Source organism: Scardinius erythrophthalmus, assembly GCF_964197995.2.
Source record: "Scardinius erythrophthalmus genome assembly, chromosome: 22".
Classification (NCBI taxonomy): domain Eukaryota; kingdom Metazoa; phylum Chordata; class Actinopteri; order Cypriniformes; family Leuciscidae; genus Scardinius; species Scardinius erythrophthalmus.
In genome coordinates this window covers 23,298,964-23,587,321 of record NC_138242.1, presented here as the reverse complement: position 1 = coordinate 23,587,321, position 288,358 = coordinate 23,298,964, and the positions used below count along the sequence as shown (strand labels likewise).

The 288,358-nt window shown below is 37.7% G+C and overlaps 12 protein-coding genes across 21 annotated transcripts in view; 7 read left to right on the top strand and 5 right to left on the bottom strand.

Annotated features, from left to right (window-relative positions):
• The window catches only part of phex (phosphate regulating endopeptidase homolog, X-linked), a 16,232-nt gene extending 1,188 nt beyond the window's left edge, over positions 1-15,044 (top strand). Inside the window, exons 3-25 of the mRNA XM_081352657.1 lie at positions 208-271; positions 3,194-3,530; positions 5,210-5,266; positions 5,490-5,651; positions 5,734-5,817; positions 6,845-7,071; positions 7,164-7,232; positions 7,346-7,462; positions 7,581-7,664; positions 9,297-9,439; positions 9,660-9,753; positions 9,828-9,956; positions 10,320-10,421; positions 10,503-10,580; positions 10,692-10,795; positions 10,886-10,944; positions 11,608-11,662; positions 11,768-11,835; positions 11,920-12,050; positions 12,155-12,220; positions 12,889-12,990; positions 14,192-14,268; positions 14,362-15,044. Of these exons, the coding sequence (XP_081208783.1) occupies positions 3,407-3,530; positions 5,210-5,266; positions 5,490-5,651; positions 5,734-5,817; positions 6,845-7,071; positions 7,164-7,232; positions 7,346-7,462; positions 7,581-7,664; positions 9,297-9,439; positions 9,660-9,753; positions 9,828-9,956; positions 10,320-10,421; positions 10,503-10,580; positions 10,692-10,795; positions 10,886-10,944; positions 11,608-11,662; positions 11,768-11,835; positions 11,920-12,050; positions 12,155-12,220; positions 12,889-12,990; positions 14,192-14,268; positions 14,362-14,464 (2,235 nt within the window). The 5' untranslated portion in view covers positions 208-271; positions 3,194-3,406 and the 3' untranslated portion in view covers positions 14,465-15,044. The remainder of the gene's footprint in view (positions 1-207; positions 272-3,193; positions 3,531-5,209; positions 5,267-5,489; positions 5,652-5,733; positions 5,818-6,844; positions 7,072-7,163; positions 7,233-7,345; positions 7,463-7,580; positions 7,665-9,296; positions 9,440-9,659; positions 9,754-9,827; positions 9,957-10,319; positions 10,422-10,502; positions 10,581-10,691; positions 10,796-10,885; positions 10,945-11,607; positions 11,663-11,767; positions 11,836-11,919; positions 12,051-12,154; positions 12,221-12,888; positions 12,991-14,191; positions 14,269-14,361) is intronic.
• A 14,245-nt stretch (positions 15,045-29,289) lies between these two features.
• ptchd1 (patched domain containing 1) lies at positions 29,290-47,891 on the top strand. 2 transcript variants are annotated; one of them, XM_081352002.1, is made up of 5 exons: positions 29,290-29,326; positions 32,664-32,770; positions 37,236-37,710; positions 39,768-40,431; positions 43,426-47,891. In XM_081352002.1, exons 3-5 carry the CDS (start codon positions 37,363-37,365, stop codon positions 45,075-45,077), a joined length of 2,664 nt encoding a protein of 887 aa, XP_081208128.1. In that variant the 5' UTR covers positions 29,290-29,326; positions 32,664-32,770; positions 37,236-37,362; the 3' UTR covers positions 45,078-47,891. The 2 variants fall into 2 exon arrangements, with proteins under 2 accessions (XP_081208128.1, XP_081208129.1); XM_081352003.1 differs by lacking the exons at positions 29,290-29,326; positions 32,664-32,770 and adding an exon at positions 36,113-36,574.
• Positions 47,892-86,394: 38,503 nt separating this feature from the next.
• LOC308682764 (gamma-aminobutyric acid receptor subunit rho-3) lies at positions 86,395-100,638 on the bottom strand. The gene is made up of 9 exons (XM_081352663.1): positions 98,210-100,638; positions 96,028-96,140; positions 94,235-94,302; positions 92,330-92,553; positions 92,169-92,251; positions 89,894-90,031; positions 89,613-89,765; positions 88,598-88,791; positions 86,395-87,138 (listed from the first exon to the last, which is right to left on the bottom strand). Exons 1-9 carry the CDS (start codon positions 98,347-98,349, stop codon positions 86,836-86,838), a joined length of 1,416 nt encoding a protein of 471 aa, XP_081208789.1. The 5' UTR covers positions 98,350-100,638; the 3' UTR covers positions 86,395-86,835.
• Positions 100,639-102,621: 1,983 nt separating this feature from the next.
• Positions 102,622-106,528, top strand: hhla2b.1 (HERV-H LTR-associating 2b, tandem duplicate 1; the record flags this gene model as incomplete). The annotated part of the gene is made up of 5 exons (XM_081352773.1): positions 102,622-102,694; positions 103,367-103,666; positions 105,133-105,411; positions 105,602-105,919; positions 106,518-106,528. The coding sequence occupies 5 exons, from the start codon at positions 102,622-102,624 to the stop codon at positions 106,526-106,528; spliced, it is 981 nt and encodes a 326-aa protein (XP_081208899.1).
• Positions 106,516-150,804, bottom strand: cip2a (cellular inhibitor of PP2A). 4 transcript variants are annotated; one of them, XM_081352654.1, is made up of 23 exons: positions 150,719-150,804; positions 150,361-150,491; positions 149,386-149,533; positions 149,176-149,288; positions 146,858-146,952; positions 146,022-146,118; positions 145,798-145,920; positions 145,496-145,641; positions 145,336-145,411; positions 144,680-144,907; positions 143,857-144,016; positions 143,331-143,472; positions 142,739-142,838; positions 142,540-142,658; positions 139,893-140,082; positions 139,599-139,673; positions 139,416-139,526; positions 138,981-139,177; positions 138,750-138,863; positions 137,959-138,041; positions 137,711-137,829; positions 137,418-137,563; positions 106,516-106,841 (listed from the first exon to the last, which is right to left on the bottom strand). In XM_081352654.1, the coding sequence occupies exons 2-23, from the start codon at positions 150,460-150,462 to the stop codon at positions 106,835-106,837; spliced, it is 2,691 nt and encodes an 896-aa protein (XP_081208780.1). In that variant the 5' UTR covers positions 150,463-150,491; positions 150,719-150,804; the 3' UTR covers positions 106,516-106,834. The 4 variants fall into 4 exon arrangements, with proteins under 4 accessions (XP_081208780.1, XP_081208781.1, XP_081208779.1 ...); XM_081352655.1 differs by lacking the exon at positions 106,516-106,841 and having other exon boundaries at positions 136,206-137,563; positions 150,742-150,790; XM_081352653.1 differs by lacking the exon at positions 106,516-106,841 and having other exon boundaries at positions 136,206-137,563; positions 149,176-149,291; positions 150,569-150,762.
• hhla2b.2 (HERV-H LTR-associating 2b, tandem duplicate 2) lies at positions 132,204-136,684 on the top strand. The gene is made up of 6 exons (XM_081352664.1): positions 132,204-132,388; positions 133,017-133,322; positions 133,447-133,704; positions 134,029-134,313; positions 134,466-134,560; positions 134,771-136,684. Exons 1-6 carry the CDS (start codon positions 132,343-132,345, stop codon positions 135,026-135,028), a joined length of 1,248 nt encoding a protein of 415 aa, XP_081208790.1. The 5' UTR covers positions 132,204-132,342; the 3' UTR covers positions 135,029-136,684.
• Positions 150,805-152,407: 1,603 nt separating the features above from the next.
• Positions 152,408-161,692, bottom strand: LOC308682758 (SH2 domain-containing protein 1B). Its single transcript, XM_081352652.1, has 4 exons — positions 161,321-161,692; positions 155,540-155,603; positions 155,202-155,382; positions 152,408-154,840 (listed from the first exon to the last, which is right to left on the bottom strand). The coding sequence occupies exons 1-4, from the start codon at positions 161,452-161,454 to the stop codon at positions 154,755-154,757; spliced, it is 465 nt and encodes a 154-aa protein (XP_081208778.1). The 5' UTR covers positions 161,455-161,692; the 3' UTR covers positions 152,408-154,754.
• A 1,684-nt stretch (positions 161,693-163,376) lies between these two features.
• plcxd2 (phosphatidylinositol-specific phospholipase C, X domain containing 2) lies at positions 163,377-173,132 on the top strand (the record flags this gene model as incomplete). The annotated part of the gene is made up of 4 exons (XM_081352651.1): positions 163,377-163,476; positions 166,598-167,064; positions 170,661-170,902; positions 172,979-173,132. 4 exons carry the CDS (start codon positions 163,377-163,379, stop codon positions 173,130-173,132), a joined length of 963 nt encoding a protein of 320 aa, XP_081208777.1.
• Positions 173,133-179,037: 5,905 nt separating this feature from the next.
• On the top strand, positions 179,038-235,638 carry phldb2b (pleckstrin homology-like domain, family B, member 2b). Of its 4 annotated transcripts, XM_081352647.1 has the most exons (21): positions 179,043-179,345; positions 187,927-187,995; positions 188,064-188,187; positions 190,174-190,356; positions 195,455-195,574; positions 197,616-198,772; positions 201,799-202,140; positions 212,404-212,541; positions 213,793-213,930; positions 216,551-216,679; positions 217,894-218,049; positions 219,057-219,167; positions 219,295-219,384; positions 221,344-221,487; positions 222,058-222,163; positions 224,905-225,103; positions 229,681-229,771; positions 230,113-230,259; positions 232,780-232,999; positions 233,076-233,161; positions 233,352-235,638. In XM_081352647.1, exons 1-21 carry the CDS (start codon positions 179,322-179,324, stop codon positions 233,490-233,492), a joined length of 3,915 nt encoding a protein of 1,304 aa, XP_081208773.1. In that variant the 5' UTR covers positions 179,043-179,321; the 3' UTR covers positions 233,493-235,638. The 4 variants fall into 4 exon arrangements, with proteins under 4 accessions (XP_081208774.1, XP_081208773.1, XP_081208775.1 ...); XM_081352648.1 differs by lacking the exon at positions 216,551-216,679 and having other exon boundaries at positions 179,038-179,345; XM_081352649.1 differs by lacking the exons at positions 179,043-179,345; positions 187,927-187,995; positions 188,064-188,187; positions 190,174-190,356 and adding an exon at positions 192,481-192,876.
• Positions 235,639-247,937: 12,299 nt separating this feature from the next.
• On the bottom strand, positions 247,938-251,386 carry amer2 (APC membrane recruitment protein 2). The gene has a single exon (XM_081352974.1). The coding sequence runs from the start codon at positions 251,277-251,279 to the stop codon at positions 249,315-249,317; it is 1,965 nt and encodes a 654-aa protein (XP_081209100.1). The 5' UTR covers positions 251,280-251,386; the 3' UTR covers positions 247,938-249,314.
• A 5,337-nt stretch (positions 251,387-256,723) lies between these two features.
• mtmr6 (myotubularin related protein 6) lies at positions 256,724-268,324 on the bottom strand. Its single transcript, XM_081353456.1, has 14 exons — positions 268,085-268,324; positions 265,806-265,925; positions 261,912-262,074; positions 261,508-261,665; positions 260,675-260,803; positions 260,191-260,325; positions 259,971-260,103; positions 259,780-259,889; positions 258,554-258,679; positions 258,424-258,473; positions 258,143-258,343; positions 257,936-258,070; positions 257,719-257,845; positions 256,724-257,422 (listed from the first exon to the last, which is right to left on the bottom strand). The coding sequence occupies exons 1-14, from the start codon at positions 268,106-268,108 to the stop codon at positions 257,102-257,104; spliced, it is 1,932 nt and encodes a 643-aa protein (XP_081209582.1). The 5' UTR covers positions 268,109-268,324; the 3' UTR covers positions 256,724-257,101.
• Positions 268,325-269,567: 1,243 nt separating this feature from the next.
• nup58 (nucleoporin 58) lies at positions 269,568-281,454 on the top strand. 3 transcript variants are annotated; one of them, XM_081352925.1, is made up of 14 exons: positions 269,614-269,977; positions 270,786-270,943; positions 271,068-271,100; positions 272,095-272,364; positions 272,450-272,612; positions 272,694-272,759; positions 273,498-273,672; positions 273,756-273,835; positions 273,934-274,052; positions 274,165-274,247; positions 275,367-275,568; positions 279,104-279,187; positions 280,322-280,414; positions 280,675-281,397. In XM_081352925.1, the coding sequence occupies exons 1-14, from the start codon at positions 269,901-269,903 to the stop codon at positions 280,842-280,844; spliced, it is 1,773 nt and encodes a 590-aa protein (XP_081209051.1). In that variant the 5' UTR covers positions 269,614-269,900; the 3' UTR covers positions 280,845-281,397. The 3 variants fall into 3 exon arrangements, with proteins under 3 accessions (XP_081209052.1, XP_081209051.1, XP_081209053.1); XM_081352926.1 differs by lacking the exon at positions 280,322-280,414 and having other exon boundaries at positions 269,568-269,977; positions 280,675-281,454; XM_081352927.1 differs by lacking the exons at positions 279,104-279,187; positions 280,322-280,414.
• Positions 281,455-288,358: the final 6,904 nt, after the last annotated feature.

The following is a 288,358-nucleotide window of genomic DNA, read 5'->3' as shown; positions in this document are numbered from 1 at the left end:
TTATTTTGTCTATTTGGGGGGGGGGGCTTCTAGACTTCAGATTTCATGCTGTATATTACTGTACCACAGATGAGTCCCTGCTGGATTGTTGACCTTCACCTACTATATGGTGATGCGACAAAGTGATTTGATATATAAAATGAATTCAATTGTTGATGAGATCAAGTTTTACTTCCCCTTCACAATCAAATTATTTATTCGTTTTAGTGAATGCATCCTCTGTTGAACAAATAAAGTGCGAAGCCCCTCAGACACGCTGGAAAATGACAAGGTCAGTATTCCCATTTGCACATTACAGCTGGTTATTCACTCCATCTGCTACAGCTGTGCATCTTCTGCACTTCCACATGTCTCGGACTCAAAGCTGTTCACGGGGAAAGCTGCCCTTTTAACTAGACTAGCTTGTAGTGCTGTCATCTGACGGCTCAGAAAGTGTTTGTATTTCTTATCAGAAGATAAGATGAAGACCTGGCACGTCTATGAATCTCTGCAATCTGTTCGTTCAAAGTGATTATTTACTGGGAAGCCAGACGTCAAACACTATTTAGTTGCTTTGATTACAAATGAAAACTGATAATAAGTCTATTAAAAAAGTGTACTGTTTACCCTTACAAAAAAAAAGTCCTATGATGTTAATACCACTAGTGAAATTAATGTACTATAGCATTACATGGTACTCAAAGATATACCATGTACACCATATTTTATAATATTATTTAAGATTCATTGAGATACTATTATAATTTTTGTTAATATTTTGAATTAGGGGAGACCGGGGATGGTTGTAACACGGGTCAGTTGTAACAATTCCAATCTGTCCAATCAGGAACTAGTTACAAATCACCTGATTCACTTCACACATGCTCAGTTTAGTTCTTATTCCACATGTGATAAAGTAGAGCCCTGTGGCAGACACAGCACATGTTAGAGTGGAAAAAACAATTTTGAGATAAGAAAGTTACTTTTTTTACTTTTTTTGTTTTTGTTATGGGAATTTCTGCTTTGTAGTTAAACTCATCAAACTTTTATTATGTTTATTGTGTGTCTGTGTAGATATTCTCCATGCAAGTTGTTAGTGCTAATGTTTTGCCTGTTAGCTGTAAGTTGAGCTAGTTCATGGCTACATGACTCTGGGTTAGTTGTAACAACAAGACTCTGGGTTAGTTGTAACAACAATGAAACATTAAATTTTATTATGGCCAATACTATAGACTGACAGTAACAACCATGCTTACACAAATAGAATGTTCAAGCGTTCAAGTTCAATTTATTATGGTCAATTACTATGACAGAGTCACACACACACATGCGCACGCACACACACACACACACACACACACACACACACACACACACACACAATGTTCAAGTGTTCAATTTTATTAATTATTATTATTTAAAATTTACAATTTTATTATTCAATTTATTATTATTATTTTATTTATTATTTATTATAATTTTATAAATTTATAATGGTCAATTACTATGACTGAGAGTGACACACACATCAGTTATATTGAAAAGTCAGTGTTGAATAAAAACTTCAAAATATTTTTTTTGTCAAAATCCTTATTTCATTATGTTACATATCACCCCGGTGGATATCATAATGTTACATCTCACCCCAGGGTATGTTACAACTAACCCAGACTATGGGGTGAATTGTAACATTTCACTCCTCGTGTTTGAAACTAAACCATGCATTTTCTGTTTGTGTTGCAAAGATAATAGCTATGTCATTTAATAGCAGACACTTGTAACTAGTTTGGATCACATTTTGAACACACTGACCTCAAAGTACTACAAGATATAGACAGAAAGGTCAAAACTGTTACAACCATCCCCGGTCTCCCCTAGATTTTTTTTTTTTGCATATTCTGTATCATTTAATTTTTTTATTAATTTTGTTGTTTTTGTCATTTTTATAACATATTTAAAAAAAAGTTTATATAGTTAAGTTTTAGTTGTTAGTTTTTTTAGTAAATGAGAATGCTGAAATGTTAAAAAAAATAATTATATATATATATATATATATATATATATATATATATATATATATATATATATATATATATATAAAATAAAAAGTATAAAAAGTATAAAAAGTAAGGTGCTATATATATATATATATATAAATGTTTTTTTTTTTTTTTTAAGTAATAACATATATATTTCATGGTTTTATTTTATTAACAATAATAACCGTTACCGATTGTACTAATGCAGTTGTGGGGAAAGCATACATCAACAAAATCATATTTTTAAAACATCTATTAATTGTGCATTTAAATTGACTTGGTAAATAACATAAATTATATTTTCTAATATTAATTTAACTTACTATATGAATCTATATTGAAATTAATTCATTAAATGCTAATATAAATCAAGTATTTAAATTCTATGTAAATATTTAATAACATACTTAAATATTAACATAATTGTTTAAATGAATATTAAATTAATCAAATATTTACAATATTTATTATATTTCATATTAATATTCAAAATAAATAGTGAAATTTTATTTAATATTAGATTTACATAATTATTTTATTTTAAAGATTAAATTAGATTTAACTAGATACATAGAAAACCATATTTAATGATGTTTCAAACTGTTCCAAATGTGTTTGCGTCTTTGGAAATCCTCACAATCTTTTATCAAATAATGTTACAGATTTTTCTCATAAGGAGCACCTCAAGTTTGCAATTAGACTGATAAATCATCCTGACATTGATATATTCGACAATGAGCAGAGCAGATCAGATCAGAAACAAACCCTCATGATAAAACATTGTCTAGGAAACTTTGTGTCTGCAGTAGATAGTGTCCTGGCACAGACAAATCATCACACTGTGTTCCTCATTCTATTGTATGCTGTGGGACATACTGAGAATAAATACAGAAGTGGCTACATTTAACCAGAGGGTTTATCATCTTAGGGACTCAGAAACACACACCTGGAGCCCAAACACAGACTATATGAGTGTAGATCCACACACACACACAAATACAGTCATCCCACCCTTCCTGCAGGACGCCGTATAATTACTCCTGTAAGTAAGGTGCTCCAGTTGGCTCTAAGGAGGAGAGTTCCTCCTACCCCTGGATCTCCTAACTCTCTCTCATTCACTCCTTCACACTGTCTTTCCCCTCCTTCCTCTCTTATCCTCTCTCTTTGGCAAGTAGAGCATGACTCTCCATGCTGTGCATCTGTCACTGATCTGAGACCTGTGAGGCGAGACCACCTCCACACGGCCCCACAGTGATCCAAAAGGGACCACGGCACCCTGGGACCAGGACTTAAAAGTGCACATCTCCAGGCCAGGCGGAGTGAAAACCGGGTGAGAAGGATAGAGGGAGGAATAGAAAAAGAGGTAACACGCTCAACTCAGTGGCAGTATGGAAATGGAGAGGCTGGGGAGAGGAGGAACCAAACCGAGCGCGGGCCCCAACACTCTCCTGAAAGCTGCGCTGGCAGTGTGTGTGTGTGTCTGCATTGCACTACTGATAGCCGTCATCACGGGTGAGTCATTTGCATGCACAATTACCTACTTACTACTAATGTGATGTATGATAGAGATAGATAGATAGATTTGCGCTCTTCGGTCAGTTGTGTGTTTGTGTATGAGATTATTTTCGGAGTGTATTCTGTTACACACACAGCGTGTCTTTGAAGGCTGTAATTAGCACAGTAAGTAGAAGCTCTGGTTAGGCAACACATATATGTGTCTTTAAAGTTTTGAGGCTAGAGGGCCGTGAGTCGTTTAGGGAATGTGGGTGTTTAAGAAAGAGTGTTTTTAAAGGGATAGTTGACCTAAAAATGAAAATTCTGTCATTTACTCGCCCTCTCCATTTCGTTCCAAACTATGACTTACTTTCTTGTTGAACATAAAATGAGATATTATGAGTGTTCAAGTTAATGAAAATGACCAGGTTTGTTATGCTCCAAAAAGCACCATAAAAGTGCTCTGAGATTTGTTGAATGACATGAGGGTGAGTAAATGAGGACAGGATTTTCATTTTTGAGTGAACTGTCCCTTTAAGAGTGCTGAATGTGAATGGGACCTGAGACATTGTGAATGTACATCTCATGACATGTGTGTGGATGTACAGTATTTGGGTATACACAAGTGTCTGTTGAGACAGCAAATAAATGATGTTCTCATTGTTCTCAGTTTTTGAGGGCTGCCTGCATATTTGTGGTGAGACTAGAGTGTAATTATGCTCATTTCTGTCTGTGCATAATCTAGTCTCACACACGCGGCTCTGTGTGTTGGTTCTGAGGATAATGAGGCTCAGTCCCACGGGGCCGGGTGCTGGATCCTGCTGTGGTCATCTGCTGTCCAGTTGTGGACTGAACCATAAACACAGGCCTTTAAAAGCAATCTGATTTCACAACATACATACAGTTTTGCGCTCACTCAAACTCACTGACACAAATTCACACCGCTTCACTGACCTCTGCATGGAGAGTTTACACTGATCGTGTTTCAGTATGTTAAAATTGATATTGCAAAAAATGTATTCATTATTTTGCTTCATTAACTCAATTTCCTACCTCAGTTAAGTTAAAATAAATTACATTAAACACTGTAAAAAAGCAAAATGTATTAAATAGAAGAAAACAAATACACAAAATAATTAATATTTTTTCAATTTAATTTAAAATTCCATGTAAATGACAATATAAAGGAACTAGATCCCATCCTTAACGAAGATGTATACATTGCAAGCAGTGCACAGGGATATATTTTATTTAAATAAAATAAAATTAATATATTAATATAATATTATTTAATTTTAATTTACTTTGATTTCATTTAAAAACCAAGCACAGTCGAATAAACAGGTCAAACAAACAAGCAAGAAAGAGAAAATGTAACTCAAAAGTAACAACCATTTTATTTTCCATAAACATTAACAATGTAACCTAATTAGCTGATTAATTTTTTAGGAAGTAACTTAATGTAACATGTTACTTTCCCCCTGCCCTGTTTATAGATGTGCAGCTTCTTTGGAATGTGTGTAGTAGAGCATGCACTATGTTTTTGTCCTGTGACATCCAGAGCATGGACAGCTGAAGCCTGAGCACAGTGGGGGGTGTGTGTGTGTGTGTGTGTAGCGCAAAGTTTGGCAGTCATTTCAGGGCATAGTTGTCTTGATTGGTCTGCTTGACAGATTTTTTTCTCTCTCCCCCTGTAGTGTCACACAAAGCAAGCAATGAAGACATTTGCCTTACCCCCCATTGTATTGAAGCAGGTAAACCACGTTTATCATAAAGCCATATGGGGCAAGAATGTCATGTGGACTTTTTTTCTTAAACTTGGCGCCAGTAGGCAACTACCTAGCAATTCCCTAAACTATACACTCGCTTTTACTTTAAACATAACCAGCAGACATTATGATTCAGTTCAAACACTGTTTTTACTTGTTCGAGATTACTGTAATGATGAATCTGTGTTTGCTGATGTGTCATCTCTAGCCGGTTCTATCCTGAGCAAGATGGATCCGACTGTAGAACCATGTGATGACTTCTACCAGTACGCGTGCGGAGGCTGGCTCCGGGATAACCCCATTCCGGAAGATTTATCCAGCTATGGGATTTACCCATGGCTCAGACAGAATGTAGACCTCAAGCTGAAAGGTGCACTTATCCACATGATTCTCAACTGAATAAAACCTGCAGCCCAAATAAGGTGATTCAATATTGAATCTTTGTGCCACAGAGTTGTTAGAGCAGCCCATCCGAGGTGAAGACATCGAGGCAGTGAAGAAAGCCAAAATCCTCTACACATCCTGCATGAATGAATGTAAGAACCGAAGAGCTCTTTGTACTTCCATACAGCACTATTCAGACAAGATTATTTATTTGTTATTTTTAACATACAATACCAGTCATTGATTCAATTTTTTTTTTAATATTGTGAAATATTATTACAATTTAAAACAGCTGTTTTCTATGTAAATATACAGTAAAGTGTAATTTATTCCTGTGATCTAAGCTGAATTTTCAGCATCATTGCTCCAGTCTTCAGTGTCACATGATCCTTCAGAAATCATTCTAATATGATGATTTGATGCTCAAGAAACATTTCTCATTATTTTCAATGTTGAAAAACAGTTATTTACATTTTTTTCAGGATTCTTTAATGAATAGAAAGTCCAAAAGAACAGCATTTATCTGAAATAGAAAGCTTTTGTAACATTAAACACTACCGTTCAAAAGTTTGGGGTCAGTAATAATTTGTATTTAATTTTTGGGGGGAAATAAATAGAATAAATCAATACTTTTATTCATTAAGGATGAATTAAATTGATCAAAAGTTACAGTAAAGACATTTATAATGTTACAAAAGATTCTATTTCAAATAAATGCTGTTCTTTTGAACTTTCTATTCATCAAAGAAAAATTTGAAAAAATTTTTTTACACAACTGTTTTCAACATTGAGCATCAAATCCGCATATTAGAATGATTTCTGAAAGATCATGTGACACTGAGGACTGGAGTAATGATTCTGAAAATTCAGCTTTGATCACGGGAATAAATTACATTTTAAAATATTAAACGGTTATTTTAAATTGTCATAATATTTAACAATATTACTGTTTTTTGTGTATTTTTAATCAAATAAATGCAGCCTTGGTGAGCAGAAGAGACTTCTTTTAAAAACATTAAAAATCTTACCGATCCAAAACTTTTGAACGGCAGTGTAGTGCAAATAACTGTAATTTCATAAACCGTTTGGGACTGGAATTGAGACTTTACGTGATCTTATACATCAGGGGTGTCAGGTGAATAAATGTAAATTCTTCTTCTCCATCTCTCCACCTGTCAGCTGTCCTGGAGATTGAGGATGCCAAACCTCTGCTGAAGAATCTAAAGCAGAAAGAGTTCCGCTGGCCGGTTCTAGGCGACGCGTTGGGCTCTTCCTCGCGGTGGGTGGAGTCTCAGTTTAGCCTGCTGGAGACACTGGCACAGATACGCAGTCAGCACAGCAAGTCTGTCCTTATCCGGCTTCATGTCTCTCCTGATGACAAGAACTCCAACCAGTACATCATCAAGGTGAGACCGACCTACATGTCGTCAAATGTCAACCAATTGCGTGAGTTGGGGCGGAAAAATACTTGGCAATTCTTTTTATTTTTTTTTTCTAGCTGGATCAGGCATCTTTGACACTGTCATCCAGAGAAGATTACATCACCAACACAACTGAGGCACAAATGGTACATCGGTACATCTGTCAACCTGCTTAGCCTATATATCATTGCATGCAATCACAGTCAGGCCTGGTTTTATCTCTGCTTTCTCAACCCATTCTTTTCATGCCTCTCTGCAGTATCGAGAAGCTCTTTTAAGGTTGATGGTTGACGTTTCTGTCATGCTTGGAGCCGATGAGCAGGCTGCTGAGGCTCAGATGAAACTGGTACTTGATTTTGAGATGGAACTTGCAAAGGTGAGAAGCAAAACACTGGAAAATCTGAGGCCAAATTCCTTCAAATCACTGGCATTGAGAAAGACAACAGTGCTGTCAGGGTACTTGATGCTTCAATGGAGTGTGTGCTCTTCTGTAGATCGTGATCCCCTATGAAAACCGCACCAGTGAGAACATGTACAACAAGTACAGTTTGTCTAAACTGCAGCGCACTGTTCCAGATGTAAGTACATTATAATTCAATAAAATGTATATTTTATCCCATGTCACTCATACTCGTATACACATACTTAATTAGTGGAAGACAAATAAACAGTTGCACAGTGTTGGTTGATAACCGTTGAACAAAACAAGGATGCTGTGTTTTTCCTAGCCCTAAAAAAAAGCTATTTACTGGGGTCACGTTCCAGTCATGTCGGAAAGATCATATTTGTGACCCTGGATGACAAAAGCAGTCAGAATTAGCACGGGTATGTTTGTGGCATTAGCCAACAATACATTGTATGGGTCAAAATTATCGATTTTTCTTTTATGCCAAATGTCATTAGGATATTAAGTAAAGATCATGTTCCATGAAGATATTTAGTAAATTTCCTACCTTAAATATATAAAATATTTATTTTTGTGAGTGAATGCAGCACAATCGCAAACATAAATGTAGAACTTTAAAGGCGATCACACCCTGTCCTATCCTAACAAACCATACATCAATGGAAAGCTTATTTATTCATGTTTCAGATTATGTATAAATCTCAATTTAAAAAAATTTACCCATGCGAGTGGTTAAGTACAGTCATCTTGGATGTTTAAGTCATTTCAACTTAAATTCCATTAAACAAATAATAATTATTTTTTAATGTTGTTTTAACTTATAAAAAAGCTTAAAATTGCTTAACTTATTTTGATAAAGCAATGTAAGTCCCAGTCCCAGGTAGTCCCAGACTAAAATGCATGTTTGAGCTGTTTTAACTGAAAGCATATAACATATCTTAAAATATGTAGAATTTAAAGGGATAGTTCACTTTGAAATAAAATTTTGGTATGTTTTAGCTTACCTCAAGGGCATCCAAGATGTAGGTGTCTTTTTTTCCACAGTAGTTTCAATTTTGATATTTTTAGGTCAAACCGTTCTTGTCTGTCAGTCGTATAATGCAGGTCTATGGTCACTGTCTCAAAGAGCATGCACAGAGAAGTCCAAATTAAAACAATTCCCCATCGTAAGTACACATTGATGGCCTAAGACACAAAACGAGCGGTTTGTGTGAGAAAACGAACAGTATTTATATCGTTTTTACCTCTTGTACACTTTCCGGCGCTTGCGCAGACTAAGCCAGAACGCGGGCACATGTCACACACCAGGAAGCGCGTGCGCCCTCAGATCACTTGGACGTGGTTGTGTAGAGGTAAAAACTATATAAATACTGTTCGTTTTCTCACACAAACCGCTCGTTTCGTGTCTTAGGCCATCAATGTCAAGAACGGTTTGACTTAAAAAATATTAAAATTGAAACCACTGCGGAAACAAAAACACCTACATCTTGGATGCCCTTGAGGTAAGCTAAAACATGCCTTTAACAATAACCTTAAATTAATAAATGCTCTAAAAAATAATTGATCATTGTTAGTTCACGATACCTAATGCATTAACTAATTAAAACTTTTTTGTAAAAATGTTACTGTAATTCAGTGCTAATCTTTGGTCAAATATTTGAATCAATATATTTTTAGACCTGAAAAAATTAGCTTTGACATAAAATTCAATTTACCTGGTGCAAATATAAATATATTTCTAAATACATAGTCACACTACACCACAGTTTACCCAGGTCATAATATTATTGTGTTCTTTTTGCAGTTTAACTGGCTGGGTTTTGTCAGAGCAGTGATTGACACTGAGCTGTACCCAGACCTGAAAATCTCCTCTTCAGAGCAGGTGATCGTACGTGCCCCACAACACTTTAAAGACCTCTTCAAACTCATCAACGCCACAGAAAACAGGTATCCAGACAGCTCTGTAAGGAGCAAAACCCTATTAAAACATCAGAGCCCTGAGGCTTTGCCTGTGTTGATCTGGACAGTGTCAGTTGTGTGATCACTGTGTTTTTGTGTGTGCTGTTTATGCATCCTACCTGTTTATTACCAGCTCTGCTCAATAACAGAGTCAAGATTACTTTGTAATTAAGCTGCTTCAAATGTTGTACTTCCAACCTCGCCCCAGGACAGTTGCCAATTACGTCATATGGAGATCAGTATTTTCCCGAATCACCACCTTGAGCCGACGCTTTCTCTACAGATACCTGGACTTTGCTCGGGTTAGTGAACCACCTCCGCCAATCTTTGAATAAAAATAGATTTGCTGAGGTTAAAAATATCCGTCTCTTCTCAGGTTACCACGGGGACCACCTCTCTGACCCCTCGCTGGGACAAGTGCGTAAATTATGTAGAAAACACACTCATCTATGCCACCGGTAGGCTCTTTGTCGATAAGCATTTCCAGGAGGACAAGAAACACATGGTAAGACTTTTAAGTTTTTAGATATGGAACAATTTTTTAATTAAAATTCAGCTTTGCCATTACAGGAATAAGTTACATCTTAAAATATATAAAAATAGAAAAAAAGTTATTTTAAATTGTAATAATATTTCTGTTTTTACTGTTCATACATAAGTTTTGCAACTATTCATATATTAAAACTATTCTCTCTACACACACGTACACACGCACATACACACACACACACACACACATACACATACACACATAATTACCATTTTTGTCTTTGTCCCCATCTAGTGGACACTGGAACTCAGTTTACTGTAAAACTGCTAAACATTACTTTGAATGCTCATATGACTAATGTTTTTGTCCTTTATGAAGATGGAGGAATTGATAAATGGTATCCGGTGGGCGTTTATCGACATGCTAGAGAAGGAGAATGAATGGATGGATGAAGAAACAAAGAGAAAAGCAACAGAAAAGGTGCGTACCAGTGTATTTGTGATGGCTATGAATACACAGCATGTTCTTTTCCATATCATTACTGTCTATATATCACTTTAGGCTCACGCAGTCTTGGCAAAAGTGGGTTACCCAGACTTCATCCTAAATGACACCTATATTAATGAGGACATCAAACGAGTATGTTTGCAAGCTTCTCAGATTTTGTCAGATGATGATATTCCACTTTTAATTGTGTTTGGCAGATGTCAGTACAACTCAAATTCATTGAGGTTTTATGTTTATACACAGCTGTCATTCACTGCGACAGACTACTTTGGGAATGTCATGCAGACCCTGAAGTTCATAGCTCAGTCTGACATCGGCTGGCTGAGGAAAAAAGTCCCACGCAAGGAGTAAGTTGTCAGCATTTTCAAAGCCTCTTCAAATTAGATGAATCTGTCTTTGTTTGAACAAGATGAAACATCACTTTTTACTTCGCTTAGGTGGTTCACCAACCCAACTACAGTAAATGCATTCTACAGCTCCTCTACCAACCAGATCAGTGAGTTATTTATTTCGAATACACAGCTTGGTCGATCACAGCATTCTGTGATCACAGTATATTTTCGCAGAACAGAAGTTTCGCCAGTCAGTCAATCAATTAAAATGACTGTTAATGATTAATCTCAATTTTTCTGGAAGCAAAGAAAACTACATAAAAGAAATGAAAATGAAAGAAATGAATGGCCTACTTTTATTCAGTAAGGACGCATTAAATTAATCAAAAGTGGCAGTAAAGACATTTATAATGTTCCAAAAGATTTCTATTTCAAATACTGTGCTTTTGAACTTTCTATTTTTCAAAGAATCCTGAAAACATGTATCACAGTTTAACAAGTATTAAGCAGCACAAATATTTTCAACATTGGTAATAAGAAATGTTTCTTGAGCAGCAAATCAGTATATTAGAATGATTTCTGAAGGATCATGTGACACTGAAGACTGGAGTAATGATGCTGAACATTCAGATTTGCCATCACAGGAATGAATTACATTTTAAAATATATGTATATGAATAGAATTTTGTATTATCCAGTATAATGTGTGTTACAAAGAACACTTTGCTTTTGTACCTGACAGATACCAAACAGAAGAGTTTTTGATGTTTTTAGATGTTTGATGTTTGTTTAGATATACTGGATCATATTCTTCCACTTTTACCCAGGATTCCCTGCAGGAGAACTTCAAAAGCCATTTTTCTGGGGACTAGACTATCCTAGGTGAGACATAGACACTTCTTGTTTAGATTTCCCCAGCACATATTATATTTTAAGATCATGAAGATTTCTAGGAAAGCTAATTTGTGAAATGTGTTCTTATGTCAGATCACTGAGCTATGGAGCGATCGGTGTAATTGTGGGGCATGAACTGACCCATGGATTTGATAACAATGGTGAGGCCATTTGATTTATAATGAGTCTCAACACATGCGTTGCCTGATTCTCAAGGACATCTGTGTGTATTTGTGTTCATCTAGGTAGAAAATATGACAAAGATGGGAACTTGGACCAATGGTGGAGCAACTCCTCCATCAACCTCTTCACCGAAAAGGCAAAATGCATGATTGACCAGTACGACAGATACTACTGGAAGGAGGCAGGACTAAATGTACAGTAGGAACCAGCATTTTCAATGCATTTATTTTTGAACACTTCATCAAAATGTAGCAGAGTTACCAACATAATACTTAATACCCACAATCCCCTCTCAAGGTCAAGGGGAAGAGGACACTGGGAGAGAACATTGCTGACAACGGAGGGATGAGAGAATCTTTCAGGGTATTACAGCATTTTCCATTAGAATTATCAACTTGTCTCATTCCATACCTGTAAGACTTTCTTTGATGGATCACAAGAGGAAAAATTTGGAGAATTTCTTACAATTTGTGAACACATCGAGACTACTTTTCTGACCCGGATCAACTGATTCATAGAAAAATGTGACACAAAATAATGATTCATTCACAATTCAGACATTGCTACTTCTCTCATGAGACAGTCACACTATATTTTTCTCTCCATTGACATCCATTTATACTTATGTGAATGTGAGAGAATTGTGAATATGGTGAATTATGTTTTTTTAAAGACGCCGCAGAGTGTCGCAGTGTCCGTGAAAATTTCGCATACTCAAAGTCTGCTGTGACTGCTTCTCCTGGAGAGTTAAGATATTCAGTGAATAAATTATTAAATATATCATACAGCTAAATGGCTAACGATTCATTTGAAACACTTTTATCATACTTTAATGGGTCTTTTTTTATCCTTTCTGAAGCTTGAAAGCTCCAGTGACAATTCATTTTAATTGCATAGAAAAAAAATCCAGTCTGTGTTCCATGGAAGATAGAACTATACCTTAGATTTTTAAACTATACCTTAAATATTCCAGGTTGTTGTGTGTACAATTATAATTCTGTGTATCCATGTACATGTGAACATGTCTGCAGGCCTACAGGAGATGGATCGAGAAAGAGAGAGGATTCGAGGAACCTCTCCTACCTGGTGTGGGTCTGACCAATAACCAGCTGTTCTTCCTCAGTTATGCCCATGTCAGTATTCAGTATTTCACATACATATTTGGGCCTAAATGTCAGATGTCACAGACATTATTTTTTAATCTTAATAATTTAGACTTAGTTGGTTACACCCTCAAAAGTATGCACTTTCCCATTACTATTAAATTAAATACTTTTAAGTACACAATATATGCATATTGAGTTTAAAGGTGCAGTAAGCGATTTCTCAGAAACACTGTTGAAAGTCGATCGGATCGAGCGCCACAACATACTTGTAGCCAATCAGCAGTAGGGGGTGTGTCCACTCATGATGTGGGAGGAGGGAGTGAGCAAAGGCTGTAGAAAGAGAGGTGGCTGAGAGACATTACAAAAAAGAAAAGGTCAGAGGAATATCACTGGGAAAAGAAGGGTTATGATCAGGCAAAGCTGATAGAAAACCTGGGAAGGCATGAAAACGGATGTTGTTTCTGCTTCATACAAGAGTAATATTGTTTTGCTATGATTCACAGAACCAAGATATGCTTTTTTTATAATGTTAGCAATAGTAACAGCACAGTTTTGAATTTCATTGTTTGAGTGTTTGAGTGTTAACAACCAACTCGCCTGAATATAGTCTTGTGTAATGTATATTAATTTTTTGTTCTGCCTTGCCGTTTTGTCATCTTTGCTTTATTCTTCGCAAAGCATTATTTTGCTTTGCTTCAGAAGATAAAAGATTTTGGGGGTGGAGCAATGAAGGTAGGGGTGTGTTTGTTTGTTTGTTTGTTTGGGTTGATTTTTAAATATCAACAGTGTTTCTCCGAAATCACTTACTGCACCTTTAAGGAAAGATACTACAAGTGAATAGGGTAAAACATTTAACTAACAGATATCACCATATTACCTCAGTTGATTGATTACATTAAAAATAGCAAACATTTTTTTTATTACAAGTTTTCTGAAATGTTATGTTTCAGATATGCAAAAAAGGGCATCATTTAATTAAATAATGCCCCCCCCCACACACACACACACACAAATCTACAGATGCAAATAGATGAAGTGCAATAAAATAAACACTTTTAATTTTACTCACAGTGTATTTTGGATGTTTTCTTTCCACTAGCCAAAAAGCCAAACAGCCCAAAATCTCAAAATTGACCAATGCATAAAAAAAACAATGTTTTTGCCTGTAGTGTCTTTCCTTAAATGGGACTCTTATTGATTTGTTTGTGTATATATTGTTATGTGCTAGGTTCGCTGTAATGCCTACAGACCAGAAGCAGCACGTGATCAGATCCAAAGTGGAGCTCACAGCCCTTCTAAATATAGGTAAGGTGCAGTAACATATACAGCTCATTTACATCTATATTACATCCCCTATTCTTCAATGTCACTCACTTTACTCTCGTTGCTATGATGAAGGGTTATCGGGGCTATGAGCAACTATGAAGAGTTCCGTAAAGCTTTTAACTGCCCCGAGACGTCAGTCATGAACAGAGGGGCGGAGTCCTGTCGAGTGTGGTAATGAAAGTAAGGACCCTGTGAAGAATTCAATCACAGCACAACCCAAACCTCCATATTGTGTCCCGTTCACTGGTTTCTATAGAGAAACAGCGGTTACTAACACTGACCACTGCAGCGCCTGGCCCTCCTTCAGCCACTGGAATACTTTAGACTCCTGAGAGCTTTCGGCCAGATCTGCGTTTTACTGTCTGACCTCAATTATAATGTGCAAATGGCAAACGGACCACACAAATTCCCTTGAGGCCTTCCTTTGGTTCGTCACTGTTTTTTACTCAAACAAATTAGGTCGCACTGTTGCTTTAAGAGTGCTATAAATTATTATTGTCATTTTTGTCGTTGTTGATAACAGTTAGCACTGTCTGTCGTTTTATTTTATTGAACACGTAAGTAAATGATTATTGTTTTCCTGAGGTTTTCGAACTGTGTGATGATTTTTTTTTTTTTTTTGCAGAAAAACAAATCTGTTTTGGTGTATTTTACATGTTCATGATGAAACGGAAGTAGCGAGAGAACTTTATTCCGTAATGTGACTTTCATATGAGTGTAATTATCGAAGAATAAAAAAAAAATGTTAGATGGGATATTTTGAGATGTGGGTGTTGCACTCAAAATTTAATGCAAGCTTGATTGTATGAAAAGGGCAGCGTTTAAGTGAATTAATAATTGGAGGAGTCCGGAATACGTCACCAAAGACCAAAAGATCAAATTATGACATTTTTATGAAATGTTACAAGGTCCAAGAAATAAAAAATGAAGTGTATACAGTTGTTCACAAAAAGATCAGTAACATGCATTTACAAAAAGATGAATTTAGTTTATTTTTATTAGTTTATTTTTGAATTTATTTGGAATAAGCAGGATAAAATATAGTCAGCCTGTTATTGTAGAAAAATAAATGGGACAGACAGGGTGATCAGGTCCAATTTTAACATCAGCAAATGTACATGTCTTTGCAAAATAATCCAGACATTCATGAAACACTGAGACTGATTTTTTATTAATTTGTGTATGATTGCATGTGTCTACACTTTTAAAAATAAAGGTTACAAACGGGCATTTCACAACGATGCCATCGAAGAACTATTTGGGGTTCCTTATTTTTATTTTAAATCAGAAGAAGAATAAAGAAAAACACTTTTCCACTATAAAGAACATTTGTGCATTGAAAAGGTTCCATGGATGTTAAAGGTTCCTCATGGAACTATAAATGCTATCAGTGCAGGGAGAGGACATCAATGCAAATGTTCTTTTTTTCACATGACCAATCAGGTAAAATGTCTGAATAACAGTCTAACCAAGCACGGGCAAATTGGATGAATGACAAATGGAGGCAGCTCATTTAACATAAACTCAAAGCACAGACATTGCAGCAGTCCAATAATGCAGATAGGATGTGAACCGAAATCAATAGCTTTGACCTCCATTTATGCAGGAATAGTGGAAGTCTTGTGGGGACCAAACGGTGAAAAACAGAATTTCATTGATTGGAGTGCTAAAAAGGAAAGGTCTAAAAATAACCCAGAGTTCCTGAGGAGATGCATCCGTCAGTCTGTGTGTTGTAGTGTTTGCTGTCATTCTGAGGAGCGAGAGAAAGAGAGTGACAAAGTATAATGGGTTCAAATGTCCAGGGGGCCAAATCTTCATTCTGCCCAGAGGAAACTGGATATGAAAGAGGGAGAGAAAGCTGGAGGTGGCGAGAGTGAGTTTTGCAGAACAATGCCAGAGGCGGTCAATTCATCCACTGAAGCATGAGGCTTGTGAATGTGAGAAAACAACTGTGCCCTGCAGTGTCACATGCTATACTTCATATAAAATCATTTTAAAAATGTTTGTTTTGTTTTATAAATGCACTGTAATGTAATTTAAGTTGAAATGACTTAAACATTCAGGTTGATTGTACTTAAAAATTTAAGGCAGAAACTTTTTCATACAGTGTAGAATGCATGGAGTTTTTACAAAACGCATTGACAAACACAGTACCTATAATACTCTAACACATTCATATTATAGTCCAATTGATTTCTGTTGCTCATTACCCCAAACGGCAAGCTTCTCTTTTTTGCCATCTAAGCCTGGCAGCACATAAAAGTCCATTCATTAACAATGCATAGAATACTTCAAATTCATCTAAAGTTTGATACGTAAGAAATCAAGGCTCATAGCTCATGCATATGTTATAATGAAAGAGAAAGACAGTGCCTCAATTAACTGTTTCCTCCGTTTCTCTTGGCCTCTTTATCTCTCGCTTTCCCTCTCTCTGGCTGTCTTTGAGACAGAGACAATAACGCAATTATGAGCATTTATGTATACTGTTCCTATGGTAACAGAGGCCTATGAGTGCATTGGAACCTGCAGTTTGTAGAGGGGCCACACTGTCTGTAAGAGACCAAAAATGTAATTATAATATTATCAGTGCAAGCATCATCTTTACTCAAACCGATCACATACTCTCCACATAATGCACTACAACTGGTGACTTGAGCTAATGAGGAAGCGGGACAATCTCAGAGCTAAAAGAGCAATAATCAATTCAGTGGTTAATAGGCCTATCAATCTTTAAACGATCACTCCCATAGCAATTAAAAGCTGATTGCATTAACTTAGCCTTTGTCTCTGTGTATTAGAATCTCTGCTGTAGATATTGTAGGCAATTACAGTACTAGATTTTGTGTTTGTGAGAGAGATACATAAAGTTAAAACCAGGTTGAGTGTTTTTCCATAGGTTAGCCACTAGAGGGAGATTTAACCTTGATTGTTTTTATAGGCCTATATTTCTTTGGATTTTACCCTAAAAGGTGATTTGTATGTTTGCATATTTAAACAGACGCATCACACTGGATGCTGCATCGGTTAAAGAGTAGTTTATATAGCCTAAATAAAAATAGCTACCCGTGCTTTGCTTTTTTAGAATTACCTGTTGAGGTAAGATAGGTTCACTTTGAGTTCGGGAGTTTAAAGGGGTGGTTTACTGCCTTTTTTCTTTGCTTGATTGTGTTTATGGGCTGCAATATAACATGTCTTCGTGTTTCGTTTGTTAAAAAACGCCTTATTTTTCATAAATTTCACCTTTATTGTAAGCCGCTTCCTCCTCTGTCATTTGAACGACCGGTTGACTTCCTGAGTCTATGAAACCACTCCCTCAGAAAGAGGCAATGAGCTCAGATTGGTTAGTTCGGCCGGTGTGTTGTAATTGGCTAAACTGCGTCCGGAATCTTCACGCCCATTACCTTTACGGGCGACAGTTGCATGTGCTCCGGTCAAATGTAATGGTGTCAATATTGCCTCATCAGTTTGAGCCAGAATCAGACCCAGAGAGCGGTGATGAAGAGAGTCAAGCAGAACCTCCGCAAACACGGCTCTTACTAAACGTTTCTGAATGGTAATTTATTTTATTTTATTATTATTCTCTCAAAGAATTTCCATACGCTGTTACTTGAAAATGCTACTGCTGTTTGTTAGCTTTTGAGATACGCTTTCCCCCTGATTAAACATTTAATATAACTGAATACATGACTGAGTAATACCGTTTTTTAAAGATATTGTTTTATTGATAGAATGAACAACCGTTTAACTATTCACAAAGCTTAGTTTACTCAGTTTGTCGTTTTCTTTAGGTGTACATGTGATAACAGCTGAAGTTTGCTGTTGCGATAATTTTTTGAAGTTTGTACACGTTTGTCTTATACACACAAAATAGCATCGAACTAACTAGCTACTATAAACAAACAGCTTTGGCATTGGTTTGCGTTCTTGATCAAATCAAAAAATTACGTCATTAAGTATACATGGAAAATACGTTTACAAAATTTGTACATATTACAAATTCGGGTCCAAAATGTTTGTACGCGTTTGTCATATACTAAAGCCAGCGCTGGCATTTTTTTACATCCTTGATAAAACTAAAACATTACGTCTTAAATTATACAGGCAAATACATTTAAAATGATTAAACCTTACTTGCAGGTTGTGGCCTCTGGTTTTAAAGCTGTAACTGCTTCATGTTGTAGTAATAGTTTCTTGTTGAATCCGGCATTGAACTCGTGTAGATTCTGGAAGCTGTCTTCCGTAAAATGTGCAGCACAGAGAGCTAAACTACGATTGTAATTGTCAGGAACATAACCAAACTTAAATTTTAACCATTGTTGACGAACTACAGCGTCTGTAGGAAGCCTGAACACAGAAGACCTGACAGCTACAGCTCTCCACTATAACTCCTCCTCTTCGACAGCAGAACATGTTCCGGAGGGAGGGTGGATGTAAATGTATGGGTTAGTTACGTATAAAACCCGGGAAGTATCTCGTTGTAGTCCCATTCGAGACGTTTTTGTAGGCATTAAACTTCCTGATTTTTAAAAGACAATATCTCCGCTTATGTTGAACTTTAAGCGCAGCAACTTTGCAGATACTGTTCATGCACCAACAGCAACATTACACAGTATTTAAAATGAAAAAAGTGAAATAGCAATCAACCACCCCTTTAATTACGTTCGGCTTGAGTGCCATTCTGATAGGCAGCGTACAGAGATAGAAACAGGGGTACTAAGAGCTTTTCGAAGCCTTAAACACAGCTGGATGAGCCTGAAGAGCACACAACTTTTTAAACACCCAGACCACGTGTCTGTTTACTGAATCACTTTGTGAATTAATTTAATCCGATGAAGAGAATGAAAAATAACATAATTAAAGGTAAGTAAATATCTATCTATCTATCTATCTATCTATCTATCTATCTATCTATCTATCTATCTATCTATCTATCTATCTATCTATCTATCTATCTATCTATCTATCTAGTGTTTACTGAACATTTTTTTATTAGGATGGGGGGGAAGCTAAAAGATGCATGAAAATGAAAGCTAAGTGAAAATCATCTATCTATCTACATGTGTAATGAAAATCTATCCATCCGGAGAGAGAGGTATTGCTTGAATAACAAACTGCAGCCATTTTTTAAATGAACAGTGCTTCCGGATGACATTTAAGTGGCAGAGAATTGACATTATCCTTCCCAGGTGGTCCAGGTTATGAACCACAGAACTGCAGGAATTCAAGCCATAAAATATGACAAGAGGAACATTTGGGTCAGACAGTTTATCTGCCCACAGGTTTTTGTAAACATTATGTTTTCCATCAGTGCCCAGTAGAGTGCAGAAGACAGATTCACCGTTAATATTCTGTCTAAGAGCTAAGATGGGACGGCACCGTTGAGAGGTCAGGTTGCCAGATTCTCCTCAAGGGCTTATCCAAAATAAATACACTAGGAGACACGCTGAAAAAGCGGAACGGCCAAGAAATGGAAGAATTATTTATAGACGTGTATGGTTAAAATGCAGCAGGAGATGAGCCTAGGGAATTCAGGAGCCAATCGTTTTCCTTGAAATGGAAAGAAAGCCTGGTTGCCACTTTCTCACAACAAAACTCCTCATCAATAATGCACCTGTCAATATGGTTTAATAATTTACTTTGAGAAAGTTCACAAGGAAAGAAAACATCTGTTTCTCAGTCGTCTGTCATTTAAGACCACCTTCTAAGGAGCTGTTCTGGAGATCAGATTCTTATCTGTGAAAGGTTGCTGAAAATCGCCTGTCTTCTAGTCTGATCTAGAAGAAATGTTCCACGTGTCTGTTGGTGGTGGTAATGATGGAGAATGGACTCAGAGGCGGGAATGATTATGGGGGTAATCAGAGTAAAAGGCACATGAGCTGTCAGGTGGGAACGAATGTGAGAGATCTCAAGTATGATTTATGAACAGCAATCCAGGAGAACTAAATGATTGCCTCCGCCTCTCATGAAAAAAAATACCATCTGGAGTGGAACATGCTGACACACTTAAATCACATTCGATCGGTCTAGGTGATAGTAAAATGTATGGACATATGCTCCTCTATATGAATATCATGATTTATGGTGCTGTTTTGCAGGCGGAGGGATCTATTCATTTATTCACCAATTTAATAAAAATGCAGTCCATCCATTTAATGACCTGACTATCTCTTCCACGATCAGCATATTTTTTAATGAAGTCCAAATTTAAATAATTTTGAAATTTTATAGAATGCTCATCTGATGTAACTATGATCTCAATTAGAGTCAATTAGACTCAAAAAGAGTCTCTGCTACATAAGAGTCAATGCAAGGAAAAATCTTTTAAAAGTCTAGTTTAAAATATGTGCCAAGGTCTTAGTAAGGTAATTTGGGTTTGCAAATTAAAAAAAATATATATATATAAAAAAAAAAAAAAAAAATGACATGTCCTTAAATAAATGCCTGCCCCCAAAAATGCCCTTGAAAATAAATATTTTAAGATTATTTTAAGTACTCTTACATAAGGAAAATATTTTATTACTTTTACAAGGTCACATTTAAACATACTTTTGATTGTACACACCTTTATTTAATTATTTATTTTAAAATACTTTTTCAAGGTGAAAAGTATTTTTAGGCAGATTGCACCACATGATGCAATATTTATTTTCAAAAAGCTTTTCAAAACGATTTTAAACCCAGATGAATTTCAAAGAACTTTGTGCATGTGTTTTAAACGATACTTTTAAAAGATTTTTGTGACCTTGGTCACTCTTATATGTCACTGACCCTTATGCAGCCGAGACTCTGAATGAGACTGTCTAGTATTACATCATTGTTACACAGATGAGTGATGTAACACCGACTGACAATACCATCTGTCAAATGACGACTACAAATGTCCTTGATGCAAATCTATTCTGTAGAATTCACTTCTTTCTTACACTTCACATTTGCGCAATGTTCCATTGTCAGTGGGATAACTTGGATCAGTCATTGACAAGAACATTGCCTCAGGGTCTGGTGGACTGAACCATTACATATCCGTCAGGCGTTCTGACATCACTTCATCTCGCTGCCTTGACAAGCTGAAAGACACAGATGATTCATGATTCTATAAAAGTCTGCTCTAATCACCTGCTCTCACAGAATATAAATCCAAAACACAACGCCCTCAGCAAGACTTCCCTGCCGAGCAGCATTCACTGGCTCCGCTGCCATTTGTAGCTCTGAAAACAGAAAGTACATTTCTAAAAGGGTTGTAGTCGCTTTGGCCTTGAAGCAAAATAAGTAGATTTGGGAAGAAAAGCCTAAGACTCACTGTCTAACTAGATCAGACCTTTTTTTTTAAAGGTTCTTATCCATCATGGTTTTGCAGCTAAAAGCATGCCACCATTACTCTGCTGTTCCCACTGAAAAGACACAGAGAGGCTGAGAGAGGTAGATAAATGAGGTGAAAATAAGAAAAAAAGGAGAATGGAAAACAGAGAAAGCGATTAGAAGGGAAAGGTAAATGGTTTTTTGTGTCCTAGGGGTTTATTTATTCTTAAAACTTCAGATGTTTTTTTTTTGTTTTGTTTTTTTGCTATAGAACTGTCTTGGAATTTGGAAATGTCTTTTATATATAGGTTTAGTTCTTTGCTCTTGTATTCTTTTCGCTCTCTGACTTTCAATCTTAAAGGAGAACTCCGGTCAATTTTAACATTGAGCTCATTTTATTGTACATTTGGAGTGCTGTCAATACAGAGAACAACTACAAAAATCGGTGTTGCCTACACCGAGTTATTCTATTTTTAAAATTTGCACCCTGTTGACTTCAATGGGGCAAGTATTAAACCTGCTTTTAGCCTCTTAACATCCTTGATATTTCATTACAAGTGCACAGAAAATGTGAGTGATTCCTTCTGAGTGAACACGAGTGGATCTGACTGCAGTAGATGTAAAAGATATGTATAAAAATTATGTTATTTAAGCCAGCGCAAATACCTGTTTACATCCTGTTTTTCGGTTGAAGTCCAAAGTAGTCGATTGCCGAGTTCACGCGCGTGATCATAGGTAACTAAACCTATGCGCGTGAACTCTGCAATCGACTACTGTGTTGACAGCACTCCAAATGTACAAAAAAATGAGCTCAATGTTAAAATTGACCGGAGTTCTCCTTTAAACTAGAATGTATTTCCTGAAGAAAATGTGAATGGTGCTTGCAGTGGCAAAACACAAAACATAGGTCTTGCTGAATGGTTGCGTACTCTGTTTGGTTTCTAGGGAGTTGCCAATGATGATACTCCAAAGGCTTGCCAGTTTTAAGTATATAAACCAACCACAATGCCTCTATGACATTTAAACTTAAAGATATCTCACTTTGGGTTTGAGTTGCTAGGGTGCTCTAAATAGTTGTTAGGGCGTGGCCAGACAGTTAGCAGGGTTCAACCAATATACTGGATGTCTGCCCAAATCAAAAGAGCCAAACTCACACATCTCTATGATGCTCTGATTCATTTACATCCCTCTTGTTTATTTTTCATTGGAAATCTAGCTGGTTACTAGGGTGTGGCTAAGGCCCAGGGTCTAAGGCCCTGAGTGTGCGTGTGTGTGAAAATGTCAGTTGGGATTCAAAAACACGAAGATTCTGCCATTGTAATTCTATGGGATTTTTTTCGTCCGCTTTTTCGTCCGCTGTGCGAACATTGTAGGTCCGATCCAAGCTTGCCGCGCAAGTGCTGAAAAGCGAAGCCAAAGGCCCTGTTTACACTGCCAGTGAAATGTGACCCAATTCCGATTTTTTGCTCACATGTGACACAGATCGGATGTGTTCTTTGACAGTGTAAACAGGAAAAAAACGCATGCATTCGGATATTTCCAGATCTGTTTCAGGCCTCATTCATATGTGGAAATAAATCGGATATGTGCCAATGCGACTGTCATGTAAACAGGCAGATCGGATTTTCTGAGGCATTAGGCAACGTCTCCGCGGTTTAATGACGAGAGAAACCCCGACGTGCATCTGCAAAGGGACGGATGGCCCGACGAAACGTTGTCATCATAGGAGAGGAATGTGGAGAGGGGCACGGGAAGTGTTTTCACATGATTGTAAATTTAACGAAAATGTTTGTTCATTTACATTTATTCATTTCAAGCAATTAGTAATTTATTTGTAATAAACGCTTTAAGTGGGCTATTTAAATTTAAAAAGTGCTAGGACTATTTACATGTTCAATTATATTTTTAAAACATACGCGCAGATTGTGATGTAATATTGTGTGTGCATAGAAAGTATTTGTCCGCAGCCGCTCAAAAAAAAAAAAAAAAAATTTGTTCACAGCTGCTCTACTCCTGAGCGCAACTCCACAGTGTTGTGTAAGTACAGGCTCTAGGCAGTTTTTTTGTGTTAATTTCTATTTTTTGTCGCTGTGCAGGCTCTTTATTGCATAACAGTGAACAGCCCTTAATTTATGTGCCGTAGATCGGTCCGTTGCATTACGAATGAAAGCAGTATCAATAATGTCAAATATGTGATGTGCAGTCAAGTCCGGGTGTGTATGTTGTTTTACGAGTGTTCTCACCGACACGCTGTTGATTCGTGGAGTTTTAACGAGTTTTATAGACATAGTTTCTTATTCAAAAGTGGTGTTTGGCAACTTTGCATATCGTAGAGCATGAAACATATTTTGTGTTCGTCTATTTGTGCAAGAGAATTTAACCCTTTAAGCATGCGCGATATGTTTCAGATAGTAGCCTATGGCAAGTGTAAACACTTTAATCGGATATGGGTCACAATTTAAAGAACGTGTAAACAGACAGTCAAAAAAATCGGATATAGGCAACAAATCAGAATTGGGCATCAAGACCTGCAGTGTAAACGAGGCAAAAGAGTCTCAATCGCCCCCAAGCGGGTGGTCCCAGTATAGGTTATAAACCCCGCCCTCCCCATGAAGTCTAATGGGACACGATGGAAACTAAACAATCAAATTACACTTTAAATGTTTCAAATTTCACAGAGATGTGCAACACAGACGCGCTACGCAAAAACACTACGTGAAAAGACTCGAGGCCCAGAGAGAAGGAAATGAAAGTGGAATAAAGTCGTTATTTTTGTTTGTTTTTGCGCACAAAAAAAGTATTCTCGTCGCTTTATAAACTTAAGATTGAGCCACTGGAGTCACTTGGACTATATTAACAATGTCTTTAATACATTTTCTGGGCCAGCAAGTTATAGTGTCCATAAGCCTGTGGAAGAGTGATCCAGCTATCAGATTTCATCAAAAATATATTAATTTGTGTTCCGAAGATGAACGAAAGTCTTATGCGGTTGGAACAACATTAGGGTGAGTAATTACTGACAGAATTTTCATTTTTGGGTGAACTAACCCTTTAAAATAGCATAATAGGGGCACTTTAAAGTATATCGCTGCTGAGCTAATTTCAACTTCTATTTAACTCTAAGCGAAGAAAAACCAAAAAAGAACTTTGCCGTGAGTATACCTTGATTTTGAATCATGATTAGTGTCTTGCACTGTATGTTACGTGTGCACGAGCAGTAAGTTCCTGACTGCAGTTCACTTAACGGCCACAAGGGGTTTTGAATTCTACATATAGCCCTTTTTATGGATACACAAAATCCTATCCAAGAAATTACCCTCAGCCAGACATAGGAGTCAGACATTTTATTCATTTTTTTTATTTCAATTCCATCACCATCATTTCTACCACAGAATGCTATTAAACACAATACATTATTTGAGATGAGATATAAATGACATTGTGTAAAAAAAGTGCATGCTTTTAGAGAAAAAAATACAGAATTCTCCTGTGATGTATTTATGTACACTGCTAGACAGATTAAATTAACAAGAGAGTGTGAAAAGTGTGAGTGAGAGAGAGTGAAAAGTGCCTATTTGAAGAAAGACTCAAAAAGGAGCCATGTCAAATGCTAAGCACTATCTTCAGGTAAAATATATCAGATCAAGATCCTGTACATGGAGAAATTCTGACCAATTTTTATCACCTTGGCAGAAATAGACAGACTGAACCTGATATAGGTCTATTCACCTTCAAGATGAAACGGTGTGGGTTAGGCTATATAAGTCATATTGCATTACTACTGGCAGCTCTTTTATACTGTCATTGTTAACTTCAGAAGAAGTCTGACCAAAAGTGCTTTAACTGTATGCACTTGGAGCAATATTTAGTGCTTGTATAGGTAGAGACAGGTGGTTACGCATAACAGAGAGATGATTGATGGGAGAATGCATCAGCTGATTCAGGCAGCATAGCCACAGTAACAAGCTGGAAAATATGATTTTCTTTTGAGTGATTTGTTCCAATCTGATTTGACAGGGAGCGTGACAAGAATCTCTAAGACCAAGTCTCATCTCCTAACCTGTCCGCATTTCCTTCATCTTTCACTGCCCTTTTCATTGCCGTCCCCAAAATCAAACGTTATCGCTCAGAGGTTTCACTATTATAGCTCATGATCCTCAGTTATACCGAGTTCTCAGGAAATAAAGATCCTTCTTTTAAAAGTCCCTGAGAGAAATAAAAAGTCAAAAATGAGACAAGTATGATTTGGTTTTGGAAATATTTGGTGAGAGATTTCAGACTTTTAATTGCAAATCTGACCACAGAAGAAACAAAAAAAGATGTTCTACGTAAAGTAAGAGTATTAACATCAGGATCATAATGGTCTCAGTGGTTTACTGCAGCTAGTCGAAATATATGAGGGTTGTGTTGGTGGTTGCTGTGGTGATGGTTGCTGTGGTGACCGTGTCCGGTCCCCCACGAAGGGCTCGTGTTAGGAGGCCTTCCCATTAGCTGCGATAATGATGTTTTTCTCCTCTCAGTGGCCGTATACCCACCCTCCATTACACAATTGCTACACACACTACAAACACGGTGCTCACGGACACACTAGTTGAGACGTGAAACTGTTGATCATGTTGACAAGACCGGTCACTGTGTTCCCAAAAAGTACAAAACACAAACACACAACAGCGAGAATTAAACTGGAACACCTCATTCAATAATTTGTTGTAGTTTCGAACTCTTGATGACTTAAAGGCATAGTGGCTTCTCTGCCGAATGTATGTGTGGATCGGTTTCAGGTTCAGGCTCACAGAAGAACATTGTATGGCTCAAAGATTGAAACGTAAATTGAAATATTTGGAGTTTAAATATTAGCTTAGTCTCGGATGTTTCTTTTTGTGTTTTGTGTTTTTTTTATGGAAGCTTGCTTCTGCTACAGAATAAAAATGTAAAAAAGATTGTGAATTTTTATCTCACAATTCAGCTTTTTTTTTCTCAGAATTGTGAAATATAAACTTGCAGTTGCGAGAAAAAAAGTCATAATTGCGAGATATAAACGTGCAATTGCGAGACAAAAATTTCATAATTGCGAGATATTTTTCTCAGGATTGTGGGAGAAAAAAGGTAATTGCGACTTTTCTCACAATTCAAACTTTTTGTTTTTTTCTCAGAATTGAATGGTATAAACTTATAATTGTAAGAAAACAAGTAATAAAAACTCAGTGAGTGTTTTAGCGCAATTTTCTCACGTCATGGGATCACAACACTAAGAGATAGTAAATCTTTTCCTGGATTTTTTTTGTGCGTTCCCGAGATTAGACCTTCCTTAACATAATGCCGAAAACCCGAAGTCTCTAGGTGGTCTGGTTGAGAAGTAGATAGAAGTGCAAGATTGGTGCGCACAGACAGAACAGAAATCATGAGTTAACAATCGCAATTTTGTCCGGTGGAAAATTGCGCTAAAAATCAGGAATTGTGAGATAAAAAGTTACCTTTTTATTTTTAATTCAGTGGCGGAAACAGGCTTCAATAATTTTCTAATTGCTTTGGAGAAATAAAAGTGACATTGTTGACTTTGATATCTTGGCTAATCTAAAACATCTTCATTTGTTCTCAATTTCTCTCATTGCTCAATCAAATCTCTATCCTCTGATTGTTGTCTAAAGAAACAAGTACGATATTAAAGAGACCTATACAGACAGACAGATCTTCTGTTGCTGTTACAGTCCTCTTCCATTAGAAGAAGAAAAGGTGTTAAAGGTTAAATTTCAAGCCTCAGCAATTCACTTTCTCCCAGTTCGCCTCTTATCTGCTGATCACGACCTTCCCAACTATCTTTAAGATCCATTAAAATTCATCAAACTCAACACCCATAACCGAGTTCCATTTGTTTTTGTTGTTGTTCTGTGTCTTTGTCTGTGCTTTTGAGCATTGTCACAGGCAGAAAGCCTTGAGATCTTGATTATCATGTGCTTTGAAGGCAGAGCTGAGCTATGAGGCAAGTAGAAGCTTCTATGAAAGCGTATGAGTCACACCGTTCCATAGAATCAAACACCTACACACAGACCCACAAAGACATCCACTAGTGTGACGACGCACAGGAATTTCAAAATGAAAAGCCTGGTGACCTCAGCCTTGGCAGTGTGTGCGAATGGTGTGAAATAATGTGGCAGGCGGTGGGCGATGGGGCCGAGCGTGTGCCCACCCACTTGAAAGAAGAGGCACAACAGAAGAACATCTCTCTCTCTTTTTCTTTCTTTCATATGAAGCAGTTCTGCAGTGTGCCAGACTCCCCAAACCACAGTTATTTTCATGCTGAGAAATACTAATGACTTACATTATCTGGATTATGTCAGTTTTAGAGATTTATACACTCAGCTGAGCCAGAAAAGCCAGTACTTCATCTTAAAAAATACTAATGCAACAGTGAATGAGATCAGTTTAGATAACCAATTTAACAAAATGAACACACCCACACACACACCAACAACAACAACAAATTTGACTCCACTAGTGATATTATTAGCAAAGCAATTTGTATGGAAGCACGTTTCCGCCTCAGATTAAAAAAAAAAAAAGGTAATTGTGACTTTATATTTCTCAATTAATTTTATTGTAATTAATATTAGACAAAAATTTTATCTCACAATGCACCTATATATTGCTATTTCTTTCTTGTATTTCTTTGCATTTACAATTTTTCTTAATCGCAACATTTTTTTCACACAATTATGACTTTATAATAATGTGATCTCACAATTTTTACTTTATATCTCATAGTGTGACTTTATTTGCCGTACTTTTTTGTAATTGCAACTTTATTTCTTGTGATTATGACTTTATATCTAACAATTGCATTTTTATACAGTAGTAACTGTGACTATACATCTCACGATGTGACTATTTCTTATTTTTAACTTTTTCTTTGTGGTAGTAAACGGCACCAACTGGTACAGAGATAATAATCCACCGATTATAGGCACCTTAAGATTCTTTTAGAGCAATTCTCACCCAAACCTTTCCAAGAGACAGACACAAACATACAAAGACAGACAGAGAAATTGTAAGGTACAAGTGCAGTATATTGTGTCAGTGTGTATGTGTGTACGACTGGATGTGCTGAGTCATTGTGTAAGAATAGCTCTCTCTCTCTCTCTCTCTCTCTCTCTCTCTCTCTCTCTCTCTCTCTCTCTCTCTGCTTCAGTTGTAGTTTTTCTCCATTAAAAAATGACAGTTTGAAGTAATGGTGACTAATGCAGAAGCGACAGGCACATTATGTATAAAAGTATGATTCAAATAGTTTATAATTAGTTTTGTGCATTTGTGTATAGGTGGGTGTGATGAAACAACATAGCTGAATCATTTACTTATTAAACTTTCAGCCAATAAGAACAGTAAATATTTGACTTATACACCCATTAGCACATTCTCCAGTGTTTGTGCCAGTATGCATAAGATAAAAGGCCATTGGTTGAGAATTAAAGGGTTTGTTAATTCTGTCATAATTTTGTGACCAGGAAGAACAAGATTATCAGTAAAAAATGACTTACATTTCTGTATTTTTATTACATAATGTTATCATATGGCTTCAGAAGGCTTGAAACACAGTGCATGACAACTTTTTATAATACTTCTATGGTGCTTTAATGTGTTTCTGTCCTTTTTGTTGACTATAAACTGCCACGAATCTAATAAAATGTCTACTCTTGTGTTCCACAGAAAAAACAACAGCATATGGGTTCGAGGCAACATAAGAGTGAGTAAATTATGAATTTTTTTTGTGTGAATTACCCCTTCGTGTGTGCTTCTGGCTGGATTGGGATCAAGTAACAGCAATGTCTCCTCTCAGAAAAGCCCTAGAGCTTTTCCACGCAACCATCCATCTTTTCATCCATCTATCCTCTCACTTTCCCTCTTTAATGCTCATGTTCATCGACTCACTCAGACAGTCCCTTTGGGTATGCTGTCTTCTAAACAAACTGAATTAATCATAGGACAATAAGACAGTGAATTATTATCCTGACTTAAAGGGTCTGCATAGAAACTGAATTACAGTGATGAATGGCTTATTTCGATCTGTCTTATTGTAGCTCAACCTGAATGGCTGCACACACCGTCTTCATCCCTACGCAATAAACTAAATGGTACATAATCTGCAGTATCCCATACAATCATGCACTGCCTGTTATCTTGCTTATTAACTAATTAATCATTAATTTCCTTCTCTTAATGGACCCTGATTTCCGGCCCCTCCTGGGACTGTGGATTACCTTTTCATGCTCCCTGCTCGTTCTTTTACAAATGTGACACGTTAAACAAGAACATCAACTTTCTCAATGAGCTGGAGAGCGACTCGTTTGAATTAGATAACGTTATAAATCCTCCCACCAAATTAGCTTAGGGGCAATTTGCACGTTAGATGCTGAGTGGTAAGACATCTTGCTACAGGAAGGTAAATTGCTTAGAACGGGAGTCTTAAAATATTTATAGAAAAATTACACAAATGATGTGTATATTACATAAAACTGTGTTGGACGAATTCAGCTGTTTTCACACATAGATATGTGTGGTTTTAAAATGAACTCAACCTGCGGATTTGTTGTTCATAGCATCTAACACAACCTGTTTAGCCAAGAGCAGCCATAATGTGTCAATATTACACATTTATGCATCTTTTTGTTAACCTTCCTGACACATTCAGGCCTGGTTTCACAGACAAGGCTTAGATTAAGCCATGATTAGGCCTTAGTTAAATTAGGACATTTTAGTAGCTTTCATAAGACGTTCCTTAAAAAAAACATTACTGGTGTGCATCTTGAGACAAAACCATATTTTAAGATAAGTATGTCTGTGAAACCAGGGGTCACTGTGGTAAAACCATTAACACAGTAACAAGCATTCTCCCATTGATATGCAAGAATCAAACACAGTTTCAGTCAGTCTGAAAACATAATTTCTAGAGGCCTGTTCACACCAAGAACGATAACTACAAAGATATCCATAGCAATAACTATATTAGCATCTTCACCTATGCATAATATTGTTCTGTTTATTATAAGCACGCACTGCAGTTTTATCGTCTGCCGCTTTAATTCTGCTCTTTAAAGCAAGATGGATTCTGATTGGCTGTCACTGTTTTTATTGTTCATCAGCTGGAAAAATCTTGTTCTGACAGTGATTCCAACTGTATAGTTTGTCATTGCCGTTATAGTTGTGGTGTGGACTCTGCTATTCTTTTATATTTAGAATGATATTAAGAACTATATCTTAATTGTTATAGTTATATTGTCCTTGGTTTAAACATGTCTTAAAGCAGGATGGATTCTCATTGACTGTCAATGTTTTATCATTTCATTCCTTGCACAAAAGAGCCAAGGAATGAGGACACCGCTTCTAATTAACAAATTGGAACTCCAAAGCAAAGAGAGGACAAAATCCCTATTAATGGCCATGGTTTGAACATTAAATGTGAAGTATATAGCACATATGGATGTGGTGTTCAGGTGTTCACATATTTTGGCCAAGTCTTTTTTTTTTAATATCTAAGCTATCTTCTTATAAACAGTAATTAAGAAAATAGAGAGAAGCCCAGGGAAGTTAAAGACATTCCTTGGCTCATTGGTTCAGTGTTCCCAGTGCTGCTTGGACAGATGTCTCAATCTCAATCTCTCTCTCTCCTCTCTCTCTCTCTCTCTCTCTCTCTCTCTCTCTCTCTCTCTTCTCTCTCTCTCTCTCTCTCCTCTCTCTCTCTCTCTCTCTCTCTCTCTCTCTCTCTCTCTCTCTCTCTCTCTCTCTCCTCTCTCTCTCTCTCTCTCTCTCTCTCTCTCTCTCTCTCTCTCTCTCTCTCTCTCTCTCTCTCTCTCTCTCTCTCTCTCTCTCTCTCTCTCTCTCTCTCTCTCTCTCTCTCTCTCTCTCTCTCTCTCTCTCTCTCTCTCTCTCTCTCTCTCTCTCTCTCTCTCTCTCTCTCTCTCTCTCTCTCTCTCTCTCTCTCTCTCTCTCTCTCTCTCTCTCTCTCTCTCTCTCTCTCTCTCTCTCTCTCTCTCTCTCTCTCTCTCTCTCTCTCTCTCTCTCTCTCTCTCTCTCTCTCTCTCTCTCTCTCTCTCTCTCTCTCTCTCTCTCTCTCTCTCTCTCTCTCTCTCTCTCTCTCTCTCTCTCTCTCTCTCTCTCTCTCTCTCTCTCTCTCTCTCTCTCTCTCTCTCTCTCTCTCTCTCTCTCTCTCTCTCTCTCTCTCTCTCTCTCTCTCTCTCTCTCTCTCTCTCTCTCTCTCTCTCTCTCCTCTCTCTCTCTCTCTCTCTCTCTCTCTTCTCTCTCTCTCTCTCTCTCTCTCTCTCTCTCTCTCTCTCTCTCTCTCTCTCTCTCTCTCTCTCTCTCTCTCTCTCTCTCTCTTGCCTCCACTGAGCTCATCTAACTGCCAGCTAACTGCCAGGCCAATGAAAGTGGGCTCTTGTTATAAACACCTTTTCAAACTGTTCCTCTGTTGTTGTTTGCTTTAAACTGCAAAGCCAGGAAAACAACTATTGGGAATATAAATCTTCTGCCTATTTTGTAAGGATTATTGTTAAGGGAGATGAAAAGCGATGGACAGAAATGAAAAATTCAGTGTAAAGAAAGAGAAGATGTGCTGAATGTACTATTACTTTGAGTGGGTACATAGTGTATATCATTGTTCATTTCAACATGGTAACCTGAAGACAGAAGCATAAAAATTCATAAATATTGTTGTGAAAATGCTAGTTCTTGGAATGTTGCATACAAGTGATCAATAGCATGTCAATGCACAATGTATAATATATTTGTATTACACTTAACTCCAATCTTAACTCTAAACTCACCTGTAATGATACAAAAATGCAATGGCTGTAGAATAATATAAATGGATATGAATTGTTCGATATATACATTGGGCTACAAAAGGTTGATATCAATAGTGAGAATTGTTTTATTTAATTGCAATTTAATTTAATACAACATTTTCACTGTATTATCCCAAATTCTAAAACGGGACATGACTGGTTGACTGGTTTATAGGAACATGTCAGTGTGTGTTTGTGTGTTTATTTCTGAATTGACTCATTTGTTGTAAATATGTTTAGCGTTTCCTGTGAGCATGTGGTGGGGATTACCATGCAATTCTTGTGCCCAGTTTGAGTCAGCAGGATGCGATGAACCAATAAGCTTCAGGATTCAAATTGTCAGAAAGGTAATTTCTCTCTCATTGTGTGCATCCTTTCCTGTTCTGTGTCTATGCAGATTTTTCCTTCTATTGTTGGTTATCATTTATCTTGACTTATTCACCTTCAGAGAAAAACAGAGAGACAAATAGGGGATTTTATAGGCTACTGCCATCAGACATGAAGTGCCCACACTGTAAATCCACATAACCCTCAATCTCTCATTTGTGTTGGTCGTCTTGGGATGAAATCGTCATAAGGCCAGACAGATGGAGAGATGTATTAGTGGAGAGATTGTTTATTAATTACATTCAGCCCCCTACTTAAACAGGAGCTGCTGTGGCTGAATGAAATATGTGTCAGTAGATGTACAGTATATCAGAACCATACAGATTTAGTGACTATATAAGGGGTAAATCACAGTGAAAAAACACAAATTGCTTACTGCAACTGCTGTTTTCACTGGGGTCTAGCAACACTTATGGTTTCTGGGAACAGAGATCCTGGCAGATAGAGCAAGACAATGACATCTGTTCGGAGAAAGAAAAATGCTCAAAATAAACTACAAAGTCACGATGTAAGGTCTTTAAAGGGATAGTTCACCCAAAAATGAAAATTCTGACATCATTTACTCACCCTCATTTTGTTCAGAACCTGTATGAGTTTCTTTCTTCTGTTGAACACAAAAGAAGATGTTTTAAAGAATGTTGGTAACCAGACAGTTGACGGCAACCATTGACTTCCCCTACTATGGAAGTCAATGGCTACTGTCAACTGTTTAGTCACCAATATTCTTTAAAATATCTTCTTTTGTGTTCTGCAGATGAGAGAAAGTCATACAGGTTTGAAATGATGTGAAGGTTAGTAAATTATGTCAGAGTTCTCATTTTTGGGTGATCTATCCCTTTAAGACTTGTTTTCAGGGATTAAATCTTAATATTTGTTTATGTGTTTGTTTGTATTTACAACATTTGGTTAAGTGTATGCCTAAAAAGGGGAAAACAATTTAAACCAAGCTTAAACATAGAATCAAAGACATTATCTGAGAAAAACTGTTATTATCTTTTACAGTTTTGATCAAGTGTGAATGTATCTAAGAATCTAAGAAAACATGTCTGATTAAGAAAATGATTCAAAAAAGTTTGAGGTAAAATGAGGATAAAGATTACGGGAAGGAAAATTACATCATTGACATTCAGCTCACATTTTCTCTCCTCCCTTCCTTTCTCTGCACCTCTCTCCTCTCCCTCCCCCTTCCATCACTCTTACTCTCTTTCCCACTAACTCTCTAACTGTCTCTATTTCTCCTCTTCTCTCAATCCAGGTCTCCTCCTTCCTCTCACATCAACTTTTCCCCAGACTCCACTGCACAGCAAGCAAACAGAGCTTTACTCAGTTCAGGTTTTCTCTGAACATCGTACAGCTCAAGTGAGATTTGAGCTCTGATCTTTGACTCTTTCCAGAACCCATTGTAGACCAAACTCCCACCTCTCTCTGAAAACTGAATCTTCGATACCTTTTTATGGTTATAAACTTCAGTTCTTCTCTTGCCTCCTAAAATAAACTCAGCTTTTTTTGTGTTAGTTAATTTACAGGAACATTTATAGATTTACATTTATTCACATTTTACCAGTATCTGTTTTCCCTAGGAATCAAACCCATTACTTTGGTGTTGCTAGTCCATATAATGCCAGGCCAGCACAATATACTGTAGAAGCAATAATACAATGTGAGTCCAAATATTTACTCAGACAGGTATTACAGACATTAAACACAACCAGCACTTTCAGCTGTGAAGTCACAATGGTGCCCTAAAGCTGTAACCATGGAAACCACTCTTTGTCAGTTTGCTGGAACGTTATGGCAAAGCATGGGCTACAGGAGGCATCGTTGCCATGGCAATAACCATATAAAACAGTGATGATCATTACAAGCCCTGCTTTTATGTCTACAGCATGGTCAAAGGTTAGATGCAGGAAGATAAAAACATATTTCTATTTGAACAACCTCACTGTGGATTAAAATAAACCACATACAAAATCTAGTTGTGCTACAAAGGTTCTGTATTGTCATCGATGGTTCCAACACCTTTAGATTTTTCTAATGTTCTTCACTCTAAGGAAAAATGGTTCTTTTGAGAACCGTTTCACTGAAAGGTTCTTTGGGGAACCCAAAATGGTTGGCATTGTTCCAAAAACCCTTTTGGACGTGTAAAATGGATATGTTCAATATCAAATAACTCTCAGAGGAGAGCAAAAGGCACTGGAGCAGTCCAGGTAGGGGAGCCATGCTGAATCACGGGCTCAGTACTTGATTAGACATGCATGGGTAAATCCAGAGCCGTGCCCCTGCACTTCAGCAGTCTGTTCCACTGTTATTAAATGATCTGTTGGCCGGAGACTGTCTGTCTGTCTGAGGAATTCAGAGAGAGCTGGGACAGTTTAACCCTGGCCGTGATTGAACTTCCTCTGGATAAATAAAAATACAATCTGTAAAAATGGTCAAAATTTTAGTGAGAACATTGTTGGAATAATATCAATAGCACGTCAGAAGAAAAAGATTAGGGTAAACTTTCAAGTGCATTAATGGGCCTCAATTTCATCTTCAAGATCCAAAAAGACCAAACTATTACTGGTACTGTAGTCGTCTCTGTCCATGGTGCTGAATCAAGCCTAGGACTGGTTTTCATTTATGAGCACTATTTTTCTCCTCTGTAGGCAAATATTGGTACAAAGTCTGTTGCATCTGTAGGGTGTTGACAAAAAGTATAGAGGGCAAATGCTAAATGTTTTTACTTCATTATGGTTTATAAAGATGTGTTATGCCTTTCACACACTCTTAAAAATATATGGAACCTTTGTATTGAACAAATGATTATTTTAGCTTTTCTAAATTGTTCTTTGTACTTTGCACTTTTAAGAACTTTTCAATGAAAGATTCTTTGGGGAAGCCAAAATGGTTCTTCTGCTGCATCGCTGTGAAAAGCTTCTTTTAGAAACCTTTATTTTTAGAGTGTAAAGCGCTCATCAGATGATCAGTTGAAGTATGTGCGTACTGAGACAATAATTGTACGTGTAAAACAGTAGCTTATAGTAGTAGGGTAATTGCAAACCGTTTCTATAACAGGGTGTCACACAAAATACAATTCCGTCACATAATCGTTATCTCTATGCGTGTTGTATGGTCTAACGTTTACAGACCAATCAGAAAAGCGTTCCTTTCGACAAACAGCTTCCCGTGATTAAGTGTAATGGGGGTGGGGGCACCGGCGGCATTTACCGGTCGGCTCTTCGGGAAACTGGAACTTCTGAATCAGCTCCGTAACTGAGCATTTAAGTGCCGCATCTCGTTCGTTCGTGAATATTTTTTTGTGCGGACCTGTCTTGTGTTCAGCGCAGTAACGAATGTCTTAAGTCGGTAAGGAAATGCACACAAGTGGCCGAGCTGGATCTGCGCGGAGCTCGCACGCATTCTGCGCCGCGGGTCGGTGGTGGAGATTCGTGTTTTTAGACTGGTAACAGCGGATAGCGGTTGTGCTGGGCGCGGTACGGGATTAATATGGATCAATGACACGCACCTCATAGATAATGGAATATACAAAACTGTATTTGCGCATTTGAAACTGTTTGTAAGTAGGCTGCATGACCAGTTCACTGTTATAGGTACCGTACAGGATTCATCCTTTCCAAGACGCTGTGGACATATTCAAAGAGAAAAGTGATTCGTTTCTAATAGTCTACGAGAATTGAGCATATCACCTCTGGCACTCGGATCAACGACGCAGTTATGGAAATTGGGTCTCTCAGATGGCATGAAACTGCAAGACGTGACTGGTAATAATTCAGAACCACATTTATTTCCCTGTCGTAAAAAAAATTAAACCAGCTAGGTTTTGGCCACTTTTCAGCTCGTCAGGCTGGTTTAAGGTTTTTTTCTCTTTTTTTCACTTGTCTAGGAATATAACCTGTCACTCCCTTAGAAAGTGACCACTACTGCCCATGAGTGCGAATTATGGGGTGGGGACTGGATGCTGACCCCCAAGGCTTGAACCCCAAAGGACGTCAAAACAAATTAATTGAGGGGTCTAAACTTACGTTATGTATATATGTCTAACTACTCGATCGCTGTGGGATGCTAAATCATAATAGTTCCATTATGTATCGTTTCGTTGTAGTTTTACACATCCCAAACCGTTTTAGCGTTTTGTTTAAAATGTCTTTGAGGTAGGCTATAATTGAGCTACTGTACTGGCGGCGCAAAAGACCATTTGGGTTGCGTGAGACGAACCTCAGCCGACTGCGCCCCAAAATGAACTGACAGAATACTGAAAGAAAAGTCGTCAGCTTTGAAAGTCACTGATTAGGCTAAATCGCACACTGATGTTGCCACATGCCTCTAGGCTACGTTGTAGAGTTTCGAATGCATTTTGATTCTGAATTCTCTTTTTGAAGTAAATAACAAAGCAGTACTAACAAGATGTCTCTGACCCAGCAGGACCTGATGATATTCAACGCAACGCTTCATCATTTCAGTGATCCAGCTGCGTGGGTTGAACACTGATGCTCCGGATCTCTGATGCTGATGCTGGTTCATCGCCCTTGCGCTGTTGCTGCATTCTAGGATGTTGCGACAAGTGTTGCACGAAGGGCTTAGGACATCATTCCACAAACTGGGCCACTTTGTCGCCAATCACCCGGTGTTTTTCGCCTCCGCGCCCGTGCTGATCTCTATCCTGCTGGGCGCGAGCTTCAGCAGATACCGCATAGAGGAAAACGTGGAGTACCTGTTAGCCCCCAAACACAGCCTGGCGAAGATCGAGGGGAACTTGGTGGATAGTTTGTTCCCCGTGAACCGGTCCAAACACACGCTGTACTCGGACTTGCAAACACCCGGGAGATATGGCCGGGTCATCGTGACTTCGCGCCGGGGGAGCGTGTTGGACCCTCACCACGTCAACACAGTCCTAAAGGTGAGCAACAAATTTGCTTTGTTTCACACGTTTGAACGGCTACAGTTTTGTCAAAACTCCATTAATTAACATTTTGTTGATTTGGCTACTTTTTGACACCTCCAACAACATTTTTCTTTGAAGCTTGTTAGTCTTTCTCATATTTCAGAGGTAAAACATGTAAAGGAAATCAAGTAGATACACTTAAAAAAAAAGAATTATAATTCTGCAGTACATTTTTAAGTAGGCTACAATCAACTTGAATGTTTAAGTAATTTTAACTTAAATTATATTAAAATTACTTAGAAAACAAAATCTTGTATAACTTATAAAAAAGCTGAAAATTGCTTGACTTATTTTGATGAGTCCCTTTTTTCAGGAATCAGTGAGAGAATAACTGACAAAAGTCTGCCTTTCAAAACTGAACAAATCTGTAATTTTAACTCTTCTGTGGAACGGGTGCTATCATATTAACTGGATTTCAAATAAAAGTTGTCTTCCCACAGCTCTCCAGCAGATATATATATTTTTAGTATTAGAAATATTTAATGCAATGTGCCAGTCAGAGTTTTATTTTGTGGCCTACTTTTTCTTCCTGTAACAGCTTCCCAATTCAGATCCCAAATTCACTCCCCAACATGAAATATGATGCTAGCAACTTCTGCTTATACTGTACTGGCAAATGAGCAGTTGACCTCTTTTTGTGAGATTTTGAAATTGTGGCTTCACATAAAGTGACATTTTGCTAGCATAGACTCTTTTATTGCAAAATACTCACTTCTCGTGCATCGTGCTCATCCTTTCTAACTCAAAACATTAATTTCAATTTAAGCTAATTGAACTAAGCCGTGAGCAGCAACCGCATCTAAAGAACTTTTTAAAATTCACACAGCATTGCATTTTCCAGAAATAAAACCTTCTTTATATTCTCCCTGCACACACACAACACAACAGGTCTCAGTATTACCTTGTTCACTGTATCATAGACCACCTTTGGTGAGCTCTCCTCTGCTGATCCACGATTTAAAAGAGTGTGACAATTGTGTATGTCAAGATCTGATTCTGAAAGAGGGAAAAATCATGGTTCAAAGGATTTGAGGTGATTATATTCTGTGCAATATATAATTTTTTTTTCTTTTTTTTTCTTCTGTTGATATGCATAAAGACTGTGGGCATGCAATGTCATGCTTTAGTCTCCAACTGAGGGTTAATTATCAAGCTTGAGCAATTAGAGGCCTGATCGGTGTGTGTCTGACATTTCTTTGCTGCTCGAGGAGGCCGGAGGATTGGAGGAGGTAGCCTCCCCCGGTGATCTGAGTCTGACACAGTCTAATCAGTCTGACATTCACAAAGCAGAGACACTGACCTCAGAGGACAATAAATCCGCTTCTCACATGGATTCCTGTTGAAGAAAGTCTAAAAAGTTTTTCTTTTATGTTCTGTTTGTCTTGTTGGCACACTCTTCCTGCAGCAACATGCTTTCTTGTTGCCTGGCAACAAGATAGTAGCAACTGAATGCGATGAAATGTGACATAATCAAATACTTAAAGTTTACTCTTGAGTATTAAAGGTTTTATTATTTAATTTATTCCTAATGTGTGCATGAACATACACTACCATTCAAAACTTGTTGTTAAAAGAAATTAAGAAAATAATACTTTTATTCAGCAAGGACACATTCATTTGATCAATGACAGTAAAGACTTTAACCTTGTTACAAAACAAATAATTTCAAATAAATGTTGTTCTTTTGAACTTTCTGTTCATCAAAAATTCACCAGGGTTTCCATAAAAATATTAGGCAGCACAACTGTTTTCAACGCTGATAATAATAAATGTTTCTTGAGCACCAAATCAGCATATTTTAAAGATTTTGAGGGACTATGTGACTCTGAAGACTGGTGTAATGCTGAAAATTCAGCTTTGTCATCACAGTGATGAATTACATTTAACATTTGATCAAATAAATTCTGCCTTGTTGAGCATAGTAGACTTCTTACAAAAACATAAAAAAAACTTTTATCTATTACCTGTCTGTATTAGTAAAACATTTTATCCTTCTCTTTTTCCACCTCAAGCTACACAACACAATCACTCAGATCCAGGTTCCTATGCTGGGATTCAACTACACTTTTGCCCACCTCTGCCTGCTGGATGATAGCAAGAGCTGCATCGTGGACGACATCCTGCGGGTTCTGGAAGAGATGAGATCGGCACGTGCATCCAACCATTCAGTAGCCCCTCTGCGTTATCCCATCACCAAACTCAAAGATGGGCGGGAGGCCTACATTGGGCACCAACTGGGTGGAGTCCTGGCAGGTGGAGGGAGAGACGGGGTGCGTTCTGCTCGAGCCCTTCAACTCACGTACTACCTGCAAGCGGTCAGCCCACTGAACGAAGTGGTGGCGGCCAGCTGGGAGCTGCTGTTCTGCAGGGAGCTGGAGAACTTTGGAGAGGCTCATCCGGAGCTTAGTCTAAACCCCTTTACCTCTTCTTCTCTTCAGAGGGACTTCCAAAGGACCAGTCGTGTATCAGAGCGGCCGTTGCTCTTTAGCCTGGCCGCGTGTCTCACACTGGCCATGCTGTGCTGCTCAATGCGAGACTGTGTACGTACAAAGCCCTGGCTGGGCCTTCTGGCTCTGGTGACCGTCAGCCTTGCTACACTCACCTCTGCGGGCATCTTCAACCTCACAGGAGGGAAATACAATTCAACATACCTGGGCATCCCTTTTGTCATGTTAGGTGAGATTATATTATTTCTCCCTGTTATGCAAATTTTTTGACGCTCACCAAGGCTGCATTTATTTGATCAGGAATACATTAAAACAGCAATACTGTGAAATTGGATTACAATTTAAAATAACTGTTTTCTATTTTAATATATTTAAAATGTAATTTATTCCTATGATTGCAAAGCTGAATTTTCTGTAGCCATTACTCCAGTATTCAGTGTCACATTATCCATCAGAAAACATCCTAATTTGCTGATTTGGTGTTTTAAGAAAAGTTTCTTCTTAATACTAATATTGAACACAGGTATGCTGTTTAATATTTCTGAGGAAACTTGTTTTTTTTTTTTACTGGATTCCTTGATAATTAGAATGTTCAAAAGAGCAGCGTGTATTTGAAATAGATTTTGTAACAGTGTAAAAAACTTTAATGTTCATCAATTTAAAGCATCCTCCAATATTTTTGAATGGCATATTTATCATTCCAGTGATGTGTGCTTTTTTCTCTTTAGTTGCTAGTCGTCTTTGCGGTTTGCATGTTCGCTCCGTTCTTTTGATCTTCCATTTACTTACTGTGACTGTCAGGTTAAACGAGTACACCTTCTGACTGACCGCAAAGCTCTGCACTGCACTTTTGTCGAGGTGTATCATTAAAAATGAAACGCTCCACATCAAAGGAATTCCTAATAGAGCCCAACAGACAACCTTTAGAGGAATTCCAACCCCTTATTTTGTCTTCTGTCCATGAGCCATTCTGGGTGAATCAACTGTGTGCTTGTGGAACAGATTCACACAAGCAGATATCTTGCGATAATTACCAACACGCATACATGCATCCTGACAGATCACATCCATCTCGCTTGCTCTTGTTGGCCATCTCTTACACAGCAATTAGTGCCACATGTGGGAGGAGGCTTCTGTTGAGAAAATAACAGGCTGGGGCAAAAGACAGAGAAATGAAAAGAAAAAATGGAAAAGAAAAACGAAGGCTTGGAAAAATAGACGAAGGCTGAGACGAGACTATGCGTTTGGATTGACCCTGTGCCACCCACTCCAAAAAATTAATAATGCATTTCTATCTCAAGACGACTGACATCTGTGTCCTTCTTATAACACACCAACAGTTCAATCCTAACCTTGGCAATTGTGCCAATCCACGTCAGCGATCTCAGAATTCGCCCTGCTGGTTTCCAATTGCAGCCTGGGAGTGACAGCGTCTCCTTGCAGAGTTCTCCTGCAGAGCACTTTCTTAGTGTAAAAACAGAACTTGCTAGAGCCGCCCAGTGTCGCTGCATATAAATGTCATTCCAGGCTGCTCTTACTGGATTGAATAAGGTTCAAAGAAAAGCAGGGCTATATGTAATAATTACATCATAACGGATGTCTGACAAAACAATAGCCCTTATCTCTGTAAGCCACCGGCCTTTTATTTAAAACAAATTCCATTACAAGGATATTAGCTGTCAACTGGAATCATCTGACAGTCCTCTGATGATAATGGAAAGATGGAAGGAGGAGATATCATAGGCCATAATTGCTAAGATTGTCATGTTTATTAAGAGGAAAAGGGGGAGATGAGCAAAGATGTTCAGGAGATAAAGGACTTGCATATTGAGAATCAGTCTGTGTGTCACATTGGTATTTTTTATTTTCTTTTGAGATGAGTGGAAATGAAATTGTTGGTTCTTTTAGTATGGAGGGAAACGACTAAAAGAGAGAGAGAGGGAGATCAAAGGCAAAAGTGTTAGAGAACAGGAAAAACCAGCATGAGAATAGTAATTAATTCTCTCTTTCACTTTGTTTACTCTTACTGACAGATCTTGATTGTGTAGTTTAGCAACCATCTACACGTACGTATTCATTTAAGTTGAGATCTTTAGCTCTCCCGGAAATCAGTACACTAGAGTCCAATCGTGAAGGCCACGACCTCAAGTCAGCACTGTCTGGTGACTGCTAGATTTTGTGCCAGGCACACATCCCAGGTCTTTGTGAGAGAGGCAGTACTGGTAATATCTGACTGAGGGAACCTCCGTCATGAATGATGAGTCACTGATGCCGTGGCAAAACTGTAGGTGAGAGCCATCTGCTCACTCTGCCTGCACGAGCGAGTGATGTGGAAAGCTAAAAACATGGAAGCAAAAAAAAAAAAAATAATGTGATTGCTTGAGTTAAACGTGGAAATAAATGTTGTAGTGTAAGATTGTTAGCTTCATCATGATACAGACTTTATGTTCAATCGTAGGACCCTGTGTTCCTTTATGTCAATTTCTAAAAGTAGGCTGACCCAGTTTGTCTAATGTCTTGGGCTTCTGTGCTTCTATGAAGTCCCAAGGCTACAGGGGCTGTCAGCCTTCCTCACATCCGTAAGGCTCTCTCCTTACATCAGATCAATTTTGCATGGCATGTGGCTATCATGTGGGAGTGTGACTGAGATTTATTTAGCTACAAATTCATCAGCTGTGAAGATGGAGAAGGACAGAGTGGGCTATAGTTAGATCATTCTCTGTAAATAAAGGTGGTGATGGCCAAGAGGCTTCCTTCTCTCTGCTTTCAAGACTGGATCCTTTCTTTATTTTGATGGATTTTCCTTTAAATTTCACTGGTGGTGGTGATGATGATGAGCAATAAATTAGAAATGGTGTTTTTCCATTGGCTGAAAAGCCTATATATTAGATTGAATTGAATTTGATAAGAATTTGATTTCATTGATGAATGTGCAAATGCTACACATGTAAACACTTTTTGACAGCAGTGCCAGAACAGAAGAAAGAGAGCATCTGTTTTTTCTTAGATATCCATTGTTGCGATGCAGCTGCAGAGTGACTGTCTTGTCACCGTTTTGTTCAATTATTTACGTCTCCTCTTTTCCCAGCAGCCATTTATGTCACTTGAAAGAGCTGCCTGCTAAAATCATTCCAAGCGTCGCTTAGACCATTCCACTTCACGTTTTATATATAAAGGTTTATAAATCGCTGAAAGACATATTTTCTCTTTTCATCTCTTCCAGGTCATGGCTTGTTTGGCACATTTGAGATGCTGTCGTCTTGGCGACGGACACGCGAGGACCAGCATGTGAAGGAGCGGGTTGCTGCTGTATTCTCAGACTGTATGCTGCCCTTCACAGCTAGCACGGCCTTGCACGTGGTAACCTTCGGCATTGGGGCAAGTCCGTTCACAAACATTGAGGCCGTGCGTCTCTTCTGTCAGAACGCCTGTATCTCAGTTATCTTCAACTACCTCTACATCCTCACCTTCTATGGCTCCAACCTGGTGTTTGCCGGCTACCTGGAAAACAACTACCGTCACAGTCTATTCTGCAGGCGCGTACCAAAGCCTGAGTTGCTGCAGCAGAAGCCGGCATGGTACCGCTTCCTCATGTACACACATTACAATGAGGAGGCCACAGATGCAGGACCCCTGCGTGCTTACGAGAGTCACCTGCTGCTAGCCTTTATGAAACGGTACTACTGTGACTGGATCACCAACACCTATGTCAAACCATTTGTGGTTCTTTTCTACTTGGTCTATGTTTCCTTCGCCCTCATGGGCTACCTTCAGGTCAGTGAAGGGTCCGATCTTAGTAATGTGGTTGCCACAGAAACAAGCACTATAGCATACACCCGTGCCCAACAGCGTTATTTCAGCAGTTATAGCCCCGTGATTGGCTTCTACATCTATGAGTCCATTGAGTACTGGAACACCAGCGTGCAAGAGGATCTACTAGAGTACACCAAAGGTTTTGAACGCATCTCCTGGTTCGAGAGTTACCTAAACTACCTTCACGGGCTGAACATTACCACTAGCCTGTCACGCAGCAACTTCACAGAGCACCTGCGGTCTGGCTTTCTAAGCCAACCCTGCTATGTGCATTTCTCGGACGATATTATCTTTGCCAAACGTGCGGATGGGGAATTTGATGTGGTGGCCTCGCGTATGTTTCTCGTGGCCAAGACGACAGAAAACAAACGAGAAGAGATGTCAATCCTACTGGACACACTGAGGAAGTTGTCGCTGACCTCCAGGGTGAAGTTCATCATCTTCAATCCATCCTTTGTGTATTTGGACCGCTATGCCTCATCGGTTGGAGCACCGCTGAAGAACTCTTGCATCGCTGCTCTCTTTCTGCTTTTCTTTTCCACCTTCTTGGCAGCTGACCCACTGGTGAATGCCTGGTTGACTGTGACGGTAGCCTCTGTTGAGTTTGGGCTGGTGGGTTTCATGACTCTGTGGCGGGTAGAGTTGGATTGCGTCTCAGTGCTGTGTCTGATCTACGGGGTGAACTATGCTGTGGACTCCAGCGCTCCGCTAGTATCTGCATTTGCTCTAGGCCGGGAATCCACTCGTACACGCTGGGTGAAACTGGCTCTGGAGCGACATGGAGTTCCTGCCCTTCAGAGTTACTTGTGTTATGGGGCAGCTCTGCTCCCTCTTGCGGCCGTGCCCTCAAACCTTACCCGCACACTCTTCAGGTGCCTCTTTCTCACCGCCATCATCACCGCCTTTCACTGTTTGGCCATTGTCCCCGTCCTGCTCACCTTCCTTCCTCCTTCCAAGAAAAATCGACTTGAGAGAAAGGATGCTGCGGAAAACAGTGAAGAAATTGAGTGCGTGGAGATGGGGGACAGCACACGTGTGGTTGATCAGATTACCACTGTCTGACCACATGCCCGAAAAAGAGAGGCAGGCTGGAGGATGTACAAGAGAGAAAAAAACAAAACACCCCAAGGGGGTGACAGAGGGAGACCTGAGATATGAGAGTTAGCCTTTGTGCAGCTGGGCTTCCAGTTCCCATACTTAATTAAGCCAGAGGTGGCTTTTAAGTACTTTATGGGTGTACTTTAGCATAAACAAGTATGGCTTTTGTTTGATGGTTAAAACAGTAGATGAGTTTGAGGTTAAGCCGGTAGTGCTACAGTAGGTGTATCGTTTTCATGGTAAAAGCCCTAAGCAGGTTTGCTGCAGCTCAATGAGAGCGAGGAAGGCCAGATGAACCACACTGCTGCACAGTTGCAGATAATCACAGAGGGGGGCTCCTCTGGTCTGCAACATTACAGCAGCAGTAGAGCGGAAACAGTAACAAGCTATTGCTTTGACAAAGCATAGATAGAGACTTAGAATATTTCTGATGCCCCAAGAACCATAACAAGACTTTCAAGGGCACTGAGCTAAAGACCAATCAGCCATATTCATATCTGCTGATAGCCATGACTTTAATGTGCCCCTTTTAGAGGTTTTGGTGAGACCATATTTTTGGGATATAGTGTTATTCAATCTGCAAAGCGTTTGAAAATATCAGAAGGTTCGTAATATTTTCACCATCTGACCATGGTGAAAGTAACCTCCCCCACCATAACCAATGTCTCAGAGGCATTTAAGGCTGATCTTGTATAAAGGAATCTATAAGAGAGAATGAAAATGGGTGGGGGAAAAGAGAAGGACTGAAGGGGGTATGTGCTGGAGAGATACACAGAAGCAAGACTCTGCTGACAGGTTGGTATGCAGTGCATTGCTTCCATGGTAACTCTGGGCACAGTTTAGTTGCATAGTGTCTGTATAATTTCCTACCCCCTAAGTTCAATAAGGGCAATGGTTACCAATTAAGTTGCACTGCAGTGGGAGTATAATCTATGAAGGATTTATCCCTGCTGCTCCTTGCTTATTTTGTTTGCCTCTAAAAATGCTGAAAATCACCTTGTCACAGACAACGCTCTTCATCAATATGCATGAGTCCCTTCATTTTCACCCTACTTTGCCCTCTGTGTATGAGAGGCTTCAAAAAAAGAGATATAGAGAGACCTGGGGCATAAAGAGAGCATAGGAAAGGAGCATCTGGCCAATCAAATCCACTTACTTTTCAAATTCCCCTTGGTCCCAAAAGCAACCGCTGTCAAATCAATCATGAGGTAAAACAGCATCCCCTTTAGCTTTAGTGCAGCTGGGGGGCATATCGTTTTTTATTTTTTCAAGTCTCTCTTTCTCAAGCACCCACGTTGGCTATGACAATGACATTTATTATGTCTGTGGCAGAATAGAAAGGTTATGTTGCAGCTTGTGAAATGTTGCTGAATGCATAGCATGCACCAGATAATCATATAAAGGACAAGAAAAAGGGAAAAAACAGTTAAGACATGTACATGATTGGACACATTTGCACTCAAACTTAATGTGGCGGCTGTAAAATAGTTTTTTTGGCCATTCCCTACCTACTTGACCACCGGTCCTCACCTACTCCATTCTTTTCCTAAGTAGTACTTCTGAATCGCTGCACAGCCCACAAGCATTTGGATGAGACATACACATATGGCTAATTTAATCTGCCCCTATATATTTTCAGTGCTAGAGCCTCTCACAGCGGATTTTACTGATCTCAGTGCAGTAGCCAGTATTCAATCCTCTCTCAGACTAATCCAAGTATAGTGCTCTGAATGATTCTCTCAACAATTTAATTAAAGTGTTCTAAGATCTCTGAGTGATCTCAAACCAGCAACCCAACTGCAGCTTTCACTGATCTCAGCATGCTGTTGATCTCAGTGGAGCACTCAACTCTGACTGATCTCAGAACTGCACTGTAAATAAAACTTACTGGTCTCTGAAAAGCTCTGAAATGCATCAAATACATTCTGTTTGTTCAGCACTTTTGTTGACAGGCCCTATACTGAATAATTTTTTTTTAATCAGTACTTTTGTTTATCAAAACTGCATAAAATAATAAGGCTCGTTTTCAGAGAATGAACCTTGCATTCTTATTTCTTTGACAAATAGTAGTTTTATCTTAATTATGTAGTGCAATTTTGGTTAATTAAATTAAGACCCAATAACAAAATTAAGAAAAAAATGTGTGCAGTGTAATCATTTTCCAAATATCTATCTATCTATCTATCTATCTATCTATCTATCTATCTATCTATCTATCTATCTATCTATCTATCTATCTATCTATCTATCTATCTATCTATCTATCTATCTATCTATCTATCTATCTATCTATCTATCTATCAGCCTTCATTTGTAGGATCAGCAGTGTGGTTTTATGTGAGTACAATGGTCCAGTTATGTATATGTACTTGAATGTACTTGAAAGCGTGTACCCTTTAAGAGAAATACCATGGACTTAAAATGATCTTCATTTTATAAATGAAGTTTAAAAGTTCATGATCATTACGATCTCTCATTTGCCTCCTCTGTCAGAATTGCTGGATATGAATATTCAATGCACAGTCCTTCACATACCTCTGCTTTACAGATCCACTCAGGCTTACATCCTTTCATTTTGTTTGTACAACACCTCCATTATTTTACTCAGCCCAAATATGATTGCTCTGAAGCAGTATTGGCACAAGGCCCTTTGAAGATGTCAAAGCCAGTGGGAAGAATGAGGGGGAAAAGTATTTACTGTACGCCCACACTGGCTTGCACACACATAAATACACACACAAATTTAGCCTAGAGTACATGCATTATACCTGACTGATATGCCTCTGGAGATGATTGTTGTTTTTTTATGTTTCTATGAATTTCAGAAGAATAAAAATAAAAAGAGGTTGAAATGAAAAGTGATCGATGACGCATCATTTGTTTGTCTTATTCCTTATTAAACAGTAAATCGAATCAATTGTTCTGCTCTATTTTCAGTTTTGCAGCATGCTGCCATCTAGTGGCCACTTGTAGATATTGTTAACTGCTTGGAAAAAAAGGTGCATGAAAGACAATGCCATGTGAAACTTTTATATGAGGGTTAATAGTGTTACAGTATAACCAAAGGAATCCACAGAGATAATTGGGAATGACTCACAGTGTGACATTACCTCTACAAATTGAAAGTGCTCAGATTCTCAGAGGACTTCTTTAGCATAGAGAGCTGTGAAAATTGCTGCTCTGTCATTCCCATAAGTAAAGGGTTCATTACTACAGCAACAAGAGCCATATGAGCAGCAGTATGACTGTGTGTGTGTACTGTATGTGCAAAAAAGGCACAAAGATAAGGGAGTTTTCCCTTTGAGACAAATATTACACAAAGAGTGTTGCATTTCACATGACACCAATTCCTTCTTCCTAACCCCACTGGCAGTCACGCAGATGCTGTGGCATTCCCAAACTTAAATCCTAGTTGGCTGTGGGTGGGATCCAATCGGTCCCAGACATAGATCATGAGCAGAGATTACAGAAGAGGACACCATTCTGGAAGGGCAGTAACCTAATACTGTTTTGTGCAGGTCATTTTGCCTCCATCACAATACCATTCTCATGCAATGCAACCACAGCTTACAAAATGCATCAGATAAGAGAAACATCCACAGTATATTTTCATAGCGTGGTATATAAAAAAAAAGTGGTTATATGCTAAATTAACTCAACCATTTATTTTTCAAAAGAAAGCTAAAAAAAGAAGAACAGACAGGTAGGTATGAGAAAAGAGAGGTGCATCACTACTCTTTATGTTTCTGCATTTTCTCAGGCGTGATCTGTACCGTAACCATGGAAACGTGGTCTGCTGAAAAGCTTAACTCCATCAGGAGGAAGTCATAAAAAGGAAGACATTTTTCAATACGCACACTTCTGTTGACGATACATCTCACTTCCTACATACTTGTTATTTATTTATTATATTTTAACCAAGAATTTTTGAAAAGAAGTATAATATTAAATATTCAAGATTCATTGTTTCCAGGCAATTATGTTATTGTTAACTAAAGCTATTGTTTTTATTAACTGTTATTAAGCTAAATTCAACATAAAAATAATAATGAAAAACTGTACAATTACTCAAATTAAAACTGAAATAAAAATAATTGAAAGCTAACTAGAACAATTACATAAAACCAAAATGCAAACAAATAAAAAACCCAGAAAGAAATTAACAATATAAAAGAGAATCAATCAATAAAAATAAACTTAATAGTGTAAACTTATTACACAACTAACAATATGCTAAGCTTATTGCACAACTTGACAAAGGAAAGAGGTAAAAAGAGATAAAGGGGCCCGAGGGATCCACACCCTGTGAAATTGAAAAGGTGATTGCTGTAAGTGTGAGGGCTATTTTCACACGTTTCTTTGTTTGTCTGTGTGTGAGCATGTGTGTGTGTGTGTGTGCGCTACTACACAGAGTTGAGGGGGAGAGAGAAATAGATGTTAAACCGTTCTGTGCTCCTCTGTACTTCATTTATCTCTGTCACTTACACCCACAAAGACATAAACACCATTGTTTCCTACATTTTCAAGGTCCGTTTTTCAACTAACCCACATCACATTCTATTCACATGAAAATGTCATACTTATCTAAAGAGTAGTTCATCCAAAATGATAGTTCTATATTTATTTACTCGACCTCATTTTCATGCATTAAGTTGTGTGATGCCATACAACATCAGGAAGATCAGGCCCTTCCTAACTGAGCGTGCAATACAACTTTTCATCCAGGCCCTTGTAATTTAGGCTGGACTACAGCAATGCTCTTCTGGCTGGACTTCCAACATGTGCAATCAAATCATGATCCGCAATGCAGTGACTCAAATGGTTTTCAAGGAACCCAAGAGAGCCCACGTCACACGGCTGTTTATCTCTCTGCACTGGCTTCCGGTTGTGTCTCGCATCAATTTCGAGACATTGGTGTTTGCCTACAGGACAACAACGGGCTCTGCACCCTCCTACCTCCACTCTCTCTTAGAAATGTGCCCTCAAGGAGCCTCTGGTATGTAAGCACCTTGTGGTACCATCACAGAGAGGCACAAAGTCTCAAGGATGTTTTCATTCGCTGTTCCTTGCTGGTGAAATGACCTTCCCAACCCTATCCAGACAGCCAAATCCATGACAATTTTCACATCTCTTCCGTGAACACACAGAAAAAAAAAGTGCTCTCACAACTCTTAATCCCTACCTATTTTAGTTTATACTGTTCTGAGTGTTGCCTGAAACTTTGTATTATTAGCACTTTAGCATTAGCATCTTTAGATGAATCACTTGTATTCCTCAAATGTAAGTCGCTTTGGATAAAAGCGTCTGCTAAATGAATAAATGTAAAGGTAAATAAAATAACTATATACAAATACAATAAGGAATATATCAATATCCTCGGTCTCATTAGCTACATTGCAACCAAATAATCTAGTAATCAGATTGATGCCTCAATCGGACTGAAAAGCCTTCACGTAACCACTCAGTCGATACAATGGAGCAAACGAATTTGTGAATCTAATTGCAAAGTTTAGGGTTCATAAACATAACTTTCAGAATCTAAAATAGTATTGGATTCATTCAGATTGATGAAAATGAAACATCCCTGTATTGTGTCATTAACCTATTTTCATAGCAACAAATTTAGTTATTTTCTTCCTCTTCTTCTTCAAAAAAAAAAAGATGTCATGTGGCTTATCTGGACTTATGCAGATATAAATGTCATACAGAACTACTGAGTTTTTGCCTTATTTGGAGCTATACAGCCCCTGGTCCATATTCACTTTCATTGTACATTCTGCATACCATCTTCTTTTGATATCGATAATTAAATTATACAGCATGGAGAAAGTACATAATATTTTTTGTGTGAACTACCAATTTAAAATAAAATTTCTCCTGCTTAAAAACATCATTACTTTCTGTCTTTACATCTAACGCATTTCACATAGTCAGGTGAAAGGCACACTGCAAAGACAAAAGCTAAGTCATGGAATATTTGAGCTGTCTGTGTGACGTTATCATCGCTCGCAACAAGGAATCCTGAAACCAGCAAGGGTGTCTGACCCTTGAGAAAGAGTGAGAAGAACCCTGATGGGCCGACACAAGGCATGCACAGATGGTCATGTTTTACCTCCACTGACAGGCTGCCGAGGGTCCAGGAAATGTCTGAGTCCACATCCTGGTCCCCGCTGTGCCTAAAAGAAGAACCAGTTGCCACCAGATCACTTTTCGGGAGTAACCATGGTAAAAGACAATAAGAGTGCTTTTTGAAAAAAAAAAAAAAAAAAACGACAACAGACAAATCATCTCACATTATTTAACTCATACAAGTAATTTCATTCATAGCCATAATTCATTTTATCAGGGAATTGAGAAAACAACCTAGAATTGTTGATTTAAAACCTTAACAATGAGATAATTTAGGCTACTTAAGCAACAATGTCAGAAAATAATAACAGAAAAGCCAGATAATATCATCATAACTATTGAAAAGCGTCAGTATTGTAGTTGGTGACTGAAAAGTCACTCAGTGTAGAATAGAGGAAGGCGTGTCATCCTCTTTTTGGAAACATGAAGTTCTCACAGTAATGGGAGTGTCACAACATTTTTGTTCAACCAAAGACGCTGTCTTTTTAAATTTCTCTTCACTTGAAACTGCGTTGCTTTGTTATTTTTTTGTTACCTGTTCGTGATAATTCTCGACAACAGAAGCCCACGTCGACCAACATTGGGATTTGATTCACTCGGATCGGGTTGGATGGAGTTAAGAGCGGGAAAAGTGCCGCGAATTTAGGATGTCTCGAGGCGCATCACGCGTGACAATATCAGGTGAGCGCGAGACTTCATGAGCAAATCCTGGCAGCTGCCTTACACAAGTCAGACAATAAAAAAATAATGTATTTAATAGATTTGCAGTTGCAATAGAGATGCTATTTCATAAATTAAGCTCAAAAAGAAGTAAAACAAAGTCAGAAGAAGAAAGCCATGCGCTTTGTGATTGATTGACGGGTTCAGTGATGTTCTAGTCAGTTGGCTACTCAGTCTGAAATTATCTTAAACAATGTTTAGCTTTTTTTTTACATTTATATTTACTATAAACTCGTATTAATTGGGAGACTAAATGAATGAATAGTTCAATTGTTAAATTTTACTATTGGAAATTAAATGAAATTGAAAAATGGTCGTCAGATTACTTAAGATATACTGTACAGTGTCCCTTATAGGCTACATAAATATAAATATAAATTTAAATATCAAATAGTCAATGGATATGCTAGCTGATGGTGCAGAGATGGAGGGTCATTTTGGTTCAGGTAATGAGACAATGGACAACAATTATACTTTTAGACATTACTGAGTTTCTATAAATCTACAGTTATAGCCTACATACAGTTCAACCGCACTATACTGTTTTGTTTTGGACAGAAAAATAGTTTTCTTAGACGGATAAATAGATAGATGGTGTGATGTGTGGGGTTTTCTGAGGTTATGGGACAGGTGTGAAGCATTCCAGACTATTCTTTCAGCTATGAATGGAATTTGATGTCATATTTATATTGGCTCTGTATTGGCAGGAAATTATCAAAAGTCTGGGCCAGATTTTCTTTCCACTGCCTTTGAGGAAACAAATACATATCTGAAGATTATCACCACGTTTAAATCCTGTCCAACCTGCTTGCATTCCAAAAAATGACAATAACACACTGTATTAATTTGACTTCTTTGGCCAACAGACTCCTTAATCTGATTTGTTTTACTTCTAGATTTTAAAATATAAAAGAATGTCTAAACCTGTTGGTTATAATGTCCTTCTCTGATCCACAATAAACATGACACATTATGCATGAAGTGTACAGTGGTTTTCAAAATTACTCGTTTGCATTGCTTTTCATAGCTCTTGCAATATCCAAAATGTTTCGCGAGCAAAACAGCATATAGATCATGTTATTTCCCTTCCTATTACTCGTCTAAACAAAGAGATATGTTTCTTAATGGTGAATAACAAATTTATGCAAATAAATAACACATCCATGTAAGTTCCAAGGAAGTTCATGTCAATCACATGCTTCAGATATTATCTTATCCAGACAAATTTAGGTTTACTAGATATTTCCAGGTTTTTGGCCATCACAAATCAGCAAACATTAACACTTTAACAACTCTAAATCCTGATACTCATGAACAGCAATGCATAGAATAAATGTTGCAACATTCCACACCACATATTTGTGTAAAAAAAAAAAAAAAAAACCTGAGTCAAAAACTGGTTAGTGTGTATATATAAAGAATGTATATAACTTGAACTTTGATCAACTCTCTTCTTTGTTGTTCAGTTTCATTGTTCCACTGCAAATTACCTCATCTGTGCATTCTGTGCATGGCCCTTTTATACATCCTGAGATTCTAATTGGAGTGGGAACACTTGATCTGTTTATTGTTTTCATGTTGAGAAATGTTTTTTAATTGAGCTCAGGTTGTGATGTTATCACAATTACTGAATGCAAGTGCTTACTAAATGAGCACACGGTACAACCTCTTAACCTCTGCCTTTTTGAGCTAATTTCTACATAGAATTGTATCACAAAATGTTCAACAATTCACAGTTTGTGTCAAAACAAGTTTAAACATAGCCAAAATCATCGGTTTTGCTGGTTAGTCACTGCTGGTATGCCATAACTATGCCATTATGTTGGCAAAAAAGATGTTTAACCATTGACGGCTATTCAAAAATAGCCATGTCTAAGTGCATAATAATTCCATGTGTGCATTCAGCAACAGAGCAATTGCATTAAGATACTGTAAATGGCTAATGCATAACCAGGTATATTAGACCTGGAAATTGGAAATTACGCCTACTATAATGCTAATGTTTAGAGAGAGAAAAAATTAAAATAGAGGACATGAGAAAGAGAGTGGCTGAATGAATAAGCAGCCAGACAGATTTGATGAAAGGGACTACTGAAAGTTGACTGCCACTTTACATTAGACAGAATTACTGCCTCTCGCACACAGATAGTGATGCCTGTCTGCTTTTGTCCAGACAGTAAACCAGGAGTATTTCATCAGTCTTATTCAAACATCCCCACAGCCATTCAATCACTCACAGTATCTCAGTCTGTCTTATTACTGTAAACCAGCCGCAGACATTTACCATTTCCTGTCTTTTCTATCTTTAAATCAAGTTGGGCTTTTATCCCCTTTTATAGAGATGTGAATCACCACAGACTTTTGCGAACTTCTACCCGAAGTACCATTTTAGACAGGGCATGAGTGTAATTATCAACCTGAATATCTTTTTGTGACTGACCTTTAAAGAAATATACATACAGTGTGATGCATAAGTGAATACACCCATGCTAAAGTTGACTAAAAAGAGGAATAAAAAAATCATATTTTGGAAATTGAACGTAATGCCTTAATTTAAAAAATTAGGAAAAATCCAACCTTTAAGGACACCAATTTTCTTTGTGAATGAATAATGTATCGTAAATAAATAAATGTTCTTCCTTAAAATACATGGTGCATAAGTTAGTACACCCCTATGTTAAATTCCCATAGAGGCAGGCAGATTTTTATTTTTAAGTATTTTTTTATTTATTTTTTTAGGATACTATGCATCCTGACAAAGTTCCCTTGGCCTTTGGAATTAAAATAGCCCCACATCATCACATAGCCTTCACCATACTGGCATGGGGTACTTTCCATAAGATCATCTCTCAATGCAAATCAAACTAGCTTTTAGGCTAACTGAAATAAAACCATGCCAATCTCTAGGTATGGTGAAGGCTATGTGATGATGTGGGGCTATTTTAATTCCAAAGGCCAAGGGAACTTTATCAGGATGCAATCCTAAAAAAAAAAAAAAAAAAAAAAATACTTAAAAATAAAAATCTGCCTGCCTCTATGGGAATTTAACATAGGGGTGTCCTAACTTATGCACCATGTATTTTAAGGAAGAACATTTATTTATTTACGATACATTATTCATTCACAAAGAAAATTGGTGTCCTTAAAGGTTGGATTTTTCCTAATTTTTTTAATTAAGGCATTACGTTCAATTTCCAAAATATGATTTTTTATTCCTCTTTTTAGTCAACTTTAGCATGGGTGTATTCACTTATGCATTGCACTGTATATGCAATATTTTTTTACAATGCAGAAGATACAGCCAGCATTGCTTTTTTCATGAAGAATAAACCTAAAATACCGATGTTACTAAAAAAATTTAAAATCAATATAGAATACACAGAACATATACAAACACAAAAACTTTCGGATTTTATAGAATATACATTACTAGAAACTTGTTAAAGTAAAAAAAAAGTCAACATGTCAAAACATGTCACAACAAAAGTCAAATCATTGAACATCTGTGAAAATCATTGAACATGTGAAACCGGATAGTTAACTAAATAAAACGCCAAACCCTAATATATAAATTGTTATTATTTTGATAAAAGATTCCGAGGACAAGTTTAATGATGTAAATGTGTGTTCAGAACATAAACAGGGTCATTTTTATTTCAATGCCCACTGACACACTGGACGAGCTTTATAGCAGTAATAAGCTTCACTCAGTTACACCCTGTTATTGTGTTAGATGAACACACTTTTTCCTTTCTTTCTTTGAACAAAAGCATTTCTTTGTTTTTTTTTTTCTTTGAAGGATGCTTTACAAGCACAACAAGCACCTGAGTGGACGATACAAGAAGTCTGCACATCGCTTTATCTGGCTTCTCTGTCTTTGGGTTCAACTCCTGCCTCAAGGTTAGTACAATATAGCTACTGCAATTTTACCAATCTTTATTTGTTAGAAAACACACAGAAAAACAGGACTTATGAGGCTACGAAAGTCAAAAAATGCGATTTAGGGGAGAGACAAACGGAAAAAGGTGATATGAAGATTATTATATTTCATCTTGACAGGTGATGTAAACACTAAGCTGTTTGTATTGTTTCCGTATTTATACATGAGCAAAGTACAGAGACAGAGAGAGTCTAAAATTTGGCTGAGCATCAGGTCCAAATATCCTCCTAAGACAGCATTTGCTTAATTGCTTGCCAGCACTCCCGTACAGGTCTATAAAACTGCTTCAAGCAGTAAAGATTAATAAGAATGGAAGGAGGCTGTAAACTGTGAACGGGAAGTACTGAGTCAGCTGTGTAGAGTTAATCAATGCAGAAGACAAACTCGCAACATTTTTAGGGGGCAGCGTATTTTAATCACATTATGAAATCTGATCACTAATATTACCAGGAGAATTCACACACCCAGAGGGCGTCTAGCTGAAGGAGAGCAAGAGAAAGACTGGTTGAAATAATTTGGAGGAGTCCAGTTGCCCAAAGCATGATGATCCTAACCTTAATGCATTAATTATTAGCGTTCACAGTGAAGACAAGGGGATTTAGAGCATTTCACGCCTTATTCCTCTAGACTAGAGAAACCACCAACACAACACAGACCAGAGGGTGAAAAGTGCCTAATCACTAATGCCTTTCAAATGATGATCAAAAGCGACAGTAAAGACACTAAAAATGTTACAAAATATTTATTTTTCAAAATAAATGCTGTTCTTTCGAAGGTATTTTTTATTACATACACACATTTACTGTTTCCAGGAAATTAAAGGAGAACTCTGGTCAATTTTAACATTGAGCTCATTTTTTTGTACATTTGGAGTGCTGTCAATACAGAGAACAACGACAAAAATCGGTGTTGCCTACACCGAGTTATTCTATTTTTAAAATTCGCACCCTGTTGACTTCAATGGGGCAAGTACTAAACCTGCTTTTAGCCTTTTAACATCCTTGATGTGTCATTACAAGTGCACAGAAAATGTGAGTGATTCCTTCAGAGTGAACACGAGTGAATCTGACTGCAGTAGATGTGAAAGAAATTTATAAAAATGATGTTATTTAAGCCAGCGCAAATACCTGTGTTTACATCCTGTTTTCGGTGGAAGTCCAAAGTAGTCGTTTGCCGAGTTCACGCACGTGATCATAGGTAACTAAACCTATGCGCGTGAACTCGGCAATCGATTACTCTGGACTTCAACCGAAAACAGGATGTAAACACAGGTATTTGCGCTGGCTTAAGTAACATAATTTTTATACATATCTTTCACATCTTCTGCAGTCAGATTCACTCGTGTTCACTCTGAAGGAATCACTCACATTTTCTGTGCACTTGTAATGACACATCAAGGATGTTAAGAGGCTAAAAGCAGGTTTAGTACTTGCCCCATTGAAGTCAACAGGGTGCAAATTTTAAAAATAGAATAACTCGGTGTAAGCAACACCGATTTTTGTCGTTGTTCTCTGAATTGACAGCACTCCAAATGTACAAAAAAATGAGCTCAATGTTAAAATTGACCGGAGTTCTCCTTTAAGTTTCAAATGCATGTTATGAATGGAATTTGATGTCATATTTATCTTGGCTCTCTGTACCACCCACAATGGCATGGCAACGTCACAATGGTATGTTGTCACTCCACTTTCTGCAATATAATAAAGTGCAAAATCCGGTTCAAAACGTACATCATGCTGGTAGCCGCAGTGCAGTCACTGCATGAATACACTGCTAATACTAGATACAGAATAGTGCAGAAGTGTGCTAAATGGGGATGGACCTCCACGGTTACACTGTAAACCTTAGACGATAAGCAGACATCTGAGAAAAAACAGAGAATGGCTGAAAAAACAAAAAGGCTGCAAAATGTTTAGTCAGAAATGAATGACAGAGTTGGAGAAGCAACTTTAAAACTAGATTGTCAAGCTAAAAACTGCTTATCAAGCTAACTTTTTGAATTTAACTAGTGAAGCTACTTATAATTCATAATGGTTATTCAGCCTGTAGATTTGAAAATTACGCTTTTCCCCGTTATTGTTGAATCACGGAAGCAACACCAGTTATTTCGCCAAGAGATCTTTTATTTATTATTTAATGTGTCAGACGTATGGGACAAACAGGGATAGAAGAGGAAGGTTACAGGAGAGGTGGTCTTCATTCCAGATTTCTCTGTCCTTTCTCCCCTCTCCTTCCTCTTACCCCCTCATGACAGCTGTATGTGTTTGCGTAAGGTAGGCCTACTCGTGTGTAGGAACTCGCAAAATAGAAATATCTAAAAAATAAAACATCTAAAAAAAAAAATTGTTATTCATATGTTGCACAAAAGCAACAAGAATAACCAAAACTAAATAAAAACGATTTACAGGCCAGAATGAGTTTCGATTTATAACCTGTTTGCAGCGTTGACCAATGTAGCCAATCACAGACATATGCGTTGATTTCTTGAACGCAATGGCCAATGAGATGCATTTAAGATATAATCCACTCACCGTTCAAAACTGAGTTTTTGTTCAGTGCTGAATTCTGCATGCTGGAAAATCCTGATTATAAAAAACGAAGTGTTGACATTATGAAAGATGTATTTTGCAGTCAGCTTCATTGATAATAACGGAGCTTTGTGAGATCGCGATGAACTGAGATGTCAGCTTTTTATGTAGCCCCGCCCCTTTTCAGCGCTGCGCTCGTTCGTTGTCTTTTGACTTCCGGTCTGTATTTTCACAGCGATCTTACGTATTTATGAATGAACGGCTCGTTTTAAAATCTTACCGGTCTACTGACATTTGTTAAGACATCTGCTTTAAACTTTACAATCCTCATGATAACTTTCGTTAACTTTACATTAAGTAAATCCACTTCAAAATCTAATTACTCCTGGACAGCAATGCCATAGAAATATACAGAGCGACCGCAAAAACGGAAGTTCAAAGACAGTATTCGAAAAATGGCGGTGCCCTCGTTTCTCTTCTCTGGCGCATAAGGTCTAGGGATCGCACTTTGTGCTATTTCTGTCATGCCAAACAATGCACGTAGTAGCCTATGCTTGCTTTTTAAATTAACAGTGGTTTGTGAATGTTTAATAACAAATAATTTATCACCATAATTTCAGGTGTTTTATCTACCTTCCTTGTGAGCATCACCAAGCCACAGCAGGCATGACCCTAGTTACCTGTGGTTGGCTTGGCCGTGCGTCACTCAGAAAACAACAGGCCAATCAGAAGATAGGCTCATGAATATTAAGTAGACAGTCGAAAATCGACCTGTTCCTGGCAGAGCTCTTGAGAAAGGAGCTGTAAAAATATATTGAGATGGTTTTTGGTACTTATACCGCAAATATATATTCTTAAGGACATCAAAACCTAAAATAAAACTTTAGAAAGGTGTACAATATGGGACCTTTAACAACTTTTATGAATTCTATTGAGAAACCATGAGAAAGAGGTGAATAAATTCAATGTTCAGATATTATTCATTTTTTGATCTATGCTGTTCTTTCGGGGTAAATAAAGAAAAAAGTATACACAAAGTATTAATGACACAAAACTACATAAATGTACTAGACGTGTGAAATTAATGTGGGAAGAAATAAATACTCTGAGCCCTAAGTGAATTTACACAAACTGAGAAAGTAAAAAAATGTTAGGTTGTACCCTGCTCTCCCCTATATAAGAGAGAGAAGGCTTTTTCCACCCCTTCAGATCACTAAGAGGTTAGCTATCATTAAAAACAGTAATGGTGGTCACACTACACTGCTTGTTTGGAAAAAGTATGTTGACTGCAAAGGCCATACTACACTAATGGTATACTTGAATTGTCCTTTTGAACATTCTGTTGACTATAAGTAAGTTTGCAACTGCATTGCAACTAACTTTTATTAGAGCATTAGTAGACTGTCTGCTTAATATCTGCTAACTCTTTATTGTGATGGTCCTCCAACAGACAATATACTGACTATAAGTAACTTTGCAACTACTGTACATGTTAACTCATTCTAACCCTAACCCTACCAGTCTACTAATACTCTACTAACATTCTAATGAGAGTTAGTAGACATGTAGGTGCAACATTACTTATAGTCAACAGAATGTGTTAAAGGGACCATAAAAAAAGAGAAACCCTAACTATTCTATATACAATGAAAAAATGTTGTTTAGTTAGTTTCGTCAGTACTTTTAGCTAGCTATTCCTCAGGACTGTAAGATAAAACACTGCCAGAATAACAGAAGCTTGCAGCATTAGTATTTTAAAGACTGAACAGGTTAGACACCATATTTGACACGCATCAAAAACAAAAATGAGAGGGTTTTAAATATAATTCGTTTAGTTTTTTTGTTGATGAAATAACACTCAAAATAAGGATTTACAAAAAGTTAGATGTGACCTAAGACAAATATAGAACAGAATGTAGATCTATCTATTATAAATATCCAGTAAATTCTCATTTAGAGTTCAGCTACAGCTAGTATTATTTTGATGCACCTCACACCTTTAAGAGTATTCATGGAATGCGCACACACACATTATCAACATATGACTGTCAGTGTTATTGAAAAGACACAGTGTTTCTTTCAGGCCAAATCTGGGCCTGCCTGTTTTAACTGGTTGTTTCCTTGTCAAAGCACCAAAAACAAGCATTGTGAAACTGACAGGCCTCATGGGAAGTGATGAGTAAACTGGACAGGCCTGAGGGATTTAGAGTTAAAAGTTAATGTGAAGGTGTGCAAGTTTTGTGAAGATTTAACAGAGCAGAATATTTTCAGTGTCTTGAAAAGACCAAAGGTTACATTGTCTTTATAAATTTGCAGAGTCTTAATAGGTTATATAAATGTTAGTGGCCATACAGCCTTTTCTCTTAAAAAATAACCAAGTTAAACTCAATTGACCCCATTTTCTGTCTTAGTACATGTTCCAGGTCTTAATGTGAACAATTTGTAGTGCATGGTAATGTGCAGTCGCATTAGCAAATTTCCAGCAAAAAAGGTCCATTGTCAATTGCCTATTTATATGACTGGATTTTGCCTACGAACATCAGTACAATGGTAAATATGACTCCACCTTTTTTCCGAAGAAGTCTTTGTAATGTTTAATCAAAAAAAAATTTTCAAGCGATATCTTCAAGAACTCTTATTATCCTCAGCTGCATTTATTTTAAATAAAACGGGTTGTAAATCTAAATTTGATCTTATTGTTATGGACATTATTTGTTCATGTTAGTTCACAGTGCATTAACTAATGTAAACAACTAATTCCATTGAAAATTTGCTGGCAAAAAAAGGTCCATTGTCTATTGCCTATTTATATGACTGGATTTTGCCTATGAACATCAGTACAATGGTAAATATTCCAAAGAAGTCTTTGTGATGTTTAATCATAATCAGTCTTTTTTTTTCAAGCGATATCATCAAGAACTCTTATTATCCCCAGCTGCATTTATTTTAATTAAAACGGGTTGTAAATCTAAATTTTATATTATGGACATTGTTATTTTCTTGGGATCCACGAAACGAACATTTTGGCAAACACAATAACCAATTATTATTTATTGAATACAATAACTGATAATATCGGCCAGTATCAGTCAATATTTTGTGAATCTGATTAGAAGATAAAATGACACCAAACATCATGTATACTGGAAACTGCATGTGTGCAATGGATTAAAAAAAAAATCGGTAACACTTTACAATAAGGTTCATTAGTTAACATAATGTATTAACATCAACTAACCACGAGCAGTGCATTTGTTACTGTATTTGTTAATCTTTGTTAATGTTAGTTAATAAAAATACAGCTGTTCATTGTTTGTTCATGTTAGTTCACAGTGCATTAACTGATGTAAACAGGATTTTAATAAAGTATTAGTAAATGTTGAAATTAACATTAACAAATATTTATAAATGCTGTATAAGTGCAGTTCATTATTAGTTCATGCTAACTAATGCAGTTAACTAATGAACCTTATTAAGTGTTACCAAAAAATCTTAGTGGCTCAAAGAGACATTTTATTTTATTTATATTTAACATTAGCTAGGCTAGAATTTATAATTTATTGAATACATCAGCCTGTTTACTTATTGGCCTGATACCAATAACATTAAAATTACCAAGAAAAAAATGACTCATATTTACAAAAAAAATCCTCTTTCTCTCTCTCTCCCAAGTAAATGGCTTCTTTATGTCGGATGCCAAGGCTGTCCTGCAAGCATGTGATGACCACTGGACTTTCCAAGGGCAGGGTCGTATACCTGTGCTCTTTCAAACGACTGTATGCGTGGACGTAAAGGTCCTTTCCCCAGGTGGGTGGACTGCATTTAGCTATGTCTCGGCCCCCGCACCCCGCTATGAACTGGCCCTGCAAGGTGATGAAAACAACCTGTACGCCTGGCTGTTGGGCGTCCGCCACCAGTTCACTGTCCAGCTGACCGCTCGTCGCTGGTACCACATATGTATTCGGTGGGACGCCCCTCAGAAAAGCTTCAGCCTGACAATAGGTGGGAGCTCGGAAGTTTATCAGCGGACCGCCATTGCCCGAGCAATTCCCCCTAATGGACGCCTTCTGCTGGGTTGCCAACCAAATAAGGCCTCACCTAAGGTAAAAATGGCTACGGTGGAGCTCTACCTTTTCCGCATATGGGACGATGTAGGAGAGCACAGGATATGTGAGGACGGGACTGTGATTGGCTGGGACTCGCGGAATTGGGGCTTCACACGAGCCCAAGCCAGAGTCCAAGATAACACGCTTCAATGTGGTGAGTACAGGGGATTGACAAGAGGGGAGCCTGTTTAACCGGTAAAGGATTCGAGAGGCGGGTTGAAAATAGCAGTGATAATTTGTTTAATGACTGTGTAAAAGCCAGTGTCAGATATAGGCAAACTGTAAACAGCCTGAAGCACATTCTCTCTCTGAACTGAAAGTATGCACAGTATGGTTTTTTTTTGTCTTATCTTTAAAACTGTTTAATGTTCAGCCTTAATGTTGAACTATCCAAACAAATGTCTTGCTTGTAACGAACAGCATGTGGATTAGTTGGGACATGTTTGGTTGTGTAGTGTCATCATATACATGCATGATGAAAATGATGCATGATGCTTTGATGTTGCATGATGATTTGACTATACTTTAACTCCTCAAGAAAACTCACTTTCATGCATGTACAGTATTAGTTATAGATAAAATAACGATCTTGTTGGAAAATCCAGCGTTAGCTGGTAGTTGTATTTTAGAACATGGTAGCTGGTTTCTAGCTGGTCTAAAGTGGTCAGTAGCTGATTGACTAGCAATGTTCCAAAAACCAGCTTGAAAAGCTGGTAACCAGTTTGTTGCTAGTCCATGATGATCTACGTACCAGCATGTACTAGTAGCTAATGACTAACTTGAAGAATAACTAGTTATGACCACCAAGTAATGACTAGCTAGGACTACTTAATTACCACTTTGGACGCCCTAACATCTAGGGATGTGCGCCACAACTAATTTCTATAATGTTTAAACTGAAATTTTTTAACTGGCTTGTCAACTAGTCCTAGAAACCACAAGAAAATGGTCAAAAAACATATAATATATGTCTAAGTGATTCATTTCAAATAGGCTACTTTATCTATGAATCAAACAGTCAAATTCCATACTGAATTCCGCTGAAAAATAGGTCATATACTGTCAACAATTATATTGACTGTATTTTTGACAATACGACATTGTCTGTTGTTTAATTAGTCAATATAGACATATCTATTCAAATCAACTGAATTAATAGGCAATACATGACCAATAAGTACAAACTCAATATTATAAACAGATTTCCTCAATAAATGTGTAAAAAATACTAAGCAAAACATAACTGTGCAAAAAAAAATGTAAATCACTAGTATTTCCAATGGCGACTATAGCAGCAGTATTGTTTAGTCGAATAGTCTTGAACATCCTCAAGAACTATAGGATCAGCTAAAGAGAACCAATGGATGAGCAAGCCCAGCTTATTACCATCTTGGACCAGTTAATGACCAATTTAGACCACCTAATGACTAGCTTAATGACCGTTTTGAACCAGCTAGAAACCAGTTATCATGCTTTGAAACACAGTTACTGGCTTAAGAATGGATTTTACAACAGGGGAATCACAAGCCTTGCCTGTTCCCTGCATCAGAAGGTATCCATTTTTCGTGTGAAATCTGCATAATGCATACAGGAAATCTTCCTTAATTTTATTGTTTTTTTTTTTTTTAACTCCAGTAAACAATCTCTCAAGAAGTATCATTGGAATAAAGAATTTATACTTGCCTTTAGTCAACTTTAAAAAAAAAATCAATAGAAACCGATATACATCAGATCAAATCTGGCTTCGCTGTTCTAGAAGTGAATGAGCTCACCATGTAAGACACAGGCCTTTTCTCCTCCACAGGAAATTATGATGTCAAATCAATTTCAAATATCCTACAGGATATTTGAAACATTTCAAAACACATCCAGATGCCAAGGTTAGATTGAAAACCTTGGATGTCTTGATTGAAATGATTGGATCAGATTTTGATGCAGGGTACAAGAAAGACTGTAGTAACGACACTCACTCACTTTTGACTGTCTATCATCTGTGCATGCCAATTCTATTTCTATATTTCATCTTCTAGGCCTAGGGCATCTACGTATGAAACGTGATGCAGAAAATCCTACAAGCCCATTCCCCAGTAAGTGCAGTGCAAGTGTGAATTCACTTCACTGAGTACTCTTGTAGTTTGGTGGTGGGTAACTGTCTTGGGTAAGTTACTTCCCAAGCTATAAGCTATTTATAATTTAAAGTTGCCTATTTTCTAACACAAAACAGTGCCAATTTCAATTAGAATTACAACTTCATTTTCTACTATAAAGCAGCGCTCCAGTTAATGTTCATGTTTTTATTCGCGGACATCTGACAAACTCCAAAAGAACTTGGTTTTGGCCTGATTTAGTTTGAAATTATGTCACAGTAATTCGTTATATGATTTAGCTTGAAGTGTATCAGGGCCTCTAAAACTTAACAGATACTGTAAATATTCCATTAAAAAAATGATACACCTTTAATTATAAAAAAACTTAGAAAAACATATTTAACTTAAAATTTCTAAGAAAAAGAATCAGACAGTGAATCAGTTCATTTACATCAGGGGTTTACAAATGGTTCCTTCCTGCGGCTCTCCCTCATTTACACACTGAATGTGTGCAAATGAGATTTGAGAACATTTGCAGGATTTTCCACACGCAAAGGATTCGTCAAAGAGAACTACCTTAAAAGTGCTTGGAGTTTAACAGTAATTCGTCATACATTTCCATCTTTAGAAAACAGCTTGGATAAGCTAGACAAGGCACAAAGAAACAAAATGAATGAAACTTGTTTGAAAGATTTAGAAGGCATCATTAAGCTGATAGTTTACAAGTAAATTCACATAACTAGGATAGTTCTCAGGAATCAATACGTCTAGTGAATGTCCTTAACGTCATATGTCATTTCCATTGCTCTTCCTTTGTCCTCGATCTCATTGGAATGCTGCACTAAATAGACATGCATGTTCCAGGCATGCATGACGTCAACTAATGTTTTGAACAGTGGGCGGGTTAGGTAGGGTTTTGTTGAGTGTAAATCAACTGGATCTGCACATCAATATCATTTTAATCATCTAAGATTAGGAAACACATCCATCTGAAAAGAATCACTATTTCACTTTTTGAAATTAAATGAATTGAATTGACACATGATGAGCAGGTCCATGTAGTGAACTGAAATGTGTAGTCATGTAGAATCATGTAAAATAAACATAAAAAAACACAACTTTTGTGAAAAAAGTGCTTAATTACAAAGTGTAACAAAAAAGTAGGTATAGGTTAATTAAACTTTGTTTTTTGTGTCCTCTTCTTTCACTAGAGAATTATGCATAGGTGCTTTTGAGAAACCCTAGAACCAATTCTGTATTTTAAGGTTTAAAGGTTAAATTATATATATAAATTATATATAATTATATATATGTATATATATGTATATTTCACCTTTCAGCATCCCAAAGTGTAGCCACTGGCCGAGAGTTTAGTTCATCTTCTCAAAGTAAGTGTTCCATACACACGTATACATTTTATTAATTATAATATAAAAAATATAAAATACAATACAATTTATTCATACTGTACATAGACCTATGTATATGATTAATAATACACACACACATGTGTGTGTGTTTGTAGGTTTTTATATAATTACATTTTTTATTATTATTCATATTTTAAGAATTATATACACTGGATGTCAAAAGTTTGGAATAATTATGTTTTTTTTACGTTTTTGTTGTTGTTGTTGTTGTTGCATTTTATTGAAAAAAAGTATTTTATGCTCACCAAGGCTGCATTCATTTGATGAAAAATACAGTAAATCAGTAATATTGTAATATTGATTTGCTCCTCAATACATATTTATAATTATTATTACAATGTTTTACACACAAATATTAAGCAGCAGAAACTGTTTTCAACATTGATAATAAGAACCATTATTATTTATTGATCACCAATAATAATTGATCGCCAAATCAGCATATTGATTTCTGAAGGATGATGTGAAACTGAAGACTCGAGTAATAATGCTGAAAATTCTGCTTTGCCATCACTGGAATAAATTACATTTTATAATTTATTAAAATAGAAAAGAGTTTAATGTAGTAATATTTCACTATATTAATGCTTTACTGTATATATGATCAAATACATTCAGCCTTGGTGAGCAGAATATAATTGTTTCAAAAACAATAAAAAGTCTTAATTATTCCAATTAGTTAATTATTCCTTAATTATTGTTGACCACCAGAGTTTATAAATAACATTGTACTTTGTGTATATTTGCATTTTGGATTTACATGAAATTTGTTTGGTGCTGCGTTGAATGACAGTTTGTCTCTTCCTCCCTCTAAGGTCCGCTCTACACAGTTTTGGATTCAATATTTACCAGCGCACAGAGCACAATCACAAACCAAGGTCAGTTAACAGATGTTAGAAGATGCTGCTAAATATCAAAAGCTGGAGTGTGCATCAGAGTGCCGATGCGCCTTCAGTCAGTGACCTATTTACTTTGAGTTGTTTTGGTGTTGGATGGTTGACTATTCATCCAACAAGATTAGTGAGGTTGACTAGTTCACAGATTTTAGCAATAATGCTAAAAGGGGATGAATCTAGAAATGGATATTCTCTGAGAGGGGTTTCACATGTTTTAAATGTGCATTAATTCATTTCTGTTAAACTACTAATGCTACAGTCATCAAAACTCAGATTTGTTACATTTACCACCTTCAACAGTAAATTTCAAGACAATTAGACTTGTCGGATTTCAACAAGTAGTAGTTGTAGTAGTTAGTAGTAGTTAGTGGTAGTAGTTATTACTATAGGAACTATAGGAACCAGTTACCAGGCAGTCTCCCGGAAACTACATTTTCCCCTATAGGGCCATTTTCCTGGTCGCATTATGTAGATACAGTATAAACTATATGTACAAGTACAGTCTATGAAAATTGTGTGGTGTCTGTGTTTCGTATGGCATACATCACTGGTAGTTCCTATTGTGCTGGGTTAGACCCTACTCTAAAGTAGGAGCTAATTTAGTTCCCCCAAAAGACATTCCTATAACTAAATTATTAATTATTAACTAAAAAATGCCAAAAAGTAGGTACTTCCGCTACATTACCTTTGAACATTCCTCTTACTCAAAACTAATTCATTTCATTTCCTTCCCACAGGACAGAACCTGCCAACTTCGAGTCAGGTCTCTGCTTCATCCTTTAAAGGCAGAACCACATTGAATCCTGCAGGACTCGCTATAGCAACTATAATACCAATACAAATTACTCTCACATCAACTACCACATCAACCACCACTGTTACACCCCCCACTCAAGCTCTGACTGGATCAGCTCTTACTACTATGTCAAATACTGATGGCTTAAACACATTGCCTTCAACACCGGCCTCACCTTTGTCTTACGTAACCACTCAAACGACCCAGAGCACGTCAATATCTGCCCAGACACTTTCAAGCAATCACATTAGCCATCCAGTCAGTGGCTTCAGCACGTCTGAAACAACAGCCAATAACACGACAGCAAGCTCTCCCACTAAACCAATAACCAATCAGACAGCAGTTCTACGAACAACGACGTCCAATGCATTATTCACAGGTACAGCTATTATCACTGCGTTCTGATTGTCTTTTTTTTTTTTTTGGAAAAAGACAGATGGCTTCTATTTCGGTGATAATTACAGGATATTAAATCAAATTCCTTACCCTCATTCTCTCATTCTGCCACATATTACATAATTTATACATTATAAAATTACTCTTAATGTTTCAATTCTTTGATGTGCCTTTTCATTTGTTTCAGCGCCATTGGTGGTACAGTGTAACTTTTCCCAATACTGCGCTAATGAATGTAAGAATGTTTAGACGAAGCCTATTTTATTCTCTGAAGACATAATTAAGATCCAATATGGTGATTCTTGAGAATGTGTAATAATATCTCTCTTCTTACATCACAGCATCGTACTACTGGATGCTTGTGGAGGTACATGGCTCTAATATGACTGAAAGAGATATTCAAATTTGGGTATGAACAGATTTTTTATTAATAATACTTTCTTAGAAATAATAATAAAAGTTATTAAAAAAAACATTTCATGTGTACTATCAATAATAATAATAATGGGTATTATTAGTATCATAAGGAACCATTTAAGAAATAATAACAATAATATTTTGTGTGTGTGTGTGTGTGTGTGTGTGTGTGTGTGTGTGTGTATTTCTGATGCTTCCCCCCATTATGATCAGTTTTCAGATCGTTTTAACATGAGCATCTGCTCTGCTGGAGTGTCAACAACAGAAATCAATACCACATCATGTCAAAATGACATGATCTTTGTGGTAAGTAGTATTATTTGTATTAAAAGGTCAGGGCTGAAATTTGATGTTGTCCAACATTGCATCATTATAAAAGTATTTTTCATTAATATAGACTGCTGAGGTTAGATGTGAAGTGAAGCAGAACATCCAGTAAGTCAATCCCAAATCTCTAAGCTACACAAAAAACATGATCTCATTGTAATTCAACATTAAGTAACAAGTAACTACTGCCCCCTTTCTTACAGGTGGACAAACTGCACTGTGCTTTTACAGCTGAGCCAGCCTGTGAATACATGCATCCTCCGCAAGCGGGTGGAAAACGGGACTATCGACCAATCAATCCAGATCCAGCTTCTGGGAGATGTAGAAAGAGTGGGTGAGTGAAACAAAATATATCATATACATCAAAATATAGACATAAATAGTGACTTATGGGTATGTTAAGAACCTTAAAGGTGGTATCAGTGATTTCAGGCCCAAAAATATTTTATCACATTCATCTAATCTTTCCTAACGATCCGCTAGTTGCCCGCCCCATAAGCATGCCGTCAAAAAAAACGCGTCTCTGTAGGCAGCCTAGGCTCTGAGATCTGCACACAAAAACAAATGGTTTAGCCAAACACTCAAAACCAAAACAAATAGTGTTCCAACCAATCACCGACAGGGGGAGGGTGTTGTGAGGTTTTGTGCTTGTGCACGGCTGCACGCAAAGTCAGAGCTGAAGAAAAAGCTGGCTCAAAACCTCACAACACCCTCCCACCTGTCGGGGATTAGTTGGAACACTATTTGTTTTGGTTTCTCACAAAATGGCTTGTGTTCATAGGAATAGGCCTGTGCCCAGAGAACAGTACTACGCCCCCTGGAGATGGTTTTGTGCACTGCACTTCTCGAATGTCTTACGATGGCATCTGCAAGAACCAGGGACCTGTAAATGTCACGTGGTACGATATGCTATTAATTATAGACTTGCCACACTCTTACAATAGTCCTGTGTGCAATTTGTTTAAATTTGAGATTGCATTATTCATTTCCCAAAATTCCCTCTTTCTTGCATTAGTTCTTATACGGAGAATGGCTTTGTTCCTAAAGACTTGGTTGCTAATCAATCCTGCAATGGTGAGTGTTCACTCTTTGGACTCTTGGTCATAATTTTCTGACTAATACCAGTATGTTGTATGTTCAAAATTGAAATGTTGTTCTTTTTTAGTTGAGAACCAACAACATTGTGAGTGTCACGTCTCTAACAACAACGGTGAGTGAAACACAATGAATCCATGTATGAGTATGTTCAAATACGTGTTGTGGACCAATCAGACTCTAAGCTCTCTCCCCTACCTCTCTTTTAGAGACATATTATGCTGTTCGTCTAAATATTACAAGCCCAGATGTGAATTTCACCGACGTACAGAACTTGGTGAGTGTCTCAGAGAAAAGGTTTTAGTGAACAGGTAAAATGGCTATAGAAAGTTTAAAAACATTGCCATCTAAGATTTTTAAGGTACATCTATGGCTTACCGTAAGTGACTTAGTATATAGATATTGTCTTATTAGTTCTCTTGCTCCATCTAATAGGTTGTACAGTTGAGCATTCCCTGCAACGAATCCAGAATGCTAAGGTATGTCTGCAGTTTCCAAATATAACACATACGTGTGTGTGTGTGTGTGTGTGTGTGTGTGTGTGTGTGTGTGTGTGTGTGTACAGGGATGCATTTTTGTTTAAAAGTGACAGTAAAGACGTTCATAATATTACAAAATATTTGTCCTGTTGATCTTTCTATTCAAAGAATTTTTCCACAAAAATATTACGCTGCACAGCTGTTTTCAACATTGATAATAATGAGAAATGTTTCTTGAGCACCAAATCAGCATATTAGAATGATTTTTGAAGGATTATACGACACTAATAGAGCAAGTCAATGAATATTATATGTTGGTGAATATAATTTTTTTATTGTTGGCGATGTTCCATGTTCATAGGTCTCCTTGTAAATCTGAAGTATCCAATTTGTATCAGGTAAACATCCATTTGTTTTCCATCTTTAGCTAAATAATCTTGTTACATCACATCATGTTTTCTGTATCTGCTCTGAAAGGCTATGTTTGATGCTTTACAGGGAATACACTTGGAATGTTTTGGAGAAGGAACAAGGTAAGTTGTGCTATCATGTGTGTGTTTTTGAGTATTTGACTCAGCATGCATTTATGTCAGATTAACACATCTATTATTCCTCAGGCTCTACACATGTATGTTGATTCTGCAGCTGTCAAAACAGCTGGATGTGTGTATTGTTAGTACTGCTATTGCCGTTCTTATGATGGACAGTACCAACTTTAGTTTCGATGGACCTCTAAGTAGAATAGGTGAGTGTTGAACTGAATGTACTGGTATTTCACATTTACAGCTTATCCAAGTGGTGTAAACACTAAAAATATTTTTTTTTTCTATCTCTCTACTATATAGCCATATGTCGTTCGCCCACTTATTCAGAAACCATTCCTTTGAACTCAACATTTACATGGGTTGCTGTAAATCTCAGTGCCAGCCAGAATGAGGATATCAAAGATCAACTAAGATGGTAAATCTTGTATTCACTCCAGATTTTACACTGTGCACATTTGTGTCAAATTTCAATTATTTAATTATATATGTCTAATGGGCTATAATCACACTGTTAAACTAAATTTCGGAATATCAAATTTAAACCCAATTTTATGCTTAAACATTCAAATCACATTCCAAACAGAATTATTAAAAATAATACAAAAGAAAGAATTGTTGGCGGTGTGAACACAGCCACTTAACATGATTTCACCAAGTACTGTAGGTGTGTCTAGATCAACATCCTTGCTGGTCTTAGATTTGTGAATTGAACATTCTTATCACCCTATCATTTCGTCCTTATTTTAGCAGTATTTAATGGTTAGGATTTTTTTGTTTGACAAGAATATTGTCCCATTACTAACAAGAGCACTTTCCAAACAAACTTTCCAATCCTGCTCTGTTTTCCAGTGCACAGGGTCAGACGTTTGCTGTTCTTTTAAATGAGAGCTGTGGGATCTCACCTTCTATATCCTACACAACTGTCCCTCCTAGAACAATCTCTGAGAACAGTGCTACATTTCCAGAGATTTCTTCTCCATCAGTAACTACAGACTGGTCACTGACCAACCAAACCCACCCTGCAGTCACACCGTCCAGAAATATCATCAACACTTCTGATACACCTACAGTCCTAATACCTAGTACATCCATCAACAGTACAGCCACTCAATCAAACACTGTTTCACATAGTACGACAAGCCTGCCACTCAATCCAACACTTGATATAACAACCCAGCCAGTCAATACAGCAGGTACACCAAACAATATAACAACCTCAATAGTCAGTACAACACATACAACACATGATGTAACAACTCAAACGGTCAATACAGCAGGTACAACACACAATATAACAACCTCACCAATCAGTACAATAGATACAACACTGGATATAATAACCTCACCGGTTGCTACAACAGATACTGCAGGTCCTGCGAAACACAATATAAGTACCCCACCAGTCAGCACAAGTACACAAAACAATATAACAACCCCACTGGTTAGAAAAACAGATACAACACCTGATATAACAACCTCACCGATCAGTACAGCAGGTACATCACACAAAATAACAACTTCACTGGTCAGTACAACAGATGCAACACAAAATATAACAACCTCACCGGTCAGTACAACAGATGCAGCACAAAATATAACAACCTCACCGGTCAGTACAACAGATACAACACACACTATAACAACTTCACCTGTCAGTACAACAGATACAACACACACTATAACAACTTCACCGGTCAGTACAACAGATACAACACACACTATAACAACTTCACCAGTCAGTACAACAGATACAACACACAATATAACAACTTCACTGGTCAGTACAACAGATACAACACACACTATAACAACTTCATCAGTCAGTACAACAGATACAACACACAATATAACAACCTCACCGGTCAGTACAACAGATACAACACACAATATAACAACCTCACCGGTCAGTACAACAGATACAACACACACTATAACAACTTCACCGGTCAGTACAACAGATGCAACACAAAATATAACAACCTCACCGGTCAGTACAACAGATACAACACACACTATAACAACTTCACCTGTCAGTACAACAGATACAACACACACTATAACAACTTCACCGGTCAGTACAACAGATACAACACACACTATAACAACTTCACCAGTCAGTCCAACAGATTCAACACAAAATATAACAACCTCACCGGTCAGTACAACAGATATAACACACACTATAACAACCTCACCGGTCAGCACAACAGATATAACACACACTATAACAACTTCACCAGTCAGTCCAACAGATGCAACACACACTATAACAACTTCACCAGTCAGTACAACAGATACAACACACAATATAACAACCTCACCTGTCAGTACAAAAGATACAACACACACTATAACAACTTCACCTGTCAGTACAACAGATACAACACACACTATAACAACTTCACCAGTCAGTCCAACAGATGCAACACAAAATATAACAACCTCACCAGTCAGTACAACAGATACAACACACACTATAACAACTTCACCAGTCAGTACAACAGATACAACACAAAATATAACAACCTCACTGGTCAGTACAACAGATACAACACAAAATATAACAACCTCACCGGTCAGTACAACAGATACAACACACACTATAACAACTTCACCAGTCAGTACAACAGATACAACACAAAATATAACAACCTCACCGGTCAGTACAACAGATACAACACACACTATAACAACTTCACCAGTCAGTCCAACAGATGCAACACAAAATATAACAACCTCACCGGTCAGTACAACAGATACAACACAAAATATAACAACCTCACCGGTCAGTACAACAGATACAACACACACTATAACAACTTCACCAGTCAGTACAACAGATACAACACACACTATAACAACTTCACCAGTCAGTACAACAGATACAACACACACTATAACAACTTCACCAGTCAGTACAACAGATACAACACAAAATATAACAACCTCACTGGTCAGTACAACAGATACAACACAAAATATAACAACCTCACTGGTCAGTACAACAGATACAACACAAAATATAACAACCTCACCGGTCAGTACAACAGATACAACACACACTATAACAACTTCACCAGTCAGTACAACAGATACAACACACACTATAACAACTTCACCAGTCAGTACAACAGATACAACACACACTATAACAACTTCACCAGTCAGTACAACAGATACAACACAAAATATAACAACCTCACTGGTCAGTACAACAGATACAACACAAAATATAACAACCTCACTGGTCAGTACAACAGATACAACACAAAATATAACAACCTCACCGGTCAGTACAACAGATACAACACACACTATAACAACTTCACCAGTCAGTACAACAGATACAACACAAAATATAACAACCTCACTGGTCAGTACAACAGATACAACACAAAATATAACAACCTCACCGGTCAGTACAACAGATACAACACACACTATAACAACTTCACCAGTCAGTACAACAGATACAACACAAAATATAACAACCTCACTGGTCAGTACAACAGATACAACACACACTATAACAACTTCACCAGACAGGACAACAGATACAACACAAAATATAACAACCTCACTGGTCAGTACAACAGATACAACACAAAATATGACAACCTCACCGGTCAGTACAACAGATACAACACACACTATAACAACTTCACCAGTCAGTACAACAGATACAACACAAAATATAACAACACAAAATATAAATTCACTGGTCCATACAATAGATACAACACACACTATAACAACTTCACCATTTAGTACAACAGATACAACACAAAATATAACAACCTCACTGGTCAGTACAACAGATGCAACACAAAATATAACAACTTCACCAGTCAGTACAACAGATACAACACACACTATAACAACTTCACCAGTCAGTACAACAGATACAACACACAATATAACAACCTCACCGGTCAGTACAACAGATATAACACACACTATAACAACCTCACCGGTCAGCACAACAGATATAACACACACTATAACAACTTCACCAGTCAGTCCAACAGATGCAACACAAAATATAACAACCTCACTGGTCAGTACAACAGATGCAACACAAAATATAACAACCTCACCGGTCAGTACAACAGATACAACACACACTATAACAACTTCACCTGTCAGTACAACAGATACAACACACACTATAACAACTTCACCAGTCAGTACAACAGATACAACACACAATATAACAACCTCACCTGTCAGTACAACAGATACAACACACACTATAACAACTTCACCTGTCAGTACAACAGATACAACACACACTATAACAACTTCACCAGTCAGTCCAACAGATGCAACACAAAATATAACAACCTCACCAGTCAGTACAACAGATACAACACACACTATAACAACCTCAGCGGTCAGTACAACAGATACAACACACACTATAACAACTTCACCAGTCAGTACAACAGATACAACACAAAATATAACAACCTCACTGGTCAGTACAACAGATACAACACAAAATATAACAACCTCACCGGTCAGTACAACAGATACAACACACACTATAACAACTTCACCAGTCAGTACAACAGATACAACACAAAATATAACAACCTCACCGGTCAGTACAACAGATACAACACACACTATAACAACTTCACCAGTCAGTCCACCAGATGCAACACAAAATATAACAACCTCACCGGTCAGTACAACAGATACAACACAAAATATAACAACCTCACCGGTCAGTACAACAGATACAACACACACTATAACAACTTCACCAGTCAGTACAACAGATACAACACACACTATAACAACTTCACCAGTCAGTACAACAGATACAACACACACTATAACAACTTCACCAGTCAGTACAACAGATACAACACAAAATATAACAACCTCACTGGTCAGTACAACAGATACAACACAAAATATAACAACCTCACCGGTCAGTACAACAGATACAACACACACTATAACAACTTCACCAGTCAGTACAACAGATACAACACAAAATATAACAACCTCACTGGTCAGTACAACAGATACAACACAAAATATAACAACCTCACCGGTCAGTACAACAGATACAACACACACTATAACAACTTCACCAGTCAGTACAACAGATACAACACACACTATAACAACTTCACCAGTCAGTACAACAGATACAACACACACTATAACAACTTCACCAGTCAGTACAACAGATACAACACAAAATATAACAACCTCACTGGTCAGTACAACAGATACAACACAAAATATAACAACCTCACCGGTCAGTACAACAGATACAACACACACTATAACAACTTCACCAGTCAGTACAACAGATACAACACAAAATATAACAACCTCACTGGTCAGTACAACAGATACAACACAAAATATAACAACCTCACCGGTCAGTACAACAGATACAACACACACTATAACAACTTCACCAGTCAGTACAACAGATACAACACAAAATATAACAACCTCACTGGTCAGTACAACAGATACAACACACACTATAACAACTTCACCGGTCAGTACAACAGATACAACACACACTATAACAACTTCACCAGTCAGTACAACAGATACAACACAAAATATAACAACCTCACCGGTCAGTACAACAGATACAACACACACTATAACAACTTCACCAGTCAGTACAACAGATACAACACAAAATATAACAACCTCACTGGTCAATACAACAGATACAACACAAAATATAACAACCTCACCGGTCAGTACAACAGATACAACACACACTATAACAACTTCACCAGACAGGACAACAGATACAACACAAAATATAACAACCTCACTGGTCAGTACAACAGATACAACACAAAATATAACAACCTCACCGGTCAGTACAACAGATACAACACACACTATAACAACTTCACCAGTCAGTACAACAGATACAACACAAAATATAACAACACAAAATATAAATTCACTGGTCCATACAATAGATACAACACACACTATAACAACTTCACCATTTAGTACAACAGATACAACACACAATATAACAACCTCACCGGTCAGTACAACAGATACAACACACAATATAACAACCTCACCGGTCAGTACAACAGATACAACACACACTATAACAACTTCACCAGTCAGTACAACAGATACAACACAAAATATAACAACCTCACTGGTCAGTACAACAGATACAACACACACTATAACAACTTCACCAGTCAGTACAACAGATACAACACAAAATATAACAACCTCACCGGTCAGTACAACAGATACAACACACACTATAACAACTTCACCAGTCAGTACAACAGATGCAACACAAAATATAACAACCTCACCTGTCAGTACAACAGATACAACACACACTATAACAACTTCACCAATCAGTACAACAGATACAACACAAAATATAACAACCTCACCGGTCAGTACAACAGATACAACACACACTATAACAACTTCACCAGTCAGTACAACAGATACAACACAAAATATAACAACCTCACCGGTCAGTACAGCAGATACAACACACACTATAACAACTTCACCAGTCAGTACAACAGATACAACACAAAATATAACAACCTCACTGGTCAGTACAACAGATACAACACACACTATAACAACTTCACCAGTCAGTACAACAGATACAACACACACTATAACAACCTCACCAGTCAGTACAACAGATACAACACACAATATAACAACCTCACCGGTCAGTACAACAGATACAACACAAAATATAACAACCTCACTGGTCAGTACAACAGATATAACACACACTATAACAACTTCACCAGTCAGTACAACAGATTTAACACACACTATAACAACTTCACCAGTCAGTACAACAGATACAACACAAAATATAAATTCACTGGTCCATACAATAGATACAACACACAATATAACAACATCACCGGTCAATACAACAGATACAACACACACTATAACAACACCAGTCAGTACAACAGATACAACACACACTATAACAACTTCACCAGTCAGTACAACAGATACAACACAAAATATAACAACCTCACCGGTCAGTACAACAGATACAACACACACTATAACAACTTCACCAGTCAGTACAACAGATACAACACAAAATATAACAACCTCACTGGTCAGTACAACAGATACAACACAAAATATAACAACCTCACCGGTCAGTACAACAGATACAACACACACTATAACAACTTCACCAGTCAGTACAACAGATACAACACAAAATATAACAACCTCACTGGTCAGTACAACAGATACAACACACACTATAACAACTTCACCAGTCAGTACAACAGATACAACACACAATATAACAACCTCACCGGTCAGTACAACAGATACAACACACACTATAACAACTTCACCAGTCAGTACAACAGATACAACACACAATGTAACAACTTCACCAGTCAGTACAACAGATACAACACACACTATAACAACTTCACCAGTCAGTACAACAGATACAACACACACTATAACAACTTCACCAGTCAGTACAACAGATACAACACACAATGTAACAACCTCACCGGTCAGTACAACAGATACAACACACACTATAACAACTTCACCAGTCAGTACAACAGATACAACACACAATGTAACAACCTCACTGGTCAGTACAACAGATATAACACACACTATAACAACCTCACCGGTCAGTACAACAGATACAACACACACTATAACAACTTCACCAGTCAGTACAACAGATACAACACACACTATAACAACTTCACCAGTCAGTTCAACAGATACAACACAAAATATAACAACCTCACCGGTCAGTACAACAGATACAACACACACTATTACAACTTCACCAGTCAGTACAACAGATACAACACACAATATAACAACCTCACCGGTCACTACAACAGATACAACAAACAATATAACAACTTCACCAGTCATTAAAATAGATACAACACAAAATACAACAGATAAAACACACAATGTAACAACTTCACCGGTCAGTACAACAGATACAACACACAATATAACAACCTCACAGGTCAGTACAACAGATACAACACACAATATAACAACCTCACCGGCCAGTACAACAGATACAACACACAATATAATATCATCACTGGTAAGTACAACAAGTACACCACACAATAAAACCTCACCAGTCACTGTAAGTGATACGACACTAAATATAACAACCTCACCGGTCTATACAACAGTCACACCACTCAATATAACAACGCCACACATTAATACAACAGGTACAACACTCAGATTAACTGTCACAAGTCTCAATTCAACAATCCCTCAAGTCAGTACAACAGTCACATCATTTAATACAACTGCTGTGACAGACACAACACTTGATAAAACCATAACAACTCTCAATTCATCCATCACTCCAATTAATACAACAAGAATGACACTTATTACAACTGTCATACCACTCAACTCAACTGCACAAAATTATACATCAGCCACGACAACGGTCACTTCTGAAAATGAGAGACAATCTTACACAAGTAGTTCTCAATTCTCTGGTGCAGAGTTCACCAACACAACCTTTCCGCCAAATACAACACTGTTTAACTTTACAATACCATCACAAACCACATTACACTTAAATACAACAACACCCCCAATAAACACAACACAACACAATGGCACAATTACAGAAATCTCAAATAATACAATCCTAGCAAACACAACAGAATCACCAATTAACACATATGAATCAAACACAACTCAACCACTTGACAATACAACTGAATTCAATACAACCGCCATTCCGTATGAGACAACACAACTTCTGAATAATTCTACACTTGAGACCACAGATGCTGGAACTGATACCACAACATATACACCACAAATCAGTGATGTAACTTATTCCAACATAACAGATCCCCTGTTTAATACAACACAATCAAATACAACAGCCTTTACAATGAACACAACCTTGTTTAACACAACAGGTATTGCACTGAATGTAACCATCTTCAATGGGACTGATGTCAATCGTAGCATCAACACAACCGAGACCTCAAATAACACATCAGAATTTAACACAACAGTAAGCCCTGCAGTTAATACAACACAATCAAATACAACAGCCTTTACAATGAACACAACCTTGTTTAACACAACATATATTCCACTGAATGTAACCAACTTCAACGGGACTGATATCAATCATAGCATCAACACAACCGAGACCTCCAATAACACATCAGAATTTAACACAACAGTAAGCCCTGCAGTTAATACAACACAATCAAATACAACAGCCTTTACAATGAACACAACCTTGTTTAACACAACATATATTCCACTGAATGTAACCAACTTCAATGGGACTGATGTCAATCGCAGCATCAACACAACAGAGACTTCCAATAACACATCAGAATTTAACACAACAGTAAGCCCTGCAGTTAATACAACACAATCAAATACAACAGCCTTTACAATGAACACAACCTTGTTTAACACAACATATATTCCACTGAATGTAACCAACTTCAACGGGACTGATATCAATCATAGCATCAACACAACCGAGACCTCCAATAACACATCAGAATTTAACACAACAGTAAGCCCTGCAGTTAATACAACACAATCAAATACAACAGCCTTTACAATGAACACAACCTTGTTTAACACAACATATATTCCACTGAATGTAACCAACTTCAATGGGACTGATGTCAATCGCAGCATCAACACAACAGAGACTTCCAATAACACATCAGAATTTAACACAACAGTAAGCCCTGCAGTTAATACAACACAATCAAATACAACAGCCTTTACAATGAACACAACCTTGTTTAACACAACGGGTATTGCACTGAATGTAACCAACTTCAATGGGACTGATGTCAATCGTAGCATCAACACAACCGAGACCTCCAATAACACATCAGAATTTAACACAACAGTAAGCCCTGCAGTTAATACAACACAATTTGACATCACAAACACAACACAGATAGATATAAAAACCTTTCCAACAACAGAAAATATTACCAGTGGGCCAACTGACTCCACTTCAGAGCCTGTCACAACAGTTAGTCTCCTTAACACAACACAGTCAAATGGCACAATAGAAAAAGCCTTTACTGAAAATACAATCAGTAATACAACTACAACATTCAATCCAATTAGTATTCCAAACAACTTAACAACAAATGCTACCTTTATTAGCATTGTCACAAATAGCAGTACAGTTCCCACAACTGCTCTGTCAGCCATACTTCCAAGCTCTCCTCAGAACAGCTCAACTTCCACAACAGCAGCTCTAACTAATACAACTGAAGTCACCACAAGACCCGTTCCAGCTGTGCCAACAACACCCTCCATTACCATGGCAACCACTTCAGGTTTGACTATGCTTCTTGACTCAACATTCCAAAACTGACTATAGCTTCTTGACATTCCGAATATAAGTGTTTTTTCTAGGTTCATGCATACACAACAGTGGTATCAAAAAGTACTGAGACACTTAAGTTACTCTTAAAAGGGATAGTTAACCCAAAAATGAATAATTTAGTCATCATGTACTTTCCCTCATGTTGTTCCAAACCTGTATTATTTTTTTTTCTTCTGTGGAACACAAAAGATATATATATTTTGAACAATGTCTTGTGTCTCAGTGTTTTTTATTGTTCATATAATGAAAATCAGTGGGGTCTAAACAGCATTGGATCCCACTGACTTACATTAAATGTATCATTCATATTACATTATGAAATATCAACATAAGTAGCATTTACTTTAACTTTAACAAATAAGGCTTTAGTTTGCAGATGTCACTTGATATTTTGTATCAAGTGCAATGAAATGCAGGCAGTGTGATTTAAGTATCTAAAAGTGTCCAAATTTATTTTAAGGCCATAATATGTGTATCTATAACACATCGTTTGATTTGTTAATTTTTCAGAAGCAACAACTAAAACCCCAGACTCAGTGGCTAGCGATCTTCTGAATCAAACACAGAATGTGGCATCTCTAAATTCAACTCAGGTGAATCAGCTGGTCAGCCAGCTAGAGAATATTCTCTCTGCACCGAATATTAGTGTGGATCTGGGCCGAACAGTACTGTCCGTCATCAACAACTTTCTAACCAGCCCTGCAGATAATCTTGCTGCCTCTTCTAATCGGTGAGATACATGTGTAACACAAGCATTCAAAACTGTCAAACTTGAAATTGCGGATGTAAATATTATATTGTGTTTTGTAGATTAATCCAAGCTGTGGATAATTTGGCTCTAAAACTTGTGATTCGGGACCAGACTGAGAACATTGTATTTGATTCACTCGCTTTGACTGTGACCAAAGCTGATGGCACCAACTTTGGGGCAACGTCATTCTCAGTTGTAGATCCCTTGAACCCACAGGTAAGTCCAAAGCAATTCATTAACAGTTTGGATGTTTTTGGAAGTGCAATGACTCAAAATGTCTTATTATATAGGTCACAAAAGGATTTCAAAGACAAGTCAGGGCAGTGGAAAGTTCCTCATCATTGGGCAAAATAACACTACCTGCATCCCTGACAGAGAACCTCTCTCCAGAACAACAGAAGATAGCCTCAAGAGTCCAGTTCACCTTCTTTCAGAAAAGCACTTTTTTTCAGGTAAAACTAGGTTGATTTATTTTCATATAATAAAAGCACCATCAGACATCATCAGAACAAGATTAAGATGTTTGTACATAACCTTTGCAGTTCCCCTCAAATTGAAAATTTGCTCACCCTTATGTCCTTCATGTCTTTTCCATTCAATTAACATGCACTTAAGCTTCAAAAAGGATACAAAATCACCATAAAAGACACCCAGCCCTGACCAAATAACATTTTCAGAAATAAAGCTGATGTCAGATTTGATTCTGCCACTTTTCTTCAGTTTATTCTTTGGATTTTCATGTATCGACAGGATAAAAACATGACTCAACAGCTGAACAGCCACATTCTGGGGTCTAGTCTGGCTAACCTGTCAATCAAAAACCTGAGGGAGGGTGTCGAGTTTACTCTGAGGAATAAGCAGCCCGTTGCGGTGTGTGTGTGTGTGTGTGTGTGTGTTCACATATAAATTGTACATCATATGTCACTGCCAGCTGAAAGCTTTCTGATTTATCTCTTAACTTCTCTCCCACAGGGGAACTATGTAGCTTCCTGTGTTTTCTGGGACTTTGACAAAAACGGTGAGATTGCACACCTCCCAGAATTCCTGAGAAATTGTTATTAGGCCTTATGAAATGCGTGATCTGTCTAATTTCTTAATTAATGTCTTGTAATTCCTATGTGTTTTGGATTTTCTAGGAGGTTCAGGAGGCTGGAATCCCAACGGCTGCTATGTCAAGAACAGCAGTACTGAGAACGAAACCATCTGTAGCTGCGATCACCTGACCAGCTTTGCTGTGCTGCTGGTAAGTATGTCAGTGTGTGGGATTGTTCCCAGAAATGTCCACATCCATCCTCTTCAGAAATTTATAATGGCTCAAATGAATATGATTATAATAAAATCGAGAGTCATAACCACAGGCTTCAACAATTAATTTTTCACATTTTCACAAACATTAATTAAATTTTTTTTATAGTTTTTCTTATCTTTACTTATTTTTATAAATGTCATATACATGCAGATCTGTATACACTACAGTTCAAGGATTTGGGGTTGGTAAAATGTTTTAGAAAGAAGTCTCTTATGCTCACCGAGGTTATCAAAAATGTATTTGATTCAGTAAAAACAGCAATATTGTGAAATATCATTATAATTTAACACTTTTCTGTTTTAAAATATAATTTATTCCTGTGATGCAAAGCTACATTTTTAGCATCATTACTTTAGTCTTCAGTGTCACATGATTTTAATGAATTAACTTTTGCAAATAATAATAATAATAATTTACACAAATAATTGTATTTTTAATAAAGTGTGTAAACTTTTAACTGGCCCAAAACTCTCTTACACTGGACCTGGACCATCCCCGTATTGTTGAGTCCTCAATTAGGTATGCATTACACATCTCTGGGATTGTCATATAATGCTGTCATTAATCTTGTTTTCAAAGGACATTAGCCGTCAAGGCACATCTAACCGTCTACAAGACACCGTCCTTACCTATATCACTTATATCGGATGTGGGGTGTCCGCCATCTTTCTCTCAGTTACTCTGCTCACTTACCTCGCGTTTGAGTGAGTAACATCCTCCTTCTCAGTGAATAAGCCCTAATATGAGATTAATCACAACAATTGGTCCCTCAAAAACCCAAAATGTGACAAAAATTAACTTCCATCTTTCATTCCCAAAGGAAGCATTTATTTACCCAATTCTTCCTTTTAATTCCAGCAAAATCCGACGGGACATCCCTTCGAAGATCTTGATTCATTTGTGTTTCGCGCTGCTGTTCCTGAACCTGGTGTTTTTGTTGGACTCATGGCTAGCTTTGTATACAGATGCAGTAGGCCTGTGCATTTCCACAGCATTCTTCCTGCACTACTTCCTGTTGGTCTCCTTCACCTGGATGGGACTGGAGGCTCTGCATATGTATCTGGCCATTGTCAAAGTCTTCAACAACTACATGACCAGATACATGCTGAAGTTTTCTCTGGCAGGCTGGGGTGAGTTCAGCTGCTACATTAGCCTTGTGGTTTGTGGCTGTAGATGATTGCTAATTTAATTCTGTGTTGTGTTTTTGCAGGAATCCCTTTGGTTGTTGTCATTATTGTGATTGCGGTAAACAAAGATAACTATGGCCTCATTAGCTATGGGAACGTTTCCGACGGAAGTACGGATTTGTAAGTATTCAACTTGTAATTTAAAGGCATCAGTCTTCATTATGACTTTGCTCTTGATGTTTCTATATTTCTCTCTTCTAGTTGTTGGCTGAAGAATACTATAGCATTCTACGTATCCGTTGTGGCATACTTCTGCATCATATTTGTGTTGAACCTGGCCATGTTTGTGGTGGTGATGGTCCATCTGAGACGAATTAAGCGGCAAAACCCCCACAATAATCAGTACCGCAGCAGCTTGCAGGACCTTCGTAGCATCGCGGGACTCACTTTCCTGCTGGGGCTCACATGGGGCTTCGCCTTCTTCGCCTGGGAACCAGTAAAGTTGGCCTTCATGTACCTGTTTTGCATCTTAAATTCCCTACAGGGTGAGAAACAATATTATATCATTTGTTTTTTGAATAAAGTCAGCATAATACAGTTAGAAGTATATTTTTTCAATGCAATAATGCAATTACCCTGAGCGCTTGATGAAAAAGGGGTCTTTTTTTCTTCTCTTTCTCTCTCAGGATTTTTTATTTTTGTTTTCCACTGCGCTCTGAAGGAAAATGTCCGTAAACAGTGGAGAATGTACCTCTGCTGTGGCAGGTTACGATTGGCTGAAAATTCAGGTATATCTTTTATCCAAACTAAATCCTAGCCGCACGTTACCCTAACTAGTTATTTTACGGGCATCTCCGTTTTACCTCTCAAACGTTTTTCTCCAGAGTGGAGTCGGACAGCCACACAGAGCAACAACAATAAGAAGAGTTCGATTCTGACGGCACTTTCGTCTCATTCAAGGGCCGACAGTGCACTGCGAAGCTCACTGAGCAGCAATGAATCTGTGCCATCCCTTAGCATCGGTCAGTTCTGCTCGCTTCTGCAAAAAACTGGCAAGAAATGTACAAATGTGTTTCATACAAGTCAAGAATATTTTTAACTCTTTAACTTTGTTACAGGCTCACCAATCGATGACAGTCAGATCATGTCAGGGGAAGTGAATGATGATGTGGTCCTCAATGAGATCAACAGTCAACTCAGTTCACGACTCAGATCTGTGTAGTTTTTGGAAGAGGATTATAAACCCAAATTGGAAAATAGGTGAAGAAACAGACCATAAAATATTGTTTTTAGCAGGCCTGAAAAATGTAATACCAAGATGAGAATCTAGTGACTGTGCTAAAAAAAAAAATGTCTTCTGTCATCAGTTTCTCTGAATGAGTGTTACATGCAGTGAAGCTTACAGCATTCAGCTTTATAGCCAGGCATTTTATGATTTGTTATTGAACTAGGCTGCTCACGGCTGAGGAATGAATAGGAAGAGCAAGGACCTATGGGAGTCAATGCGTAAAAATATCTCCAAGTGCGGAAACGTTATATTACGCCCCACTTTTACAGCGTCAAGGGTTTTAAAGTCCTATTTATTTTCAGAGAACAGTATTAAACAACTCTTCTGCAAAATAACAATAATAATAATAATAATTTGAGCTCAGATTATGCCAGTGCATTAAATAGTACTTAAAAAATGCTTTAGAATTCATTTAAAATGAAGAATATGAAATTCTGTCTTAAAATCCATAGCAATCTGTTAGATGTGTTGAAAAAAGACTGAAAATTTCACTGTGGGTCCAGTTGTCCATATAGTTGTTTATTTTTTTTCTCCACATTTTATAGTCATTCTCAGTTTTGTAATCCTCACATATGAAGGAATTAGATGTAATCAAATTTGTTTTCTGTTGTCTGAAATTGTCTTTGAGTAGCATAAGGGTTCTGTTTAGCCAAAGTATAGTAATGTGATTTACATGTATTATGTTTTGATAATTGTTTTGTAACAATTACTGTATGTAGTTTTATGAATTTATGGTAATTTCACTTTTGTACATTTTAGGAAGAGTTAGGAATCTGAGATTCTAACATAATAAATAATTTATTATACTTTTTTCGCCAGTTTTTGTGTGTGTGCGAGTGTGGATGCTATCATTGTGGCATGTGATCACACTCAAGCCATCAAGTATGTATGATAGTCTTATAAACTCTGAGCAGGCCCGTTTTCTCTCTCTCAGGAGTAGATGCTCCAGTAGATGATATTGAAGAGAAAGTATGCTAAAGGAAATAATATTCTTGAATAGGAGTCTATCTTGTAACTGTTGTTCATGATATGGTTGACGCTTTGGCGGATGGAACGCCGTCGACGGAGACGCGTGCCCAGGATTTGAGGGAGCTCAGGTGTTGTGGAGTTCCTTGAGGACACGCACGTGTCCGTGTTTAGGTCAGACAGCCGAGGAAATGAGCTGAGCTCTATGTCCTGGTCATGGAAACATCCATCGAATGCCATGGCTTGAGATGCATCATAGTCTGTGAGCTGTAGGAGACAAAAACAATTCACTTTTTCTGGAATTTATGCGGTAAGATCTTTATATAGCACAATATATTTCACATATTATGGAAGTTCAAGAGATTGTGCACCAAAAAAATGAATTCTCTTACTCTAAAAAAATGGCAGGTTTGACATAATGTTTGATAATCAAGGACTAATGATGTCATTGAGGTCCACAAGTGCCATATTTGATTTGAGAGCAGCAAATGTGTTGAATGACTTTTAAAATATAGTACATGCATAATATGGACATCTTTTTAAGTTCTTTTTGACAATGTAGATAAAATACATAAGATTCTTAAATCATTTTTTATCCTGTCATATGTCCATTTATAGCTGAATTCTCCCTTTGAGGAAGGGGAGCAAAACTTCCTGGAGGGCCATAGCCATGCAGAGTTTAGCTATCACCCTAATTAAACGCACCTGATCCAACTAATCAAGTCCTTCAGGCTTATTTGAAAACTGCAGCTGCGTCCTTCGAAGGCCGTATTTAACGTTCCGATTGATTTCACGACGAAGGCTGTCCCAATTCAAAGGCTCCTTCAAATGCAGCCTTGAAATGCGTCCTTCATTTCCTGGGCAATGAAGTGCTGCGTCCCAATTCGCCTACTTATACTATGCTTTAAAATTATGTACTGTTTTTGTAAAGAAGCGGAATAGGAGGCAAGCAATGAGACATACTACTTCGTCATAATTGCATCTTTAACAGACCGTTCTGTCGCTTAGTTATGTGCATCCTGTCACCGTTTAAACTGCCCTGTCAATCATTTCGCCACCGTTAAAAATCCTCCACATTCAATTTAATTTCCTATCATATTGGAGAGAAATGTACATTGGTAGCACGTTGATCTGCCAGTCGTGGGCCTAAAGAGGAGAGTTCTCTGCACAAGTGTTTGCATGATGCATTTAAAAGTTAATGACCAAATGTATCTTTAGAAAAGTTCACAATACTGTTGCAGATGATGAAATAAAATGTGGATAACACTGAATAAATATCTTTTCATCAGGTTAGATACTAATTACTAATCCCTCAAACCCCTTTATCAAAACCACTCTACTTAACAGTCAATCTCGCACATCCACCATGTTTTTAGTTTTTTTTTAACACGTTTTATTCGTCTTTGTAGTTCTAATCAAATCCTTGTCTATGGGTTGTGGCCAATGTTAGCCATTAGAGTGCTGCACTTCGGATTATAATCGGAAAAAGTAGACCATCCGGGTATGTTTGGAATACTAATTTTAACACTACGATTTGGGACACGCTAATTCTAACTTCGAATACTATTTAGGATGGATAGTATGTGAATTGGGACACAGCAAATGATACAACAGATGGATCCTTCGTGGCCTAGCTTACCCAAGAATTCATTTAATAAGCTATTACAATATTGCCCAATATTTTGATATTTTGTCATCTTCTCTTGATATGCAGTGGTAGTTTGACCTTTAATTGTTTGAGTTTCTTCATTTCCTCCTTGGTGGTGAAGTAGTTGACAGCTGCGTACTCGATGACAGACAGAAACGCAAACAGGAAGCTGGTCCACAAATAGATGTCCACCGCTTTCACATATGATACCTGAGGCATGGACGCTGACACTCCCGTAATTATGGTGGTCATAGTCAACACTGTAGTGATGCCTGGATTGAACAAACATGCAGAGACACACATTTTGCTAAAAAAAATAAAATAATCTGAGTGTACTGTACTCTAAACTGTTCAATGCTACACTATAGACAATGGACCTTTTTTGCCCACATAATTTCGCTAATGTGGCAGCGCTTTCAGACTTATTTTCTGTTACAAAATGCAGTGCTTTCTTGATTAACATCTTTGTTGATTCCTCCCAACCAATCAGATTTTAGTGCTAGTATAGTTACATTACCAGCGACAAGTAAATTAAACAATCCACCAAACAATCACACCAAATCAGAACAAGTTTAGCAGAATTTTGCACCAATAAGATTTCAAAATGGGTGGAGCTACCCACTATGACGCCACAAAAGCAGGCTATAGGCTGTTTTTGAGTGATAAACAGCTCTATTCACACATAGTATGGCTATAAATAAGACTGACAACTGCATTTTGTAATCGAATCAGACCCCTTCGAATTTTTAGAAGCCACAAATGTAAATAATTTCAGTAAACCTATGTTGTCTGAACGGAAATATAAGAAACCAAGAAATTAACAAAATTTCTGACGAATGATTAATTGAGGTGATTTTGGCTAAATTTCTTGGCTAAATCACATTGTGCAGCCTCGGTTCTTTTCATCTTAGGAAAAAGGTTACGATTTAAGCAATTATGAGACAACTAAGCAACTAAAACATTCATCGCACTGGACCGCAGTCTAACAAGGCTCAATGTCATGCATAACAAGAGTGAATTAACTACAAGACAAGAGATCATTTATGAGATAAACATTTTGCCAAGTGCGTGTGTGTGGACAAGTGTTACGCACCAAGTGAAACACGGGCTGGTACCGCCCGCCTGTCGATCCAAAAAGACACCCAGGACAGCACCACCATCAGCATTGTGGGAAAATACGTTTGCAGCATGAAGAAGAATATGTGTCTTCTGAGGATGAAGTTAATGTAGAGCCTGTTGTACCAGCCTGAGAGAAACACGTGTAAAGCCTGTAATTAATGACCAACTGATATTTTACTACTGTAACAAGAACAAAGACAAAAGATTTGTCGTAGCATAAATACATAGAAGAAGAAAGAGAAAAGAGCCTCTTACCTGTGCTGCTGTACAAGGCCAGCCCGTGTGAAGGGTGGAACTCTTCAATGAAGAACTGAGAGAGGGCAATTTCATCTGTCCTTAGAGAGTCATTGCCATTTTTCCAGTACAACATGAGGTCGTTCTCATTATATGCATCTGAATGGGACAGAAGAGCGGAAGCCGTAAGATATAGAAAAGAGGTAAAAGAAAGTGTGCGCCTGTTTAATTAATGCTTAAATACATGGATAATATGAAGAGGAATTTTCTAGAATCAATTATTAAAATCTATAACAACAGCATTTGTGGAGTAATGTTGGTTTCTACAAAAAAACTATTTTGACTGGCAGTAATGGAATTAAATGGCTCCTTGTCATCCACAGGTTTAAAAGCAGGCTGGATAAAGTTAACCAATAGCCAAATAGCTATTTAGATGTAATTTTAGCACACTAGCTGTGATGTATTCTGTGTCTGTGCTTTTGTTTTGTAGACTTTTAGTTTGTATTTGGTTCAGTTCCTGTTTCCTATCTTTCTCTCCCTGAATGTATTGTTAGTCAATTACCCTGTGTGTATTTAAGTCCTTGTGTTTTAAAGGGGTCATATAATGGTACATGCACTTTTACAAGTTGATTGTACTGAAATGTGTGTTGGCAGTGCCTGTACAGAACCATCATAAAATGATAAAAATCCATCCAGTGTTTTTTTTTTTTTAAATCTCCTTATATGTTTCCTCCCATCTCAAATCAAGCTGTTTGATTTTGTGACGTCACAAAATCGACGCCCCTCCCTCGATGGTTGATTGACAGCAGCGTTTCAACACAGACCCGCCCTCGCGCCCTCGTGAGCGAGCTGTCAATCATAGCCCGCGCCGACCGTTCATTGTTGATATCTGGAGCACTGAGTAGAATGGAGTCTTAAGAGATTGTGGTGTTCTGTTCTTGGGTGTAATAAGGAACACAGCAGTCATATTGATGTTCCTAAATCCGTACAGCTGAAGACGCAGTGGCTGAGTTTGTTTTTGAAGGGAATATTCCCCACAATCAACGTCAACGCTTTCATGTTTGTGCGAATCATTTCACACACCAGACTGCTTTACAAACGAGGTCAGTAAAAAGCTGGTTATTTGCTAAGAAGCTGCTCCTGAAAAAAGGATCGGTACCAACTATTCGTGTTCCTGCTGCACCTCCAGAAGAACTGAAGTGAGTGTAACGTTTTATTGACCTTTATATTAATCTTTATATTAATCTTTGCAAATCGCTTGCGCTTCACGATGAATTCGGCTGTTTACACTCAGGTCAGGGTACATTACAGCATGTTTTCTATGTATGACGTTCTCAATATAATTCATAATCCCATGTTTATAATGAACAACGCGTTATGGTTATTGTGTTACAAACGGTGTATGCACAGAACAGAGGGGCGGGGTGAGCAAAGCTCATTATCATTTAAAGACACATGCACTTAAACGGCGTGCTGAAAACAGAGCTGTTTTTGACCAGGTAAAATGAGTGTTTTCTTACAATACTACTGAGATTTTTTTAATGAAAGTATATTACAAACTTTTAATTTAGACCCTAAAGAATCATATTAGCTTGTACAAAAATGGGATTATATGACCCCTTTAAGTCTTTTTGGTCTGGTCTTGTCTTTTGATGGGACACGATCCAGTTTTGCCACCCCATACACAAAATAAATATATTTGAAATATATTTTCAGTATATATTTTGGAACATATGCAAATATTTGAAATTGGCCCAATAAATATATATTCACACTTAACATTTTTTTGTTATATTTCATAATATATTTCAATGTATTTGGAATATATGCCACATATATTTTGACACTTTTGGGGACCCATACAGAAAAAAATACATTGAAATATATTCTGAAATATTACAAAAATATATGATGTTAAGTGTGAAATATATTTATTGGGCCAATTTCAAATATTTGCATATATTCCAAAATATATTCTGAAAATATATTTTAAATATATTTCTTTTGTGTATGGGCACACTAGTCTCATGGCAGTATAAAATTTTAAAAGTGTTGCTATACGTTCGCAACAGTGCATATTTTAACATTCATTGCATTACTCCACATACTTTCATTGCAAGCACTTTTTCTGCAACCACGATTTTTAAAATGGTGTCTAAATGGTGACATTCCTTTAATGAAATGATCCACGACTGTCACATTTTCCCAACCTGTAAAATATTAACTAAAAAACAATGTATGTGGGACTCAATAAAAATGACACAAGAACTGAGGATGTTTCTAGGTGGACACGCACAGCTCTCCAGTTCCAGGGAACAATTCTGAGTGTCCAACGGGAATCTACTGAAGTCCATTGCGCACAGAGAAGTAACTGTGATCCTACAATAAAGAGAATATTCCATTATTAAAACATTTACATATGAAGGAAATGAATCAGCAGATGTTATAAACTTCTACCTGACGCTGTAAAGGATGTTGCCGTCTGGGTAAACCCTCAGCATTATGTTCTCCATGGTGGTATCATGGATGAAGGAACGCTTGGAGTGGACGAAAAAGACATCAGGCTTCCAGATCTTCTTCACCAGCCGACCATCAAATGTACGGCTCAGATTGTTACTGGAGGGAAAAGCCAAGCGTTCATCCTTCCAATAATGCCTCAGGTACAGGGTCATCGTGAAGTCCTGAGAGAGACCTTTACATTTTACTGACCTTATAGATAAACATGACAACTTATTACGAGCAACAGTGCAGGGCAGTGACTGGCATTTTAGTGCAAATAAAAGTATTTGACATTTACCAAGAAGACCCATTTCTGTCAGGACCACTATCGTCAAATACGATTGACAATTAGCATAGAGTTTGGATTGGTTCTGTTCTGGGCAAGAACTCCCTGCGCATCCTTGCAGCCTAGCATGGATAAGAGCAGGGAGAGCAGCAATAACCCCCCTTAGGGTAAATAGAACAGAACCAACATGAATGTATTGCAGATATCATTAATTCAATATTTTAAAGTACAGCATGATTCGAGATTTTCAAGGAGAATCAGAATGCCATACTGACTGGCGAGAGGAGGAGCTGGGGAGGGAGGAGGGCAAATAGCTCCTGAGAAACGCGATAGCTGCTGATAATACTGAAGGAGCTTATATATGTATACAGTGATAGACGTCATAGGTAGACGTGGATCAGCTGAGAGTCAGCTGATGAGAGCTTGACTAACGTGATTTACCAGAACTGACGCTATGCTTAAAGGGTTAGTTCACCTAAAAATGAAAATTCTGTCAGTAATTACTCACCCTCATGTTGTTCCAACCCCATAAGACTTTCGTTCATCTTCAGAACACAAATTAAGATATTTTTGATGAAATCTGAGTGCTGTCTCACTCCTCCACAGGCTTATGGACAGGACACTATAACTTGCTGGCCCAGAAAATGTATTAAAGACATTGTTAATATAGTCCAAGTGACTACAGTGGCTCAATCTTAAGTTTATAAAGCGACGAGAATACTTTTTGTGCACAAAAATAACGACTTTTCACTTTTCAAAAGCACTCAGATTTAATAAAAAATATCTTAATTTGTGTTCTGAAGATGAACGAAAGTCTTACGGGGTTGGAACAACATGAGGGTGAGTAATTTTCATTTTTGGGTGAACTAACCCTTTAATATTGCTGAGATTTACTTTGTGAGAAGCTGAAGGCCTGCTTTTACAAGAGCAAAATTTAATCCATTTTGTAAATATGGAACAAGTTAGCAAAGAATTAATTTATATACACTGTAAAAATAATTGTTGGTTTTACTTAAAAAAGTAAGTGACCTAGTTGCCTTAAAATTTTGAGTTTGCCTTAACAGAATTTGAGTTAATACAATATGAAGATTGGTTTAATCAACAGAAACTCAATATAAGTTGATTTGACTAAAGAAAAAAAAGTTGTGATAACTAATCATGAAAATAATTTTATTCAGGTTAGGATTAGAAACTGAGAATTAGTATTCAGATCCATTTGTAAAAGCAATACCGGAACCAAATGATGTTCAGCTCGATTAATGGATTGACTCATATGAGTTATTTCTTTTTAGCGAATCAAAAGCATGCAGCCCAACTTGTGTTTGATTCCTGAATGAATAAGCGGTTCAATTCTAGTGAATCAAACACATGCAGCTTAAACTGACATTTGAATTCACGTTTGGATGTTCATATGTTGTTGAAGATGTTTTCTTAATTTGCAGGTGTTTTTCTATTTGCATGTGTTTTCTTCATTTGCAGCGCGTTGAGGTCTCTCGGCTACTAAAAGATTAATTAAAGGAACCATTAAGGATCCAGAACATTGCTCTATTAAATACAAAGAGAACATGCACTTTTACCATGTTTACTTCAGAGATGCTGTCTATACTCTCCACCTGCACATCAATGCCCACAGGGATGGCAGATCCTGCAGAGCAGAAGACACAATACATTTGCATATTGGTTCAGGACCACAGCATTGCTTTTCATTTCAACTTAGAGAGAATCTGCCTCCTTTGCTCCTACAGAGAGAGCATATGGAGCTCAAAATGTTACTCTAATCCTATTTGTCCCATCATTAATTAGCAGTGGTTACTGACTGAAGGACATCATTCAAAGCCTGGTTCCACCTCTTGATCTTCTTTAATCATGTAAAAGAAAGCCTATACACCAATAAACTACTCTTTTATCCAAACATCTCTTCCTCTTTTAAAGCACTGGCAGATTAGAGCGTCACCCTGCTGGATGAAAGGAAGGAATACAATTATTTATGCTTACATGTAGTTGCCACCACACACAGTGAGCCGTGTATGGTGTAATTTCTATTAGCCATGTGTATTAGTTCATCTATTAGTTTATGTACATGTATGCATTTAGTTTACAGTTTAATATGTTTTTAATATTATTTTAGGTTTGGATGAGACCTGATTGAGTTTTTTTTTTTTTTTTAGGCACTGCTTTAAAAAGTAGTGTGCTTAATTGTACTGAATTGTACATAAAGATAGAACACTTTCATGGCTGTTTCTTAACACACTTTTAAAAAGTGCTCTTTGAAATAATGTCTGATTGAAAAGTGTTACTTTAAAGTACATTTTAAATCATTGTTTTAATAATCTTTTGTCATGCTTTAAAGAATTACACTTATTTTGATCTGTTGACTAGCACGTTGATTGTAATTTGAACTATAATGTATTTTTCAATATTATTTAAGAATGAAAATTTTTAAAAACATGAAATGTAAACTTCAATAGAAATTGCATTGAAGTATTAGTTTAACAAAAATGTTTGTCATTACATTTGAAAAGACATTTTAACCATATTTCAAAGGCAACAGAAAATTCTGAAATTAAATAAAAAAGTACTTAAGTGAGAATAGAAATTCAACAGAAATTTAAACTATGATACATTTTCTTTTTTTTTGCAAATAACATGCAATACGTGCCCGAAAACATTACATTTAGTTCACACTCAAGTATATTCTAAAGTGTACTTCTTTTTTTATGTTCATGGACATTAGAGCTCCAGTTTAAGGTTTAGCACTGGAAAAGCTCTAAAATTGGTTTTAACTTCCATATCAGTATTTAACCAAAACCTCAAACAAAAACTTTACAATAACAGAACAATAAAAAGATGGTGTACAAAGTAACTTCCCTAGTATATCTATTGTTTTATCATTTAAAGCTAAGCAAACTTAATTTAAAATCATATGATTCCATTATTTTTCTTGAAACGTCTGTTTGTTCCATCTCAGCTACCTGCTATAATATTTCATATATTGCATTGTGTCTTCAGTACTCAAATATGTGTAAAAATGATAACATTAGCACTTTCCCATCTGTTTTAACAGGCCTGGGATGTAATCCAGATTACTGCCCACCAAAGCAAATGTGTGTCCTCAACACCCATTGTCTGATTTGTGTTTTGCACAATCTGGGTCATGTTTGAATTTAGGACCACACTCGCCCTGTCAAAGTCACCTCTGGCCGCTTTCCCCCGAATAGAGAGATGGTAACACCGCCTCGTTCTGCCCTCTGACACGACAAAATGGTACAGCCCATTTTTAATCAGATTTATTAAAAAGACCACTCTAATTGTGATTTTCCGGATTGTGATGGTGATTGATAATTGGAGCAAATAAACAGTGCATCCTGACCTCCAAATCCAGGTCTCATGGCAAAGTCGTGGTCTTCAATCCTTAGCAGTTGTTCAGTTTTGATGAGGAGGGACTTGGTGCTGTCCTTTCGCTTTAATTTGTAGTCAATCCGTCTGAAAGAATGAGAAAAAGGGTCAGAAAAAAAAAAACAGGCCATTATCGCACTTCTGTAGTTTTTCAAAATAACAGGAATATTATCCCGGGCCCTGTGAGCAGGTGGGCTTTTGCATTACAGAGAAATAAAACAGTTGGACGTCCATCCAGAACGTGACTATCAAACATCTGCCTCAGTGCTCCAGCATCTGTAATTTAAAAATAATTACTCGGCTATTAAAGGGATGATTTATAAAATGCAGCTTGTTCTACAATGGCGGTTGTGTGTGCCAGGTTGTGAAAATTAACTGTGATTTGGAACGCTTCCAGAAGCCTTCCAAACAAGCTATTTTCTGTGCCTTAAGAGATGAGACGTGAACAAAAACACGCCAGAAACTAGTGAAGGTCAGTCGTACACGTACAATGTTTCCCCTAACATAGACTTTTCATCTGCGTGCTTTAACTGAAACCCCAAATATACTGTCAATCACGCTGTGCTCATTCCATGGCAAAGTTAATTGCACACCGAAGAGCAATTACAAAATTAAACCTCAAACTGAATACAGCATACAACCACTAATGACTACGTGATAGACTCATTACGCAATCAAAAACACAGCACTAATGACACAATGCATGCTGCGAGATTACTGTACACCGCTGTGCTTAAAATTACAATAAAATAAAACATAGTTATATAATATAAATAAATAAAAAAAACACCTTTAATTTTTAAAAACTCAAAACTCTCTTGGATAGAGCACTGCATTAAGAGTGAAATTCCATAGAAAATGTATCCTATTAACCTCTTTCTAAAGGCTTTTATAAATATTCAATGTAATGACACATTATGCATTAACAAAAGCTGTACCTGGAAAACCTGGCTGACAGAGGCTTTTTAGGGAAAATCTGCATGCATGGTTTTAATGCCAAACAGAACTTTGGCTGCTCTCCAAAAAAACAGATGATGGCACCAGGATGGTTTTAATTACAGAATGAGAGAATACTGGCACTCTTGGTGTTGTGTGACTCATTACGCTGTGGTAACATAGACACCACCAATAGATTAAAACCTCACTTTATTTATCATTTAGACACAGTACAGAGGAAATTCAATGATCCATGGAACTATTACCATTTGTTCCTTTACAACTCTTTTCTACCCTTTTTTATGCATTCTGCTATTGTCTCATTTCAGGGTTATTATTGTTAACTAAAACTAAAATCATAAAAAAATAACATTTTCATTACTTACAAACTAAATAAACATTAACTGAAACTTATTTTATTTCAAATAGTTGCCAAGGCTGTAAATTAAAATACTAAAATAAATAAAACTAAATCCACTAAAACAAATAAATACACATTAATAAAAACAATATAGACTTATTTTTTTAAACTAATAAAAAAAAATTAACTAAAATTAAAGTCCCCCTGTAGTCAATAATTTTATCTCTTAAAATTCATCTTTGATCACCAAAATGACATATTTAACCGTTTTTCCTGTGCAAAACATTTTTATTCATGCCTTCAAATAGCTTGAGTGTAACTCTACACCCTGGCTTCATTTAATATACGTGGAACCATGAATATGCAAATTAGCCCCGCCTCCACTCACTCACACCAGCTCAGAGATCCACTCGCTCAACTTTACAGTAGTAAACGCTACACAGTGTTGCTTAATATTTTTGTGGAAACCATGATACTATTTTTTAGAAGCCTTTGAGGAACAGAATGTTTGAAAAGAACAGCACTGATTTGAAATAGCATTTTTAGTAGAAATACTAATGTCTTTACTGTCACTTTTGATCAGTTTAATGCATCCTTACTGAACAAAGTATTAATTTATACGATATATAAAATAAAACACTTTATTTTAGTGTCCTTGTTCCACGTTAGATGTAGATAGTAATTATTATAAATTGTGCATAATGCAACTAACCTAAACACCCTAATCCTAACCCTATATAGTAAGTACATAGTAAATAATTATTTAAATGTTTAATTTCACTGTAACACAGACACCTTAAAATGAAGTGTAACATTCTGATCCCAAACAAGCTAAAGAGTTAAAATATTCATGACTCACCCTCTGAATCTGTGTTTGGCGTGCTCAGCCAAGTAAACATCCTTGTTTTTCTTCCGGTTAGGGTAAGGGTTGTTGAGCAGGGTGACGGGCCAGAGACAAGCGAGGCACAACAGCCTGAGGGTCAGCAGGAATAACTTCATGGCCAAATACGATGACGGAAGACCTGTTGTTCTTCTTCTGACACTCTAGGTCCTATAGCTAGGGTCCAGAAATCTTCCACGGTGACGGAGCCAAGGCAGGATGGTTCCTGGGTCCTGGCCATCCCCAGCAAACCTCAACTGAGAGGGCGCTGGGAAACGGAACGGTAGTCCTGATGACCTCTCCTGATGTTCACACGTCTCCCAGAAGAATTGTAAATCTGAAACTAGTTTGTTGGATGGTCTTACAGCATATTTTCAGCATCCATCACCGAATACTTCAGCTGATTATGTGTCATCATGCGTCTGGTTGGTCCCGCTGTCGACGACTCGGTGGTGCTTTGTCACCCAGACATAAAATGGGAATTTATTCTTACAGTAATAAAATACTGGCATTAATTCCTCTCAAATCCTCTTATCTGTAGCTGATGGATCTTCCCTTAACCTACACAGTGAGCTGGGACCATCTCTAATCGGGATTTCCTCGTGCCAGGCGTTATAGCTTTGTTCTGTCTCTGTTGAAGATAAGCATGTCATACCTGTCCACTCATGTTCATACACTTCCTTCACTGATGCTGAGAGGTGGAAACCAAACAACGAACTAAGAAAAGACAATTAGATTAACCTAAACATCAGACTGACAAGCTGCATAAACGTAAATTGATGGAATCCTGTCCACGTCCTCTTGTTCACCTTTTTTCTAGAAAACAACATGTAATCCAGAGAAGATTTGCAAATCGTCAGATTAGACATCTAAGAATAAATATCACAGCAAATTAACTTTTGAAGGTAGTATTCCTGGTTAAAACATTGCATCTGTGTTGCTCTGTTTTGTACAACGCCACTCTGGCATCACCTCATGATGTGCTCCAGTTTCAGGCACATTCCATCATTAGTTATTATTATAAAAAGCTCAGGGGCTAACCAATCAAATCACATTAACACAATCAATTACATTATAGAAGCATAGAGAAAGGGGGATGGGAGAGAGTGCAAGATCATAGGATGGACAGATACAAAGAGAAAAAAAATCATAAACCAATCACGGACTTCCTGTGTCCAGTAATCCCAGTGCATTGCCTAATCTGGCGGATTACGGCCTGATCGGCGCCAGAGACATCATCACAGATACTGTATCTGCATTGACTTTTACTGGTTAACCATTTCACAAGAGGACCATGCAACATATCGAAGAAAAAAAGGAGAGATCATTTCTTGTAATAAAAAAGTCGATCGACCCTTACAAATGATCTTTAGTCTCATAGCACCCAACAATACAATTTAAAAAAAAATACATGCAAATGGAAGATTACCAACCCTATGGGCTCCACAAACATTGGCACCCTTGTTAAATATGAGCAAAACTGGCTGTGAACATTTTCTTTTGCTATTCTTAGTCTTTCATTCAGAATATTCACATACATCTAACCTTTAATTGAAGTTAATTTACACAAAATATAAATGTGGATGAAATTAAATAAATATGGTTTTCTCCTAAATAGGTATGACAAATTGATTGGCACCCATACAAATTCTAACGAGTAAAAATCTAACTGAAGTATATTCCCATTCATTTGATATGTTCTTAAGTTCACCTCAGTGATCAGGAACACTTAAAGTCCGCGTTAACCGGAAGTTGCAAACGACTTTTCTCCAGTGTTGTGACGTATTTCCCAGTAAAACGGAATATTGAACAGAGAGCAGGGTTTTACTCTAGCACTCCTCCTCTCCATCTCTGCTCATAACAGACTAACGGTTTGAGGGGAGTGGTTAAGCGCTTCCCAAACCAAGCCGTCAAACCTACATCATCAGAGAAGGAACGCCATTCCAGACCGGAAGTAACTTTTCAGACTTTGATTAAAGTTTACGACGGCAAACCATTTTTTTTCTGTGTATTAACTTGCACGGATTAATTTTTCACCACAAGACTAGTAATATGCGCTAACAAAGTAAATAGGGTCAATTTTGATTTCAGTTGGACTGTTTCACTGGACTCTGGATATGAAGTGAAACACAGGCCAAATTGCTATATATAGCCATTGATTTATCACTATAGGAAATATCTAAGATACAGTAGTGATGTGTGACAAAAGGTTGTTAAGCTGCACAAATCATAAAATTGCTAATAGTTTAATTGTTAAATACTAATTTCCACTATCTGGGCAATAATTAAGAAGCTTAAATCAACCGGAGATGCTCTGAAGATATTGGCCCCACATGCACTGAGGATGGATGGATGGAGGATGGATTGAGTCGCCAAAAGAACTGTAAGTATCAAAGTTGGAGAATTGCAGATGCTAGTTGGGTTTTGGGGTCAAAAAGTCTCGATTAGACCTCCCCTATAAAACCACAACTTGTTTTGGAAGTTTAGAATAAAAAAGCCTTTGGTGACATCAAACAACAATCTCATGCACCTACAGTTTGCCATGTGTTGCTGGAACTTTCAGTGGGTTTTATGGTCAGATGAGACCAAAATAAAGGATTGGCATAGACAGAAACATAGCCATGTAGAAAGCTACTGTCAGGAAGCTTAAACTGGGCCATGGTTGGATCTTGCAGCATGACATTGATCCAAAGTACATCTCAAAATAAACAATAGAATACTTCACTGACTACAATGAAGGTTTTTGCAATGAATACTGTAGCTGTCCTCTTCCCAAACCCCATAAAAATCCTGATGATGAACTGAAGAAATGAACTGAAGAAAAAGAGTCCACAAGCATGGACCTCTAAATCTGAAGGATCTGAAGAGATTCTGTATGGAGGAATGGTCTCAAATCTCTTGCCATATGTTCATCAACCTTATTACACATGGAGATGGTCCAGAGCTGTTAACTTGGCAAAGGGAGGTTGCACAAAGTATTAAATGAAGGTGTGCCAATAATTGTGGAATACATATATTTCAGAAAATAAATCTAAAAGAAGATAATCTTTTGAACTATTTGACTTTTATTGAAGGTTCATTTTACTTTAATTAAAGGTTAGATTTTTGTGAATATTTTAAATGAAAGACTGAGAGGAGAAATAGCAAAAACAAATTTTCACTGTCAGTTTTATTCATATTTACCATTGAGCCAATATTTGTGGAGCCCAATGATGCCTATTTTTATATTAGCATGTTTTGGGGGCAACTTATAAAACATCAAATATTGCAATAATGAGTGTTTGCATATTTCATAAGAATATTGTAAATTTTTACCCTATTTACCTGTAGTGGCGTCACATTAGTAGTGAAAACACATTATAATCATTAAATATTCAGGTTTTAACTAAAATGAACTAAATTACTAACTTATTAGTAACAAAATTAAAATTAATGTTGCATAAAGAAAGACTATTTTGAAAGCCTAAATTGATCCAATACAAATTATATATACAAAATAATACAAATAAACTTAATCTTTTCATCTTTCCTTACATTTCTAAAAAGCAAGAAAACTAAATTACCAACCAAACATTTTGATATGTCCTCTACAGAAAATACAAATGAATTGGGGTTCAACAGGTATTGTTTTTAGGACATTCTATATTTTCAGCCAAAAAGTATTTTTCGCTCAATGAAAAATTCTAAAACTCCACCCATTCATGCAGCAGCATTAAAGTGACAGGCCTATGCTGATACTATGAACGTGTGTGCTCCTAAAATAAACAAGTCTGTCTAGTCTTGTTCACCGTCAGAGAAGAGCTTTCCATCCACAATCAAAACGCACACACACGTGAGTCTGCCTTTTGAATCATAACCACAACACTTTTACTTTTACTTAACTAATCATGAGAATCAGTTTCATTATTATCTACTATATGCTTTTGAGATTTGTTTAATTGAGTAATTGTCTGTGTAAAGTGAATCATTTTATCTTACTTCTTTGTGTGCTCCTTATACAGAGGTGTGTGAGTTGTTTTGTTAAATTAAATTTCTTAGTATATGGCAAATTTCTGTCTTCAAATGCGTTGTTATTATGAGTAATCGCAAGAGTGTATCTGATCCGGAAGATTCTACTTACTGTACAAAAAGAAAGAATGTGATCGACAGATTTCACACTAAATAAAAACAATATGAGGATTAAGCTCTAACCTAATGCAAAATGCCATAGAAAAAAAGGTTAACGTCAAAATCATTATATAAACAACTGACAAAACTGTGAACTTTAGTCTTAAAAGTTTCAATCCTTCTGATATTTCGCCAGAAAGCAGTAGTTATCTGGTTAATAATGATTTATTGTTTATTTACAGATGATGAAGAGTGCATTCATTTAGTTTTTAAAAAAGAGAGCGATGGCAGCAGAACATTCTTGGACTTGTTTGATATTGGTGTGGATTATTGCTGATACAACTGGGAAAACTCCAGGTAATACTCCTTTTACTACAAGACTCGCTTCTGTAGGCCAACAGTGCAGCTTCTCTAGAACATTTTTCATAAGAATCCCTGGTTTAATTGAACAATTCATCGTCTCAGACACACCATGAAGTCATTACATGCTTTAAAATATGACCACAAGAATCAAAGTGCTGAGCTAAAAGAAATTGAGCACAGTGTTTTTTTAGCACAGCATTTTTCATCTGTGACCATTTGACATATTTTGTAAAAACAACATTTAAATGGCCCGTTGTCATAAGAAAAGAGTAAGAGCAGAAATCTTAGTAAAAATCGAACCAAGCACTTCATTGAAAACTGTCTGACAACCAAAACATTGGCCTGATTAATTGTCTGATGTTTATCGGTCACATGGAAAACCAGAATTCCAGCTCTGTTTATGAACTATGACCTAAATATTTTCAGGTCAATTTGTAGATCTCAAAATGCACTCAGATCAACTCAGGAAACAAGAACAGCCCCATGAATATAATTAAGTATATGATCCGTATAAATACGTTTACATACAGTATAACTTAACCTTTCAGAGTGACTGAAGATTAGACAAGACAAAGTATTTGATATCTTGACTTCCTTATAAGAAATCACTTTCTTTTACACTTTTTAGTGTAAAACCTGTTATCTTCCCCTTCGCCACAACTCTAGATATCCAGGTAACCTGCATGTTCTCAGAAGATTGTGTCCTACCATGTGTCTTTGAAGCAGTTGGAGATGAGATCATATACTGGTTCAGACAGAATGTCTTGATCTACAGTTATAAACAGGGGAGCAGCCTGTTAGATCAACACTACAACAACAGGACGTCGCTATTCACCGAAGTGATTTCCTCTGGTAATGCATCTCTTCATATCCAGAAGAGCGGCCCACAGGACAGGGGGAAGTACAGGTGTCTTGTCACCAGCAGTCGAAAAACCAGTGAGCATTTCATCATAGTCAAAGTAGAAGGTGGGCTATCACAAGTTTATGTTCAAGAGTTTAGCTAGCATAAATAAAATTACATATAAAATTATTTTACAATCACTCAACTGTGACAATTTGATACTGGCACCTTCCTTGAAGAGGGGACAAAATAAGGCCTGAAAAAAGTAGCCTACATTTTAACACCAATCTCACAGGGGCACTTTTAACCACAAGAAAAAAAAATTGTTTGTTTGATTTTCCTAGCAATAACCATTAAATAAACTTCAGAATTAAACAGGAAAAAAATTAAGATGAATAACTTAATTTAAGCTATTTTGCTTTTGTTTTTACTGTGTTCTCTAGTTAGTTCCCTTCCCAGACAGCAACAGTGTCGGCCCAGATCCGGTCCACATCTGGGCCGTGTGGAATCCGTGTGTGCCGGATCTGGGCCGGATCTGGGTCGACACTAGGCTGCTGTCTGGGTTGCTTGTTAATTTGTACCAACACCTGTTCAGTTTTATCTTTGATTCTTACGTGTATTTAAGCCCTGAGTTTCCTGTGTTTCTTTGCCTGGTATTGTTTGTTATTGTGTAGTTGTTACTATGATACTCTTACGTGTTCTCCTTGCTTATTAAAATACTCTTTATTTATCTTTGATTTATGCGAGTTCATCTACATGTGACAACAGCTATAACTTTTAAACAGTAGGCAGCACTGTCATTGTAATAAGAAAAACGTCAGGGCATTGTGACAATTACAAAAAGTGCAGTCTGGATACGTTAAAGTGTTAGTAATACAACATTTAACAACAAAATTAAAAATGTACTAAAACTACATTTGTACACCACACGGATCAAAATTTATAAGCAGAACGTAAGTGCAACCTTCACAATTTCATAACTTTTATCCAAACTGCCATAGACTCACACTCAGGAATTATATATATATATATATAATAGACAACATGTGCCTTTAAAAAGTCCCCATATAGTCAATCATTTGATCCCTTTAAAACTCATCTTTGTTGCCATCTTCATGCCTTAAAATTGCTTGAACGTAACCCTACACCCTTGCCTCATTTAGTATGCACGGTTCTATGAATATGCAAAATTGCTTATTAACCCCACCTCCACTCACTGGCACCAGCTTGGAGATCCACTTGTTGACAATCACACATTGACGTGATCGGTTACAAGGTGACGTCAGAAACACCAGCGATTTCAAACCGCGAGACTGTCTTTGGTTCACTGCAGTTTTAAGGAGAAAATACTCAGCAATGGTGTTACTTATGAATTTGCACATGGTTTGTCTTAAAGCATATTAAAAACACCACACAGACATTTAAACAACATTAAAAGCTTGATTTTCACCACAGGGGGACTTTAAAAAAGGTAATCAGAAATAAAAAATAATATTGAAATGTTCCTAATTTATAATTTATGCCACAGCAATCTAGACTTAAAAATGTTAACTACACCATAAACAACAACAACAAATATCTGTCATTCCAGCCCCTATCCACTCGGTGAGCCTCGAGACGACACGTCTCAGTGGTTTTGAGGAAGTTATATGCTCCACCCGAGACGTCTACCCAGCTCCCCGCGTAACCTTGTTCACAGAGCCAGCCGTTCTGCCTGACGCACTCCAACCCTTCACACGCAAAACGGCCGACAAACAAGACCGGTACTCTGTGGAGAGCAAGATCAGGAAGCTGGAAGATCTGACCTACATCTGCCTCGTCCAATCATTCTACAGGTCTCAGACATGGAGGACATCACTGCAGGAGAAAGGTTTGATCTCTCAGAGTAAATTCATAAATGTCTGGACGTGTTGCATTGCATTTCATCATCATTATTATTACATGAAATTGCATCACCAAATATTTCCAACGCCGACCAAACAATTCCATGCAGATAAGAGGTAGTGTATACTATCTCCCACTTTTCAAGTTAGAATTTTAACCAATTTTCAATTGAACAGAAATATCTAGCATCGAAGGAAAATATCTAAACATCTCTTGCACGGCTCCATGGAAGCTGCAGAACTTCACACTGACATGGTCCTTCACCAAAGGACACGAGACTTCAACCGTCTACACCTATGACAGCCTCACACAGCTGAGCTCCAGCGTTTGGAAGGACAAGGTGCGACTGGTGACCCCCAGGGGTCAGGGTGGGGACGGGTCACTGCAGTTCCTTATCCCGCTGAGACTGGAGCACGCTGGTCTCTACACCTGCATCCTCTCTGCTCTCCGGACCAAGCATGAGGTCCGTACTAGGGTCAACATCACACCGAATGGTGAGAACATGTTTAAACCGACACCATACATTTCAAATTTTAATAATTTAATATCACAAATAACAGCATATTTCTGAAATCCAACACTCTCATAATTTGTAGCCATTTGCCAAATTGGGTTAATTCGCATGAATTCGTACAATCTCATATTGTATGTACAGTATGTAATACGCTCTGCTTACTCCCCACTGACGGTAAGGTTTAGGGGAGGGGTGGACCTTCTTGATTGTTTTTTTTCTTCTAAAAATCATATGATTTCATACAAATAACCAAATCATACAAATTCATATGAAATCACCACCTTGTAAAATGAGATCAGGTTGTGAAATCTGATTTGTTAAGCCACATTCCAAACTGTAAAATAGCATTTGACTATATTAATATACTAAATTCTTATATGCAGTTGCTTAGCTACTGTAAACAGCCTATTAAAGAACTATAATATTTGAAGAGGAGTTATTTAATGAGAATATCAATAATATTATGAATAAATCATTATTTAATGAAGACTAGTATAGCTCTTGTTATACCTCACCTTTTAAGCTCTGTTCTTTAAGAAATGTGTTGCAATTTAAGAAAAACTTTTTTTTTTGATTAGAGTATATCTGACTTTTTATAAATATGCACTGGTCAAGCTTGGGCACCTACACTTTGTTAATCATAACTTGATTATTGAAAATGAAATGATGAAAATAAAAAGATTAACTTTGTCATTGCTCAGTGGGTGACTGAGAGCAAGTTTACATTAGAGTTTCACCTTGTTTAACTTTTAACATTTTGAAGATTTCAGTAATTTTATCAAACATTACTTCTAGAGTGAGATAAACCAACAATCACAGAATTAATCAAATCCATTTGTACTTACAGATGCTTGTGATGTCACTTCCTGAATGATGATGTCAGTAAGGAAGTGGCTTAATTTCTGTTAAAAGACATTACAAAACAGAAAGCAAAGTGATATCAAAGATAAAATAACCACTTTAAATAAAAACAGTTACTTAAATTAAAACAAAATTCAAATGAAAACATGTTTTGTTTGAAACATTTTGACTGAAAAAAGGGGCAAATAAAGAAACACCTGGAATGTGTTTTAATCGAGCAAACATCGAGTTCAAACCAAAGTTGGGAAATAATTAAATTCACCACACGTTTAGTTAATTGTGATGCCGATAGGCCTACTTCTATAAAAGAAAATAACTAATATGATAGTGTGATCATAGTTTAAAATTAATTATTTATCCTACATAATAAAACATACAAGTAAAAAATATATATACTGCATAATAAGAAGTATAACTGAGCAACTCGAATCTGTAAATAACAATGATTTTACCGCCATACTCTCTTGAACACAACAGCCTTTGGTGGATGATTGTTTCAGCTAACTAAACAGCAAAATGTGATGTTAAAATTTCATTGATCTTTCTTGAAGACAAAATAATCAGCACTTGTATTTGATTTATGTTCAACTAAGAACGTATTTTCTTATTTATTTCGTTGACTATACAAGTTGTTTATTGTTTCAGCTAAAAGACAGTCAGAGAGCTCCACCCAGTGGTGGATTCCTGCTACTGTCATCACAGGCCTTGCAGTCTCTGCAGTCGCAGCAATAGTGACTATAAAATGTAAAGGTATGGATTACCAGAATCTCAAAAATATTTATTTGAAATATCTATAGCCTACTTATACTTAAATTATTTGTCCAACAATGATATCTCCTCCAAACCAGTTGGCTGTTCAAAATCAAGTCAAACCCATGTAGAGGCTGCAGAGATGCGACCAATCAGAGGTTTGTTTGTGGTAACAGTTAAGTAGCCTAATGAATATTTTCCTCATTGCATCACATTCACAGATCACTCTATTCTTTACAGTAACTGATGCAAACAGTGGAGCTGCATCTGAGGATACCTGCTTAACAGAAGAGATCAGAATGCATTAGCCTACAGTAAATGGGACGCAGCAATCTCTGAAGCACCTTTCAGTCCTTCTTTTAAATCCTGAAAAGTGATTGATTTGTTGTCACTCAGGATAAAAGAAGTGAAAGGAAGTAGGCTATTATATTTTATTATAGCATATTCTTATTCTTAACTTCTTATTCTTACAATTGTTGTTGTTTGGGGAAAGTCTAAATACTTACTGTAATCATGACATAAAAACAATCCAGTGTTGAATTTCTATTAACTTTTAGTTAAAAGTAATTGTAATTTTTTTTTTAATGTGAGCTTCTCTCAAAAAAACGTTTTACAATTGCATGCATGGTTGACCATGGTAATCTCACAAATGAAAACGATTTTTTATGTATCTGCATGACAGCATTTGTGAAATATCTTAATGCAGTAAATAATGTATATGTATGTATGTATTTATGTGTTTTTAATACACGGTCTAACTTGTTTTGTTCAGAATTAACCAAATGTAAATAAGTGATCAATATCCCAGACAGCAACATAGTGTCGGCCCAGATCCGGCCATGTTGTCGGCCCACATGTAGGCCTGCCAGATGTGGCCCGGATCTGGGCCAACACTACTGTATGTTGCTGTCTGGGATAGGGCTGAACGATTTTTTCGATTAATTCGAATTTAATGTTTTGCCAAGAATTTATTATTTTTAAATCAAGGAATCGCGGTTTTGAATAAAAATGTTAACAAACGTTACAATAAGACATTATTGTTACAATACTGACGATTCAGTTAAGACAAGAAAATGATCCGACCACATGGCGCGCCTGAACACATAGGGCCCTTTTTTAACGATCTGAAACGCAAGTGTCAAAGCGCAAAGCGCAAGTAACTTTGTGGGCGGGTCTCGGCGCTGTTGCTATTTTCCCGGCGGGATAAATGACTCTTGCGCCAGGCGCAAATCTAAAATGGGTTGGTCTTAAGTAGCTTCATTATTCATAGGTGTGGTTTGGGCGTAACGTGAAATAAACCAATCAGAGCGTCATCTCACATTCCCTTTAAGAGCAGGCGCGCTTGTTCTAAAACGGATTCCCAATAAAACGCCGGATTTGCCAGGCGCGCGCCAGGAGCAGTTCACAGCCAAGGAGAGCAACACTCTCGTCAGGGACGTTGGGGATGGAGAAACACACCCAAATTAACTTCGGTTAAAAAGGCGTATGATAATTTGGGTAAATGTGTAAGCTAGATGTATGCTTTTATAATAAATTGTCTATCTATCTATCTATCTATCTATCTATCTATCTATCTATCTATCTATCTATCTATCTATCTATCTATCTATCTATCTATCTATCTATCCTAATAATGTATGATTTGCAAAAATGAAAACTGCTGCTTCTGTGTAGATGAGAGAATCAAAGTGTATGCGCCTTGTGCACACGCTACATTGATTATGGCCAAGCATGCGCCCTTAAAATAGCATATGAATAACATGCGCAATGCGCCACTGACTTTAAACTGTTTTTTCCTGGTTAGTGGCGCAATTGCTTTCTAAACCTGCAAAATAGCATGAAGGAACGTTTGCGCCGGAACACGTCTCCTTTTTTGCGCTGAACCGTCCAGGGAGCGCAAGTTCATTCCCTAGTTTAGCGACGTGCTTCTGTGGAGGGAAAAGCGCGCTTTGCGCGGGTGCAAAATAGGAATGATACATGCGTCGGTGTACAAAGTCAATTGCGCTGGGTGCAAGATAGGGCCCGTAGTCTTTAAGCGGCTGTTCACTCAGAAATGCCTTATTGCGTTAGGAATAAAAACGTTTCGGTTACTCACGTAACCTCTGTTCTCTCTAGAAGAGGGAACGAGTATTGCGTAGTTGCTTACGCTACGGGAAAGCCTTTCTTTCTCGAGATACTGAAGCCAAAAATTATCCTTAATTTTTATAATCTTGTCAACGCAGTGCGGCAGCCTGCAGACCTAGGGCAAGCTTACTAGCGTGCCCATTGGCTGCCCTGCGGCAACTGCAGCAGCCTACCGCTGAGCCCTTGGCGTGACGTCACGACCAATGAGCGCGCTTGGCGCGCTTAATGCGTCACAGCCCGCGAAAAGGGGTGTGGCTTAGCGTATATAAACAGGGCTCGGAGGCTGCTTCTCTGGTTTCTGTCGCATGAAGCGAAATGAGCTCGTGGTGCGAGCACGGCGGGCTACGCAATACTCGTTCCCTCTTCTAGAGAGAACAGAGGTTACGTGAGTAACCGAAACGTTCTCTTACGAGAGGTTCTCTCGTATTGCGTAGTTGCTTACGCTACGGGAACGCCCTTGTCAACGCCGTGCGCGCCCAGCATCCACTGAATGAGTCCCAGGGAGAGCCCGGGGAACGTGATAGCAGAGAGCCGGGCGGCCCGAAGAGGGCTAGCGCCGTACATAAGCACACACTAGGGGGTTAGGAGCGGCACGGCCGGTCCGAACTGACAATTCCCTGCATAGTGCAGCTCAACCAGTAGAGCTAAATCACACAACGTAGCCCGCGCACAGATAGTGGGCTGGCATACGCGAGACTTAGACTGATAACACTTTCGCCTGCAAGGCGGGAACATCCAGGTTGTAAAACCTAACAAATGTGGAGGGGGAGGCCCAGCCTGCCGCTGCACAAATGTCATGAATGGGAATCCCGCTGGACCACGCCCACGACGAGGCCATGCCTCTGGTGGAGTGAGCTTGAATGCCCAATGGGCACTGCAGGTCTTTAGACGCATAAGCAGCAGCAATAGCGTCCACTATCCATCTGGACAGGCTGTGTTTCGAGGCGGCGAGACCCTTGGTGCGCCCGCCAAACGAAACAAAGAGCTGTTCCACCACTCGTTTGACTGAAGACAGTGCTATCAGAAAAACGGTTTTGAGCGTGAGGTATTTCATATCCACAGTTTCCAAGGGTTCGAAGGGATGCGCTTTCAGGGCCTCCAAGACCAGTGAAAGATCCCACATAGGAACCGAGGGGGGTCGCGGGGGGTTCATCCTCCTGGCTCCTCTAAGGAAGCGGATGACGAACTCGTTCCTTCCTAATGCGCGGCCCAGCTCTGAACAGAGAGCGCTGAAATGGCCGTGACATAGACTTTGAGCGTGGAGGGGGACCTGCCCGCGTCCAGTAACTCTTGAAGGAAACACAGTACTCGCGATACCCCCACATGTCTGTGGATCGAGCCCCTTAGCAGTGCACCATCTGTTAAACACTGACCATTTCGACATGTAGAGCCGCCTCGTAGAGGGGGCTCTAGATTGTATGATCGTGTTCATGACCCCGTCTGGCAGATCAGCGTGTAATCGTTGAGGCTCCACGCATGCAGAGACAGCGCTCTGGATGGGGATGCCATATCGAGCCGCGGGCTTGAGAGAAAAGGTCTCTCTTCACCGGTATCGGCCAGGGGGCTGAGTCTGCCAGCTGTATTAGATCCGGGAACCAAGCTTGGTTCTCCCAGTATGGGGCTAAGAGGAGCACTGTGTGGCGCGCTTCCCTGATTCTCTTGATGACCTGAGGCAGCAGAGAGACCGGGGGAAAAGCATACAGCGGGCCGCTGGGCCGGGTCTGGGCCAGCGCGTCCTCGTTCTTCGAGAAGAACTCTGGGCAATGAGCGTTGTCTTTTGACGCAAAAAGGTCGACTTTCGCTTTGCCGAAACGGCGCCACAGTGACTGGACTGTTTGGGGGTGTTGAGACCACTCCCCAGGGGGAACGCTGTCCCTGGACAGTCTGTCGGGGCCCTCGTTCAGGTGGCCAGGCACATGCGCGGCTCTCTCAGCGAGCGCAGAGAGTGCTGAGCCCACACGAGGAGGCGTTCCGCCAGGGTGCAGAGCGTCTGATCTGACACCGCCCTGGCGATTCACATAGGCCACTACCGATGTATTGTCCGTGCGGACTAGAACATGGTGACCGTGGAGGAATGGGAGGAAGTGTTTGAGAGCTTTCTCGACCGCGAGCATCTCTAGACAGTTTATGTGTAGGAGATTCTCCTGGTCTGACCAGCGGCCATAGACCGGTCTGCCTTCGAAGAGCGCTCCCCAATCTAGGTTGGAAGCGTCTGTCGAGACAACTTTCCGGTGTGAAATCACTCCCATAGTCACTCCTGTGTGATACCATTCGGCTGCCAGCCAGGGCTGCAGGGCTGAAAAGCAGCTCTGATTCACTCTGACTCGCAAGCCGCCGGCCGCCCAGGCTCGGTGGGGCACGCGCGCTTTCAGCCAGCGTTGAAGCGGGCGCATGCGCAGTAAGCCCAGCTGGAGCGCTGCTGCAGCTGAGGCAATATGCCCCAGGATACGCTGGAATGTCCTCAGCGGAACCCGGCTGCCTATTTGGAGGGATGCGGCGAGGAGGCGGATGCGGCGCGCGCGCTGCTCCGACAGTCTGGCCGTCATAGCCACCGAGTCCAGTTCTATTCCAAGAAGGAAATTGACTGACGGGGCGATAGCGAGCTCTTGGTCCAGTGACCGAGAGACCCAGATCCTCCAGATGGCTGAGAAGCGCTGTTCCGTGAGACACAAGTTCCGTCTCTGACAGCGCTAGAATAAGCCAATCGTCCAGATAATTCAGTATTCGCATTCCCTGTTTTCTCAGGGGAGCGAGAGCCGTGTCCATGCATTTCGTAATGTACGGGGTGCCAAAGACAGGCCGAAGGGCAGGATTGTGTACTGATATACTCGACCGTTGAAGGCGAATCTCAAGAATGGCCTGTGACGGGGAGTTATCTGGATCTGAAAATATGCGTCTTTTAGATCGAGAGAGATAAACCAGTCTCCTGGGCAAATCTGCGCGAGGATTTTTCTGGTTGTGATCATTTTGAACGGCCGTCTCATGAGGGCTTTGTTCAGATGTCTCAGATCTAAAATAGGTCTTAACGCTCCGTCCTTCTTGGGTACGAGGAAGTAGCGGCTGTAAAGGCTCGACTCGCTTAGAGAAGGATGAACCTGTTCTATAGCCCTTTTGCGCAGTAGCTTCGCTATTTCGGCTTGAAGCAGGTGCGCAGCTTCTGAACTCACTTTCGTCTCCGTCTGTGCTAGAAAGCGCGGAGGGCGACGAGCGAATTGAAGCGAATAGCCGTGTTTTATAGTACTCAGCACCCATTCTGACGCGCCCTGAATAGCTTCCCATGCTTCCGCATGCATAGCTAGGGGTCGAATGGTCTCTGGGTTCAGATCGCCGCGCTGCGCGGGATTGGGGAACCTGTATCAGAGAGGATGGAGCGGCGTGCGCGCCGCTGGTGCTCGAACACGGGGGCTGGTAAACAGTATTGGCCGGCTGTACAGCGTTCGGTAGCTCGGTCCCAGAGGATGGAGCGCGATTTGCTGACAAACACCCCTGGCGCGAAAGCGGCGTGGGGATTGTAATGTCTAAAAGTGAGTGCGCGTGCACCTGAGCGGGCGCAGAGTTTACACTTATGACATGGCCAGAGTTTGGGAGCTTAGAGGGTGTGCGACCCGAGGTAACTGAATGGCAGAGCGAGCAGCGGGTAGGTGTGAGCACAAAGTTGTGGGCACATTTACTACACTTAGTACTCGAGCGGCTTGTGTCCGCTTTATGAGAGAGCGCTCTATGCGCGTTACCATGGGGACCATGTTTGTGTGAAGCAGTGAGCACATGGGAGTGGGCACATTTTCTACACTTATAACACCCTCGGCTTGAGCCGCTGTTGCCCGGGGTAACCGAGTGGCAGAGCGAGTTACAGGTAGATGTGAGCACAGAGTTGTGGGCACATTTACTACACTTATTACTCGAGCGGCGTGTGACCGCTTTATGAGAGAGCGCTCTGAACGCGTTACCATGGGGACCGTGTTTGTGTGTAGCAGTGAGCACATGGGAGTGGGCACATTTTCTACACTTGTAACACCATCGGCGTTATAGAGCAAATGCTTTGATGGCTCATATGTTTAGACGCTCATAAATACTCAAGCACCATCCTGTGAGATGCAGGTTCGCTTTCTGTATGTAAGAAAGCTGGCCGCGAGCTCGGAGAAGACAGCAGAAAAATATTTTCTGCCGCCAGAGCCGGATTTGAACACGGTTCTCCAGTGCAGAAGCGTAAAATTCTGCCACTGAGCCACAGGGGCACACATGAGCTTCCAGTTGGTGCGAGCATATGACCGAGCGTCGTGTTTCGGCGTTTGTTTGCAGGCGCGCGTGTATTAAAACAGGCCCGTTTACTGCAGCATTAGTATTTCCAGCCGCCTAACTTAGAGGGGACTGAGAAATATGTATCCCGTGAGATGCGGGTTTGCTTTCTGTATGTAAGAAAGCTGGCCGCGAGCTCGGAGAAGCAAGCAGAAAAAAGTTTTTTCTGCTGCCAGAGCCGGATTCGAACACGGGTCTCTGGTGCGGAAGCCTAATGTTCTGCCACTGAGCCACAGGGGCACACATGAGCTTCTGGTCAGTGCGAGCATATGACCGAGCGTCGTGTTTCGTTTCGGCGTTTGTTTGCAGGCGCGCGTGTATTAAAACAGGCCCGTTTACTGCAGTATTAGTATTTCCAGCCGCCTGAACTTAGAGGGGACTGAGAAATATGTATCCCGTGAGATGCGGGTTTGCTTTCTGTATGTAAGAAAGCTGGCCGCGAGCTCGAGAGAAGCAAGCAGAAAAAAGTTTTTCTGCTGCCAGAGCCGGATTCGAACACGGGTCTCTGGTGCGGAAGTCTAATGTTCTGCCACTGAGCCACAGGGGCACACATGAGCTTCCAGTCAGTGCGAGCATATGACCGAGCGTTTGTTTGCAGGCGCGCGTGTATTACAACAGGCTCGTTTACTGCAATAATAGTATTTCCAGCCGCCTGAACTTAGAGGGGACTGAGAAATATGCGAGGATTGGAGGAAGTCCGGCCTAAGCGGGACGAAAACACTCTCTCTTCCTCCTTTCGCCGGTGCTCGTGACGTCCGCTCTGATATCCCTTGAGAACGGCGCAGTTGCGCGGCTCGAACAAAGGGAGAGAGAGCGGGAAGATGTCATTATGTGCTGTGACATCGTTTGTTTGCAGGCGTGCGTGTATAACAGGCTCGTTTACTGCAATATAGATATTTCTAGTCGCCTGAGCTAGGAGGGGACTGAGAAATGTGTGAGAAACGGAGGTGGCCGGAGAGTGACGCGCGCGACCGAGACGCGGGGTAGCTTTCTTATAACGTAAAGGAAGCCAGCCCGTGACCGTCTACTTCTAACATCCCTTGTGAGCGGCGCCTTGCGCGGCTCGAACAGAGGGGGAGAGGGCGTGCGTCATCCGGGGGGGGGGGTAGCTTCCTTGTAACGTAAAGGAAGCTATAGCCCGTGACCGTCCGTTCTGACATCCCTTGTGAGCGGCGCCGTTTGCGCGGCTTGACAGAGGGGAGTAACCAGCTGGTCTGCTTCATCCCCTGAGGCGACGGCAGTGCGGGCAGAGGCCGGCCGCTGCGCGTCGGTGAAGGGCGGGGGAGAAGGAGAGAGCGAGGCTCGCGGGAGGGGCTCCGGCGAGCGCTCAGCTATAACCACCGGCTCGGAAGGCCTTTGAGAGCGGCGTTTTTTCTTACGCGGCCCGGAAGAGGCAGCCGGAGAAGGTGGAGGATCGTGAAACATGGCGAGTCGAGCCCGCAGGGTCGACATCGGCAAGTCCTCACACTGTTCGCAGCCGCCCGTGAAGGGCGCGGGCTGCGTGGTCGAAACCCAGGCAGAGAGCGCAGATCACGTGGCGGTCTCCGTCGCTGAGCGCGGCTCTGCACGAGCCACAGGATGAGCGAGGCATTTGCAACAACGCCTCGCGCTCTTTTAGATGCAAAGTGTGTCGCGGGGCGAACACACAAACACATACAACACAGAGCAGTAAAAGGATATATTCGCCGGATAGCGAAGCAGGCAGGGAAAGTTGAAGGCGGCGAAGGCGGCCGGCGTCCTCAGGCTGAGATCCTCGGTGTGCTGGTCGCTTGATTCGACGGCGGCTTCCTCAGAGAGCAGCGATGCGTAGAGCTTCGCTGAAAAGACAGAAATCAGAGAAGCAGCCTCCGAGCCCTGTTTATATACGCTAAGCCACACCCCTTTTCGCGGGCTGTGACGCATTAAGCGCGCCAAGCGCGCTCATTGGTCGTGACGTCACGCCAAGGGCTCAGCGGTAGGCTGCTGCAGTTGCCGCAGGGCAGCCAATGGGCACGCTAGTAAGCTTGCCCTAGGTCTGCAGGCTGCCGCACTGCGTTGACAAGATTATAAAAATTAAGGATAATTTTTGGCTTCAGTATCTCGAGAAAGAAAGGCTTTCCCGTAGCGTAAGCAACTACGCAATACGAGAGAACCTCTCGTAAGAGAACGAGACGCTAGCAGTGGAATGGGAAAACAGTTATAGACACGAGTTTTTTCTTAACTCGAGCGCCATGTTTTTAGAATGCCGTTTCATGAGTGAAACATAAACACAACAGGAACAAAAGCGCAATGGAATGCAAAATCCTGTAATGAACCACTGTATGTTTGATATTTCATGTTGGCATGATGGTGACAGGCTTAAAGGTGCTGTTATTTTCTGTTTTTACAAAGCATTTGCTGTTAATAATATTACTGGTGTTATTTATTATTACTTTTTAACAAAGAAATATTTAGCAATTTTATATTATTCTGAGTGTATAGAATATGTTTAAGATATGTTTGTACAACATTTGCCTTCATATGTCATGCAAAGATAGCCTATTTAAAGGGATACTTCACCTCTGGGAAGATGAATGTGTATTTAAAATAGGTCATTTAAGTAGAAGAAATGTGGAGAAATTTTTTAATTTGGAGCTTTCTAGACTGAGAAAAGCCAGAAAATGTATTTTTGGCTTATGTGGATGAAAGACAACAACTCCCAGAATGCACTTGCTTCGCTGCCTTAGGAGGCCACGCCTACCGGTTAGAGAGCACAGTTGAAAACAACAAGGCTAGCCTAAGTAAGTGATGAGTTTGCCAGGGATTTAGAGACCCAAAATGTCCGGGATTCGGCTTTTGCGTTCTACAGTCGCCATTCATCATGTTTACTGTGGCGAGCAGGACGAGGCTGACGGCCGCGGGAGAACGGCGCGAGGCCGGTGGCGTCATTACTGAGACGCGCCTGGTCTCGCATCTCTCACGGAGGAGCGGAAATTTTCTTAGCAAGGGTAAAACGCACATCAACCGATCACTTGTTTAGCGTTCATGTAAACACTACAGTCAGATTCACCAATCGGAATTAATTCAGTTAGATTGAAATGAGAGGTGTGCATGTAAACAATGAATGGCGACCGCAGAACGCAAAAGCCGAATCCCGGACATTTTTAACAGTCTCGCCCGCCGGACAAGTCCGGGAAAAGGAAGATGGTAACCCCTACTTACTCAGCTTTCTCCTATTATTCAGCTTTCTCCACAGAACAAGAGCATGCTAGCTTAGCTTCCAAAGAAAGACGGCTGATACTGTGTACATTCTGTGAGTGAGATCCCACCCTCTATGGGCGGGTTGTAAACATGCGGAACAATGGCATCTACTGGCTGTAGTCTTTAGCCTCTGGACAGAAAATCCTCCGATGACGCAAAATGACGATTTTTGCGTCATCGGAGGATTTTTTCCAGACAAAAAATACATAAACCTCTTGTCTCAGGGGGATATGAGGGGGGTAAGCATGGTAATTCGAAAATACTACAGGTGTTCTACACCTCCGTGAAGTTGGCACCCCATAAAACGAAATACTTTCCAAAACTATGCCATTCGTTTGTGCTGCGTTTGTGCTGATTTGTGCCGCAAAAACCAACGTTTGTGCTGGTTTCGTGTTTGAGATATTGAACATTATTTTTTGGGTTGCGTGACGTCACTCTCCACCCCATGTCCTTCAAATCGCTCAAAACCAGTGTCATTCGTTTGTGCTCGGTTTGTGCTGGTTTGTGCCTTTAAAACAAACACTGTATCTGTTTTCCTTTCGCAGATATAACAAATTTAATTCGGGAGCTGTGACGTCACTCTCCACCCCACCTCATCTAAATCGCTCCAAACCGGTGTCGTTCGTTTGTGCTCGATTTGTGCTGGTTTGTGCCGTTAAAATAAACACTGTATCTGTTTTCCTTTCGCAGATATAACACATTTAATTCGGGAGCTGTGACGTCACTCTCCACCCCACCTCATCTAAATCGCTCCAAACCGGTGTCGTTCGTTTGTGCTCGATTTGTGCTGGTTTGTGCCGTTGAAAGAAACAGTGCAACTACGATCCCCTCTTAAATATAAAAAAAAATAAACTTTTTAAGTAGCCTACAGTTACGTAACTGTCCATATGGTCCAAATCGTTGCAAAACTGTGCCGCTCGTTTGTGCTTGATTTGTGCCGGTTTGTGCCGTTACGATGAACATTGTATCTTTTCCCCCTCCTTAGAAATAACACATTGGATTCGGGACAGTGACGTCACTCTCCACCCCATGCCGTCCAAATCGCCCCAAACCGGTGCTTTTTGTTTGTGCTCGATTTGTGCTGTTTTGTGCCGTAGAAAGAACCATCATAAATGATTCCATTCTTTAGACATCACAAAATATTTGGAGGAGTAGTAACGACACGCAAGCAAGCCGCGCTCTCCATCCATCTCGTCTACAAACCAGGGGTGCGTTTCCCGAAAGCATCGTTGGCCAACTATGGTCGCAAGTTCATCGCAATGTCCATTGAACTCTATTGGTAACGACGGAACTTGCGACCATAGTTGGCCAACGATGCTTTCGGGAAACGCACCCCAGTCCGGTTCGTTTGTGCTCGCACCGGGCCGCAGCTGTCAGTGTTCTTTTCTTTAGATATGGGAATGTTTTATTTTAGATTTGTGCTATTGACATTTGGTCTTTATATAATCACCAATGCACTACGATATGTAATGTATAGGCTACTGTCACTACTCTGGCTTTAAGCTACGTGTGACTGAGGCTTAATTTTGTATTAAAATAAATTAAAATAACCAATAAAAAAAAGTAGGCTATTAAAAAAAATTGTGTAGTGTCTTAAGTTTTCTGAATAGGCCTAATTTTAACAGCTAGTGCCTGTTTGTGCTGTAAAAAGTTTCGTTTGTGCTGCTTCGGTTTTTTAGATATTAAAATCTATGAATCTATTATAATCTGTAAAATCTAAAATATTAAAAATTTGGTCATTCTGTTGGCACTCAGGGCACTCAGCCCTCAGGGCACTCCAAATTCAACCCAAATAGGCTCGTTCGTTTGTGCTTCGTTTGTGTTGGTTTGTGCCGGTATAATTTCCGTTTGTGCTGCATCGGCCTTTAAAATATTAGGCATAGACAATGACGTCGTTTGTGCTGGTTTGTGCTGCAAAACGTGTCGTTTGTGTTGTGCTGCTTCGGTTTTTTAGACATTAAAATTATATTTTTTGGTCATTTTGAGGTCACTCAGGTTTCACGGTTTCCACAAAAAAATATTAAACATAAAAAAAAAAAAAAAAAAACAAGCAATGTTTAGGCCTATTAAACATTGATAAAATATAAGAGCCTTTCTTAACTGAGCAGTGAGCACCAATAATAATTGAGCACAAAATCAACATCTTACGATTTCTGAAGAATAATGTGACATTGAAAACTGGAGTAATGATACAGAAAATTCAGCTTTGACATTACAGGAATAAATTACATTTTAATTACATTAAAACTGAAAAAATATCACATTAAAATATCTAGGCTATTTATAGGCTAATCGTTTTTCACAATATCAGCAGTGTTGTGCAAGTTACTTCCAAACTGTTATACATTATACTTTGTTACTTTTAGCAGCACAAACCAACACAAACGAAGCACAAACGAACGAGCCTATTTGGGTTGAATTTGGAGTGCCCTGAGTGCCAACAGAATGACCAAATTTTTAATATTTTAGATTTTACAGATTATAATAGATTCATAGATTTTAATATCTAAAAAACCGAAGCAGCACAAACGAACCGGACTGGGGTGCGTTTCCCGAAAGCATCGTTGGCCAACTATGGTCGCAAGTTCCGTCGTTACCAATAGAGTTCAATGGACATTGCGATGAACTTGCGACCATAGTTGGCCAACGATGCTTTCGGGAAACGCACCCCTGGTTTGTAGACGAGATGGATGGAGAGCGCGGCTTGCTTGCGTGTCGTTACTACTCCTCCAAATATTTTGTGATGTCTAAAGAATGGAATCATTTATGATGGTTCTTTCTACGGCACAAAACAGCACAAATCGAGCACAAACAAAAAGCACCGGTTTGGGGCGATTTGGACGGCATGGGGTGGAGAGTGACGTCACTGTCCCGAATCCAATGTGTTATTTCTAAGGAGGGGGAAAAGATACAATGTTCATCGTAACGGCACAAACCGGCACAAATCAAGCACAAACGAGCGGCACAGTTTTGCAACGATTTGGACCATATGGGGTGGACAGTTACGTAACTGTAGGCTAGCCTACTTAAAAAGTTTTTTTTTTTATATATTTAAGAGGGGATCGTAGTTGCACTGTTTCTTTCAATGGCACAAACCAGCACAAATCGAGCACAAACGAACGACACCGGTTTGGAGCGATTTAGATGAGGTGGGGTGGAGAGTGACGTCACAGCTCCCGAATTAAATGTGTTATATCTGCGAAAGGAAAACAGATACAGTGTTTATTTTAACGGCACAAACCAGCACAAATCGAGCACAAACGAACGACACCGGTTTGGAGCGATTTAGATGATGTGGGGTGGAGAGTGACGTCACAGCTCCCGAATTAAATTTGTTATATCTGCGAAAGGAAAACAGATACAGTGTTTGTTTTAACGGCACAAACCAGCACAAACCGAGCACAAACGAATGACACCGGTTTGGAGCGATTTGAAGGACATGGGGTGGAGAGTGACGTCACGCAACCCAAAAAATAATGTTCAATATCTCAAACACGAAACCAGCACAAACGTTGGTTTTTGCGGCACAAATCAGCACAAACGCAGCACAAACGAATGGCATAGTTTTGGAAATTATTTCGTTTTATGGGGTGCCAACTTCACGGAGGTGTTTTACCTCTAATACAAAGCTTAATGCTAAATCCTGAAGTAACCCTTTAACAAATAAGTCATGTGTTTTACATTTAGGCTACATCATGATAGATCAATTCAGGTGTGGTGCACTTGGAATATAACTTTTTTTAACCAGATGGTTAATAAAAGGAATGTTACTTGAATCTGTCACGACCGCTCAGGGAATGAAGAGCACAGGATCCAAAAGTGCAGCACGAAGTATTTATTAGGGGTAATCCAAGAATCAATATCCAAAAAGGCAGGCAATGGTCAAATCCAGCCAGGCAGTCAAGAAAAACAATAAACAGACTATAAACAGGAAAGACACGGGCAACAGACGCGGTGTGACGAATAACATTGATACACACCGAACATGAGACAAACAGGGCATTAAATACATGAATGACAACGGAATAACGAGAGACAGCTGGTTATACAAACAACAGACACCTGGGTGCGATACACAGACAGACTTGTGGGGAATGGAGTTCTAGTGCCTAACACTGTGGGGAAAGAAGGACATCTAGTGGACACCCGGGGAAACACAACCAGACACCGTGACAGAATCATGCTGTAGTTACGTTAAGTTGACTAGATAAAAATGTAAAAAATCTAAATTCCCAACAAACACATTTACTTTCTACTATGGCAACGTATGGAAGTAAAATAATGACAAATGTTGCATAAATATGTATATTTGGTTAATGCAATTTAATATAAATGTGCATTATATTAACTCCATTGTATTTTCAGGGCTTGCATTTTTTTATGGGCTGAAATTCAACATGGTTGTATATTTAAGCTGTGAATATTTCAATTCAAATATTTCACACACGTTTTCATTATTAAAAATTCAATAATCCATATTCACCTTTCAGATTTCACTTCCAAAATGTTCATTCTGTTTAAAAATACAACCTATAATATTCGACCGTCAATTTTCGGTCCATTGTATTTCGCTTTACAAATTTGTTTCCACAAATTCAGTGGTTTAAATTCGACAGAAAATGTAACATTTAACATCCGATCCGGAAACGGCAGGAATATCAGTAGATCGACGATTGATGATCTCCATAGCTGTTAGTCAGTCTCACCAGCAGGGGGTGCAAGTGGATGTTGACGAAGAAAACTATAGAGCAACAAAAACTGTGTTCCAAGGAAACAACCTTCACCACACAACATAGTTATAGCAACATTTTGGCCATGTAGTTAAAACGTTGTTAGAAGGTTGGGAACGTTGTGCCAATGTTCTGTGTTTGCTGGGTTGTGAATCGGTCAATCACTTTTATTTTATTTTTTTTCATATCGCCCAGTGACACGGGGATGTCGTTTTTATTACTCAACAGGTGAGTAAGGTAGGCTATTTTATTGAACAAAATTTCCATATGTAGCTCTTTAACAGAGTTTATTGTAAAGCATTATTGTGACGGGGAATTTCTTTGTGGTTGTTGTAGCGCTTTGCTGGAACTTATTTTCAAATAAGTACTGTGTTTTTAAACGGGTACAATAACGTCTTCAGCTAACGTTAGTCAACTTGAGATCTTTTCCATCTAAACTGGTTATATCTCTTAAGGCTTGTGAATGTTTTATGAGCAATAGGATAATCATATTCATCTGCAGTCGCAGAGCCAAAGCACAAGCAAACAATGTTGGCGAGAAGGCCAAAAGTTATGGTGTAGCTGTAGGCTACCTTTAAATATCAACTTTCACATTTAAAATTTTATGTGAAATACTCATTTTTGTAATATTGAAGCAGTCTACCTCTTAACAACTTTGTCATATTGTATTTATCTGCAATAGCCTAATCAGAGGTGGACAGTAACTAAGTATTGACGTCAAACCGACATCGGGTTCTGACGTCAATCAGTTTGACATTGGATTTTGGTTGAAAAATGAAAGTCGGGTTGACGTCAGAACACTGATGTTGATGTTGAACTCGATTTCCATTTTCAACCACAATACCACGTCTGTCCAACGTTGGAGATTAACGTCAATCTGACATTGAATTCTTTCTGACATCAACCTGATTTTCATTTTCAGCGTTGGGTTTGGTCTTCTAAATGCAAATTTTGTCATTGTTTTGGAGCACATTACCTTATAGATAACAGTAAGGCTAACATATTCATACTTAAAGCCAAAAAACTTTAAATAGGGCACTATTTGAAGGAACAGCCATTTGAATCTCACATTCAATCCCACCACTTAAACTGTGTTCTAGAAATAAATTTTATATATGAGGGTATAGGTAGGCATAGATTCAGAGGTATAAGGTACTGTAAGTATTACATACAACAATACAACATTAATAAAACAATGCATTGACATTTACTTTTTACTTTTGATACTTAAGTACTTTTAAAAACGACTCGAGTACTTTATACTTTTACTTAAGTACAAATCAGTCTTAACAACCTTTACTTGTAACGGAGTAATATTTGACCAGTAGTATCTGTACTTTGCATTACTAAAATCTGAGATGCAGAGATGTTTTTCAGTCAGGTATGGTATGCGATTCTCTTTTTTGTCCATTTTTTCAAAATCACTTGAAATCCTATTCCTAACCCACTTACAGCCACTGAGTTAGAAGTACTGAAATGAAAATTAAGCAACTGTGGAAAGGGCAGGACTCGAAAAACTCCAGCCAATAATTTCCAAGACCACCTAGAATCAATGGACAGTAAGTTCGTCAATCAAACGGTCGTACCATACCGACCTCAACCCATCCCCCTCGCGTGCGTGACCCATAGACTGTAAAAAATAGGCGATACCGCGAGAGACAGAGGGAGAGTAATGGAAGGAGTCAGGGCCAGCGTTAGAGGAAAGAAGGTAGGACCATTTGAGTTGTGTATTTTCAAAATCTGCCGGCCGTTTTGCAAATCCCATACCCTACCTTTCAAAAAAAAAGTCATTTAGGCGGCAAATCATTATTGTGGTATAATGATGTGATATTTTATTTGTTGTAATGTGCAATCTACTCTACACCACTATCCGTTGGTTTTAGTGCGTCATTCCTGGGTTGAGTTAGGATTACAGGTAATAGGTTGTTTGCATATGACGTCACGTTGCTGCGTTGCCATGGCGCGAAATGCAGATGGAGGGCAGAAGTGATTTGCAACACTTAGGAAGCACTATAACAAACTCAAAATGCCTATGTTTTGCGTCGTTTATGGTTGCTCAAATCGATCAAACCGAGAAACCATGAGGAGTTTTTATCGTGTACCAAAAGTTGTTGTTCATAAGGGGGGGGGGGGGGGATGCAAGAAATTGACCGAAAAACGCCAGAAAAATGGCTTGCAAACCCACGTCTGCGGTCGAGAGGAGCCGAATCGGAAAATGCCCTTGTGTGCAGTGATCACTTCATCAAAGATGAGTTAATACAACTTAAGTGGCTATGTTTGTGTAACGTACCAGTTTCCGAACTTTGTAAAGTCAAAGTAATTGTTTCTTCTTTTCTTTGAGTTTGTAAGTTACCCCTTGTTAACTGAAGACAAACGTGTAACGTTAGCAAACCTACCTACAAAGTGTTTTGAGGGTGCAGCCTTCAGTGGTTTAGTGGTGTTTCGGCGGACCTTTGAGAGGTGTTAACCTAATAATGTAAAGTAAACAGCCGTAAAAGTAACGTCGAGAAGCGCCGCAGCGTTGAATAGTTGTTAGGGTTAATGTTACGGATTAATCCACAGGACAAAAAAGTAGGGATGGCTGATGCGAAACAGTCGTTTCGAAGCTTTGCGAGATCCCAAAGCGCAGATGTTTCGAAACACTGATCCGAAGCGTGATTCAAAACACCCATGTCACGCTAGCATTCTGCTAATGAACGCTGATTGGTCAGTGAAGGACTGATTACGACCAGAGATACAGCTTGGTGGCATCGTGTCATCCGAAGCGGGACCAGAAACAAACAAAACAAAAACTCTTCTAGCACGTGTGTTTACCTGTGTCAGCTGTGTTGTCGATGCCTCGAGTGAAAAGAAAGTGCAGAGCGTGAAAGCACCAAAGTGACTGAAGGATTGCCGTAAAGCAGTATCTCTGGTCGTACGATGTGTATGACGTCATTGACACTAGGGTTGTGCCGATGGACGATATCATCGTCCATCGTGATGGCTGACCGACATCACGATGGAGAGCCACCATCGTGATGCCACGCCCCCCACCCTGTCAGACCAGCCCAGTCTCACGGAAGTTCGTTTTCGTGTGTACACCAGTGGTTACCTATGGCTCGTGTGGCTCGCAAGGTCTCTCACCCTTTACCAACAAACGATAAAAAAAATGAAGACGTATGTGTTCAGTGCTGTTCGCGAGTGTCACGAGTCACCACAGCAATCAACCAAACGCTTACGTTTCTGTGGTAACCTAACAGTTACAGCTCCTGCACTGGGATTCAAGCAGAACAGCTTGTTTAAGGTGATGGCGAAATTCATTTTAAAACAGCAATGAAAATGTAAAAGTAGGCTTTATAAACTTTAATATATCCTTTTATTGAAACGGGTGCTTTGCTGTGCAAAGAGAAACATTTCACCCTGTTGGCCGCTGCCTGGTACTTTCACTTTTGCCGCAGAGACCCTTTATGTCCTATAAATGTATCGTATTGTTGATAATCCGCACAGATTTCAGTTGACGATTATGTAAAGTTCATAACAAAACATGAATGAGAAAGAAAAGAGCAGGATGTGCTATTGAAAAGCAATATTAAAAGCACGATAAGTCGCGAAAGAGAACTGAATTCTACTGACAGGATGGTGCGCGCGCGCTCCGAGCGCAACATGGTCAAGTAGTCTTTGTCTTCGGTTGCGCGCCTGAACGGCCAAATAAACAGAAATATTTCAAAATGCCAAACTGAGTATTCCCGTGGCGTAAACACAGTAGATGTAAGTAGCTACAATGTGCACTCTCCCTGTCTCTTCGTGATCGTCAGCACCCCCCCCCCCCCCCCGACGATATCATCGTCCATCGCGATGTTATACTGTAAACATCGTCAACTGCCAATTTAGGGGACATCGCCCAACCCTAATTGACACTTTAAAAGACTTTTTAAAGCAAATAAGTGACTTTAAAAATCTAACACCCAGCAATGTGTAATTTCTTTGCATCTCCTTTCGAATACAACATTCAAATTACTAGACAAAAAATTATATCCTGAGAAAAGTGGATTTTGATGTGTATAGCGCCATAGACCTCCATTCATTCTGCACTCGTCCTGTGAGCGCCCTCTTATGGAATCAGAGTGGAACTGCAACCAGTTCAGAAGCCGGAAGTGTACTGAGAGTGAAACTTCTCGCCTTATTAGACATTCTCTGCTATGGCCAAACGAAGCCTCGAAGTGTTTAGACTTGTTCGACTTAATGCAGCTCTGCGCAGACCGATCGGGGGCTGAATTGAAGCAGTGCATGCCGGTTAGAAATTTTGTCCGACTTGATACAGCGCCGACGCCACGTGACTGTGACGTGTGCCATCAAAGTACCGCGAGAGCGATTTGAGAGTAGCCGGAGAACTCAGCCAGCACAGCTTCTCAAGAGCGGCTGCACTGGGCTACATGAGGGCAGGGGGGCAGCATTTCATATTATGTTGAAGCTTCCCCGGGCGCTGCCATTGGCTATCAGACCATCACCTGCTGTTAGCATCCCATTGACTCCCATTCATTTTGGCGTCACTTTGAAAGCGAATAACTTTACATCTGAGGTGTTTAAAGACTCCATTTGTCCATTATTTTTTTCTAAAGAAACACGAAAATGTATAAAAGGCTCCATTACCTTGTATCTTACATTATGGCCCCGTAGAAGCAGTTTTTGTAAAAATAGGCTAACGATTGCATCATAACCACGCGACTCTCTGTCGCACAGTAGAGAAATTACCGTATGGACAGGAGGAGAAGCTCGCGCACAATCGGGGGGACGTGGAGACAAAATGACAAAGTAATTAATCAGAATACTTAGCAAAAGTTTCTCCTGCTCCTAGCTCATGGACACCCCCTACTCACACTCTCCGTCTCTGCAAGTTTCGGAAGGTAATGATTCAGATTTCCCTTGGCACAGCTACTAGAAGACAGACGGGTTGCTCACGTCACATCTACGTTGTCAAGCTCAGTGTCGCTGTGTCCAGTTTATATACTGTCTATGCATGAGGGCTGATGATGACACAGCTGTTCCACCATTGGCCGGATTCACCGTATGATAACGATCACGTGTGTTTCGGGTTTATTCAAACACCTTTAGTTCCTCTAAAGTTCACAAATCAGTTTTTTATAACAGTAAACACTCTTTTCATGTAGTTGCGATGTTATATCTTGTCATGTTTATCAAATTAAAACTGATTAAAAAACGTAGACTCCACTTCATTGATAATAGCTTATGTTGAACTTTATTCTTGTTCAAACAGACGCTGTATGAAGCAGTACATAAAGTATTGAATGAAAATGTCTCTGAAACATCTGTGTATTATTAGGCAAATATTGCATTTATTTCACTTCAGCTGTGGTAAAGTATGCAAACACCATGTGAGCGGTCACTACGGGAACCAGAAAGTGTCCGACTTCACGTCTCCGTTTGCAGCTCCATCCCGCCTGCACGCGGCCGCAGCCGATGTCGAACACACCTTTTCACTAAGTGTTTCATCAGGTGTGGTCCACCGAATCAGTGTTTGATTGACACGGTCGGGAACAGACCACACAATCGCACATCTGTATGAAAGTGAAATCAACGCATATTGACCTCGTGGGTTTTTGTGAGAGGAGTTTGTTTAGGAGATAGCGGATTTTTGATGATAGTGACACAATTTTTAGCGTGGCATGGTTGTTGGTGCCAGACGGGCCGGTCTGAGTATTTCACAATCTGCTCAGTTACTGGGATTTTCCTGCACAACCATTTCTAGGGTTTACAAAGAATGGTGTGAAAAGGGAAAAACATCCAGTATACAGCAGTCATGTGGGCGAAAATGCCTTGTTGATGCTAGAGGTCAGAGGAGAATGGGTCGACTGATTCAAGCTGATAGAAGAGCAACTTTGACTGAAATAACCACTCGTTACAACCGAGGTATGCAGCAAAGCATTTGTGAAGCCACAACACGCACAACCTTGAGGCGGATGGGCTACAACAGCAGAAGACCCCACCGGGTACCACTCATCTCCACTACAAATAGGAAAAAGAGGCTACAATTTGCACGAGCTCACCAAAATTGGACAGTTGAAGACTGGAAAAATGTTGCCTGGTCTGATGAGTCTCAATTTCTGTTGAGACATTCAGATGGTAGAATCAGAATTTGGCATAAACAGAATGAGAACATGGATCCATCATGCCTTGTTACCACTGTGCAGGCTGGTGGTGGTGGTGTAATGGTGTGGGGGATGTTTTCTTGGCACACTTTAGGCCCCTTAGTGCCAATTGGGCATCGTTTAAATGCCACGGCCTACCTGAGCATTGTTTCTGACCATGTCCATCCCTTTATGACCACCATGTATGTACCCATCCTCTGATGGCTACTTCCAGCAGGATAATGCACCATGTCACAAAGCTCGAATCATTTCAAATTGGTTTCTTGAATATGACAATGAGTTCACTGTACTAAAATGGCCCCCACAGTCACCAGATCTCACTATGTAGATTGTTCCAAAGCAGCTTTACATTGATAATAGGAAATTAAAAGTAAAGTGTTTTGGCTTTAGGCTATAGCAGCTCTAGAATAAAGTTATTGTCCAGCTCGTGGATCAAGCATTGTGATTAAAGGCAAGACGGAGGCTCACTGACATAATTTAAGGTACTTAAAAATATATTTCAGCATTTTGTTAATCGACGGCCAAACTAGTAACGTTACCCCAATCCGATCGTGACTCTCCCGGTGTTAGTTCTAGTAAAAGTAAAAGGTAGTTAGTAAAAGGAGGGAACATCAGAGGGATTGCTGGAGATCTCCAAGGAAAAGGTTGGTAACTTGGTATGCAAACTTAATCAGTTCATAACAGTAACGTTAGTCACTTGTGACCCACGACGTGTGAGCAGTAACGTTAGCCTGGCGCACTACAAATATAAGCGGGAGAATGTTATCATTGCAAAGTGGTCAGGCTAATGTCTTGTGTTTATTCCACAATACTTATGGATAAGCTGTTTGATTTATAAATATTAGAATATTTTCAAATTTCACTTATTCTGCTGTGTATTTGAATGGTTAGCATATGAGGCGGCTGCTGCTTGCGCTGCGACCTAACGGCTTTAGGTTCAATTTTGATGAAATTATTCTCTAATTATTCTCTAATCGTTTGCATATTATGTTGTGGATATAGCCCTCGAATGCATACTGCAGTCTTGCTCTCTCATATTTTCACCTGTTCGCCAAAAATGACTAATTATCTCCTTAGGAATGTCTGAAACCAGTGCATACATACTGTAATTGACGTGCCAGGCGCAAAAGCTTGACCGGCGTAGCAACAGTAACTAGGGCGGGGCTTAGCGAAGGGCAGTTCTGAAGGCGAAAGGGGGTCAAACACAGTATTAGTATGGTGTTCCTAATAATCCTTTAGGTGAGTGTATATAGATACATAGATAGATTGTATCTAGATACATATCTAGTAGATACATAGATTATAGATAATTTTAATTCTAATTGCTGTTTTCATTTTTATTCAGAGCCAGAAATGTCAACATCAGACCTATCATCATCATCACCATCACAATCACCATCAACACCAGTAGAAACACAGGACAATTTATGGGAACTTTTTGATATCCATCAAACCCAGATGATACACAATGCTACAGCTGATGCCACAGTGGAAGTGGAAAAATATATCAACGATGCGTATTTGCCCAGAACTCATAATCCACTAACTTACTGAAAAGAGAGAGAGCAGTAATCTTTCCTCATTTGTATGTCCTAGCTAAAAAATATCTTTGCATGCCAGCAACAAGTGTCCCTTGTGAGAGGATTTTTTCAAAGGCTGGAGAAATTATCTGTAAAAAAAGAAGTAGGCTAAGTCCTTCCACAGCAGAGAAATTAATGTTTTTGAATAAAAATCTCTAAAAAAGTGAGACATTGTGGCTTGATTTCTTTTATTAATATTCATTTTGCAGGACCAAAATAACATTATGCACAGTGAGGAGCCATTACAAGCTTCACATATTAGAAAAAACAATAATAAAAAAACAACACTATTTTTTAATGGCTCGTCAAGGTTGTTTCAGATCAACACCTTGCAAGTGGCCACTAGTTGTCACCGAAGCCTCGAAACAAACAATATGGCCTACTTGCATCAACAGTTTCATTGCTTCACGAAGCCTCGATCTGCCCACCACTACAAAAAAATGACAGGCAAATCTTTCAGTTCAGTTGAAAAATCACTCCTATTCATAACGCAAGGATCACATCCAATATGTTTAGATTTTCTGTCTATATCTTTCTTTTGTAATAGCGTCTAAACAGCATAGACAGTAAAAGAAATGGACAGAGCCATCTCATTGGAACTCAATTGAGACAAGTGAAGCCCATTTTTAGCAGTTATAGAAATGAGTTTTTTCTTAACTCGAGCGCCATGTTTTTAGAATGCCGTTTCAGCGGTGGGACGCATGGGTGGGACGCTGCAAAAGACGCGAGACACGAGTGAACACAATACAAACATAAACACAATAGGAATAAAAGCGCAATTGAATGGAAAATCCTGTAATGAACCACTGTACGTTTGATATTTCATGTTGGCATGATGGTGACAGGCTGAAAGGTGCTGTTATTTTCTGTTTTTACAAAGCTTTTGCTAATAACTGGTGTTATTTTTATTACTTTTTGAATAAGAAATATTTAGCATTTTTATATTTCATTTTATTTTAATTTTATAGTGTATATATAGTATATGTTTTAAGATTTGTTTGTACAACATTTGCCTTCATATTTCATGCAAAGATATTTAACAAATAGGCCTAATTTGTCATTTACATCATGTTGATATATCACTTCAGGTGTGGTGCACTTGGAATATAACTTTTTTTTAACCAGATGGTTAATAAAAAAGAATGTTACTTGAATCATACTGTAGTTACGTTTTTAAGTTGACTAGTTAAACATTTAAAAAATCTGTGAATCGGTCAATCACTTTTATTTATTTATTTATTTATTTATTTATTTATTTATTTTCATATCGCCCAGCGACACGGAGATGTCGTTTTTATTGCTCAACATTTGAGTAAGCCTATTTTATTGAACAAAATGCCCATATGTAGCTCTTTAAAGGAGAACTCCGGTCATTGAGCTCATTTTTTTGTAAATTTGGAGTGCTGTCAATACAGAGAACAACGACAAAAATCAGTGTTGCCTACACCATGTTATCCTCTTTTTAAAATTTGCACCCTGTTGACTTCAATGGGGCAAGTTTTAAACCAGCTTTTAGCCTCTTAACATCCTTGATGTGTCATTACACAGCTAATGTGAGTGATTCCTTCAGAGTGATCACGGGTGAATCTGACTGCAGTAGATGTGAAAGATATGAATAAAAATGATGTTATTTCAGCCAGCGCACATACCTGTATTTACATCCTGTTTTCGGTCCAAGTCCATAGTAATCGATTGTCGAGTTCACCTGCATAGGTTTAGTCAGAGCCATGGGTTTAGTTACCTATGATCACGCGCGTGAACTCGACAATCGATTACTATGGACTTCGACCGAAAACAGGATGTAAATACAGGTATGTGCGCTGGCTGAAATAACATCATTTTTATTAATATCTTTCACATCTATGCAGTCAGATTCACCCGTGATCACTCTGAAGGAATCATTCACATTAGCTGGGCACTTGTAATGACACATCAAGGATGTTAAGAGGCTAAAAGCAGGTTTAAAACTTGCCCCATTGAAGTCAACAGGGTGCAAATTTAAAAAAAAGAGTTTTGGAGCACATTAGCTTATAGATAACAGTAAGGCTGACATTCATACTTAAAGCCAAAACACTTTAAATAGGCACTATTTGAGGGAACAGCCATTTGAATCTCACATTCAATCCCACCACTTAAACTGTGTTCTAGAAATAAATTTTATATTGATATGAGGGTAGGTATAGATTCAGAGGCATAAGGTACAAGTATAACATACAACAATGCAACATTAATAAAACAATGCATTGACATTTACTTTTTACTTTTGATCCTAAAGTACTTTTAAAAACGAGTAGCCTACTTCTGTACTTTTACTTAAGTACAAATCGGTCTTTACAACCTTTACTTGTAACGGAGTAATATTTGACCAGTAGTATCTGTAATTTGCATTAGCCTACTAAAATCTGAGATGCAGAGATGTTTTCAGTCATTAAAAAAAAGTCATTTACATCCAGTAGGAGGCGGCAAATCATTAAACATGATTGTGATATTTTATGTCTACACATTATCTACTCTACCTGTTGGTTTCAGTGTGTCAAGCAGTGGGTTAAACTGAGATTACAGGTAATTGAACTATGCGTTTTGACGCATTGAGTTCTAGGAACTCCCTGTCAGCACAGAGATATGTCAATGTGAAATCAAAAGAAAACACAATCCGACAGACTACACGACACATAGGAAGTTTAATAGTATGTGATTATGAAGCTGGTGATCTTGCTGTGGATTCTGCCTGTAACTTTAGGAGGTAAGAAACTAAAATATCTACTGACATTTATTTCCATGTCTGATATATATACAGATCAATACAGCCTCAAAAGTGTCTCATCCCACTACCTCAACCTTGTACATTCACATAAGCACCTCTTTAATTAAATGTTTAATTGTAATTTTAATTGTATCAATGTTTATTTAACTTTTTATCATGTACATGTCATGAACAGAGTGTTTGTTTTTATTGTTTACAGAGATAGAAATAATTATCGATCTCAGATGTAATACATCTACTTTTTAGATGAATATATTTTTTCTTATTTATTAACGTTATGATCATTCGTAAAAAAAAAAAAAAAGACTATTTGCACTTTCAGCTGAGAGTAAACACATCAGTAATGCCTTACTCAGATTTGAACCTTGATACAACATCAGTAAATGATTACTGACTCATTGGAATCGGCTGTTCTCTTGAACCCAAAGCTTCTCAAAAGCTATTTCAGCATACTTCTCCATGACCTTATTGAGGTTGTTTTATTCATGATTTTATTTAGATAAAAAGACTTACAACACACATGGCAGTGGTTGAATAGGCTACACCTACCTGTATAGTCTTATGACAGTATGTTTGTGTTTTGTTTTTGACACTGGTGTTTCTACAGACATCTATGTCACTTGTCTCTACTCTGCGGAATGTTTGTTACCTTGCACATCCAACATCCTTGACATCATCCACTGGTACAAGGATAATAAACAAGTGCATTCATTCTATTACAATAAAGACCAGTTTAGCCATCAGTCCGAGGACTATAAGGGAAGAACATCCCTGTTACCGGGATCTGAAATCAAAAATGGAAATGTATCACTCTTACTAAAAAACCTCAGGGTCCAAGATGAAGGCCGATACAGATGTTACACAGCCAATGAAAAAACAAATGATGAGAAGTTTGTGTCTGTGTCCGTAGAAGGTGAGAGGAAGAATTTCTGAAACTCTTAAATAAAAACTTTTTCAAAATGACTTTTTAAAGAAAGTCTAGTCATATGTCATGCTTATTAAGAAAGAGAAAATAAAACTGTTACTATTTTTTTTAGCTCCAGTTAAATCAGTGGATATCACTTTAAAAGATGATACCGTCATCTGCAACACCAGTGGAGTTTATCCACAACCACAAGTCTCGTGGTCCTCAGAGCCGCCGGCGAAAGAGCCATTGGATACTTTCCAGCAAACAGAAGAAAAACTGTTCATGGTGACAAGTGAACTTAAAGTGGGTGTCATCAGTAGTACCTACAAATACACCTGCTCCATAACCAGTAAGGACAGGACAAAGACAGCTACTCTGGAAAAGCAAGGTAAATTTAAAGATTCTGGAGTTACAGAATATAAGATTAGGGGAGTAGTAAAGGCAGCTCTATCTTAGTTTCATTTTCCACTAGTGTGAATTCCATTGAAGGAAATACGATATATAATACGATAACACTCTCAATGTGAAAAATGAAGTGTCAATACTTGAAATAAGTGTCAAGTAAAATTTTGGAGTACACAGCAAATAGCTTGTTCTATCCATTTTATAGCTTTAAGGTATGTGTGAAATGAAGTTTTATAGAACTAATGTCAATTTTGTTGTTAAGAATGCATTTAAAACATTTTATTAAAAAAATGTGTTAAATGTTTAGCTGTTTCAGAACTCCCAGAGAATGAGTTCATTTTCAGATGTCCAGTCCCTAAGGATGTCCACTACACTCTCATCTTGAAGTTTTCCACCACCGTCCTGACATATGACAGCAAAACCTCTATGAAAGACATCTCTGAACAGTGGAGGGACAAAGTTACCTTTAATCCAGAAAATGGAACAGTTAAACTCTCTCATCTTAATGAAGAGCAATTGGGAACATACACATGTGAGAGCATTAGTGCAGACGAGGACAGACACATTATGGAAGCCTCAGTCTCATCAAGAGGTAAATCTTGAAATCAACATTTCTACTATAGAAAGCTTCAGGTTCTGTTTATGTAAAGCAATAAAACACACCAAATACATAAATATAAACCAGATAAAAATGTGTTGAACATGTCAGTCTAAGAGATTTAACCCTCTTTTCTTTCCATACAGGTTCGGAAACTGTCTACATATGTATCGGCGTTATAGCAGCCATTATTATTGCCGTTGTGATTTTTGTTGTGATAAAGAGAAGGGAATTACTAAAGGTGAGTTATTTTATTTTGTTCTTTTATTGTTATATAAGGATTTTATTTATACATTTGAAATTGAACAAAAGAATGCAAAAGAGCTCAAAAGAGATAGGACCATTACCATATCCACAGTTTCGGTGTCATTCAAATAAATCTGCCCTCCTCAGAACTGTTTTACCTCAATATGCCTAACCTAAAACTGAGCTGCCATGTGTCTTCACACAGAAATGTTCCACAGATAGAACTCCAGCACAAACATCAAATCAAGAGTATGAGACGAAGATGACTGAACTATGTGTCTTAACACAGAAATGTTCCGGAGATAGAGCGCCAGCACAAACATCAAATCAAGAGTATGAGACGAAGATGACTGAACTATGTGTCTTAACACAGAAATGTTCCGGAGATAGAACTCCATCACAAACATCAAATCAAGAGGAAGAGATGAAGAATTTGAATGGAAGCTTAAAAAAGGGTAAATAACCAGAAATGGGACATCTCATCAAGTCCATGCAGAGTCATTTGGAGAAAAGCAAAATGACAAGAAATCCAAGCACCTTATCTTGTGTATTCATATTTATTATTCAGGACTTAAATTAAATGAGGACCAGTAAAAGCCTGAAGATAAATAAGAAGACTATTGAAGGAAAAGACATGCCAGGAGAAAACAGTGAGCGCAATGGCCGAGTTTTGGCTTTGAAGCATCATTGAAGCGGTCACTGCCCAGACTCGATAGTCCTTCTAAACTCACTGCCAGCTTACAGACCTTCAAGCTTTGAGGTTTAAGAATGTTTCTGTAAACTGAAGGACTTTTTCTTCTCTTTCGCATTTTAAAAATATTTTACATTCCAGAAGTGGATGGATCAGATTCTAGTCACTCTGTTCTCAGTTTCGTGATGTAAGCATGAAACCAGTTTCAGCAGATTCCACACTAATCCAACTTCTGAATACACTTTCTTAAGAGAACAAAACTCAGCAGAGGCAGTCCCTCTATGACAAGTTTGGAATTGTAGTAAGCTGTAGTTACTGTGACTGACACAGAATATGCAAACAAGCGAGTTTTATTCTTTGCTTAATTGTTTGAATAGGTGCTAATCTGTGGCCATGGAAACATAAACATACCAACACTACAATGATTATGATATTTAAGCTCTCTATCCACCTGTCGATTAATGAAGACACTAAACAGGGGACTTTATAGAGACAATTGTGTTTTTTTGTTTGTTTTTTTGCTGTTCTTTTAAGCTGTCTATCCACCTGTTGATTAATGAAGACACTAAATAAGGGACTTTATAGGGACAATCGTGGTGCAATTTTTTTGCTGTTCTTTTACATGTAAACTGTTTTATAACAGTCTAAATTGCAGTATTATTTAATTTAATGAAGATCAACTTGGCAATGAAGGTAATGATGTAAATATGTTTCTAAAATGAAAACGTAATTTCCCTCATTCCATAACAGGGCTTGGTAAGTCACAGTAAACTCCGAGTCACATTATGAATGAAGTCATAAAGGAAGACACCTTTAGCCTGAAACGGAGACACACCTCCAGCTATAAAACAACAAAAACTCTTCATCATACCATTAACGTTACAAATAAATCAGAATTAGGTGACGGAAAAATAATTCTTCTTAAATTTAAAGTCTTGGAAATCGTTTTACAGGAAGCTTTTTATTCCAAATACAGCTTTAACATTTAAGAAAATGGTTCAACCATTCCTTTTCAGTCTGTTGTTTGTGGCTACTGATTTATCAGTTAAATCTGACAAACTGTGAGAATCTGAGAGCATGTTCAGATGAAGGGAGATTAACACATGTCTCTTGAAGAAACATTCACACTCAGATATCAGAATATCGGTCAAAGAGCCAATGTGTGGTATCTAGCGTGCTGGCATAAGGCCACATCCGATTGGCTGACAAACTAGTTAAAACTATGTAACTATGAAAGTATGTAACAAATCAGGTTCTGACAAAAAGTCAAATGCAACACTGAAACTTGAATGTTAAGTGTGAAATCATATTTTTTATTAATAATGTTTTATTTTCTGAGCTGTATAAACTGTTATTTTTTGTTTTTCTGCACACTGTAAATGATTTTTCAAAGTTGTAAATTAAACAATTTATTGGAAAATATTTTCCAAAAAAAAATACTATTTCAGTCCTTCTTTTCAGAGTTATGCATTAGTATACCGGCTCTTGTTATGGTTTATTTGCACATTATGTTGTTTTCTACAAACTAATTTTCTAAACTAGTAATTCATACTATAAATAATGTAAAATCAGTGATTTTTCCATGCCTAAAGGAAGATTTCATTTTAACAAGGAAGTCATACCTTAAACATGAATGGCCCTAATAAAACTTTCTGCTGTAAAACATCATTCTTATCAATGCGAAACTTCAGAATGATCACTGAACGTTTTCTCTGTTGCACAAGACCATTAACCCACTTTTATAGGAACATGTCCAGTTGGCCAGAATGCCTCTGATAGACATTCTATGATGATCTGGATAAAACAATAAGGATTTTTTGTTGTTGTTGTTGAAGCATAAACAATTATTCTTGTTGATTGAAAAACAAAAAGGGGAGAAAGGTTTAAATCGTGTCTGTCAAAAACTGTGCTTGTACGGCGCCCTCTGGTGGCCAAGGATTAACATTTTAAACCGCTGAATAATCTCAGTCTGAAATAATTTCAAATTAATTTAATCCAAAATGAAAGCAGAATAATCTTCTGTCGACAATTCATTCATAAGCTCACGAAAGTATGAAAACATTGAAAAGATTAAAAATGACAAAACAGATAAAATAAGTTATTTTCACTTCATTAAGCATGTGAAGTATTTCATGAGAATGAGAATGTGTGTGTGTGTTACAGAGAGAGGTTGGCGGTGACGTCCTTGAGTTTGCCGCTGCTGAGACTGTGTATCATGGCGATCATTTGTGTGTGTTTGCTTAGATCTTCCTCCATCTTCTCCACCTTGGCCTCTAGCTGGGACTTCTGCAGCTCCAGAGAGGAAGCCTACAAAATTAATGCAACAAGAGAAAACACACTGACAAGCAGCCTATCTGTCTTTTATATAGCTGGTGTAATATATTTAAAGCTAAATTATGAGTGTTTTGTTTAATACAGTATGAATTGAGAGGTTTGAAGGAGTGTTGATGGTACCTTGATGCTACTGTCCTTCCTGGCTTGCTCTGTCTTATTAAGCTCTTTCCTGAGAATGGAAATATTCTCCTCCATCTCATGGATCTGCTCTTCTTGTCTTTTCAGCTCATTCTGAAGACCTAATACAACACAACAATTAGACACATAATTGTATACTTCACACCAAACATCACAGTGAACACAGTGTGTTATGACGGAAACAGCAAAAAAGTGCATCATACCCATTCGACACAAGCTTTTTTTCTCACCTGTTATATTTCTGTCTTTCTCAAGCACGTTTAATTTTAGGCCCTTTATCTGCTGTTCTCTTTCTGCCATCTCTGCAAGAGTCCTGAGCAGATAGAAGACCAAATATTTGAAAATCATTAAATCATTTTGAAGCTATTAATTTTCTATCAACAGTCAAGTTTTTTAGTTTTGTAGTTCATTATTATTGTGGGTGTAGTAATAAAGTTTTTTTTTATTTTTTTATTGTTATATTAACATATTTACAATACTACTACTCCTACTAATAATAATAATAATAATAATATTTTTTACATTCAGAGTTGGTAAACTAACTAACAACAACAAGTTTATACATACATACATACATACACACACACACACACACACACACACACACACACACACACACACACACACACACACACACACACATAATTAGTATTATAATTATATTTATGTATAATGTATATATAATAATTATTGTTATTAATAAAATAATAAATTATTATTATTTGTTTATTTTGTTATTGTTAAAAATAACAACTATTAATGATAATATTTAATATCTAATTCAAGGGTGGCATTCCACATAACCCAGCTTCAGTGAAAAATAATAATAATAATAATAATAATAATTTACAACAATAATATTTGATAAAACCTTTTTATTAATAATAATAATAGCAAAAATAATAATAAATATAATTATTAAGATTATTGTTATTATTATTAGAATTGGGTTATGCTTTATGCCACCCTTGATGAAGTCAAAAATCCCTGACATTCAAACCACCGTTTTTCAAACACTGACCTCTCCTGTTGGAGTTTTAATCCCTCATTGATCTTTTTCATCCCCTCGGCCTGCTGGGTAAGAGAGATATGGGCAGCCTGCAGTTCCTTCAGCATCCCTTCACCCTTGTCATACCTAAAAAAAAGAGAAGAGGAGAAAGAAGAGGTTGCTTATCTATAACAAATCACTTGGCGGATCCATTCCTGAAGGGCTAAGAAGTTGTATCTGAGTGTGTGAGAGAGGGACACTGACCTACTGAGCAGCTGGTTGTATGTGCCCTTCAGCTCCTGATGCTGGTCAGCCACTGCCTGCAAACGCCCGTTGTGTTCCAGGAGCTGCTGGCTGTCCGATTTCAGCCTCTCCACCTCCAACAGCTGATCATTCAACTCCGTCTGCAGATCCTCTTTCCTCCGCTCTGTGTCTTTCAGCAGAGAGGCTAATTTACGTGTCTAGAATGGGGGAAAAAGATTGAAAGAAATGAAAACTCTGAAAAGAGACAAACAGCAATAAACAAGAGAACAAGACAGAAAATAAATGTGCTGATACAGTCGAATATATACATTTTAAATGTGCTAAAAATAAATGTGCTCATGTATGCAACTCAAGAAACATGCATAAGTAAAAGTCGTGTGGAAAGTGGTTAGCATTGTAGATAGGGGAAAAAAAATAATAATCTTTTTGTGAAACCTCAGCTTCCGCCTGAGCTCTCTGGCAGCGGTATTGGGCAATAAGTCGATCAGCCTGTGACAGTGCGAGTGCTTTGGCCTCCAAAAGATCCTGCAGACGGCTCTCTTTACACTACATAGACAAAAGTACATATAATTACAAACTTCAGCACAAGTTAAATATACACAGAAAGATTCTACATACCGCAAGTGCAGAAAGCTTCTGCTCATACACATCAATGACCTCTGACATGTGTACATCTTTGACCTTCTCCTGTAACTACAACACCACAACATGAAAAACAAAATATCAGTTTGATTCAAATGCCTTTGACGATGTTTGGTTCATCATTCGAGCATGCCACCCACTTGTTGACACGTTTCTATTATCTATTTGGAAATACATGTGACTTAACCCACGATGGAACATTTGCAGACATCGTGGTCACAGACCTAATAAGTCATTGCCAGCTGCACACATCCAGACACATGCAGTCACCTCTACTCCGTTCCGAAGCTTCTTGATGAGGCTGTCGATACTGTGGTAAGCAGAACCAGAGGGTTCGGCATGCATCATGGAAAAACTCTTCCCTGCGAAGGACACATCATCACAAGCAGAACTGCTTCGGATCGACAACTCGCCGTCCCTCTGACGATATGCATTATTCGCAGCAATACTGTCCCCTAGACTTAAAGAAATAAAAGATTGAAGAAATTAAAAACAGTTTTATTCAGGTAGGATGCATTAAATTGATCACAAGGAACAGTATACTATTTAGACCAGGGGTGCCCAATCCTGCTCCTGCCGATCGACTGTCCTGCACAGTTCATCTCCAACCCTAATCAAACACACCTGAAACAACCAATTAAGGTCTTCAGGATCACTTGAAAATTAAAGGCAGGTGTGTTTGATTAGGGTTGGAGATAAACTGTGCAGGACAGTCGATCGGCAGGAGCAGGATTGGGCACCCCTGATTTAGACAATAGCCGTTTCTCAATACCAAGTACGCGAAGTTCGGACTTGAGTCCTTGGTAGTTCGGACTGACAAGTTCGACTCAGAAGAACGAACTCCCGAGGACGGGAGGACACAAGTCCGATAATTCTGCAAATGGAACAGCGGCGTACTTGATAGCGTCACTCAGCTCGCTCTGGCTACTCCGGTTATCTCTTTAGGCTACAAATAAAACGAAATATGTTATAAACCACCACTTTGCCTCTTTTCATTTTCATTTAAAAAAAATCTTTAACATAATGGCCACACAAATGTGGTTCAGGAAACGCAATTGATTATCTTTCACTGCATATTTACAACAACACGAAATATAAAGCACAACCCTGACTCTTTTTGTTTTCATTTTAAAAATATGATGAATAAAAAACATTATAATATTGATCATTAAAACGAATATTTAGCAAAAAGAGACAGGGTTGTGTCATATATGTATATACAGTGAAGAGAATAGGCAACATGCAGACTATAATAAAATATTGTATAGGCTATGTTTTAAGTATATAAAATAAAATGACATAACCTTTTTTGTTAAATGTCAGTTTTAATGATCAATAATAGCCATTCTAAAAGTATAAGTAGCCTAAAAGGTATAAGAAGCTATACAACAATAAAGCCAACGATTCAGTCAAACATAAGTCAGCTCTCGCTAAAACGTTAAATTTAAATAGACTAACGTTAAATAAAGCTATGAAACTTCACTTTGCTCTCAGCTAAAACGTTTTGCCAGGGAACAAATTATACATTAATGAGACAAATAAAATAAATAAATCGCCTGTTGGATATACACAAGACGATTTATATCTCATGTTAGTTAAACCACTAGACTAGACATCCGAGCCACCGGCAAGTCAGCAGCACTAGCCGAGAGAGGCTGTTCTCGGCGGGGTACGAGCGCCGAGCGTCCATTTGCCTGGTTCTCAAAACTCCGAAAACGTCAGATCAAATTTTCAAATAGGCGCTATCTTTATAAATAAACCAAAGATTTGAGCTTTTAACAACTACATTCTCGCCTGAAATACTCTTAAAACTACATTTTGTGACACAATTATAGCAGTATTTTCAAATTACGCGGGGTTTCTCCTCTGCTATTGACGCTTGCTGGTTGGTGTGAGATGCATTCTGGGATACCTGGCTGTCTGAAGTCCGCACAAGTCACCTATCGATGCATCCTCGGTAAAAGGGGCGGATCAAGAACACATCCGGGGATTCGAACTGGACTTGGCTAGATGTGAACTTTGAATTGGAACAGTACTAGGGCAGCAACTGATGACATTTCACAAGTCCACAAGAACACAAGTACAGACAAGTTCGCATATTGAGAAACGGCTAATGTTGCAAAAGTTTCCTATTTAAAAGAAAATGCAGGTTTTTTTTCTACTCATCAGTGAATCCTGAAAAAAATATATCATGCTTTTAAATCAGTATATTAGAATGATTTCTGAAGGATCATGTGACACCAAAGACTGGAGTAATGATCCTGAAAATTAAGCTTTGGCATCACAGGAATAAATTACATATTAAAATAGAAGTTATTTTAATTTGTAATAATATTTCACAATTTTACTGTTTTAGAGACTTTAGAGGAAAAAATCCTACCCCAGTTTTGAATGGTAGAGTACAATTTGGTTGCTAAACAACATTCACACATTTTTAGACGAAAACAAAGTACTTGAAAGTGCAAAAACTACCCACCACAATGCTAGGGTGTTGTGGGTGGTTACCAACGTGAGACTTTTAAGGACTTCTGAACGTTTTTAAGCACATTCCTATGTACATTCAATCATTAAAGGAATAGTTAATTTAAAAATGAAAATTCTGTCATCATTTAATCACCCTCAAGTTGTTTCAAACCTGTATGAATTTCTTTCTTCTGCTGAACACAAAAGAAGATATTCTGAAGAATGTCGGTAACCAAACAGTTGACGGCACCCATTGACTTTCAGAGTAGTTTTTTCCTATTATGGAAGTCAATGGGTGCCGTCAACTGTCTGGTTACCGACATTCTTCAAAATATCTTCTTTTGTGTTCAGCAGAAGAAAGAAATTCATTCAGGTTTGAAACAACAAAAGGCTTGAATGTTTTGACACCTTAGAGAAGTAGTTCGCACTGTGGTGATGTATTCTTTTAACTCACATGACAGAGGGGAAGTCAGGGAGCGGTGCCGCTTCAAAAAGTATGCGAAGCGCTACCTGCACATGCTCTCTGCAGTTCGAGGTCAGAGCTAATGAGAGAGGCGTCACCATGCGCTGATCCTGCATGCAATGGAAAAGATGTCATGTATATGGAAGCGTTATAAATATATCAGTAACTCTGAGGGAGGGCGGTCTCGTACCTGTAGGATCCTGTAGAAAGACGCCTCCATGTCTGGCATCTGCTGCTTGAGGTGGCTCATCACTTCTAGAGTCTTCAACACCACCTCAGAGCACAGCTGACTAGAGATACATACGTTGACAACTTTAAAAAGCCAGTGTTTACTGTAGTGTTTATTGAAAACTTTCACTTCCACTCCAAACAGAATTTTCTTCTTTTATTCAGCGAGGATGCATTAAATTGATCAAAAGTGACAGTAAAGACATTTACATTGCTAAAAAAGATTTCGGTTTCAAATAATAATTCCTGAAAAAAACACCACAATCTCCGCACAACTACATTTTTACCATTGTTAATAATAAGAAATGTTTCTTGAGCAGCAAATCAGCATTTTAGAATGATTTCTGAATGATGGTGTGAAAATTTTGCATTGTCATCACATAAAGAAATTACATTTTGAAACATTTTAAAACAGAAAACAATTTCACAATATTACTGTTCTGATGCAGCCCTGGTAAGCATAGGAAATTTCTTTAAAAACTATTAAAACATTTTGAACAGTAGTGTAAGTGTCAATATTTTCTTAAAAAAAGGTATTACTTCCAAAATATTACCTGATCTGGTAGTTGGAGGTCGTGCAGGTGGACCCAGCAAGGTCCTGACAGTAGGAAAGCAGAAGCTCCACCTGTGACACACACACCTCAGGACTGAGCCGCTGAGACACCAGCATCCTCAGAGCATCATCGCCGCAAAGCAGTGAAAGAGTCAAGGATATCTCTACTATTGCACACAGTAGAATCAGACAGATCCAATACAAATACGACTATAAAATTAGTGGTTAGTTCATATATATAAGCCAAAATAATAAATTAGCAGATATTTTGAGATTTGATATCGGTGAATAACACTTCCCATATTGTTAGTTCTATGTTGACATTTTTGGTTGTAATTATTTAATTCACTACATATTCTAATTTATTTAGAAACTGTCAATACATTTTTATTCAATATCAGTAATGTTCAGCATGTCTCATTACTATATATGCCATCGGCTGTGTATATATTGACATTTTTTATTGGCTACTCGGATCTGTGATGTGTGTTGAAGTGTGATTATTTGTGCTGAATAAGTGAGGATATCTAGCAGAAGGTCAACCACACGGCCTGCACGTAGACAGTGTTTCTTTAGCAGCTGGTCTCCTTCAGTGGAGTCTGGAGACTGCAGCAAAACCAACACTTCCTGTAGGAGGAGCTCCACAAACGACTGAGCTGAGCTGCACAGTGAGGAATCAATCGCCTCCTGGATGAACACAAGCAAACATTAATGGAATAATAAGGCGGAAAGTCTCTAACATGATAACACATCCCAACCTACATCTCAACTATTTGAATTGTGCATGGAATTCTAATTTATTACAGAAAAATATTATAGAAATTATCAGAAAAATATAATCCATATACAACAAATAATTAAATAAAATATTTAAATTCTATTAAGTGAATATCTTAAATTACATTAAATCTATTAAAATTCTTTGTATTAGGGATGCACAATTTTTTTAATTTATCAGTATTGGTCAAAATTGTATATTTAATTGTGCATCATACATTAAATGCTCATTTAGTTACTCTTTAAAAACACTAACAATTTAATAACACTAAAAAGTAATCTTAAAATCACTTTGACTTAAAATCACTTTGACTTTTGAAATTCATTTTAGGCATTTGAAATGACTGGTTTTAGTTTTTAATTTTGGTTTTTATTTAGACAAAATGTTTTTTAATATCCATTTATCTAACATCACTTCTTGGCCAATAATTATGGACAGAAGTGGAATGTCAGCACATCCCACCTTTGTACACAAAACATCCAAGGGAGTTCTCTTCTCACATTGAGCTTAATCACTTAGGCGTTGGGAAAACATTGTGCAAATAAACTGAAATGAAAGAAACACCAGCATACTTCAAAAAGCTCAATCAGCAGGGACAGAGCCTGCATGTAGCACTGTTCTGGACCATCCAGAGGTGAAGTGACCCAGTGGATGAGTGCTAAACTTGGTTCGGACCCTCGAGCCTGGACACCTTTTCTAGTACCAGGCTGTATTCGAGGGGCTGGAGGTCGGAGCACCGTCTCGCAGACGAGCTTACGCAGGACAGGGACTGAGCACAGAGAAACCAGCAACTCCATAACCTGCACAGACAAGAACTTATGACTATCTGCACCAGTTTGGACTAGAATTTATCTCTCATTAACCCCTTACACATACAGTCTTTATTGGTCAATTAAGTTCCAGTAAATGAGTCATTTGTGGCAATGGCAGTTGTGCATTACCAGTAAATTAACACTAAGTGAACTATATGTGAACTATGTGTGAACAAAGAATAAGATTATTGGTATGAGTAAGTAGAATGGCAGGATGTACCGACGCAAGAAGTTTACTTTGGGCCAATCATAAAGTTCTGTCTGAGACATCACTGAGTTTACTGGTATTGATTTGTAAATGGGATCTTACCGGGGTTATAAACCCCACCCTCTCCATAGACCTTTAGATCTACAAGCTAATGTTTAATGAATGAAAATTTGATATACATTTTGCATAACAAAAAAATGTATTTCACCTTTGATGCAGTATCAGGATCTTTGCTGTGTAAGAGCCCGAGAACCTCAGACAGACAGACCGATAGGTGTTTATACCTAACGTGAGAAAAAAACATGTTCAGACACTCCTCCTAGAAAGCCATTTTCAAAAAGTGCCATCAAACTCCAATAAACACATACTTGGTCAGGTAATCAGCTATTTTGGGGTTTTTCAGGAGATCCACTAACAAATCCACAGCATAATTCCTGGTTAATGTGCCATCTCCGTTGACAGTGATATTAAAGATTAGCTGAAAGGTCTGATGAATGTTCTTTGCATTGAACAGCTGCAAAAGAAAAAAACATCAAAGTAATACAACCTCGATACCACACATGGAAACAAGTATAGGTCTGTTTCCATCCACAAGATAAGATGACGAAAAAGAACGAGCTAACCAACAACACCTCTCTGTGTCTCGAACAATTGAGTATTTTTGACCTACCTTCTGCCCAACCTCTTCATTAAGAGTCAAACTTGATAAAATGGAAAGCGCAAAGACAACCACAGTCAGACAGTTATGACCCAGGAAATTAATCAAGGCTCTGTAGAAAGCCTTCACATTACTCTGCAAAAAAAAAAAAAAAAGTGGGCATAATATTTATCAGCAGGTTAATTCACTAACAAAAATGATAAAAGTTCATATTCAGCGCTAATGCCGATTCTCACCTGAGATTTGATGTGTGACTGCACTGAGATGTCATGTCGACAGAGGTTGGCCATCAGGCCCAGGCATGCCTTTACAGTGTCATCATTACTTGACTGGCTAAAGACAACCATAAAAGCATTACATGTCAATACAATAAAATCGTTCTGAAGCATTTCAGTATCTTTTTTTTTTTTAATAAATGCATACTTAAAAACAAGTAAAAAGGAACAATTACTGTTCGTCTTAGTATACTTGCTCTAATCTAGGGTGTCAAATACACAATTCTGTGAAATTTTGCACGTGTAAGCATTTCTGTGCAATAGTTTATTGCATCTTGCACTATAAAAAGAGTGCTGCTAGAAAGACAGGCCCCCATGATTGAACTACGCTTCAGATAATTTTTGTGGTTTTCCACTACACATGCCTGTTTCCTCTGAACACGAAACCAAAAAGCGTTTCATAGACAAGACTAGTGACCACTTGTGAATATCATGATTTTATTTGTGGCCCTTATTGACAGCATGTCCCTCAAACATGAATGCTTTTACGTCTGATTTTTATCATTTGCAACCTGAAAAATGCTCTGACCATAATACTCTGAAAGTATTGGTGTATTACTATAAAAACGCCTCGTGTTAAAAAATGCATTTGCTGCTTTTGTCTAGAATTGTCTATTTCACCACTGGTTTTATTAACCTCAAACTTTTGAACAGTAGTGCAGTTATATACACCATCAACTTAAGTTTAAGTTCACCATACATTTATAAACATAAAGCTCTGCTAAAAAGTGGTTGAGCCATTTACGTCACACAAACATCAACACACAAAGCAGAAAAGTGAATGTTGTGGTTCTTACACGTGTTGCATTAGAAAGCTGATGAGTTCATGGATGTGGGAGACACAATGCAGAGTCCTCACGTTGTAGGTCAGTCGCTGCAGCACATTAAGGCACTGTGGAGACCATCAGAGACATTATTCACATGACCAAATAAAATAATCCCCAGGGTAAACGGTTTGTTTTTTTAACCCAGTCCATTTGGATAACTTCAACCCCCTTGAAAAACATCTGTGCAATCAAATGGCATTTAATAAAGTAATTCATACACTGTTCAAAAGTTTGGGTTTTTGTTGAAAGAAATTAATACTTTTATTTAAGGATGCATTAAATGGATCAAAAGTGACAGTAATGACATTTGCATTGTTACAAAATATTTCTTTTGAACTTTCTGTTCATTCAATAATCTTGATAAAATATTAAGCAGCACAACTGTTTTCAATAATGATAAGAAATATTTCTTGAGCAGCAAATCAGCATATGTGACCCTGGATCACAAATCCAGTCACAAGTAGCACGGGTATATTTGTGGCAATAGCCAAAAATACATTGTATGGGCCAAAATTATCGATTTTTCTTTTATGCCAAAAATCATTAGGATATTAAGTAAATATCATGTTCCATGAAGATATTTTGTAAATTTCCTACTGTAAATACATAAAACATTTATTTTTGTGAGTGAATGCAGCACAATCGCAAACATAAATGGACAACTTTAAAGGCGATTTTCTCAATGCGTGGATTTTTTTGCACCCTCAGATTCCAGATTTTCAATAGTTGTATCTCTGACAAATATTGTCATATCCTAACAAACAATACATCAATGGAAAGCTTATTTATTCAACTTTCATGATGTATAAATCTCAATTTCAAATTAAACTGACCCATGTGACTGGTTTTGTGGTCCAGGGTCACATTAGAATGATCATGTGACACTGAAGACTGGAAAATTTAGCCATAAGAGGAATAAATGAAAACTGCTATTTTAAATTATAATAACATTTATAACTAGGGGTGTAACGATTCGTTTTAACAACGATTCGATTCGTATCGCGATTCGTGGTTGTCGATATAATTCAAGGACAATATTGGTTCATTTAGAACGATACAATCCGAAACGATTCAGTGCTTTGAAATCGATTCAGTGACTTTTTAGCCAAAAATTCTTGTAAGGGAATCAGGTATCAATTAATTATGGATATAAACAAACAAGTAAACAACAATTAATGTCAAATGCATTCACATTTTATTTGAATAATAACGTAGGACTGCACGATTATGACAAAAATCATAATTGTCGATTATTCCCTTGAAATTGTAATTGTGATTATTAATTACGATTGAATGATGTTTTGAATAGTTTGGCCATGGGACCCACATTTCCCCATGGTCATCAAGCCGCAACCTACCTTTTTAGGAATTATATAGGCCTATTATAATACATTTGTTTACACAAACATTGTTGACACACAAGTTCTGTCCCCCTTGACTTAACATACAAAAGAAATTTTAAGAATATGACAAATACTGATAAACAGTAGGCACTGCGAGGTTAAGCTATTAAATAGGAGTCCCAAACTAGTTTTTGTTAATACAATCTTGGTATTAGCCACCACAGCCATATAAAAATATAAAAAATAACCAGTAAGTGGCATTTTGTTATGGAAACAAACAACAATTAGGCAACCATGGTGATACACAATACTTAGAAGAACCGGTAAAGAAACATGGAAACTGCTCCTGATAAATAGCAACACACATGACGTACCAATAACGTAATTTATTGGTATCTTACTTTTATTTCTTAACTTACTAATTTACAACGTTGCATGCTCGTATTTCTTTTGCGCTTTAGTGAAGTGATACAGCGCGGTGACGTGCTTAAATCCAATGCGTTATTTCCTAGTATCGATACAATCGATTCATTACCTTTTAAAACGATGTTAGATCGATATATGTCGTCCGGAAGGCCAACTTGCCGAGCACAGATCGATGTAGTTGGATCATAGGAATATAAATCGATACATCGATGTAGTTGATGAATGTTACACCCCTATTTATAACAACATATTTGTGATCAAATAGAATGCAGCCATGGTGAGCATAAGAGACTTCTTTTGAAAACATTTTTAAAAATCTGTCCCAAAACTTTGAAATGGTAGTGCAAGTCAGATTAAATATGAATAAAAAAACTGGTCTTGGCTTGTTGGTAACATGGACAATTAGGTAATCTTAAGTCAAGACCTCATGTCCATGTTACCAACAAACCGAGACCAGTATTGTGTTTTGAAGATTATATGAGATGCAGACTTCATCCAAAAAAACTGCAGGACTCTCACCTGCAGCACAAGAGGCTCTTCTGGTGTGGTTCTGTTGCAGTGGACTATGGCTGCCAGAGTGCCGGTGAAGTTGTAGCTGCTGTGAAGAGCCTCTTTGGCCTCGCCATCAGAAGCTGCTGGGCCATTAAAAAAGCACATGAATGGGTAAACAGTTGGGGATGTGTTTGTGACTATGTACTGACTGAATAACTATGTTAAAGAGTTTAGTACCAAACTGTGCCAGCAGGGATATAATGGTCCCTGTCAGTGTGTGATTGGTGTTGGGGTCTCCAGCTACTTCCATGAGTCCACTCAGACACTCACTGGGCAGCACCTGACCTGAGAACAGCACTCCACCACATTTCAGCCCACAAACTTCCTGCAAAATTAAAAAAGAAGTATATTAGATATTTTACATTAAAGTAAATTATATTTCAAATTAAACAGTTTTTGTCACTTCTGCCCACACTGAGTTAGATTGTTTGACGATTGAACATCTTCCTTTTCCAGTCATTTGTTATTACAGAAGAGACTGCATTCACACAGAACAAATGATAGAAAATCAAACTGTAAAAATTAAATAATATAAATGTGATTAAAATAAATACAAATAATATAATTTGGATTTAAGTAAATAAATATATAAAAAATGCATCTAAGAGTACAGTACTATAGCAACTATAAAATAAGATAAATAATACAATAAGTACATTAGAAGTACAAGAGAAATATTTTTAAAATATATATAATACATACATATTTATAATATTCTTTTTTTAAACAAGTCTTTATACATAAATATATAATTTCTTGTTAAATTTCAGGATGGGGGTCTCTTTCATGATAATATTTCAGAGCCTGTGGCACCTATAAGACTAAAAACACTTTTTAGAGCATAACTAGAAGAAAATTATATTGACTATATAATAAGTTATGTCCGTCCAAGCATTAAAGGTGAAGAATGACAGCCTCAGTCAACATTCACTCTCATTGTATGGATGGACATGATGAATGAAAATGAATGTTGACTGAGACTGTCATTCTCTAACAACTCCTTTTGCACTTCACAGTATTAACAAGTCATACGACTGTGGAACAAAGTGTGGGTCGGTGACAAAAAGATGACAGAATTGGATAGATCACACAAATAAAACGGATTGTTTTGAATTAACGTTGCAGCATAGAAAAATGTTCTCTCTCACTCACTTCAATGTGTTTCTGCAGCTGTGATGCATTTAAAGCGCTTTTGTTATTCCTGTACTGACGGATGGCCAACAGAAGAGACTTCAAACAGGTCGATACATCCATCTTTATCCACAAGGACGGTCAATGGCGGCCTTCAAAAAAAGAAAAAAATTCTAATAATTACCGTATCTATATTTTTTCTATGTTACGTTAGGTTTTGTAAACATACAGTGGCTATGCTAGTTGATAATAGACGATGTTACTGAGATTAAACAACGGATATATCTTAATCTCTCCCATACAACGCTTTCATCAAGCATTGAGATTTATTATATTTTAAAATGAGATTTTCTAGTATTTTATTTTAGGTAGTATTTACTCAAAAGTGTATAATAAGTTCACCACAGCACTGTCCGATGCTACAACAGCAACTTCCTCCCGCTAACACTTCGAATCGCAAGAAGAGTCCATTATACGAAAGGGTTAGGGGGGTTGCTAGTGAAATTTACAAATGTCTAAATATTTAGGTTTAAGATATAGGGTGAAACATTTCTCCAAGCAGCACAAAGATAAATTAATGAACTATTGGATGTTTTCTCTTAATTTTTATATTAATCTCTTTTTAAATGTTCTTAGGAAAGCTTAACGTACAACCCCCCAATCTAGAAAGAATGGTAAAGAGCCATAATTCTACGTCGCACTGACGTAACCACGTTCACTTACCCGTGTACGTCAGAAGCATTGGTTGCTGTTCTCTTCATTTTAGAACATATTTATATTTTACAGAGGTTGGACAATGAAATTCTAACACCTGATTTTAGACCACAATAATTTATTAGTATGATATAGGGCCTCCTTTTGCCGCCAATACACCATCAATTCGTCTTGGGAACAGGGCCGTGCACAGACCTTTTGAGGGGCATGTGCTGAAACTGAAAAAGGGCACCCCCCTCCCTTTTTTTTTATCAAAATTATTTAGTAAGCCTACATAAAAGGAAGAAATGGTCACGTCTTCATGACAAATTCAATAACACAAAATAATAGTCTCAAAAGCTTTAGATTTATTCACGATTAATAACAACCATAATAATAATATAGATAAACAGGGTTTTAAGGGCCTCTTAACCTAAATACAACAGCAACCTTCTGTTGCTCTTGTGTACTCCGTCTTTTTTAAATTGCATAGAAATATATGTCAAAAATACTTGACTCATACATAAACATGTTAACCAAATAATACAAATTAGCTTACAAAACCAAACAGAATAGCTAAAAAATTCTATTTTTTTTTATTGAACTTTATGCACTTTTTTATGAACTTTGCAGATATATATATATATATATATATATATATATATATATAGAGAGAGAGAGAGAGAGAGAGAGAGAGAGAGAGAGAGAGAGAGTTCAGATGCAAAAGCCTCTAAGTGCCATCTGAAAATTTCTTCTAGAATGATAATTTTTATCAAGCTCGTATATTTAAGTTCAGTAATTTCACTTAAATGACAATTAATAGCTAATTTTCATTGCCATTTAAGTGAAATTACTGAACTTAAATATATGAGCTTGATAAAAATGATCATTCTAGAAGAAATTTTCAGATGGCACTTAGAGGCTTTTGCATCTGAACTCTTCATATTCTCTTTTTTAGCTATTCTGTTTAGCTAATTTGTATTATTTGGTTACCATGATTATGTATGACATTGAGAAGAGGGGAAGGTAGAGCAATGAGTCAAGTATTTTTGACAAACTATTTTGAAATATAATTTGAGTAATTATGTCCAAATCAATTCCAGCTTATAAGAAACTATAGCCATACCTTTACTATATCCAACATGTATCCGCCTACCTGGCAAAAATTTGATACTGTGCTGTGGAGGACAAGGGATGTTGGTCTCTTGAAGGTCTCTTATTCACTAAAAATATTTCACAATATTACTGTTTTTGCTGTATTTTGGATCAAATAAATGAAGCCTTGGAATGAATTACATCATGAATTACATTCTGCATGATACAATATAAAGATTTCACAGTGATCTTCTGTAATTTTTTTTTTTTTTTTAGTTACTACTACAACATTACTGTAGTAAAACCATGTTTTACTACATTTTATACATGTGAGGATGAGCGGAGAGTATAGAATAATATAGATTAAAAATTAGCTAGATAGCGAATACATGCATATTAACAGCCTTGAATTAACCATAATTGAATATTATTACCATAACATGATTAGCCTAAATGTTAATAAATTAAGTGTATCAGCAATCATAAATCAAAGAAGAAATTTCTTAGAAATATGTTACCTAGGTGATGAGGATCGCTTTGTGTAAGTTCCAGTACGAAACAGCGCGGGGGCGCACCTGTTATGATTTTCCTATGTTAAAAACAAATTATATGTTGTTGTATTACTTATCAATATATAGTTTTTGACCAGCGAATGTGTGCAAATGTGCATTTTTTTTGTCCGTCATTAATACGGCGCAGGCGGTAGGCTATCACATTACATTTTCATCAACAGGTTACAAACTAGTTTGTTTTTCCTGTTGTAAAATACATTTGGCCAAAATCGCATTTTATAAAAGATGAAATACTACTGTATGCACAGGATATTTAAGTTATTTGCGTTAGGCTATGTATTGGGTATGACTAGATGGCAAATGCTAGCCTAGACCTCTCTCTCAGGCGACGTCCCACATGTCTCAGTCAGTGAGTCATCAAATAAATAAAATATGAGCCTTTATAGACATAGTGTTTAGTAGTACTTATTCAAACAGCAAGATATTTATTTACCCTTCGCAAAACTTCGTTCAGCTGCTGTCTACTGTGCGGCTGCTTGTGGAACTTCAGTTGATTCAGTGAATATAGAGGAGGCGGAGTTATCAGCTTACTGACAGCTTGAGGATCGAATAAGATTTACACAAGCTCGGTTTAAGAACTTTCATTGGCTAAATATTTGTAAAACAGACAGACAGACGTAAAGGATGACCAATAGCATTGATTTAAAAAAAAAAAAAAAAAACACCACCAAAAAAGGGCACTTCGGAGTGTGAGGGCAAAAGGGGCATGTGCTCTGCACAGGTTGAGCCCTACCTGTGCACGTGCCTGCTTGGGAATGACAAGTCCTTGGCAGTGGCAAGAGGGATTTTGAGCCATTCATCACCCAGAACAGTGGCCAGGTCACTGTGATGCTGGAGGTGGACATTTCTTTTCTTACATTTCTTACTTGCTCCTCCAAAATACCCCATTTTGGCTTAAAAATTATCCATGGCCCAAGATTTGCACTGTTAGCACCAATGAAACTGATATTTGACATTGGCATGAGTGACCAAAGGTTTGGCTATCTATAGCAATAGGATCTTCTACAGGAAACCGAGTCGAGCTGCACATTTAATATGCAGTGAGTTGGGCAGCTGTGGTTTTATGTATTTTTAATACATTCCGGGTTAGTACCTAGACATCCTTTTTTAGAAAGCTTGTTGCGTCGACAATTACTCCTGTTGGATGTTAAACCATTAATATAAATCCTCTATTATTATCCCCTATCTAATAAATCTAATTAATAACCTTTAGTAATCTGTTACCAGTTGCATAAACTACTTTCACTGGTCAAACCGTAAGTTAGTCATCAATTTATTTCTTTAATTTTGGTCGTGAACTTAAGTTAGTTACAAATACATAAAAATGTATTCAGTTAAAGTCTAAAAAAGTAAGAGTCTGGTTGGTCAGACTAGTTTTTAAGATGCAGTCTTAACATGGCTGGGCGTATGCAACTGGCCTCTGCTCTTTTTAAAGAAAATAAAAGCTTTGGTCATTTAGCCTATAAGAAATGAAGCACTTGGAGAAATATGGCAAACAAGTTGATTTTTTTAAACTGATTTATTAAAAGACACCAACCAAACTTAAATTCAGGCAGTGACATCAGTTCTGTCTTTGACCATATGGAACAATGCATAGGAAACTGTTCTTATATGGGCACATTTAAGTGGTAAAGTAAATGGAAAATATTTACATGTAAAAACCTCAAGACGGCACATTCATTAGGAACAAAATATTTACACTGCATACCTTATAGACTCTGTTTGACACAAATAGATTCTACAAATATAGAATTGCCACAGTGTTGTGAAATAAATAAACAGTATTTAGCACAATTTCTAGGTTTTGAAACACTGACCGTGTGAAATCCTCTGTGTATTAAATCCTTTATCATTAGAGCAAAACGTAACAAATATTAAGAAAACCCAACCAAACTTTAAACTCTAATTTAAAGAAAGAAAATGTATAATGACTACAAAATCCACAACATTACAGCATTGAAATACACATCCTCGATTTATGCGATCACATGCAATTGCCATATCTGAGGTAAAACAGCCCAGAAAGTTCTTGGAAACATTATGAGAACTGTACATCTATATCCTTCGTGTTGGCTGATTGGTTGACATTGTGACTAAATCATCTGGCAGAACAACAACATAGTCCCCTGAGCAATCAACATCTGAGAGAGAGAAAAGGTTCACAGTTAGTTAGGGTAAGGGAACAGTTTTAGTTCTAATTCAAAGATGATTCCTGCTAAAATATGTTATTGTAATTGTCTAATGATGTTTTGTCATTGTAATGACCAGTGTTGGAGAAAGCCACTTTTAAATGTAATGCAATAAAAGAAACTTGCGTTACTCATTTGAAAAAGTTATTTTGCTTTAAATTAAACAATAATGCATTACTTTACTAGTTACTTGAAAAAGTAATCTGATTACATAACTCATGTTACTTGTAATGCGTTACCGCCAACACTTGTAATGGCATTGGTAATTTCTCATGATTGTTAAATCTCTTATATTATAACAGTTGACACTTACTTTCATATTCGTTTTGCTCATCAGGCACTAGTGGTTCTGGACATTGCAAAGGCTGTTCTAGCAGTGTTTTTCTTTTCAGCGAACGGTATAAGTGTGTTGCAAGTCCTTGATTCTTTTGCTTGTAATGACGAATAAGATCCTTCATTGTCTTGAAGAACTTCTCCTCTACACCTGAGCTAGCCTGAAACATATAGTAATGACTTGTAAATTTAATTATTCACATATGTATTTGCTAAATCTGTTGTGCAATCAGTTTAGATCTGTACTGCAATCAGTTTAGATCTGTACTGTTATGCCGAAGTTATCCATCACAGAGATCATATTTTAGTGTGTCCTACCTGTAGAGTGTAGGATCCAGAGTGGGTCTGAAGGATCCTATAAGTATAGACCACTTTTTGTTTACTGTAAAAATACATAAATAAATAAAGTAAGTATTTAAAGTCACCATGAAATAAAAATGAAAAAAAAAAAAAAATTCTTTTATCCGTGAACATCATTATTATTTTTTTAATCTTTTAATCAAAATACCCGCCCCCCACCCCCGACATCACTTCTCTTCTCTTCTCTCGGGGTGTATTCCAGAAAGCACGGTTAACTTGCGGTCACATACAGAAATGATTCAACTCTCATTGTAAATCAGGTTTATTACCTAAATTTACTGACTTTTAGCTGTTTGCAATGAATAAATCAAACAAAAGTAATTGAAATAGCTCAATTGTGGTAGTGGTTTAGAGGTTGAATAATCTGTATTACAGTTGTATACCCTGAACCCTCGGTTGATTAACCCAAACCTTACTTACTTGCAGGATCCAAAACCGTGGTCTGGTGAAAGTTCAGTCAACACAGAGTATAAAACCGTGCATGGAAACGGATGCTAAGAAGAAGCGAGCCATTCTTTTTCTGCCTCTTTTGTTTAATGGTGACATTCTTGGTGCATATCACCACGCACCTACGGGGCAGTTGTCATTAAAATCATTAAAGGGATAGTTCACCCAAAAATTAAGTTTTCATTTTGTTCCAAGTTTTTCCAAACCTCTATGAGTTTCTTTCTTCTGTTGAACCAAAAATATGATATTTTTAAGAATGTTGGTAATCAGACAGTTGACGGTAGGAAGTACCGTAGTAGGAAAAAAATCAATGGGTGCCATCAACTGTTTGGTTAACAATTACATTCTTCAAAATATCTCCTTTTGTGTTCAACAGAAGAAAGAAACTCATACATGTTTGGAACAAATTGAGGGTGAGTAAGTAATGAAAATTTGGCAATGCATTTTGGGGTGAACTATCCCTTTAATCAGTTTTTTATCACTATGAACTAGAATTATATTGTTTGTTTGATGCTAATTGAACAAAAAAAAAACAGTCTGTGTTTTACCTATATACATACAACTATAAAATATAATATTGTGCGAAATCTGTCAAGCCCAGTGGAGCCTCATCATACGTATGCGCTGAACACCTCTGAAGTAAACTAACTAACCCTGTAACATAATCTGCACCGGAGCAGGTTATGTTCAGAGAATAAGGGCGCTTTCACACTAGCACTTTTGGTGCGCACCCGGGTTCGAATGACGTCAGAGTTCGGTTTGTTTGGATGATGTGAACGCTGTCTTCCGACCTCAGGTGCGCACCCGCGAACCGTACTCGAGTCAAAGGTGGTCTGGGGTACAGTTAATGTGAATTTGGGTACGGTTCGCTGCTGATATGAACGCAATCGAACCAATCCGCGGAAGTAAACCGCTATTGTTGACGTAATGTGTCTTCGGCGGACAGCCCGCTGTCTTTGAAACGTTTTCAGAATTTTTGCGGCAGACAGACGCAAGTGTGTTTCTGTATGTCTATGTTGAAAACAAAACCAAAGGTTAAAAAAAGAAGAAAAAATGTCAACCGAGCAAGTCTATGCATTTGGGCGCCTTTTCATTCGCGGTTACCAAGCAACACCATTACGCCAGCTGCAGCCTGATGACGCAAGTGTACCGCGGTTCGGATAGAAATAATATAATGTGAACACAGTCCATCGGGGGCGGGGGGAGGGGGGAGCAATCGAACTCGGGTTCGGAACAGGCAGTCGAACCAAGTGTGAAAGCGCCCTAAGTTGCAATGGCTACTTGTGTGCCCTGAAAGTTGAAAGGTTAGGATATGCTAGGGTGACCATACGTCCTGTTTAACCAGGACATGTCTGGCCAGGATTTCGAGATCGCCCAAAATGCCCGGGATTCGGCTTTTGCTTTCTACAGTCACCATTCATTATGTTTGCATTATTGCATTATTTGACACTGACACGTACGTGCCAGCTTTGCGGGTCATGCATTCTGCTTCACAAGGATCCCGACCAAGACGAAAACACAGGAATTTTCTTAGCAATGCTAAAACGCACATCAACCGATCACTTGTTTAGCGTTCATGTAAACACTACATTCAGATTCAGTCCTATTGAATCAAAAGGTGTGCATGTAAACAAAATGAATGGCGACGAGAAAGCAAAAGCCGAATCCCGGATATTTTGGGCGATCTCGAAAACCCGGCCGGACATGTCCTGGAATATGGTCACCCTAGGATATGCGCTTAACCTGCTTTCTGGAATACACCCCTGATAGCGCGTTTACTGGCGCTAGAACAACCGGTCACTCACATCACAGCAATAACAAACCATAATAATCCATTTAATTCCTGATCAAGTCCTGCCCTACATTTTTTCTTGTTCAAAAATCTGGTTCACTCGGATACACATCACAAAAGGGAAGAAAAGACAATTACAACATAAGTTTTATGCTGCCTAAATGTAAGAATTGTGTAAGAATTTATACTATGACCTTGACTGTATGAAAAAACACTGAAAATATTATTGGTTAGCTTTTTTAAGTTCTCCTTTTTACAGCTTTTTAGATGAAAAGACAACAGTTACAGTAACTGACATCTTTATTTCTTGCGTAGTTGTGTATATTCTTGACAGACACTTTCTTAGTACAGTTACCTTCAGGAAGTGTCATGCTCTGTTTGGGTTGGTAGAATCACTGACAAGTGTTTCCGTTCTATCTTCATTAAGTTATTTTAGTAGCTGTTAAAAATCTTATATATAGTGCATTCTGTACACTGCCATATATAAATGATCACTGAATCAATAAATAAGCAGACGACTAAGATGTTGCCAACATGTAAGGCTACTTTCCCATCACTAAAAATAACAGTAACACATTTAGATTATATCTGATTTCCATTACATTCTGATGTGTTATCAACATGTATTCACCATTCATAGACTACAGAGCAATTAGCCTATGCTTGGAGCTAATTTCAGTCTTATCATTTACTGTCACCTAAAACATTCAGAAGAACACACTGAAAAAAAAAAGAAACGGTAACCATTGGATTACTGTTAAGCAACTGATAATAGCGCAAGATGTGTTTTTTGAAGTGCAATAGAATGGAACGGAACGCAAGGGACTTCAGACACATTTTTCTAACTTGACAGCATATTAAATATGTGTCATTCATTGCATTTAATGTGACCCACCTAAACAAACAATTAAACAATAGTGCAAGCAGAATGCAGGAAAACACTCTTTGGGACCGACCAGGGACAAAGTTAGGTACTCTGGGGCCCCTGACTACATTATATTGCTCTGGGCCCCTTCATTTTTTACAGATAAAATTTAGACATTTAGAAGTCATTCCCAGTTTTAACATCACAAGATACAACCCCCTGAAAAGCCCCAAAATGTGCAGTACTAGTAGCCATGCACTTTAAGATTACCATTTCAAGTATTTGAGCAGTGTATATATTTTCCAGTGCAACGTCTCTGCTGTGAATAACTACCGCTTCCCTTTTACCGCTTATATCTAAAGAGTTTCTCATTTCCCCTTTCGAAATGTGCCTTTGTTGAATGCAACAAAGCTTAGCTGGGAAGTCGAGGAAAATTTGAGGAATAAATATCTAATTATATATTGTGTTTGTGTCTTTCCAGTTAGACAACTTCTCACAATGATATATATTTTTACTTCATTTATGAAACTGTATCTTATCTGTATCTTTATCTGCATCCTTTGAAATATCACTTATCGTATTTTGAGCACTTCTTGCGTTGTTGTTGTTTTAGCCTCTTCATTATGACTCGCTTAATTTAGTCCTAATTTGTAAGTCGCTTTGGATAAAAGCGTCTGCTAAATGACTAAATGTAAATGTAAATGAAACTAGCACTTAAAATGTTCTTAAAAATCTGGGTATAATTTTTATTAAGGGGGGTTAAAAAAATACTTTAAAAAAACATTTCATAAACTGTGAATATTCTAAACAGTATTGTAAATACCTTTAGAGGATATGAGAAACTGACATTTTGGTCTATCTTTGATCTGACATTTTGATCTGGTCTGGTCAAATTTTTGATATTTTGATATTCAGACCCACAAACATGGTACCCGTAATTTTAATTTTGGGTGCACGTTCCACAAAACATCAGTGTCAACATTTTGCAGGCATTCTCATTACCCTAAATGACAAAAAGCCACAAAATGAATCCTGTTAATAGTATTTCCTAAAAGTTTAATGTGTCAACTGGACCAATTTAAAAACAATACTGTGGTGAAAATACACTTCTAAGAAAGAATTACAAATACTTGTATACAGATTACACATTGATTCACTGCTTAATTATTCATACATAGCCTATTCTGGTTATAAGAGATATAGAACATATTTATAACAAAATATATTCCAATTTACAAAATATACTCCAATTTAACAAAATATTCCAATATATTCATATGTACCCTTAGTAGGGATGGGACGGTATGAAAATTTCATATCACGATAATAGTGACCAAAATTATCATGATTATCAATATTATCACGGTTTTGTTAAAACGAGATGTAAGTGTTCAAAAATAGCCTAACTGATGCTCACACTGAAAACATTTCAACAAGTTTTATATTTGAAAATAATGAAATCAGAGTTGATTTATTGTTTACTGAGTTTGATAATATTTTGTGATCATGTAAGATTTAAAACATTAATCTGCCTTCCGCCATTCCTTCTCGAATAAAACAACAACAACATTGCTCGCTGCGCTTGCGTCAGCTGGCTGGACAGGATTTACAGTGAGTTATTAAAATCGCGATAATCAAACACGGTTTTAATGATAATTCAATTTTAAACGATAATACTAACCGTCAGTAGGCCTACATTTTATCGTGGTTTATAGTGAAACCGGTAATCGTCCCATCCCTAAGTTTTGAAAGTAGGCCTAATAACATTTCCACTTTGAATTTAATTAGAGATAATCAGTTTAATATTAATAATACAACTTAACCATTTGCTTTGATTTTCAATTTACATTTATTTGTAAAGCGTTTTTCACAATCCACATCATTTCAAAGCAGCTTTATAGAAAACGCATACAAGTGATCTGTTATCAGAGGTAGGCCTAACTGTCTTATGTATTTATGTAAGTTATGTATTTCAGAAATGTAGCCTACATACAAAATCAATGTAATAATTTAATGCAGAAACAATGAGCTCACTGATTTTCTCCTTATTTTATAAAAAATATGTTTGAATTTATATTATCACTCACTTCGGGTAAAACCACACGTTTTTCAACTTCATCAGATATTAAAACTTTCAAAAAGGTAATATCAAAGTCAGCCTTCGCTCTAAAAGACTGCTTTCCATATTTGACCAACTATGAAAAAACTTTAGTAAGTGAAGTTTGTTGTTTTTCTTTGTTTAGTTGATTTTTTTTTTAAAAAAAATTAGCTAATCACGCGTATATTTTCTATTATATTAACTCTGTTCCAAAATTGGCGAATGTCTGAAGAAAATGTCTTGCATTTATATAATTTTTCATAATAGGTCTTAGTCAGCAACACTGACTACTACAAGCTACTACATTTGTGCAACATTATTAGCTGTCATTGCTGATGTGTCAAATTTGATGGTGGTGACAACTCAACTGATAAATCAGAAAATCAGCTTGAACCATCCTGCAGTCTCAATTCATTCATTCAAATAAATGCAAGACGTTATTTTTGTATCTGATGATGGTAGAGGGAAATGGAAAAATCAGGATATTACATCTAAGTTCAGTTCCTAAAAAAATAGTGAATAAGAAACAGTACTTACTATACACAGAGGCAGAGAGCTCCCTGAATGGTCTCACTGTCACGAATGAGGTAAGTTCCGTCCTTTCCTTTCTTCCCAAGCAGCTCCTCGCATCTCTGTTTGCTTATCGGACCATGATACGCTGGATGGTCCATGTTTCACATGGCACATATGAGGAGCGTGCTGCCAATTCAAGTCACTGCTGTTTGCTCAAAATACGTCTTCTTACGCAAGTCCACGGGCAGTTTAGTGAACCGAATCGAAAGGAAATTTCCTTGATGCCCACACTCAGAAATTATGAGACACTTTAAGGCTGAGCATCTTTCCGTCTTACGGTATAACCTAATGCAGACCCGAGCCAACTATTGTCACACCGGAAGTCGGTTTGCGCGCGCGTGCGTGTGTGAGAGAGAGCTAGTAGTGGTCAAAGCCAAGGAAGTGTCAAAAAGTAAGTCAAAAGTAACAAGTAAGATCACGACTGAAGCACTGTAAATTCCTCTTTTAATTTAACTTACATGAAATTGTCTTTATCTTATAGAGATAAGAGAATATTGTGTATTAAACATAGAATATACAGTGTAGGATATAGCTGCATATATACAGTAGTAGCCTATATGTATTTGGATGCATATTTAAAATGTTCACTTCAAAAATTTGCTTTAGGGGAGTTTTCAAACATCTCAACACCGGCCCAAATCCGAGCCACATCTGCATGTGGATTTTCAATCACATGATCATGTGACATAGCTTTTGTTTTCAATAGCAGTTTAAGCCTATATACATCCCCATATGTATTGTGCAGAACAGCAAATGTGAGTAAATTCTGTCATCTTTGCAGGACTGTAATATGAAGAGTGTGCAATGTAGAATATTTTTAGCAACAGTGTGAAAGTGAATAGCACGTAACAGGCACAATACTGGTATAAACATGAATATAAAACGGAGATAAAAATATACGTGGGTGGTTTAGGGGTTATAAACACCCACCAGTTTAAAAAACACCCACAAATTTAGAAACGCCCACTTTTATTCCGAAGAGACCACATACTCCAATATTTTGAATTTGGACTGCAGTACCCACTTCAACTGCTAGCTCTCAATATTACATACTGCAACTTTAAACGGATAGTTCACCAAACTCAATTTGTTCCAAACCTATATGAATTTCTTCTGCTGAACACAGACGAAGATATTTTGAAAAATTTTGGTAACCAAATAGTTGTGGGGCACCATTGATTGACAACATTTACTATGGAAAAAAAGTAACAATATGGAAGTCAATGGTTCTCCCTTTGAAGTGCTGAAGGCTATTTATGTTTATCTCTTAATCATTTACTGTAACTTAATAATGTTATGTTCAACAGTGAAAGGAAAAAAATAGATTTGCTTCGGTCGACTTGGAGACGAATTGTCCATTGAGTGAATGCACTACACTCACGTCTTGTTGACTCCCGCATGGCGCAAATGTTACTTTCAGAAAGTGTCACTGAGCTAATCTTTTTTTAGTTAAGTGATTCAAAATATTCCAGTTACTTGAGGCCAAAACCACTATACCTCATGTGCTTTTAAGCATTTCATTTTCGTGGTAGTACAATAACAAGTCTCCAATTTCAGCTCTTCACTGCAACAAATGCTGAAATGGATCACACTCATTGGTGGGGTCAGTAAGTCAAAAGTGTCCATGCCCTTTAAACATTACAAGCTATATCCACTTGCAGTACTGGAGGTGAAGTGTCCCATCTGTTACCTGTCTAATGGGGAGAGAGAGGGCGGGGGTAATCAGCCCTGACCGAGACGTTTTAACGCCAGCAGGGAAGCAGGGATGAGGATAAGGATTGTAATTTCAGTTTAAGAAGATTAACTTAGTAGAACAGCTCGCTCTCCATCTGCAGTTTGCCTCACATATTGATGTTAGTATAATGAGTAAATCATTGTTATCTTGATTTAAATTGCGCGTTGATGCCGATTGAATGTAATGATTTCGCGAGGAGTAACGATGTTTGCTGGATTAGCTTGGCCTGGATCAGTGTTGATTTGGCTTCGTGCATGCTAGCGCTGAAACGCTTTACTAGAGGAAATGAAGACACGACCCAAAGGCAGCACCTCCAACGCCGACTGGATGGGCTCCCTATGCCCTGCCCTTACATCAATGCCCCTCAAGCACCTGGCGGTTCCTGGTGAGAGAACTTCTCTGACCTTTGACATTTCATTTAAATTAAATACTAAAATTAATTCAAAAGTGAAACAAGGTATTATATTCCATTAACTCTCTACTGCATGCATTTTGATGGCACATGATAAAAATGATTCCACATCATTTATTGGCTCATTTGGGAACATTTTATTGATTTATTGAAAAATGTTCCTCCCCAAACCCCCCCCCACCCCAAAATATTTTTTTTGTTGCCTAAGGGCAACGTTGTGCAACAATGGTAAAGAATCATAGAGAAAATGATCATTATACAATTCTCTGAGAGCAATATAAAAAAAAATGTCAAGAAATCATTTAAGTAAAAAGGGAAAAACACTTGAAACACATCAATATATTTGATTTGATACAGACATAGGTTTGTATCATGTAGTGCGTCATGTCATATGTACTTCATGTATCCTAATCATCCCCATACACTACTGTATATTGACAAAAGTATTGGGACGCCCCTCCAAATCATTGAATTCAGGTGTTCCAATCACATGGCCACAGTATAAAATCAAGAACCTAGGCATACAGACGCTTCAACAAACACTCTCAGGAGCTCAGTGAATTCAAGTGCGGTGATAGGTTGCCACCTGTGCAATTCGTGAAATTTCCTCACTACAAAATATTCCACGGTCAACTATTAGTGGTATTATAACAAAGTGGAAGCAATTGGGAACAACAGCAACTAGGCCACAGAGTGGGGTCAGTACATGCTGAGGCGCACAGAAGTCGCCAACTTTCTGCAGAGTCAATAGCTACAGACCTCCAAACTTTGTAGAGAGCTTCATGGAATGGGTTTCCATGGCTGAGCAGCTGGTTCCAAGCCTTACATTACCAAGTGCAATGCAAAGCGTGGGATGCAGTGGTGTAAAGCACGCCGCCACTTGACTCTGGAGTGACCAATCACGCTTCTCTGACTGGCAATCCAATGGATGAGTCTGGGTTTGGCGGTTGCCAGGAAAACGGTACTTGCCTGACTGCATTGTGCCAAGTGTAAAGTTTTGTAGAGGGGGGATTATGGTGTGGGGTTGTTTGGTGGAGGGGGGATTAAGGTGTGTGGTTGTTTTTCAGGGGTTGGGCTTTGCCCCTTAGGTCCAGTGAAAGGAACTCCTAATGCTTTAGCATACCAAGAAAATTTGGACAATTTCATGCTCCCAACTTTGTGGGAACAGTTTGTAGATGGCCCCTTTCTGTTCTAACATGACTCCGCACCAGACCTCAACCTGATAGAACACATTTGGGATGAATTAGGGCAGAGACTGCGAGCCATCTATCACTCTGTCTCCTCTCCACCAATAAGCTGGTGTGTGTGGTGGGCGTTCTGCCGCAATATGGCTGCCTTCACATCGTCCAGGTGGATGCTGCACATTGGTGTCACTTTGGTGACTTTGGGTGTTCCTGTGCACCCAGGAACCCGGCATCTTCTCTTCTTGTAACACATTATTTGCCTTGAAAAGTACCCCTATTCAGCACAACGTTGCCCTGAGGCAACAAAAAGAAAAACTGAATTTGTGAACATGCAAAATAAATAAAAAATTTCACAAAACCTGCCAAAAGGCTTCTCTACACCTTCATACACACACACATATTTTTTATGTACAGTTCATGTCAAAGCAAATAATCTTGCTTTCATCTCACACCATGTGCTCCTGTGACCATGTGTCAGAAAAGGACGCCCCGCCTTCAAATGGTGCTTGATAGTGCCAAACCTTATTGGACTGTTCTTTGATACTTTTTCAAACATTCTAATTGGTTGCAATCATTTAAAGAAGCCTATATAATAATTTAATAAACAATAATAATAGCCTAATAAACGCCTTATCACAGTATAACTTTATTTATTTAGTTAAAAGAGTGATTAAATGCAAGTTCCCAATCTGTGTTGTGTTTTGTTAAAGTTGATAATGTTCTATATATATATATATATATATATATATATATATATATATATATATATATATATATATATATATATATATATATATATAAGAGTTACATAATGTAGTTCTAAACAAATTCTACAGAATTAAACTGTGGCATTTACTGAAAAAAAAAAAAAGCAAGTTTCGATTGCTGGTGGTTAGTTCAAAACATGTCTGGGTTTTTTTCCGTCAACAGCAAGTCTGATACCCAAAACTCTATTAACAGTCTTCTATAAGCCTGAGAGTTTGACTGGAAAGCCAGAGAAGAGCAGAAGCAGGAGATGAAGTCATGACAAAAAAAAAGAGCAGAGTTTATTGAATAAACTTGTGTATGTTTCAATGCTCAGACTTCATCAGACCAGTACAAATCCAACAACTGTTATTATACCAAAGCACAAACAATGGAAAAATACTGTTCACAGCATCGTCCTTTGACGTAGAAAACCTTGAAATGGAGGTTAACTTATCTCTTACTCATGCAAACTTCATTTCCCCTTCTTGAACCACACGACCATAAGTTTAAAATAGCATTGCAAGAACAAGGAAGTAAAATAAGTAATATGGAATATTAAAACATGGATAATGAATAAAATAAAATGATGAATAAATAATTAAATTATGAATAATATAAATCGAATAATAATATGAATAAACGATTAAATGATAAATCAAATGACCACCAGATGAATGGTTGCTTACTTCATGCAACACACACACAGGTTGCTATTAAGAATGCTTAGATCCTTCACATTAATTGATCATTTTAATAAAATATATAATTTAATGTATACTTTTTATTTATTTCTATTCCCTTTCTTTTAATGTGCTTTATATATTATATAAATAACATATTAAATAATGAAATATAAAAAATAAAAAAAACACGATGTCACAATGACATCATAATCCTTTCAGGATGTAAATGTCTCCCTTTTTAGGGTTTCCTTAGAGGACGTCTTAATGGTCAGACCTGTTCCTGTTTTTTTTTTTTTTTTACAATCAGCAACTGATTATTGAAAGCTTGATTTTTGTAACTAAATCTTTCTAATAAACAACTTATAGTGTCATGACATAATGGCTAAATTAACTGCAGAACTGTCAAGCCTATTACTTTTTTTAAATGCATATTGAAATGTTCGAATTTGTATTGATTCTGCCTTTGTGTTCATCTTTTAGGGTCTCATGACTCCTTCAGCTTCTGGGTGGATGAGCACGCTCCAGTCGGCCCAGACCAGAAAGCATATGTGAAGCACCTAGCTGCGATATTCCGCTTTCTTGCCAAGAAGGTGATGAAGAAGTGGTCCATGACTCAGAACCTAACCTTCAGAGAACAGCTTGAGGGAGGAATACGCTATTTCGACCTGCGTGTGTCCACCAAACCAGGAGAACCAGGCCACGAGATATACTTTATACATGGGCTGTTTGGACACAAAGTACGTGATGGCCTTAATGACATTAACCATTTTCTGAACGTGCACAAGAAAGAGGTTGTTTTTTTAGACTTTAATCATCATTATGCAATGAGCGAGGAGCATCATCAATACCTAATCAAGATGTTGAAGGACGTGTTTGGTCACAAGCTCTGCAAGCTTGACGTGGTGGAGGAGATCACTCTAAACTATCTGTGGGAGAACAAGTACCAGGTGAGCTCATGTTGTACATATCTGATGATAATAATGAAGGCTTTACATAAAGTAAAAATCTTGATTTGACGAGAAGAAAAAGCAGCAAAATCTTGTAATCTGTTACTCAATAACAATAAATACTGATAATATCAGTGCACTAATAAGAATGTTGATGTTAAAGGTGCTCTAAGTGATGTTGGGTGACGTCACTTCTTGTTGACGTTCGAAGTATTGTCAAACAAAACAGAGGCTAGCTAGACCCTCCCTCCTCCTCATCCACGCACTAACCCCCCAAACTCCACCCCCAAATCATTCTTGTCGGTTATTGGCTGGAACAGTTTGTTATGTTTCGTGGTCCAGGCTGGGCCAGTTTGTTTTTCTTGCCGTTTGTGGAGCCTGGGCTGTCTACAGAGACCGCGTTTTTTTACAGTGTGTTCAGGGGACAGACAGCTAGCGGATGGTGAGGAGATGTTTGCCGTATGTGACAAAAAATGTTTTGGCCTAAAAAACGTGTGACATCGCTTAGAGCACCTTCAAGGATGTTGACTTTTTTTAACACTTTAAAAAAAAGATCAGATTAGGAAATCAGTCATTCTGAAACTCACCACAATTACTTGAAAAAACAAAAAAAAAGGAAAATAAAACGCCTTTCCTGTTACTGATAGAAATGATACCGATACTGCTTTACAGAAAATGCATGTCCTACATTACAATTTAGAGTGATCTGTTGTCAGAGGTAACTGTCTAAGTTATGCATTTCAGAAATGTACATAAACAAATCACAGTAAAAATTTATTCATTTAAACATTGTAATAATTTAAGGCAGTAATGACTACTTGTTTGTTAACAAATGATTATGACAGAGAAAATTGTAGCATTGGTACATGTTGATTCAGAGTTTGCGTCATCTGAAATCTTTGCAGGAGTTGTCGCCGTCTCTTCAAAGGTGTTATAAGTCTTCACAATAGTCATGCATCCATAAAGGCTATTCCAGAGCCAAATGTGAAAACGCTCTCCCTCCTTTAGTGGACTTAGATATTCTAGGAGCCAACAAAAGCCCAGAGTTTTGTGACCTTAAAGAGCGTGATGGATTGTAGGGCGATAGTAGATCAGTTAAATACACAGGAGCTAAACCATTTAGGGCCTTATAGGTCAGTAGCAATACTCTGTAATTGATACAGAACTTAATAGGTAACCAGTGTAGAGATGATAAGATTGGTGTTATGATCATTTTTTCTTTACCTAGTAAGAACTATAGCAGCTGCATTTTGGACTAATTGTAGGTTGTTTATTGAGGATGAAGAACAACCAACTAGTAATGCATTAGTAATCTAGTCTAGAGATCATGAATGCATGAACTAATGACTATGGAAACAAGAGGAAATTGTGTGGGTTTGCATTTTACTGTTATACTAAACTTGCAGTTCAGGCTGTTTTGACAGCAACTTGTGTGTGAACTAGAGCTGACGTGCCGACTCTTTGTGTGTCTGTGGTGTGCTGCACCAAAGGGTCAGCTATTCCTGCTGTGTTCTGACCCTAATCACTGTCGGATTAACGTCTCACTTCCACTCTGATGGAGGAGGACAGGTGTACAAATGGCAACAACTGGACACTCGCATCCCCTGCAAGCACTATGCTATTTGTGAACACATTCAGATTAGCAGATTCTCATGTTAGTCTTTGTGGACATAACTGATTCTGATTCTGCTGGTAGAAAAGGTGGTGAACCAAGATATTAAATATTCTGGCAGAGTTGCTGGTTACATATTCAAGTATGAATTCAAAATGTGAGTGGTGTTTGCCTGTGCAGAAGTAACAGTTCCATGAATGAAGGAATTGGTTCTCAACCAGGGGGCCTCAGCAAACCTAAAAACTTCTTCAAAATAACTTGAAATTAAATTGTTAAAAAACAAGCATTAGAATAAGCCAAAATCTTTTTAGAATAAGCCAAAATCTAAAAACCAAGATATTTCTTATTTTAATTCATCCTCTAATTTCATTTTTCGTCAAAGAACCCATATTCCCATGCACAGTCTTGAAAAGGGAGCATGTCTGTGTTCCTACCCCTGACCCCACCCCTAAACCTACCCGTAAGTTAACTGGGGTTTAGACAAATCGTAAAAAAAAAAAAAATCTTAAAAATGTGGGAACATAGGGTTGTGGGAACATAGGGCTGACCCCCTTGAGGGACATGGATATATAAGGAAGCCTTAAGCCTAAAGTATACTTCTGTTTGTAATTGTCACCATAGTGCGCTCGCCACACGATTTTTGTAACTGCGGTCGCAAATGCACACAGAATTTGGCTTAGGTCATTGTTTCACAATAGAAAATTAAACTAAAGAGACGGAACAACAACAACAAAATAGCAGAGACTGCAAACATAAGCGACACTCGCATTGACAAGCACTTGTGTGAGGTGGTTATGAGATAGACGAAACTTTAGTTTAAAAGAATTGAAAGACATTTGTATCGGTCATAACTTCTGGAGAAAAATAGTGCAGACGCTGAACAAAGATTAACCTTTCTAGAGCGCATGTGTCGACCGCCTTTGTTTGCACGCTATCAAATGGTGACTGCATCCAAAAATCACATACTCTCGAGTATGTACTTATTTCGAATTAGTAATTACTTCACGACAGCTAAAAAGTATGTTCTATGAATGTAATCCGGACGCTCTACATTCGCCATGCTGTCATTATCATGTGACCTACCAGCATCAGTTACGTCGTTTCACCTCTAATCATAAATCCTCTCCCGTGGCCTCATGGGATAGTAAAGTGTCCATTGTATACACACTTCAGAAAATCTTTTTTGCCTACTCTTTTATGAGTATGGTGAATTCGGACATACTTATTTTGTCACAAACTGTTTTTCGCCTACTATATAGTAGGGAAGTATGCGATTTCGGAGTATTTAGCTGTGTCTCATTTCGAAGGCTGCGTCCTCCGGAGGTTGCATTTCTCCGCCATAAACGTCATAGTCTCATTTAGGAAAATAAAATCTTAGGACTTCATGGGTATTTTTATAACGATTATCATTTTTCTTTTCTTTTTTATATTTTATTGGGTTGAAAATGCATAAAAAATGTTTTATAATCTTTACTCCTTATCCAGTAAATCACTCAAAACTGGAAAAATCATGGAGCCATCGGATATTGTTGTGGACAATAAAAAAGCTTAAGAAACACTTCATTTTGGATGTTGTGGATGGTTTCTATGATTGAGGAGGTTTTTTGAGTGTTTTACCAAGTGGTTTCTATGGTGTTTTGGGTGTTTACTAATTGGCCACTTGCTAGAACCCACCATCAAGTCTCTAACTCTGGTCCCTAGATAAGGCTTAAGTCCCTACTTCAATGTAAGTCTATGAGATTTTTTTGGTCCGTTGGTCGTACCTCTCCTTGATAATTCAGATAATTAATGACTGTTGTGGAAACTGCATGAGATATGCACCAAGGTTTAATACTTTAATACAGATTGTTCACTAAGCTCAAATATGAGCCATAGCAAGCCTTTTGGAAGCACCACTAATAATATTAGCATTATCATCATTAGAGCCCATCATGTTATTTTGACTACAGAATAATGGCTGACTCATTTGTGTTTGGTTTCACAGGTCCTAGTGTTCTACCATCATCCATCGGCTGAGGGCTGCCCTGTGATGTGGCCTGGTAGTAAAATCCCCGCTCCCTGGGCCAATACCACAGACGCTACCAAGCTCATCCAGTTCCTGGAGACCACGCTGGGAGAACGAGCCAAATACGGCAGCTTTCATGTATCCCAGGCCATTTTAACCCCACGTGTCAAGACCATTGCCAGGGGCCTGGTGCGGGGGCTAAGAAACTACCTGGTGGAGAGGTGAGTTTCTAGGTTGAGGAAACATTTTTAAGCTGAATTATTTAGGATGTGTTCACACTTTTAGTTTGGTTCTCTTGGTTCTTTTGGTCTGGACCAAAACAGAAAACAAGACATTTAGTCCGATTAGTGTTCACACTGTCATTTTTAAGACTGAACCTAAAGATACAAAAAACTTAACGAACATCTAAAACAATGCTGTGTTCTGGGATAAATGCACTCGTTGTATGTGTGTACGTATGATGGTATTTTGACCAGCTGAGATCTTGAGTTTATAAAATGTGTAAAGGAGTCAAAACAGTGCTAGGAATTCCTCCGTTGCGCACAAAAGAAAAGATCTGCAGCAAGGAAACAGCGTTTCTGATGCCTGTACCGAACTGTAATGGGCAACGTAGCTCCTATGACAAAAAAAAAACAGGTATGCTTCAGCATTTTGTCCTTTTTAGGGTCGCATCTTGTAACATCACGGTCTTTGGTCCGTGTCATGTTCATATTTAAATCGAACCGCACCAGTTTGTTTATTCAAATGAACCGAGCAATCGCACCAGGGTTCGTTTTAATCGAACCAAACATGCCAAGTGTGAATGAACACACCCTAAAATAACTAAATCAAATAAAACTTAATAAAACTATAAATTTCAAACATGTTTAAAAACAAAAACTAATAAAAATGACAAAAACACACAACAAAATTACTAAAACCTTAACTCGTTTTTTTTTTTACAAAAATTATAATTGTATATCTATATGATACACACACACACATATTGAAATAAACAATAAATGTTGGAATAATTTTTAAATGATCCACTAGGTGGCAGCCCCATATTTGGTAAGTGTCTGGAGGACCAGAGTGAGAAACCCTTCTGAGCACAAACTCAATCTGTCATCACAATGAGGGGGTCTGCTAAGGTCCCAGCCTACTTATTGGACCCTGGCTGAAGAGGGCCCCTCATAAAAAATTCCAAGGCCCCTTGAAATGCTGGCTTTTGATCAATGCATACCTAATATACAGTACATATAGTATTCAGACTACATTTTGTATACTATTTTGAACATAGCCTACATGAACTTAGGCTGTCTGATAGTGGCACATATACTGACCAACACAGAAGTATGGAGCCTCGTGCTGCGTCTTAGCGGAAATCCTAGTGAGACAGCCGACCCGGAGGAAGCTGTTTAAATCTGCCTGAGTGTGGATGTTGGATTGTTTATTATTCCAGGAAAAACACAGCCTGAGCTTCCCATTTCCTGGTTTTGTCCTGGCTGCTGCTGTAGATGGCTGTGGTGCTTGGGAAGTTTATTTCTAGTCTGAGCTGACCTGAAGCAGAACTAACTCTGTGATTGCTAAAACTACTTCAACTACTTCCCTGTAGACGAGTGCGGTTTTGTCATGTTGATTAAACATTGCATATAGTATTTATGCGAATACAACCTTGAAAGTGTGTTTTGAAAGAAGTCTCTAATGCTTACCAGGGCTGAATTTATTTGGTCAAAAATGCAGTAAAACGATAATTGCGAAATGTTTTTACAGTTTAAAATAACTTCTCTATTCGTAATATATTTTCTATTAATTTATGATGGCAAAGCTGAATTTTCAGCATAATTACTTCATTCTTTGGCTGCATGATCCTTCAGAAATCATTTAATATTCTGATTTGGTGCTCAAGAAACATTTTTGTTGAAAACAGTTGTGCTGCTTTGTGGAAACTGTAGAAAAAAATTCTAAATTAATTCTTTGATGAAGAAAGTTCAAAAGAACAGCATTTATTTGAAAGAGAAATATATTGTAATATTATAAATTTCATCACCTTTTATTAATTAAATGCATTCTTGCTGGATAAAAGTATTAATTTCTGTCAACAACAACAACAAAAAAATCTTCCTGACTCCAAACTTTTGAAAGGTAGTGTACATACTATTTTCAGTCTTTTATTAAAGAGATAAAGTGGAAAATGAGTGTAAATGCAGGCTTAATTTGTGCATGAGCACTATTGATCAGCATGTTATTAGAATATGCATTATTCAATGCATCCTACCCGTCTGTTCTTACATGCACTTCTGTTGTTTCTGTCACAGGAACCTTCCAACCATAATGACGTGGGTGGGGGCGCAAAAGCCAGGCATAGATGGGGTCAATATCATCACTTCAGACTTCGTAGAACTTGTGGACTTCGCAAGCACTGTCATTAGTTTAAATAACCTCCTCCTTCAAGATCAGTCAGGCACATGACATTTTCTTTGACCACCGCAAAAACTGGAGTTGTACTGACCACGAAGAACTGGGATCACATGGAGGTCACTGCATGCACCAAATAAGCTCTAAACTGGCCATTTTTTATATTTCATTCAACAGAGCTTTAAGTGTCATTAGTCTGATAATTTTACCGCAACATCACGTTCACATACTTTATGCACTGAAAAAAAATGTGTGTAATTATGATTCATATTTTAGAATGCATTTGAATGAATATTAAATGTTTATTCTGTCATATAGAAATATATGAAATCACAATATCAGGGCAAGAACAAGCATGCTCATTGAGTTTTTTATGATGCATCATGAAAAAGAAAGCATCCTGTGTTCTGTATGATCTCAGCACTTAGAGTGGTTTAACAGTGGAAGATGTGGACCATGGTCACGACAGGAACCACTTTTCTTTTACAGCTGGTGAAGAACAAAAATAAAGAGTTTTTGTATTTTCTGCTGCCTCAATTTTCTCAGAAATGTGGCACTATGAATACGGCTTTGATGAATAACAATTTAGAATTTAAAGGGGTCATATAATGGTATGCACTTTTACAAGTTGATTGTATTGATATGTGTGTTGCCAGTGCCTGTACACAACCATCATAAAATGATAAAAATCCATCCAGTGTTTTTTTTTTTTATCTCCTTATATGTTTTCCAATCTAAAATCAAGCCGTTCGACCTAGTGACGTCACACGGTCGGACGCCCCTCCCACGATTTCAAATCAGACCCGCCCTCGCTCGTGAGCGAGCTGTCAATCATCATAATCTGCGCGTCATTGTTGATACTGGAGCACTGTCTATGAGCAGAATGGCGTTTAAGTGATTGTGGTGTTCTGTTCTTGGGTGTAATAAGGAACACAGCAGTCATATTGATGTTCCTAAATCCGAACCGCTGAAGACGCAGTGGCTGAGTTTTGTTTCCGAAGGGAATATTCCCCACAATCAACGTCAACGCTTTCATGTTTGCGCGAATCATTTCACCAGACTGCTTTATAAACGAGGGTCAGTATAAAGCTGGTTTTGCTAGAAGCTGCTCCTGAAAAAGGATCGGTACCAACTTCGTGTTCCTGCTGCACCTCCAGAAGAACTGAAGTGACAGTGAGTGTAACGTTTTATTAACCTTTATATTAATATTATATTAATCTTTGCAAATAGCGAGCACGCTTCACGATGAATGCGGCTGTTCACACTCAGGGTACATTACGGCATGTTTTCTATGTACGACGTTATCAATATAATTCATAATCCCACGTTTATAATGAACGGTGTACGCACAGAACAGAGGGGCGAGGTGAGCAAAGCTCATTATCATTTAAAGACACATGCACTTAAATGGCGTGCTGAAAATAGAGCTGTGTTTGACCAGGTCAAATGAGTGTTTTCTTACAATACTAATGAGAATTTTTAATTAAAGTATATTACAAACTTTTAATTTAGACCCTAAAGAATCATATTAGCTTGTACAAAAATGGCATTATATGACCCCTTTAATTAATACATAATTGTTTTTTCTCATTAAAGTTGGTGTTTTTTATTAACCAATAAATTATTGTTGGTACAATCTTTTTTTAGATATATATAATTGCCTCGATATGCTCAGAAATGTGTCACTATAACAAATACTGCCATGATGGATAATAATTTTAATATATCATTGTTTTTTTCTCATTAAAGTTGTGGGGAAAATGGCATTTTTACCAATAAATAGATTCTGTAACTTCTTATTGGTACAAAAATGTAATTTATAATTTGCCTTGATTTTTCGCTGAAATTTGGCACTATAATAAATACTGACATGATGGATAATCATTTATAATTTAATTTCTCATTAAAGTTATGGGGTGGGGGTAAATAACATTTATTTAAAAGTAAATAACATTTATAATTTAAAAAAAAAATGTTTTCCCATTGTGACATTATAAATATAGAAATATATTTTTGATTTTAGTGTGAAATAAGCATGACGGGCTTTGTGAGATTGATCCAATTAGCCCTTTAAATGAAATGCTGAAAATCTTTTTTCTTCTTTATGAGAATTAGGTGTAATCATCTTTAGTTAATCTCACTTTATTTTTTTGCTCTTCAGTATTTAAAAAAACGGTTCCTATCAGAATTCACAGAAATGGTGTGACCGGCTCCACATAAAGGGCCCTGCAGAGCACAAGAGGAACCACACTTGCGCTTCCCTGTGACCATGTCCACATTCCAGTGGACTCTGGGATGGGAAGGACATCAGATAATGATCAGGACCATGTGAACGAGTCCACACAGAGCATTTGAATCCAATGAAGGAACAATTATGTGCTCAAAGCATGGAGGTATTTAGGAAGAGAGAAAGAAAGCGGAGACAGATCTAATCAGCGCAGCTGCTCTCGTTCTCTTTGGCTTTAAAATCAGTTTTTGTTCGCCGCCGTTATCGCAAAGGGAATGTTTCCCCTTGAGTTTTTCAGTTTGGATATTCATAAAATGCAGTCCAGTTTTGAATCAGAAGACATAAACATCAACAAGTGCAAATACTTATGCATTTACTTCTTTGTAATTTCATCACAAATTATATTATCAGCGTAATAATCATTAGAGTTCCACTCGATGTCTCTGAACTGAAATAACACATAAGTTTGCGTAACATCTGATGATCATGTTCTCCAGGATGATTTGAGATGTCCCAGAGCATTTTGAGCTTAGATGAAGCAAGAACATCTGACTGTCTGTACAAAGAAGTCACATGCTCAATTTCAATTTCCTAGAAATAGTGCAGAATACTCCATATTTCTTATTTATTTTACATCATACACCCTTGAAAACAAAAGTTCTTTATCTATGGTTCCATGAAGAACCTTTAACATCCATGGAAACGTTCCATTCCACAAAAGGTTCATACAGTGGGAAACGGTTCTTTAGATTATTAAAGTGGTCTTCAAATTAAGAAAAATGGTTCTTTTAAGAACTGTTCACTAAAAGGATCTTTGAGGAACCAAAAATGGTTCTTCTATGGCATCATGGTGCCCTTTTGGAAGCTTCATTTGTAAGAATTTCCAAAATTTAGATTTTGAATAAGTGAATTTTAGTGGTCAGACTTTTGGACTCTTCTATATCAATGATTTGTTGTGTAATTCCAAGCCTTAAAAAACCTTATGCCAAATATTTGAGAAGCTCAAGACAATGGTGACCTGGCCAAACTACATTTTCAAACTATGAGATTCTTTGTTCTTTCCATGAAAGTGTGCACCAGTGGTCTTTTTAAGACCTTGACAAACAAAATTCTTTCTCTCCATCCTTTGTTTCACACTCTGGGCTCTCCCTTTCTTCACTCCCTCTTTATTTCATTCCAGATCATGAAAGAATGTCAGGGGTTGTTTTTTTCATGTCAGCAGCAATGCAGTAACTTAAGTAAAGGGACACTAACTACAGTGTAATTACACGCCACTGTGGCCTTGTGGGTAACGACTGCTACGGTGGACAACATGCTGCAATGTTTTCTCTAACTCACTTAACGCTCGTAGCTTCTGCCTTTTTGTTTGAGGGTTCTCCTGGGCTCCATGGTGAAGGGAGGCTATATGGGCAACACTGGCCATCTGTGAACTGACCAAAGGTCATCCAGTTCTCCGTTCCCTCTGTTTGTCCAGCTCATTCGGGGACTGTAAAGAGTAATGATAGATTGTTTGATGGAGTTTTAGGAAAATATACATGCATAGAGCAGGTGATTCCAAGCACTTATTACTCTACCATTGCAGACAACCTTCATGTGGAGAGCTTGCTTATTTATTTAGTAAAAGGGTCTCATTTCTGAGATAAGAAAAGCGTGGATGAGTGCGCGCTGGAGCATCCGGTTTACCAAAGAATTCAGCCACACGTGACCGCTAATCACAAATTGGATGTAGGGTGTGAACGACGGTGGGTGAGAATGTATGACACACATTGTAGACTCTGTATGTTAATTAGAGTTAACATACTCAGTGGATATTTTGAGTTGACAGCTGTAATGTATTTTCACTACACGAAATATGGTTTATGAGGACGTGTGTATAATGACTTGGGTATTACCACGCAAACATGCAGGACACTTCCTGATATAACATAGAAAGTGTTTTGTTTTTTTTTAAATGCAGAAAAGTTGTCTGTGATGCACTGATAAAAATGATTTTGTGGTCAAGTAAATACTACAGAAAAAAAACAATGTAATTTACATGAAAAGTTAGTTCAGGCAAGAATAAAAAAACGAAGTAAATTCTATATTAGTACTCAATTCAAGCATGTAGAAATGCAAGTGTAAATATCAACGTTATAAAATTAAGTAAAATGACTAAATTTTTCTGGTACTGGTGTTCCCATAATGCAATGGACCTTGAATAATTAATGATTAATTAATCACTGATTTTCCAGTTGTATTTACACTGTTTTATTATTGCTTTTGATGTTAGGATTAGTAACTTGACATTTTGTGACATTTGGAGTTCATTTTCTACTCAAAATGACACATTCAAACACAAAAACGATCCATCAAATGTTACCGTCATTGTGTTATGTCTACCAAGTATTGAGGTCTCTGCATTCACATGGTACAATTTCTGATATGTACAGTGTCTCACTCAATATCTATTATATTTAGATATTTCGATATGAGATAATATTTAGATATTTCTAAATAAAGCATATACTTTAACAGTGTGGTTTAATTCAATGTTATATTGTTTGAGTGAAATATATATACTTAAACATTTAAGTACATGTTATATATATATATATATATATATATATATATATATATATATATATATACAGTACCAGTCAAAAGTTTGGAAACATTACTATTTTTAATGTTTTTGAAAGAAGTCTCTTATGCTCATCAAGCCTGCAGTTAAAAAAAAAAAAACAGTAATATTATGAAATATTATTACAATTTAAAATAATGGTTCTCTTTTTTAATATACTTTAAAATATAATTTATTTTTGTGATGCAAAGCTGAATTTTCATCAGCAAGTACTCCAGTCTTTGGTGTCTTATGATCCTTCAGAAATCATTCTAATATGCTGATTTATGATCAATGTTGGAAACAGTTGTGCTGCTTAATATTTTTTTTATAACCTGAGATACTTTTTTCAGGATTATTTGATGAATAAAAAGTTAAAAAGAACTGTATTTATTTAGAATAGAAATCTTTTGTAACAATATACACTACTGTTCAAAAGTTTGGGAACAATAACTATTTTTTTTTTAAAGAAATTAGTACTTTAATTCAACAAGGATGTGTTAAATTGTATTTTGAATAAATGCTGTTTTTATGAATAAATGCTGTTAACGTTTTACTCAATGAATCCTGAAAAAAGTATTCCAAAAAAAATATATTAAACAGCACAACTGTTTCCATCATTGATAATAACTGAGTATCAAATAATCATATTAGAATGATTTCTGAAGGATCATAAGACACCAAAGACTGGAGTACTTGCTGATGAAAATTCAGCTTTGCATCACAAAAATAAATTACATTTTAAAATATATTAAAAAAGAGAAACATTATTTTAAATTGTAATATTTCATAATATTAATGAAAAATAATGAGTTAAAGCAATGTAAAAAAGTAAACCACATATTCGTGTGTGTGTGTGTGTAGTAGTAGCCTACTGAATAATGGTCAGAGGGCTGGTGGGTTTGGGGTTCGTAGTGAGTGTTAACGACAACGTATTAATACATTAAACAGAAAACATGGAATCATATACATTTGTGTTAATAACATTCTTCAATAATTTCTGATTAATTTCAAACTGCTGCTTTTTTAAATGACAGATGTATGTTTTATCCCTTGTGTCAACAAACTGCACGCGCCGGGGGCTCCAATGCGCACGCGCACATCAGCGAACGGCTCAGTTCCAGCTGTTGCGCATTCCACAGCACAGCGGAGTCGCCGCTGGCCAAGAGCGACAGGACAGCGCCTTTCAGTCACCAAAGAGCCTCAAGACTTGTTTAATTCCTTTGGAAATTAATTATTTTGGTCTGATTGTTTCACTTGTTTTCATTTTTATCATCAACCGTAGGCAGAGAGTTGGAGTTTTCAAAGAAGAGGAAATATTGAATAGGCTTTTCTTTCTGTCATTTGGAAGCGCGCAGGATATTTGGCGAAGAGCGCTGCGCGCCTTCAGTAAGTGTCTTTGGAGTTGCCATTCAAGATGACAGACATCGTTTCGGCAATGGTGAGACTTTTTATCATTTACACAAATAAACCTTGAAGTAAAAGTCTGTTTACTCAAAATAAGCGCACACTGTCTCTGTCTATAATGAACATGGTGATTCTTTACTTAGGGACATTTACCTATAATATTGGAAGATTAAACTTAAGTCTATACATATCATACATGTGTGATGGATTGTTGTTATTACAGTGACGTCTAATGAAATTATCTGACTGGTTCGGTAATGACAAAAACTATCCAATAATAGAAATAATATTAAAGTCAAAAATATATAATATTGCTGAATCAACCTAAATAAAATAATTAATACCAACAAAATTATTTTTGCGTTAAATCAAGTAAAAACAGCTCAAGTTACCATTTTACAGTGTATTTTCATTTCATGAATGCAAGAAAAAAAAAATTCTCTCTGCTGTCCTGGCAGATGTGTTCACTTATGATCTATTTTATCACTTCCATTTCCACCATAAACCTTTTAAAAAAACTTTGTCTGAAAAATTGCATGGTGTGATGGTAATGACAGCAGTACTGTGACTCAGTCTTCTCTATAAATAAGTATACATCAAATGAGAAATATTATTTTCTTTTTTAGGTGTCCCTAACTGAATCACTCAGTACCTGTTTGGTGATGCATAATGGTTAAAGAAACTACTAAATATGACTGATAATGTTTATTTTGGCTGCAGTCTCTATTTAACTTTTTCTACTTGAGCCTTGGCACAATTTGGCATGTGTTTTGTCTGTTGAATTCATCATGGGCACTGAATCATGACTCTGAACTGAGAGATTGGCATCATATAAACATCAAACACCAGAGACAATGATAGCCCTCTTTAAACCAACCTGAAAGAAAACAGGTAAAAGAACTTTTAAAAAGAGGTGGGATTTCACTGTCTGACAAAAAAAGAAAAAAAAAAAAAGAATCAATCAAATTAAACTGAACAAACAGCTGAAGGTTTATAGTTGTTTTTATTGTTGCTTTTGTGCATTGTTTTGTTTGGTGACTTAAATGACCCATGCACTGTGCAAAAACAATAGCGTTAGAATCCTCAAACCAGATGTTACGGTTGTAAAAACACTGTCTATGACACTCAGCACACAATTGTCATGAGTTACATGCATAAGAGCAGCAATTATTTTGTGAGTCACTGCGAGAAAAGATTTAAACATGCAGACAGACGAGAGGGATGCAGATGCTATTAGTGAACCAGATGCTATGGTTGTGAAAACATTGGACCCGTCACTCAACACTTTTACAATTGGCTCAGGTGTGTTAACCTGTGATCCGGCTGACTTACAGAGCTCTCACTGGCGGAGAGGTGTGAAATCTTTGTTGAGTGTGGTTACAAAGACCGTAATTGCATGTGTTGATTGATAATTCTGTCAATCAGTTGTGACAAGAGAAAAACATCTGCATGAGATCTGCTTGCATTCAAAAACACCTCAGAGTCAGGTGAATCATGGACCATATTGGTTCCAAAGCAAGTTTTTCGCACAATGCCAATTGTTAAACTATCATTTCTACTGTGAAGAGAGTTTTAATAATCAAAAGAGCCTTTTGTACAGGGAAAATGTCTCATGGATGCAACAGGTTCTTTATGAAACCACAGATGCCTGTAAAGAACCTTTATTTTTTTAACCCTAAAATGACATTTAAAAAAAAAAATCAGTTTAAAAGTTTCAAATTTTTACATTTTTTACTTCGTCTGAATGGTACGAAACTTGGTGGTTTAACTGCTGTATGAACAGAAAAATTTGGACATGATTAAAAAAGGCTAAATGGACAATGGTGCATCATTTAGTAATCTAGTACCAAGAAATCACCTCAAAATACAAAATATTAAGGAATACATATTATTGAAACAAAGAGTTAGCTTCAATTTGTAAACTGACCTATCAAAGTGGCTTTACGTGTAAAAAGCTCTATACGATGGTATGGCTTCTTCAAAGAAATTTTTGCTTGAGAGGAATACTGTTAAAATAATATTACATAAGGTTTTGCAGCCTAATGTGGATTTCCTTACGGTTCTTATCCCTGCAGACAGATGCAGCTGTAACAACATTCCACACTCTTTCATTTGCTAACTTTGGGACTAATGACTGAAAAGGTCTTAATATGTTGTTTCAGACAATTGTAAAAATCTTGCATTATAATGGTGCAGGCGAATTATTATTCAGTTCCTCAAGTCGTTTATTAAAAAGCAAAATATCTGCGAGTCACATTTGCCCTGTTTCGCAACAAACTGTTCCAAATTGCTTCCATAATTACAGTCTTTATAGATAACTATTGTTATTTTTAAACATAACAGCATTAATATCACCCTTCTTATGCAACATAATGATTTTCAGTGGCCTGATAGTCAGTGAAAGACTGTAGAAGGGGAGGAAACTCAGAACAGAGAGTGGTTTGTCTACCTAAAAGATCTCACATCATTGAGTGTGTCCAGGGGAAGCAAGGGGGCTGCTTCAACCCTTGGTTAATGAGCTGCATGCCATGAAGGGAATCCCATATTAAACTGAGGTCCAGGCACAATGAGATCATTGTCACATGTGACAGACTGGACTAAATAAGCAGCGCAGCTTTGTCACCTTTGAGAGATCAGATGGGCTTTATATGCTGATATTGTTAAAGATGCGAGTGTGTAACTTTAATCAAAAGATAATGACCCCTGATAAAAGGTAAGAATGTCATGGCTTCTCTTTAATATGACACTATAAATTCAGAGCCAGCACAAAGCCTGCATTCACAATCTATTAACATCTCTTATTTGAGTTTCTTTTTTTATTGGACTGCCAAAGATTAAGACATTATATTTCCAAGATAATAACTGGACCCTGACAACATGTGATGAGGTCATGTGATAATGTAACATGCATATGTTTGAAGCTTGTATCATAGCAATAAGACCCAAGCCGTGGTTTACAGTAAATTTAGAACAGCTAAGGGGAGTTGTTAGACACGACACGGAGAGGAGTGCCTAAAACCCCCTAAGCTGTTCTAAATTCCTGGTTTCACAAGGCTTATTGCTTTTAAAAAAGGGTTAGTCAATAAAAATACTTATTTTAATGAGGTCACAGCCAGGTTTGGAGAGTCATTTACAATGGCGAACGCAGCCCAACCAATCAGAATCAAGGATCTGTTTTATAATGTGCTATAATGCCTAACATTTGTAATTTTGAATAGCGGTGCCATAGAAGAATCATTTCGGGTTGCCCAAAGAGCATTTCAGTAAATAACTCTTAAAGGAAGCATTTTTTCATAGGGTGAAGAACAATTTGGGAATCTAAGAACCTTGCAATGGAAAGGATCCATCAGTGTCAACAAAGAACTTTTAAGAGTGGCGGTAAACAGTAAATAGTTAGTATTCCATTCTGAACATAGCCCCCTATATGTAGGGCAAAAAGATGAACCCGGCCATCACAACCGAGATCAGCCTACCTCAAATGCATTTGGAAATGACCTGGAAAGCAACCATGTCTCTGCCAGAGTTCTTGACAGATCTGATGAGGGAAAGGAATGAAAACAGGGGGAGGTTGACAGACCGTTTCCCTTTTTAAATCTCCCACCCGTCCGCCGAAATGCTAAACTTGTGTGTGGCTGTCACCACCCGTCCTGCAGCTCTAGGCGAGACTATGAAATGTGTGATCCTTCTTTGATCGTCCCATGTGCGTTACAGCTGAGCTGATAGTTGTCAGGAATGTCCTCCCACATCATGCCTTGCGTAAAGCAAAAGGACTCAAAAAGCCCTTTGTGGAAGATTTTGGCCTTGTCTGCTCCTTCTGTTTCTTCATCATAGATCTGACGTCTCAATGTTCTCGTAACACTTCTGTCTCTCTCTCCACGGTCTTATCTTTCATCCTGTCTCAGTGGCTCATAAAACAAATGTTGTTTTCAAATTAACACTCTCCCCCTTTTCCTTCCCCCATTTGATTTCTTTCCTGCATGTTATTAACCCACCGCAGTCTTCATGAAAGACCTGGCTTCTTTGTTTGCTGTGGATGTCTGAACATGCCTGAACATTGCAGCTTTTACCTGCATCAAGAGGTCTTGACGATTAAAGCCATAGTCAGGGTCACCTAACAAAGATCCGCCTGTGTGTAAACAGCAACCCTGCTCTTATCGCCCCACAGTTGCCCACATCTATAATCCTAAGAGCTGATTGGACGGAGAGGTGCTAGAGAAGAATGTAGCTGGTATTTTCAACCTGGGGTGACATACCCAAGTAGTTCTCAAAAGCAAAACATCTGGGACATTCCTGCAGGAGCATGCCTGTCTACCCGTCTGGAAAGAGGGCAAAGAAAGTTGAGGAAGGGGATTATGGTTCATGTGCACTTGTTGTTAAGCTATAAAGTGGGTCATGTTATTGTCAAGTGTCCTCTTGGGATGTGGCCAAACGTGAACTTAGGGTCTAAAAGTTCTTTAAGGACTTAAGTAACATAAATTTGACCTTTTTCAGAGACAATTAACCTTAGTTTGAATGCAGTGAATGCGGTAATGTTTAATTTCTGTTTACTTTATAGTATAAATAACCTATACACTACCGTTCATAATGTGAAAGAAATTAATACTTTTATTCAGCAAGGAATCATTAAAAACTTCTACAGTATTTTAAATAAACTGTTGAACTTTCTATTCATCACAGAATCCTGAAAAAAATATCATGGTTTCCACAAAAACATTAAGAAGCACGTGTGTTTTCAACACTGAAATGTTTCTTGAGCACCAAATCAGCATATTATAATGATTTCTGAAGGATCATGTGACACTGAAGATGATATAACACTAGAAAGTTACAACATTTTGAAATATACTGAGACAGAAATTTTTATATTTCACAAGATTACCATTTTTACTGTATTTTTGATCAATAAATGCAGGTAGTTAAGCATAAGAGACTTCTTTCAAAAACAATAAAAATCGTACCGACCACTAACTTTGAACAGTATAGTGCACCTATATGCAGGCTTAAAAAGTTTTACAAATTCCTTGCATGTTTGTTTGTTAAATATTTTATTGAGGCAAATGTAAATGTCTGTTTTATAAAAAAAAAGCTTTATAAGTGTGCTAAATTAAAAAAAAAATGAATTTTTATGAGCACTTCATAAAAAAGCATCGTAAATCTTACAGATTCTGCCTACTGCTAATATAATAAACAGAAATAGTATAGAAGCATGGTTATAGGTGCAATCTGATTGGACCCTGGTGTGTGGATTGGAAATTAGGGTGTTTGAACAGCAGTGACCTCATTCAGGAAGTAAGTTTTGTATCTGAGGAAACGGGAACAGCGTGAGGCGATAATGGTCCAATACTCCTCTCAGGCTGAGTAGGAATAACACATTAAAGTATGGTATAAGAATGGCTGTTTTCAGGTCTGGAGAAACCAAAAAATATATATGTGGACACTTAAGAAACTCGTAAAAAGTATTGCAAAATACATCAAAATATATTTTTATTTAAAAAAATGAGCACAAACAATCTTTTGAAGCAAACAATTTCACAAAAATATGTTTCTAGGGTTTAAATTTTGAAACATGAAGGAAACTAATTTCGTACAAAAATCATAATGTAACCAATTTGCAAAAATGGCTCAGAAAACTACTTGGTTACTAGCGAAACCTCAGTTCCCTGAGATGGGAACGAGTATTGCGTAGCTATACGCAGTGGGGAAACTCCTTTTCCTCGATTTACTGAAGCTTTTATGTAAAACGCATTTGCAGCTGCACAGCTAGCACATTGAGCGTCTGGCTTGCTCATAGGCTGTGCTGCAGCAACTGCACATTCAATGGCGCGGGCGCCTCTGACGTTAGTTAACTGAGGTTAGTTCTGCAGTCTAGCATGGCACTGCAACCACTTGGTTTGATATTTTGTTTTTACTGCATTGAAATTATTACATTAAGTGTCCATATATATTTTGGGGCATCTGTATTAGTGTTGTCACGATACCAAAATTATTGTTTCGATACCGATACCAAGTCAAGTATTGCGATTTCGATACTTTTCCTGAAAAGGGAGAAACACTCTCAAATATCATTGCTGTGCTTTATTTTAAAACCGGGACAACATTTAATCATATAACACACTAATTAATGAACATATGAACAGCAGATATATTAAACATTTGAACAAAATATGAAATATCAAAATATAAAAAATTAATTAGATCAATGACATTCAAGGTAAAAAAATATATACATTTAGCAGCATTATCTCATTTATCATAAGAAACACAAGAGCTTTATCTTGATTCTGAACTTTGAATAAAAATATGAACAGCGATTAAACAATGTTTAATATTGGTATGATAAGCCTTATTGGTGATATATTTGACGTGGGGAGAGAGTTGTGGAAGGCCTATACTTCATGTTAAACATAAATATATATAGCAGCAAAGACAACGTCGGCAGTGTTGACTGCAAAATAGGCTACAGAATAATTCGTTCAGTATTGAGAGGTGCAATATTTGAAAATCGATCATATGTTTTAAATTACATTTTATATTGTATTTGTCAAATCTTTCAAACATCAAAATGTCATTGATTAATATGTATTCGTGTCAAAATGACATAGAAACATCTTTTCCTTTTCTATTTTGCCTGGAAACGCTTCCAACACGTGTGCGTGTCGCGTGAAAAATAGATTTCTAGAATGCACGCGTTTTCCGCGCGTCTCGAGCTGCACCCAGACGCGTGTGTCACACAGGCAGTTAACATCATGGGAGCCGAAATAAAAACGGACACGACACGCAGCCAGTGTGTGTCAGGCCTTTACAAATCTGGAACGCGGTCATTCTTAGAAGCGATAGCCTACTAATAAATTAAGGAATCGTGACGTATTTCATTTCCGGTTTTCTTTTGAAGTATCGGTGCACCGTGCAACAGAGCAAGGTAGGCAACTTACTTCCATATGTCACTCCTCCTCGCGTCATCTTTTTCTACGAGTCGTGGACCACTTGTGCTCATAGACAGTATATAAACGATTATGCTCGCACATGCAGCCATCTCTGTAGTGTTTTGTCACATGACACTGACAGCAGCAGGTTCTTTGCTGCGTGCGTCAGGAAAAAAACACAGACGTCCATAGGGAGGCTTTTTTTTTTTTAAGTATCGATACTGATAAATTTAGGTATCGTGACGTTTTTAATTTCCGAGTATCGCGATACTTTTGAAGTATCGATACATCGTGCAACACTAATCTGTATACATGTTTATGTGTCTGTTTGGGTGAGTTGGGTTAGCTGCAGTGTACTGTATGTGGCCCCTCCTCTCTATGGTAACTGCAACTGTCAGCACCAAGGCAAGGGCCATTTCTCACTACATATCCAGTGGCATGGAATGCCAAACACTCCCAATGACTCATGGGAAATAGTAGACATGGAAAATTCCTGCCTTTTCCTCCCACTCTCTTTTTTGCCCTTTTGGAATTGTTTTCACACACATTCCAACCTATGTTACGTGTGGTGTCTGGATTAAAGAGTGTAAGTATGTTCACTCTGATGTTTATGGCCCTCAGGGACTGTTTGTGAGTGTCTATGTGGTATCTATCTTGTTACTGGACTGCCATTAAACATAATAGCTTTTTCCTTACCTGGATACACTCAATGGTGTTTAAACTAGAGCTGCAATTGTTTGCTAATGTAAACTTCACATGATCTAAACCACCATATTGCAGTATTATATAATTCTCTAAACATCATAGACAAGTAAAATTATAATTTTGTCATTATTTCCTCACCATCGTGCTTTTCCAAACCTTTATATTATTCTTCCTTCCAAGGAACGCAAACAATTTTTTAAAGAATGTTCATGTTGCTCTTCTCCATATAAAGTTAAAGGTTTTTTGAGGCACTTTTGAGCTAAACTGATGTCCCTTATTCACAGAAAAAATCTTTCCCTTCTACCAGATCTTTAAAATCATATTCAGGTTTCTTTAGCATCAAATAGAAAACCGTTATTTTAAATTATTATAATATTTTTACAACTTTTTTTTACTGTATTTTTTATCAATTCGCATAAGAGACTTTTGAATGGTAGTGTATACAGAAGGAATATAAACCCTTTATGCATTTTTTGTAGCTTGACAGTGTCTGCATTTACTTTTATTGTATGGAAAAAGAGTAGTATGACCATGCAGCTAAACTTGTATTTGTGTTTCACTTAAAAACAAATAAAGTCTCTGAGGTGGGATTTAAAGGGATAGTTCACCCAAAAACGAAAATTTTGTCATAATTTACTCACCAACATGTTGTACCAAACCTGTATGAATTTCTTTCTTCTGTTTAACATAAAATATATTTTAAAGAATGTTGGTAATCAGACAGTTGAAGGCACCCATTGACTTCCATATTTTTTTCCTATACTATGGAAGTCAGTGGCTACCGTCAACTGTTTGATTATCGTCTGTAACACAGTATGTTGTTGTGGGAAGGAGGAGGCGGGAACCGGCGAACATTTAAAGACTTTTTTATAGATTTTCATTTTTTCGTGAACTATCTCTTTAAGTCTGTAAAGCCTTTAACGATTACATTTAAAGTATGTGCATGTTTAAAACATATCATCCCTTTGTTCTCCTTGTGTGGTACAGGACACACAGTCAAACTGCCCAGCGAGTGTCCTCGAACCGGAGTCAGATCAGAGCCTTGGTTCTTCTAAGGTTAGTGGACCAATTGTTCAGCTTTTCTTTGAGGTCAGAACTGTTAATGCTCTAATGATCTGTTTTAGAGTCCACCACTGGACCTGATTGACACAGGAAAAGGACTGAAGGTACAAACAGCGACCCCTCACCTAGTCAGCCTGGGAAGCGGAAGGCTAAGTGTGGCCATTACTCTGCTACCTCTAAAGGAGGGTATGTGTTTTTTTTCAGTTTGATTTTAACTATCTCTCAATCTCCCTCTCTCACACACACAACCCCAAATAACCATGAACAATGGCCTGCAAAGAATAGATCTGTAAATAAGACCCACTGTCTATATATGCCTTCATGAAACAGTGGATGCGGCTTTTGTTAGTTAGTGCACTTAGGTTATCGGAAGAGGGTGGAATGATGGGGATTTTCTGATGCAAATATTTCCAAAGCAGGAACCCAATATGTCTTATTTAATCTTTACCTTAAAGAAATGTAAGGAGGCAGGAAGACAGGTCCAGCCGTCTCTGATTACACACAGGTGTCAAGCTTGTCTTAATGACAACATCTGCAAACATAAAGCTCCCGCTCAGTCCTCGCCCCTCTTATCATGGTCACCATGGTAAACTCTGGAATGCAGTTTCAGAATGGCTCAGGAAATGAAGTGTGCAACCTATCAGAATAGAGACAGGAGAAGGAGTCAGGCTGACTTCCTCCCATGTGACTGAGTATAAAATCACAAGTATTACAGGACTGCTATAGTGCTGTTATTTTAAGGCAGTCTAATTATGTTTAGATTTTAAAAAGAGCAAATATTTGAACATATCTGTTAGTAATAGACTGTGAGGTGTTGAAATAAAACTGTATGGGGGCGATTTGCGTCACTGGTTGAGTGTGTGAGCCAGCAGAGGTCAGAGAAGAGTGGAAATGTAAAACAAAAACACACACTCCATTCATTGTAAAAGTACATCTCCGTGCCAGCAACATGACTCCACACAAAAATGGTGCAAATGCGACAAAAAACAATTTACATTAGTATTTGAAATTACTTTGAAAAAACTAAACTGGCGACAGTGCAGAAGATTTCATCAGTATGCATTGTAGTCAGATATCATTTTGTGAGGTGGCATTAGTTACTTACAATTTTTGAGCTGGAACAAGAGTATCCTGTATATGTATAAAAATAATATTTCAATCCTTTTGCGTTAGCTTGTGAACCTTTAGCATTTCCTAACAAAACTTTTGTGTTCTCTTGCAAAACTTTTGGAAAGTTTCTCGGGGGAATGCAAAAGATTTGTGAGTGACAAATTCTTCCCATGTATTTCCATCATAATGTCCCCTTAGGGACTCCCGTAATATGCATGTAATATGTGACCCTGCCTGGACTACAAAACCAGTCCCATGATTTATACATCATCTAAAAGCTGAATAAATACGCTTTCCATTGATGTATTGTTAGGATAGGACAATATTTGGCCGAGATACAACTATTGAAAATCTGAGGGTGCAAAAAAAAACAAAAAAAAAAACGAAACATTGAGAAAATCACCTTTAAAGTTGTCCATTTATGTTTGCGATTGTGCTGCATTCACTCACAAAAATAAATGTTTAATATATTTACAGTAGGAAATTTACTAAATATCTTCATGGAACATGATCTTTACTTAATATCCTAATGATTTTTGTCATAAAAGAAAAATCTATAATTTTGACCCATGCAATGTATTGTTGGCTATTGCCACAAATATACCCGTGCTACTTGTGACTGGTTTTGTGATCCAGGGTCACATATGGATTGAGATTAGGTCTGAATCTGTTTATTGACTGTTTTTTTTCATTTGACAATGTAATTAAAAATACATATTTACAGCAGTTTTATTGTAATTTTATTGTATTAAAAAAAATCTGATATTTTACAAAAATATTATTGGTTGCTGTTTAATATATTGAGGTGACAGAGACAAAATTTTATGAGTAAGGGGCCGTTTACAACTAAGCACTGAAAACTTTTTGAATTTTGGCCATTCATTTCCACAACAACATTGTTTTGGGGGCCTGAAAACACAAACCTTTGATTCAAACGGCAAGTGTTTGAAACCGATACCGTTATTGTTGCCGTTTAAACCACAAAAACACAAATTTATGAAAACGGTGACGTCATGCGTATTGTGTTCAGTCGCGCCGATATTTAGTTTATTTTTATTACAGGAGTGACACGCATAGGCCGTGACGATGCCCCTGTACCTCAGGACATCACTATTGAGGGTCCCGGCATTGAAGCAGAACACTGCAGGATTGAGAACAGAGGAGGGTTTGTCACTCTTGACCCATGCGGACACCTGTGTTCGCTCGATGGAGTCCCTGTTACCAGACCCACACAACTCACGCAAGGTAACCACAACAGAATTATGACTGCAGCACTTGAAAAAGTGCAAAATGCATTCACAACAAAGAACCATCATGCATTGCATGCATGTTTTTGTTTGTTTGCTTTGGTAAACACAGTGTCTGAGTAAATGAAAAGGGGAAGAGGTTTATGACCTGGGTATGAAGTGTGTTATAGTAGTAATGCATGATGTGTCTATCCAGCAGGGTTTTGGTTTTGGTCGTCAATCAGAGTTTAATTGGTGTGGTTTTGGATCTTTTCTTAATGCGACACTGTGACTCAGAGCTTCCAGGAGCGTTAAAGTAAGCTCCCGAGCTCAGCTTTTCAACCCAAGGTTGTATTTTCCCATAATTCCTGCATTCTTCAGCCTCATCGAGTTCCTCAACAAATGATCCATCATTCTCCATGCTCATTTTCTTTCACATCTCAGTGAGAGCGAGTCAGATAAACATTTACCAGACTTATTCTGACACTCTTCAGTCCCGAAATACAAATATTGACAGCATTGCGAGATGGGTCCTCAACTTCTGTCTTTGTTTCCGTTGGAGGGAATGTCAACAGGCACGACTGTGATGCAAATTAAAACAAATTTCTTTTCGTTTTTGAATGTTTTTAGAAGAGAGACCCAGTTGTGAAGGAACTCATATTATACATCTGCATTGCAACAAGCAGCCACATGCTAGTTAAAAGGATGCTCTGCTGTCAATGAGAAAAAAAATAGCATATATTTGAGGCTAACCTCCCGTAACTCTAAATGCTTTGAGCACAGAAGCTATTGGACTGGTAATAATCAGCAGAGCTCAGTTAGAGGTCTATTCCACCTCCACCACTCACTGTGACGCAACAAGTGGAGTCACGTCCCCCCGGGCAATTGCAAAACTTCATTTGATTGGCAAATTCTTTGATTGGTGTCAGACTCAATCTATTATTAGATGGTTCCAGACTATGTGAGTCTGTTGGGTAGTTATCTAATCCTGACTAAGGTGTCTGGTATGTAAATAGCAGAAACCCTATTATTAAAAACAGACTTCTGAGTGGATGTTTTTTTTTGTTATATATATATATATATATATATATATATATATATATATATATATATATATATATATATATATTGTAGAAAAAAGGTTGTTTACGTCAAAATGCTCATAATCAATCATATGCTTGAGAACAGTTTTTATTTGTCTTGTATCTTTCTAGAAAGTTTTTCTTCATCACTATCTTCTTTAGCTTGCGCACTGGCTTATTTTCTAATAACAATATGAATTGTAAAAAGTTCTATACAAATTACAATGTTTTAAATATTTCTCTTGTATTCTAATAATAATTTGATTTCTGATTTACTGGGAAAATGTAACTGTTATAAGGTGATTTCATATGAATTTGTACGATGTGAATCATATAAAAACGTGTGATTATTAGGAAAATATTAAGCATAAAGGTCCACTAACCCTACCCCTAAACATAGGGCATAAGAAGATAGTAGCCTACATAAATGTACAAATTATATAATCTGAATTCATACGAACTATAGCCACCAATTCACCAAAATGTAAAATAATAACAAATTGCCATGAGATTATGTAGATAATTACAATAATTTATTTTCAGAAACAATATATTATCTTACAGTATAAATATGTCTTTATGCAGTACATGAAAATATATAGATGCATCTATATTTTAGAAAGGGGGTTCCTCGTCATTTTGGGGTTCTTGTCATTAAAAAGTTTGGAAACTATAAATAAAAACTATATTTTACATCATACATTTTGTGCAATTGACTTGAGCCAGACTGAAATCAGATTTCTCATTGTCTACACCATTATGATTGATGACGGCTGGGAGTTTTGTGCTGACATCCCCATGATGATGTGGAGAGGTCAGAAAATTAATCAAGATTATGTTCAATCTTGTGAAAGAGGAACAATTGATTTCTGTTTCAGTCAAGAGTTGCACAAATTATTACTCAACAGGCAAATCCTGCAGAGGGAATGGAAAATATCTTGGAGAAAGTGCAGAATGTGCTTTGATAAACATTTCTGATACAATAGATTATTTATAGTGTTTCTTCTCCTCTAAACATTCCATCAGGTAACTTTATCTCTGAGTAGGTAGACAAAGAAAATGGAGGGGGTGGGGTTTAGTCTCCCCTTTCACTAAACAAGTGCTTGCTTTAACAAAGAACAACTTTCGAGATTACCAATGTTCATGTTATGCAACTTTGAAAGACAGTGCTTTTACTTACTTTCAAATGCGAGTTACAACTTCAGTGAAACAGCTGGACTTCCCTCGATGTACTTGAGTATGTAAAGAGCACCACCCCTTTAGGTTGGGTTTAGAGCGTTTGCTTTATTCTCATTGAGTGACCTCAGGAGAGGAGGAAAGTGAAGCGGTCGCGTGAGACGCGCGCGTGTTTGTATCAGTGAAACGCACGCGGGTCATGGCTTTCGGCGTGAAACACTAATTGACTGCAGAACTCCGCTCATGCTTTGAGGTACTCGCTTAATGTGACTTCCTGAAAGGTTTGTTTTCTTTCTAATTGATCGTTTTCTTCCAGTAAATTGATTAGATATGTGGTTTAGAGCTTTTTACATTGAATCTACACTGCAGGTCAGGGACGCAAACGCTGATCAACGAAGCCCGCGGCGCCGCCCATACGTGCTCGTTCACTGCATCGTAGTGTCACGTCATAGTGCCACTTATTTTTTAATTAGTAAAACTTTGTTTTTGTATCTGCTTGTAAGCGTAAGCCTACTAATATTTATCTTTTTTTTTTACGATGTCATAATAATAAAAAAATAGGCTACATGTAAATATTTAACCTGTTAATTTATTGACATTCGTGACCATGTATGGAGTTTTGAGTAACACGTTTTTGGGCTATGTGTATCTAGCTTTTATAATATTCCTACATTTACAAATAAAAGTATTTTAGAACAGGTTATGTCAAGTACGAAGAGTGATGTTGCCTATCACACTGTCAGTCAGGGTGTTTTTTTTTATGAATTTATTGTGATAATCAAATTAAAAATATATATTTTAAATAATACTTAAATAAATATGACACCCCGTTTAATTTTAATTCAAAATGGAAAATGTAGGAAACATAATTATTTAACAATGAAGTTTTTGATGCCATTCAAAGTTTGATTGCTGCATGCATGTGTAATAATTGCTTTCCTCAAATAGTTTTAGAGTATCATATGGTTGGGTGTTGTTGTATTGTTGTTTTCTCCTAGTGCTGTTTGCATGTTAGCACATGAACTGTGACGCTTATGTTTCCTGAGCAAAAGGCCAGATAAGGTTTCCTTCTTCTTAATTATCAAATATCATTTACTTAATATCCATGCTATGATCTTAACTGTTTCTCCTCTCTAATTTACAGCATTACACAGGTATATTAAATGTTTTATTGTACCAGAAGATTGTTTCCTTGTGGTGCTGGGTTAATCCAATAATTTGAGCACGGAACTGTTCATAAACCAACATGCACTTTTGATTATGCGATCAAAGGGATCTTATTTTTAATCCAAGCCTGACTTTAAAAGAGAGAGTTTATAAGATGAAGCAGCTGTGTTTGTGGATTCATTTGTGGGGCAGAAGGGCAGGAAAGGACTTGCTATAAACTACAAGCGTAAACTTTCATGAAAGTCTTGGAAACATTTTTATGAACCTACACAAATGTATTCTACATGGAAGTACATGAAACAGATTTGCAATACAGTCACCTTGGTTGCCAAGCTTAGATGTGTATATCTTTGTTCTTTTGAAAGTGTATTTATTTAGCCTTAGGAGTACAGCTGTGTAGACTAAACACTTATGAGTGTGTGTGTGTGTGTGTGTGTGTGTGTGTGTGTGTGTGTGTGTGTGTGTGTGTGTGTGTGTGTGTGTGTGTGTGTGTGTGCACGCACATGTGTGTCTGTACTCTGTTTATGTTTCTGTTTCATGACTGTGAAGTGTTGCTCTGGACGTGTTATGCCTTTGGAAGTGCCTGACTCAGGGTTTTATTTTTCGGCACATTGTGTCCATCTGTTATTATGAAATCAGTGCATCCTGCAGCTCAAGCTGTATTTGTCCATTCTGTGACACATTAAATGAAAGTCCAGAGAAAGCTTTGAAGAAATGTTCTGCCAGTGTACCAAACCCCAGAATGTGTGAGGCAGATTTAAGAATGTCAAGGGTTTGGCATAATGATTCACAAGCCTGGACATTTGTAGCATCACAGTGAGTAAAAGTGCTGGACAAACACATGCACTGTATAATATTTCTACCTACTTCAACTTAAAAGCTTAAGTTCAGTTGCTGCGTTATTTTTAAGTGTTATCAAATTGACTCTTCAAGTCGTATCAACTTTTGAACATTACAAAATAATGAAATAGGTTTTTGTCAAAGTAATGGAAAAAACATACCGCCATGACTTATTGATCATATCATGTTTTACAATGTGGAGATCTTGTTGCACAACTGGGCTAAAAGTTACTTTCACGAGGCTTCTTTAAAGCATCTCATGAATTGAAATCCAGTGATAATTAACAGACGGTTCCCATTCAGAATCCTTGTTTTGATGGAATTGTTTTCTTCTTATGCTCACATAAGTTCTGTCTGCTATCCTCAGATCCAGCAAAAAAACATTGAGGCAAATATTTTGGGGTTTCACTGAGGAGGAAAAAGAGGTCCTACATATTTTCCATGAGCTGTTATTCCACTTTCTATGACTTTTTTCCGGGCTCGCATCCATCTACTGTTCTGTGGTCTCTGATTTCAGATTAGTGGAAAATACAGACCCAGACCCTCATGAAGTAGTACTGTACTAAGACAAAATGAGAAAAAAATGATGCATAAGTCAGTTTGTATGGTGAAACACGCTTTTCAAATTCAGTATGTGCAGCCATGCTGAGTAGCAACTTGAATAATTAAATGATGTGGTTGAAAGATTCATCAATGGTTCAGTGTTTTGGAGATTTCAGTGTTTTTTCACATTTCAGTTTCCCCGTGTCTTCTAGCGCTGTCGGTTTCAACGGACTGTGGATTTGAGTGACATGAACACTAATCTTGTCTTTCTCTGATTGATCTGTGTTGTTTATTTTCCTCTCTCTGCAGGTTACACACTCTGTCTTGGTAAATCCTATATCTTTCGCTTTAACCATCCCGAGGAGGCCAGCCGGATGAAAAGCATGCTTCCTCAGAAGAGTCCCGTCTCTCCGCTGGTGTACAGCACAGGTAACTTCTCCTTCTTCCAAGTGTTCCAACTTATCTTACCATCACCATCATCTTTCCTTCATCTTTCCATCTTTTGCACCCTAACGCCCTCAGGAACTGAAACCACTGAACTTTTGTGCACCCACACGGCCTGTATCCCATATCACAACATGCCAGCTCATCATCCATGGAGGGTCTTCTCTGTCTGTGTGTGTTTGTGTAATACATGGTTTCAGTTACCTGTCGCAGCTCTTTTTTTTTTACAGTCTGCAATAGGATACGAAGCCTTTGATGAAGCAGAACTCTTTTAAGGGTGCTAAACGTCTATTTTACAGACAAGGCATCTTTACACAGCTAGTTAAGGCTGCCCGGAGCAAACTGTGCTCTGATTTCTGTGTAAAGATGCACATGTAAAAGCAGTACTAAAATATGACCCACCTCAGCACCTAGTATCAGATTTTTAAAAAGCTTTTTCTAAAGGGTTTTTAATTTTTTTTTAATTTCACCCATTTTTTCTGAAATAATTTTTATGCAAATGCCTTTAATCCACGTAAATGCGCTTACATATTTCTATCTTTAATTTCATGTTTTATTAATTAATTAATATACATACATGTATACACACACATGGTTTGCCAGATTTAGCTAACTAACTTTAGTATATCTAAGCAAACCCACACACATTTAGGGAGCCAGTCTGTCTCATGGAATGTGTGATCTGTAAACATATGTGGTTTGGATTCACCCCGTTGATTGATTGAACGTTTTGAGTGAGGTGTAGAGAGCGACATAAATTATTACCACCTCCTCTCAGTCGTTCTCTCGCTCTCACACTGTTGCTAGACAGCAGGAATGAATCTTCACATAAACAAAAGTGAACCCACTCACTCAAAGTGCATTGTACATAGCAAACCTGGGAAAAACACACATTCTGGGACTGACTTTGCTCACTATAGTGGAATAAGGTAAACTTTAACCCTTATGTTGCTTTCTAGTTGGTTTATGGGGATTAGAGTTTACCAGAGTGGTATATACTGTATACATCAGCAGCGTGCATCAGTTTCTTAAGGTAGCCATAAAAAGTGAGCTTGTTGCTAAATGGTGAGCCAGAACCTTCCCATGTATGGTCAAAGTTTGTGTGATCTTGCATGCCTTTCCTTTAATCTTTCATCCTTGTTATATATCTTTCAGTTTCTGCTTTGTTTCCTTAGTTACGTTCACGTGAGAGATTCTTCCTTGATTTAAGTTCTGCTCCAGCCAAATGTACGCACACACGCACCTTAAAGAGATAAAGGGATTTTTCTTGGCATGTGCAGGTTTATGTGTTTTATGAGCATTCACGTCAGTCATCTGAAGTGGGATTTCTTTGATCTTCGCTGTCTTGGCACGTGGCGGATTGAAACTTAACTCTCGTCCAGAAAGCAGATGAGAAAATTGTGTCTGTGAAGGAGGGAGATAGAATAGCAAACCTAGAGGCCAAATCAAACATTGCTATCTTTTATCCAATCTCTTCTTAGCCTGTGCTGGATCATCTACATTATTTTAAATTATAGTTTTAAACAAATTACGATTATTAAGGAAGTTTTTTTTTTTTACTTTTGCACTCCTAGCTTTTCTCATTGTGCAATATTTTGTAAAGAGTGGATTTTGGTCAGTTTCCCTTTCTGTTTCTAGAAAATTTTGGACTTTGGTCAGTATCTGTTTTTAGATAATGTCTTAACTGACCAGGTTTATGCAAGTTTAAGCTGTAGAGCCATGTGGAATAGTTTGACAGCAAGGCGGACAGGCTTTATTTTTATTTTATCCCTAAGGGAAAGCTGGTGATCTTTTTGTTCCAGTTCATTGCAGGTCAAATGATTCTCAGGTACAGCAGTCAGAGCTCCCTGTACTCCTGCAAACAATTAAAGCAATTCCAGGAGTTAACAATCGCCAAGCAGACAGTTATATAACTCTCATAACCACTTTCTCATGCTTGTAATAGTCTGACCTTTTCAAAAATTAAGCTGCTAGTAAAAAACTCTTGTTTATTGTTCTGAAGAACCTTTCTTGTGTTTATTTTTAGATTATCTGAAGTTCAGCAGTGACTTCAGTCACTGTCTGGGTGGCTCTGGCTCAAGAGGGATGCGCTCCGTCTCTGAGCTCCGCGATTTGATGGACACTTTGCAAAAAAAGAAGCAGGCGTTGGAGAACAGCTTGCGAGCCAATGGGGACTCAAGCCCCTCCTACTTCAGCATGACACAGTCTCCACCCACCACACCCAATTTGCTGTCACCCATCACCTCGTCCTCCCCAATCTCGTATCAGGAACAAGCCCGCCGATTGTACAGCTCCGAACGGCCACCGCTTGTGGCCAGAGTGCCAATGCATTCATCCAGCAGCATGCCTCCGTCTCCTCGCAGTTCCGACCATCGAGATCGCGACACATCACTTCCCTATTCTCGACCCATGAGCCGGAACCAATCTCAGGATAGTCTGCTCCTCAATACGTCAGACAGCCGCCATGCTGCAACCTCAGGCTCAGCACTCTTAATGTGGAACGGCTCGTCCACCAGTGGGACTGATTCCCTCCCTCCAGCACCAGGGGGCGGTAGTGGTGCGGCTAGCATGCCTTCCAGTCCCCGTCTGGCTCGTCGATTCCTCACCCCAGATGCAGGACGTAACGGTGGACTCGAGCCCGCTCCACGGCAACGGAAGTACTCCGCTGGGTCGCTTACAGGAATGAGCTCTCACAGTCGCTCCCTACCACGCCTCTATAGACCCACCGATGCCCAACTCACCCTTCCGCCAAGCTATCGGTCTCCCGACGGCCATCTTTTACACTCAACTGGAGCCTCTGATCCCAAACACCAGAATGGTCATTCTGAAGTAGTTTCCATCTCACTGTCCACCAGACCTGGTACCAAACACACCGTAGCCCCTCCGGATGTCACCATGACATCAGAAGAAGCCACCAGCCCCCGGCAAGCCAAGAAGGTGAGTTTGACTTCCACCAGCTCCTACTCAGAAGTGGACAGGCAAGCCATGCGTGGTCCGTCACAAGCTCTGGAGATCGGTCTCGGGGAAAGGAGGCAGTCGTTCGGAAAGGCAGGGCTGGGTCCGCCGAGTGGCTTCAGGGAGAGAAAGGGCAGCATCAGCTCTCTCAGTGGAAAGGAAGAGCTTCAAGACTACCATCAGAGACAGAGGGATGAAAGATTGCGGGAACAGGAAGTCGAAAGACTGGTGAGAAACTTTTGTCACTTTTTATTGTTGATGTGTTGCTTTAAATGCATGTTATTGATCTTATTGTGAATGATTCATCCATGCATTTGTTTTTGTGTTTTTCTTTTTTTATATTTGTTGAGCTCATAATTTTAACCAATGTCATAACGTGACCTTTGACTGAAACAACAGACTTCACTTTGGTGACATATGCATGACATCGGCTTAAACCCCACCCCTTACTTACAATCGACAGTAAGCTTGCATTCAGATCTGCCTCCATCCAATCAACTACCAGTGGATGGAACCAAGACCCCGTCCTACATCTTTTTTTTTTTCCGATAATCTGTTTCACTGTACATCATAATATGGAAGAAAAGATCTATTGCTACTTCCATTCAATCACGACTTAAATGTCAACATTAAAAAAAATTAACTATTTACTTGTGGTACATAAATTAATCAATAGCCAAATTACTATTGGTAAATACTACAGCCTCTTTAACTCCTGACGATAGTTGACCGTATTTTAATGGCAATTAACGCTTATCTAATGAATTACTGACTGCATTCTGTGATAGAACGACCACCTTTCATAATCCAATCACCTCCTGATGACTCAAATCCCACCCTTTTTTTCTTAATGTCACATTACGTAAGTAAAATGGTTTAAATTCTATTTCATGTTGACTTTAACACAAAATACGCATATAATTTTAGAAGAATTCAAACATTTGCATGTCCAATCATCTGTTTCCTTTTTATTTTTATTCTTTATAAGCGTACCATTCTTAAAACTCACCCAATATAAAGAACATATGATCTCTTCTGAAATATTTAACATTCCTCCACCATGACCCTGTTTTCTTTCCTCATTGTGAGGGGTATCAAGTGAAAAGCTGGTGATATTTCATTTCTTCTTGCAATAAGGGATCTTGAGGGAGCTCAGATACAGGGGATCCCACCAGCAGTATAATTAATCTCCCCACTAAACCTGTGCTCTGGCATTCCACTCCGTTATAAGAAACAGACCATGTGCAGGAAGGCCCCTGTCGTTCTCTGTAGTGGATGCGGTGGAAGACCCAAGCAGAGGTGTGGCTGTATAAACCTCCTATTAATAGACAGCTTGACAGCCCAGAACCACATCCACTTTCATTGAACCCGGCCTCCTGAACACACTCTCTCTGGGAGGGCGCCCACAGCTGCAGAAGATGCTGGCAAATTGCCTACGCTAACATGCTCCATTCTTGCTTCTCAGCTGCTCTCTGTGGGGTTCAAATGAAAGGCATCAGAGTTTTTGTACGCTGTGGTTAAGGGAGGCCACCTGTGGCGCCGCCCTGCTGGGCAGAGGCCAAACCATCAGCGTAGGCCGCCCACTCATTAGTTAGCACCACAACTACAGGCTGGTGATATTTACAAGGCCAGAACTGAGTGAAAACAAGGCCGCTACAGGTGGAGATGTATATCCACACATAGACCTTCACAGGGTTTCTTAGAAAAACATACTCTCTCAGTGGAATGTATTATTACAGACTTTAGCCCTGGTTGTACGTGATTTAAAAACAAAAAACAAAAAAAAACATCTATTTAATGATGGAACACAGTTGCATAGCATGTGCGGTTGTTTTTTTCTTCTTTTTTTCTGTTTCAGACCCCAATGAGGCCTAAAATATTGGGAGAAAACTATGGCAGCAGCACTGGACAATTTAATTTCATGCGTTTGAGATCTATTTTTAATTTATTCATAATTAATTAATTAATATTAATATGTTGCTTGCGAACAATGACTTTGAATATCTAGTAAACAGAGACGCATTTTTCAGTTAAAATATGTTAGCTCCATAATGTAAGAGTGACATACAATAGATTGACCTTGAATTGGTACAGAAATTTTATGTAAATTGTTTAGGATTATTTACATTGCCTTTCATATCCTTGGTAGAGGATCCAGTGAAGTTTTGCCCTTCGCTCATGCATTGGGGCTGATAGCGTGTCATGAGTAATATTTATTATTGCTCATGACTATTTATACGCACTGTTTGTATATCCTTTCCCATCTAGTGCCAGCAGTTTTTATTGGGTCCAGTTTCACTCTCTGCTCAGTTCCTGAGAGCACCATAATCTCCCTCTCTCTTTCTCTCTCCCATTCGCAATCTCCCTTCCCACCGGCTCATCGACCTCCCTTCAGAGGGTTTGTGTTTCTGACACTGGCTTGGTGTGGCGCTGAAGTTGTTGAGTTCATGTCTCTCTGTCATTTATGCATACTATGCTGAGGAAATTTACTGAACCTAGCATCTTTTTGATGATGGCATGATCTTCTCCTGTGAGGAGGAGGTCACCATGTGCCCTCTGACCTCTGGATATGTTGATAAGGTAAGTAGAGCTCTCTGATAAATAGGACCATGCCAGTGCGTAAAAATGCCAGGCTTGCTTTGTGGACCAGGTTTCAATTTACAAGGAAATGTCTTCTTTATGAATTTAATAACTGTTAATGTGCCTATGATGCAGGTCGGGTTGTTCATTCACAGTTATATGAACCTGTGTGATCATTTTTCTTGGCTCTGGAAATGCTCACCAGAACTTGCTGTTTGTATTTCCATATCAGTCGATAAATGCAGGGCGGTTTTTTAAGCCAAGTGCACTCCCTCATAAGCCAGGATTGCTTTTGGATGTATATGCCTGGTTGTCTCCATCTGGTCTTTCTCTGACCACAGTTTGGGGCTGTCAAATGTGCTTTTCTGCATTTTTTCATTTAAACGTTTGAATCAAAGATGTTTGAATATTGGACCTTCTTGAAGATGTTTGAAGGAATAGAAGTAATGCTCTTCTTTATATTGCCCATGGGCTATTAGTGTGAAGTGTTTGTTATTTGGAGAAAAATCTCATGCTGACATGTTTAGAACTGCTGCAGGTAAATCTGTGTGCATCTCAAAGGTGAGAAATATTTCCAAACTTATTCCCTCCAGCTGTCTAGTTGATTTGTATGATGTGTATGAATGAATGCATTTTGTCAAACCATTTTTTTTCTCTTTCTGTCTGATCCATAGGAACGTCAGCGTCTGGAGACTATCCTCAATCTGTGTTCTGGGCTGGGTCACGCAGAGCAGGACAAAACTGGCTTGGCCGTCGCAGACTTGCAGAAGATCAACAAGGAGCTGGAGAAATTACAGGTGTCAGATGATGAGTCTACGTTCTCAGACTCTGCAAGTTTGTCAGCCAGCATTTCTGCTGAAAACGACTACGGGCTTAAAGCCCGGGAGACCCAGGGCAGCGAGGAGAGACTGGTACGACAGTTCAAGAACAGTGGACACAGAGAACTTAGGGCGGAGACAACAGCTGCCCTTGGCTCCGCCCCCACCCCTTCTCCTCGGCTGACACGGATAAACAAGGTAATTGGTAAAGCCACTTAAGCTAGTTTTAAAAATGAATGAATGAGAGGAACTGACTTCATGCATCTATTAAAAATCACCTTAATTGGGACCATTTGGCAGTCATTGCATTTGCATTGCATCAAGACATTTTAAATGTGCAAATACTTTTTGGGGCCATGTAATATATAATATAATGTAATATAATTTCTATATTCAAATTATAATTTAATTTGAATAATTTAATTTATTTAACTATTTATATATTATATTATAGAAACCATGGACTTTGGTTTCGTCATATCAGGCCTCTACAGTCATACTCTGAGAGGACCTGAAGTCATGTGTTTGTCTGATTGGTCTGTGCCAGTCAGATGACCTTCAGCTTTACTCTGACAGATTGTTTTCCGCTATGGCTTTATGGAGGAAGTCTTTTCTGCATACAGTGTGTGTTTTAATTTCGTTAGGTAATTGAACCATTTGTAAAGCTATGCTGTTTCCTTACTGCTAATTCCTGTGACCTTTTGGAGCGGTTATAAGAGTTTCCCACCCTTCCTTGGCATGCACATAACCTCATGCACACTTTAATTCGTGAAGGAATGTGCGGGTGTCTTCCCTTCAACTCCCATATAGACTAATCTAATTAGTCTTCCGCACAGTAGTAGCAGTCATGCGTTGGTTCTGTTATTTATCCATCTAAAGATATATGCTATAGAACACAATATGACTTTAGAAACCAGTTTATAGAAACTATAAATTCCCTTTAAGCCCGCACAGAAAGAGCCGAAGCGGCTCAGAGACAGGCCCTCCATAGTATAAACTGTGATGAGAAGATATAAACATCACTGTCCAAATATAGCAGGGTCATGCGCATTGTGTTTGGTTGATCTCTGCCTCACACAATGGAAAAATGTCAGTCTCTTCACCCATACCTAATCATACATGCACGTTAGGGTGCATCAAAAAACACAATTCTTGAATTTTGATATGGCTGGGTGCTAAAAATGTTCCAATATATGTAGAAACAACACATGCAAAATATTTGTCCAGTACATGATGATTTAGGGGTGCCACCGCACATCTGTTTTTGTTGGATAAAGTGCTTAACAGTGCTCAATGGTCACAATGGAGATCTGAGGTAAACAATACTACAGCTCAAGAAAACTGAGATGATTTTTCTGTTTGAGGTGATCTTTCTGTGTTGGGTATGTATTATTACATAACTTTCATATCAGTAATTGTGTCTTTGTATACTTATTTATTATAAGTCATTTAAGTCATATTTATAGGTATTTGGTGCTCATTACATCTAGCTAACGTTAGCTAGCAACAGTTTGTTAACCAGTTAGCTATCTATGTTAGCTAAGCTATTAAACTTAACATCAACAGTATTCTAGAGTGGGCACTGTCATATTCAGAGTATACAGTGGGGAGAACAAGTATTTGATACACTGCCGATTTTGCAGGTTTTCCCACTTACAAAGCATGTAGAGGTCTGTAATTTTTATCATAGGTACATTTTAACTGTGAGAGACGGAATCTAAAACAAAAATTCAGAACCTGTATAAAAGACACCCGTCCACACGCTCAATCAAACAGACTCCAACCTCTCCACAATGGCCAAGACCAGAGAGCTGTGTAAGGACATAAGGGATAAAATTGTAGACCTGCACAAGGCTGGATGGGCTACAGGACAATAGGCAAGCAGCTTGGTGAGAAGGCAACAACTGTTGGCGCAATTATTAGAAAATGGAAGAAGTTCAAGATGACGGTCAATCTCCCTCGGTCTGGGGCACCATGCAAGATCTCACCTTTGGGGCATCAATGATCATGAGGAAGGTGAGGGATCAGCCCAGAACTACACGGCATGACCTGGTCAATGACCTGAAGAGAGCTGGGACCACAGTCTCAAAGAAAACCATTAGTAACACACTACGCCGTCATGGATTAAAATCCTGCAGCGCACGCAAGGTCCTCCTGCTCAAGCCAGCGCATGTCCAGGGCCGTCTGAAGTTTGCCAATGACCATCTGGATGATCCAGAAGAGGAATGGGAGAAGGTCATGTGGTCTGATGATACAAAAATAGAGCTTTTTGCTCTAAACTTTTTGCTCTAAACTTTTGGAGTACAACTCCAAAAACACCATCCCAACCGTGAAGCATGGAGGTGGAAACATCATTTTTTGAGGATGCTTTTCTGCAAAGGGGACAGGACGACTGCACCGTATTGAGGGAGAATGGATGGGGCCATGTATCGCAAGATCTTGGCCAACAACCTCCTTCCCTCAGTAAGAGCATTGAAGATGGGTCGTGGCTGGGTCTTCCAGCATGACAACGACCCGAAACACACAGCCAGGGCAACTAATGAGTAGCTCCGTAAGAAGCATCTTAAGTTCCTGGAGTGGCCTAGCCAGCCTCCAGACCTGAACCCAATAGAAAATCTTCTGAGGGAGCTGAAAGTCCGTATTGCCCAGCGACAGCCCCGAAACCTGAATGATCTGGAGAAAGGTCTGTATGGAGGAGAGGGCCAGAATTCCTGCAGTGTGTGCAAACCTGGTCAAGAACTACAGGAAACGTATGATCTCTGTAATTGCAAACAAAGGTTTCTGTACCAAAGTTCTGCTTTTCTGATGTATCAAATACTTATGTCATGCAATAAAATGCAAATTAATTACTTAAAAATCATTCAATGTGATTTTCTGGATTTCTGCTTTAGATTCTGTCACTCACAGTTTGTAGAGTCAACTTTAGAGATCAAAATTACAGACTTCTACATGCTTTGTAAGTGGGAAAACCTGAAAAATCTGCAGTGTATCAAATACTTGTTCTCCCCACTGTAGATGTCTCATGTGTATTGAGAGTAGCATTGTAGTTGTTACAGTAAATTAACAGGGTAAGGCCACATGAACATGTCCAATTGACCTCCATTCATTTTGTCTATAGGACAAATGAATGGACAATCTTGAAAGTTGAATTCTGAGAAATGCCCAAGTTGCCCAAAGGGTTCAAACAAACAACTTTTACTTTGATAACCCTATAGAACATGTTACTGTATAAAAGTTCACTGTACTCAACATTTCCAGGTCAACCTTTTGGCAATTAGACTAAAAATTGCACATTTTTTGAAATTTCGCCAAAGTTCATGTGTTAGGTGGCACCCCTAAATCTCAATGGAATCCCTCAAAACTTTGCAAAAGTCATTTTTATGTTAATTGGAACAAAATGCAATGCAATGCTCACAGGTCAACTTGTTGCTTATAAAACTCAAAATAAGCAGATCGCCTTTCACGGATATTGAAAACCTAGATAAATAATTGGTTTAGGAAATCGAGTATGTATCTCTCCACCCCTCTGTTCCTAAAAGTTTCCGTTGGACCCATTCATCGTTGGTGTTCATTCAGTGAATCCTGTTTCTCAGAGCTAAAGATCAGTGCAGCTGCCAGAAGGGGGCATGTCCATGCTATGGATTGCATTAAAGGGCTTTACACTACTTGCATTGACATAGCCCTGAATGCAGTTCTAAATGTCTAAATGGGTCAATACAAAACCCAGCATTAATAAAAAATTGAGTTTGGAAAGTTAAACATTCTCTAATAGCTGTTGAGAAATGTGTACATACCTAAACGAAAGAGAAATGCATATGATAGCTCTGTTCCGAAGCCTAGTGAGCTGCCTTGCCGGGTGCTTTCTACATAGGCAGCTATCCTCTAAGGGAGTGTCCTACCTGAAACAGAACCTATTAAGTGACTGCTTTGAAATGGGCCAGTGCTGCTTTGAATTACTAGTTTCAGTAATTTTGTTTTGTGATTTAAAAAAAAAAAAAAATAGTTTTTTGTTGGTAATTTTGATTTTTGTGATAAAAAAAAAAAAAAAATTATTAGTTTTTTGTTGGTAATCCCTTCAACTTAAATCTTCAGGTAATTGCCAAGACAACATTTCTGATTTTATTTGTTAAAGTAAAGTTTTATATATTTTATTTTGTCTTTATTTATGGAGCTAATAGTTATGGAGCTAATAATATGACAAAATGATTTGAATTTGAATTTGAATTGTGTAAATTTGAATTATTTACAAGTGTAATCTAACAAATTTGAATTTGATGTGGTATTTTAAATAGTTCTGAATTTGATTTCTTTAAACGAATATTGAACATTTGAAATTTAACGAATTGAAATGTTTTTATGGCTGAATTTTTTAGACGTGTATTTTCAAACAGCTATTTTTTTTGTTCTGAATTCTTCAAGATGAAGAAAAAAATTCAGAACTTAAAAATTCAGTTTTCTAAAATTCAAACTGCGGAAAATTCAGATCTAACAGAAAGTAGGTCACAGGTCATCCACAGGAAAGAGTAAAGGATCTCAGAAAAGTTGAACAGAGCGTTTTGGCTGCACTGCAATAGTTTTCTGCCGCAAACGTGGTAGTGGTTCAAGAGAATCCGTGTATCTTTCGTTCAGACGTTTTTTTTATTTAATATTAAGAGTAGAAAAATGAGAAAACAGCTTGAGTATTCTAGTAATAGTCCTCCGCTGCTGGGGGGATAATTCAAATTTACACAATTCAAATTCAAATCATTTTGTCATATTATTATCTCCATATTTATTTCAATTCATGCAAACAATTTTTAATAGTTAATAATAGCCAATAATAACAGCACTGGTTTGTCGTTGCTCGTCTTGTACATGTGGCCTTAAAAATAATTGTAAATGATTAATTGACCTCCATGTAAATGGTTCAGCACTCCATACTGTAAATCAAACCATTTCAAAAACACCTTTGTGCCAACATCAAACATTTTCACTGAGTTTGCAGTGGAGTCAAGGATTTCCCAAATCTGTAAAGAATACATGCGATACTACCTTAGAAATGGGCCAAAATTAGGTATTCTTTGAAGTTCCCGCCTACTTTTTAGAACAGTCTATAATGCCTTAAAGGGGCAGTAAGTAAGAATTACTCCCATCTAGTGGTGAATTTGTATTTTGCAATCAAACTAATTTTGCTCTCCAGCGCCTCGCGTTTTCAAATGCGCGTTGCATCTACGGTAAGCGATATGTACCAAAAAGCTTTGACAGGATGTCTTCTAATAGCACCTCGTCGAGTTTTCCTTCTGGTGAACTGGTTTGTTATTTCAAACAAACTACAACTTGACACAACGAACAAACGAATGTTACAGTTTTGAACAAACAAAACTTACAACCTTGTTTATAGGACCATCTCTACTTTACTCAATAGCTGCTATTCATCAAAGAGCCTGTTTAACTTTTAACTATGTTCTACTGTCTATATCAGTGTTTCCCAACCTTTTTTCAGTCAAGGCACCCTTTGAAATTTAAAAAAAATGTGTGGCACCCTACACTAGTGTTGTCACGATACTACTTTGATACTATACTTTGAAATGTGCTGGTTTTTTTTTTTTTTATTATTATTTTTGATGTGCACAAATAAATGACAGGTAGGCTACCATAAGATTTTCTTCTTCCTGTTCCTTTTTTTTTTCTTCGTTCATGCATGTTACAAATGAATGAATGAATTAAACATTTTTAATTTTATATAATATATAATTTTGTTATAATTGCACAAGATAGCTTGTTTTTACTATATTTTATGTAGCCTAATAATTTCACAGTAAATCTCCAAATTAATGTAGAAACATCATAAAGACAGTATATTTCAAATAATTGTTTAATGGCATCTTTTTATGAATGAAGTGTTATTTGATTCTGATGTCACTGCTGCACTGTCACATGTGGATCCCACAAGCGTCCCATTTTCTCACAACTCTTAACGTTCATTTAAGACTTTATTTAATTTAAGACTGCTCTCATGAGGATACTCAAAGCGAAAGCTCGAAAGAGAAGTCGAGTCTGGCGCGCGTCGTGTCAGCATCACAGGACAGCGCATTCTCTTTTGTATTTTCTCGCTTGCATGGTTAGAAGCATTTGCATGAAGAAGAACGTGATTATATAATGTAACGCTAGCCAAAGGATGACAGAAAAAAATGCTGCTTTAATTGCGTTAAATATTTTTAACGTGTTAAATTGAAAAATATTAATTGCACGCGTTGCGTTGACAGCAGCACAACCGATGTGAATACGCGGCAAGACGGACGTTCCCAGTTAACACAGAACGTTCCCCTAACGTTAGTTTTTGGTTTCCATTTGGTTATTTTTTTGGGAACCAAATACTAACGTTAGGGGAACGTTCTTTTTTGGTTTTATTTTTATGTAACCATAAATAACGTTCCCAGAACGTTGCAGGGTGGTTACTTTTAAATAACCTAAAAATAACTTATAGAGAACGTTCCCTAATGGTTATTTTTAAGTTATTATTTTGCAACCATAAAATAACGTTCCCAGAACGTTGCAGGGTGGTTACTTTTAAATAACCTAAAAATAACTTATAGAGAACGTTCCCTAATGGTTATTTTTAAGTTATTATTTTGCAACCATAAAATAACGTTCCCAGAACGTTGCAAGGTGGTTACTTTTACATAACCTAAAAATAACTTATAGAGAACGTTCCCTAATGGTTATTTTTAAGTTATTATTTTGCAACCATAAAACAACGTTCCCAGAACGTTGCTGGAAGGTTATTTTTTGAATAACCTAAAAGTAACTTATAGAGAACGTTCCCTAATGGTTATTTTTAAGTTATTATTTTGCAACTATAAAATAACGTTCCCAGAACGTTGCAGGGTGGGTACTTTTAAATAACCTAAAAATAACTTATAGAGAACGTTCCCTAATGGTTATTTTTAAGTTATTATTTTGCAAAACTGACTGGAATCAATTGTAATACTGCCCTGTCACTGAACGGCACATCAGGGACTTGATGTCTTATAAGGGTACAGAGTTATACAATGCTATGAAAATCTTGACAAAATAATACAAATAAAGAAACTATATCATTAAGAGTGGAACACCGTGTACAGCTCACTGAGGTTACAATTAAACAGGTTTTATTAAAATAGGAACAAATGGAACACACCAAAGATTTTTTCAAGATATTTTATCTGATTATCAAATAATTCCCTCCATCAATTCTACTTTTATGTAAATGCTGCGTGACTTCCGTGTTTTGATGGGAGCGCGTTTTCATTTACTGACTATGGGAGCGCGCGCTGAACATTCGAGTTGCATTTGAACTGGAGCGGAGGGCGTTACCATGGAAACGGGACAACAGCTCAACTGACACAAGCTGTAACTCCATCTCTCACTGTTGTTTTCACTACTTTCAGGTACGTTTAGTCCCCAAACTTACATAAATAGTACATACAAATGCTTCTGTCACATTCTTTCATGTAAATGACACGCTTCCGTTGAATATTTACTTTGTAGAAATTATTTTGTCTTCGGGAAAAGTCCGCTAGCATCTCAACTGTTAACAGCTAACGTTAGAGGTAGGTTAAATTGACCTGTAAGTTTAGGCTTTTAATCACATTTTATGTGTATATGAGAGATTTTGATAGTTTTGTAAAGGTTTTGCTGGCAATTTTTCAATGTGTGAATGAAGGTAAACTTATTTATTTAACTTAAAAATATTCACTGGATGGTTAATTCATTGTTTTCACGTGACGTCACACCATTATAGGAACGCCCACCTGGAGGGCAAATGAAAGGAATATTATAATGCCATTTGTGCTTAATATTAACATGAATATACAATACAGTAGCCTAGTTTGAACCAGTTTAAGATTCCTAAAATTAATTTTATACTCATATGGCCAACTCTCTATTATAAAATGGTAACACTTTATAATAAGGTTTCATTTTGTTAGCTTTAGTTAACATGAACCAACAAGTAGTGAACAATTAGCCTACTTCTAAAGCATTTATTAATCTTAAAGTTAAGCTCAACATTTTCTAAGACATTTTTAAGATCCAAAGTTGTATCTGTTAAAATTATAGTTAATGCACTGTAAACTAATATGAACACATAGGCCTATTTTTTGCCTAACAAAAAAATTAAATTAAATACCTAAATAATGCAAACAAGTCATTGGAAAACATTAGGCTGCATATAAAGAAACAAAATGCATGTGCCATGGATAAATAAAATGGAATCTCCTCACATAGGAGCCTGATAAAAATTCTTTTTTATTGCTTTTCTCATTTCCTTTTTTGCTTTTCAAGGCGATAAAAAAGAATATTACTGTTTACTTTTCTTTGTTATAATATTACTATTCTTTGTTATATTTACAGATGACTGGTGAAGATGGAAGAGGTTTCAAGTGCAGAATCTACATTTGCCTACTAATAAAAGTGTTTGAAAGTATAGTGTTAAATTAAATTTAAAAGTAGGTATTTTTATTTTGTTAATTTTATTAATTTGTTAATATTCTTACATTTTTTGTGAATGTTTTGAATGTGCACAATCTACAACTAATAATTAGTGTTAAAAAAATGTTAAATGAAAAATTAAAAGTAGCTTTTTAGTAGTTTGTTTATTAATAAAACTGTTATGTTCTTGCACCTTTTGAAAATGTTTTGAATGTGATGCATACCCCATGATTGTGTTTTTTTTAGCAACAATTAAATAATGAATCAACAAAACCATGGACTGTATGCTGATTATATATATTTACTGTTGTATTTTATTAAAGTAAAAAGAGATGAATATAGGTTAGTTGAATGTTAGAATAATGTTAGGGGGACGTTAATGTAACGTTCTGGGAACGTTAAGAAAACTTTACCCGCTAAAACAAACCATAAAAAAACATTCTGGGAACTGAAAACTAACGTTCAGAGAACGTTCTGGGAACCAAAAACTAACGTTCTGGGAACGTTAAGAAAACTTTCCTGGCTAACCAAAAACAAACCATAAAAAATAACGTTCTGGGAACCATAAACTAACGTTCTGGGAACCAAAAACTAACATTCTGGGAACCATAAACTAACATTCTGGGAACCTAAAACTAACGTTCTGAGAACGTTCTGGGAACCAAAAACTAACATTCTGGGAACCATAAACCAACATTCTGGGAACCTAAAACTAACGTTCTGAGAACGTTCTGGGAACCGAAAACTAACGTTCCCAGAACGTTAAGAAAACTTTCCTGGCTAACCAAAAACAAACCATAAAAAATAACGTTCTGGGAACCATAAACTAACGTTCTAAGAACGTTCTGGGAACCAAAAACTAACGTTCTGGGAACCAAAAATTGTTAGCTGGGTTGTGACAATTCGTGTGTATTTGACTGTAAGCGCATCAATGAAAAATAGGCAGCTTTATGTGGACGCACTGGGAATGAGGCACGGGAATAAAATCACATGCAAGCGCAACCTCCGCAATTCAACGCCAAAAACTTATGATTTGCATTTGTATTATAAATTTGTGCGCATTATTTGTTGTTATTAGAGACTTCCGACGATCCGAGATTGATGGTAAAGATTTTTTTTTTTTTTTTACACAGTTTCCCGCTGGGAAACGCTGGTCTATATAGGCTAATAAAAAAACAAAAAGCCTGTAATTAAGACCTTAACCTTGACTTACCTGTCGAGAAGAAAGCAGGCAACTTCAGCGTCTCTTTTGAAAGCTTTCTCCTGCATTAGCTATCCCGACATTATAGCTAATAACCCTTGTTTTTGTAATCTCCGATCACGTTTCCTTTTACGGTCTTATTGTGGAGTTTTTCGACTAAGAGGACTCGTTATCCTTTGACTTAACCGTGCAGTGCAGCCTTTTAAACTTGCCGGGGCAGTGACAAAAGCGCCTCTCACTGCTCTGCTCCGTTTCTGCTGGTTTCAGTCACTTGACGCGGGCTCTGAACGAAAACGCGTTGTGGAAACGCGTTGGCCTAGTACTTTTTGTCCCTCTCTGCTATTATAGTTTTTCAAGATGGTGGAACTACATGGAAGCCTCCGTGGACCTACCCGTCCCATGTATATAAAGATAATAAATTCTTCGTTTACGAGGATAAGTCAGATCATTGGCAGAGGTATTTGGACACCATTGAGGACATATTTATGAATAAAAATATTGATTTTAGATAATAAAATACCTAAAAAGTTACTTATTGTCCCTTTAATACTAAAGTACAAACCATCATGAGTTGCCTACCTAGACAGCATTATTTTTATAGTATTTTATTATTTTAATATTTATATTTTTAGTTTTTAAGTTAAAGTTTTAATGTGCTAGTCATTTTTATTAGTTAAAAAAAAGTCAGTTTTAGTCAACAAAAACAACACTGTTTGGAACTGAGCTAAAGTCTTTTATAATATATTTTAATTCTTACTGCATTGTACTGTATAGTTATGTGGTTGCTTACAGTTTCATGTTTTCAACAGGTGTCTGAGGACGACACTCGGCTAAAGCTGGACGTAAGACGTATAGAGGAGGAGAGGATCCAGGTTCTGAATAATATGGAAGAGTTAGAGCTGAAGATCAAAGACTTGGATAACCAGATGGAGGAGTCCATCAGAGAGGTACAGTTGACACATCCGTAGGTCATATAGGGAGTGGGAGAGATCAGGGATGGTGGGAGTAATGGAAGAAGAGTGTCTATGTGGGAGAGTTGTGCATGTGGCGAAGTAATCAGGAGCTGTGATGAGGAACGCAGCTAGACAAGGAGGTCTGACCTGCCAAGCCTAAACCTGTTTTACTTTCTCTCACTTCAAGCCTCACTTTCTCTGTTTTTCCCTTTAAACTACACATTTCATCCCTGATTTGATTTCAATATTTTAATGCTCCTCTATTCCGCCCTCCACTGTAATGCTCTTTCCCTTCCTGTCATCCTCATTTCTCCTATTTGCTCCTTTCTCTTTGTGAGGTTCTAGTGAGGTTTGAAGGCCCAAACAAACTCTTACTGTTAACTCTTTCTGTTACTGCATTTCTTTGGCTGTTGCAGTCAGTCTAAAAACAATGGACCAATGAGAAGAAACTTGGGGTGGGACAAGCAACTTTAGATGTCAGAGAATGGCTGTTACAATCATGCAATGAAGTGAACAATAACTAGATAAGAAATCCCTTCAAAGTAGTGTAGAAAATTGTTGCAGTAGCTAACAGCATTTCTACTTTATTAGCCTACTTTGACATCTTGAGACCCCTGCAAACTGCTTCTGTTTTTCAAGGTCAACTTGTTTTGAATTTACACTACCAGTCAAAAGTTTGAAATAAGTATGAAATATAAAAATGTATTTGAAAGAATAATGCCCACCAAGAATAATGCTCCCCAAGGATGCATTTATTTGATCACAAATACAGAAAAAAACAGTAATATTGTAAAATATCATTGCTATTTAAAAGAACTGTGTTTTTAAAGTGTCATTTATTCCTGTGATGGTAAACCTGAATTTTCAGTATCCATTAATCTAGGTTTTAGTATCATTTGATCCTTCAAAAAGCATTCTTATTTGGTTGGTCTTGTGCCAGTAGTTCCTGCTAAGTCAGCTGTTTCATTAGACTTCCATTCAACAAACCCATAATGTCAGTGTTGTGTTGTAGTTTTATGAGGTTGGGCTTTTATGAGCTCAGAATGTGGGCCTCTTTTTATTTGTGCGAAATGAGGAACCTTCTTGGTGGTCCTGAACGTGGTGACATGACATCACAGTTGACCACAAAATCCTTGAATACGTTGCTGTCAGCGACTTCAATTGTTTTGATGTTTTTTTTTTAAATGTAGAACTTTAAATTGAGTAAAAATTATTTCAAAATTAAGTTTGAGAGTGTGTGTTTAGTTGGAAGTGGAGCGGGCTCTGTTGGAAGGCGAGCAGGATTCGGAGACGGCTCAGCTACAGCAGGAGAAAGACGCTCTGGAGCAACTTAAAGACAAGATGTCTGACATCGAGAACAAAGCGCAGACGGAAAAATCTCAGGTATGTGGCCATGTTGAGGAGTAGTTATCTAACTGTAGAGACACTACTCATTTTACTCAAATGTGCTCTCCTTAACTGTCCTTTCTTTTAGTGTGCAGTATTGGCAAATAAGATTCATTTTTGGAAATCAGTTCATTCAGATGGTACATATAAGTGTGCCACTTGATTTATGCTACTGTTCAAAAGTTTGGGGTCAGTAAGATTGTTTATGTTTTTTGAAAGAAATTATTTTGATCAATTTAATCCATCCTTGCTGAATAAAAGTGGTAGTTAAGACATTTCCCCTTTAATCCACAGACAAGGCTTAAGCCTAGTCCCAGACTAAAATGTATGTTTGAGCTGTTTTAACTGAAAGCAACCTGCACCGATATATCTTAAAATATGTCAGTGCTATTGTTTTGCCTCAAGATGCACACCAGTAATGTTTTTTTCTAAGGCATGTTTATAAAAGATACTTAAATGTCCTAATTGAACTATTGCCTAATCCTGTCTGTGAATCCAGGCCTAAGATTTCTAAATGCTGTTTTTATTTTATTTTTTGATCAAATAATTGCAGCTTTGGTGAGAGTAAACTTTAGAAACCAAAACTGACCCAAACTTCTGAACAATAGTGTATATGAACCATCCCAATGTACAATTTACCAAAATTAATCACTGATTCATTTGAGGCCCTATATGTGGAAGTCCCTGTGAGGCATTTTGTAGTCAAATGCATCACTGTTTTAGACCCAGATGTAGAATATTTTATTGCAAGTTTATCTTTTCAAGTTTATTGATGTCACCCTTATTGAAATTCTCATTGGTTGTGTGCCAGATAAATGCTGTTAATTTGTATTATCTGATGGAATATTATCTGTATTATTTGAGTGATGAAGTTGTATTATCTGATGGAAAGCTTTAGTGAAGTTGGCTACTACTAGTGTTGCTAATGGCATTTTTTACAATCGTAGTTTAATTTTAAGTTTTGTGAAGATGCGGTTTCAAAGTTTCCTTTCCAGCACAAAATCTATTTTAAAAAAATGTACTTTTATAATACATATTACTTCTGAAATATCAATTATAGAGTCTCACACACACATGGACACACTTGCACTTCCTGGCAGCCTCTCAGTTCGTTTCACAGTTGGTAATCCCGGGCCTGCTCTAAATACACCTCTGCTAAACTGAGTGACACCCCACACTGTGTTGATGTGAGGGATTTCTGAGCTAGGAGGGGGTGGAAACCCTGGCACCTGCGTCTCAAGTTCAGCCTGACTTCCGGCTCATTCCATTTAGCCTGGCAGCTGCAGAGACACTCGATATACTGAAGGGCTGTTTTTATCTGTTAGAGGATGGTTGATTTGTTCACTGATCAAGTTCCATTCTGTCTAGGATGCTGCTATGTTGGCAGTGGAGCTACTGTAACAAGGTTTTGTAACAACTATCAAGTGTGAATACTATATTGTGTTTTGTTGCTTGGCAAACATAAACCGCCTACAGTTGGACAATATTACTTGGTGCAAGTCATTTATTGAACATTGGTGTCTGTTATTATATTGCTGTTGCTGCCTTGGGGTCATTCTTTGCAGTGAGTGTTGCTTGCATGCAAAGTGGCCATTTTCATTAAATGTTTAGTTCACCCAAATATAAAAATGCTGTCATCATTTACTCACTCATGTCGTTCCAAACCCATAAGACATTCGTTCATCTTTTTCGGAACACAAATCAAGATTTTCATTGAAATTTGAAAGATGTCTGTCCCTCCATTGACGGCCTATGCAACTACCACTTTGACGCTCCAAAAAGTACATTTAGCGAGATTGTAAAACTAATCCATATGAATTTAGTCCAAATTTTACAGAGACTGGATCGCTTTGTATGACAAACAGATTGAATTTAGGCTTTTATTCACATATAAACATTCATCAGCGAACGTGAACAGAAGTACAACCGAACTTGCTTGACCCACTAGAACAAGCCTCATTGGTTCAAACGTGCTGCGTAACACACGAGAATAAACCTCATTGGTTCTCGCACTTAAGCGAACATGTTTGAGAGATGTTTACCATATCTGATGTGCGTTAATGAATGTTTATATGTGAATAAAAGCCTAAATTCAATCTGTTCATCATAAAGCGATCGTGTCTCTTCAGAAAATTAGTTTTATGATTTCTTTATGAATTTTTCAAAGTGTCAAAGTGCTAGTTGCGTATACTGTCAATGGAGGGACAGAAATCTCTCAGATTTAATTTAAAATATCTTCATTTGTGTTCCGAAGATGAACGAAAGTCTTACAGGTTTGGAACGACATGATGGTGAGTTTTGACAGAATTTAAATTTTTGAGAGGACTAAAATTTTGAGAGAACTGTAATATTTTGTCAATTGCAGTTCAGTTTGAACTGATTGCTGAGGTATTTTTCAGTTGTTTGAGTATTTATGTTGATTACATCAGCATTATGCCATTCTAAATGATTATTTTCCTGCATTTTCATGTTCTCCATTTAATTCAACACCTCCATATCCATCATACCCCACTTGTGCTGTTGCTGACTTTATGTAGTAACTAACCCTACCCACCCCACCTGCCCCAGCACTAACCCTTCTCTCCTCTCTCCCTGCATCATTTGCGCGTGAGTGCAGGACAAAGCCAAGCTAGATGCGGAGCGTGTAAAGTTAGAGCGACTGGTGCATCTGCTTGCAGAGCAGAAGACTCAGTTGGACACCTGCCCTGAAGCCTTGAAAGAGCAACTTCAGCTGCAGCTCTGCAGGGTCAGTACTCACACACAGCCTTCATCCTCCTCTTCCTCATAACCGAGTCTATCTCCTCTTCATCACTAATGCTTGCATCTGTCTCACCTCCATGAAAGACATTTGGGCTGCCTTGCATGCGTTTCCTGTATAAAATAATTTCATGTATTGCATATGTTTGAATAAAAAATATGCATTGACAAATATTTTATATTTTATACAATCAATCAATTTTATACAATAAAAATATTTTATACAATCAAAATGTTGTTCTGGCACCAATAGGTAAAGTCAGGGTTATATTATATTTTCATTTAATAAATTAATTTTAAGCACAAATTTACATTACTGTAATACAAAAAAAAACATTGAATTTGCGTATTGTAATGCATAGGATAAAAAAAAAATTATGGAATGTTTTTCTGCATTACAATATACATATTTCATATTGCAAAAAATCGAAAATCATTTAAAGAAAAAACAAATTAATGAAGATCGTGTTTTTTGTATGTCTCATATTGTAATGCAGAAAAACATTACAATACAGATTATCTTTAATTCACTGATATAAGAGTGATATACTGAAATTACTATCCAAATAAACAATTTTGTAAATTAAATAGTTAAATTACAATATTGAGAGATGGTAGTGGGTGCTTAATTGTCATGAAGATAATGTAACAATGCTAAAAATCTACAAATACAATTTCATGTTTGTTCCAGACTTGTTATTGACAAGTTTCATTATATTCACCCTGATAGGCTGATGCACATTCTCTGGTACTGACCACATAAGCTGTTAATTAAGTTATAGGGAAGGAACAAGGTTATTTAAAGCCGGTTGGTCTTGAATGAAAGTGTGGAGTACGGTAGCTGTTTCTGTAACAGAGTGGAATGGCTGCTGAGTTTCTTTGTCACAGAAAGTCATGTTATGTGAGTGTTGACGTGATTGATCTCTAAAGGTCAGTGGTCACGGGTGAAAGTTGTGGCTGGTCCTCTGTTCACTGGCATGTGGCGGCTGAAGGCTTGTTTGGCCTGGTTCCAGCAGAGTGAAACTTTAACCCCTGTCTCTCCATCCCTGGGGAAGGTGGTGGAGCAGAGGGGATTTGGTGTGAACTGTTGTTGGTTTCTTTGAGGCTGGTTGAACTGTGGGAGTATGACAACTTCAATTACTTTCCACTTTGAAGATATGGATCTAGCACAAATGTAGACGGCCATTTTTTTTTGTTTATCAGGATGCAGAGACGCTAGAGGTGGAGACCAAGCGTTTTGAAGACCTAGAGTTTCAACAGCTGGAACGAGAGAGTCGTCAAGATGAGGAGAAAGAGACTCAGACTCAACACATTCTCAGGGAGATCGCAGAATACCAGCGGAGCACCGTCACGCGCAAGGTGAGTTTCCTAGATATGCATTCATCAGCCTATTGGTGCCTTCAAGTCATCCTGAGAAGTTCTTACTTGTGAGTTACTTAAGAGTAAGAACTTATATGTGTTTAAAAGATGATGAGATGGGGACATTTTCTCTTATTGACAAACACTGGAAGATTTAATCCAGCAAAATGAAGAGCAAAAGACGTGCATTAGGTGTGTATTTGCGTTTTAGTTTTTTAAGTTTGGGGTCGGTAAGACTTTTTTAATCTATTTGAAATAAGTCTCTTATGCTCACCAAGACAGCTTTAGTAAAAACAGTAATATTGTGAGATATTATTACCATTTATAAGGACTGTTATCTATTTCAGTCTAATTTAAAATGTAATTTATTCCTGTGATGGCAAAACTGAATTTTCATCATTACTTGAGTGTCACGTGATCCTTCTGAAATCATTCTAATATGCTGATTTGCTGCTCAAGAAACATTTCTTATGTTAACAGTTAACAGTTGTGCTGCTTAATACTTTTGTGGAAAATGTGATACATTTTATCAGGATTCTTTCAATAGAAAGTTCACAATAACAATTTAACTTACATTTTTAACATTACAAATGTCTTTACTATACATTTTTTCCTATTTAATACATTAATCAGTTTTTTTAAAACAATCTTACTGACCCCAAACTTTTTAACAGTAGTAACTTTTTAATCATTTTAGTGCTAGCACAGAGAATGATGGGAAATTTAGTTTTATCACAAGCCTGTCTCTTCTTAAAGTGGCAAATGAGTAATATATTCTGGCCAGATTTATAGTTATCTACCAACTGTACACAAACTGAGTACAAACTACTGTATATTGTACGGTCAACATTCACAAAATGAATGTAATGCTAAATTAACTGATACAATTTAGCTTCTACCATGATTCTCTATTTGACTCATCTTTAAAATTGAGACTTCAACAAAATCTGCGTTTTAAATATGATCATTCATTTCCAACACGTCCAACACATGTGTGACACCTTTAGGAGAGGCTCCTGGCCCTGAAGAAACAGTGTACCCAGATTTCCCAGCAGGCTCAGAGGGACAAGGACAGCTTTGTGAAGGAAAAGAACAATCTTCAGATGATGCTACAGCAGGTCTGTCTTTGTAATATCACCATATAGCCATGCTACAGTGTCTTTTTGGTTACTTTTTTTGTACCCTTAATTGAAAATAATTTTTGGTGCTTCTGAACCATGACAGTCTTTCTTGCTTTTTTTCCAGGAAAAGGAAAATCTTGTCAACTTGGAGAAGAAATATTCCGAGCTCACTGGGGCATTGGGTTTCCCTGTCAGTCCCATCAGTATGAAAGAGGTAAGCCTGATATGATTGTCTCTTCTCAGTGTATTTAAGGCAAATCTTCTTTGTCTTGACATGGACTATGGCATCCTCTCTTGGACTACACATGTGTTACGGGCCTGAGCACTTCAACCATGTGTGGCTGCCCCAAAAGGTTACTATAACACAATGAACTATAGTAAATAAGGAAGTCTTCACTTTGATTGCTTTTTCGCCCATGCCCTTATTACAACACTTGCAACCTGGAAATCTTTAGTTGCAGAGAGTTGTTTGTGTTTCCTCACTGTGGAAACGGGGTCTTTTTCCCCTGTATTCCAGGACTGCTTCCAGTTGGCTGACGTGTGTCCGCCTCATAGTGAATTTTGCCATGCCCACAAAACCCTGTCTCCACTTCCTGCTGACCTCCTGATGTTTTCTTCTCTTCTTTCCTCTCTGTCTATCAAAAACGCTGAGGTAACGCACTAGCAATGTGCATGCAAGATAATGTTTGTTGCTCATTTCCTGCTTTCCAAAATACTTACTAACATGCCACTTCTCTGGGTAGTTAAGATTAATATCGATCTTGATATTGAAAGTAACATCCTAATTATTTCCTCTTTTACTGTTTTATCAATGTTTTAAATTCTTATAAATTTGTTTGGATCCCTTAAAGAGGTAGTTCACCCAAATCATAAACTGAATGACTTTCGTCTACTGTGGAACATTTAAAGAAGTTATTTTGAGAAGATATTTTGAAAAACAATTTTGGTTACCATTGACTTCCATTGTATGGACATAAAAAACTTTGGTTACTCTTTATTTTAAGGTGACGTAGTTACATTGTGCTTACTCAGATAAGTACTGAGACTGAGTAATATTAATTAACTACATGTAGAGTTATTTAACTTATTAAAAGTTATTTAACTTACTATAGAGTTTGGGTTAGGGTTTGGTTATTCATTTGCTTATTAATCAATTTAACCTCCTTGAATGTATTTCTTTTCACCCCCTTACCTCTCCCCCATTTTCCGAATGGTTTGTTCCACAGGGCTATGTTACAGTCACTGAGATCAATGAACTGTACTCTCAGCTGGGGGTAGACCCCACCCCAGCCCCCCTCCCCACCAAAACCCAGTCCTCCCCTGACGCCCCTGCAACAGGGACTGACCACAGCCCTGACCCCAGTCCTTCAGAGAGCACTGCCCTACCAGGAGAGGGTGAGGTGTGTGATCAGGGTTTATATGTGTTCGCAATTAAGCATGTCCAGGATTTAGTTGCACATGCCAAGTACTGGAAACATTGAGTATAAGGTCATGTTACATGGTCACTATGGGTGTGTGTGAGTGTGTGTGTGTATATATATATATATATATATATATATATGTGTGTATATGTATATATGTATATATATATATATATATATATATATATATATATATATATATATATATATACACACACACACAATTTGATTCCCTTTCTCTTTTACTTTTTTTTATATTAAAGAGGTCATATCATACTACTATAATTCTTATAACTATATAATATAATAATTTGTCCAGATTTCAAGATGAGCTGTTTTTCCATCTTGGTTTTAATGACTATATTTTTGCTTTTTATTGTAAAATATTAGTCAAATAATTTTTCCATAATATGACCTCTTTAAACCAACTATCCTATCGGTCTACCTTCTTCTGGTATCCTTATTTTCTGATTTTTCTCTTTTTCTCTCTTTGTCAAAGCTCTTACCCTCTTCCTGTCCACTGTCCTCCACCATCCCTTCTTCCTCTTTCACTGCATGCTCTCGTCCCAACCCTAAACCTCCCTCTGTACACTGGCCTGAAGACATGGTCACCTTTCTCAACCCTTCTCCTCCACCTCCTCCTCTACCTGCCAAAAAACAGCGCCGCCACAGGCAGGTAAACCTTGCGAGTGTATGTACATATGAGTGCAATTATCAGTGACATTTCTTACCTATAACCTTCTGTTCCTCAGCATTTCCGCACCCTAGAGGAAAGAAAACGGTACGGTAAGGAAGGCGGAGCTCATCTGAGTGGCACTCTTCCTCGGAAGAAGACCCAGCCCACCGTAACCCCACAGTTCACCTGTGCCACCCTGGGTCGTAACACACCCTCTAAAGTAAGAATATGTTATACATTTACATACACAGAAGTCTCTAATGTGTGTTTTAGGGCATGTACAAACAGTATGTGTTAGTCTTTGAGGGACAGTAGCCAAAAACAACCCAAGGATCAAATAAATAAAACTCATCATAACAAACTAAATATATACATATATGAGGGGTAGGTGATATACTGAATATTTACTATATATTCAGTATTGCAATTCTAAAATATATCCAATATTTGTGAGTGTCGCATTAATTTTACTCTTTATTTAGGAACTTGTACGTTCATGACATGCTTTAAAATGTTTTATAAAAAATATATTATATAATTGTTGCTGTGTATTACTATATTGTTTTGTTATATTGGTGCATTTAAGTATTGGAAATATGCTTTTTTGTGTATTTTTCTGTTTTTTACTTCTTTTAACATTTTACTCATTTAAATATTAAATATCTACTTGGCAACAATGGTTAATAATGTAATATATAATATGATGTAACAATCATACCCACCTCAAACTTTTGAATGGTAAAGTATGTATGAAGTAAAAGCCCGCTCTAACATCACTCCCTGTGTTTAGTCTCATCCACCTTTAGCTCAAAGCTCTAGCTGTGGGAGTGTGTTGAATCGAGCCCTTGCCATCTCCCCTAAAGAGACACACATGGATACACACCGCCTGCACAAGGGTAGGGCTCTCCACCTCATACACACACTGTTTAAAATACACAGTGTTATTATGTAGCATTACATCCTACTCATAAAAGTGGTGCTTTATAGTCAAATGTTGCCTAATCTTGGATTACTTTCTCTATCCTGCAGGCAAATCTAAGAAAGGTACAGTAGTCTGCCTACTAGATGTGCCTGTTTGAATTTGCATTAAAGTCTTTTAGCATGTCCTCTCTGGTGAAGAATGTCCTCCTTTGGGGGACAATGATTGCATCAGTCACTGGCTGATGTCAGCCCCTGTCTCAATGGTTTTTAATAAGTCTGGTCTTACTGAAATGGAGAAACCTGTAGCATTTCTTCACTTTTGTTAACCATCGCCTTTTATGGGTCTTATCGTATGAGGTTGAATCATAATAAAGCTGCTATTTTTTACATATTACTAAGGCATGAAATTATTTATTTCATACAATGGTATTGTGTTATTTTAGGAATTCAGTTCTGCATGATTGGGTGTTTGTCTTTAGTCATTTTGTTTTCATTTTATTTCTATTCATAGACTCTAATTATTATGTCACCCTGCCATTTATGGACTACAGGGCTGAATGTGGGTGTTTATGGGTATTTTGGAAGGAATGAGGCTTCAGAGTTCCTCTGCAGAATGTACAAAAGCCACATTCACGTTAGTGAAATTTTGCAGGCAAATTAAAGGTCAATTGTCTAACGTGTAGCATTGTATGAAACAGCTCACACAAAATTCACTTTCAAACCAAGCAGATTTCTTTTGAGAAATCCGTTTTACCAAATGAAACCTGTTGCGAAATCTACACAGTGAAATCTTTCGCCCTCACACGAAATTTCCAATCGTGTGCAATCAAATTACTGGATTTATATATTATATAATTATTTAAAAATAAGGTGCCGTTTACACGACACGATTTTCAACTAAAAACGGAAATGTTTTTAATGCATTTCATTTAACAGCATTTTGGGGGCCTGAAAACGCCCTTTTGAAAACCGGTTTCATTCAGTTCATTCAGAAAATGATACCGTTATTGTCTCCATGTAAACTACAAAAACGCGAATTTGTGAAAACTGTGGCATTCAGTCTATATAGGCTTGTAGTTTTTCTTTACAAAGTGACATCACCATCTACTGGCCTGGCAGGATAACACAGCATTTTTAGTCGGTTTGGCGAATTCGTGTGAACTTTGTCGCCTGTACATGAAAATCGCGAAGGAAAAACTTTTCCGTTTTTAGTACATTGTTGTCCTGTAAACGTACCCTTAGATTTCTGAAATAACTAACTTTGGGCTTCATCAAATACCCAGCATGCAACAACCTGTAGTGTTGTGTAGTAACCCCAAATGAAGACTAGCAAGCAAATCAATACTTTAATTAAAGTGAGTCTGCCTTATAAGGCATTGATGTTCTCCAATAGAAGGTTTTTATTGCAACTGGGTGGAAACTTTTTGTATTTATTTTTGAAGATAGTGAAAGAATGTTGGGAAGATGAAAAACAGGAAATGCTTCCATTTTATTTTAGGTCAAATATCTGCATTCCTTTTCAACCTGACAAGTACAAATGTGACCCTTTTCTTTTTAATTTGATAATGTTAATCCGCTAAAGCTTTTTGATGAAATGTGAGAATTATGACTTTACAAATGTAGGTGGAAAAGCTTGAGTTTGTGTTTTTGGATGGTTTATCTGAAGGTCCCCTGGGTAGGATAATCAGAGAGGCGGGTCTCTGCTCTTTCTCGCTGTGTTTGATGTTATCAAGTTGTAGTGGAGTTGAGTCTCATCCGCTTCTAGCAATACTAGATGTCCTACTTACAAGTTCCAGGAGACAGCAACTAAATGGATATCAAGTGCAAATATATCAGTCCATATTTTTATTCTGGATTTATAGCTGAAGAAGGACGTCATTAGGGGCTTGGGATCCAATCTGTGAATCAGAGTAAGGTATTCTCTCACATACACTACCGTTCAAAAATTTGGGGTCAGTTTTTGAAAGAAGTCTCTTATGTTCAACAAAGCTGCATTTATTTGATCAAAAATACAGAGAAGCGGAAATATTAGAATTTAAAATAACGTTGAACATTTTCTATTTGAATATATTTTAAAACTTAATTTATTCCTGTGATGGCAAAGCTGAATTTTCAGCATCATTACTCCAGTTTTCAGTGTCACATGATCCTTCAGAAATCTTTTTAATATGCTTCTTTGGTTCTCAAGAAATTTTCTTATTATTATCAATATTGAAAACCGTTGTGCTGCTTAAGATTTCTATAGAAACCATGATTAATATTTTTCAGGATTCTTTGATGAATAGAAAGTTCAAAAGTACAGCATTTATTTGAAATAGAAATCCTTTGTAATGTTATAAATGTCTTTACAGACACTTTTGATCAATTTAATGCATCCTTGCTGAATAAAAGTATTTAATTTTTTAAATCTTACCCCGAACTTTTGAACAGCAGTGTGGGGTGTCAGGATATTATTGCACAGTGGCTGGTCTTTGTGAGCACAGTGAAGGGCCCCAGGGTGCCCTAGGCATTGCCCGGCCGGAGGACACTGAGCTGGACAGCAGGAATGGAGAATCTGCTCCTGGGAGTGATGCTGCACTCTCAGGTAAAGCAGAGTTAGCACTGAAAACAGGCAGGAGGACTCCTGGGATGCTAGATATTAAATGGTGCTACTCCACAGTGTTCATTACTGCTGAATAAATTCTTGTTTTCTTTCATTGGTTGGTATGTTTCTTAGGGCACAGTCAGCAGCACATTGGTGAGGAGCACCGAACGAGGTTGAGTGATATCGGTGCCCGCGCGTCCTCCCAGAACAACGTCTACCTTGACTCTTTTGGTTACCAAGACAACGGCCGTGCCTTCGACACGCTGAGTATGGACAGCTCGGACAGCATGGAAACCAGCATCTCCGCCTGCTCGCCCGACAATGTCTCCAGGTAAGGGAATAATTCAAGGATTTTTGTTACTGATTCTATCTGGGGATATGTGTGTCCTCAAAAGTTAGATAAATCTGACAAAACCTTTGTTTGATAGCATCTGGGGATTTTTGGAAAAAGGATTCATATGCTACTGTAAAAAAATATTTTCGAAGTTGTAAATATAACAGATTATTGGAATACAATTTAATGTGTTTCTTACCTTTTCTTTGTAATTGTTTGAGATTTACTAGCAACTTCTGAGTGAAAATTGTATATAATATATATATATATATATATATATATATATATATATTAATACTTGAATGAATAAATAATATATAAATAATGATAAATAAATGAATACTTTTTTAGCAAGGATGCATTCAATTGATAATGTTGCAAAAGTGTTACACATATATATATGTGTGTGTGTGTGTGTGTGTATATATATATATATATGTATGTGTGTGTGTGTATATATGTGTGTGTGTGTGTGTGTGTGTGTGTGTGTATATGTTTATATATTATAAATATTTTATAAATACTGTTTCTGCTTATATTCTATTTTAAATTTTAATAACATTTAACAAATATTTAATATTTAATATTACTTTTCTTACTGTAGTTTTGATCAAATAGATGCAGCCTTGGTGAACAAAACATTTGTAAAAAATCATACCGACCACAAACTTTTGAATTTTAGTGTGTATATAATATGGAATAATAAAGATAAAAATATAAAGAGTATTTGTATTTATATGAAAACAACAGAAGTCTATGCTATGTGCCCATTTAGATTCTATTGTGTGTTTCCAGACCTACAGACGGATCATATAAACTCATGACGCTTACCATGTCTTTGTAATCGAAAACATCTCCACGGCTCCTATTGTAGTTCAAGCCAAGAGTTCTGTCTGGGGTACAAGGAATGAAATACTGAGGACAAGGGCAATGTGTGAGGAAAGAATAGAGAGAGACAGACTGAAATCCAGGAACCGTATTTGAATGCTCAGGTAGACGTTCTTGTGTAGGTTACCATAAACCTCAAATCTGTTTGAGAGTGACAGGGTTCCCACGGGTCCTTGAAATCCTTGAAAGTTTGTGAATCTGAAAAAATGTTTTCAAGGCCCTGGAAAGTTTTTGAAAATAAACATAAATAGAGACAGGTCCTTGAAAGTGCTTGAATTTATTTTGTGCAATAAGTTTTCTGGAAAAAAATTCCATATTCACTCCGGTCCCCTAATGTGTTATTTCGCCAAAACTTCATGGCCTATGCATACTAGCTTGCTAGATTTACACTAGTTAAGCGCATTACGCGTTACGTTCAGGGTTTTTCCTGCATAGAGAATTATGAGGTGGCCGCCTCCGTCAATTAAACATTAATTAATGTAGGCCTACTGATGGTAACAAAGTTGCGCTGTTGAGACTCGCGCAGTTATTTATAACATATTATAGTTAAGAAACAATATATAGCCTAGGCTACAAACGATCAGAGTGATGTTTTCCTGAATGCCATCAAGATTGAAACCGAGATGATTTCATAACAGTTCAAGAAACAAATAGTTAAAATTAAGTCACTTACATTTGAGACGCAATGACTGTTTTTGTTCTGTTTCAGCAGCGAAAATAGTTCCAAACAAAGATCACAGCAGAAGCGCATCTCACAGCAACTCTTGTTTCATTACTGAATGATTCAGCGTTTTGAACGAATCGGTTGAGTCAAAGATTCAATTACCCATTCATAAACTGCCTCATTCTGAATGAATCAGCCGTTTGAACGAATCGTTTGAATGAATGACTCAATGACTCGCTCATTAAGACGGTCGCCTGCCGCCTCCTACTGGCGGTTTAGTTTCATAAAGTATCATTCCTTTTAACATTCCTTATTTGTATATTTAAAAATATTTAAAATAATCCAATTTAATACAGTTATACTTTTTCATTGTAAATTATTTAATTGGATTGGTAACAGCCGTGTCTTATTATTTTAATTGAATATATTGATCAAATTTAAGAATTTGAAATGAAAGATGGAGCATACATTTAATAAAATTAGGGGAAAATGCCCTTTATAAAGGTACAAAACATTTGTGTTTTCAAACAGCGATGTAATAAAACATTGACAATTTAAGCTTGAAGGGAGTAAAGCCTCTGTTTAGGCTATTAAGGAAATGTAATTTTGCCAAAAGAAGAACTTTTATTTTAAATAAATGTTCATTTTAAATCAGCCTACTTCAGTGTGATATGTTAACATATTATCATGCTTAACACTAAAGGTGATGATACACAGGGCAAGTTTTTGAGCAATGTTGCCATCAACGGGCAACCAGATGAGACACAGGGCCCACGACCAATCTAAATTATCCAGATAGAAATGTATTGCCCATTTTCAATGGCAAAGTTCCCAAGAAACAATCGCTCTGCAAGATTGCCCAACAACATTGCTCAAAAAGTTTCCCTGTGTATCATCACCTTAAGAATTTGAATAATTCTAATGTGATCAGATGCAGATATCTAAATCAGAGAATATGGGTGGTTTGCGGGTGGATTATTTATTTTTAACAGTGGATTCGGGGGACTCAAAGTGCACCAGATTAATGAATTTATCTTTAAAATGTACAAAATTTTCTTACGGGGGGGCATGCCCCCGGACCCCCCTAGAGGTACCAAGCACCACACACAAAAATACTGTGGAAAACACATTAGGCTATATGAAGATCTACAAAAAATACACATTTAATTATCTTATTATTAAGTACATTATTAGGATTTTACCACCTCCGCCTCATTTTGAGTCAGGAAAAACCCTGGTTACGATAAGTGTACGTTGTACGTCACCATGACGTTCACGCGTGCGTGAAACTACGATGGTACCTCAACGTTGTTGTTGGACACAACAAATGTGTCCCCACATTAAGTCCTTGAATTTGAGGGTATTGGACCTGGAAAGTCCTTGAAAGGTCCTTGAATTTGAAGTTAACCAAGGTGTGGGAACCCTGGAGTGACTAGTTAAAGACTTTAGTGAAAAGACTTTGACAGATGAGACCACATGAGGTCATTTCTCAAAGCGATGTGTGTTTATGCTGTATGCGTGTGCGCTGGAGGCTTGTGTAATTTGAGTGGTTTGCTTGAATAATGTGAGTTCTGAGGGGCCCGAGAAGGACCGTTGGTACCCCCTCCTCTGCTCCGGGGATGGATCCACTCAGGTTACAGCAGGAACAGTTAGAGGAAACAGATTCAGGGTTTTTTCTCCCCAGTTTGAATGTAATCAGACGCAGAGCGCGGGTTCGGACTGTTCTTGGGTCTTTGTGTAGTATGTTCCACTTCTCTCTGCTTGATCTTTGGGTTCTAAATCAGGAATGACCTCCGTTCATCTCCGGCATCACTGGTAAGATACCATAAAGATGAAAGAACTCTTTGATGAAGGACATGAGTGGAATACAATGTGTGCAAGTGAATAGAAAAAACGGAAATAAGGTGGCCAGATGTTACTGCTTGATGATCAGAAAAAATTTATGTTTTACTTTAAATCTGTTGTCCACAAAATGCATGATGGGTTTGATGTTTGCATGATGGTTTTGTCTTGATTTGCATTTTGGATCATCTTTGAATTGTGACTTTAAATGTAAATTAACCTATACAACTTTAAAAGAAGACTCTAAAAGCTTTTTTGATACTATAAGAACAAGAAAGACTGCAGAGGCATCTTGTTAATGATTGACAGCTGTCCATCATCAAATTCCAAGACTAAACCGTGCAATTTCAGCTTTAGACTCACCATGCACCGCATGTTCACAGAAACATCTAGAAAAAGAATTGTACATGCAAGGCTGGCACTGTAATTTAAAAATGTATCTGACGGCTATGATGTCATTAGTATTCATTAAGTGAATTTCAATTGTTCTTCCTTATGTTCATCTGCCTAAGCATCTATAGCTACAATTATGTGTTGATTTTTATGCACATCTGAAAAATAATGCGTGCTGAATGCGTTTTATTTATGCATAACATTTTTCAGCTTAAACTTTGCCCTTTTCTAATGTGGTTTGTATTGCAAGCATGGTCATTATCTTCATGCAGATATAGTTAGAAACATCACAAAGGCATTTTGGCGGGGAATGCCAGTGTATGACAAATGGGATGGTAGCAAATGGGGTTTGACATGGAAGATGATTCCCATATATTCTTTACAGGTGAAAGATTTAGGGATATATTGAAGAGCCAAGCGGTGAGGTGAAGTTTGTAGGGGAAATTTGAAGTTTTACAGAAAGGAGGGGTTGGTCAGATCTATTCCACGTGTTCTTTTTGAAGTCTAAATGGAAAGCATCAGACGTCAGACTGTGGGCCGCACTCTCAATCTCTCTGTGCCTGGATTGTTAATGTGTTCCAGTGCTGACCAGGTTTATTGGTTCCTTCTGTGTTCTTCCGCATACATACATGCCAGTGCACACACGACATGTTTACATTTGCAAGTGCATGCATTCTTCTCGCCATAGGTAAAATGAGAAGTTTTAGTGCCTGGTTTGGATTTTTGTTGTTGTAGCGTTCACTCTGAGAATTGAAACGTAATGCTTCATCTCCTATTTTTTCGGCAGCGCCAGCACCTCCAACGTTTTGAAGATGGAGGAGATGGAGCGTCTTCTCCGGGAGGCTCAGGCAGAGAAGCACCAGCTCATGGAATACAGGGTAATGAAACGGTCACACTAACCTGCCACTTCCTGCTTGAGCTGACATCAGGTTCACAGTCCAGACTTTCAGCACGCCATAAACCCACATGAACCCCATTTGGCTTCACGGATATTAAAACCGTGAGCTTGTTTGCTCTGTTAGAAGTTTTCAGGTCAGCCATGAACAGCAACTAATTTGGCTTGAAATGCAGGAACGCTGTGGGAATCGAGTCATTCTTCCTGTTTCTTATGTTGTTCATGGGAGTTTGTTCTGGAACGGAGAGTACTAATTGTGTGCAGCTTTAAAAAGAAACTTGTTTGGGAGCATATCTGTACGGTACGGTGTCATTTGTGTTTCAGGAGAGAGAGATGGAGAGCAAGAGCAGGGCCCTCGAAGAGGAGAGGAGACGACGAGAAGAGCTAGAGAAACGGCTGCAAGAAGAAACCACCAGGAGGCAGAAACTCATTGAGAGAGAAGTGAAACTGCGCGAGAAACAGCGAGTACAGGTGAGCGCTGTGATAAGACATGCATCGCTATTACTAGTGCTCATATTTAGGGTTAGAGATTAAACAAACGCCTAACCTGAAATATTAAAGAGTTGGTTCATCCAAAAATTACAATTCTGTCATTAGTCATCTTCATGCCGCTACAAACACGTAAGACTTTAATTTGTCTTCGGAACACAAATGAAGATGTTTTTAATGAAATCTGAGAGCTTTCCATCCCTCCATTGACAGCCTACGCAACTACCACTTTCACTCCAAAGTGTGTTCACGAGAGCACTTCAATGTTGTTGGAGATAAATATTTTGTAAACAAAGTGGTAAATTATGTTTTTTGTCGCTTGACTCGCTTGATAGAATCGAGGTTAAACCACATGGGGTCACATGGATTACTTTAATGATGTCTTCACTTCCTTTCTGCGGCTTGAAAGTGGTAGTTGCGTAGGCTGTCAATGGAGAGACAGAAATCTCTCAGATTTCATTAAAAATATATTGTGTTCCAAAGATGAACAAATGTCTTGCTGATTTGGAACGACAAGGGTGAGTAATTAATAACAGAATTTTAATTTCCTTTAACTTTTTGTAATTTGCCCCTTTACATTTCAGACATGCGTGATAACCAAAAACACATAAGAATATGCTAACAACGCTAAAACACTCGGAACACATAAGAAACCACATAAGAATGCTCTAGCAACTACAAAGAAACATGCTAAACTCTCAGAACACATAGGCAACAACTTAAAGGGGTGGTTCGGGATTTTTGACATCGGACCTCATTTTTAAGTCAGCCTGGTTGTTATTCATCAGTGGAGACATTTTTTTTTTTAAATTATCCAGTCCTTATATTTGGATAGTTAGCCGATGCTAGGCTAGCGCGAGTCAAGGGTAGATGTTAGCCAGCCATTAAAAACCGTTTTACCCACTCCACAGTGCACCAAACGCAAATCAATTATAACACTAGACTATCGATGCAAATGTACGTTGAGAGAATAATGTTAGAAATCAAACTTACCTTTCATCTCAATGATCCCAAAGGAACTAGTTTCTCAGCAGCTACGGAATTTTACTTTGCTCCAGTTAGTAATGCGGCAAAAAGTAAACACAGAAAAGAAGCGCACTACAGTGTGTGCAGTACATGTGTGTACCGGCTCACTCGGTTGCCTAGGTAATCAATATCACTCCGCTGCTGCTGTAGACAAGGCTTATGATTACAGGGAACAAATTATAACTAATGCAATGTGATGAAAGGTAACTTTGATTTCTAACATTATTCTCTCAACGGACATTTGCATCGATAGTCTAGTGTTATAATTGATTTGCGTTTGGTGCACTGTGGAGTGGGTAAAACGGTTTTTAATGGCTGGCTAACATCTACCCTTGACTCGCGCTAGCCTAGCATCGGCTAACTATCCAAATATAAGGACTGGATAATTTAAAAAAAAAAATGTCTCCACTGATGAATAACAACCAGGCTGACTTAAAAATGAGGTCCGATGTCAAAAATCCCGAACCACCCCTTTAAGAATACGCTAGCAACTGCTTAACTTGCTAAAAAAACACATTAGCTACCATATAGAGAGCCTAAGTCCCTCCCCTTCCGGTCGACCACCATGGGACCTTATTTCGGAAAAATATTGTATGGTAGTCAATGGCGAGAGACAACAAATATTTTGATCTCGTTTGAATTGTGCCCTGATTTACACATATGATGTTTGTCAATTTAAAAGATACATTTTAAAGTCAAGAAAGTCGCAGTTTGATGTAAAACTGTTGAGGTATAAGACTGTGAAAATACGTAATTACAAAGACTACAAACCCAGAAGGCGCACATGCGACGTCATACCTTTTCTCTCAATGAATGAAGCTAACTTTACTGAAGCTAACGGCTGTCATTTTTTCTATAGTCTTACATTATAATCGTAACTTAACGCCGTCATGCCTGAGTGTTTTGAGCCAGAATACACACATACAAGCAACGGATCTTGTGACGTACATAGTGCGAGACGAGAGATGTAGTTCATTGAGCGATTTTCACATAAAACTAAACGTTACTCTTCTGTTTTATGACAAACTGCGACTTTCTTGACTTTCATAATTACCTTTTAAATTGACAAACATCATATGTGTAGTTCAGGGCACAGTTCAGACGGAATAAAAAGATAAGTTATCTCTCGCCATTGACTTCCATACATATTTTTTCCGAACTAAGGTCCCATGAGCCGGAAGCGGAGGGGCGGGACTTAGGCTCTCTATAAGAACACCCTAGTAACCACATAGCAACAAGCTGTAACACTAATAACACATTAGCAACTACATAACACTATGTAATTGCACAGAAACATGCTAAAACACATTTGCAAACCCATAAAACACCTTAGAAACGGCATAACATGCTAAAACACTCAGAACACATTAGTAACCGCATAAAAACAGACTAGAAAATGTCGAAATTAGTTTTAGATTGATTTATGCACAATAAAAACGGCTTCCCTGTAACGTCCTACATGTCCCCCTGTCGCAGTCTCGTCCATTGACACGCTACCTACCTGTGAGGAAGGACGACTTTGACCTCCGTGGCCACATAGACTCGGCCGGCCACAACACGGAGACTTGTTACCACGTCTCCATCACAGAGAAAACCTGCAGGGGCTTCCTCGTTAAGATGGGCGGCAAAATCAAAACCTGGAAGAAGCGCTGGTTTGTGTTCGACCGTAACCGCAGGACCCTGAGCTACTATGCAGGTCAGATGATTATTCACATGAAGTCGATCGATTCACATGACATCAATATTGAGTTTTGTACTTTTTATGGTTTCAGATAAACACGAGGCCAAACTGAAAGGAGTGATATATTTCCAGGCCATAGAGGAAGTGTATTACGACCACTTAAAGAGTGCCCACAAGGTACTTTTCCTCTGCTGCTAATAATTATGAATATAATGAGCTTTATATTTATTTTTAAAATATTAATAATTTACTTTGATTTTAATGAATAAATTCTTTAAATGACTGCTATATGACAATTGTATGTTGCGATGCTGCCCCCTTGAGGCCAAACCGTAATCTTCAGTGTGTCTCTCTCTCTCTTTCTCAGAGTCCAAACCCTTCCCTAACATTCAGTGTGAAGACTCACGATCGTGTCTACTTCATGGTGGCACCGTCTCCTGAAGCTATGAGAATATGGATGGATGTTATCGTAACAGGGGCGGAGGGATACACTCAGTTCATGATTTAGATGTTGTCTGCCTGCAGAGGAATAATAATATGTGCAGTGTGTGGATTTGAAAACCACTGGACTTGATCTGCACCCTTTCACATGCTGGTTTCAGTATTGACTCCTGGACTGAACTAATGTTATTAGTTTTGCGCTCTTATATGTCTTTCGATCTCAATCCACAGTATTCAAGCTATTCTCTTCACTGCATTTATATTTTTTTAAGCAACATGAACTTTTACTTGGCGGTCCAGATGATGGAATGGAGCCCATATACTATAATTTTGTGTGTATGTTTGTGCTTGTGTCTTTTGGTATTTTGTCCGTCCGTTTGTGTTAAGAGAGAAAGACGTGTTAAATGATATTCAGTGCCAATGTGCCAAGTTGTGTGTGGTCTGTTTGCTACTTTGTGTGCAGGGCCTCAGGGACACACACATGATGATATAGCCTAAACAGCTGTTCTGCCAAAGATGAAATTCACACTTACCACATGCTATAGAGTTTATGTATAGATGCGTGTGTTGGTGTTTGCCACAGTGCCTTCAGGTCTATATTATACTGATATGCCTTTATACTCAACATTCAGATTAATCGAAGGTAGGGTTGCAAAGGGGCGGACAATTTCCGGTAAATTTCCATGTGAAGTTAAGCTGGGTAATTTTGGAAATATTCATTACCACGGCAACCGCTTGCGCGTCCACTCTGAAAGTAACTGTACACATAAGAGACGGATAGATACATTATTTAAGGTTATTTCTATTCGTTAGAATATTGATATATGAACTTGTTGTCAAGTAAGCCCCATTGCGAGCAAGAGCAAAGGCTCTCTAAACTTTCAGTGTGCTGCACTGCTCTAATTGACTTCTATGCCCCCCCCCCCCCCCCCCAAAAAAAAAATATCACGTTAATTTTGGATCCACTTGGTCATTCTTCATGTTTCTTTGACAAATATCAGTGTCTCAGTCTCACGCACGCTGCACGCTGAGTTAACCACGCCTACTTATTTACATGTTGCGGTATACACGGAATAAAAAAAATCTGTTACGGTTGACATTTTCTTTCGCGGTAACGATATATACTGTCATACCGCCCAGCCCTACTTGAGTGGTAAATAGTTATGCTAGCTTATTTAGCATCTAACGTATCAGCTTGCTATCTACTAGATGAATACATTTGTATGTGATATTTGCAATTTAAACATTTAATAAATATATTTCATGTGATGGAGGCATGCACAGTGCCAGTAGGGGGTGTGGTCTCAATAGCCATGCAGTAAGCAGTGTGCTATGTGCATGTGATTGAGGAATGGCATGGATATTCAAGTGTATTTGAATGGCATCTGTTTGTTTTAGTCAAGATTATGCTAAAATATACTTTCCTCAACTATATTTAAGTTCCCTATGAAGAGCCAACCTTCAAATTTGAAAATTCCCAGTTTATTCCCGTTAATTCCCATAAATTCCTGTTAATTCCTTTAAATTCCCATTAATTCCCATGGAAAGTTTCCATCTTTGAAAATTCCCAAACTTTTGCAACCCTAATCAAAGGTGCTATAAGACATGTATTTGTGGTTAAAAGCTATTTAAACACTACAGTTATTCATTATAAAAGTCTCACAACTTCCAAAATATTAAAGCTGCTTACCATTCAGGTATTACACTGATGCAAAGGAATAAATGTCCTCTGTATTGAATCATGCCACATAGAAACTTTTTTAGGATTTTTTTTATAACACTTGATCATTTTATCTCAATGCATATGTAACTTTTCCATTTTTATGGTCTGTATTCAATGTTTTCGGACCATTTTCAGGCTATGATTACTTAATATTTGGGAAAAAATGTGGTTTCCTTGATTCCTATAATTCAGCTTCAGGTTCAGCCAGTGTTACAACACACCATGTGCTTAATTTCATACAGATTGTGTGGCTTTATTAGTACAAGTCCAATCAGACTGAATCTGAAGTGTAATTTCACTACCACTGACTAGCAGGAGATGACACATTCACATGTACTGAACATGTTAACCATAATCTTGCATCTGTGAATTAGCCAGTAGTCTATTTTGAATTTTCTTTGAATCTCATTTGAGATGAATATTTATACTTTTGTTTACCATGCATGCACCTTTATTTTTGCATATGGCAAAATAAAGCAGATGTATATTGTTTAAGATCTCTGTGTGCTTTATAACCATGCTGAACCTTATGTCCTGTCAGTGTGTGTTCATCCATAGACGTCCTACCTCACTCTTTGCAGTCAAACATAACATGTTGGACTGATATTAGATAACAATATCAATAACAGGATGGAGAGTAATACTGTTAAAAATGGACTGATGAAAGTATGAATGTGTTTGGATGATCTTTGATGAATGAACCATCTAGATATGATCATTAGTTCATAAGCAGAAACAATACTGTAAGCCTTTTAAAACCGTTACCACATGCCGTGGTTCAGAACCCTAAGCTGGTACTTCCTGCTCTGCGTGATTTACTTCTTCTATGGAGAAACAGTCATGGATTATTTATTCACTCTGGTGCTGAGGGAGTACATACACATGCTCAGCAAATACCATCACTTCATTTCTTCTGCCTTGTACCTGAAGAAACTGTATCGCCAACAGTTCTAAATGTTTGCCTATACTCATGTGATCCTGTGAAGGGATGTGAAGCCCTTATGAGTGGAAGATGTGGTTTATAATGCCCATCTCCTGTGTTATTTGAAATAACATAATAGCTTATGTGTTCGGCTTCTTTTTCGGTAGCAACCCTCTCAGCAATTGTCTCCTCCATGTCTTATATATGGCCACATTAGTAAATCTCACAGCTTCTTGCTCTCTAACCAGAGTAACAGCTCCACATCTTTCTTGATCAAGGCGTATCTGACAAGAAAAAGGCCTGCTCCCTCCCCTGGAAGAGGCAGCCTATCTTTATGGACCACCTCAAGAAGAGCCCTCCTGAGTATTTTATACCAGACAACACTGTCAGGACTAGCTGAATAAGTGCACAGAGATAGAGAGATTCAAGTCAACCATGCAGTTTATTGATAGACAAGATGATAATGCACTGCAAAAAGGGTAGCAGAGCCATCAAAGCACCCAGCGGAAGGAGAAGAAGCGGAGCTCAAGTGGGCCGAGGGAGCCTGGTTTATATCTTGCAATTCTGAGAAATTAAGTCATATTTTAATGTTTATGTTAAATGTTATTTTGTTACAACTACGTGTTTTTTTATGTTTGTGACTAACTGTATGCTAATTGCAGGATATTTTAATATACTTGTGTTAAAATAAAACCACTGTTTAATTGTACTTTGAATTTAATTTAAATTACACGTTTGTGTTAATAAAGTACAGCTGGAATATATTTTCAAGCTTCTTATTAACAGGTTTCCAGAACATTTCCAATATTGTGTAAGCTCATAAGAAGTTAGTAATGTATTACCAGTTCACTACATGTATCACAGCAATCTTTTTGTGAAGAAGTTTTACTGTGTGTAAATACAAATGTAATAATGTATAATGATTTTAATATGATCATTTTTAAAGGCTATTGTTCACTTTGGTCTGTTTATATTACCACATAATTGACTGATTACTCCATAACCAAAAAAATCGTTAAAAAATTTAAAAATCCACCTTCATTGTTTTGCATTTTGTGACTTTCAGTCGAATAAAAGACTATTTCCCAGTCATATAAGATTTCTTAAAATTTGACCTGGTTTCACAGACAGGGCTTAGATTAAGCCAGGATTAGGCCTTAGTTCAGTTAGGACATTTAAGTAGCTTTTATAATAGTGCCTTTAAAAAAAAACTTTACTGATGTGCATCTTGAGACAAAACAATGTCACTGACATAATTTAAGATCTGTCAGTGCAAGTTGCTATCAATTAAAACAGATCAAACTTGCTTTTTAGTCTGGGACTAACTTAAACCTTGCCTGTGAAACCGAGGGCTAGTGTTCTTGAACGCCTCGCCTCATGAGCTATATGTATTGCACACCCCAAATAAAATGTAATTTCCCAACAACAAAATTGTGGCCTGTGAAAATGCTAAGTGGCTAGTAACTCTGGAAAACAGTGGCTGGTGAGCAAAAAAGTTCATGTCAAGCCCTGATTGTGTGTGTATGTTTGTGCTTGTGTCTTTTGGTATTTTGTCTGTCTGTGTGGAGAGAAATAGATGTGTTAATGATTTTTTGAGCCAATGTGCCACATCATGTGTGGTCTGTTTGCTATTTTGTGTGCTGGGCCCCAGGGACACACACATAATGATATAAACAGCTGACAGCGGCAAGTGGTGCTCACTGCACTGCAGAGCCAAGTGACATCCAGAACCCCCTCTCTAGACTTAATGAATGGCGGGACCTTCAAGCGCCAATCATTACATCCAGAGAGGGGGAGCTGGACTTCAAGCTCCACCCATTGGCTCTGCCGTGAGCAGCCTCTCATCAGTCCCAGACATAACATATCCTGGCCACATCTGGTAAGCTAGGAATCCACATGTACCAGATGTGGCCTGGATCTGGGCCGACACTATGTTGCTGTCTGGGGTTGTTCTGCCAAAGATAAAATACAGACTTTCCACTATAGAGTTTATATGCGTGTGTTGGTGTTTGCCACAGTGCCTTCGGTTCTATATTATACTGAAATGCCTTATACTTAACATTCAGATTAATCGAAGGTGCTATAAGGCATGTATTTGTGCTCAAAAGCTATTTTAACACTACAGTTATTCATTATAAAAGTCTCACAACTTCCAAAACAACAACGCTGCTTGCCGTTCAGGTTTTACACCGATTCTAAATTGTAAAACGTTCTCCTTTTTTGAATTATGCCATAGAAACTAGGTTTTCAGTATGTTTTATAATACTTGATCATATTAACTCTTGTTACATTTGCATTTTTCTGGACTGTATTCAATGCTTTTTGCCCATTTGCAACCTGATAACTTATATTTGGTTTGGAAAAACAGCAGTGCTACAAATAAAAATCATCAGAAAACCAATTTTTTAAATGGTTTATCTAGAATTTATCTTAAGGTTCAGCCAGTGCAACAACACAACAGGATTTTGGTTTGTGCAGTTTTATTAGTACAAGTCCAGTCAGAATGAATTTGAAGTGTAATTTCACTACCACCAGCAGAAGGCGACACATTCACATGTGCTGAACATGTTAGCCGTAAGCAGTCTGTTTTGAATATTAATTTTTTTACTTTTGTTTTCCATGAATGCACCTTTATTTTTGCATACAGGAAAATAAAGCATATATATATATGCTTTATTTTCCTGTATGCAAAAATAAAGGTGCATTCATGGTATATGGTATGTATATGGTATACCGTTTGTATACATAGATTTGGTATACATATTGTTTATGATCTCTGTGTACTTGATTAGACCTTATGTCTTGCGAGTAGGCTATATGTTCGTATGTGGCTCCCCGCAGACAAACAAGACATGCTGGACTGAAATCAAATGAAGGATTTGAGCAATAACAGGGTGGAGAGTAGATTAGTCAGGTTGTTTAGGATTACTGCATAGACTGAGTGTTCTTCCAGGTCTGATTATTAAACTCTCTTCTCGATGTTACTCCAAAAGACGACAGATAAACAGATGTTCTGCAATTAGAATACTTACATGTTCATTATAATTTAAACATCCTCCAAGCAGGCATGTGCGTGAGTGTTGAGCCCTGCAGGCCTGCTCTCATTTTTCATGCACAGCCTTGTTAGGATGTGAACGTTGGGTTTAGATTGTCTGACATCATCCGTGCTATGATTAATGTCCTATATTTGGTTTTCTTTTGTGGGAATACTGTCCTTTACTTGTCCTTTTTGAGAGAATACTGCGTGCACAGGATTCTCCCAGGAGGAGGCACAAACTCGAGGCAAGCAAATCATTTGTCAGTTTCCTTTAAAAGGGGAAATTTTAAAGTGGAAAAGTGAAATTACTTTCCTAAAGGTGTTCGGGCTGCGGTGTTCCCAATAAAACATCCTGTTTCCATCTACGTCCTTTATGTATTCCATCATCTCACTCTTTCATTTCCCCCAATTTCTTCCCTTCTCCCTCCCATTGTTTGGGTTAGAACTGTTCATCTTGACTGCACTTCCTCCCCTCACTCTCAAAAAAGGCGTTTGGCATCTAAACGAGCCTAATGTATTGAACGCATCCTCATATATTAGCAGGAGAAGGAGCAATTGGGCCCCATATTGTCAAGCGTCGTCCTGTCTGTTTAAAGATAATTGATGCTGGAGAGATTCTGACTCAAACGCACTTACATCTGTCCTCAGAGAATACACGGACATGTCATTTCAACCTCAGGGTTGATCCCGAGGGAGTTTCCACATGCATTTTAGACCCCCATCTGCAGGTTTGGGGATGGCATTAGACCACACAAATACATGAGCTGCATCTGAAATCGCGTGCCGTCTGTGTAGGTACTACATTTAACGAGTAACAAACTTTGCAACAGTTAATGTGTGTAGTATGAATTAAATGAGGATGTACTACATTTGCCATGTTGTAATTTGTCATGTGACCTGCCGTATCAGTTGGGTTGCTTCACTGCCATTCAGTAGTAAGTCAAGTACTTTTCACCTACTGTTTTATGAATACAAATTCTGACACACTAATCATTTCATCTACTGTTTTTGCCTACTGTATAGTGGAGAAGTATGCATATTCAAACACATTACTGGACTCAAACAATAGCTATGCTAACGAAATGCATCATTGAGTTACGAAATGTGTCAGAATTCAATTAGTAATTCAGTAATTCCCTCAAACGTACTTTTTAGAGGTCGTGAAGTACTTATTAAGTATTACTCGAGTGAGTATGCCATTTTGGACGCAGCCATTGACTTTGTGAGCTCTTGAATGAGCCTTGAGTGACTTTCACAGAAATCATGAATATTTAATCTGGCTTTTTTTAGTTAATGGGAGAAGTCACATTACGCTTCAGCTGATGAAATTACAGGTTAGAGACATGCACTTGGTAATGTCTCAATGTCAAAGGTGTCACAGCTGCTGTTTTGTGTTCTTTGCACTTTCGTGCCTACTAACTTCAGGCAGTTCATCTCCAAGTGAACATGACCTCAAGCCTTTGTGTGTGTGTGTGGCAGCCGTTTTTTTAGGGGTTGGCTACGTGGGGGAGGGTCCACGGTTAGTAAATGTATCTGTGGAAGGAGTGTAATTTAGCCCCACCCTCGTTTTTTTTTCGTGGTGGTCCACATATATGGTGGGGGGCCCAGCTGGTGTCCAGCTGCAGAGTCAGATAAACCTTTCCCTGTCCTGTCCTGTGTGGGATCGTGATTGTGTTTGATTGGTGTGTGCTGAGTGGGTCTTTTCTGTATAGAGACAGTGATTAAGCACATACGACACCAGCAGACGAGCAGCACTGTTCCCTCAAACACACACAAAAGCTACATTCACTGCACAAGTACAAAATTAAAATTTTCTGCTCAAATCCTATTTTTGTGAGGTTGGACACTGGTCAGCTAAACTGATTTGCCAGTTTAAACCACCTTTATATTATAAATAACATGCTTGACACATTTCATAATATAATTTATAATCATAAAGTTAACATTAAAAGTATTGGACTTCCAACCTTAAATCTATGAGGATTAGAATGAACAATTAAGGCCCGGTTTCACAGACAGGACTTAGATTAAGCCAGGATTAGGCCTTAGTTCAATTAGGACATTTAAGTATCTTTTATAAATGTGCCTTAGGAAAAAACATGACTGGTGTCCATCTTGAGACAAAACAATGGCACTGACATATTTTAAGATGTATCAGTGTAAGTTGCTTTCAGTTAAAACAGCTCAAACATGCATTTTTGTCTGGGACTAGGCTTACATTTTCTATTTTCACTGATCAAAGCAAGTGTCACAACATCTGATACTTGTGGATCTATATATTAGCCTATATATACTTAAATATGTATTTTGTGTAGTCATATAGTCAAATTCATAATTCTTATTATCATACAGTATAATATACATAGCATATAAATAATTATATGCTAAATATGAAATTATTTAAAATAATACACTTTTGTGTATTGTGTATCTCATACTGTCCAACTGATTCACCAGTGTGAACAGGTTATATTGTGTCCATTTTTAGAAATTATAACCTGTTCACACTGGTCACAAAAATCAGATACTTTATGGATCTGGTTTATTTCCTCACAAGTGTCCCAGATCACAATTAAAAATATCTCAAGTAAATATCTCAACTCAATATGATTTTTGATGTCCACATAGTCATTATTTTATTTTTTTACAAAATGAGGGGGGGAAATTGGTGAAATAAATAAATAATGCTGTGTGTGAACATAAGCATCGATTTAACTAACTTTTATTTCTTGAGATCATGTGACCTTGAGCCTCCATGTCAGTGGCAGTGATAGGCAACACAATGCTGACCAATCATGAGTGAATTACTGTTTCATGGTTCATTTATGTTCATTGAACCGTGACAGGGATCCATCAGTGACACTACTGAGGGTTCTTTTGTCAAAGGAACATCACAATAATGTCTGCGATGGTGCCTGTAAATTGACAGTGCGGCAAAATCAGGTTAGAGATGAATCGTTTGCCCTTTCATCATTTCCATGCCCTTTCACTCTCTCTTTCCAGAATGAGGGATGTAACAATGTTACGTTGACAGATCAGATGAGTCTAATTGATAGCATATTGATTAGATAGATTTTTCTTTTTAAATGTATCCACCTCAGGAGGTTTCCCCTAAACTTCACGTTTGAGTTCAGAATGTGCTTGAGTGACTGTGGTGTATATTAGCGGCTCAAACCACACAAGGCATAATACATAAGACTTTTCACTTGCAAACTCTTGGAAAAACATCATTTTGTTCTTGCTGTTTCAGAGATGTAAGACCCTGTTTCCACAGCTCAGACTGAACGAATTATACATGTAAAGTTTGTGAAGTGGATTTATTATTGATGCTGATAGATGCTGAAAGAAACAACGACTGTAAGGAAAGTAAATGACATCATCCACTGGGTAGAGAATGTCAAATTGGTGTAAAAATGAAGAAGAAATATGAAGAATGAAGACACAAAGTATTGTTTTCAAAGCATGAAACTGAAGAGGAACCAAAGGGTGTGTTATTCTCTTGAGGTTGCAGCAAATGAAAGAGTGCGAGGGTGAGAAATGAGATTTGAGTTTCCCAAGTGTGTGAATTTGCACAAACTCACACTGCACCATTCTCACTCCAATCAGTGTCCTCAAAACTCTCCGTCAGTCGCGCGTACCCCCCACCCCCCGGCCCCACCTCCACCTCTCATTGGATGACCTACTGAGGTTGCCATGGAGATTTGTGTAGTAGGGCAAGCGTGTGAAATGAAGGGTGCTGATTTTGAATGGCCAAACCCCCTGTGTGTGATATAATTTCATATGCACAAAAACACATTTTTCTGATCACGCAATCGTGACGCAGACAAACCAACAAATCTCACTCTTAGTTTTGAGCCATTCCTGGTGGCCCGGTGGTGTCATCTCATCTTTTCTGAGAGGGTGATCTTGGCGCCCACTTCGTGCCCAAGGCATCATGACCAAGAAAATTTTTGATAAATAGATATGTAAAAGTTCTGTAATGTACTGTATATACATACATCTTACTATTTTAAATGTCATTAATTTCATTTCTTTTTAATATAGTAATTTTCTTGGATTATTCAAATAATTGTTTCTTAAATTAGTTATTAAAATGGCAAATCTGCTTAGCATATAGCTTTGCCATTTTAACAATAATGTATATTACATTATTATTTATACTTTTAATAATCATACATTATACAATTATGTCAATATGTCAGTTATGACAATTATACATGTCAATTATATTAGAGGCCGTTTACATGACACCGTTTTCGACTAAAAACAGAAAACTTTTTATGCTTTTTGGCTATTCATTTACACGAAAGCAGCATTTTGGGGGCCTGAAACCACAAACTTTGGAAAACGGGTTTCAAAGTGCAAGTTTTTGAAATCGATACCGTTATCGCGGGGGTCGGCAACCCGCGGCTCTTAAGCGCCGCCCTAGTGGCTCCCTGGAGCTTTTTCAAAAATATGAAAATGGAAAAAATATTTTTTGTTTTAATATAATTTCTGTAGGAGGAAAAACATGACAAACATTCTTAACCCTTTCGCACGTACGATCACATCGGTGTGATTAGAACGGTCAGTGCATGACGTGATCAACTGCTAAATTCAAATGTGCTCTCGCGCGTTGGCTGGCGCTGAGCCAGAGACAAGCGCGCTCAGAGCTGTCATATAACACAACTTTTCAGTGTTTTCAACCACATAATGTTTATTTTAGGTTTCAGACATAGAAGTACTAAAAAAACAATACATTTAGAGTTTGTAAAATACACACTGATGTTAAAGGAAGAGGCAATAATAATCCTTTCCATTATAATTAGACACGTTTTATTCATATCAGATACACATTGTGTAAGTAACTTTAAAGTTTACTCTATTCTTCTCCCAGTTCACCAGCCACTTACTTTTATGTATTTTGGGAGAAGTGATGAATTCACGTGTTGTAAATCCAACAGATCCGATTCTCTGAACTGCGTCTGCGGCACAAACTAAGATGGCGGCGCCCATCGCGCATACAGCTTAACTAACGCGATCGTTAATAAAGGTGTGTAAACAACAAAACACTTCCACCTGCATATGTTTGACAATCGGAATATCAGATATTTCATGCCATATCTAACAAATTTGTGAATATTTTGAATAAAAAAGGAAAAATGACATAAAAGCAGATCATCATTAATTCAGCTCTGTTGTTGCTGCGATGTGTCACGTGACACGCAATGACGCGTCACCATGGAAACCATAAAGTGACACATTCTAAATAACGGTCGCCTTGAAAAACTCACGCTGGGGGGGTCAGCCAGAATATTTTAAACTTACGTGTGAAAGGGATAAAGTTTTTCAACGTTGTAAAAACGTGTATAATAAATATATAATTTCAACATTTCTGTCAACGAACATTTAATCATGAATGCTCATTGTAGCCTACTCATCATTTTGATACTAGGGGGCTAATAAAGCTAATATAGACACTTACAGCATGTGTTGCCTTCATTATAAGGCTTATATAAGGCTTTTAATTTTTTGCGGCTCCAGACAGAATTTTTATTATTTTTTTGGTCCAAAATGGCTCTTTCAACATTTTGGGTTGCCGACCCCTGCCCTAGCCCTATAACCCTACCCATAAGTTATCCCGAAAAACACAAAGGAAAAACGTTTCCGTTTTTAGTACATCATTGTCGTGTAAACGTGCCCTTAAACGGGCCAAATTTAGACATGTGACCTATAGACATGAGTGATTTCAGCTGTAGAGTTTTATTTTAACACTATTTACCAATAGTAAGCATTCAGCTTGAGGATATAAATCATTTTCTTTGGAAGCATGTATTCAGAATCCACTTGCCTCAAAAATCATGAATTTTCTCCGGTTGACAGGCTTTTATCAAGGAAATAGGACGGAAAAGAGGAGAAAGAGAGGAAGCAGAGAAAGCAAAATATATTAGAGGTCTACGTTTACTCTGTATCAGGTTACATGTCAACTAAAAGCAGACAAACAGGAAAAACAGGGAGCGTTTCACTCACAGCACTTCAAGTACAAAACAAAAGTTCAATCTTGGATAGCAGGCAAACCCTTGAGAAGTTTTAAGCAACCGTTTCCAGTTTCCCCTGGAGATGAAGGAAAGAGTGTTTCTGAGAAAAAAGGGGCGTGAGTGAAACTGTCCATGGATTTTTAACACAAGTTGTTCAGAGAAATGCTGCTCTATTTGTTACTATTGTGTGTTTCTGAATTGTTTAGCTTTTAGGATCATTATCAGCCCACAAATGTAGTTTAGTCAGATGGCTTTTCATCAAATCAGACAATCCTCCACTCAGTCTTGAATATACAGCACTCTTTCTCTGCCTTTCTTTCACATGTTTGTGTAAATGCACTCTTATGTATCTTCTCTCTGTTCATTGTAATCAAATTTAATTTGATTCCACCCAAGCAAAGCCCCTTCTAAATAGACCCCCTTGCTCACACTCACTTCATAACACAGTTTTTTGTTTCTGTTTTCTCTCTCTCTCTTCTATCCTCTCTCACCCTAGCACAAGCTAAACAAAAGCCACAGGATACAGGATGCAAGCATAGAACAAGGAGATGCAGAAACTAAAATATTATGTGGGCAAAAAGCAACACGAACATTATATTATAGTAGTTTTTTAAAACAATTTGGCAAATGTATGGCTCTTAAAAATATGAAATGTACATGTTTTTACTGTCTACTAAAAAAATAAATGCCTATTTAAAAAAATAACAATATATATAAACTGTAAAAAAGTAAGAATTCATGCTGCCTTCAAATTTTAAGTTCAGCCAACTCGAAATGTGAAATTTTACTAATTGACAACTTGGATATTTAAGTTGACTAAACTTAAAATTTTAAGGCAGAACAAACACTTGCTTTTTTAAGTTAAAACTACTTTTTTTTTACACTTCTGTTTAAAAATTACTAAAATGTATCATGTCTCCATAAAAATATTAAGAAGCACAACTGTTTACAATTTTGATAGTAATAATGGTGCATTCAAGTCATGTTGGAAAGGAGTTGAACACAACACCATATATATAGCCTAATGATTCAATTTACAGCACCTTCATAACTTGAATAATACCATAAAGCAAAAACATGCATGCACATTCTTTATTCAGCATTTTCTAAGCAGAACTTAATTTGTTTTGCTTTGACCAAATAAACTTGAACATACCAATAAGAAAAGTTTCTTAAGCATCAAATTAGCATTTTAGAATGATCTGAAGAATCGTGTTACAGTCAATACTGGAGTAATGACAGCTGAAAATTAGGTTTGGAATAAAGTACATTTTCAAATATTAAAATAGAAATAAGTTATTTTAATGCAGCCTCGGTGAGCATAATCGATTTCTAAACAGCCAGAGTATATATACCACAGTAATGATTCTGCCTCTGGTCCTGGTTTTGGAACAGATTCTGAGCTTATTAAACAGACCCTAAGCCCCTGCGGGTGTTAAACCGAGGATAGAGCCCTGGGGTATCCCATCCGGCTCTCAGGTGAGATGAGAGCTATAATGAGAATATGAGCTCAGGGATCATCAGGTTAAGCCACCCCCTTCCGTCAGCCACATTAGTTGATACACCAACACATCGTGCCCCAACTGCCAGTATTCTAGATCTGCTGTCTAATTCAAAGAGATACTATGTTTACATTGTATTTATTCTACTGTGAAAACTGTTTACATGTTACCATTTTTTCGGACATGTCATTAATACCATGGTATTCTTTGAAGTATATACACAAAAACAAGTACAGTTTAAAAATGATGATATATGAATATAAAATATCATGGTATACCAAATTACCGTAGTTTACAATCACTGAAGCATAGTAACGCTAATGTTTTTTGTTTTTTTTTTGTAAATAAACCATGTTTCTCTCCATTTGACCCTGTTCTCTCTCTCTCTCTCTCTCATTCACAGAATCAGGCCTTTGAAAACTAGGCCATCCAACCATTAGTCACACATACACACTCACAGCCAGCTTTGCTTATGCATACAGCAGTAATGTCTAATTTTCTGCTACCATACACACACACACACACACACACACACACACACACACACGCACGCACGCAAGCACGCACACACACACACACACACACACACAGATAAAACACATTTTAAAGGGTAAATCCAGATGACCCAATTACAGCGCAGTCATGGCGAATGCTAACTAATTCTTTAGAAGATGGCAGTTAATAGCTTTGCACACATAAACATACACACACTCCAGCTGTTTTCTCATAGGGATGATATCAGAGAGTTATGGTGTTACATAAGACTTTTACATAAGAAGCCACACTGCAGTGAGAGCTGCTCAGGAGTGAATGTTTTTCGCTGCACCATTACTGTTGGGACTGCACCAAATCCCCCCTTCAGAAACACACACACACACACACACACATCTATGTCTCCATCCACTTGGCCTTAATGAACAAGCACTAAATCGAGCATAGCTCTTTCTTATCTGTATTCACTCCACACGCACTTCCTTCTTTCACCTCACCTCCCAAAACCACATCAATAACAGATCCATGACAATGGAAGCCCATAATTTCCCCCCATAACCCACAGTAAACACCTCCCTTTGTCAACCGGATTCACACCGACAGCTAAACCCAGACCAACTTTCTTCTTCCTTCCTAACGGGTGGGATTTAAATCCCAGCAGACTGTGGCTGGCTGCAAAAAAGACAACCTCGATGCTCTTTACGTCCCTGCGATTAAAATAGATAACATCTAAGCTGCCCACATGGCCCTGTTATGTGTGTGGAAAATGATGCATGCATTCGCACTTGATAGATAGATGTCCACTTCCTGGATGTACACAGAGAGTTGTTTTATTTATTAAATAATTCACAATTTAAAAGGGAACATCATAAAAGAAAGAGAGCATATCATAAAAGAAAGAAGGCATGTCATAGACCTTCTGAAGAGAAAATGTTTTACAGCTTACAAATAAAATGTCCCAGTGGTGAAGAGCTTTTAAAAAACAGTCAAAAATAAACAGCCAAATACTGCAAAAATAATTTTCTTAATCACTATTTTTGTCTTGTAAAATACTTTAAAAATTTAAATTTTATCCATTTTAAGGATACTTTGATTTTTCTATACTGTAAAAACAGAAAAAAACACTGATTAAGCAAATGATTTCTGCAGTGATTGCTCACAAATCTGAGAGCCAAAGGGTGGTGACATCTCCAGGAGAACGACCACATGACGGAAGACATTTAACTCTTGATACATATGGGCTTCTTCATATCTCTCTATCCTTTATTCATTGAGCAGTGAGCAGGCAAAAAAAAAAAAAACAGACCTGTGTGTAGAGTCATGCTACATTCAAAATTATCCAGCTCAGTATGTCCAGTTTAGCGAGTGTAGTACAAATCACTGTGAAAAAAGGAGGATACTCATGATCCGGAGATTTATTTTTTGCAAGTAGTGTTTTCCAAAAGACTAAACAAGCAGTGCACACATATCCACAGTGAGGTCACCGGGAGGTCCATGTCCGATATAAAAGAGTTACAAAAGTGGAGATTCAATAAAAAGTACGATTTTCTTTTCATCAATGTCAATAGGAAGTCACGTTGTGTGATACGAAAGAGTGTCTCGAACAAAAGGCTGTGTTCCCTGATCCAGTTTGAGTGTACAAGACTCCATGCAGCTTTATTTAGGAGTGTCAGAAGTGCTTGGTTTCATCTCACACAGTTCAAAAATTCATTACATGTAAAATACTGGAGAGATGAAGATCGCAGCTGCGTTTTACACAGTGCTTATGGGATGACAGAGCAAGAAATTACCACAGTTTCACTTATTCCAATGGAAAGGAATGAGAAGCTTTTTGATATTAAACATTCTTCTTAGGATCAGCATTCTCACTGTATTATTCCTCTTTAAAAGGCTGGTAAGGTAAAAACAAAAACAAAAAACAAGAAAAAAACTCAAGCTTACATTATTATGAATGTCATGTGTTACATATTGCAGTGCATTCTACAAAAATCTTAATTATATTAGGGTGTAATATGCAACATCACAATTCATTTAAAAAATGTAAAAACAGTTATAGTAACAGATATAGTCCTCAGTAGACGGGTGAAATAAAAAAAGTGGAGGTTGATTGCTTCATATAAAAAAAACATTGTTTTGGCCTAAAGCTCTTGTGATAGATTTCTATTGTCAGAAATTTCTGATGGGCCTCCAAGCTTTCTACTTCCTGCTTTGTGAGGTGGGGGTGCTCTTGTTGCCAGAACGACGGACAGGAACCTTCGAGACAGGGATTCGAGTGCGTGGTGGGGCATCTGTCTTTTTAGGCGGGGTGGTTGAAGTGGGGCTAAGATTAGAAGACAGTGCTCCTTGGCTGGAAGAGTGGGATGGTGGTGTTTGCCTCACACTAATGGGGATCTTGGAATCTCGAGGTAAGCTGGTGCTGCCTTTCATGGATCGGAATGAGGAAGTGACAGAAGACGAGAATTTGGGGGAAGGCAAGTTAGTTTTTAGGTCACCTGCAGATTTTGTTGGTGAACTCACATCATCGTCTGAGCCAGCAGCACTAGGGCTGTCGGGATCATAGAGGTCGTAGAGCGCATCTCCGGAGCAGCTGTCCTTCAGCAGGCCGTCCCGGCGGAGAAAGGTGCTGTCTTCATCCTCTGGGCCAGGTGTGGGAGAGTCCCAGTAGCCTTCATCACTTGGTGGGGCATCCTGGAGTTCTTTATCAACAGGGGGAGGTGAGGGACGAGAGGGTTGCTGCTTTCCCATCTTGCAAACTCCGCTCACAGGGATCTTACTGAGCCCAAGTGCCTTCACTTGAGGTGGCCTCTTCTCAAGACGGGTTGGTGCATGATGCAGAACAGGCTCTGTACGTCGTAGCGCTGGTGAGTCTTCAACCTTCTGGGGTAACATATGCCATAGACCCTGCATGTCAGCATCATCAACACCCTCAGGACTAGCCATCTCCTCCCCTCCACCCATGTAGGCAACAACTCCACTACCCTGTGGCTTTTTGGGAGCTGCACGTGGTCTTTGGTGGGCTGGAATGTAGCAAGAAGCATGGATAGATGTAAGACTACTGACCTGGGGAGGAAGTGGAGGCTTGGCAGGAGAGCATCTCTCAGAGTTCGTCCCGGCTCCACTTAATCTGCGACCCATGCAGCCCCCACTACTGCTACCAGTTCCACTGCTCGTGGCACTTCCCCCATTCCCAGAATCCTCTTCTGGGTCAGCGATGATGTCACCACAGCCTGTTAAAGAATCAAAGCTTTTTAGTGAAGTAACGTCGGTGAACATGGAGCATAAGCGATCCACAGATTGCTCGGATTGTGGGTCAGCTGTGCTGTGCTCCATTGGGGGGGTCAAAGCACAGGTCGGAATGGAGGACAAAAGTTCTGAAGCGCCTTGTTTATCATGTTGAAGCCCTTCTGTCTGGACTCGGACTGGAGAAGGAGTAGGAGACTCTTCAGTGACTGTGTGTTGTCGGGAAAGAGGAGGACTAGAGTAACCACACTCCACTTCATTAGTATCTTGTAATTCTTGCATAGACGTTGCCTTCCATTTCTCAGCATCCCCTGGGAGAGGAGTCTTCTCAAATACTTGCGGCAGGGGCTCAAGAGTCAGTGTCATGTCCTTCTCTGTTTCCACGCTGCCAGAGCTAGAGGAAAGTATTAGGTCTCCCTCCTTCACCTCTTTAGCTACCTCCAAGGAGTCCTCTTGAACCTGGGGCTTCCGCCGCCAACGCATGCTGCTAAACAGCCCCTTAAGCCCTCGTCCTCTTCGTCCCACAGTAGAAGTTCCATCCCCTGCACGGCTGCTGCTCCGACGCAGTAAAGAGAAGAAGCTGAAAGACTTGGTGATGGAGCTGCGGAGGGGGGCGTTGGATACACCATCTGGCGTGCCGGCGTGGAGCTGGTCGCTACTGGCAGATTCCTCTTTCCGGTGGCCTTCAAGCTCTGACGGAGTGTCCGTTATTAAGCCATCATGGGTTTTGCTCCTAACCAGCTCCAGTGTCTTGCCAGCGGCTTTACCGGTGGACTCCCCTTTGTTCCTGACAGAGAAAATACTCGGCATGCTGCTGCCGGACTTACGCTTGCCGAACAGCTTGAAGGCGGCTTTGTTGAGCTTTCCTGGTGGCTGAGGGTCACATGGAGGTGGTTCACTGCATTCGTTTTGAGCCTCCATCTCTGCCACTATGTCTGCTGCACCCTCTGTTCTTCTTTCTTTTTTCTTCTCCCTTTATTTTACCTTGTCTCTAACTGCTTCTGTCCTTTTCCTCTCCACTTCTATCTGCTGCCTTTGCTTGTCGGTGTTCTCCCTGCCTCGCTCTCTTTCTCTCTCACTGGTGGCTGCGCCTGACAGTCTCTATGGTAACTGGGAGGGTTAAGCAGCTTTCGTCAGCGCTGGAGGCGAGCCAGCTCTTTTTTCTCCGCCCCCACAGCTCGCCCCCTCCGTACACACAAACACACCCTCATCCCCCACACTGCAAACATCAGATATCCTTCTCCTCTTTCTTGCCTCAATTATTCTCTTATTATCTCACTGAAGACGCATGATATGCATCTATCTGTGGGCTGTGAAGAATGGGTGTATTGCTTTTTAAAATCATGATTGTCGTCATGTACATGTGAGCGCAACTGTGTACAAATATGTGTGTGCGTGTGTACATAATAAACAAAGTTTTTGCATTCCTTACCCGTGTTTTTATAGAGGTTATAATGGTATTAGTGTTGCATTTTTGGATTTGTTTTGAAATGCAATCACATCTGGAACGTTTCCAGAAATGCTATAATGATCAGGAGTGTTAGAGGAAATAAATGGGAGTGAGCACAAACCTCTCAGTGTAAATGAGAATAAGCCACTGAAAATCCCCCTCAGATGAAAAGGCTCAGGAAGAAATTTGAGTTGTCTGGTTGCTGTAGAGTCTGTACTTAGGATTTAAGCAAAAGCTGCTGATTTGAGAAATTACAAGTATGAAGACATGAGGCAGATTTAGATAAACATTTCAGTCACTTATAATGAATGCATGCACAACACACTTGAAATGGTTTAGAGAAATGGCTGATGAAATTTAAATGAGATTAGATCAGCTCACGCTGGTGGTCCTCACCTGTTCTGGGCCGTCTGGAGTGGTTGATCATATTCAACGTATCCTTCAATAACCCGCAGTCCATCTGCCCCCAGCATATGGGCCCAGGGGGACTCCTGTTACCACACTCCTCCAATGTTACACAAGAGCAATTAGTTAGTCCAATTGTGTGCAAAAGTAGTTAACAACTGAAAGCTTTCGGGTTTTCTTTTTTTAGTGGTTGAAATATATACAAGGAGACATTTGGTGAGAAACATTATACTTTATAAATGTTGTGGCAGAACTAATAGACAAGGTTCCCACACATTTAGACAATGACTTTCCCAAGACTTTTCTAGTCTTTCATATATACTGGAGGGACATGTCTCCCCTACTTCTTGTGAAATAATCACCCTAGAAATAAAACATTATACCCAGCCACATGGTCTTTAAGACCAAAAAATAGTCTTTACCAGTCGCTTTGGGCTGCATGAACATGTAATCAGTAAGTGGTAATCTGCTATGGGTAGCCCTCACTTACTTGCCTTTCAGTTGGGACTTCCGGGTGGACCTTACATCAACTAATTAATATTCATGAAGCAGGCTGATAAGGTCTACAATCTGTATTTAAAAAATAATAATAATCATAATTTTATGGAGATTGCATTTGCAAAGTGAAATTTATAACAATGTTTTTTTTTCTGAACAAATAGAAAAATAACACTGAAATAAGACTCTTTGCATTAAAAGTGTACCAATAATGCACAACATTTTTTACATTTATTAATCTAGGTTAGTGTTAATTTATTCACTGTTAATTATGTTCATTAATTTATGCCTACTGAACTGCTAAAAATATTTACTATAAATATTGTCTTTGACTTCGTTTGAGATTTTATTAATTTCTATGTATTTTCCAGGCCTAGAAATCTCATTAACTATTTTCATTTCCAGTTTTTCCTTGATTGTGAGAAGTCTAAATAGAATGCAAGCGAATCAGGGCTAAATAATGATACCTACATCCTCACTTTGGCCTCTTCCCTTATTTTTAAGTTTCCCCTAAGACAGCTTGAATAAATCCCCATGAAACTGATGTGCCCACCCATCCACCCCTATCTGTATACAGGCCTCCTCTTCCACCTCACTGGTATGAAACAATGTCTACATTCACACAATGTACAGGGGGGGGGGGGGGGGGGGGCGGAGCACACAGTGTGTGTATGTGTGAAGGGAAGCCACCGTGCAGCAGTTTCAGCGAGGTCAGGTCTTCCTGGTCTCTGGTTCAGCTTTGGTTCCAGGTCTACTGCGCTGGACCAAAACTCCCCACCTGTGTTTGTCATTTCTGTCAGCAGCCCCTGAGGCATGGCGGCTGGAATGTGCCACCACGCCACTTGTTTCTTCGGGTCAGTTTGGGTCTGTATACTCATTCTCCAATCTCGGGGCCACGGGAGGCCTGTCTGCTTGAGGGTAGAAAGGGAGAAAAATTAACCAAAGCCACAAATTAAGAGACCAACACAAAGAAACAAACAGAAAAACACAGAGACCTTAAACAATCTGAAACCACTTCAGTTTGCAGTCCATTTTTTTAGGTTCCACCTTGGTGGATTAACACAGTGCTCACATAACTAACATCCCTGTCACTGCCAAGGACAAAACTCTCATGAGAAACAAGCTAGGACATTTGAAAGAGAATAGAGCGAGACTGTTTGCTAATAAGGGTGTGCTGGCCAGATTTTACAATTCTGCTTTCCTCTCCATTATCTTTATCTGAAAAGGACAAAGGTGTTCACAGATTCTTCAAAGCACAGCATAGCTCTTATTGTGGAGTTTTTCGTCAAGTTTGATCAGAGACATCAATAATGGCAGTGATTTAAACCAAAGACAAATCTTTTCATGAACTGAGGCATAATGCAGTTGCCACTCAAATAGAGGACAAAGAGTGCTTTAAACTATTTTAACCTTAAACTGTGTTTAACCTTCCCACAGACAAGTTTAACGTGCTATTGAAAAAGAGATTGTTCAAACATGGTTGTTATGTCAGATATATCATCATCATCTGAATCCACAGCTGTTTATTGTGTTAACAGGTCAGGTAGCGTCTTTATTTGCTTATGAGGAGGGAGAGGCACAGAAACGCATCAGGGTGAACTGAGAAAATACTTTGTTTACCAAGGATTGGGAATTCAGAACAAGTATTCAAAACTGGTTTTATTTGCTTTATACTAATAGCAAATGATTTTCATAAAGCCATAATGGAGATATAAAGCAACATATTGAGATATAAATGAACAATTATGAGATTAAGATAAAGTATATGATGGGGGGGGGGGGGGGGGGGGCTGTCTTTGGAATTTCTTAGCGGTTTGTAGAATAGAGGGTTTGTAACTTTGATCAAAATAGGGTCTGTGAAGAACATTGATTGAAAAGATGTTCACACTTTGTTTTACAGAATGAATAAATATGACAAAAATTCAACATCACCGTAATAAGAAATTTCCCGAGGCCACCATGAGGTTCGGAAATATCGCAAAACATGATTACGGTATAGGTTACATTTTTAAATGGCCCCACTCACTCAACAGAAATCCCTTATTCTTGCTCGCTGAGAGGCTTTGTCTTATTAATACATCCTGACCCGCGGATGGATTTCATGTGCGTCCCGTCACCGGTTTTCAGATTTGCAAAACAAACACGGCTTACGGAGTCACGTGACACAGCTTTACACCCCATTGTGACCTCTTGTTGAAGGTGAGAATTTCAAGAAAGCACATTAAATTCTTGAATGTGAGCAAAAAAACTGAAAAGCTTTTATATCATAGGCTAAACCATTCAAAACGAACATGAACATTGAATATTGAGGGGGGAAATCTTGATAAGTGGCCTGCCTGAAGAAGTTTGTTTACATCCACAGACCATAGTATCACACAGTATCACATCCAGGTTCAACCACCATTTATGGAGACACAGTATTATAATGAAAGAATAAGTGATTACATCATTCTATGGGATGTTTGGATGAATCTGAGTGCTTATTACATGGACACATTTCACTTATCATGCACAAACTATTGTTATTTGCTGATTTTTTTAGATGCAGGCTACTTCTGCTTAGATGAAGGACAAAATACTTGAGTGTACACACATTTCACTCACACTGGCCTTTGTGTGTGTATATCTTTACAGACATACAGCAGACTATCATCTAGGGCCACTTTGCAGGGATTAGTGATAATTCCCATTTCGTCTAGTGATCCTCTTCCAGTCAGTCAGTAATACCTAGGTCCCGAGGGTTTTGGCCCAATAATCACTTTTATGATGTGCTTCCAAACGCAAGATGGATGACAGACGGGTGCTTACATCTAGCAGTGTGGTAAGATACAGACAGCCTCTTAATCATTTTGAGATGGTAGGCTACTCAATGAGTTACTAATTTGGCCCTCATTTGACTACATAGGCTATGAAAAATAAGACACTTTTGTAATCAGCTTAACTTGAGCTCTCTATACCAAGTTCACATACTGTAGGCTACTATCTGTTCTAAATAGTTGATCAGATTAGAATTAGTATGTCCCAAATCATAATATACTGATACATTTTTTTATTGGAATGAGCTCATAGTCTAGTTTGACCTAGAAAAATAACCATCCCATATAATAAATATATTTTTTATATATTTTTCAATATTTAGGCGACAGGTATTAACTATATTTCTTTATTGTTTTATTATATACCATTCTAAGTTTAGAATAATTAAGATTTGTGTGTGTTTGAAAGAAGTCTCTTATATTAACCAATGCTGCTTTTATTTGATAGAACATTCTGAGATATTATTACAATTTAAAGAACAATTATCTTTTTGAATGTTTAAAAATATGATCAGTTTAATGCCTCCTTGCGGAATAAAAAATTCTCATTGTTAAATCTTACTTACCTCAAAGATAATATTAAGAAATGTTTCTTGAGCACCAAATCAGCATATTAGAATGTTTGAAGGGTCATGTAACAGTGAAGACTGGAGTAATGTCGCTGAAAATTCAGCTTTTAAAATATATTCAGATTATAAACAGTTCTTTTAAATTGTAATAATCCTTCAGAATATTAGTTTTAACTGTATATTTGATCAAATAAATGCAGCCTTGGTGAACATAAAAGATTTCTTTCAAAAAAATTAAACAATCACAACACTTATTACATATATTGTTGCACATGTATAATAATTTCCGAGGTAGTTTATAATCTGCAATTGCTTTTGTATGTGACAATGACAGATTGCTGTAGATTAATTCAGATTAGTAGCCGTAATGATTTATTGTATTCTCATATAATCACTTATAAGTAAATATGACCTTTGACCTGCTCTGTGACATCACATTAACCTTTTGAGTTCCTAACTAACCCCCCCACAATCGACCAGACCGCACATGGGACACTTGTGTGTAGGGCATCTCTGTAGTCATCCTTCATTCTGGACAGCATCTATCTTTTCACCCTTCAAGATAACAAGTGACATGGAATGAATGAAGTTTTGAGTCTGAACACATAAAAAAAAAAAAAAAAAAAATCACAAGTCTATCAGCTCTTTATTTAATCTTTTCTTCTTAGTGCTATTGACATCCTTTAAAAAATGAACCAAAAAAAAAATCTTTTTTTTTTTTAAATGTAGATGATGACAGAAATAACATTTAATTTGACAGATATAACAATGAATTTAGTAAGGGATCCACTTCTGAATTCCTTCTTCCATTTATCTCTTTGTCTATCGTACATGAGTGCAGTGCCATCACGTAGAGTAAACAAATGCGCACACGGGCGCTCACACACACTCACACACACGCACACACACACATCAGCAAACATACTTGATCTTTCTCATTACTGAATATACAAATATTATCCTGCTTAATTCCTTAATTCTCAAAAATCAAGTCCTCAAGTGTTCTTAGCAGGTCATTCTGGCCACTCCAAACTCCAAGGTGACCACGGTTGGCTCATTCTTGGGACCGAACGACCCTGGCAGATCTCCATAACCGTTCTCTGTGGCACTGCTGCCCTCTACAGTCCGTTCTCCTCCAGTACTGGCCGGAGGATCCTCCAGAGCCTCCTCTCCAAACACCTCCTCGTCTTCCTCCTGCTGTACTTCCTTTCGACTGAGAAGAGGAGCTCCCAGAATGAGGGACTGAGGCCGGGGAGGGAGACTGCGCTCGGTTGGGGGTGTTTTGGGCTTCAGTGGAGACGTGCTCACCCCGAACTTCTGCAGCTTCTGTGGAAACACAGAGAAACAGGAGAATGTGTGATTTCAGATGAATGAAGGAAACAAATGGGGCTGTTGATGGAACAGGTTCTAAATAGAGCCTTTCCTTCTAAGAGTGTAGGATGTTCAGACAATATAACATATTGAGATAACTGTACTTCACTCCTTCCCAGCCTCATTTGTATCCCTCAGAGGAAACTTAGTGGTATTGCAAAACACAAATCCATGACTACTACTTTTTCATGGGAAGCGAGCGTTCAAGGCTTAATTTTTATCCGGAAACCAAATTCCTGAGGTGAACTCACAGTCTTCAGGGCTTGCACTGTGGCCTCAAGCTCTCGGTTGCTTTCTTTCAAGGTGAGGACTTGTTTGAGAATGGATTGCCGAGGGTGCATGGAACGGTCATACTGATGGTACATGTTTCTCCAGAACCTGCAAAACAAACCGGTTACTGATTAAACCGTTGCAGAGTCTAAATAAAGGAGGAGTCTTACATAAAGAGAAGTGGTTAGTCATTTGTACTTGAAGTGGTAGGCTTGGGTGGATGGTTCCAAAACTGGGTGTGACTCTGCAAAGCTTGGGCTGTACAGGGGGTTCAAGTAGAGCTGCTTTTCACTCAGCAGGTGAGCCCATAATGAATATGTCCTCTCCTTCAACCTTTAATGACAGACAAATGCATTAAGGGCTTTGATGACGGGAAGGAAGGGAATTCAGGTTTGTTTGACTCACTGAAGGTCCTCTCTCTGTCGTTGGCTGTTGCCCAGGAAGTTCCCAAACTGGCAGGAATGGATGTGCTCGTGGATCTGAATGAGGAACCACTCACTGAACTCGAAAGCCTGAGGAAACTGTTCAGTCAGCTGCCATACGCACTCCAGGAACTGCGTGAATATGGGCGACACCTCTTTAGGATCGGTGTACAATTGATCGCACCTGTGGGGAAATGTTATGCAAGGTTATTTCAGACTCTTCAAACAACTAGAGTCAATAACCAAACTGAGAATCATGTTAACCTGTCTGCAAACTTATGTCCAAAGGAAATCCAGTCTTTTTCAATAAGTACCTGAGAACAAGAGGAAGATATATTAGAAGGTGGAAAGACACGAACGATAATGTCAGCTTGAACACACAAAAGGCTCCTACCATGAAACCTTTAATGGTGCGATAGTTCGGATCCATCAATAGAGAGCCTAGAGCGCAGACCTGAGCTGTCCGATCCCATCCATCAGAGCAGTGCACTAGGACACTAGCACCTTCCACAGTCACAGCCTGGTATAACAAAAAACATTTAGGACAAATCTGCTGAATTCATAACAGTGTGGTTATTGTTAATGAAAACCACTAAACTAGATTATTCCTAATAGTCGACTAAACGTTAGTAGACATGAAAAGGCTTAGTCAACCATTATTTTATTAGTCGGTTTGTCACAGAAAAAAAACTCCACAGGAAGTGGAGAAGTCACGCAGTCTGTTAGGGACAGATCGTTAACAGCGGGTCCTTGTGGTAATTACAGTCATTCAGGCAAGAAAATCCAAACGTTCACCTATAATCCATTGACCTTAAATATGGCTTATCATTTGAAACATGTAAGTAGCTACTCACTCTAACGTTAACCTAGATAAATGTGCGCTATTATTAGTTTGTGCGGAGCATGGAAGCTAAAGTATTAGCGCGCTTACTGCATGACATGGAAAAAAAATTAAAACAGACAACTCCTTCATTTTTGGTCATACACATAAGAGTAATACATCATTTGAAATTGTAAAGGACAATTACTTTTATTTCTGTAAACTCACAATAACAACAAAATGTAGTGCTTTTGTAAAATAAAGAAAACAAACAAGGTGCACTTTCTGCCGTCTCGTTCTCTGTGAACTAGATCAAGTCACAAAAATTACCCGAAACTCAGGGTACTTGCCTCACAGACATGAGAAATATATCTACAGAAAGCTTGAAATGTCTACTTTTAAACAAATTAAAATCAAAAACAAATGCTGTAATTCGTATGAAAGGTGCATTTCTCGCTAAAGGCGCGTTCACTATACAGCAGAGATGAGTCGGCATCGTCAACTTCATATTTGCAGCCGACACAGACTCAGAAAACTATAGTTTATTTATAACAAATTAAAATGTCGCCTTGTTATTTTTTCAACACATTCATAATCATTACTTTTTCCAGTGCTTTGCGGCAAGCTTTATTTGTGCGCTTGGGCGCAAAATAGGCCCATTATGGTTTAGTACACGTGCGATTACTCAACTAATGGAATTAATGAACAACTACTAGTCGATTAGAAAAATCTTTAGTCAAGGGCAGCCTTACTGAATACTGAAGAACCAGCAGCAAAATACCACATACAAAGAGTTTTACCTTGGCAAGGAATATTGCTGCATCCATTATGGCTTTGATATGACGCAACCATCCGCTGTTTTCCAGTCCGACCAGGTAATCAGGCATTGAAAGGGAGCGCGTTCCCACCACTATGAGAAATAACAGAGATGTTGACGATCCACAAAATGAGATGAGAATGAACCAAAAAATTCATATTCAGCATCTCAGACCTTCCAGAAGCTTCTGCAAACTTCCCCTCATCACATGGATGTTCTCAATGCCCACAAACTGGAAGCGGATATTAGAGTAGTTGTCTTCATTCTCATAGCCTTTCCCTGCCGCACGATTCGCCAATGCGTTTAACTACGAAAAAAACAAACAGTGCTTAATGAACCTGTTATGATCAAGGAACTGGCTTGAAGAACACAATAAAACTCCATGACGTTCTACCTTAGGCCGCGTGTCCATCACGTAAATATATCGGCTGTTGTGATTGGCCTTGCTGATGGCCTGAAGCATGTGCTCGTCTTCCAAACAGCGAGCGCTGAAGCCGGAGAGAGGCTGACTGCACCGACACACTGCCGCCTGGAGACATGACACAAACAAATATAAATGTTCGCCATCCTGGGGAACAATATAAAAGCAGAGTAAATAAGTTTGCAAAGACAGTGCAGATGCTGGGAAGAAGCCACTGGCATACAGCCCTGATTTGCCAGTAAAACTACTGTTTATCATAATCAGCATCCTCTGTGTGCTGACAAGCCATTACCTGTTTATCATCTCATTCCTCTTATCTAACACAGCAGAAGCAACTAATGGTCATTACAATGTCAACAGAGACTATTTTCATAATGATTAACAAAGGCCTAATATTCTTCATATCAACCACTGGCTTCCTTTTCTCATTAGTAGAGACAGTATGAACCGTTCTTACCTTTTTCTCCTGGTAGAAGTATGTAAGAACCGGAAAGCGGCCTTTGCTTCTGAACTTGGAGCTTCCGACAATGATGGGTTTACTGGCCGTAATGGGTACGTATAAGTCTCTTGGATATGTCTTACACACCTAAGCACAGAATTTATAGTCACATTTACAATACACAAAAGAAACAATTACCGCATTTTAAACACTGAAGTACCAGTCAAAACTATGGGCACACTTCACTGAATTTATGTTTCTCTTGATCTAAAGACTAGTTGTCATACATTAATGTAATAATTTTTTTAATATGCCCAGCATATATAAGAACTCATTCAAAAGTGTTATTTTAGTATTATTTATATACTTAATTCAGTATTTATTACTATTTTGAAATAGCTTTTATTTCAGTTTAAGTAATTTTCTTTGTGCATTTTATACGTTTGGGGTTTTTGTTATATTTCTGTTAAGCTTTAATTTATTTCAGTTTTATTTCAGTTTTGGTTTTTGCAATTTTAGTAAGGTCTCTCAAGTCTTTTTGTACATTGAATGAATCACTGAATCATTTTACTCAAACGATTTGTTAAGAAACAGAGCCATTCACGACCAAAGCACATCAGATTAATTCACAAATAAAACACCACTAACTCATATTGGCTTGGCCTGGGGTTTGTTTATCTGACTAAATCCTAGTTTTATTCCAACTACATTACTCTAATACTAGTCTTGAAGGACACTACACTCTTTTTTTGTTTGCTTGACAGACTCATGAGAACCAAGTATAGATCAAACACATCCTGAATTAGATTCAATAATGAACAATGTTTCACAAATGAACCCTCACATCAAACCTTGTACTCCCTGTTAACATCGGTCATTTGCCACTGGTCACATGGCACGCCCATCCGTTCAAACTCAGCTGCGAGGTCTATGAGTTGCCATCCCTCCTCTCTCTGTTGGTCATTCTGCTTTGGGTTGTAGGAGAACGCGTACAACTCATCATAGGACACTGGAGTACAAAACAAAAGATTCAATAACTTTACAAAAGGTGAAAAAGAAAGTCATACTATTCAGGCGACCATCTGGAGTTCGCACATGTCCCTGACCTCGAGCATGACCACCATACCTGTCATCCAATCAGTGAACAGAGGGTGGCCAGGACTTAACGGTCTCCTCTGTGACTTTCAGGAAACTCTTTCAATATTCAGTCTACCCTATTTATTTTTCATGAGGGCAGACGTGTGAGTTTACCCACCTGGTCTCAGTAGCCTGAGCAGAGAGCTGTAGATGTCATGGCAGTCACGCTCTCTAGGAATCACAAAGTGGACAACACGGAAGTTCCGGCACTGAATGAGGAGCGGGCAGCCACTGGTTGTGAGTGACAGTTTCTCCACGGAGGCGATGTGATGATGCAGGATCTGAACACACAAAACACATAAGGTGCGTTCAAGTCATGTCGGAAAGATCGTGTTTATGAGTTGAACGCACATGAACGTCACCACAAAGTCGTAAATATGGGATTTACTCGAGTTTACGAGTTGAGGGCGTATCATTGAGAAATGTGGATACTTAGGTATTTAGAAGAGACATTGTCAGGCTTTTTTATTTACAACAAAACATGCTAACTGCATGCACAAAATATAATTAACATTGTAATATAACAATATAATATGTAACAAAGTTTATAGTGGCTTAATGAATGAATTAAAAACGCAAAACACAGATGCACATTCTTTGTTCTTCATTTTCTAGAAGTAGAGTATAAAAACCTTGATGTATTTTGGTGTAGTTGATTAAGAGAAGGTACATCGCCATCTTTCTCCAATGAAAGTGTTTTGAACGCACCTGTCGTCATAAACATGACTTCCCAAATCGTTAAAAACTTCCCAGGAGGACTTGAACTTATCAATACATGCAAAATGCATTTACAAAATTCAACTATAGTGAAAGGATTTGGACAGTAACCCCAACCCTATTTAAAAAAATATTAAATGTCATTGCATTAATTACAGCACTTTTCATGTAAAGTAGGAATATATTGTTAATTCTGGCCATATCATTTTGCCCCATAATTTTTCAAGATATGGGCGAAAACGGATAAAATGCATTCAGTATTAAAATTCTATACTATTTTGTCTAAAAAAAAAAAAAAATCTTTTAAATGCTGCAAGTAAATTTAGACTTCACAACATTATAATACACAGTATGAAAAATGGATATTCACTTCAATCACTAAAGACTTAATTAAACAGTGTAATTACATTACTGTTTTTAAATATTAAAAGAATAGTTCACTTAAAAATGAAAATTCTGCCATCATATACCCTCAAGTTGTTTCAAACCTGTATGAATTTCTTTCTTCTGCTGAACACAAAAGAAGATATTTTGAAGAATGTCGGTAACCAGACAGTTGTTGAACGCCATTGACTTCCATAGTAGGAAAAAAATACTATGGAAGTCAATGGGGTCCATCAACTGATTGATTACTGACATTCTTAAAAATATCTTCTTTTGTGTTTCATACATGTTTGAAACAACTTGAGCGTGAGTAAATGATGACAAAATTTTCTTTTTTAAGTGAACTATTCCTTTAACTTTTGAGTGTTACATGAAGGCAAAGGCAATCTAAATGTAAAATTGAGTAATGAGCATCCACAGTTATGATATACAATATTGTTCAATGCCGATAATTTTAAAACGTCAAATATCGGCTGATAACAAATATATTGTGCAATTTTTTTTTTTTTTACAAAAATAAGCTTGTTAGGTTTAAAATGACAAAAAAATGGATATATACATTGTTTAAAAAGAAAAAGTATTTGTGGTTGTCACACCAGGGAACATATTTTTTAATCTAAATACTGCATTACCTACTACATCAACTAGTCTCAGATTGGTCTGGATCCTTTTTTTAAGATATGTTGAAACATCCTTTTTATTCTTCTTCCTCTTCTTCTGTTCCTCTATCTTTAAGACGAATGTAATGTGCATGACAAGGAGAATTCACTACACACACGATTACCATATTCAACTAACTACACAGCAGTTTGGGAAGGTCAAAATCTGGGTGTTATTAAAATGCGCATGTATCTGCATTTCCTTTTGCATCGTGACTCAGGGTGCTGTTGTCATTGATCACTGAAGTGTGTTATATAATGCATAATGCATAAGGACCAGAAGGCAGTACTACAAGCAGACAGAGAGACGTTTTGTCAGAGCTAGTCCTGAGAGTGAAGAAGCAACACATGTGGATGCAGAATTTATTTCATTTGGGTTCCAGACCGTCATGTGAACATCTGTTGCTCCAACCAGTCAGCTAGTTTTAAGAAAGTGCTGGAACAAAGTCTCAAAAAAAGTGCTACTGAGGCCAGATCTCATCTGCTCATAAATCTAACTAAAATTAGATCAAGGATGCCCCTGAAAAAACGGGCTAAAACTGCTAGTATAAACAGAATTCAATATATACCTAATTAAGCATTGCGTAAAAAAAGCAAAAAAAAAAGCATCACATGATTTTTCAGAAATCTTTCTAATGTACTGACTTATGAAACATTTCTTATTATTAATGTCATACCCTGTTGTGCTTGTGGAAACCCTTAATACATTTTTGTAATTAAGTCATTTTTGTCACTTTTGATCAATTTAATGTGTCCTACTTGAAAAACAATTAAATATATATATATATATATATATATATATATATATATATATATATATATATATATATATTAGTGCTGTCAAATCAATTAATCGCGATTAATCGCATCTAATATAAAAGTTTTGTTTACATAATATGTGTGTATGATATATGTGTGTGTGTGTGTGTGTGTGTGTGTGTGTGTGTGTGTGTGTGTGTATATATATATATATATATATATATATATATACAGACATGCACAAACACAGACATATATATATATATATATATTTAATATACAGACACAAATTATATTAACAAACTTTTAGGTTAGATGTGATTAGACAGCACTAATATATATATATATTTCAGTGCTGTTGCCTTCCTTCTCCTTTTCTCTATTCTTTGTTATTTGTTCATCGGAACGTCGTCTCTTTGGTCGTGTGTCGGCCATATCTAAATTCTCAAGAATATACAATTTTAACATTAGTCGTTGTTAGGACTTCTCTCCTCTAGCTAACTTCCCTCATGCTTCTCTCTCCTCCACTCCCCACACCCCCCTTCATGTGGACGGGCACTAAACCCCACCCCCAAATCATTCTTGTCGGTTATTGGCTGAAACACTGTTTGTTGTGTTTTGTGGTCCAGGCTGGGCCAGTTTGTTTTTCTTGCTGTTTGTGGAGTCTGGGCTGTCTACAGAGACCGCGTTTTTTTACAGTGTGTTCAGGGGACAGGCAGCTAGCGGACAGTGAGGAGATGTTTGCTGTATGTGACAAAAAATGTTTTAGCCTAAAATACGCATGACATCGCTTAGGGCACCTTTAAGTTAATAATGCTTGTCTGAACAATTGCTAGGGTATTCTGGGTGGTTAAGATGTTGACAAGCAGTTACTAGGTTGTCATGGGTGGTTACTAACTGGCCGAAATCAAAAGAACCTCCTCAAAATCTTGCAGGTAATCCATGAGATTGTTTCACAAGTTTTATCATCATCCAGGCAAAAATCGTAAATTCAATCAATTAGATAACTAATAGCATAAAACCAATAACTTCTCAACAGTATATCATAATGATAAACTTTGTTTGTCAGTGTTAGCATCTGCTCCGACCTGCTTCCGGAGAAGATGGTGAGATATGGATATTCATCTGCGATACACGCTCACACACTGAGAAGGACAGATCAGCGGACTCAGATGGCTCAGACTCAGTGGCAGATCACGTCTTGAGCTATGTGGGTCATTGGTATTCATGTCCTCTCCTGGCCTCCCCTACACTCTCGTATTCGCTTGGCCTTAAGGGCAAGTTTAGCCGACAGGTTTCCACAGCAACAATGCCTACCGCCAACGTGAAGAACTAGTAACCTCATTCCCATGATCTAATTCACTATTATCCTGTACACAAAAAGAGTGGCTTAGTTGTACTATATACCCAAGCTAAACCCTGCCGGTTATACAGGAATTCTTTATCACATCCTGACAGAACATTTAGAGACGGTTAAGGGTGGCTGTTCATACCCATATCTCCTGGGCACTGGCTGAATTACTCTCCACGAAGATCAGATGTGTGGCCGTCAGATGCAGGGTTCCTGTGACAGACTTGTTGTTAAAGCGATCCAGCAGCTTCACTTGCTCTACCTGTGGAAGAAAGCACCAGTTAGTTAACTTTTTTAATTCTTTGAGATTAACTGTGAAAGAGTCAAGCCATAAATATCTTCCTCCTTGTAAATCATGAGCAATTTAGGCATAATCCAAAATGAATGGCAGGACCAAGCAGAATCCACTGATGTTTTTCACAGTTTCTGCATATATAGCTTAACTTTAGGGACAACATGGCAAAATCTGTTAAACTGAGCCAGCTTGTACCTTAAAGTATAATAAAATTATCCAAAACAATTCATGTACGAAAACGCAAAGAGTGGGGAATTGGAGTTCATGTTTGTCACATTCATCACATAATTTTCAAGCTGATAAACCATCAGTACAACAGCCTCCTAGTCCTTCCAGTTAAAGGGTTAGTTCACCCAAAAATTCTGTCAATTCTGTCAGACTTTCATTCATCTTCTTCGTAACACAAATAAAGGTTTGAAGCATGAAAGTGGAAGGACATAAAGCTCTCCGATTTCATCAAAAGATCTTCATTTGTGTTCAGAAGATGAACAGAAGTCTAACGGGTTTGGAACGACATGAGAGTGAGCAATTAATTAAACTAAAGAATTTTCTTTTTTGGGTGAACTAACCCTTTAAATAACTTTGTATTATGTTAACATCACACTAACTGGTATCATATCATATCAATCATATCATAAATGATATTCTACCACGTATTTTGACATTCAGTAAGACAGGAAACATGATTAAAGAATCCATTTAGTAAAAAAAAAAAAATGACTGAGACACTGAACACAGACATCAATAGACATCCAACAGTATCTAAAACTACTGTTTATTACAATTAGATCCAGTTTCCCGGCAACTGGCCTGCAGCTAAGCAACACACTTCCTGTGATTGCAATAAAATCTGCAGACATCACAAAACAAACAGAGTGAAGAAACTTTAACCAGTTGTTTATACAGTAGTTCAGATGTCAAATGCAAAAATCAAGACATATTCTACATGAGTGCGACGAGAGATATATATACAGTATCAGTCAAAAGTTTGGAAACATTGCTATTTTTAACGTTTTTGAAAGAAGTCTCTTGTGCTCATCAAGCCTGCATTTATTTGATCAAAAACACAGAAAATTTATTTTCAATTTCAATTTATTTCTGTGATGCAAAGCTGAATTTTCAGCATCATTACTCCAGTCTTCCAGAAATCATTATAATATGCTGATTTATTATTAATGTTGGAAACAGTTGTGCTGCTTAACATGTGATACTTTTTCAGGATTCTTTGCTGTACTTCTTAAACTTTTTATTCATCATTTATTTAAATTAGAATCTTTTGTAACAATCTACACTACCATTCATATATATATATATATATATATATATATATATATATATATATATATATATATATATATATACACACACACACATATATATATATATATATATATATATATATATATATATATATATATATACACACACACACATATATATATATATATATATATATATATATATACACACACACACATATATATATATATATATATATATATATATATATATATACACACACACACACACATATATATATATATATATATATATATATATATATATATATATATATACACACATACATACATATATATTTAAACAGACCCCCTCACATGATGATGGAAAATGAGGAAAAGATACAGTTCAGTACACTGACACTAAAGTTACTGTAGTACTAAAGTGATAGCCTACATTATGTCACAATAGAAAAAGACAACAGAGTTAGAAAGAAAGCTGTCTTGGGAGCTTTCTATCAGACAACATAAAAACGCAGAATCAGCCTCTAAGGCCTAAGTTAAAGCTTTCAGGACAATCCAGTTCTGCACAGCTTTTGAAATCTATCAAAATGGCCACAAAGGAAAAGCACATCCACATACGGATCACCGGTACTAGATTCAAGTGCATTCGTCTCAAATAAGGCCAGAAGATATAAATGAACAGAAACACTGATGAGAGCCGCGCGGCATATTTATATAGTGAAACCACGTTATAGCCTAGTTCAAATACATATATAGATACATACATTCAATGACATTTAACAAGTGTTTGTGACTTTGAAATCAGGACTGATTCTGCCATACCAGGACAGATCTCGCAGAATTCTTATGTTTAGTCAATTCTACCTTTGGTGTGCGAATGTGCTCCATGATGCCGCTGTTTTTCGCCTGGTCAGCACAAGGAATGGATGACAATATCCAAAATAGCTGCGTTCACACATCGGATGAATGAGTGAAGAATAAATCCTTTTACATTTGAAGCCACGTTCAAAACATCTCTTCAACTAGCAGCTAACAGTTGCTGCTGCTCTACTCAGCACTTCGTTCACGGGGCGTGTCTGTGTGAAAAACAGACAGGTGCATTCTGGGAAATGTAGTTTTACGACCTCCATGTAAGATCACTCATATTGAATTCGCGTTGTAAGTTAGCTTTTATCCTTATCATTAGAGTAAGGTTTTTCAGTCTTTTAGATGCCAAGTACCCCCAAATATGACCATCCTCGTGCGAGGGACCGCCATTCTAAAATTTAATGAGGAGCTATACATTTTCATGTATAAATGTCTAATTTATACTCTGCAAATTTTTATATTATAAATATTTTTTTCTATGAACTACAAATTTTTAGTACTGTTAGATTTATTTTAGGGCTGTCAAAAGATTAATCGCGATTAATCGCATCCAAAATAAAAGTTTGTGTTTGCATAATATATGTGTGTGTACTGTGTATAATTATTTTGTATATATAAATACACACACATGCATGTATATATTTAAGAAATATTTGCATACATATACTGTATATATTTATATATAATTTATATTATATATAAATATAATTTTTTTATATAAAAATTACAAATTTTTCTTAAATATATACAAGCATGTGTGTGTATTTATATATACAAATTTAATTATACACAGTACACACACATATATTATTTAAACACAAACTTTTATTTTGGATGCGATTAATCGCGATTAATCTTTTGACAGCCCTAATTTATTTATTGATTTATTTGTTTGTTTGTTTGTTTAATTTTTTATTTAGCTAGTTAGTTTTTATACTTTTTTCTTTCTAAACTTTTCCAAAGACCACGTTGGATCCCAGTTTTAAATTCCTTGCATTAGATTCAGAATTCCCTCCATTTTATCTATCCAAATAATTTATCCATTTGACTCGATTTTTTTATTTCAATCCTTTCATTAAAAAGGTTAGCGATCGTCACATTTGGGTGAATCGCTGAAGTATTCACTCAAATTATTCTTTAACCATATTTTTTTCCCCTCACCATCAGCAACAAAGCAGATTTATTGTTTCATTTATTTTTATTAGATGTTGTGTATATTTGAATTATTATTTATTTATTTATTTATTTATTTATTGCATGATCTGGTGTGCTATTTGTGTATGGTAATCATAATTCTTGCACTAGATTCATTTAAGAGATTCATTAGCGAATGCAACACCACTAAAATATCATCAAGGCTAAAAAGTATTCTGATATTTGCTGAAGTAAATATGCCTGTAAAGGTGGACAGAAAGTCCTAGATAGAGTTCATTCAACACATAATCACACAGCATTTAAAACGCACCTGCATGGACTCTCCAAGCCAGTAGGGGGCAATACGGCGCAGCAAATAATGCTTGAACTTTACCGCAAAACGAAAGAAACAGAAGAAGAGAGGAGCTTTTGCGCGGAAACACAGAGCAGCAACGTTTTCAATATTTAGAAACTCATAACGTTACTCGTTTTAAAAAACAACAAAGTAGGCCTTGGCCGCCTTGTTTAGAGTCTTTTATTTATATATTCTCCATACGCTTCAGAATTTTGTGCTAGTTGCCTTTATTATGCTGCGTATGTCCTAGGTAGTGTGTTTAGGGCCTCCACGAGGTCGGACCCTCTTGATTTGATTGTCAAGTTTTGGGAATTTAAGTCCAGAATGTCCAGCTTTAACTTCGGCACAAGTACCCTCGGGTCCAGCGCCACCGGGGGCTTCTCATTTGGAGCTGCGACCAGGTATGATCATGTCAGCTTTCAACGTTGTGTTCAGTTTAAATGAGTTATCCTCAACTAACTGTGTAAACATGAACACATTAACTTGAATTGGCTGGTCAATTACAATTTGCTGTTTACAATGCAAGCTCACAATTAAGAATTGGTTCCACTGGCGTACAAAAAAGTGTATTTCCTAAATGGTTCCCAAAATGTATTCTTTAAATGTTTACAATACAAAAAATAGCAAAGGTCTGTAATCAGATTCTGTCATTGTCAGCCTCTATAGTTGATGTTAGGCATAATGTCAACTTGAGTTATTTAGCCTGTCTCCTTTTGTGTTCATCAACAGATTTAGAAGAATATATATGCCACACACACACACACACATCTCTCTCTCTCTCTCTCTCTCTCTCTCTCTCTCTCTCTCTCTCTCTCTCTCTCTCTCTCTCTCTCTCTCTCTCTCTCTCTCTCTCTCTCTCTCTCTCTATATATATATATATATATATATATATATATATATATATATGAAGAGTTCAGATGCAAAAGCCTCTAAATGCCATCTGAAATACACACACACACACACACACACACACACACACACACACACACACACACACACACACACACACACACACACACACACATATATATATATATATATATATATATATATATATATGTGTGTGTGTGTGTATATATATATACACACATATATTTATACATGCACGTTTTGAGTGATCTATGGCTTTAAGCTGCAGGTATATATTTAATATCATTAGGTAATATTTGAAATTCAAATATTTTAAATGTCTGATATATCCTTTTCCAGCACACCGGCTGCAGGCACGGGTGGATTCACACTCGGAGGTTTTGGCACGCCGTCCTCCGCACCGGCCGCAACTAGTACCACCTCCACACTGGGATTTGGGTCCAGTGTATTTGCACAGAAACCAACAACTGGATTCTCCTTTAACACACCTGCCTCAGGTTCCTGGCTGCTCTTATGACATAAACACTGATTTACTTAACATTGTTTTATTTGGTAGCTTAATTATAAATACCATTGCATTGTTAATTCTTTGTTAATTCACCATCTTTTTAACACTTTTAGGGGCTGCTCCTTCCACTACTGGCCTTACTTTAGGTAAGCAGAAGAGATTTAATCATTTCTATATCACTTTATTCAAGTGGATCTCAACCTTTTTGACTTCAATGCTGCCCCCCAAATTGTCAACAGCAATATTATTTTTTATAAAATATAATTCATATTTAAAACATAATATCTATTTTTTACTCACTATTTCTAAACTCTTTATAACTGAAGCATGTTTTATTGGATTGTTAGTTTCAGTTAACTCTTTTTAATAAATTTTTGACATTTAAACCAAATATATTTTGAGTTTTTAGCAAAAATAAAAATTTCTCACTATAAAAATATCCATAGAAGCTGGCATGACGGTAAAAAAACAAACAAACTCACTATTTCCACCTGATAAAATATTGTAGAGCTTGGGCATACCTAGTAGATAGTTTTGTTACAGGAAGTGAGACTGAAATTGCTGATTACTCATTGATGCAGTTTAGTTAAAACTGTTAAATAAAATATTTAACATTCTGTTAAATAAATATCTAGTCTTCCCTATTTCAAGCCTGAATGTGTGTATGTGTTTCCAGTTTCTAACACCAAGGAAGATTTATGTACTTTAATAACAGGATGTGATTTAGACCTAAAGGTTGAATGAATCACCCTATCTCCCTTTGTAGTGGACTTTGAGTTTTGGAACCTTGCAGATCTTTTTTTTATGCTCAAACAGCAACATTACACACTAACTGAAGTCAATGTGCTAAAACACATTATAGGGGCATTTTAAAAATAGGCTACCTCATACATCCTGGTTTTCCAAGACTGTTTGAACTCTGGTTCTTCAAAGAAAAAAACATATTGTTGAAGGGAGAGTATAAATAAGAAATATCTTGATTTTTAGTTGTATTAACTTATTTTATTTCTACTTTTGTCTGAATTTAAATCATCTTAAAGCCCCTTGGACATTTGCTGAGCCCCCCTGTTTGAGAACCACCGGTTTAGTCTGTCAGTCATGCTTTACTCATTTCCACTTTTTGTTTTTGCCTGTCCTTAGGGAGTCTTACCACCTCTACTGCTGGATCCACTGGGTTCAGCCTGGGTTTCGGCAAGCCGGCGGCCTCTGCTGCACCATTCTCACTGACCACCACCACCTCTGCACCTCCAGGCACAGGTCTGACTCTGGGCTCCGTCCTCACCTCCACAGCACCCCAGACCAGCTCCACTGGCTTCTCCCTTAATTTGGGAGGAGGAACCACCACTTCATCTGCACCTGCCCCGGGTTTTTCCTTTAGTTCCAGTCTCTTTTCCAACCCTACCTTGACAGGTCAGTCTTTTTTCGCTCTGTGATCATGTTACATTCAGTTTAAACTAGTATTTTTGCTCTCTTACTTATTTAATATGTGTTTCAGGGTTGGGACAGTCTACATTAGGTGGCGCTCTGAGTCTGGGTGGTTTAGTCTCTTCCTCTGTCGCAGCCACTTCTGTCGCAGCACCCAGTCTCGGCCTGGGTGGAGTGGACTTCAGCACCTCCTCTGAAAAGAATACTGACAAGTTATCCAGCACCAGACCGGAGTAAGAACCACACCACAATGACCTTTTGACTCATCATAGGGTATTATATTATTGTCCTTACCCTGCTGTTTATCTCTACAGGGACAGTAAAGCCCTCAAAGAGGAAAACCTCCCTGGTCCGATCTGTCAAGATGTGGATAACTTTCAGTGAGTTCACCACTTTTTGGGTTGATTGCAAGTTGATCTGTTGCTTAAAGTCATGATGAAATCAAAGTTAACAACTCCTATTTTTTAATGAAATATTGCAGTGTTTATTTTAAATGATTTATCCGTGCACATCATTTATTTTTAATTCATGTGCCCTCCTAATCTTTAATCAAAATTACCCCTTCCTACCTGCATGACTTCTCTTCTCTGATGACGTTTTTGACATTAGTTAACCTAGTATTAGTTTTTGCTGAAGTATCGATAACTGTGAAATTTCACTGATATTTAAAATGTACTCATATCGTGAAATAAGACTTGGATCATATAGCCCAACAATTATCGTGTTAAATAATTGTGATTTCAATATTGGCCAAAAATAATCGTGATTATCATTTTTGCCATAATCGAGCAGCCCTAACTGATTATATTTAATTTATGCAGTAAAGACTATGTAGTAGTATTTTTCCATTTGAATCTTTGTCCTATTGTATTTATGTGTGCTTGTAATTTGTTTAATTATATCTTATTTATCTATGCTGATTCACTCCCCTACAAAACCAACCCAAATCAGTCTAGAATGATTAATTATTTCCAAAGAGAGCTGTTCCTCTGGTGAAACTTTCATATCACAATATATCACAGAAAAACAAAATATCGCAATGTCAGTTTTTTCCAATATTGTGCAGCCCTAATCACAACTTCTGTTTCATGCAAACTTTAATATCTGTTGTTTCTCAGGAAGTTTGTCAAGGAACAGAAACAAGTCCAGGAAGAGATCAGCAGAATGTCCTCTAAAGCCATTCTCAAAGTGCAGGAGGACATCAAGACGCTCAGACAGCTCCTCTCTGTCTGTGCCAGCGGGCTGCAGAGAAATTCGCTCTCCATAGACAAGCTGAAGTTGGAAACTTCTCAGGTTAGACAAATATCCTTTAGACCATTGCAAACAGTTCAGCTAAGCATTGTTCAATCTTGTAATCTATCTTTTTCTTCATCTAGGAATTGAAGAATGCTGATATTGCACTTCGCACCCAGAAGACCCCTCCTGGACTCCAACATGAAAACACAGCACCGTCTGAGTGAGTGAATGTGTGCTTCTACTGCTGAAGACCATTGATAGCAGTAAAAGTTGCTACTATTAATTGTCCACCAATGTGCTGTCCATCTCTCCCTCCAGTTATTTCCGGTCTCTGGTGGAGCAATTTGAGGTGCAGTTACAGCAGTACCGTCAGCAGATTGAAGAACTCGAGAATCATCTGACCACCCAGAGCAGTGGCTCCCACATCACACCTCAAGGTCTTAATCTGCACTATGCTATCGGTCAACTAAATAAAACACTGCCCTGATTCACATGATAGAAACGTAGATCTTGTATCCTAGTGACTTTATGATGTCATCTATCATGTAGATTTGTCCTTGGCCATGCAGAGACTCTACCAGACGTTTGTTGCACTTGCTGCACAGTTACATGCAGTTCATGAGAATGTTAAGGTAAGTTTCTTATATGGGATAATTTAATAGTTAAAAAATATATATAAATATTTCATTTAAATATACACACACAGTACTGTTCAAAAGTTTGAGGTCACTAAGATTTGTTTCATGTTTTTGAAAGTCTGTTCACCAAGGCTGCTTTTGTTTGATTAAAATTCCAGGGGGGAAAACAGTAATATTGTGAAATTTTCTGATTGTAGTCGGACTAGTAGCACAGTCGGAATAAAAAAAGTCACATGTAACCACGTCAATCTGAATGAAATGGCCATATACGATTAATATATTTCATTCGGATTGTTAGGGGTGGTTTAAACATTATCTAATCCGATCGAGAGGACATGTAAACAAGCTGTTGTTGAATGAATTGTCATTCTAAAAAAATTTCCTTCCACTCATCGTCTGTGAAGTAGAGCAGGACAACACCCCGCCAGTCCTTGTTTCGGAACAAGTTTCATTCACAGACGCTTTGTTTTGAGCTCGGGAATGTCTGCTTTTACTGCTTGATTAATATAAGCAGCACGACACAAAGCTTCATGTGCTCGTCGTCGTCTCCTAATTAGGACATTAAATAGATAAATATCAAGTTTGCTCTTTAAAACAAAGAAAATAAGCAATTTAGAAGAATAGTATGTGCAAACAGCGGGAAACTCTATATATTCATGCTGTGTGCACTTCAAAAAAAGTTAATTCTGATTTGAAGCTTGTGACATATAAACGCGCACATCAATCCGATCACTTTAACATTCATGTAAACACTTCGTTCGGATTCATCAATCAAAATGAATTTATTCTGACTGAAACAAAGGGTGTGCATGTAAACGTAGCTAGTGATACATTTTTTGAGGAGTCTGGTAAATAGGAAGTACTTAATTTATTTGAAATATTAATATTTTATATCATAAATGTTTTTACTGTCATTTGATAATTTTAATGCTAAAAGGTATTTTACTTTTCAAAAACATCTTTGACCCCAAACTTTTGAATGGTTGTCTATTATACACATTCTTTAGAATAAAATGCATTAAGCACAGTAATTTATCAATACATATAGATTTCATGATCGAATTAAAGCAGAATTATTGTGTTTAAAAAAGTATTTTCTCTTGTTCTCTTTAGACTCTCAAACATCAGTACCTGGGCTACAGACGAGCCTTCCTCGATGACTCCTCTGACGTGTTCGAGTCGAAGCGTGTTGCCGGCAAGAAATGGCAGAGCTCTCCGCACGTCACCACAGGCCCTGCCCCCTTCGGCAGCGTTCCCAACGCAGCAGCCGTTGCCATGGCTGCCACTCTCACTCAGCAGCAGCAGCCGGCTCCAGGTCTGACCGCCTTCAAGTTCTAGACATCTTGACCTCTAGACTGATAGAATGACGAGGGAAGGGATGAATAGAAAAACGAGGGAGGGGGGAAATGTCGGAGAAAGGCAGAGCAGACAAAAGAATTCAAGAATAAACCGTAAATTCAGTCAGTGCCATGTCTGTTTTTATTTTATATATTTTTAAACTGTCTCTCTTGGAGATATGGAGCAACAGGGTTCTTTTAACATGCATCAGGGTTCTTTTAACATACATCATGTGACTCTTCGTGTGCCAACTAGTGATGTGAGATTTTTGCCCACTTCCGTTTTTTCTTTTTATCTCTTTTCCTCTATCAAGAAAAAAAAAAAACAAGATGTAAACCAGTAGCATCAAATGCTATTTTGATACAGCCCATAAGTTTTAACCATGGTCAAATGGGCACATTCCAAATCAAGTAAAGGTTTAGAAGGGGGTTTGCCATCTTGAGGTGGTCTGTTTGTGTTTTGGTGGGACGAGTGGCACCGAACGTCATCAGATTTGAAATCTGATATTCCAACAGCACTAATGTAGCCACACTACACAAAGTAGCCAAACTCTTTGTAGAGTAGACTCATACCCGCTACGCACGGATTGAAACACTTTTATAATAATCATCGACTAAACCTATATTCCATGGAAGATGTGAAAGTTGATATTTTGAAGTGCCAACATACACTTTTCTGCCAACACAACAGCTGAGGCTTTCTGAGCAATATGTTGTTTTTAGATGGCAATATACAGATAAAAGCAGTATAATTCTGTTAAAAATGAACATGCTATGCAGGAAAGAGATAGTCGTACCTCAGGACAGGAACACATTTAGTTCTTTCCATATTTTTCTCATTTGGTGACATTCTACTGCTAACATGCATTTTGTTAGCTGCATACAAATCTCTTCTTGAATAATGTTCATAATTAATAGTTTTAAAGGTAAGCTTTTTGCTTGAGCTTCCACATCTCATCTGCGATCGATCAGTTTAAATACAGAAAACGTGCATTGGAACGTCTTGATCTGTCAGAACAGCAATTAGGTTCTTGTTTGGTTTAGTGATGTCAGGCTGTTTTATTCCCAAATATATACATTCACTTTTTTTGTGGTTGTGATGATTTGAATTAACTGGATTTCTGTGAGGTTTGCTTTGCATATGCATGTGTAGATATGTATGAAGGGAGTGTGTAAGCTACTGACTCGGAGGTGCATTAAGGTAATTTACTGTATTTCATTCGACAGCTCAGTGAATATGACACAATTTGTGTATTTTGTTCTTGATTGAAGTTTCCTTTGGTTTGGTGATACCCTCCATCCGTTTGTAACCATGGTTGCATTTGTGGTTTCCATGGAGACTTGCTGGCAATAATAGCAGGTTGGAGGTGTGAGAGATGTTCCACTTCCAATGTCACAGAATCTGGGTTCTCAGTCTATAGAGAAGAATCAAGTTACAGACATTTATTATTTGTGATTTTACTAGAAATAAGTCGACAAAAGGGCTTTATCAGTGTGATCCATTAACCAAAATCATTTGACCGAAAACTTGACTGTTCCTCATTCACATTTTGTCAGTTTCCCAATATATCAATTTTTAACAGTAATACAAATGTTGTTTTTTTGAAAATGGACGTTGCCTTCGTGCCTAAGAAAGTCTAGGCTGTTGTGGGTGATTTTGCATATTATATTAGCTGTAAATATGTAGTGCGCTAACCGCTAAACCAATGGCATGGCTTATTTAGTTGCACAGTGTATATACACACAGCACCAGTTGTGAGAGATAATTATTGGCATTTCCTTATAGAATCAGCCCAATCATAAATGGCTATAAGACACTGCAGTAAAGTCTGATAAAGATGAAATTCATACACAAACACTAGTGGGTGTTCATACTGTAAAAAGTGATCATTTGACTTAACTTAAAAAAGCGAGGAAACCAGTTGCCTTAAAATTAAATAAACTACATGAGTGATTGAAAAAATTTTTTTCAATTACTCATGAATTTTATTTACTTTATAATTTTAAGGCAGCTGTTTTCCTCTAAGTTAAGTCAAGTGATTACTTTACAGTGCATGGTCTCACTTTATTTAAGGGCTACAATGTTCAAGCCTTCAGTTTGAGTGAACTTGCTGCTTTATGGGACTGTTGAGGGTCCACGGTGAAGGATTGTGCCAAACTTCAGTATTCAGAACTGCCGTTTTTGTGATTCTCAGCCTTTCGGTGGCTCAAAGCTGCTATTTCATGCTTAAATCCATCTTTCTCTACCATGGCAGTCATAACTTTAAGGTCTGAGTAATAGTAGAGGTGGTAATGCCTTTTCTAACACCGTTTCAAATAACTTTTGCTAAAGCGACACTTTCCAATTTGTGGGAAAGATGTGAGAATCAGATCAGATAGTCCGCCTATAGACGTCCTCTACAGGCCATTGTGAATCTCAGATCTTACAGGCTTTCTTTTGCTTTTAATCGCCAATCTACTATACAAACAAATGATCTTACTGCATGTCATGGTTTTAAAAAAACGCTTTTAGGAAGTTGTGGCTTTTGTGTGTTGGTACCTTATCAAAGCTCTTACACAGGATGTCTGTTTATAGACATGTCTGAATCTCGGTATTCGTTTCCATTCCTTGGAACAAATATGGGGCTTATTATTTTGGTTGTTTACAAATAGTATCATAGTGAATTCTATAATCTAACTTATTCGATTTCTTTATTTTTTTGTTTTGATTATGCTTGTTGATAACATATGATACATATTGTGTGCCTTTTGGATACAGCATTTAGTCCTAACCATTGTTTGAAATGCATTTTTGGCACAGGTTGGCTTTAATCGTTTTGAACAGTGTTAATGCCATAGCTACTACTAGGAATCAGTTTGTCCTCAATTGTCTGTCATGTTTAATGTAATTTGAATTGACAATAAATCAGTTTTTTTATTAAAAAAAAGCCCTTGTCTTTGTTTCTTTTTGACTGATAAATCATTGATATTTCTCAATGAATTGGATAAAAAGACTGCATTTGAGATGCTGATTTATCACATCTCTAAATTAAAAATTTAATCAAATTTAAACCAGCTAAAAGGAAACGAGACAGGAGCACATTTTATGCATTAAGTAGCAGCAGGTTCAGCAGATGTAGTTTAGGAATAAGTGATTTAGTTAATCCATCAAAATAAGAACACAAGTGTTGCTCCAAGGTAAGTAAAAACTAAACTAGAAGCGGATTAGTGCGTAAATTGAAAAAAAAAAAGATTGAAATTGCAACCAGTAGCGCCTATTTTTTGATATTGTAGTTTGCATTTGCTTCATCATAAAGAACAGTAATTCAGATGATGCTTTTGTGTAGCTCTTATTTGTTAATTAAAAACCACACTGTGCCACTTCCTTTCAATAAGGACTGTGTCCAAAAGATGCTTTCAAAGCATGTTTTTCTCTCACAAGGCTGTGATCAATTTTTTTGCTCATTGATAATATGGATCTGCTATATGAGAGTGCATGAGAGTAAGTTCCTCTGCTCTCTTTCTTTGTCCCAGGACCTCAGGCGCCCTTGGGGGCCAGTTTTGGCACTCCATTTTCCTCGGGTATTGGCACTAGCATGGGCTCATCAAGCCTCGGAGGTACTTCCTGTAATATACCTCTCCTCTCCCTTTCCATCTATACACTCTTCACAAGTCTTTCACTCTCATTCAATCTTAAAGGGATAATTCACCCCAAAATGAAAATCCTTATTGTTTATTCACCCTCATGCTACACTGAACCTATATGATAAAAAAGAGATATTTTGAGAAATCTACATGCAGGCCTTTGTCATACAATGACAGTTCATAGTGAGCATGCTGTTAAGATCCAAAATAATACAAAATACTGCATAAAGCAACATAAATATGGTCCATGCACTGTATTTAAGGTCCTTGCACAAAGTCTGAAATTTTCGTGTGCGTTTTTTCGTATTTGTCATTCGGTGGCTCAGAATTGACAAAACACCTTTCAAAATGCTTGCTATGGATGCGGAAAACGCAAAAAAGTAGAACCCGGTCCAAATTTTTTTATGATGGACCTGATTGACACAACGTGAGGTATTTATTTTTTGATGTACGACAATTTCTGACTCTGTGTGCAAGGATCTTAAGTCTTCTGAAGTTATACAATTACTTTGTGTAAAGTTGTTCACTGATAATCTTCCCCTCCAGTTTTCTGTAATCTCAAGAATTGCTTTGACTGGGTCATTATTGAGGCAATGCATGAGTCTGAATTATGAACAAATTGGTCTTAAGAGCTAGTTCTTTTAGTGAGAGATGGTGTGTTCAGTTCACAAATTGTATTAAACTAATAAATCATTAGAGGGAAAGATTCTTAAATTCTTAAAAAAAAAAACTTCTGAAAGTGTTGAATATAGTGCACAAGTCATTTAGACAAATCTTGATATGCAAGCATGATGTCTATAGTGTTTTATTGCAAAAACGGGTTTTAATTTACTTTGAATAAATAAAAAAAATGTGTTACTGAGTGGACAATTCCTTCAAGGATGTGGAACAAATCAGGACTCTTGTTTTGTCGTAATAATGCAAAGAGAAACTTGTATTTTTCACATTTCCTTCACCATGTTTTTCCTTCATGATTTTTTTTAGTTAATCTCATATATAACTCATCATTCATTCCTAGCCCCCATTCCCCTGCCCTATGACTGCGAGGTTATCTCTGGTGTATATGTAGTCGTAACGCCTAAATGCCCCCCCTCTGTCTCTCGGCAGCGTTTGGTAGCGGCCCTGGGTTTGGGGGCGCAACAGGAGGTTTGTCGTTCGGGTTTTCCTCTAGCAAGCCATCTGGAGGGAGCCTGAGCGCAGGTGTGTTTGTTAGCACCCTCCTCCCTCTTCCCCGCTTTCATCAACACTAACCATTACCAACAGCTACCCCTTAAATCTAATCTCCCTTTTCCCCCAGAATGCATTAACATCATGCTGCTTAAGGGCAAGCACTGCATATCAGAGAAACTGAAATGTAAAATTTGCATGGTTTATTTAACTGCTGTCATGTGGCTTGCTTAAATGCCCAATAATGCTCGTCTTTTTCTCCACTCTCATTTTAAACTCTATTTCTTTATCAGGGTTTGGAACATCTAACACATCGGGCTTCAACTTCAGTAACCCAGGCATCAATGCATCGGCTGGGTTGACCTTTGGCGTTTCCAACACACAAACTCCTGGATTTGGGGCAGGTGGGCCACTGCTACAGCTCAAAAAACCACCAGCGGGAAACAAGAGGGGCAAGAGATAAAACAGCAAGTTGTTGTGGGGTAAAGGGAAATGTCACGAGGTAAAGATGATGTGTCTCTCAGATCTTTATTTTTATATATACGTGTGTGTGTGTGTGCATACATGTTTTCTCTGTTGAATGCCATTAAAGGATTTGTTCGGCTCTCCCTTTTACCCTTGTGACCGTGCTGTGTTCTCTTGTTTACTGTTTTCCAATGAATTGCATAAGAGCTAACTGATGCACAAGAACACCCGTGAAGGAATTTTGATGTAGATGCTCTTGGTATTGAAGATACTTTTGAACTAAGTTTACCTGTGTCAGTGGCTTTATTTTAAACCACATGCGCTGTGATTGTAAATGTCAACCTATTCTATTAAGATGACCCATGTAAGCGGTTTCCTGGTTAATTGTACCAAATAGATGTCAACCTGTATAAGAATGTTAAGTTTTGTATACCCCATTTTTGTTTTTGTCTCTTTGTTACCAAATAGTGAAAACAATTTCTATACTTAAGCAGACTTTGTGCAAACATGTATTTTTCGAAAAGTTTGTGTTATTAAAAGAAGCGACAATTATATTGTTTTGAGTCTCTTTTTGTATGCATCAGAAGTTTGTATAAAGAATGCATTTGGTAATTGCTGTGTAAAAATATATATAAATTACACATTTTGTTTATATATATATATATGACATATGACATATATGTAGTGTAAGTGTATTCATATTTTTATTCATTTTGCTAATAATTAAGTATATGCAGTGGTTAAACTGGCTTTTGTAGGGAGGGGGAGCCCTTATCGCAGGGAACGACCACTGGCGGCCCGCCGGAACATTTTGGAAGTCCTAAATGCTGCACAAAACTCTTCCACTACTTGAGAAAAGCCGCAGTCGCGCGGCGATTTCACCAGCCGCATACTGTGTGAAACGCCCATATGGAATAATGCGGCGCGGGATTACATTTTTAAGTATACCACCGGACGCGAATAGCGCGTCAAATTCGCGCCTGCCGCGTCTAGTTATAGCTTTATCACTTTGTGTTCATTCGCGCGTCAAAAGACGGCAGCGGTCAGAACTCTGGAGTACTTTGGACGGAGCGGGCGGTCTGACTAACAATAGCCAACTCCCGACATCTTTTGACAGCGTATCCGCACTTCATTCTGACCGCATGTACACCAGCTCCGAGGAGCTGTTTGGTACTGAAACCATTGTCAGTCAACAACATTCTTTTTTTGCAAGGATGTTTGAAATAGTTCGACAGAAAATAGCCTACTTCATTTGTCAGTAGGGCAATATGATTTTCGTTTATGTTGCTTAGAAATTTGAGTGATAGGCTTTGTCCTATAATTTGTTATTTATATTTCATAATTTTTTTTCTGTGGCATTTTTTTTTCTCTGCTGACAGTATAATGTTAAAATAGCATAATATTTATATTGACACGAACACAATTTTTGTATAGCATTTATAATTATTATAGGCTACTTAATCTCCTTCTTTCCGAGACTTTCTTTTAGAGACATTTGAATGTGAGATTATGGAAACGAGATCTAAATTTTGTGGACCCGTCAGGTCGGGAAATAAAGCGGGTGAACATCGAGTGTATTTTAAGCGGTTGCTGAATAGAACCGCGTGGGAGCGGGACAAAAAAAAAAAAAAAAAAAACAGTCCCGCGCAGACCTCCTTAAACCATAGGTGTGTATGTGTGTGTCCCGAATAAATAATAATAATAAAAAAGGAATAAAGTTAAAAAGTCGGACTGTAAGCGAATGAGGCATGATTGCTATTCACACCTTTATTAAAATGGCTGTAATCTGTTACCACAATAGTACTTGATCTGTTTAAAAGGTGTTAAATTAAAAATTAAAAATCAAAATTAAAATATGTCTAATCCAGTAATTATTTTTTTCTATTTTTGATCTGAGCACAATCAGAATGTTATGGATCTGTGAAGGAGAACTCAAATGCAGGATGACAATTAACAGCTTTATTGATAAACAGATGACACGACGAGGTAGGAGAAGGTAGCAATCCAAACAATAGGTAGATGAGACAATGCCAACAGCAGAGCAGCAGATGTAATGAGGTATCCGTAGGCTGGAGTGAAGATATGGCAGATCAGAGTGAGACCAGAGGTAACCAGCTAAAGCCAGACAGGAACTTCTTACAGCTTGACTTCTTACAGCTTGACACAGGCACGTGCACAGGTAGGGCTCAACCTGTGCAGAGCACATGCCCTTTTTGCCCTCACTCTCCGAAGTGCCCTTTTTTTAGTGGTGTTTTTTTTTTTTATTATTATTTTTTAAATCAATGCTATTGGTCATCCTTTACGTCTGTCTGTCTGTCTGTTTTACAAATATTTAGCCAATGAAAGTTCTTAAACCGAGCTTGTGTAAATCTTATTCGATCCTCAAGCTGTCAGTAAGCTGATAACTCCGCCTCCTCTATATTCACTGAATCAACTGAAGTTCCACAAGCAGCCGCACAGTAGACAGCAGCTGAACGAAGTTTTGCGAAGGGTAAATAAATATCTTGTTGTCTGAATAAGTACTAGGCTACTAAACATTATGTCTATAAAGGCATATATTTTATTTATTTGATGACTCACTGACTGAGACATGTGGGACGTCGCCTGAGAGAGAGGTCTAGGCTAGCATTTGCCATCTAGTCATAGCCAATACATAGCCTAACGCAAATAACTTAAATATCCTGTGCATACAGTAGTATTTCATCTTTTATAAAATGCGATTTTGGCCAAATGTATTTTACAACAGAAAAAACAAACTAGTTTGTAACCTGTTGATGAAAATGTAATGTGATACCGCCTGCGCCGTTTTAACGACGGACAAAAAAATGCACATTTGCACACATTCGCTGGTCAAAAACTATATATTGATAAGTAATACAACAACATATAATTTGTTTTTACCATCGGAAAATCATAACAGGTGCGCCCCCGCGCTGTTTCGTACTGGAACTTACACAAAGCGATCCTCATCACCTAGGTAACATATTTCTAAGAAATTTCTTCTTTGATTTATGATTGCTGATACACTTAATTTATTAACATTTAGAATAATCATGTTATGGTAATAATATTCAATTATAGTTAATTCAAGGCTGTTAATATGCATGTATTCGCTATCTAGCTAATTTTTTATCTATATTATTCTATACTCTCCGCTCATCCTCACATGTATAAAATGTAGTAAAACATGGTTTTACTACAGTAATGTTGTAGTAGTAACTAAAAATAAAATAAAAAAACATTACAGAAGATCACTGTGAAATCTTTATATTGTATCATGCAGAATGTAATTCATGATGTAATTCATTCCAAGGCTTCATTTATTTGATTCAAAATAAAGCAAAAACAGTAATATTGTGAAATATTTTTAGTGAATAAGAGACCTTCAAGAGACCAACATCCCTTGTCCTCCACAGCACAGTATCAAATTTTTGCCAGGTAGGCGGATACATGTTGGAAGGTATGGCTATAGTTTCTTATAATCTGGAATTGATTTGGACATAATTACTCAAATTATATTTCAAAATAGTTTGTCAAAAATACTTTACTCATTGCTCTACCTTCCCCTCTTCTCAATGTCATACATAATCATGGTAACCAAATAATACAAATTAGCTTATAAAATCAAACAGAATAGCTAAAAAAGAGAATATGAAGAGTTCAGATGCAAAAGCCTCTAAGTGCCATCTGAAAATTTCTTCTAGAATGATCATTTTTATCAAGCTCATATATTTAAGTTCAGTAATTTCACTTAAATGGCAATGAAAATGAGCTATTAATTGTCATTTAAGTGAAATTACTGAACTTAAATATACGAGCTTGATAAAAATTATCATTCTAGAAGAAATTTTCAGATGGCACTTAGAGGCTTTTGCATCTGAACTCTCTCTCTCTCTCTCTCTCTCTCTCTCTCTCTCTCTCTCTCTCTCTATATATATATATATATATATATATATATATTCTCTGCAAAGTTCATAAAAAAGTGCATAAAGTTCAATAAAAAAAATAGAATTTTTTAGCTATTCTGTTTGGTTTTGTAAGCTAATTTGTATTATTTGGTTAACATGTTTATGTATGAGTCAGGTATTTTTGACATATATTTCTATAAATGCAATTTAAAAAAGAGGGAGTACACAAGAGCAACAGAAGGTTGCTGTTGTATTTAGGTTAAGAGGCCCTTAAAACCCTGTTTATCTATATTATCTATATTATTATTATGGTTGTTATTAATCGTGAATAAATCTAAAGCTTTTGAGACTATTATTTTGTGTTATTGAATTTGTCATGAAGACGTGACCATTTCTTCCTTTTATGTAGGCTTACTAAATAATTTTGATATAAAAAAAGGGAGGGGGGTGCCCTTTTTCAGTTTCAGCACATGCCCCTCAAAAGGTCTGTGCACGGCCACTCAGGTATCTCAGGCTCAGAACAGGGCTGCTTGCTGGACAGGACTTGGACAGAACTGGACCAGGACTGGAACAGGGAAACAAGACAGAGCCAATGGCAGTAAACAGAGCACTAACAAACTTCTACAACAAAACACTAACGACTTAAGAGGAACGATACTGAGACACAGTAGTACTCTGTGGCTGTAGTACTCTCTGCCATTGGCTGTAAAAAGAGCACTAACAAACTTCTACAACAAAACACTAACGACTTAAGAGGAACGATACTGAGACACAGTACACTGTAAAAAAAAATCCCGTAAAAAAACGGTAAATCTCTGGCAGCAAAGTTTCCAGACGGGTTCTGTTAAATTACAGCAAATAACCATTTCACAAAATTACAGACAAAAACCGTAAAAATACAGAATTGACTTTATGGTCAAAATGAATTAAATTACAGTACATTACTGTTAATAATGTTTTATTAAACCGTGGAAAAACGGATAAATTATGTCAAATTACATAAAAAGAACATTTAACTTTAAGGTTAAACTGTAAATTTAGGGTTTTATAAAGTTATTTTATAATAATGCTCTGTCTATCTACAGTAATTATCTTTTAATATATAGTTTTTCTGTGTAAAATAACTATGAATATATGTATAAAAATGTAATAAGTACATACATTCAAATACAAAGTTTGTATATTTACAGTTTTAATTTTTGCAGATCCAGTTTCACAACTTTGACCAATCTCTAATTAAGTACTTAATAATAGCAAATGTACAGTCAATTTCTGTTAAATTAACTAACGTACAAGTACGGAATACCTGCACATTTACAGTATTACTCATTAAACACTGAACATCAAGATACGTGAATGATAGGAAATACAAGCTTAGTATATAATTTAGAACATGTAAAAATATCCACATTAAAAGACAATTGCTGTATGCCTTTATACTCTAATATAACTTATTTCAAACATTTACAATTACATTTTATCCAAAGTGACTTAAAATTAAGAGAACAATAGAAGCAACAAGTGCAGTGACAAGTCCCAGTTAGTGTAGCACAGTACACAATTTTTCTTTTTTTTTATTAAAACAAAGATTTAGTATTATTGGGTCAAGTGTTTATGAAAAGATGGATCTTTAGCAGTTTCTTGAAAATGTGTTGAGTTGGGCAGGTCATCCCACCAGCAGGGATCAGTCCAGGGAAAGGCCAGTGAAAGTGATTTTGTGTCTCTTTGGGATGATGGCACCACAAGGCGCCGTTCACTTGCAGAACACAAGCTTCTGGAGACACATAGATCTGAAGCAGTGAGTTTAGGTCTTGCTGCAGCATCTGGATCAGTTGCAGAGGTTTGACTGATGCTGGAAGGCCTGCCAGGAGAGCATTACAATAGTCCAGTCTGGATAGAACAAGAGCTTAGACAAGGAGTTGTGTGGCTCCGATAGGAAGGGCCGGATCTTTCTGATGTTGTAGAAGGCAAATCAGCAGGATCACACTGCAAGGATGGTTTGGCTGAAACCATAAGCAGTTCTGTCTTGGCAAGGTTGAGTTGAAGGTGAAGGTCATTCATCCAGCAAGAATTGTCCATCAGGTAGGCTGAGATAACCGTCAGATCCTCTGGCTGGAATGAAAGGTAGAGATATGTGTCATTAAGTGATAGGAAAAGTCATGTTTCTAAATGACAGAGCCTAGTTACACTACCAAAAAAAAAATGTGTGGAATCTAACACAATCGTGGTCTTACTGTAGTAAAACCAAACCTTGTACAGCTCCAGTGGCCTCACAAGGATCAAATGAATATTCACATGGGAAAATATACAGTATAAAACAAATTACATTTTCTGCCACTTTTAGTGCAATCATATGGAATCAGAAGACTCGGCCATTACAATATTTTAAATTACTTCTTCCCATACCTTGTTTGCCATGCCATGATCATTCTGCTTTCCACTTGACCTGAAATCACACACAAAAAAAAATATATATATATTTTTTTTTTAACAACTCAGTATTACATTTACACATGTAAGAATATGTTCCACTGCAAAACCTCAACTGACTATGATCTGGAAGCTGAGCAGGAAAGGCTAACAGTGGAGTTTTGAGCTGAGACACCTAAGTTAAGTTAGGGGTGTAGTTAACTTTCTGTTCATCTGGATCAATGCAATTTTCATAACCAATGATCAAAAGTATCCTATGAAAAAGGCTACTATGATGACCTCAGGTCATCCAAAATGTAGATAAGTGCATTTCTTCATCAGAACACAAACATTCTATCAACTTTTATTTTATAAGCCTAATATGCAAATGTATGCATTCTATAGCTAACGTTACGTGTTGGCAAGCAGATGCAGCCAGAATATGCAATTTATCATGTTGTGTTCATATTCTAGTCTCATGTGCTTTCCTGTATCATCAAGTACAGTAGGCCTATTTACTGAATTCGTTTTCTTAACGGTCTTGATAGCCACGTTAACCCTTACGAAAATTAACTATGATTTAACCACAAAGAAAAAAACAAACAAACAAACATGGTAGGCCTATTTGTAGTATAACTGTGGTTATTAAAAATGGTAATAAAATCCGTCAAAAACGTGGTTACTATAATTTTACTATAATTAAAACCAAGGATATTTTTTAAGATAACTTAAGAGTTTTCAGCTTCCAGATGGTGTTTCAAAATGTCCCGCCATTTAAGAGTGATTTACTGACAGATACTATCGCGTATTAACGAAGATTTTATACACAATTAAACGGACTTTGATATACAACATGTCTACGAAAGCTCGTTTTAGGTCTTTTGAGATGTGGGTTCAACTGATCTTTCTTAAAACAGATGGAAAATGTTAAGACGCATGCTACATTTTCAGTGTTTTGAAAACACTGATTGCTGCTGATTGAAACACCCTCCTGCTCTCGCCTGTTAACTGAACATCATTTAAGAATGCTAACGTTAGCTTGAAAACTGTAAACTTAACACAAATGTAATATAAAATATCGTTCACATGTAACTTAGGATAATGAGACTCTTACCTCAGCCGGTGATCGGTTGGCATGATGTCCGCCGTGACGAACAAAGCTCACTGAAAAGGGCGTTATTTCCGAAGAATCCAA

Coding starts and splice junctions, on each gene's coding strand:
- ptchd1 (XM_081352002.1), top strand. CDS start 37,363: ATGTTGCGACAAGTGTTGCACGAAGGGCTTAGGACATCATTCCACAAA. Junction 37,711..39,767: donor ACGTCAACACAGTCCTAAAG/GTGAGCAACAAA, acceptor TTCCACCTCAAG/CTACACAACACAATCACTCA. Junction 40,432..43,425: donor CATCCCTTTTGTCATGTTAG/GTGAGATTATAT, acceptor CATCTCTTCCAG/GTCATGGCTTGTTTGGCACA.
- LOC308682764 (XM_081352663.1), bottom strand. CDS start 98,349: ATGAAGTTATTCCTGCTGACCCTCAGGCTGTTGTGCCTCGCTTGTCTC. Junction 94,303..96,027: donor CATGAGACCTGGATTTGGAG/GTCAGGATGCAC, acceptor TCTGCTCTGCAG/GATCTGCCATCCCTGTGGGC. Junction 92,252..92,329: donor AACATCCTTTACAGCGTCAG/GTAGAAGTTTAT, acceptor TCTTTATTGTAG/GATCACAGTTACTTCTCTGT.
- phldb2b (XM_081352647.1), top strand. CDS start 179,322: ATGACAGACATCGTTTCGGCAATG. Junction 190,357..195,454: donor ACCCACACAACTCACGCAAG/GTAACCACAACA, acceptor CTCTCTCTGCAG/GTTACACACTCTGTCTTGGT. Junction 225,104..229,680: donor TCGCCCGACAATGTCTCCAG/GTAAGGGAATAA, acceptor TTTTTTCGGCAG/CGCCAGCACCTCCAACGTTT.
- amer2 (XM_081352974.1), bottom strand. CDS start 251,279: ATGGAGGCTCAAAACGAATGCAGTGAACCACCTCCATGTGACCCTCAG.
- LOC308682758 (XM_081352652.1), bottom strand. CDS start 161,454: ATGGACCATCCAGCGTATCATGGTCCGATAAGCAAACAGAGATGCGAG. Junction 155,383..155,539: donor CTGGATCCTACACTCTACAG/GTAGGACACACT, acceptor TATATGTTTCAG/GCTAGCTCAGGTGTAGAGGA. Junction 154,841..155,201: donor TGAGCAAAACGAATATGAAA/GTAAGTGTCAAC, acceptor TCTCTCTCTCAG/ATGTTGATTGCTCAGGGGAC.
- nup58 (XM_081352925.1), top strand. CDS start 269,901: ATGTCCAGCTTTAACTTCGGCACAAGTACCCTCGGGTCCAGCGCCACC. Junction 270,944..271,067: donor CTTTAACACACCTGCCTCAG/GTTCCTGGCTGC, acceptor TAACACTTTTAG/GGGCTGCTCCTTCCACTACT. Junction 272,613..272,693: donor TTATCCAGCACCAGACCGGA/GTAAGAACCACA, acceptor TTATCTCTACAG/GGACAGTAAAGCCCTCAAAG.
- mtmr6 (XM_081353456.1), bottom strand. CDS start 268,108: ATGGAGCACATTCGCACACCAAAG. Junction 261,666..261,911: donor GCTCAGGCTACTGAGACCAG/GTGGGTAAACTC, acceptor TTTGTACTCCAG/TGTCCTATGATGAGTTGTAC. Junction 258,344..258,423: donor GGACATAAGTTTGCAGACAG/GTTAACATGATT, acceptor ATTTCCCCACAG/GTGCGATCAATTGTACACCG.
- cip2a (XM_081352654.1), bottom strand. CDS start 150,462: ATGGATGTATCGACCTGTTTGAAGTCTCTTCTGTTGGCCATCCGTCAG. Junction 146,119..146,857: donor AGCTTTCTAATGCAACACGT/GTAAGAACCACA, acceptor GGTTGTCTTTAG/CCAGTCAAGTAATGATGACA. Junction 145,412..145,495: donor ATAGCTGATTACCTGACCAA/GTATGTGTTTAT, acceptor TTCTCACGTTAG/GTATAAACACCTATCGGTCT.
- hhla2b.2 (XM_081352664.1), top strand. CDS start 132,343: ATGAAGCTGGTGATCTTGCTGTGGATTCTGCCTGTAACTTTAGGAG. Junction 133,705..134,028: donor AGCTACTCTGGAAAAGCAAG/GTAAATTTAAAG, acceptor TTAAATGTTTAG/CTGTTTCAGAACTCCCAGAG. Junction 134,561..134,770: donor AGAGAAGGGAATTACTAAAG/GTGAGTTATTTT, acceptor GTCTTCACACAG/AAATGTTCCACAGATAGAAC.